A 288,358-nucleotide genomic window follows, 5' to 3' on the forward strand; every position below is an offset into this window, starting at 1 on the left:
GCTATAATTTATGTCTGAGAAAGTTTTGACTGTTCTCTCTTCTGAGAGTTTCATGGTGTCAAGTCTTATATTTAGGTCTTTAAATCATTTTGAGTTGTGTATGGTATGAGACAGTGTTCTTATATCATTGGTTTACATATAGCTGTCCAGCTTTCTCAATATCATTTGCTAGAGAATTTTTCATAGTATATTCTCGTTCCCTTTGTTTTAGATTAATTGGCTGTAGGTGTGTAGGTTTAATGTTCTCAGGGCTCTCTGCTCTCTTTCATTGGTCTATACATCTATTTTTGTGCCAAAACTACACTGTTTTAATTACAGTGGCTTTTCAGTATAGTTTGAAGTCTGGGAGAGTTATCCCTCCTGCTTTGCTCTTTTTCCTGAGGATTGTTTGACAGTTTTGGGTCTTTTGTGGTTCCATATAAATTTTAGGATTATTTGTTCTAGTTCTGTGGAAAATGTCATGAGTATTTTCATAGGGATTGCATTAAATCTGTACACTGCTCTGTGTAGTATGACCACATAATGATATTCATTCTTCCGATTGAAGAGCATGGTATAGCTTTTCATTTCTTTGAATCATCTTCAATTTCCTTTATCAATGTTTTATAATTTGCAGTGTATTACCTCCTTGGTTAAGTTTATTCCTAAGTATTTTTGTGTGTGATTTTAAATAGTGTTTTTTGTTTGTTTGCTTGTTACCTTTTCTGATATTTCATAGTTAGTGTAAAGAAATGCAACAGATTTCTATATATTAACCTTGTATCCTGCTACCTTTCTGGATGCATTTATATAGAACAGGCTTATGGACTCTGTGGGAGAGGGAAAGGGTGGGAAGATTTGGGAGAATGGCATTGAAACATGTGAAATATCATGTATGAAACGAGATGCCAGTCCAGGTTCAATGCACGATGCTGGATGCTTGGGGCTGGTGCACTGGGACGACCCAGAGGGATGGTATGGGGAGGGAGGAGGGAGGAGGGTTCAGGATGGGGAACACATGAGAAATAAAGGAATAAAAAATTAAAAAAAAATAGTTTTTGTATGAAGAATTTAGGATTCTCTACATAGAGTATTTTGTCATCTTCAAATTAGGACAGTTTTACCTATTCCCTTTCCATTTGGATACCACGTATTTCTTTTCTTGTTTGATTGCTGTGGCTAGGGCCTCCAATACTATGTAGAAGAGAAGTGGTGAGAATGGGTATCCTTGCCATGTTCCTGAATATAATGAGAAGACTTCAGCTTTTCACCATTGAGTAGTATGTTGGCTGTGGGTTTGTTATAAAAGGCTTTTACTATGTTCTCTCTATATCCCCTTTGGTGAAGAGTTATTTTTACTATCAATGGATGTTGAATTATATCAGATGACTTTTTTTCTTTCTTTTTTTATTTTATTTTATTTTTAAATATTGTATTGGTTTTGCCAAACATAGAAATGAATCTGCCACAGGTATATATGTGTTCCCCATCCTGAACCCTCCTCCCTCCTCCCTCCCCATACCATCCCTCTGGGTCATCCCAGTGCACCAGCCCCAAGCATCCAGTATCGTGCATTGAACCTGGACTGGCGACTCATTTCATATATGATATTATATGTATTTCAATGCCATTCTCCCAAATCATCCCATCCTCTCCCTCTCCCACAGAGTCCAAAAGACTGTTCTATACATCAGTGTCTCTTTTGCTATCTTGTATACAGGGTTATTGTTACCATCTTTCTAAATTCCATATATATGCATTAGTATACTGTATTGGTGTTTTTCTTTCTGGCTTACTTCACTCTATATCAGATGATTTTTTTTTTGCATCTATTGAGACAATTTTGTGGTTCTCATATTTCTTTTCATCACTGTGGTGTATCACATTGATTGATTTACTTATGTTGAACTGGCTTTGTGACCCTGGAATGAGTCCAACTTGACTATGGTGTATGATCCTTTTAAGGGGCTGCACAAGATCACAGAGTAGAAGGACGTGTGCTCATCTCCTGCAAGATCTCCAAAAGTACAACTTGCTGCTGAACAAACATTGACAGGAGAATGTTGGATCCCACCATAAAAGGACACTCCCACATCCAAGGGCAAAGGAGAAGCCCCAGAAAGATGGTAGGAGGGGAAAAATTGCATTTAAAATCAAACCCTACACCTACCAGTAATGCTTAGAGGGCTCAAATAAAACTTTGTGTGCACCAGGACCCAGAGACCACACAGACTGAGCCAGAGAATCCTTTGAGTGTTTGAGTGTTTCCTGCAGAGATACAGGTCAGCAGTGGCCTTCCACAGGGGAAGGGACTCTGGGTGCAGCGGATCTGGGTCACACAACAAGTGGCATAAGCCCTCTTGGAGGAGGTTACCATTAATCCCACTATAGAGCCACCTAGCAGATGACCCACAAACTGTAGAACAATTATACCAAATAAATTCTTGCACTGCTAAGAAAGTTCTAGGACCCAGAACAGATTTCCCAACCTAGGTATCTGACAAAGAGACTGAGAACCCCCAGGGAATTGACTTTGGCGGCCAGGGGGATTTGATTACAGAACTTACACAGGACTGGTGAAACAGACTCTTGGAGGGCACAAACAAAAGTTTGTGCGCACCAGGAGAAACGAGCAGTGACCACACAAGAGACTGAACCAGACTTGCCTGTGAGTGTCCAGGGGATACGACACTGAAAGATGAACTTCCAGGTCAGTAGGTGCCCAATATGCTACTGGAGAAGAGCAGAGAAATTACTCCAGAAACAATGAAGGGACAGAGCCAAAGCAAAAATAACACCCAGTTGTTGATGTGACTGGTGATGGAAGTATGGTCTGATGCTGTAAAGAACAGTATTACATAAGAACCTGGAATGTTAGGTCCATGAATCAAGATAAATTAGAAGTAGTCAAACAGGAGATGGCAAGAGTGAACATTGACATTTTAGGAATAAGTGAACTATAATGGACTGGAATGGGAAAATTTAACTCAGATGACCATGATATCTACTACTGTGGGCAAGAATCTCTTGGAAGAAATGGAGTAGCCCTCATAGTCAACAAAAGAGTCCAAAATGCAGTACTTGGGTGCAATGTCTAAAATGACAGAATGATCTCTGTCTGTTTCCAAGGCAAACCATTCAATATCACAGTAATCCAAGTCTATGCTACAACCAGTAATGCTGAAGAAGTTGAAGTTAAATGGTTCTATAAAGACCTGCAGGGAAAAGGCTAGTAGAGTTTTGCCAAAAGAACGTACTGATCATAGCAAACACTCTCTTTCAACAATACAAGAGAAGACTCTACACATGGACATCACCTGATGGTCAATAGTGAAATCAGACTGATTATATTCTTTGCAGCCAAAGATGGAGAAGCTCTATACAGTCAGCAAAAACAAGACTGGGAGCTGACTATGGCTCAGATCGTGAACTCCTTATTGCCAAATTCAGACTTAAATTGAAGAAAGTAGGGAAAACCACTAGACCATTCAGGCATGACCTATATCATATCCCTTAGGATTATACAGTGGAAGTGACAAATAGATTCAAGGGATTAAATCTGACAGACAGAGTGCCTGATGAACTATGGACAAAGGTTCATGATATTGCACAGGAGGCAGTGATCAAGATCATTCCCAAGAAAAAGAAATGCAAAATGGCAAAATGGTTGTCTGAGGAGGCCTTACAAATAGTTGAGAAAAGAAGAGCAGAGAAAGGCAAAGGATAAAAGGAAAGATATCTTCATTTGAATGAAGAATTCCAAAGAAGAGCAAAGAGAGATAAGAAAGACTTCCTAGTTGAACAATGCAAAAAAAAAAAGAGGAAAACAATAGAATGGGAAAGACTAGAGATCTCTTCAAGAAAATTAGAGATATCAAGGGAATGTTTCATGTAGAGATGGGCACACTAAAGGAGAGAAACAGTATGGACCTAACAGAAGCAGAAGATATTAAGAAGAGGTGGCAAGAATACGCAGAAGAACTATATTAAAAAGCTCTTAATGACCCAGATAACCATGATGATATGATCACTCACCTAGAGCCAGACATCCTGGGGTGCAAAGCATCACTATGAAGTAAGCTAGTGGAGGTGATGGAATTCTAGCTCATCTATTTCAAATCCTAAAGGATGATGCTGTTAAAGTGCTACACTCAATGTGTCAGCAAATTTGGAAAACTCAGCAGTAGGCACAGGACTGGAAAAGATCAGTTTTCATTCCTATTCCAAAGAAGGGCAATACCAAAGAATGTTCAAACTACTGCACAATTGTACTCATCTCACATGGGGTCACTAAGAGCTGGACACGACTGAATGACTTCACTTTGACTTTTCACTTCCATGCATTGGAGAAGGAAATGGCAACCCACTCCAGTATTCTTGCCTAGAGAATCCCAGGGATGGGGGAGCCTGGTGGGCTGCTGTCTATGGGGTCACACAGAGTCAGACACGACTGAAATGACTTAGCAGCAGCAGCACATGCTATAAGATAATGCTCAAAATCCTTCAAGCTAGGCTTCAACAGTATGTGAACCGAGAACTTCCAGATCTTAAAGCTGGGTTTAGAAAAGGCAGAGGAACCAGAGATCAAATTACCAACATCTGTTGAATCATAGAAAAAGCTACTGAATTCCAGAGAAACATCTACTTCTGCTTCATTGACTACACTAAAGCCTTTGACTGTGTGGATCACAAAAAACTGTGGAAAATTCTAAAAGAGATGGGAATATCAGACCACTTTACCTGCCTCCTGAGAAACCTGTATGCAGATCAAGAAGCAACAGTTAGAATCATACATGGAATAACAGACTGGTTCAAAATTTGGAAAGCAGTACGTTAGGCTGTATATTGTCACCATACTTATTTGACTTATATGCAGAGTGCTGCTGCTGCTGCTAAGTTGCTTCAGTCATGTCCGACTCTGTGTGACCCCAGAGACAGCAGCCCACCAGGTTCCCCCATCCCTGGGAGTCTCCAGGCAAGAACACTGGAGTGGCTTGCCATTTCCTTCTCCAATGCATGAAAGTGAAAAGTGAAAGTGAAGTTGCTCAGTCGTGTCCGACTCCTAGCGACCCCATGGACTGCAGCCTACCAGGCTCCTCCATCCATGGGATTTTCCAGGCAAGAGTACTGGAGTGGGGTGCCATTGCCTTCTCCTATATGTAGAGTACATCATGCAAAATGCTGGGCTGGATGAAGCACAAGCTGGAATCAAGATTCCCAGGAGAAATATCAATAATCTATGATATGCAGATGATGCCACTCTTAAGACAGAAAGTGAAGAGGAGCTAAAGAGCCTCTTGATGAAGGTGAAAGAAAAACGTGAAAAAATGGCTTAAACTTAACATTCAATTGTGCTTCCCAGGTGGCACAGTAGTAAAGAATCTGCCTGCCAATGCAGGAGACAGAGCAGATGTGGGTTCAATCCATGGGTCAGGAAGATCCATTGAAAGAAGAAATGGCAACCCATTTCGGTATTCTTCTCTGGAAAATTCCATGGACAGAGGAGCCTGGTGGGCTATTGTCTAGGGGGTCACAAAGAGACATGATTGAGCGATTGAGGATGCAACATTCAAAACACTGAGATCATGGAATTCAGTCCCATCACTTCATGGGGCAAAATAAATGGGGAAACAATGGAAGCAGTGCAGTGACAGACTTATTTTCTTGGGCTCCAAAATCACTGCAGATGGTGACCCCAGCCATGAAATGAAAAGATGCTTGCTCCTTGGAAGAAAAGCTATGACAACCCTAAACAGTGTATTAAAAATCAGAGACATCACTTTGTCGACAAATGTCTGTATAGTCAAAGCTATGATTTTTCCAGTAGTAACATATAGATGTGAGAGTTGGACCATAAAGAAGACTGAATGACAAAGAATTGATGCTTTCAAACTGTGGTGCTGGAGAAGACTCTTGTGAGTCCCTTGGACAGCAAGGAGATCAAATTAGTCAATCCTAAAGGAAATCAGTCCTGAATATTCATTGGAAGGACTGAGGCCTAAGCTGTAGCTTTAATATTTTGGCCACCTGATGTGAAGAGCTGACTCACTGAAAAGACCCTGAAGCTGGGAAAGGCTGAAGGCAGGAGGAGATGGGGATGACAGAGGACGAGATGGGTGGATGGCATCACTGACTTAATGGACATGAATTTCAGCAAGCTCTGTGAGATGGTGAAGGACAGGGAATCCTGGTGTGCTGCAGCCCATGGAGTTGCAGAGTCAGACACAACTGAATGATTGAAGAACAACAACGTGTATTATGTTTATTTCCTTTGTTTTTCACTTGTCTTTCTGTCTGCTGTTCTGATCTGTCTTCCAGCTCACTTAGTCATTTTTCCTTTGTTATTATTATTTAGCCTGCTATTCTGTTGTTTAGTCTGCTCTTCATTGTTTCTTGGTTGGTTTTTGTCTCAGCAATTGAATTGTCCAATTTTGATTAGTTCATAGTTTCTATTTCCTTTTTACTATGATCTGCTTTTCTTTCAATAATCTTTCTTAATCCCTTCATCATTTCTATTATCTCCTTTTTGAACTCTGGGTCTAGTACAGTAGTGAGGTCTGTTTCATTATTCTTTCAGGGGACTCCTCTCGTTCCTTTGATTGGAAGTATTTCCTTTGTTTTTTCATTTTACATGGATTTCTCTACTGTGGTCTTGAAGCAGTGTTTTAATGTGGTAGCATCCCTGTCTAGACTTCTGTGAGTGCAACATTTTTGGTGAAAGTTCTCCTTTTTTCTGCATACCAGCCATGTCTTTTTTCTGAGTGTGCCAGTTGCTATCCCCTTGACAGGGGATATGATTTGTACTGTGGTGTCCAGAGCCTGTGCTGGATGTGTGGGCAGAGCTTCCTCTGCCCTGCTGCTGTCACTGCCCTAGTGGGGATGGGGTCTTCTCCTAATTGTTGGACTATAAGCCCTGAGGTTTGGGTTCTATCAGGCATTGTTGCCCTTGAGTGTGTGCCCTGCTTCAAAGGAGGTGACTGTTGAAGCAAGTGAGGCCTCTGTGGTCATAGCAAACCTATGTGTTCCCCCTGCCAGTGTCTGCAGTTCTGCCCCAAAGCAGCTGAAGGTTGCATCCTTTCTCTGCTGTGTTTTTCCCAGACCTAGTTCAAGGCTGTGGTGTGGCATTTGCTGGGGTGAGGAAGAGCAAATTTTATATCTTTTATCTGATTCTTTTCTTGTAGCATAATATTTTCAAGACTCATCCATGCTTTTACATGTATCAGCATTTCATTCCTTTTTATGCTTCAATAATATTCCTTTGTATGGGCATGTCGCATTTTATTTATCTACTCATCAGTTGATGAACATTTGGGTTGTTTCTATTTTGTGGTTATGTGAATAATGCTCTTGTGAAAATATGTGTTCAACTTTTTGTGTGGAGATATCTTTTTATTTCTCCTGAGTATATACATATGAGTATATACTTGGAAAGCATATACTTGGAATTGTTGGCTCATATGGAAATTGTATGTTTAATTGTTTGAGGAACTGCCAAACTGTTTTCTGAAGAGGGTGCACCATTTTAGATTTCCACCAGCAGTGCACAAGGAATTCCAACCAATTTCTCCACATCTTCATCAAGATTTCTTATTATCTGTTATTTTGGTTATAATCATTTTAGTTGGTGTGAAGTGGTATCTTACTGTATTTTGATTTGCATTTCCTTGATGACTAATGATGTTGGGTAGCTTTTCACGTACTTATTGGCTATTTTTATGTTTTTATTGCAGAAATGCCAAATCAGGTTCTTTACCCATTTTTAGATTAAAAAAATATTTAGTTGTATACTTCTTCATATATTCTCATATAAAAATGTATAACATTGATGTATATAGTAAAACATATATTGATGATATAAGTACCTTAACAAGTATGTGATTTGAGAATTTTTTCTCCAGTTCTGTGAACTTTTTTATTTTTTGATGGTGTCCTTTAAAGCACAAAAGTCTTCAGTTTTGATGAAGTCCAACTTAATTTTTTCTTTTTTTTGCTCTCCATGTGCTCTCCATGCCTTGTATAAAAAATACAACTCTTTTAAGATGTATTTCTTAATAAAAATGAGTAAATTTATGTGAAAAATTCTGAGGTAATATGATCATGGATAAAAAGTAGTTTTTCAAGTGACAAAATAATTTGTACTATTTTAGGCTTTCTTTTAGGGTAATTTTTTCATGTTTCATTTAGGATTTTTGCCCATTTATGGGGGGAAGAATTATACAAATTACCATTTATTCAAATATTTACTATTATATATTATTTTTGTGGTTCCCATTTGGACAATTAACATTTCTGTTAAATTATCTAAATGATACTTTGTGTCATTTATTGTTTTTCTAACTTCTTATTTGTTCACAGGAAAGTAAAAAGAAGATAATTGACATTCAAAATTATAGTACCCAAACCTAACTCAAAATTAAAATTTAAGATTCATTTATTAGTTAATAATTGTTAATTATTATTTAATAATCATATTATTATTTCATTTGGCTGTGGTGGGGCTTGGTTGTTTCACGGGGCTTTCTCTGGTTGTGGTGAGTGGGGACTTCTTTCCTGTTGTGGGACGTGGGCTTCTCATTGTGGTGGCTTCTCTTGCTGCCGAGCATGGGGTCTCAGTGTGGGCTTCAGTAGCTGTGGCTCATGAGCTCTAGAGAGCAGGCTTAGTAGTTGTGGTGCTGGGCTCAGTTGCTTCGCAGCATGTGGGATCTTCCTGGACCAGCAATCAAGTGTCCCTTGCATTGTAATGCAGATTCTGGACCACCAAGGAAGTTGAACATTTGTTTTAAAAAAAGATGTGTAACATGTTTTAAGTAAAAATGATAGAACTGCCAAATATGTTTAGTACATTTCCATTTTTGTAAAAACATTATATAGATATTTGCTTGGAAATAAAGTCTAGATGGCTGTAAGAAGAAAATTAATAGTCACAGTTTTCATGTTTTGGGGAAAATTTTTGGTCTACTTTGCTCTCTAAAATAAACATATGCTATAAAAATAATGAGGAAAATATCGTCTAGCCTTTTCCATGCATATTTAAAATTAAATGTTTTACAAAATCACAACTGTATTCAATAATGTCTTGTGTATGTGCTCAGTTGCTCAGTTGTGTCTGACTCTTTGCAACCTCATGGACTGTAGACTGCCAGGCTCCTCTGTCCATGGAATTTCCCAAGCAAGAATACTGGAATGGGTTGCCATTTCCTCCTCCAGTGGATCTTCCCCACCCAGGGATCAAACCAGAGTCTCTTGCATCTCCTGCACTGGCAGGCGGATTCTTTATCACTGTGCCATCTGAGAAGGCCAGATGTCTTAAATCATGTTATTACCCTGCTTTTGTTTACTTTGTATAATATCATGCCACTGAATATTTGTACTGCTTGAATTATAATTCATGGGTCAGAGTCTCTTTATTTAGCTATTTCCCTAGTTTGACAGAATGATCCCTGTTTGTTTCCAAGGCAAACAATTCAATATCATAGTAATTCAAGTCTATGCCCCGACCAGTAACCCTGAAGAAGCTGAAGTTGAACAGTTCTATGAAGACCTACAACACCTTCGAGAACTAACACCCAAAAAAGATGTCCTTTTCATTATAGGGGACTGGAATGCAAAAGTAGGATGTCAAGAGATACCTGGAGTAATAGGCAAATTTGGCCTTGGAGTACAGAATGAAGCAGGACAAAGGCTAATAGAGTTCTGCCAAGAGAACACACTGGTCATAGCAAGCACCCTTTTCCAACAACAGAAGAGAAGACTTTACACATGGACATCACCAGATGGTTGACACCGAAATCAGATTGATTATATCCTTTGCAGCCAAAGATGGAGAAGCTCTATACAGTCAGCAAAAATAAGACCGGGAGCTGACTGTGGCTTGGATCATGAACTCCTTATTGCCAAATTCAGACTGAAGTTAAAAAAAGTGGAGAAAACCACTAGACCATTCAGGTATGACCTAGATCAAATCCCTTATGACTATACAGTGGAAGTGAGAAGTAGATTTAAGGGACTAGATCTGATAGACAGAGTGCCTGATGAATTATGGATGGAGGTTCATGACATTGTACAGGAGACAGGAATCAAGACCATCCCCAAGAAAAAGAAATACAAAAAAGCAAAATGGCTGTCTGAGGAGGCCTTACAAATAGCTGTGAAAAGATGGGAAGTGAAAAGCAAAGGAGAAAAGGAAGATATACCCCTTTGAATGCAGAGTTTCAAAGAATAGCCAGGAGAGATAAGAAAGCCTTCCTCAGTGATCAATGTAACGAAATACAGGAAAACAATAGAATGGAAGTTGGTGATGGACAGGAAAGCCTGGCATTCTGCAGTACATGGGGTTGCAAAGAGTCAGACATGACTGAGTGACTGAACTGAGCTGATAAAATGGGAAAGACTACAGAGATCTCTTCAAGAAAATTAGAGATACCAAGGGAACATTTCATGCAAAGATGGTCTCAAAAAAGGACGGAAATGGTAGGGATCTAACAGAAGCAGAAAATATTAAGAAGAGGTGGCAAGAATACACGGAAGAACTGTACCAAAAAGATCTTCATGACCCAGATAATCATGATAGTGTGATCACTCACCTAGAGCCAGACATCCTGGAATGTGAAGTCAAGTGGGCCTTAGAAAGCATCACTACGAACAAAGCTAGTGGAGGTGATGGAATTCCAGTTGAGCTATTTCAAATCCTGAAAGATGATGCTGTGAAAGTGCTGCACTCAATATGCCAGCAAATATAGAAAACTCAGCAGTGGCCACAAGACTGGAAAAGGTCAGTTTTCATTCCAATCCCAAAGAAAGGCAATGCCAAAGAATGCTCAAACTACTGCACAATTGCACTCATCTCACATGCTAGTAAAGTAATGCTCAAAATTCTCCAAGCCAGGCTTCAGCAATATGTGAATGGTGAACTTCCAGATGTTCAAGCTGGATTTAGAAAAGGCAGAGGAACCAGAGATCAAATTGCCAACATCTGCTGGATCATCGAAAAAGCAAGAGAGTTCCAGAAAAACATCTATTTCTGCTTTCTTGACTATGCCAAAGCCTTTGACTGTGTGGCTCACAATAAACTGTGGAAAATTCTGAAAGAGATGGGCATACCAGACCACTTGACCTGCCTCTTGAGAAACCTGTATGCTGGTCAGGAAGCAACAGTTAGAACTGGACATGGAACAACAGACTGGTTTCAAATAGGAAAAGGAGTACATCAAGGCTGTATATTGTCACCCCGCTTATTTAACTTATATGCAGACAGAGTACATCATGAGAAACTCTGGGCTGGAAGAAGCACAAGCTGGAATCAAGATTTCCAGAAGAAATATCAATAACCTCAGATATGCAGATGACACCACCCTTATGGCAGAAAGTGAAGAAGAACTGAAGAGCCTCTGATGAAAGTGAAAGAGGAGAGTGAAAAAGTTGGCTTAAAGCTCAACATTCAGAAAACTAAGATCATGGCATCTGGTCCCATTACTTCATGGCAAATAGATGGTGAAACAGTGGAAACAGTGGCTGACTTTATTTTTCTGGGCTCCAAAATCACTGCAGATGGTGACTGCAGCCATGAAATTAAAAGACGCCTACTCCTTGGAAGGAAAGTTATGACCAAGCGACACAGCATATTAAAAAGCAGAGACATCACTTTGCCAACAAAAGTCCGTCTAGTCAAGGCTATGGTTTTTCCAGTGGTCATGTATGGATGTGAAAGTTGGACCTAAAGGAAGCTGAGCATCGAAGAATTGATGCTTTTGAACTGTGGTGTTGGAGAAGACTCTTTGAGAGTCCCTTGGATTGCAAAGAAATCCAACCAGTCCATACTAAAGGAGATCAGTGCTGGTTGTTCATTGGAAGGACTGATGTAGAGGCTGTAACTCCAATACTTGCGCCACCTGGTGCAAAGAGCTGACTCATTGGAAAGGACCCTGATGCCGAAAGGTTGAGGGCAGGAGGAGAAGGGGATGACAGAGGATGAGATGGTTGGATGGCATCACCGACTCAACGGACATGGGTTTGGGTGGACTCCGGAAGTTGGTGATGAACAGGGAGGCTTGGCGTGCTGCAGTTTATGGGGTCGCAGCGAGTCGGACACAACTGAGTGACTGAACTGAACTGAACTGAATTAGTTTGAATGCCTCAGTTTTTGTTCACAATTTTTCATCACCAAAAAAAAAAGCTGTGATTAGCATTTTGAAAGAGAAATTATTTTCTCCATGTCTGATTATTTCCATAGGGGAGATTTCTAAAGTAAGGGGTTACTGTGTCAAAAGATATGACTATTTTAGGATGTATTGTTCAATAAATTCCTTTGATGATATATTGATATGTGAAAGTACAATACTTTAAAACAACTTTATTATGCTATCTGTTCCATGAGAATCTTTCTTAGCCATTTGTTTATTTATTTTCTTGTTCTCTTTGTGGCAACACTCTAGAAAGCCTTATAGAACCACATAGAGGCAGATTTCTATCACCCATAACAAAATATCTAGAATAATTTCTTCTATCTCCACTCGTGGCAGGAGCTTCAACATCCTTTAGTGAATTAATCTTTCCAGTTTCAACAACTCAAAGCTACATAAATTTTAAGAGACTACAGCATAACCTCCGGAGAAGGCAATGGTACCCCACTCCAGTATTTTTGCCTGGAAAATCCATGGACAGAGAAGCCTGGTAGGCTGCAGTCCATGGGGTCGCTAAGAGTCGGGAACAACTGAGTGACTTCATTTTCACTTTTCACTTTCATGCACTGGAGAAGGAAATGGCAACCCACTCCAGTGTTCTTGCCTGGAGAATCCCAGGGACGGGGAAGCCTGGTGGGCTGCCGTCTCTGGGGCTGCACAGAGTCGGACACGACTGAAGCGACTTAGCAGCAGTAGCACGGCATAACCTCAGATGGCTCAGTGATAAATCTGCTGGCCAATGTAGGAGACATAGAAGATGCAGGTTTGATCCCTGGGGTGGGAAGATCCCCTGGAGGAGGAAATGGCAACCCACTCCAGTATTCTTGCCTGGAGAATCCCATAGACAAAAAAGCCCCATGGGCTACAGTCCACGGGGTCGCAAAGAGTTGGACACGACTGAGTGACTGAGCACACACGCGCAGCACAACCATTCCTGCAGGAACCATGTGTTTACCAGACAACGCATATTTAAAATCTTCACATTTTCAAGGGATGTAAAGTTTGACCAATTTTTACAGAAATCAAATGATCCATTATAAGTCTTTAGTATTTTTGTTAATCTATTTTGAGTTGATTGCTTTTGCTACTTATTCCTGCCGCTTTTATTGAATTCCCACGCAGATCCATGAGGTCAGTGGCTATATCTCTCACTCACCAATATATCCCTAACACATAACCCAAGACATACTGGACAATACATACTTGGTTCAGCTAACATAACAATATGTATTTGTTGAATGGATGTGTTCTTCCCTCACTGATTTGAAACAACTTTAAAAATCATATTTGAAACAGTAATTCATTGCTGATCTTGGAGGTGGCTTTCCAAAAATACTCCTCACTGTTTGCAAGGCAAATAAAGGTGTAGAAAATAGGGAATGGGGAGGGGAAAACAAAGAAAATCACTAACAAATAAAAATTGAGGAGGCATGTACTTTCAAAATAAACCGGACTCACTGGCTTTAAAGATCTTTTCTAGCAGAAAAGCTTTTTTTCTGAATCACTTTTTCCATTTTTTAAAGAAAATATCACAACATTATCTATTAGGTACAATCTCCTATAAATGTTATGCTGTGCTTATACAGACTGTACCTTACCAGACTTGAAATTCAATTATTTTTGCTTTTGCATTCTTGATTCATTTTCTGAATCATGTTTGCAAATAAAACGGTATAGATTTATTCAGAATTATTACATTTAGTGGAATATTTAGGATCCATGGCCAGATCTATATGACACAAAGGATAGTTTATTCTTGGTCAATTAGAAGACAAACATATAATGATTAGTATGTCAGAAATACTGTTCATTCTTAGATTCACTATTAGTTCAGGCTACCACAGGCATAAACCTGAGCTGTAACTTTGTTTCTACTCAATGATACGAAAGTGTGTCCTTCACATGTTTTTACCTTTGTTCATTGCTTTTTGCTCTCTTAAGGATGAAGGCGTAGTCTTCCTCCCCTGACGTTCAACAGCTTTGTTCTATCTTTCGTTATAAACAATGAAACAAATGGACAACCTATGATTTGTCCGACCCTCAAGGTCGCATGTGGGATTCAGAGATTCAAAGCTACAATGCAACATAGACTGAAAAGAATGCCGCAAGTTGCAAAATGCTGTATCAAGAAATGTTAAACATCATGATAATTTTTGTGTTGAGTTTCCCCAACATTTTTTAAGTTGGAGTTTTGTTTCCTTGATTATACTCCTGATTTTGCAGTGTTCTTCTCTTGCTAGTCTAAATAATTTTTATCAGAGTCCCAGGTACAGGACCTAAAACATTTTTTTTTTTTTTTTGGTGTAGTAGCTAGACACATGTATATCTGGGTTTTTTTCTCTCTTTCTTTTCCTCTTTTGGTATGAGAAACACCATCCCTTCCTTCAAAAACAGAGTTGTATTTCCAACCTTTTCTCTTAATTTGATGCAACTGTACCAAGATTTTTATTAGCTTTTTCTCTGAGTGCCAACGAATTAATGTTTCAAAGTAACAAATGACACAGCCTAAATAAACTAAATCTTATTACTGAAGGTTGCGGAGTCACCCAGATCGTTTTTATGGCAATGCTGGTTTGGAGTATTCTGCTCCTATGAGTCCTTTCGGCGGAAACGGTGATTCCTCTCCACTGGACAGCGAAGGATGGAATCTGGAGGTGAGGGGCAGAGGCACGCCTGCACTTCAAGACTGCCCACCTAAACCACCAAAGGCTCAGGTTCGGTTTAATTGGCAATTCCGCAAAGGGCTCTCTGCGCTTTTCGAGTGATTCAAATCACCTGTTCAAGGTCACGCCAAGAGTTACTGGCAGCAATCAGCAAGGTCGCGTAGAGCTGCGGAGTTCGCGGCCGGCCGGCTCTCGACAACTCAGCGGGCCCACCTGGTGGCCCGCAATCTGCGCAATCGCGGGGAGAACGCGCCCTCTCGCGACGACTTCTCGCCGCATCTGGGCCTGGCACAAGCGTCCCCCACTCCTGGCGGAGGCCCGCGGCGGCGGGGTCCGGCACCGGAAGGAGGAGGTGCGCGCGCGTGGGGGCGGGGCGCACCTATATAGGCCCCCCCCCACGGCGTCGAGGGCGGGCCTGGGCAAGAGCGGCTGAGTCGGCGGTGTGCCTGGTGCCGCAGACGCCGCCTGCGAGGACAGGGAGGGGAGAGGGGGAAGGCGGGAGGAGGAGACACGAGTGCGGGGTGGCGCTGGTCCACCTCCGCAGCTCTCCTGGCTCCCGCCGGCTTTCGAAGGCGGGCCCGGGCTGCGGCAGCGGCGGCGGCGGCAGCGGCCTCGGCGGCCTGCGGAGGTGAAGCCAGGCTGCGGCTGCCTGAGTCGGCGCTGCGGGGGCAAGTGGCCGGCCGGCGAGGGTGGGCCGGGTTGGGCGACCGCTGCCTGGAGTGCAGGACGGCTCGGCATCCTTGGGGCGCGGCCCTGGCGGGCAGGTAGCCCGTGCGTCTTACGCAGATCGGCCTCCTAGAGGCACCTGCAGAAGTGGCCCCGGCCCGCTGCTTCGGCGACCGGACGACTGTGGGAGGGCGGGGGTCGCTGCCCTCGGGGGGCCGAGGGCCCTCCCGGTAGAAGCGCCTCTGGCGCGGGCCTTGCGGGGGCCTGGGGCCTGTTTTGTCCTTGCTCTGGGGATGCTCCTCAAGGGGAGTGGGGAGAACAGCGCTGATGCGCGGGGCTGGAGGGGGAGCGAGGGCCACGGTCGGGGCGGTGTAAGGCTCGCCAGGATGCGCCCTTAAACCGGTTGACTTGTGAGTGGTTATGGGTTAGTTTAAACAAAACTGAACACGAACTCGAAGAGGTCGCAGCTTGAGAGTACCTCGCTCCAGTGTCCAGTAGAGACGAGCTTGCCTTGTAGGCCCGAGAGCAATCAAAGGGAAGTTAGCATTCTTGTTCAAGAAGTTTCTCCGCACTTAGTCAAAGAGAGCTCTGAAAGAATTGTGTGTTTGGGATTTTCTTTTAAATGTGGTTGTTAGTGATTGGGGTTGGGGCTGGTGGTGAGAGATAATGTGAAGAGTTTCGAATGGCTGGCTGCCTTGTCCGGATGGGGAAGGCTTATTTTTTGTGTGTGTCATCACTTGACCATAGAAATTATTCAGAATGTGGGTCGCCCTCAGCTCTGAAGCCACTGTTTGATTAGCAGTTCTTCCTCCCTATGTGGGAAATTGAATTTCTGGAAACATCCCCCGTATTGTAGATTTTTGCCTATGCAAAGGCTCCAGTGCTTGGCACGAACTGCCTTCAAGATAGTGAAATGAAAGTACAGTATTTAAAACAACATTAAGTTTTGAGCTCACTTCTGTGGAAGAGAATTTTGTGGGGCGTGGGTCTAGACTTTAAAGGGAATTTAAAGCCTCTAGTCGTAATTTAGTTTTATTCCTAACTTTTTTTTTTTCCCTTCCCTCTTTCAGCCTCATCTGTTTCAATGGTGCAACTCTCTTCATCTCCTTTTGGTTACCAGTCACCTTCAGGCCATTCAGAGGAGGGAAAACAGAGGACAATGAAGTCAGCCAAGCCCCAAGTGAACCACAGTCAGCATGGGGAAAGCCAGCGGGCGATGAGCCCCTTGCAGTCTGCCCTCAGCTCTGCTGCCTCTCCTTCCCAAGCATATGAGACATATATTGATAATGGACTCATATGCCTTAAACACAAAATTAGAAACATCGAGAAAAAGAAGGTAACTTTTTTCCCCCACCCAGCCCTGTATATACACCATGTTAAATTAGAGTTAAGGAACTTGCTTTTTTACTTTCTATCAGGGCTCCTAGATATTCTTCCTAAAGATTTCTTTCCTGAAGATTTAAGTAACCTTGAGATTTAGCTGGCTGAAAATGTACAAGTGGGCTAAATACTGACTGTATTAAACACTTTATATTTGATTTGCCAGAATAGCTGAATAAAAATATTCTTCATAGTAAAATTATTATGCATGCTACTGTTGAAATATTTGCAGAGGTAGCTACTTTAGCTCAGATTAATTCCTTGCATGTAGTATTAATATTTCTTTTCATAAATGAATAGTGTTCCTTTTTTTTTTAGCTTGTTTTCCTTGTGACTTTCTGCAGCATTTGATATTGCAGTATAACTGCTGCAGTCATTGGAAGCTTTAACGATGGCAGAGCCAGAAGATGTTTTAGCACTAATTTTTGTGTTGCTAGGTGATTGTTTCAGATTGGTTGGTGAAAGCATTGTAGGGAGCCTTGTAAAGATACGCAGGTTGTAACCAGCCTGATGTGACAGTAAATGCTGATGTAAAGATCCAGATCATTCCTCATTTCCTGAGTCATGTAGCCTGTGAAATGGTACTGCACATAGCTTTGTTGTGTCATGATTCTCTTTTGCTTGTGATAGTAGGTGAGTTACTATCTGGACCGAGGAACTTTTGAATATTTCTATGCCAAGATCTAGTTAAATCTAGGAAAGTTGCTTTTGATGCAGGAGGGTGAAGAGATTTTCAAGAGTTTGGTTGACCCTGTTCCTTTCCGTTCCCATTCCCCACCCCCCCCCCACCCTCCCCAACACACACTCTAGGAAGATAGTGAAGAAGGGCCAGTTACTGGTAGCTTCTCTGTAGCCTTAGTTCTCACCAGTTGTCTTTTGAATGCATGCAGTTGATCATGAGCATGATAAGGTGAGTGTGCCTGGGTCAGCACAAATTCCCTGCCACTGTGGGAAGTTAGAGTCAGAGCAGGATCTGTTCTAAGCGGGATCTTTTGATAGACTCATAAATGTCTTACCCAGGTGGAGGAACTACATATATATGTGTAATATATGTATAATTATACTCTTCAGCTGAACTATAGTACCTCTTTAATTTTGAATACCAATCTGGTCAGTACTCATACATTTGTTTCAAGCTTCTGAGAAAGTATTTTAAAGCTATAAAGCAAACATAGAAGGTGCCTAAAATTGCTTTTAGAATACCATAAAGGGTCATGTCATTATTTGGACAATAAATGCAATTTATTTGTCATTTATTTACTTAAATATCAGATTTTTAAAAATGAAAGATGGCTTCAAGTTGAGGCTACTATAATTCTAGAAAAAAAATATATTACATTTTTGTACTTCCATTAGGAAGTTTCACTGGACAAATGCTCACATAGTTCAACAGGTAACCATTTAAGCAGGACTTTTCAGCCTCACAAACACTGTTGCCATTTTGTGCTGGATAGTTCTTTGTTGTGGGGGGCTGACCTTTGCACTGTAGGATGCACTGCAGCATTCTATAATGGCCTGGCCTCTACCCTCAGGATGCCAGTGGCACCCACCTCCTCCCTATCCCCTGAGTGGTGATAGCCAGAGATACCTCCAGACATTGTCATGTGTCCTTGGGGGACAAAATTGCCCCTGATTGAGCACCATTGGGTTAGGGGCATATGATTTATTTGTTAAATCCCGATGTGTCATGTAATCTAGTTACAGAGCCCATTAAGAGAAAAAGGGTTTATTACCACTTAACTTTTGTAATTCCAGACTAGTGTTGATTGTGTGTAATATTTTTTTTTCCTGACCGGAATTCATCTACAACTGCCTTTTATCTTGTACTAAAATGTTATTCTTATAGATTGGTAGTTTACTGCAAGAACTTTGTTCTCATGAGAAACAGTCTGGTATTTAGTTTGTTTCAGAATTTTGTATCAGATTGTGGTAGATACAAGTTTCTCTTTTGTAGCTCAAACTGGAAGATTACAAAGATCGCCTGAAAAATGGAGAGCATCTTAATCCAGACCAGTTGGTAAGTGGTTTCTGATCCTTTGGTCAGACTTATTTTCTTAATAAGACTCTAGATGAATTTGGGGGAGACCAAAGAACAGGAGGAGAAGGGGATGATAGAGGATAAAATGGTTGAATGGCATCACCGACACAATGGACATGGGTTTGGGTGGACTCCGGAAGTTGGTGATGGACAGGGAGGCCTGGCATCCTGTGGTTCATGGGGTCGCAAAGAGTCGGACATGACTGAGCTACTGAACTGAACTGAAAGATTTGATAGGCTAAAAAGGAAGAGTGAAAGTCCACTGGGTTTTTCCAAAGACTTTGTCTTCAGCTATCAGGTCTTATATCTTTGACTTTACTTTTGCACTAGTAGATAGTATATGGATGGGGGTGTGTGTTGTCAAATAAGAGTGAAGATGTAGATAATCACAAAGTGTTAATGTATGGATTTAATTAAACTTTCTCTAGAGCGGACTGAAGGAGAAGAGCAGGGAATCACCTAGCTTTCTACTATTTACTCACATATTCTAAACCTGATATCTCTCTGCTCTAAAATGTAAAAGAGTAACTGCTACAGCTTGCCTTAGTTTTCTCTAGCTGCTTCTCCTTAATTCCTTTGATGGTATCTCCCTGCTTTTCTATCCTGCATTGCTATGTTCCTTCTTAGGAGGCATGTTTATCTGATAGATATCAGGCCTTCAAATATTTACTGTTTATGAAAGTTAAAAATACTCTTTACGTTGCTCATGGTATAACTAGTAATTGCAAGTTTTATCTAATGGGATGAAGGATAGTTTTTACCATATGGAAAAATTTAAAAACGCTTTATTGATGTTTGCCTTTTTGATCTGATCACACTTCCTGGCTAAGACAGCACAAAATTAAAAGTTATTTGATCTAGCATGTGGATCTGTTGTCTTTTATGTTATTTAAAGTTTTTGGTTGTGAATTGCAGGTACTGGTATTCAAGGACTTTTTCCTTGCCATGTTGGCTCTTCTTCACTGACCTAGAATTTTTGTGATGTAGTGAATTACTGTTTTGCTGAGACACAGATTTGAATTGTCGAGTTCTGAGAATGATGTGCTCAGATGGCTGGTGAAAGGACTTAGCTGGACATTCAGCATTTCAACACGGTTTTGTTTTTAAGTAGTCATGGTATGTTCACTAACTTTTAAAGTGATGAAACCTCTGTCTAAACACCCTTGGAGAAAGTGTTCTATTACATGTTTTTGTCTTTGGGGAAACATAGGGGATGGGAATGGGGAGGCTGGTGATTCTCACGGTAGCTCTCTAAGAAATGTTGAGGAGCTCCAGCCAGGTGAACTTTAATCTCACTAGTCTGAGATACACAAGCTACTACATGTTGCTTCTACAGTATTAACTTTGATTGCTTGAGTGATACCTGACAGTCTCCAAATTTATATTGTCAATAGAGCAGTTCTCTGAACTCTAGGTTCCTCTGTCCAGTTGCCTTTTACTTCATTTTGCTCCGCAAAACCTGTTCTCCTTTAACCTCCACTATATCAGTTAACAGCCTGATTTACTAGAAGGATGGTATCACTCAAAACCTTGGAGAATTTCTCATTTTTCTCCTCATACCTCGTATCTAGCCCATCAGCAAGTGTGTGGTCAATTCCTCCTTCAAAATAAATTCAGAAACAGACCATTTCTCATAAATTCTGCGTCTGCCTTCCTGTTCCACACCACATCACCTTTCATCTGCATTACCGTAACAGCTCCCTTACAGGTTTTTCTGTTTCTGCTCTCCCTCCACGTCTGTTCTTAACACAGTAGCCACGGTGTGTGTGCCTGCGTGTTTACTCAGTCATGTCTGACTCTTTGCGACTCCATGGTTTCTAGCCAGCCAGGCTCCTCTGTCCCTGGGGTTCTTCAGGCAAAAAAACTGGAGCAGGTTGCCATTTCCTTCTCCAGGGGATCTTCCTGACCCAGGGATCAAACCTGCATTGGCAGGCAGGTTTTTTTTTTTTTTTTTACCACTGAGCCACCTGGGAAACCCCAGTAGCCTCTGTTGCTGCTAAGTCTCTTCAGTCGTGTCCGACTCTGTGCGACCCCATAGATGGCAGCCCGCCAGGCTCCTCTGTCCCTGGGACTCTCCAGGCAAGAATACTGAAGTGGGTTGCCATTTCCTTCTCCAATGCATGAAAGTGAAAAGTGAAAGTGAAGTCATTCAGTCGTTCCCGACTCTTAGCGACCCCATGGACTGCAGCCTACCAGGCTCCTCCGTCCATGGGATTTTCCAGGCAAGAGTACTGGAGTGGGGTGCCATTGCCTTCTCCAAGTAGCCTCTGTAGTTCTGTTCAAAAACAAGTAGATATCAGTCCTCTCCTCAGAAGTCCCCCCCTATTGGTTCCCATCATGGTGCAGAATGTGATATATAGTAAAGTGTTAGTCGCTCATTCGTGTCCGACTCTTTGCGACCGCATGGACTGTAGCCTGCCAGGCTCCTCTGTCCATGGGATTCTCCAGGCAAGAATACTGGAGTGGGTAGCCATTCCCTTCCTCCAGGGGATCTTGCCAACCCAGGGATTGAACCCGGGTCTCCTGTATTGCAGGTGGATTCTTTACCATCTGAGCCACCAGTGAACCTCAGAATGGCCTGTAAGGCCTGCAAACAAATTATGCTGCCTATTTCCTTTTACATTTTCATTGCATTTCCTGCACTTCTCTCTTGCTGGCTTCATCCCAGCAACACAGGCCTTCTTCTGGTCCTCACATACCGCAGCCGCACTGCTACTTCAGGGTTTTGCTGTGCTCTTTTTACTGCCTGGGGTGCTTTTTCCCCAGATGTCTAAATGGCTCCATTCCCAACCTCCTTCACCTTTTTCTTTGAAGGTCATCTCAGTAAGGCCTGTCCTGATAACACTCCTTTGCTCCTTTCCTTGCTTTAATTTTTTTTAATAAAAGTGCTTCTCTGACAAACTAAAGTTTTATCTCTTCTTCCCTTGCAGTGTAAGTTCTGTTAAAGTAGAGATTTTGTCTGCTTACTGCTGTTTTCCTATTACTAGAATGGTTTATTGCATATGGTAGGTACTTAAATATTACATACAGATTTACTAAATATAAAATGATTGAATATTAGGTTTTTAGATGTGATTATATAGTTAGTGGTACTTTTGAGAAATAACATCTCGTACAAGGAACATATACTTCAGGCAGAAATTTAGAAAATGCAAATAAGTCAGAAGAAAAAAAATCTATAATCTGAGCCCTCAGAGACCTGTTGTCAATAGTATAGTACTTAATTAAAAAGCCCTTAAGTTTAGTGTTTTAAAATTGGAAGTAATTCACATAGTTTAGAAATAGGAAATGTTAAAAAAGATGTTTTTTCTTTCACCCTGTCCTTCCTCTGTTCAGTACTCATCTTATAAAATAATGATTCTGATAGATTGCTTTGTATCTGTCCAAAGTTTCTTTAAGCCTGTATACAGCTTAGCTTAATATAGGTACTTTCGGTTTCTTTTTTTTTTTTTTGGCAGTTTTAGATTCACAGTAAATTTGAGCAAAAAGTGGAGAGAGTTCCTTGACCCCACACACGCACAGCCTTTTCCACTATCAGCGTTCCTTACCAGAGTGGTCCATTTGTTACAATTGAACCTATGTTGACACAGCATCATCACTCAAAGTCCATAGCTTACATTAGGGTTCAACCCTTGGTATTGTACATTCTGTGGGTTTTGACAAATATATAATGGCATGTATGCTGTCATGGTAACATACAGAATAGTTTCACTGCCTTAAAAATCCTCTGTGCTCTACCTCTTCATCCTTTTTTTTTTTTTAATATGGTGTCTGTGTTTCCACAGTACTTTTAAATGATTTAAAAGTATTCATTTAAATTGCACATTTCTGTGATGTAGGTCCTATTGTCTTTATAAGTGCTTGAAAACTGAGATGAGAACAGTTAATGGGAAAATTGCTGGTAAATGAAAAGCTGGAGAAATGGAGGAAAAATGGAAGTTCAGTGTTATAAAAAACGAGTTGTTTGTAGAGCAGGAGGGTGCCTCTGTGTTGAAATCTTCTGAAAAGTTAACCAAAATGAGAGCTATACAAGATGCACAGGTTTAAAGGATGGGATTGACATCACTGACCTTCAGTTCAGTTCAGTCGCTCAGTCATGTCCGACTGTTTGCGACCCCATGAACCGCAGCATGCCAGGCCTCCCTGTCCATCACCAACTCCTGGAGTCCACCTAAACCCCTGTCCATTGAGTCAGTGATGCCATTCAACCATCTCTTCCTCTGTCGTCCCCTTCTCCTCCTGCCCCCAATCTTTCCCAGCATCAGGCCAGGACAGTTCTGGTGGAATGGTGGAAACAATCCAGGTTGATAAGGGCTGAAGAGGAAATGGAGACTGTGTAGACATTTTGAAATTTGTCTGAGACTTGAAGGAAGTGGTTGTCAGAAAGGCACTTTTTATTTTTCTTGTGTAGGTTGGGGGAGACTTGAACTTCAGTGCTGGTTTCAGCATCAACAGAGAGGAAGAGGCTTAAGGCATTAAAGAGAGAATCATAGATTAAGTTCTTCTGTGAATGCAGAGTTGAATAGGATCCAGGGCACAGGTGGAAGGATGTCTCTTCCACTGTATAAAAAAGGAGAGAAAGGAAGGGTGGATCCACATCTAATGATGGGAAGTTGAGTTAATATTATTTGGGAGCAGATATGAAGGGGTATTGGAGAAGGAAATGGCAGCCCACTCCAGTGTTCTTGCCTGGAAAATTGCCTGGCGGCGGGCTATAGTCCACAGGATCACAAAGAGTTGGACATGACTGAGTGCACACACACACACACACACACACAAAGGGGTATTCCTTTGCAGTTTCACATCCCTTTGAGGACTGTTTACTATGGTTATGTTACCTGTGCATTCTTGGTTCTAATATTTGAACTGCCTGTTTTATTAAGAAATATGTAGTCCATACAAAATATTGCATATAAGTTACAGCACCTAATAAAGCAAGTGTCAGAACCCACTGCTGCTGCTGCTCAGTCGCTTCAGTCGTGTCCGACTCTGTGCGACCCCATAGACGGCAGCCCACCAGGCTCTGCCGTCCCTGGGATTCTCTAGACAAGAACACTGGAGTGGGGTGCCATTGCCTTCTCCAGTCAGAACCCACTACTTAGCTCAAATAGTATATTAGGAACACTATTGAAGGACCTTCCCTGAGCTCCTTCCTGTAACCTGACCTTGAACTTCCCCTGTTCATTCCCTTCCTTATGTTTGAAGAGAACTTACTGTCCTTAAATCTGTTAGGGTTACATTTTTTTTTTTTTTTTGAAACTTACAATAAATGTTATACTGTATATTCTGCAGCTTATCTTTTTTCATTCACTACATTTAAGATTTTTATATTGAGGCAAGTATTTCTATTTCATTTGCTTTTCTCTACTGGATAGTAGTCTATAAAGATGTATGTTTGAGTTGTTTGCTCTTATTTTTTGGTATTCTACTTTGATTGGTCTTACATGTAAGATAGAGGTGTAAGATTTCTTCAGGGTGTGTACTTATCATTGGGCTGTAGGGTATACCCATAGTTAACTTCCCAGTAAAAATGCCAAATTAGTTTCCTAAATTATTGTACCAATTTATGTTAAAACTATGTTATGTTATAGTACACAGTTCTGTTGCTCTATACCGTTACAAAGACTTAATAGTGTCTGATTATTTTAAAAACAGCTTTCTTAAGGTATTGTAAATATAACATTAACTCCTTGTAACTGCACAATTCAATAATTTATAGTAAATTTGTAGAGTTATACAACTGTTACAATTGAGTTTTATTTACTTTAAAAAATATTAATTATTTATTTTGGCTCCAGTGAGTCTTAGTTGTGACTTGTGGGAACTTCGTTGCAGCAAGTGGGTTTCTTAGTTGTGGCATGCATGAGGGATCTAGTTACCCAACCAGGGATCGAACTGGCCCCTGCATTGGGAGCGTGGGGTTTTACCTACTGGACAACCAGGGAGGTCCTAGCAGCGAGTTGTAGAACATTTCCATATCCTTTTCAAGTTCTCTTTTGTGCTGTTATTTGCTTTCTGTCTCTATAAATTTGTCTTTTCTGGATATTGCATAGAAAATTAAGTCTTGTATCTGTCTTCTTTGACTTACCATTATGTTTTTCAGGTTCGTTGCATGTTATAGCATGTATCAATAATTCATTTCTTTTTGTTGCTAGCCAGAATTCCTTTGTATGGTTATAACACATTTTGCTTATTCATTTACCAGTTGCTGGATATTTGGATTGTTTTTATCTGGGGCTATAATAAATAATGTGCTGTATAAATTTGTCTACAAGTCTTTAGGTGGGTATATGCTTTCATTTCTTTTGGGTAGATATTCAGAAGTGGAATATTACACTATTTTAACTGTAGAGGCTTTGTAATATGTCTTTATCTGATTAGATGAGTTCCCCATCTTGTTCTGTTTCATATTGGCCCTTTGTTCTTCCATGTAGATTTGAAGTAAAGTCCATAGAAACTTGCGCCTTCTCTAATTATTTACTTTCTTCATCTATGAAATTGAAAAGAAAAATTTGCCTCTTTAAATTTACAGGGAATTCCCTAGTGGTCCAGTGTTTGTGACTCTGCTTTCACTGCCAAGGGCCCAGGTTCAGTCCCTGGTCAGGGAACTGAGCTCTGGCAAGCCACATGGCATACCCTCCAAATTTGCAATATTTCTGTTATAATACTTAATTTGTTGTTATAGGTAATTATTGACAAGTTTTTCCTACCATAGTGTAAATTTCTTGAGGTTGCTTCATCTGTGACTCTCACTGTGCTACTTGTGTAATATATTTGTGTAGTGAATGAATATTGACAGAGGAATCCTGTAGGTTCAGTGTTCTTAAAACCCTCAGGCCTCTCTGACCTTAGACTTTTATGGATAGTCAACTTCATTTTTATTATTATGGTTCAGATTTCTAGCATAAAAGTTGAATTTTTGAATTTAACTTTATTTAACTTCTACTAAATACTTTCTCCTTACTTTTTTGAGTATGTGTAGTAAATGTGTACTTAGTCGTGTCTGACTCTTTGCAACCTCATGGGCTGAAGCCCGCCTGGCTCCTCTGTCCATGGAACTTTCCAGGCAAGAATACTGGAGTGGGTTGCTATTTCCTTCTCCAGGGAATCTTCCTGACCCAGGGATTAAACCTGCGTCTCTTGTGTCTCCTGCATTGGCAGGCGGAGTCTTTACTACTGTGCCACACTTGGGAAGCCCATGTGTAGTGAATGGCTAGTTTCTAAAGTGTTCAATCGCTTCTACTATTATCAAGGAGCACTTATTTTGACATATTGTACTTGGAAATTCACAGAATTGATGTTTTCTTATCTGGTTTGGTAGGAAGCAGTTGAGAAATATGAAGAAGTGCTACATAACTTAGAATTTGCCAAGGAGCTTCAGAAAACCTTTTCTGGACTGAGCCAAGATGTGAGTATGTTTTTTTTTTTTTTTGCTTTTCTTAAAACCAGCTTAATTACTGACCTTGAAGAGAATGTTAGCTTCTGATAATGGTACTTGGTTATTGTTCATCTAATTCCTGCTGATTTTTTATTCTGGGAGGTGGGGTGGAGGATAGCTACTGAAGAACTCAATACAAATGTTATCTGAATACGAGACATTGTGAATAAAGTATTCATTATCAAATGTATATTATTTCACTATGGAATTATAGAAATCACTGAGAAGTGGAGTGAAAACTTTTTGACAGATTTGTTTATAAAGAAATGTGGGCTTGAAAATTTAAATAATACTGGCTTGTATGTTTAGCATTATTTGACATATGATGAAACATAGAATTGGGAGATCCTTCTTGAGAGCATGACAGTTATTACCAGGAAAATTTATGGTTCATAATTTAAATAGAGTTAAGTGTGGTCTCACTGATATAGTTTGAATTACTCTATATTGGCAATTCAAGTTTTTTTCTCCTATACATTTAACCAGTAATTAATATGAAGTCTTAAGCTTTCATTAATAGGTATTCTTCATTGTTTTAGAGTCTTAGTTTTAGAAAGATGGACCTTTAGAGATCCTGTTCTAACAACTGAGGAAATATTTTGGTGAATTCATTCTGGGGTAGGGAGAATGTCTCATAGGTTTTCTACTTTTCGGATACTTTATTGTATAGTGAATTAAAATTCTCTTCTCCATTCCCCTGGGATCAAAAACAAACAAAATACCACAAAATATCATTCTGAAGTTGATGACATCTACCATCTTAATCTTTGTATTATATAATTCTGAGTAGCTTTTTTCTGGATGTCTGACTTTTAAAAGGTAGTGTGAAATTTAAAATAGCCTAGTATAGAGATACTTCCTTCTGTTTTCTGAATACTTCTGTTAATGCAAGTCTAAGATGATATTAGATTTCATGGCATCTGATATCATGATATTAGATATTCATGGCCTCCAGTCCCATCACTTCATGGAAAATAGATGGGGAAATAAATAATGGAAACAGAGACTTTATTTTCGGGGGCTCCAAAATCATTGCAGATGGTGACTGTAGCCATAAAATTAAAAGACGCTTGCTCCTTGGAAGAAATGCTATGACCAATCTAGACAGCATATTAAAAAGTAGAGACGTTACTTTGCCAACAAAGGTCTGTCTAGTCAAAGCTATGGTTTTTCCAGTAGTCATGTATGGATATGAGAGTTGGACCATAAAGGTGAGCACTGAAGAATTGATGTTTTTGAGCTGTGATGTTGGAGAAGATTCTTGAGAGTCCCTTGGACTGGAAGGAGATCCAACCAGTCAATCCTAAAGGAAATCAGTCCTGACTATTGATTGGAAGGACTGGTGCTGAAGCTGAAACTCCAGTAGTTTGGCCACCTCGTGCAAAGAACTGACTCATTGGAAAAGACCTTGATGCTGGGAAAGATTGAAGGCAGGAGGAGAAGGGGACTACAGAGGATGAGATGGTTGGATGGCATCACTGACTTGATGGACGTGAGTCTGAGTGAACTCCGGAAGTTGGTGATGGACAGGGAGGCCTGGCATGCTGCGATTCATGGGGTCACAAAGAGTCGGACATGACTGAGCGACTGAACTGAAGATGATACTAGCTTTGTTATCCATAGGGCACTTTAACTCATGTTCACTTTTTCATTACTTAATTTTAATACTTTCTGTTGGCTCCACATCTGTTAAGTATTTCTAGGCTATTTTATTATATTTATTTTTTTGGCTATACCATGTGGCATGTGGGATCTTAGTTCCCTAATCAGGGATGAAACCCATGTCCCCTGCATTGGAAGGGTGGAGTCTTAACAGCTCGGCTGCCAGGGAAGTTCCTCTAGATTATTTTATTATTTTAAAAACTTTTTATTGCTCTAGGCTATTTTCAGTACAGTGTTTTTAAGTCTTTTTTTTTTTTTTCTGATACATGTGATTGATTTATCCCTCTTCCAGTGTGTTGAGTTTATTTAGTTTTGGTCCATTGTGCTAAAAGAAAGATGTTTATGTTTACCTTCTGGTTAGAGGTTTGAAGTATATTTCTATAATACTTAATAATTTCTGTTAACTCTTTTCTCAGAGTTAACCCTATCAAATTTTAATTTTCTACCCAGGTGTTTTTTTTAGTGTATATTGTTCTTTTTAGGTTTAAATCTTGTTTTAAACATCATCCATGTGCCAGGCACTATGGAGTTTCACTATTTTTATAATGAAGTACCTTTCAGCCTATTGAGGAATTTTTTTTTTTTTTTTTTAATGAAGTCTTTCTTTTGTTAGACCTCTGCTATGAGATAGCCTGTTTGCAGTTTGTGTAACATTTTCTTCTTTCCCTTCAAATCAGAGTTGGGAGCCTTCCAATTCAGTCCACATCTCTCTGTTTTTTTGATAAGAGCTTTGTCCTTTGATGGGGATTTATCATTCAGAGTCATGGTTCAGAAAATAAATTTTATGGTTTGGTACTATTGGTTGATGATAATCTACTTCATTTCTTTTTAACTGGTCCTCAACTGAAAGAAGATAAGTAACCTGACTTACTAGTTTCCACATAAATAAGGAGAAATAGGCTGCTGTTAGTGGTTTGCATGATATCTGATTATGACCTGGTTGTCATTCAGCTACTAAGTCGTTCTGATTCTTTGTGACCCTATGGACTACAGCATGCCAGGCTCCCCTGTCCTTCACTATCTCCCAGAGTTTGTTCAAACTCATGTCCATTGAGTCAATGTCATCCAACCATCTCATTCTCTGTCATCCCTTTCTCTTGTCTTCAGTCTTTCTCAGCACCAGGGTCTTTTCCAGTGAGTCAGCTCTTCACATCAGATGGGCAAAGTATTGGAACTTCAGCTTCATCATCAGTCCTTCTAATGAGTATTCAGGGTTGATTTTCTTTAGCATTGACTGGTTTGATCTTGCTGTCCAAGGGAATCTCAAGAGTCTTCTCCAGCACCACAGTTTGAAAGCATCAATTCTTTGATGCTCAGCCTTCTTTACGGTCCAACTCTCACATCTGTACATGGTGGTAGTTAACTCACTAAGTTGTGTCTGACTCTTGCAACCTCATGGACTGTAGCCTCCCAGGCTCCTCTGTCCATGGGGATTCTCCAGGCAAGAGTACTGAAGTGGGTTGCCATTTCCTTCTCCCACATCTGTACATGACTACTGGAAAAACCATACCTTTGACTGTATGGACCTTTGTTGGCAAAATTCTGTCTCTGCTTTTTAATACACTGCTTAGATTTGTCACAGCTTTTTCCTAGGAGATCTGGAAGACAACATATTTCTTACTTGATTAAATCAATAAATATTTGAGGTCCTGTCACATGTCAGAGTCTATGTTGGGTCCTAGTGATATACTGGTGAACAACAGAGATAGAGTCCCTGTCATCATGGAGCTGAGGCTAAGGGGGATGCAGTTCAAGAGAAAGATAAACATTTAATGCAATAGATACTTTGATAGGGGAGGTTCAGTGTGACCTGAGCAATAAGAACACCTAATCCAGCCCTGGGAGGTGGCTAAAGAGAGATCTGAGGTAATCATGTGATACAGTCCCAAAGTGTCCTCAGCACCTTTGTATTTTCTTATACCATCATGAGTTTGTTTCCAAGGGAATCCCACTGTCTTGGAGAGCTAGAATTACCACCTCTTTTGTCTTTCCCCCTCTCAAGCAGAAACTGAATTTGATAAGTGCTATTGAGGTCCATATTGAGGTCTTGGAAAAAGCTTTGCTGAGCCTCTGCCATCCTGGAGAAAATTCCCTTGTTCACATAACCCCCAACCAGTCTGTTTCTCACTCTCAACGTTTTATCTTCACCCATTGTCTCTTATTGGAGAAGGCAATGGCACCCCACTCCAGTACTCTTGCCTGGAAAATCCCATGGATGGAGGAGCCTGGTAGGCTGCAGTCCATGGGGTGGCTAAGAGTCGGACACGACTGAGCGACTTCACTTTCACTTTTCACTTTCATGCATTGGAGAAGGAAATGGCAACCCACTCCAGTGTTCTTGCCTGGAGAATCCCAGGGACGGGGGAGCCTGGTAGGCTACCGTCTGTGGGGTCACACAGAGTCGGACACGACTGAAGTGACTTAGCATAGCATAGCATAACATTGTCTCTTATCCCTGGTAGTAGTGCAAGTCATAGTTGGCATTCATACCCTGTAGAAAGGAATTAATAATGCCATAATGAATCTTTTTCCTGAGGGTTTTTTTCTTTACCACCATCTTAGTTGATTAGGATTTATGAACATCTTTTTTGTAGAGTTTTGAATATTGATGCAGAATCAAAGTACTTTAATTAATTTATAGGAAAAATCGAAAGGATTTTTTTTTTCTGTTCCCTTAATTTTCATACCTTGGAGAATATCCAGTATGATGGAAACATTACAGACAGAAAAACAGTTATGGGGAGAAAAAACTGTTGAGGTTTCTCAGAGGAAATAGATGGTACTTTTTATTATTGGTATTTTATAAATGAGCAGTCACTTTTGGGACCCACATATTATGTCAGACTTTAAAGTATTATAGTTGTGACCTTTCGAGTAAACTCTAAGCTACTCAGACTATACATACACACATATTCATTTGAGGGAAAACTTACATTCTGCTAATTTTCCATATGTATTTTGTCAACTAAATATTGGAAGATACAGCTCTATCCAGACTGACAACATTTGAAAATATCTCTCAATTTTGCTTAAAAAATCCCTATGTGCTGTGGCTGTTTTTCTGGCATTTGTAAGACATTTTATTTCTGTTTGGTTTTCAATTCCTCATGTTTTAGCCAGTCATTTTTGGTTGGTTGAAAATTAGCCACTTTAGTTTAAATATACTTCCCCTGGAAAATGAGATAAAAAAAAAATAACCCCCAAATTAAACTGAAGCATTTTCTTAAAATACTTAGCCTAAAAAGGCTTGGTATACATGATATGGACAAGTAAAACCTTGGGATTAAATGGACATTAATGATAGATATTTTGCTTCTCATGGTGATAATAGAGGTACTGGATTCAGCCTGGAGTTGGGAGTCACATATTTGGACTTCCTCAGCTCTATTGCACCACTGACAAACCAGCTTAGTACCCGGTGATCTTGTCAGTTTCACAGTCAGTGTTAGAGATTTATCATCCAGTCCCACCTCTTTGGGATTAGACTTCTGTAGACTAATGGAAGGCTTTGCAGGTAGCACAGAGGTAAAGAATCCACCTGCCAATGCAGGAGACGCAAGAGATGTGGGTTCAATCCCTGGGTCAGGAAGATTCACTGGAGTAGGAAATGGCAGCCCACTGTAGTCTTCCTGGGAAAATCCCACGGACTGAGGAGTCTTGTGGGCCACAGTCCGTGGGTAGCAAAGGGCTGGACATGACTGAAGCGACTGAGCAGCACACACACAGCACAGACTATAGATTGCTAATATGGATTGTGGAGAGTTGCTCACTTTAATTAACATTTGTTTTAACAGCTACTTAAAGCGCAGAAGAAAGCCCAGAGAAGGGAGCACATGCTAAAACTTGAGGCTGAAAAGAAAAAGCTTCGCACTATACTTCAAGTTCAGTATGTATTACAGAACTTGATGCAGGAACATGTCCAGAAAGACTTCAAAGGGGGCTTGAATGGTGCAGTGTATTTGCCTTTAAAAGAACTTGACTACCTCATTAAATTTTCAAAACTGACCTGTCCTGAAAGAAATGAAAGTCTGAGGTAAGTTAATAAAAATGTTTTCCTAAAATAAGACACATGACACTTTAGCTTTTCAGTGTATATATTCAGCATTGGAAACATTGGCTGTCCAGGCTCTCACAAGGTTGATAGACTATCTAGTAGGAAAGTGAATTTGAATGGTATCATTAACCTGCTTCTTTATTGTAACACTGATCTTTAAAATGTCTGATAGTTTAGCCTTATACTGGTATTAACCATAATACTAATTAGTATACTCTTAAACATTTTTTTGTAATTATGTCAGACTGTTGTATGACTGAGAGTCTTTGCCTCCTTACTACTGTACCTAATTGGAGGTAAATGAAATTTAACTTGATCCGTATCACTCAGCTGTCAAAGTTAGAATTATTTAGTGTTCTTCTTTTGCTGTGAATAAATACTGAGGAATAAATTTAATAATTTAAAATAAAACCCCAGCAAATTGAGGCATCTCAATTTTTTTCTTCTACAGCTATCTATTTGCTGTTTTTGCTTAAATGGAATATGGAGTAAATCAGCTATTGAGCAGAGCTCTGTGCTTTTGATTTGTTAGATTCAGGTCGTTTCAATGCTGTGTTTGTTAGCCATGCAAAAGCAGAGTTAGTTTCAACTGTTACTAGAAATTACCCTATCAGTTCAGGAAGAAACCTTATAAAACTCTTTAATTACCTATATATAGCCATATATTTATTTATTTACTTATTCCTACCTGATAATCTACTCCACCATCATCGTCTATTTGGTTGCTTCCTTCTAATGCTTCACTTTGATAGATCCAGGGAATAAAGCTTACTTTAATATTTGAAATGTAAGTGAAACCTAATTTGAAAAATGAGCCGCTCTCTTTAAAGTCTGATGTAGCTCTTAATATTTCCAATCCACTGTTCTTTTATCTAGGATGTATACTTGGTAATGAATGATACCATATTGATTGCTTTAAACTCTTTTTGAGTCTATTCCTTAATAGCTGTATTTGGTAAAATCTTTATTTTAGTTGTTTTAAGGAAAAATGCTTATATATATGAAGTCCATAAATGGGCATTTAGTCATCTTTTATAAAATTTCAATTTTTTATTTCCAGAGAGTAGAAAAACACAAAATGAACACTGAATGTCTTAATTGTTGATGGGTTATATTGTATAAATTGGTCTGCTCCATGTGCCTCTAAAACCACTTTTTCTGCTGCTGCTTTTCCTCGTCAGCGTTGAAGACCAGATGGAGCAGTCATCCTTGTACTTTTGGGACCTTTTGGAAGGTAGTGAGAAAGCAGTGGTAGGAACAACATGTGAGTTTTCTCTACTCTGGGCTTATGCAATAAATACTAAACTTTATGTCTAGGAGTTTAGTATGATATCAAGGGCCAAAACTGTGTCAGTCCATCAGAACTTACATGTCTGACAATACTGGATTCATTGGCAGAATGATAGCTTTGTTTTGTTCTGTTAGAAGCAGCTCTTGTTTAATTGTACTCACTAAAATGGAACCTGTGGTGAGTTTTGAGTGGCAATTCACTATGATTTGGGAACAGAGCTATAGACTAGTGCTTGACCATTTTGGGATTCAGTTCTCTGTTCTGCGTGGTAGTACCCATTCTGTTCAGGAAACTTAAATCCACACATTGTTAATATCAAAGTTTATTTACCAGACCTGCTTAAAAAAATAGGAATGGTTTGGCTCCATAGTCTATGGAAACATTGTTGTCTACCGATCTGGAATTGATCTGGAGAGAAAGAGTCCTTTTGGCTTTGTAAGTAGGCTTTGACCAGATGACCAAGTACAAATGTCTGGACTTGAAGTACATAATTTTGTGTGCTAGTTTAAGATAATGAAAACTCACTGGAAGCTGGTAAACATTTTTGTTATTTCCTTTTAAAAAATATTTGAGTATGAATAACTCTCAATTTCTTAAGTCCTTTCAAATTTAAATCACAGGTATTTATTGCTTGGTTAGAATTCAAAGTGATACAAATACTTTGGAAACTAGTTTGTCAGTTTTTTTATAAAATTGTGTATACTTACTATATCACCAAGCAGTTACACTTCTAGTACCCAAGAGAATTGAAAACATACATCCCTTTAAGTACTTGTACACGAATGTTCATACCAGCTTATTCAGAACAGTCCCAAATTGAACCCAGTCCAGATGTACATCAGCTGATAATTAATAAACAAAATGTGATATATCCATACAGTGAAATCATTTCAGCAGGAAAAAAGGAATGAATTATTGATACTGTAGCAGCATGTGTGAATCTCAAAATAAATTATGCTGAATGAAAGAAGCCAGATAAAAAATGAATGCATAATGTATGATTTCATTTATATGAAATTCTAGAAAAGACATAATGTGAATGATAGCGGGTCAGTGGTTGTTAGGGAGTAGGGGGAAGAGATTGTTTATAAAAGGGAAATAAGGGAACTTTTTGAGTTGATTAAAATAGTCTATATTGTGGTTATGGTGGAAGTAACATGACTATTACATACCTGCTAAAACTGTACACTTAAAATGGGAATTTTGTTTCTTGTAAATTTTACCTCAAAGTTGATTTTAAAAGAAAGGTAATCTGTGTCATAGTATTCCTCTGAAAAGAATAGTAGACCCAAATCAAGTTTGAGAACTCTGCTTTATTTGGGAATTATGTTTTTAGTGGCTATCAAAAGTGAAATAGATTTTAGATCTGTTTATGATCTTTAATGTCATTTTAAGGTTTTTCTTGATTATCAAATGGTGATGTGGTAGGAGTGAAATACAGCATAATTCAAGAGTGAAATCTTAATCATGGAATTTTGTACTTTAAACATTCTTTAGAGATTGTCCAAGATAGGTTTTTCTAAAGATTATATTTGAGGAACTGTGTTATTTTACTTCTCCAAAGCCATAGTTACTTGGGGAAGGTAGAGTAATTGCTTATTGTGATGTCTTAGGGGTGGATGGGAAAATTCTATTTTCTCCCAGCTCAGGGAATAAATATGTGCTTTTTATGACACATTAGAGTCTTCAATTGGAATCTCTGATTTTTAGTCATTTTCCAAATGGTGGAAATGGAGGTCCAGAGAAACTTAAATGGCTTGCTAAACTTTGGGATTCTGACTTAAAATGTGTATTCCTTCAGTGTGAGGTAGTGATGGACTACGTATTCCCTTTTTGTAGCGCGGCCAGTCCGTAAGTATCCCCGGTGTGCAATGTTATAACGACATACAGCCAGGATAAAGCTACGTTAAGATTTCTATTTCACATAATTTTCCATGAACTGTTCAGCTATGTGATAACTAACTCTTAGTCACTTTTTGTTAGACAAACACATGAAAGATCTACTCTCTAAATTGCTGAACTCAGGCTATTTTGAAAGTATCCCAGTTCCAAAACATGCTAAGGAAAAAGAGGTATCATTGGAGGAAGAAATGCTAATAAAATCGGAGAAGAAAAAACAATTATTGAAGACTGAATCTGTTAAAGAGTCAGGTTTGTTGTGATCTCTGAAATTCTTTATAGTGGTTGCATTTTTAACACTTAACCAAATGAGTCAAGTCATTGTAAAATGATTGCTTTAATTTTATTTTCTGCCTGCATAGAAATCTTTACTAGTCCCAGGATAAGCCTAGGTTTAGGAAACATGTCTAGGCTTTACTACCATGATTGGCAGAGTGAATCTCAATAGAAACTTTAGGGTATACTTTGTTACAAGAGAGTATACTGTTAAAATGAGGCATTTATGGAATTTGAAGGAATCTCTTCGTTAAACTATTAGGATCATTCTATTTAAAACTGTTAAAGTGTAAGTTATAGTAGAGTTCAATACTCTACTGTAGGCCAAGAATATAAATAATCTAAGGTTAACATACTGATCAAAGGAAAAAAATGCCAAAATCAGTTAAAGAAATATTTTTCAAAATTCTACTTTTCTTGGAGAAGAAATACTTTAAGTAAGTAACACGTTTACTAATGATTGTTGAGGCTGGAAAGAAATATTACTTCTAAGGAGGTAGTCCAAGCAGCTTTCTGGTAGCCACTAGCAAGATTCAAGTGTTTCTCATTTATACCCCATGACACCAGAGCTATAACTCTGTCTTGAAAGAAGCTGGTGTTTGTGGGTAAGGGGAGATAGTCCTATTCAGTCAGAAATCAGTTTGTAACTGCAGCTTGAATTCAGAAAACTGTCTTGAGTAAGGAGAGCAACTAGCTCCAACTAGCCTCAGCCCACATGCTTTTGACCAACACCCAGTAGTGAGAATTACTTCTTCCATAAATATACTTAATTGCACCATCCTTTTTCTATTACCCTTCTGAAAATTGTTTCTTAAATGAATTATAGTGTAATCAGTCTAAAAACTTACGGTTTACCTGGTATTTATTTAATATTTCTTTTATTTTCTCAGAGTCTCTTATGGAACTGGCACAACCAGAGATACAACCACAAGAGGTAAAGTACTAAAAGGCGGTTTTCAGTCAACTTCGGGTTTTGAGACTTTCGGATAGTGTTGTGGTTAAAAACTGAGGCTCTGGATCTAGACTGCATAAGCTTGAATCCTGGCCTTGCCGCTTATTAGGTTTTTAGTGACTTTGGGCGAGCTACCTAGCTCAGCTGTGTCTGTTATTCTCCTGCACAAAATGGGGATAATGATAATGCCTGCCTTACATAGTTACTGTGAGGTTTGAAGGAGTTCACTTAAATTCTAAGTTACTTACACTTTGGCCTGGCATACAAGCTGCAAGTGTTAGCTGTTGCTGTTTTTGGCTCCTGTACTGGAATTTAAAGATGAGTAGGATTTTGCTCTTGCCAAAATTTACTCATATTGGTAACAGAAGAGGGTATTTGTTCTCTTTCTGAAGTGACATTTTAATTCATGGAGGCTGAAAATAATGGAAGAAGCAGAATTACAGTATGATTGATACATAATGGGAATAAAGAAAAGGTTGGTAATTCAGGGAACATAAGGCTTCAGAATAAAGAGAATAACTTTGTGTAGTTGAACTATCCTCTGCCTTAACATTTGAGGGAGTCAGGTGGTCCCAAAGGCGGCAGAGGCAGAATAACCTTGGTAAGAGAGCCTGAGTCAAGCAAATGTGGCACCAAGATGTGCACTGCTTACCAGTCTGAGGTGAGTCAAATGTAGATCGCTACTTTTGAAGTTTGTCTTTCTGTTAATTGAGGGGAAAGGAATGGACCAAAAAGGAGGAGACTCTCTTCAAGGAGGTTAAGGACAGAAATTTCCTGTTAGCACAGTGGTTCAGACCAGTGGACATAGGAGTTTAGTACTGCCCCCAAGGTCTACAGACTGACTTGAACACGTTTTCCCTCTGGTTTAGTTTCTTAACAGACGCTACATGACAGAAGTAGATTATTCAAGTAAACAAGATGAAGAGCAATCTTGGGAAGCAGATTATGCTAGAAAACCAAATCTCCCTAAATGTTGGGATATGCTTACTGAACCAGATGGGCAGGAGAAGAAACAGGAAACCTTCAAGTCCTGGGAGTCTTCTGTAAAGCACCAGGAGGTATCAAAGCCTGCAGTTTCCTTAGAACAGAGGAAACAAGAGATGCCAAAACTCAGGTCCACTCTGCAGGAAGAGCAGAAGAAGCAGGATGTCTCCAAAACCAAACCAACTCCTGGCCAGTGGAAGCAGGAAGCTTCCAAATCCAAACCAGGATACATTCAAGAGGAACAGAAGAAGCAGGAAACACTGAAGCCTTGGCCAGTTCAGCCACAGAAAGAACAGGAGCCAAAGAAGCAAACGCCAAAGTCTTGGACACCATCTGTGCAGAGTGACCAGGACATCACCAAGTCATGGACCTCTCCCACGTGTGAAGAACAGGATTCAAGACATCCAGAGACTCCAAAATCCTGGGAAAACAATGTTGAGAGTCAGAAACATCCTTTAACACCACAATCACAGATTTCTCCAAAGTCCTGGGGAGTAGCTGCAGCAAGCCTCATACCAAATGACCAGCTCCTTCCCAGGAAGTTTAATACAGAACCCAAAGATGTGAGTTGATTTGTATCAGTCTGTTCCTGTCATTGTAGGCATAAATAGAGATTTGTGATACTGATAATTTAAAATTTCTCATTAGAAAAAATCAGTAAAACCCATATTAATATATAAAGTATTTCACTTAACCCTTTAATGCATAGTTTGTTTTTCCTAGAAAATCGAAGCACTTAGTCTGTCTTTTGTGCTTAACCTGAAGTGAAATTTCTACAATTAGAAAATAATGTTTTAATGCTCAAATTTTAATGACATGATATGACATCAAAATAATGATAGTTCAGAGAAGACTATAATGTGAAGTGAGATATGTAAATGCATATCAAAAGGTGGGAGACCTTTTTCTGATGCAAGTTACATTTTTCTGTATTCTCTTCCTTCTCTTTCACTGACTTATAGTCATTCAATTAGCTTGTCCTCTTTGAATAAGGAACAAATGGACAGGAGAAGAAACAGGAATCTTTCATGTTCTGTTTCTGAAGATTAGTGCTTGGGGAGGGAGCTGGATTAGTTGTCTGTTTCTGTTTCAAAATAAAAATTTTCTGCAGATGAAAAGTATAGGTATTTACCATTCTATAATTAAGTTTTGGAGTATGAGATTTGGTTCAAATATGAGGCCTCATTCTGTTAATAATAAATAATTCATGCCAGTAATATAAGGCTTATAATGAATAATCCTTAGATACAGTGCTAGTTAGTCTTGTCTTTTATTAGAAGTTATTTACCACTATTTCAGTGCAGACTTGTTGAAGACTTGTTATCACCTTGTTTGCTAAGAAGTGTGAACTCACTACCCTCCCAGTGTTCTCCATGTCCATCTCGTAGTGTTCCTGAACTTCCATGACATTTTAGCCAGAAGTGAAAGTGTTAGTTGCTCAGTCATGTCCGACTCCTCGCAACCCCATGGACTAGCCCAATAGGCTCCTCTGTCCATGGGGTTTCCCAAGGCAAGAATGCTGGAGTGGATTACAATTTCCTTCTCCAGGGGATCTTCCTAACCTAGGGATCGAACCCAGATGTATTGAGGACCATATATCTTTGGTCCTTTAACAGTTTGAAGATTATTTTTGTATGTTGCACAGGGAACTGTACTCAATAGTTTTTAATAACCTATAAAGGAAAAGACTCTGAAAAAGAATGCACACACATACATGTATAAAAAACGGAATCACTGTGGTGTACACCTGAAACTAACATGATACTGTATATCATAAATCAACTATACTTCACTTAAAAAGTGAGGGGGCAGAAAACATTTTGTTTAGGGAATTCAGATCACTGCATTTTATAAATTATGCCTGCCTCAATTCTACCTTTTGGGAAGAGAATTTTAGAGATATTTGTCTCCTTTTATTTTCGTTTCTTCCTCTTGAAGTGGTAATGTAATTTTAGCTTCATCCTGACCCTGCAGAAGATTGATAGCCTTATTTCACTAACCAGATATGATATGACAGTAATTTTAACAGGATAGCTATCAATATTTTGGGAAATTTATAAACCAAATTTAATACTTCAATAAAGTTGCTCAAAAAACACAGTTAAAAATTCCAGCAGGTATAACAGTGCTGAGCATTGACCATAGGAAATATTGATACTCTGCTGTTTGTTGAATAGTATTTAAAATCAAGAGTGTTTAATTGTAAAGGTCAGAACTCATTTATTGTACCTTATGGCACAGACATCGTCATATTGAAGTTACAGGGTCTCTCAGTGAGTGCGTGCCTCTATCTGTATTGCAATCTCCACTGTCTTTATTTAATATGACTAAGTACAGTCAAGGGCAAAAAAGAGTTCAAAGACAAAAGACTAGATACATGAAATAAATCACCAAAGTTCATTCTTTTCTCCTAAAAGAGCCTTTCATATATTTCCTTAGGGTCTATTAACTATTATTTTATGACGTTGTTGATGTAGCTTAGCTGTGTGATTTCTTAGTGAATTAGAAGGTGGAGAGGAGGAGCTGGTAGGGATCGGTTTGCTGATACCTGTAAGAAATAACCATAAACATGAGGTCTGTTTCAGCAATCTTAAGAAATTTAGCTGGAGGGGGACCACATTCTAAACATCAGTAGCCCCGCCAAAGTATACTTACTTTATAACAAAATATAACAATGTATTTCCTAAACTCTAGGATATATGTGTATACATTTTTATACCTTAATGTTTCTGAAATCAGATATATATTAAAAATGGGATATATAATTAATGTGATAGTAACTTTTTTCCTTGGAAAAACGTCATTGAGGTGTTTTATATTGTAGGCAGTGGCATCTTGTGGAGGACATAAGGTAACCGATGTCCACAATGAAAGAACTTTTTATCAAGGAAGTTATTGGCCTTCCTTTTAAAAAGATGATGGTTAGCAACAGTTCCCATTAAAGTTGTACTGAAGGGGGAAACATTTAAAGTTTGTTTAAATTACTTAGAAGAGGCATTTATGTGGAAATTCTTTACCTGAGATAAACCTATAAGTGAACACTGCTATGTGTTTTGATTACATTAAGATGCAGTGATAAGCTAAGTTTCCTGAATCAAGCTGTTGAATTTGAACTTCACTCTTACACATTATGGGTTTATCTTGTAGGTGCCTAAGCCTATGCATCAGCCTGTAGGTTCTTCCTCTACCCTTCCAAAGGATCCAGTATTGAGGAAAGAAAAACTGCAGGATCTGATGACCCAGATTCAAGGAACTTGTAACTTTATGCAAGTATGAGTCATTATTAAGTGAATCTTAAATGCTAGTTATGGGGCTACTAGCTTCTGGTCTGAAGCATTAAATGAAGTCGTTAAGAGCATATATTCTGGTGTTCAGAATGAGTACAAATCTCAGCTCTGCCACTTGCTCACTCTGAGAGTTTAGGCAAGTTACTTAACTTTCTGCCTCAGTTTCTTTTTTGAAAAAAAAAAAATGAGGATAATAGTTCCTGTTCCTGTTTGTTGTGAGTAATGAAATGAATTAAACATGTAAGAAGCTTAAAGTGCTCAAATGATATTGCTGCTATAGCTCATTAGTAGTTTCTACTCAGACTGGGAGAACCTGTACTATGCTTGGTATTTGATAGATGCCATTGTGTGTAAATAATCATGACATTTATTGTCCTCAAAGAGTTTATATTTCATTTGTATGAGTTAAGTCAATAGTTAAATGTAAAATTGTGTTATACAAACACATGCAGAATTTCAAAATATTGTGATATTATTGAGCTAGGAAGTAGGCAAATAGAGATTTTTGTGTGTTAATAGTAAAAAGATCTTGCTTTGGAGTTAGACCTGCATTTAAATCCACTTCTGCCAATTACCAGCTATATAATCTAACAAACTCCCAACCTTCTACTTTTTTTTTTTTTTTTAACCTTCTACTTTTTTATTAAGTGAGGGAATTGCTTACTTCTTCAGATTATTTGATGATAAATAAAGAACCTAAAATGATCACTACAAGTGTGTAAGTTAAGTACTCAAAATGTTGGAAATATTTCTGGGATAACCAAGTTAGGCATATGGGAGAAGAGAATGGCTTGTTGTCATGAAAGTGTCTAAGAGCATGAGTTAGTTTAGTGGTTGAAATAAAATAATTAGAACTTCTCATTGGTTATGATAAAAATGAGGGCTCAGTCTATGCTAGGATTAATGTTTATGTTTAAACCTTAAAGTGAGGAGTTTTCCTAACTTGGCCTTAGAATTACTATTAGAATTTTAATACTTGATGGTCTTAAGGTTTGACAGTTACTTTAGATTTACTTTTAATTTCTTCTCCTAAAAGACTTAAGTTATTAACATCTTAGATAGTTATTAGATAAATTCCTATAGCTAATAAGCAGAGGTTTATGACAACATCATAAATAATTTAATGGTAATAGGTTTACCAACAAACGGTGGTCTTTGTTTCCACTCATTATTTAAAATCTTATCTTTAGGAATCTATTCTGGATTTTGACAAACCTTCAAGTGCAATTCCATCGTCACAGCCGCCTTCAGCTACTCCAGGTAGCCCAGTAGGTATGTCCTCATTCTTAAGACTTGTTATACCTACAGCTGTTTGTTCCAATTGTTTCTTTTATAAATAATTTTTCTCTTGACTTGCTTGACTCCTTTCAACTCTGTACATCTAGTGTTGAGGCTTTTGCATCCTGTGAGTGAAATTATATCAGTGGTATTTAGTGCAGTGCTTAACACTGATTAACACAGGACTGGAAAAGGTCAGTTTTCATTCTAATCCCAAAGAAAGGCAATGCCAAAGAATGCTCAAACTACCACACAATTGCACTCATCTCTCACACTAGTAAAGTAATGCTCAAAATTCTCCAAGCCAGGTTTCAACAGTACGTGAACTGTGAACTTCCAGATGTTCAAGCTGGATTTAGAAAAGGCAGAGGAACCAGAGATCAAGTTCCAGAAAAACATCTATTTCTGCTTTATTGACTATGCCAAAGCCTTTGACTGTGTGGATCACCACAAACTGTGGAAAATTCTTAGAGATGGGAATACCAGACCACCTGACCTGCCTCTTGAGAAATCTGTATGCAGGTCAGGAAGCAACAGTTAGAACTGGACATGGAACAACAGACTGGTTCCAAATAGGAAAAGTAGTATGTCAAGGCTGTATATTGTCACCCTGCTTATTTAACTTATATGCAGAGTACATCATGAGAAACACTGGGCTGGATGAAGCACAGGTTGGAATCAATATTGCTGGGAGAAATGTCAGTTACCTCAGATATGCAGATGACACCACCATTATGGCAGAAAGCTAAGAAGAACTAAAGAGCCTCTTGATGAAAGTGAAAATGGAGAGTGAAAAAGTTGGCTTAAAGCTCAGCTTTCTGGAAAATTAGATCATGGCATCTGGTCCCATCACTTCATGGCAAATAGATGGGGAAACAATGGAAACAGTGACAGACATTGTTTTTTGGGGCTCCAATATCGCAGATGGTGATTGCAGCCATGAAATTAAAAGATGCTTACTCCTTGGAAGAAAAGTTATGACCAAGCAAAACAGCATATTAAAAAGCAGAGACATTACTTTACCCACAGAGGTCCATCTAGTCAAGGCTATGGTTTTTCCAGTAGTCATGTATGGATGTGAGAGTTGGATTGTGAAGAAAGCTGAGCACCGAAGAATTGATGTTTTCGAACTGTGGTTTTGGAAAAGACTCTTGAGAGTCCCTTGGACTTCAAGGAGATCCAACCAGTCCATCCAGAGGAAATCAGTCCTGAATATTCATTGAAAGGACTGGTATTGAAGCTGAAACTTCAATACTTTGGCCACATGATGTGAAGAACTGACTCATTGGAAAAGACCCGTTTGCTGGGAAAGATTGAAGGTGGGAGGAGAAGGGGACAACAGAGGATGAGATGGTTGGATGGCATCACCAACTTAGTGGATATGAGTTTGAGTAAACTCTGGGAGTTGATGATGAACAGGGAGGCCTGGTGTGCTGTAGTCCATGGGGTTGTAAAGAGCTGGACACAACTGAGTGACTGAACTAAACTGACCGAACTGATTAACACTGCACCAACACTGGTTAATCTGAATCTGGTCTGACACTTCAGACTTCAGGCTTTTTGTTCTGCATTAGTTTATCTTAGGAGTGGAATGACATGATCAAAGCCATAGTTCAGCTATAGTAAGCAGTATACACCAACCAGAAGACTGGTGCTGTAATTCCTGGGTCGGGTAAGGAGAAGGAAGAGAGAGTAATTAATAAAAGTGATAGACATTAACAAGAACAAATCAAACTGAAACTATGTAATTGAAAAGTATGTTTAATTTACATGATCAAAGAGAAAAAAATGAAGAGACAGATGACCGCTGCAAGGACTTATTTTGAAACTTGTAATTCATAGTGTATCAGCTAATTACTGCTCATGATAGCTCAGATTTTATCTTCCAGATTACAGCACTGGTTTTTAAAAAGTCACAGTTCTTTTCTTTTAGAAGACTTGAAATGCTGCTTTTGTCCATTTAACCATAAAACATTATTAAATACCACAAATGGAACTAGGATGCTTTTTCTCTATAATCCTCTCTAACTTTTTAAAGCTCTAATAGAAGGGACTTGAGACCCAGTTCTTCTAGCTACTGCTTGGTTTTATAAAATATAAACTTTAGTTTCCATCCAGTTTTTAATGCATAAAGTTTTCTCTTCCCTCAGTAGTTTACTGTTGATTTCACTCTCTACAGCATCTACAGAACAGAATCTATCCAATCAAAGTGATTTTCTTCAAGAGCCATTACAGGTAACTTCTTCAGATTCATCTTTCATTTACTTTTCCAGGAGAAAGTCTTGCGTTGGTATGAACGGTCAGACTCACTGATTCTAATATTCCTAACTAAATTATTGAAAATGTTTTAAGGATATCTAGTTTTTTAGATCAAGTAAAATTGGTCCTCAAAAAATTCCCTAATGAACATGGGCAAGTCATCTGTTACAACAAAGAAGGAAATTTTAGTAAGGAAAGAGCAAGCCTGAAGAATTCAGAGGTACTCTGGGAATCTTACTTTGCTGTTTAAGCTACCTAAGTTACTTAGTATATTGGCATAGTAAAGAGTCTAAAGAAAGAAATGAATTTTTCTTAATTCATGGTTAGTCCCTCACCCCACTCCCTGCTTTAGCTAAAGAATTCCATGTTATCTGTTCTATTAGATTCTGTATGAGGCTTTCAGTCAATAAGTTAAGATTTTTTTTTTTTTTTGATAAACCAGTAGTCTAGTCAAATTGTTCTCACAGGTATGCCTCTGGGGTGGCTGCATCAGAATCATTTGGTCACTTTAATAAAAATACATACAGCTGACCCTTGAACAATATAAGTTTGACCTGCTCAGGTCCTCTTATATGTGTTTTTTTCTCCCACTAAGTCCATACAATACTACATATCTGAGGTTGGTTTAATCTGAAGGTGCGGGACCACAGGTATGGAGGGTCGACTGTAGGGTCTGAGCATCTCTCAATTTTGGTAGCACAGCGAGTCCTGGAACCAGTCCCTGTGGATAACTGAGAGAGGACTATATTGTTAGTTACCACCTTAGACCTGTAAGGTTGGCATTTCCAGGGGTGTTGTCTGTTCATCTATGTTTTTAGTCTGCTCCTTGGGTGAATCTGCACGTTGATTTTTTGGAACCACTGGCCTCCATCATCATGCTTACTCAGAAATACTTAAAACGAACTCTAGCTGGTCTACTTAAAGAGCAATAACTTGGAAGCAAAAACTGCCTTAACTTCTCAATAAATACTAATGTAAAGAATGCTTATCTTCTTTGTTAACCTCTTAACTAAAATTCAGAGTCTCTTAAAGCTTAACTATGAGGTGTGCCAAATTGCCTTAACTTAGTATCTGTGAATTTTTTGGCAGTTAACTTAGTTGTGTTCCCACAACAGCCAATAGCATTTATTTTGGGTGGTTGTCTCATTGTTTTAAAGAGGAGGCCAGAAGCAAGGCCTAGGTTTAAAACACTCCTGTTTTATAATAGTTTGGTCAGATCTAAATTATACCTATTTAAATATATAAAATGCTCTAAAGGATTTCAAAATTTTTTTCATAAGCCCTTTTCCATGAGACTTTTTAAACCTGGTCCCCATCTCCTTCCCAAGAAGCAGCAGCATATCATGATGAACTCTTGGAGAAGATGACTGAAACATAACTGCTCTGTTAGCATTGGGTAACCCATGTATTACTTGGGCTTCTGAGAACTGAATTGAAGCATTTAGATAAAAGGAGTGGATTCACTGACACTTCGGACCTTGTGATTGCTAGAATTTTATGGATTTCTGTTATATTCCAATACCTGTTATGCCATAGAATTCCTTCCTAGCTGCTTTCATAGTTTTTTTTTTATTGGTTACAGTTGTCAGACTTAGTTCCTATATGCCTTCTCCCAATTTTTATTTTATACATATTAGCTTTAATTTTTGTTGGGATATTGGTGCCATTGTGATTTATATCGAGTTTATCCTTTTTATTTATACTTCTTCCTACTCCTTTAAGACACTGAGAGCACTTAGAGTAAAAGATAGTTGTCATGATTCTGGCAGACCCATGCTCAGAGCGTTAATGTACCCTGGGCTCTTTGCCCAGGGAGCTTGCTGTTGAGTGCCTGATGGAAAATCTGGCCCCAGATTTCCAGGGCCAAGAATCTTGATAAATGAGGATGGGATTAGATGTGTAGCTTCGGTGACTAGGCCTGGAAAGGCAGTGTAGCTGGCTGCTTGGATTTGAATCTCAGCTCTACCCCTTAATTTTAGAATGATCTTGGGTAAATTATTTAACTTTCTTTGCTTCTGCCTGATTATGAATAAAATGGGAATAGTTGTACCTATTGCACAGGGTTATTGTTAGGAGTAAATATATTAATATGTATTAAAGTGTTAAGCATAGCAATTGGCACTGCTGAGTGTTCAGTGAGAGTAATGTGTTGGGAAGGTCAGGGCCCATGTAATATAAAGTGAACAAATTGTGCCTTTTACAATTTTTTATATCTTCCTGTGTCTAGGCTGCTTCTTCTCCAGTTACTTGTAGCTCAAATGCTTGCTTGGTTACTACTGATCAGGCTTCTTCAGGATCTGAAACAGAGTTTATGACCTCAGAGACTCCTGAGGTAATAAGAGACCAATTGTCTTAATTTCATTTCTGACTTGAAGAATAGCAGAACCAGCTTAACATGTGAATTACAGGCATGATCAACTTAATGACTAAACATTTATACTTTACTAATGTTTGCTTTTTATTGATGTTGTAGTCCTGGAACTTACACAGGTAACTTTAACTTTATTGTGACTTTACCATATAAATAGACGTAATAGTGTATTAAATAGACTGAAAAGGCAAGTGTATTGCCTTTTCAGGTACAATAAATTACATCTGAAATGCTAATGTCAGAAGAATGAAAATTTCTAGGTAGGGGTAGGATTAACGATTAGTTCAAGTTTCTCATTATATTTATATTGAAGGACTCCTTAGGAGAAAAATCTTTTATACATATAACTGAAGACTCAATAACTTTATAGTGTTAATATTAGCACTGACTCAGTCAGAATGAGTTCCATTCTCTTTTCGGCTAATTTTGTCAAAGCATTTTGACAGTATTATGTTTGTGCTTTTGATAGTTTTTACTATGTTTGAGCAAATCCTTGAGATAGATATAGCATGATAGGTAGATTTTTAAAATTAATTTAGCAACTCAGGTTTTATTATTATTTCTTGGTTAACTATTATATAAGAATATGTATTCATTATATAAGAAAATAGTTTGTATGATGTTGATTTGGTCTAAATTTAAATTAAGTGTTCGCTACCTAATGAGTCACACCTGTCTGCTTCATTACCTCATTGGGATTGTTTTTTTCCTATCTTTTAAGTATTTGGCTTTATAATCTGTTGTATCAAGGAGTTGCTAATTCCCTTAGTTAAGAGTTATTTACATTAGCTCAGGTTTGGTTTTCTTTTTAAAGGCAGCTGACTAAGGAATCCACTACTAAGACTTTGAAACAGAAAAAAGTTAACACTGACTAAGCAACTCACCCAGGGTTTTTGTTAAACCTAATTCTTCTGTATAAGTTTGGAATAATATTAGATTCTGAACTAGAAAATATTACAGGGTTTGAAAGGGACTAGGTCCTCATAAAAAGTTCAACCCCTCGTCTCTTAGACTGATTAATAGTAAGATTCTCACTTAGTCAGCAAGCTGTGCAAAGCAAATACTAGTGTGCATGCTCAGCAATTGAGATTTGAAATTGTAAGCAAAAGCTATTCTTTTGCATTCCTATGTCCAAATGTCATCCTATAGGACTTGCTGACTTATGCCATCCTGGGGTTTAGTGTAAGTTAACTGCTTGTTGTATGGCAGGTGATTGGCTGACACTGCATTTCTCCTCCCTAGGCAGCAGTTTCCCCAAGCAAGCAACCGTCTTCACTAGCTTCTCCAAATCCTCCCATGTCAAAGGGCTCTGAACAGGGCTTCCAGTCACCTCCAGCAAGTAGTAGTTCAGTAACCATTAACACAGCACCCTTTCAAGCCATGCAGACAGTGAGTATAAAACATGAATGATGATTGCAGTTCATTATTCCATTTAAAAAGCTACTGTTTCTTTAATATTGGGTACTATGTGAAAAAGTTTGCCTTTTCTATTATTCTTATTTGGACTGATAGAATTTGTGTTTGTTCAATGGAAATATTGTTTGTGGAGGGAAGAGTGTTAAATCCAAAGCCTCAATAATTTTGAATGAATATTTTGTCAGGGCATTTACCCTTCTGAAAATTAGTGATAGGCAAAGCTGAGACCACCCATATTAAAGAAATGAAATGTAAGTGGGAAACAATTTTCTATAAATAGCTTAATAATACTAACAATTACTAATATCACAGTTCTGGTATTCCAAGGCATCAATACCCTGAAATACAGGACACATACTTGTGTGTTCTCTTATTGTTGAAACTTTCATTTGATTTCATCTTCATTTATCTCATGCTGGGTTTTGGAGAATTGTTCAAGACTTGTATGGTATTTTGAATTACAATCTACTTCCCTCGTGGCTCAGATGGTAAAGCGTCTGTCTACAATGCAGGAGACCTGGGTTCAATCCCTGGGTCGGGAAGATTCCCTGGAGAAGGAAATGGCAACCCCCTCCAGTACTCTTGCCTAGACAGTCCCATGGATGGAGGAGCCTGGTGCAGGCTACTGTCCATGGGGTTGCAAAGAGTCGGACATAACTGAGCAAGTTCACTTTCTTTCTTTCTACAAGCTGTAGTTTAAAACTTCTTAAGATTATATTACAACTAAGTTTGTATATTTATTCTCTAAACTTAGAATAAATATAAAACTTCTTTAGAAGAACGCAAAGTCTTAGCCAATAAGTACTCTTCCTGATGGTGCTTAATGTCCCACTTCATGTCCTTGTGAGTGACAGTAGTGAGATGAGGCCAGTGGAATGGCAGTGGGAAGCAGAAACAAGGCAGGGAGATGGGCTGGTGAATTCAGACACGTGAATTCACTAATCTTCTTACTCCTGCTTGGCCACCTAGAAAAAGCTCAGTGTCCTTGCTTTCCCTCTATGCCTGTCAATCCATCCTACACAGTTTTTTTTTAGTAAAAAAACAAAAATCCAAGCTACATTGGTTTTATTAAGTTTTTCTTATTCCTAATTAAAAGCAAATATTGTTCCATTATTAAATGAAATTGAATGTCTTTACCTGACACTCAGTAACTTTTGAAGCCTGGTATAACTTGCCAGCCTAGTCCCTTGGACTTGCCCTGTACATTCTTATCACAAATACTTCTTTTGCTCATGCCGGTCTGTCTTCTCTACCTGTTTGGTTCCTATTCAGTAGTACAGACTGGTTCTTATTTGTTCATTTACTCATTTATTCAACAAACAGGTAGTTACAAAGCCAGGCACTGTTCAACAATTCCTGGGTTGTAACAATGGAGAATAGATGGGTCTTTGTGCTTAAGAAGCTTATACTTTATTATGGAGGTGGGAAGGCTAGAGAGAAAAATACTCATATATATATATTGTATCATATCTGTATTGAGGAAAAATGGAGCAGGATAAGGGGGCTCAAGAATAACAAAAGTGCTTTATTATACTCAGTGACCAGAGTCTGGTCAAATCACTGTCCTGCCAAGTGGTAGAAATTCAGTACTGAATTTACAGGTTTTTTTCATTCATCCTCGGTTTCTGAAAAAGTACCCTCTTCCCCTATGAAGTTTTTATTCTCAATAAGCAGCATTATGATAATGTAATATCAGGAGAGTTAGTTTTTGAACTTGATTTAACTTCTGTCAGAAATCAAATAGGAATTTTTTTTTTACTGTAGTAAAATGTGCATAAAATTTACTGTTTTAACCATTTTAAAATGTATAATTCTGTGGCATTAAGTACATCCACAGTGTTGTACAGCCATCACCACTGTTTTTTTCCAGAACTTTTTCATTATCCCCTTCTTCTCCCTAGCCCCTGGTAACTTGTATTCTACTTTGTCTCTATGAGTTTGCCTATTTTTAGGTACCTCATATAAGTGGACTCATGATATTTGTCCTTTTTCTACCTGGTTTATTTCAGTTAGCATAGTATTTTCAAGGTTCATCCATCCCTGTTGTAGCATGGATCAGAATTTCATTCTTTTTTATGGTGAAATAACATTCCATTGTATGCATATATCACATTCTGTTTACCCTTCATCTGCTGATGGACACTTGGCTGTTTCCACCTTTTAGCTCTTATGAATAATACTGTGCACATAGGTGTGCACATCTCTCTTTGAATCTCTGCTTTCAGCTCTTTGGGTGTATGCCTAGAAGGGGAGTTGCCGGATCATACGCTAATTCTACATTTAGCTCTTTGAAGAACCACCATACTGTTCTCTACAGTCGGCTGTACCACTTGACGTTCCTATCAGCGTTGCATGAGGATTGTAATTTTACCCCACCCTCAGTTATACTTAGATTTTCTGTTTTTTTGTTTTGTTTGTGTTTAAGTAATAGTTGTCCTAATGGGTATGAAGTGGTATCTCATTGTGGTTTTGATTTATTTTTTTGTCTAGCGGCTAATGATGTTGGGCATCTTTTCATGTGCTTATTGGCCATTTATTGTCTTTGAAGAAATGTCTGTTCAAGTCCTTCGCTCATCAGACAGAAGTTTTTGAATGTTGCAGAGTTTTGCCGAATGTCATCCCTCATTATTTTCTATGAAACTTTGCAAGTGACTCAGTGTACTCTGTCTTTTAAGGTATTTAATGTTAATGCACCTCTGCCTCCACGGAAAGAACAAGAAATAAAAGAATCCCCTTATTCACCTGGCTACAATCAAAGTTTTACTACAGCAAGTACACAAACACCACCCCAGTGCCAACTGCCAGCTATACATGTAGAACAGACTGTCCTTTCTCAAGACACTGGTAAGATCTTTGTGTATATTTTGAAGACTTAGATGAGAGCTAATTAAATGGAAAGCAAGTCTGTAGTGACATTTGAGCAGTTCTTTCCTGACTAGTAAGCATTATCTTTTCTCCTGTTCAAGTGCTGAGAAATGCTTAATGCCTTGTCATTTCTTTAGTTAAGTTCACCTGTTACTTTTAACGTTTGTAGAGGTAGGACTTAGATGGCTGATTTAACCTTGGAGTAGGCTTTTTAAAAATCTGATTGCTTTGATTACCATCAGCAGTGGTAGAGGTGCATAAGACACTATCCAGCTGCTTTTATGAAGGCTTTGAAATCATTGTTAACTCTGTGTTATCACAGAGAGATGGCTATCTGACCATTTCTCTTTTCTTCTCTCTTGAAATAGAGCATTGATTAATGTGAAGATACATATTTAACTTATTATGCTTATTCCACTCTTTGCTTAGAGATGGGAGGCCCTTTTGGTCTTTCATGCTATTATAATAGGTACATGAAAGAGTAGGCAACTTTGTAGTCATTTCCCAATCATAAGAAGCATTTGTAGATTTTTAATGTTGGTATTTCAGACCCCTGTTGGGTTTTCTAAAACTTAAGCCTAAGCAAACAAATTGAGCATTCTGAGTACTTGGTTAATTGCAAGGGGTGGTGAATGTAAATCCCTGGACCTAGCCACAGATATCTCCTTCTTTTCTCAAAACCTGTGCTGTGAAAACATAGGACGGGCGATGTACATAAAGGATATTGTTTGTCATATGCCTTTTCAATTAAAGTATTAATAAAAGTTCACTTTCTTTTTCTCCATGAGGTGAAATATTTAGCCTTTATTTTTCCTTTGTGGTAAAAATATACATAACATAAAATTCATCATTTTACACATTTTTTAAGTGTATAGGTTTTATGGCATTAAACAATCCAAGTTGTTGTGTGGCCCACACCACCATTCATCTCTAGAAATTTTTCATCTTCTCTATTTAACATAACTCCCCATTTCCCTTTCCTTCCAGCCCCTGGCAGCCAGCATTCTACTCTATGAATTTGCTCTAAGTACTTATCTTATATAAATGGAATCATACAATATCTGTTCTTTTGTAACTGACCTATTCCATTTACCATAATGTCTTCAAGATTTATCCATGTTATATTGTAGAGTGTGTCAGAATTTTCTTTCTAGGGCTGAATAATATTTTATTACTTAAACATCTCTATATATACACATGCCATATCTATGGCACCTATTTTTTTTTAAAAGGGAGAAAGTTGTATTAAAGGTTTGCTCTACACTGACTTCTAAGTGTAAAGAATATTAAATTTTTATTACCGTTTAACTCTTGGACTCTAAAACTGTTTCCTTAAGCAGCAAGTTTTCCCGATGGAACTATTCAAGTAAGCAATGGTAGCCTTGCCTTTTACCCAGCACAGACGAATGTATTTCCCAGACCCTCTCAACCATTTGTCAATAGCCGGGGATCTGTTAGAGGATGTACTCGTGGTGGGAGATTACTAACCAATTCGTATCGGTCCCCTGGTGGTTATAAAGGTATGCTCTGAATAAAATTTAATTATACTGAATTATTTTGTCTATATATTTACTTGACTCAAGCTGTTTTTACTTTACCTTGTTCCTTTTTGTTGTTTCTGTTTATAATGTAGTAGAGAATTCCCTATTTCTGCAAAATAGATTATTTCTAATATATCTTTTGTCTATAACAGAGGAACTTTTTGTATGAAAAACAGATTGATCCTGTGACTTACTGAAGTAAAAGGTTGAACATTTTGTTTTTTCCAGGAATTAATTTTGGTTTTCATATTTGAATAATTTCTTTCTTTTGTTAATGGACCTGGCTGGCTCAAAACATGTTATAGTTAAGACAATGCCCATTTCCTAGTTTTTTTGTCAGAGTATACCACAGATGATAACTTTGAGAGTATAATAATGATACTCTTTTAAGTTAGATATAGTTCCAAATATTCTAGTCACTACATGATATTGGCAAAAGTATGCTAGACCAAGGCTTTAACCACCATCCTTTCCCAACCCCATCTGTATCCCAGCAATAGTAAAATTCTACAGTTGGCTTATTTGAAGTCTGTGATATTTTTATAAATGTGTGTTTTATTGTGGAAATAAAGAGTTTTCTTAAGGCATAAATCTAGTGATGGCTTTATAAGATCAGTTTAACTTTTTAAGTGGTATAGAACAGACTATTTAAATTAGTGTAATTTTGCCCATAATTTTAATGTAAGTTGTTTATTTACTAGGTTTTGATAATTATAGAGGACCTCCTTCAATTTCCAATGGAAATTATAGCCAGCTACAGTTCCAAGCTAGAGAGTATCCTGGAACACCTTATTCCCAAAGGGTAAGAATAATTGTCATAATTGAACAATTGATGTGAAGTGCAGTTGATGTGAAGCTAGTGATTAACCTATAGCAGAGTCTTTTACTACTATGGAGAGTTGAGTTGGGAGCTTTTCTAATAACCCAAGTAGGATACATGACAACTGCCTGTTACATGGAACTTAGGAGGTCTTAAGTGTATTAGTTGCTGAGTCGTGTCTGACTCTTTGCAACCCCATGGACTATAGCCTGCCAGGCTCCTCCGTCCATGGGATTCTCCAGGCAAGATCTCCACTATCCAAGAGTGGATAGTCATTTCTTCCTCCAGGGGATCTTCCTGACTCAGGGATCGAACCTGGGCCTTCTCCATTGCAGGCAGATTGTTTACCGTGTGAGCCACTAGGGAAGCACAGGAAGTGTTACGGTCTTGATTAAATTTGCATTAACTCATTTACTTCACCACTCTATAAGGGAAACTGGAGTTCAGAAACAAGTAACTTGTATAAGGACATTCAGCAAATAAATGGTAGAAATTATATGCAAGTTTAACTCCATAGCCCATAGGCTTTACTATATTGCCTACAGTTTAGCTTTTCTAGATAATCAAGTATAAGAAAGTCTTTTTGTTAAAAGTTTAATTTTTTGGTTAATTCTTTATTTGAATAGTTCAGATATTCTTCACTGTATGTGGTAAAAGATTGATAGGAAGATGTTAGACTTTCCACTTTAACAGTCCTTGGAAACTCCTTATCTCTGATTATACCTGGATATGAATTTATACTACATTAGCATTTTAAGTTTTGAAGCTTTACAAGCCTTCAGTTATATATGTGGCATTTTACTGAGTTCTGTTGTTAATATACAAAGGATCTATACTTGAAGCGCTTACAGTTACATGAGGTAAGATCGATGTCTGTACAGAGGCAGTATTGAAGAACACACTTTGGAGAACACACCATGTCACCTGAATGACTTGAGTTTGACCCCGGATCTCACCACTCCTCTCATTGTGTGATCTTTGACATGTTATATAAACTTTTTGAGCTCTAGTTCCTTAATCTTTTTTTTTTTTTTTTAAGTCACTCAGTCGTGTCTGACTCTTTGTGACCCCCATGGACTGTAGCCTACCAGGCTTCTCCATCTATGGGATTTTCCAGGCAAGAGTACTGGAGTGGGTTGCCATTTCCTTCTCCATAGTTCCTTATCTTTTAGATGGAGACTCATCAGTTTGAGTTACTTATATCTGAAGTGTTGAGGATTACTCTGAGAGAGTCTTAGGATTAAATGAAGTGATGGACATAAGTGCTTTGTATGAAAATGCCAGGCATGTATCAAGGATTCAAATACTATTATTACTTGATTGTCAATACTGTGTGTGAAGAGAATATGTTGACTAAAACTAACTTCAATAATAGCACATGTGTTCTCAGTACCAGTATTCTAGTATTTTTTGGTGCTGTTTTCGCTTTCTTATTGAGGAAACATAAGATATCAATGATAGTAGTGTTCTTGGGAAGAGGATGAGGAGTTTGGGGTAGGAATATTATTTTTATTATGTATTTTCTTGTCCTATTGAAACTTTTTATTACACGTTAATAATTAATGACACTGTTAATTATTCTTTTCATGACTTGTACGGGGGGCTTTTATCATACTTAGGAGTCAGTTTGAAATGTTGTCTTTTGGACATTTTTTGGTAAGGATTCCAGGAAATAATATGTTCATGTGTTATAATTCTTACCAATTTCCCTGTCAAAACAAAACCCTTAACACAGTTAATAGTTGTCATCACCCTTTGGTTTATAAATAGAGAGACTGAATTAGTCTGTATTTTTGCTTTATTATGTCCTTTTGTATTGAGATGAGGCACAGAGGACCAGGCCATATTTCTGAATTTCCCTCATAACCTAGTATTGTGTCTTTTATGTAGTGTTATCTAAATGCTTTCCTGTTTTTGCAAGTGTTAACATATCTAACCTGTCAGGTTAATTAACAGATGAAGATATATGTTACTATGACCCTTATTTTGTTTTTCTTGGTGTCATCTGAGCCCCTTTGGTTGGTTGTTGGAGAAGGCCAGATCAAAAGCTCAGAGGACTTAGTCTTACAGATTTATTTGCTAGTAACTATTTTGCATTTTTTTGTGCTGAGGTAAATACTATGTGTTCATTTTAGGATAATTTCCAGCAGTGTTACAAGCGAGGAGGGACATCTGCTGGTCCTCGGGCAAATTCGAGAGGTAAGGATAATTAACTGAGGAATTTATTTACCCAAAACGTACCTCTAGATCTTTCTTTATTCTCTGTCAAGTTCTCCCCAAAGTATGTTGTTTTCAACATTTATCTTTTGAGGTTTTTGGTTTGCTTAAATGCAGTTCTGTAGACCCAAGGGAGATATACTGGACTACTAGAAAGGCTGTGGAGATCATTCGTCACTCTTAAGTGTATGTGGGTGTTGTGTATTTTTTAAATTTGCTTGGCACCAGAGCATAATTTAACCTTAGGTGCATATTCACTATACCAACTTGGTATAGTTTTGGGTGCTGTTTCAGGATGGTGGTTGTGGAATAATGGGCACTCCTAGATACTCTAGTGCCCCTTAGTACATTGACAGATAGGAATAAACAGTGGTTAAGACGCCATGACTTGAATAAAAGCAAAATACTGTAATACTTCTTAAAATGTGAAGGTACAATTAAAAGACTCAGTGTAACTGAGAAAATCAAGAATGAAGATTAACTTTGTCACAAGAAAAAAGAAGCTTTTTCTTTTAAGAAAGTAGCCACTATTCACATTATCTTTGCCTTCTATCTGAGCAGTGTTTTTGTATACTACTGAAAACATTAAAATTTTATGAAATCACATTAACTTAGAAATAAAGATAAGCATTTATTATGGAACTTAGTACCATAACAAAATGTTTGAATGTCTAGTTCCAAAAGTTGCTTCTTTTATGTAATCTCAGTTTTCTTGAGTCCTTCTCTGTTAAATAACTTGGAGATTTATCACTGAGGAATTAATAACTCAGAAATATGGGCGAAAGATAAAGAATAGACTGTTCATTCACATCTGGGTTTTACACTTTGCCCGCTGTAACTAGTGTTAAGTTATCCAACTTTTGGGGGGCCTCATTTTCTTAATATTAAAAAATAAAGCTACTGGACAAAATCATCTAGGTCCTTTCTGGCTTTAGAATAGTACTATACAAACCTATTGTCAGAGAAATCTAGAAAAGTATACTGTAGCTCTACTTTATTGCTTTTTAAAAAACTTACTATAAAATGCATTTTTATCTGTGTTTCAGTAGCCGACTAATGTTAAATATTGTGTTCAAAGCTAACTGCTTCATTATGAGAAACTCACTGTTGCTAATAAAACAGCAGGGTGGAGTGATTCTTCTCAGGTGAGCAGCCCAGAAAGAGACAACGAAACCTTTAACAGTGGTGACTCTGGACAAGGAGACTCCCGTAGCATGACCCCTGTGGATGTGCCAGTGACAAACCCAGCAGCCACCATACTGCCAGTACACGTGTACCCCCTGCCTCAGCAGATGCGCGTTGCCTTCTCAGCAGCCAGAACCTCTAATCTCGCCCCTGGGACTTTAGACCAACCTATTGTGTTTGATCTTCTTCTGAACAACTTGGGAGAAACTTTTGATCTTCAGCTTGGTAGATTTAATTGCCCAGTGAATGGCACTTATGTTTTCATTTTTCATATGCTAAAGCTGGCAGTGAATGTGCCACTGTATGTCAACCTCATGAAGAATGAAGAGGTCTTGGTATCTGCCTATGCCAATGATGGTGCTCCAGACCACGAAACTGCTAGCAATCACGCAATTCTTCAGCTCTTCCAGGGAGACCAGATATGGTTACGTTTGCACAGAGGAGCAATTTATGGAAGTAGCTGGAAATATTCTACATTTTCAGGCTATCTGCTTTACCAAGATTGAAAGTCAGTACAGAATCGACAGTGAAAGGATATGGTGTTCTAATTAGTGGGAATAAGGAAAAGTAGTTCTTGCCCTTGTGACTGATTGGTTAAGGAAAATGTTTTCATTCCTAGGAGGAGGAGGAGATCCTTACTTTTTGTTTTCCTCCTCATGGTGAAAAATTTCAAGCTGAATGACAATTAGCACTAATCTGGCACTTTATAAATTGTGATGTAGCCTCGCTAGTCAAGCTGTGAATGTATATTGTTTGCACTTAATCCTTAACTGTATTAATGTTCAGCTTACTAAACTAACTGCCTCACGTTCAGGCAAATTATAATGCCTTGTTGTGCCTCAATAAAAAAGTTACCTGCATCTTCAGTGTTCTTATTTGATTAAACATTTAGTTAAGAGGTAAGATGTTTAGTTTTTAGTGTTCATCACTGATAACTCTTGGATGGGAATCTTCATGGGTTCATACTGTTTATTTTATTTATTTATTCTTTTTTTTTTTTTTTACTTTACAATATTGTATTGGTTTTGCCATACATCAACATGCATCCGCCACAGGTGTACACGTGTTCCCAATCCCAATCATACTGTTTATTTTAAAATAAGCCTTTTATTTATGAGAGCTCCTTTGAGTTACTTTTCTGTTGTTATACATATCATTCATCAAAGTATTTCATCTGTTTTCCACTGCCTAAATCACATATTCTCCTTGAAGTTATTTTGTAGTAGAGTGTGTTATCCTTTATTTAGCTGTCTTCAAGTTCCTACCATATGAATACAAAATAGAGCAGGAGATACATAGATAATACTACTGGTCCACTGTCAATAAGGCTTATGCTTTTTTGTGGATTCTTAATTTGAGTAGGTAAAATATTTAGTCATCAAAAAGCACACATCGGTCTGTGGTCAGGCAGTGCTGTGTTGGAGTGCTGCTTTTGCCACTTAGTAACTGATCTTGGGCAAGTTATACATCTTAAGATTTTTTAAAAGACCATTTCCCAAGATGTAAAATGGGCATGATAGATCAGCCTCATAGGGCAGTTGTGAAGTTCAGCTAAACAGTTTAATGCATCTAAAAGACTTAACACAATAACTGGCACTTAAGCATTTAATAAACGTTAGGTGCTGTAATTGTGTTTTTGTCATTCTGAAAGCTTTCAGGTTCTGCGTGTGTATATACTGTCTTGCATGCAGTATAGCCAGAGTTCAATGTCCATCTGGGCATACGTCATCACAGATCTTGATTTGTTTGTAAATGCTTCTCACTAATAGGAACTTGATAATGTTTCTCAGTGACTTTAAAGAATAGTTTTTTAAAATAAACATTTTGATTGCATATGCTAAGGGTTTATTAAGGGTCAGAGAAATGGCATTCTTACTTTGCAACCAAGCAAGTCACTTGCTGAGGTAGAAAGTTCTTGTTCTGATCCTTCACTCACTCTGTTGTTAAATAATCTCAGGAAGATGGTGTAAGAGCATTAAATCATTATGGTTAATATTTTTGAGCTAGGTGTGGTGTTAAATGTTAGTATAGTGCTCTCAAGATAGAGGATGTAATGTGATTCACTATTTAACAGAACTTTTCAACACATGATGTACTTTGTGAGTTAAAGATATCAGTATTCTAGTTAGTTCATGGCTTTTATGTCCAGAGCACAAACTGAAAAGCATACAGGGAAGCCCAAGAATACTGGAGTGGGTAGTCTATTCCTTCTCCAGTGAATCTTCCCAACCCAGGAATTGAACTGAGGTCTTCTGCATTGCAAGCGGATTCTTTACCAACTGACCTATGAGGGAAGCCCCTGTATAGGAAAGCAGAAATACGATTAAATGATTGAGTGGAAAACTTGATGTTTAATAACAGTTGATCAAGTTCAGTGAGGCCTTTCTCAGTCCTTTTTAGCCACTATTTTCTGCTGCATTAGGGTCTTCAGTTTAGTTTTTTATCCAGCACCCAATCAATGTTTATTTAAAATATTGTGAATGACTTTATATTTTTTAAGATAAGTGTCCAACAAGAAGAGATTCATTACCTAGGATATCCGCTCATGAAACTCATGTTTTAGGAGAGTATTTTAAATGAAATACTATTTTTCTAAGTATAAAGATAATGAACTAGAAAATTAATAATTCTTAGACTTAAGGAATGGATGAACAAGATCTTTCATTCTGAAGCACTATAACTTTTGAAGATACAGTTCTTCTGGAATCTTTTAGTAAAAGTCCAGATGTCTTTACAGAAAGATGTACGTAAGCAGATTTTAGATACCTTTGCAAAAGATGGTGGGGATCCATAGATATGCAAAAGCACATTTAGGGACCTTGTATAAGGAACTTATATTTTACTGAGAGGATCTTGTGGGTATGACAGGTGGAAAGGCATTCCATAAAGTTACAGTATATCTCTGAATATATAGATTGTTACTTGTCTTACTGGAGATAGAGATAGGGGAGGTGGTTTTTCTAGGAGATAGAGATAGGGGAGGTGGTTTTTCTATTTTCTATAGATTTTCTATAAATTTGCCTTGAGGTTTTTTTTTTTTCCCACTTGAAATCTTTTAGTCTTTTGTTAAATGAATTTCCCCTTAAGAATTGTGAGCAACTGACTCCTATCTCCTCTAAAGTTATTTAGGGAGTAAATGCAGGTATTTAAAGCAGGAAATATTTTTGAGAGGTTTGTTCACTTGCCTCCCATACCAAGTATCTTGTCAACCATTCCGTTTTTAAATTGAAACTTTCTAAACTCCACCCTGGAGGCTCAGTGGTAAAGAAACCTCCTGCAATGTAGGAAATGTGGGTTCAGTCCCTGGGTGGGAAGATCCCCTCAAGAGGGGAATGGCTACCCACTCCAGTGTTCTTGCCTGGAGAATTCCATGGACAGAGAAGCCTGGTGGGCTACAGTCTAAGGGGTAGCAAAGAGCGACATGACTGAATGACTGAGCATGCTTGCGCACATACACAAACTCTGTGATAGCTACAATTTTACAGTGCTTTGACATCACATCCTGTGTTTTTATACTTTAATCTTCCCTGTTTGCAAAATTTTCTTTCTTATTGACTGATGTTCTATTGTGATCTTTGTGATGATACTTTATATATTTTATAAGGTGAAATTTTTGGCATGTAGACTAAAGGTTTTTTCACATGAATTCCACTCTGCTCCCATGACAAACACTTTATTTTGATGAAAGATTTTTGAGTTGTTTCTCTAGGTCCTCCACTTGGTAATGTATCTCAGGGGTATTTTTAATTGTCACTTCAATGATTAGGTCAATACCTTTAATCCTCACTTTTCAGCTTTTGGCGAGTGTTGACAAACTGATAGGGACAGCTCACTTGCTACCACAGCAAGATGCTGAATGCCAGATGATAAAATAGTTACCCGTTTTAAGTATCAGGAAGCCTTGGGCTCACTAATTGTAAGTTTTGTAAGCATTATTATTTTATTTCAAGGGCTTTATGCTTTGAAATAAGTGATTAATTTAGTCTTTCAAATAGCTGGCTTATCTGATTTGTACCTGACTCGGGGGCTACAAAGATGAATGCTCAGACACATCAGTAACAGTTTTATCCATTTCATCTGCTGAGAGCAAATCTCTGAGTTATTTCTCTGATTTCTATCACACTTCTGTTTTTCCTGATCTGTATCTGGAAATCTGACTATTCCAAAGTTAAACCTCATTGGACTGGTTATTTAATCTTCTCATCTTTTCTCTTGTTTCTAAGTTTCACTTCCTGGAAGATTTCCTTGATTTTGTCTTCTGACATTTTTACAGAGTTTTAAATTTCTGGTATGTTAAATTTTTAAGTATACTTCTGTTATCTTGAATGTTCCTTACATGTGTAGTCTATTCGTTTTAAGATTGCATTATTGTCTAATTCTGAGGATAGTTTTTCTCTCTAAGTTTTCTTCCCTTTGTAGTCTGTTTCCTACACTTTCTGTTTGTCCTAATCTCTTATCTGGGGTGTTACATTTGATCAGAATCTTGTGATTATTGGTTGAGTATTCATATTTAAGAAGTGGTACCTAAAAGTGAGTGGAAGCTTTGAATGCAGAGCTGGGGCTTCTTGACTTTTGAGTTCATAGTATCATGATTTTTGTGGAGAGGACACCAGTGTGGAAGTAGGGAGGAGTTGTCTAACACTGAAGCTGTAAAAGATGGATAAATTTGACATGTAGAATTTATACCTCTTAAAGTTCTGTTAGGGAAAATAATGTCAAAAGACAAATGACTGCCTGCAGGGGGAGAAAATCAAGAAAAAGATGGCCAGCAGAATTGAACACTCAGTTCATATGTACTTTAAAAAAATCAGTAAGCATATGTAAAGTTTTAAAGTGCATCTTGTGGAAAGCATGTGGGAAAACAGGCACTCATACTGTAGATGATAATAAAATGAGTACTTTTTGGAAAGATAAAGTATATGCTTTCTGACGCCGAAATTCCAGTACTAGTAATTTACAAATAGTTTTGGAATTACACTGAGATACAGCATTAATTATAACAGCAAAAACTGGAGAAACAACCTAGATGTCCATCAGTAGGAATTGGTTAAGTCAGAAAAGACTATCCTGCAGTGTGTGCAATGTCATTTGTGTAAAATTTCTGAAAGAAAGTATATGTGGTTGAATTTTTTTTTCCTAGTAGTATGTACAAAATGTGATAGTGTTGGCTCTCAGGAAAAGGGGTTGGTTAGTAGGTATTTTTCATTCTGCATATTACTATAGAACTTTAAATGTACTTGTCACTTTTTTGTTAAAAACTAAAGATAAAATGTTAGATTGCTGTGGTACTTACCCTGTCTTGTTTTTGCTTGGATAGAGCTTGAGGGTCTGCTTTAATTATCATTAAGCCTGGGATAACACATGGAAGAATTTTACTATAAAAACCTTTCACCTTTCACTAATATTTGTATTTCACTTAATGATTTAGAGTACTCTGATTTGTGTAATCTTATTTGATCTTCATAGTGGTACTGGTGAGGCAGATACTTTTTTAGGAGATAAGAAAATTGGGACAGTTGGAGACTGACTTTGTAAGGCCACTAGCAGAAGTGCCCCAGCCAGGCTTTGAGTCCAAGTACAGTGGCAGCCATTCCTATTGTTCGTGTTGCTCTTCTTTAGTTCTCAGGTGTGGTTTCCTCGTATTTTCCATTGCTTTTCTTTTTCTTTTCTTTTTGCACACAGTTATTTTAGAGGTACTACTCAGCTTTTACTAGGGCAGACTAAACACTGTGAACTGGATACACTGAACCTGGTTGAGGCTGTCATAAGTTATCATTTTTCATATGTCCTGAATTTGAACAGGATGACTCCATTTCCAAAGTGAAATGTGGAAAGTCTGAGGAAACGAAGAAACAGAAGATTTTGAGGAAAAAAACTGATTTGAAAGTACAAATTTCATCTTCAGCCTTAGTTAATACCACTCTTTTTAGTTTCTCTGCCTCCCGCCACTACTATCATTTTAGTTTCTTGGAGATGGAAATTTCTGGCTTCTGATCCAAAACTTCCTAACCCTCTATTGCTGCTGCTGCTAAGTCGCTTCAGTCGTGTCCGACTCTGTGCGACCCCATAGACCGCAGCCCACCAGGCTCCCCCGTCCCTGGGATTCTCCAGGCAAGAACACTGGAGTGGGTTGCCATTTCCTTCTCCAATGCATGAAAGTGAAAAGTGAAAGTGAAGTCGCTCAGTCGTGTCCCACTCTTAGCAACCCCATGGACTGCTGCCTACCAGGCTCCTCTGTCCATGGGATTTTCCAGGCAAGAGTACTGGAGTGGGGTACCATTGCCTTCTCCGAACCCTTTATTACTTTAGCTTATAAATACTGATTTCTTATCAGTGTTATCAGTATCAGGTTGGATGGCATCATCGACTCAATGGACATGTCCAAACTCCAGGGTATGGTGAAGGACAGGGAAGTCTGGCGTGTTGTCCACGGAGTCACAAAGAGTCAGACATGACTAAGTGACTAAACAACAACAATAGATTTTTTTGTTTAAAAAAAATTCTTCTTTAACTGAGAGGTCTGTCAGATTCTTCTAAAAAACTCTACTCACGGCTTTTGGTTACATGCGACAGTTCAAAGGAGAGTACCATGCCACTGACTTTATTATACTAACAATACTGAAGATCTTACATTTATGAGACGTATGTAAGTACTGTTGCCTGTATTTCAGGTGCTATGACGTAGAGTTCAGCCAATAGAGACCCTTTTGAAGTAGAGGCATTTAGTCAAAAAATTTATCATACTCACAGATCATTTGAATGATTTAAGATTAAGAGATCATGTAACTTACAGATAGAGATTTTTGTGCATTGGGTTTTAACTCCCATTTTTGTCTTTACCATATGGATGAGATTCAATCCTGCTAACATAGACTTGCTGCTAACATAGCAGATGAGCTGCTGCCAACAGATGGGGAGGACAGCTGTGTGATATTCCATTTAGATGACTGAAATGTTAAATCTTAAAAAAAGGCCACAGTGGTAGTGCTTGGAGTGAAAATTGCTTTCCATAACTTGAGCTGTAATCATGCCAGTTATCCTCTATAGCTGTATTTCTAGGATGATGTCATCTACTTCTATGCTGTCAACTAACTTACATACACAGATGACTCACGGTTCTCTTTACTCCTTCTTGTAACCACCTCCCCGCACCCCCTCTCCCCGTCATAACTTCCTCTTTCTCACCCAGCTATTCTGTTGTGAGATCCAGATGTCAATTTCCAGATGTCACTGGAAATCTACCTGTATAACCCATAAGCACCTCTAGTTCAACATGTCCAAAGACAAATTCATCTTTCCTCCAGAATATAGAACTCTTCCCATTTTCCCAAAGGTCATCAAATCTTGATGCTCTATAATCATTTTTGACTTCCTTTTTGTTACTTTGTGGATATAATCAGTCACAAATTTCTGTTGCGCCAATGAAATCACAAATTTCTGTTGTTTCTGTGAAATGTCTCGTATCTGTCCTATCTTCTTTATTCTTACTGTGTATATCCTGTTTCAGATGCCTTCTCTCTCACACATTCACTTATTTATTCATTCAACCAATATTTACTAATTGCTTATTATGTGTCAGGCATAGTATGGAACTATGTCTCATTTATCAAAGGATGAATAAGGTCTCTCCTCTCCTTAATAGAATACAATGATAATAATTAATACTGAGCATTAGCATGGGCAATGTACTTACCTTATTCAGTCTTCACAGTAGCTTTTGGAAACAGATGAGCAAACAGGCCCAGAAAGGTGAGGCAATAAGCAAACTACAATGAGAAAATACAGCTCACTCAAATTCTATCTTAAGATGAATATGTTAATTTATACAGACATACTCTCATATTGTACATAGTAGTAAAAAAGAGGGAACTCATAAACAGTGAACCATTATAAGCTAAAGATATAGTTTAGGGAAAGCTACTTTAAAACACTTGTAAAGAAATAGGTGTTTATGGGGTTTTTTTGGTGTGTTTTATTTTTGTTGTCTCAGAATTTGACAGCATTATTTTTTAGTAACTTGACTTCACTGCATCTTTTCAAAGCATACACAGTTTTCATGGGAACATCATCTCTTTATTTAATTATATATTTTGTAACTTAAAATTATTTTGAGATAATTGTAGATTCTCATGTAGTTGTAAGAAATAATACAGATGGATCCTGTGTACCCTTTATTCAGTTTCCTTCAAAAGTAACATCTTGCAAAACTGTGATGCAATATCACAACTAGGATAATGAGGTTGATGCAGTTAAGACACAGATTATTTCCATTTGCACAGCAATCCCTCATGTTGCCCTTCCATATTAACATACACTTCCCTCTTGTAGCCATCCCCACTTGAATCCCTCAGAAGCCCCGATCTGTTTTTAATTATTTTATGAATGTATTAACATACACTTCCCTCTTGTAGCCATCCCCACTTGAATCCCTCAGAAGCCCCAATCTGTTTTTAATTATTTTATGAATGTCTGTGCGCACCAGGACCCAGGAGAAAGGAGCAGTGACCCCACAAGAGACTGACCCAGACTTGCCTGTGAGTGTCCAGGAGTCTCCTGCGGAGTCATGGGTCAGGCAGTGCCCTGCTACAGGGTTGGGGGCACTGAGTGCAGCAGTGCCTGGCATGGGATCTTTTGAAAGAGGTCACCATTTTCTTCATTACCTCCACCATAGTTTGGTCTTAGGTCAAAGAATAGGGAGGAAACACAGCCCCACCCATCAAAGAAAATTGGATTAAAGATTTACTGAGCATGCGCCCCCCGCCCCCCACCCCCACCATCAGAACAAGACCCAGTTTCCCCCACAGACAGTCTCTTGTCCATAAGGCCCTTATCCTTATGAGGGCAGACAGAATGAAAATCACAATCACAGACAACTAATCAAACTGATCACATGGACCACAGCCTTGTCTTAATGAAACTAGGAGCCATGCTGTGTAGGGCCACCCAAGATGTATGGGTCATGGTGGAGACATCTGACAAAATGTGGTCCATTGGAGAACGGAATGGCAAACCACTTCAGTATTCTTGCCTTGAGAATCTCATGAATAGTATTAAAAGGCAAAAAAATAACAAAATTGAAAGATGAACTCCCCAGGTCAGTAGGTGCCCAATATGCTATGGAGAAGAGTAGAGAAATAACTCCAAAACAATGAAGAGAGAGAGCCAAAGCAAAAACAATGCCCAGTTGTTGATGTGACTGGTGATGGAAGTAAAGTCCGATGTTGTAAAGAACAACACTACATAGGAATCTGGAATATTAGGTCCATGAATCAAGGTAAATGGAAATGGTCTAACAGGAGATGGAAAGAGTGAACATTGACATTTTAGGAATCAGTGAACTAAAATGGACTGGAATGGATGAATTTAACTCAGATGACCATGATATCTACTACTGTGGGCAAGAATCCTTTGGAAGAAATGGAGTAGCGCTCATAATCAACAAAAGAGTCCTAAATGCAGTTCTTGGGTGCAGTCTCAAAAACTGCAGAATGATCTCTGCCTGTTTCCAAGGCAAACCACTCAATGTCACAGTAATCCAAGTCTATGCCCCAACCAGTAATGCTGAAGAAGCTGAAGTTGAACAGTTCAATGAAGACCTACAGGACCTTCTAGAACTAACACCCAAAAAAGATGTACTTTTCATCATAGGGGACTGGAATTCAAAAGTAGGAAGTCAAGAGATCCCTGGAGTAACAGGCAAATTTGGCCTTGGAGTACAAAATGAGCAGGTCAAAGGCTAACAGACTTTTGCCAAGAGAATGCAGTGGTGATAGCAAACACCCTCTTCCAACAACACAAGAGAAGACTCTACACATGGACATCACCAGATGGTCAACACTGAAATCAGATTGATTATATTCTTTGCAGCCAAAGATGGAGAAGCTCTATACAGTCAGCAAAAACAAGACTGGGAGCTGACTGTGGCTCAGATCATGAACTCCTTATTGCCAAATTCAGACTTAAATTGAAGAAAGTAGGGAAAACCACTAGAGCACTCAGGTATGACCTAAATCATACCCCTTATGATTATACAGTGGAAATGGCAAATAAATTCAAGGGATTAGATATGATAGTGTCTGAAGAACTATGGACTGAAGTTTGTGACATGTACACGCAGCGATCAAGACCATTCCCAAGAAAAAGAAATTCAAAAAGGTAACATGGTTGTCTGAGGAGGCCTTACAAATAGATGAGAAAAGAAGAGAAGCTAAAGGCAAAGGAGAAAAGAAAAGATATACCTATTTGAATGCAGAGTTCCAGTAAGGAGTAGATAAAAGGAGAGATAAAAAAGCCTTCCTCAGTGATCAGTGCAAAGGAATAGAAGAAAACAGTAAGGAGAGATAAAAAAACCTTCCTGAGTGATCAGTGCAAAGAAATAGAAGAAACCAATAGAATAGGAAAGACTAAAGATCTCTTCAAGAAAATTAGAGATAACAAAGCAGCATTTCATGCAAAGATGGGCACAGTAAAGAAAAGAAATGGTATGGACCTAACAGAAACAAGATATTAAGAAGAGATGGCAAGAATACACAGAACTATACAAAAAGATCTTCATGATCCAGATTAGCACGATGGTGTGATCACCCACTTAGAGCCAGACATACTGGAATGTGATGTCAAGTGGGCCATAGGAAGCATTACTACGAACAAAGGTAGTGGAGGTGATGGAATTCTAGTTGAGCTATTTCAAATCCTAATAGATGATGCTGTGAAAGTGTCGCACTCAACGTGTCAGCAAATTTGGAAAACTCAGCAATGGCCACAGGACTGGAAAAGGTCAGTTTTCATTCCAATCCCAAAGAAAGGCAATGCCAAAGAATGCTCAAACTACTGCACAATTGCACTCATCTCATATGCTAGCAAAGAAATGCTCAAAATTCTCCACGTCAGGCTTCAGCAGTACTTGACCCGTGAACTTCCAGATGTTCAAGCTGGATTTAGAAAAGACAGAGGAACCAGAGATCAAATTGTCAGCATCCGTTGGATCATTGAAAGAGCAGGAGAGTTTCAGAAAAACATCTACTTCTGCTTTATTGACTATGCCAAAGCTTTTGACTGTGTGGATCACGACAAACTGTGGAAAATTCAAGAGATGGGAATACCAGACCACCTGACCTGCCTCCTGAGAAATCTGTATGTAGGTCAAGAAGCAATAGTTAGAACTGGATGTGGAACAACAGACTGGTTCCAAATAGGGAAAGAGTATGTCAAGGCTGTATATTGTCACCCTGCTTATTTAACTTCTATGCAGAGTACATCATACAAAATGCCAGGCTGGAGGAAGCACATGCTGGAAAGATTGCTGGGAGAAATATCAATAACCTCAGATATGCAGAGGATACCACCCTTATGGCAGAAAGGGAAGAAGAACTAAAGAGCCTCTTGATGATAGTGAAAGAGGAGTGAAAAATTTGGCTTAAAACTCAACATTCAGAAAACTAAGATCATGGCTTCCGGTCCCATCACTTTATGGCAAATAATGGAAACAATGGAAACAGTGAGAGACTTTATTTTCTTGGGCTCCAAAATCACTGCAGATGGTGACTGCAGCCATGAAATTAAAAGATGCTTGCGCCTTGGAAGAAAAGCTATGACCGACCTAGATAGCATATTAAAAAGCAGAGACATTACTTTGCCAACCAAAGTCCATCTAGTCAAACCTATGGTTTTTCCAGTCGTCATATATGGATGTGAGATTTGGAGTATAAAGAAAGCTGAGCACCAAAGAATTGATGCTTTTGAACTGTAGTGTTGGAGAAGACTCTTGAGAATCCCTTGGATTGCAAGGAGATCCAACCAGTCCATCCTAAAGGAGATCAGTCCTGGGTGTTCACTGGAAGGACTGATGCTGAAGCTGAAACTCCACTACTTGGGCCACCTGATGTGAACTGACTCATTTGAAAAGATCCTGAAGCTGGTAAAGATTGAAGGCGGGAGGAGAAGGGGACGACAGAGGATGAGATGATTGGATGCATCACCAACTCGATGGGCATGAGTTTGAGCAAGCTCCGGGAGTTGGTCAAGGACAGGGAAGCCTGATGCGCTGTAGTCCATGGGGTCGCAAGGAGTCGGGCCCTACTGAGGGACTAAACTGAATTGAACTGATATTTTAAAAATATATAAATATCAAAGAGTATGTAACCTTTTGGGATTGGCTTTTTTTCACTTGTCATAATTCTCATCTAGGATTCATCGAGTATGTTGTTGCCTGTTTTATTCCTTTCAACTGCTCAGTAGTATTCCCATGGTATAAATGTGCCAGATTGTTTAGCCACTGTTTTCCAGAGAGGCTGTACCATTTAAAACTCCAGCCAACAATGTATGAGTGATCCAGTTTCTCTGTATTCTCAGTAGTATTTAGTTGTGTTATACAAAGATACCATATATATATGTATATATGTATGTATATATATATGTGTGTGTGTGTGTGTGTGTGTATACACACAGTACAGTGTTGGATACCAGTGAGAGGTTTTAAGATGAGAACTAAAACTGTATCTTGCATATATCAAGTGCACATACCTTAGATAGTAACTAAGGGATTAGTGTTCACTTTTTGTTGGCAGTTTTAGTGGTAGAAATGAAGGCAGAAGCCTAGGAATAACCGATTGAAGCAAAGTAAGGAAGCGGAGACAAGGAATGAATACCATTCTTTGGAAAAGGATGAACAATAGAGAGTATTATTGCAAAAAAGAGTGTTTTTAACCGGGGGAGATGTTTTTAGGCTGAGGTTGAATCAGTGGAGAGAAAGAGGTTGAAAATAGAGGAAAAATGTTTCACAAATTTTCAACCATAAGTGTAATAATACTCAATTCATTTTAATGAAAAATATATAGAATAGAGATTTGTGGAGCAAGGTCCCAGGGGAATGGGAGATTAGGTTCAGATGGGAGGCAAGGAGGTGTAAAGCAGGGTAAAATGAAAGTGAAGTTGCTCAGTCATGTCTGACTCTTTGCGACCCCATGGACTGTACCCTGCCAGGCTCCTCCGTCCATGGCATTTTCCGGGCAGGAATACTGGAGTGGGTTGCCATTTCCTTCTCCAGGGGACATTCCCCACCCAGGGACTGAACCTGGGTCTCCTGCACTGCAGGCAGACTCTTAACTGTTTGAGTACCAGGGAAACCTGGTAAACAGGCTTAAAGCAGGGAAACAGATTAATTTGTGTTTCAGTGATTGAGCCTGGTGATTTTGTTCATCTTTGCAGGGCTCTGTGGAAAGAGGGAATTTGATAAGAGTCTTGAGGGTTGGAACAGTTGCTGAAGTGATGCTGAGCAAAGGAAAGGAACAGGATTTTGGGGCCTAAGGAAGGAACACACATTTGTAACAGTAACAGTTTTCACATTGGGTCAAGGGTAGACTTGAGAAAGGATGGAAAAGTGATTGTGTTGGAAAATAGGTGTAAAGTAATTAAGGGAGACAGAGAGGGAAGAGAAGGTCTTAAACTGAAAAGAAGATATTGGAGTTAAGATTCCAGAGGTCAAGGAGTTTTAGATTCATGAAGTCCAAGAAAGTAGGATAAGGAAATAGTGTGAAGATGAAAGGCACTATGTTTCATAAGACCTTGAGTGGTAAGGAGTTTGTAGTTTGTATTTTATCTTGATATTGATGAGAAGTCATCAAGGAAGGAACATGACAGTATTAATCTGTAAGAAACACTACTCTATGGAAGTTCAGAGAATGGGCAAAACTGGAAGCAACCAGAGACATATTAGGCACTTTTGCACCCAGCTGCAGGATGTGATCCCATTTACAGCCCCTGTAGAGGGGAAAGCGATCAGGCTGCTAAGTTTTCTACCACAAAATTTCTACCTTCTTGATTGAACCCAGTTAATGGAACCATTTTGTTTCAATTATCTGCTCTGGGAAAGATCACACCTCTTCAGATGTATTTTGCCCACAATCATCTTTACAAGTGTAATTAAACTTTTTCAGAGTAACCTCAGGAACAACTAGCTCCTTAATATTTTTATGCCACTGAAATTTGGGGGCCAGATATGGCCACAGTGGGTGGAGACAGCATGACGTTTCTTGCCTTTCACTACTTTTCTGAGAAGATTTGGAAAATTTTCAGAAACTTTCAGTTCAGTTCAGTCGCTCAGTCACGTCCGACTCTTTGTGACCTCATGAATCGCGGCACACCAGGCCTCCCTGTCCATCACCAACTCCCGGAGTTCACTCAGACTCATGTCCATCGAGTCAGTGATGCCATCCAGCCATCTCATCCTCTGTTGTCCCCTTCTCCTCCTGCCCCCAATCCCTCCCAGCATCAGAGTCTTTTCCAATGAGTCAACTCTTCGCATGAGGTGGCCAAAGTACTGGAGTTTCAGCTTTAGCATGATTCCTTCCAAAGAAATCCCAGGGCTGATCTCCTTCAGAATGGACTGGTTGGATCTCCTTGCAGTCCAAGGGACTCTCAAGAGTCTTCTCCAACACCACAGTTCAAAAGCATCAATTCTTTGGCGCTCAGCCTTCTTCACCGTCCAACTCTCACATTCATACATGACCAGAGGAAAAACCATAGCCTTGACTAGACGGACCTTTGTGGGCAAAGTAATGTCTCTGCTTTTCAATATGCTATCTAGGTTGGTCATAACTTTCCTTCCAAGGAGTAAGCGTCTTTTAATTTCATGGCTGCAGTCACCATCTGCAGTGATTTTGGAGCCCAGAAAAATAAAGTCTGACACTGTTTCCACTGTTTCCCCATCTATTTCCCATGAAGTGATGGGACCGGATGCCATGATCTTCGTTTTCTGAATGTTGAACTTTAAGCCAACTTTTTCACTTTCCACTTTCACTTTCATCAAGAGGCTTTTGAGTTCCTCTTCACTTTCTGCCATAAGGGTGGTGTCATCTGCATATCTGAAGTTATTGATATTTCTCCCGGAAATCTTGATTCCAGCTTGTATTTCTTCCAGTCCAGAGTTTCTCATGATGTACTCTGCATATGAGTTAAATAAGCAGGGTGACAATATACAGCCTTGACTAGGCATATAGTTTCTCTGATCTGGAACAGTTACTTTATGTATATTTGTTTATATTTTTCTCTTCTATCACATTGTGAGTTCTTTCATAGTAACCTGCATTGAATTAATTTTGTTATGTGGTACCTAAGTATCTTGGTACTCTGGCTGAAAAATACCTGTGGCGGATTCATTTTGATATTTGGCAAAACTAATACAATTATGTAAAGTTTAAAAATAGAATTAAAAAAAAAAAAACATTCAGGATGTGAGTGAGTAACTGAATGAACGAATGATGGCTCCCACAGAGACAGCTTTGTGCTAGTGGTAAAGAACCCGCCTGCCAATGTAGAAGACATAGGAGATGAGGGTTCAATCCTTGGGTAGGGAAGATTCCCTTGGAGGAGGGCGTGGCAACCCACGCCAGTATTCTTGCCTGGAGAATCCCAATGACAGAGGAGCCTTGTGGGTACAGTCCATAGGGTCGCACAGAGTCGGACACGACTGAAGCGACTTAGCACGCACGCAGATGATCTCAGTTGTAATACCCAAAGAATTTTCAGACTAATAAATAGTGCCATTCCACCCATATACGCTTAATTTGGAAGCAACTGTAAAGAGACACCTTGCGAGCTCGGTTCTCCCAAAGGGAAATGGCAGGAAGTTCTTTGCCGTAGGGCAGCACGACGACCGCCTGTTGGAGCTAGTGAGCCGGTTTCCCTGCTGGAAAGAAGCCGAGACCACTTTCCGTACAGCAGCATGGTGGCCGCTAGAGGGGGCGGCCATAGCAGCATGCCCGGGGGAAGAGGCCGCCGTAAAGGAGGCGCCGTTTCCTCTTCTTACTTCTCCCGCCTCCCACCGGCTGTCGTAAAAGGGTGAATGGAGAGCGAGTTGTGGGGGGTAGAAAGGGAGGACAAGGGGCGCGGAGTCAGAGTGGCGCAGCAAGTGGCTGCAGGTGGCGACGGTGGCGGGGGGTGAGGAGTGAGGTAGTTCAGGGGTCGCGGCGGAGGAGGCTGAGAGGGTCAAAAGAAAAACTAAAGCGGCAGTCTGGCCTACTGGTCCGGGGGCCGCGGAGCCCCCGCCTGGGGAGATGGACCTCAACCGGATCATCCAGGCGCTGAAGGGCACCATCGACCCGAAGCTGCGGATTGCGGCCGAGAATGAACTCAACCAGGTGAGGAGCGGGCCCTCCGCCGCCTCGCCGGGCTCTCCCTCTTCGGCGCCCCTGATCTCCACCCCCACCCGGGCCCCGACCCGGGACCCCGGACCCCGGATCTCAACGCGTCTCTCGGCCGGTTCCGTCCCCGCCCCCGCCGCCGGGTCCGGCGGTACCGTACTCCTTAGATCTTTTCTCAACGGCTCACGCACCTGTTGGCCACCTTTGCATCTTTCCCTGTCGTTTTTCTTCCCAGTGCAGTTTGTTCAGCTCTCCTGGTCCGCAGAAAGAAGCTTTAGCAAGCTTTGCTAGTGTTTTCGGGATGTGATTTCTTTTCCTTAAGTACGCCGAGTTGGTGGGAAAATCCACTTAAAATTAAAATCTGAGTTCTTTTTTTCTGCAGACCCAGACCTTTTTAGGTGTTGCTGTGGGAAACCCTGTCCATTCGCCTGCTTCTGTGGGTTTGGCAGGACCGTTTAGACCCTGAGTGGCAGAGTTTGTTGGAGTGCTGGGGAAATGCTGGCGGAAGAGTGCTTTGGGAAGAATAGACAGTTTTTATGGTGGTGGTGCTTTGCAAAAGCCACGCCGAATAGTAAGAGTTTGTAGAGGTTTTCTAAAAAACGGTAAAATGTGTGAGACTTTCTTTTATCCCCCTTCCTTTATTCTTGCTAACTAGCTTTGACCTTGTTCCAGTGATATTACCGACATTGGCAAATTGAATGATCCCAAACTCTAGGTTGTATTTTCCTCCTCCCCTGTAAGAATGAATCATAAACTTATCACTACAAAGTACGAAGTAAGGTCTACCCCCAGGATAGAGTGACAGGTTTGAGGTTGCAGTAATCCTTAACATGTAAAGGAATATACCTGAATTAGTGGTTCTCAAAGTGCTGCCCAGAATGAGCAACGTCAACATCATTTGGGAACTTGTTGGAAATGCAAATTATGGGGCTTCACTCTAGACTTAAGGAATTAGAACCTCTGGGGATGGGGCCCAGTTGTGTTTTAATTAACTAGCTAGGTGATTCGGTGCTTCCTACTTTTAAAGTGTGACAATGACTGTCTTAAATAAGTGTGTCCTAGGTTTTCCCTGGATGGAATTGACTTTGAAGTGCAGATATCGGTTGTGAATCTTTGAAAGGGATTGTTTAAATGGGAAATCTGGGTGGAGTTAAGTGTGAATCCAGGATGAGAGAGTGAAAATAACTGACTCTGGAGGGAAGGTTGAGTTCAACTGACACCTAAAGGGAGTGTATTGGTGCTTCAAAGAGAAAAGGACTCTCTCTCAGAATAGGGGAAAGTTAAGGTCAGTACCTGTCCCAGGCTTTGCAGGGTAAAAGTACTACGTGTTGCTTAGTTGGAAGAATAGTAATCCAGGCGTTGGTTAGGAGGAACAAAGCAAGAGCTGAACTTGCATTCTGCCAGTTGAACAGGGGAGTTGGCCTGTTTATGACCCCCTTCTCTTCACAATGTGGCCAGATGTTATTTTGATAGTGTGGACAGGGATCATATCTTTTTTCTCTTGTTGTACTGCTCTGCTCTGTGAGCCTATGCTTGTATTGTTTCTGAGTCATCAGTATGTTAAGTGCAGCTGACTTTATAGAAGTGGAAAGGGAAGGTGGAGAACCTGCAGAACTGCAAGAGATATTTAGGACCCCGTACCCTTTTCTTCGTGGTGTGTGCATGCCTAGTTGGCTCAGTCTTGTCCAACTCTTTGCCACCCTATGGACTGTAACCCACCAGGCTCCTCTGTCCATGGGATTCTCCAGGCAAGAATACTGGAGTGGGTTGCCATGCCTCCTCCAGGGGATCTTCCCAGGGATCAAAACAGTGTCTCTTAGGTCTCCTGCATTGGCCGGTCGGTTCTTCACCACTAGTGCCGCCTGGGAAGCCCCTTTGTTCCTGATATTTCAACCCAAATCCATACCAACCTAACTCTGCCTTGCCCCATATCCACCCAACTCACTATAGACCACAACTACCTCTGCAACTTTCTAAAAGTAGCTTATTGCTGTGTCACTCATTTAGCATTTATATTTAGTACAATATAGTGCTTTGGATTGTAATATGCTCTAAGTATTCTTTTCAATTGTAAGTAGAAGACCAAAGTATAATGTTGCATAACCTTTTAATAAATATGGTTTTAATGTCGCGTTTTGTATGCTTTATCCTTTACCACCACTGTAACATCCTTCTTTGTTGGATAAACCAGTGAGTAACCTACCACAAGGGATTAGGGTCCAGCTCATTTATTTTAGTGACTGAACAACAAGAGTAAATTTTTGAATTATTTTGTAATTGTTGTTCCTTTCATCCTCTATAAACTGCAGAATCTTAAATTTTTGTATATGAAGTAAATTCTTTATCTATAATTGAAACCACTAAGTTGTGTCTGACTCTTTGTGATCCCAAGGACTGCAGCATGCCAGGCTTCCCTGTCCTTCACTGTCTCCCAGAGTTGCCCAAATTCATGTCCATTGAGTCGGTGATGCCATCTGACCATCTCATTCTCTGCCACCCTCTTCTCCTTGTACCTTCTTCAGTCTTTTCCAGTGAGTCTCTTGAGGCTCTTCTCATCAGGTGGCCAAAGTATTGGAGCTTCAGCTTCAGTCCTTCCAATGAATATGAAAAGAACCACTATTTTTAAGATGCCAATTTTCTCCATTTTTTTGGTTAAACATTTATCTCAATGAATGTTATTATAAATAATAGGAAAGGTGATAAATTTAGGAATAGGAGTGGTGTGCATGAATCTAGTGGTGCACTGAAAGAGATGCCAGCATAGATCCAGGGTCTAGGGAGGAGGTAAGCGGAACAGACTCCTTGTGACGTTGTCTGGCTTAGTCTCAGTGAGAATTTATGAGTCTTTTCTGGGAATGTCAGCAGGCATGGCCAAGTGTAAGCTCTGGGAATGTGGCAGGCCTGTAATGTGGTCCAGGTACTAGACATCTGGAGGGAATATGATCAGAAGGAATAGGCTGCTTGCTCGCTCGCTCTCTTTTTTTGCATCTATAGTCGCCATGGCCAAACTCAGGAGTAGGTCAGAGTAAAACATGTCTGTGGGGAGAAATGGCCCAGACAGTAGGCACTTCATCAGTGCAGGCTTGCCTGGGTGCTGCTAAGTTTAAAAGATGCTCTGGCAGCAGAGGGCAGCTGGTGACAGAGCTCTCAACCCTGTCTCCTGAAGTACATATACTGCTGCAATCTGGACTGGCTTGTGCAGAGCCATTGTTCATTTTCTCTGTTGGATCTTCCATTTTCTGTAGCCCATGTTTTCTTTTCATCAAAAGTACTAGCAAAATTGAAGCACAAATAAGCTGGAAAGAAACACTTGTATAAGTCACTCGCCTGGAAAACTGCATTGACAGAGGAGCCTGGCGGGCTGCAGTCTAATGGGGTTGCAGAGTCAGACATGACTTAGCGACTGAGCACAATGTATGAGTCAAATAAAAATTAGAAATTTTAAATTCATAAAATAGCTCCTAGAAGTTACTAAGAATAAAACAAATATTCCTTTTACAGAAGAGTGAGGGGAGTAAAGAATTTGTGGAAGAAAACAAATAGCCAACTGACAGGAAAAAAAATTCAAGCTAGAATAAGTGTAATTTAAAGTATGAATAAGGATGAAAAGTTTGGAGGAATGATAATGCTAATCTCTATATTAGATAGATGGGTACACATATAATCTACTGTGGGAAGCATAAATTGCTACACCCTTTCTGGAGAACATTTTGACAATATATATCTAAAAAAACATAAAAGTGTTCTTACTCTTTTATTCATCGATTTATTCTAAGAAATTTTTTTGTATTTTATTAATCTTTATTTTGCTTTGGAGAGTTTCTTTTCCTTTGAAAGTTATTCTTTTGTTTGGATAGGAATGTATTCAGGAACAGGTGCTGACAGTTATTCACTTGTATTGCCCTATTTTTAATAAAACATTTCTTTGTAATTTCAGTCTTACAAGATTATCAATTTTGCCCCCAGTCTACTTCGGATTATAGTGTCTGAGCATGTGGAATTCCCAGTGCGCCAGGCAGGTGAGTTGGTTTTTTCATTCCTTTCTAAGATTATTTATGGGTAAAACTAGAACTAGAGTTTTATTTCATTTCTAAATATCTGCTTTCTTTGAAAACATAGGAAACATACATGAGGTATTTCTCATGGCTTGAAAACTGACTCTCTTTTTCCCTGGAAATTTAGAGGTTCATATGGAGCTCTTAAATCTCCCATAGCTTTTTCTGTCCTCTTCCCCCTTCTAGCTATTAATGCAGTCCCTTTTCCCTATAACTTTGGCATTTTTCCTCTTAGCTTATTCAGGTTTAGTAGCTTTATCTCCCTAATTTTTAATGATTCCTGGTGCCTTTGCCTTTAGACCCATAGATTAACACCATGAATTTGTGTATATGAATTTGGCTCCATTCCATGTGTCAGATCATGGAGGGGGAAGGTTTGCACAGGTGTTCCTAACCGCATGATGGGAAGCAGAACTTTTGTTATAAACATGAACTTTGCTTTTGGGTCTGTGGATCTTAGGGTAGTTCCTTGATTTTTTTTTTATTATTCTTCTTCCTTTTTTAAATGAACTGGTCATTAGAAACCAGAAGGTTAAAAATGGAGCATGAAGAGTCCTGGAAAGAAAATAATTTCAAGTGAAGGGGATCAAATGACAGTAGCTAATTTATATGATTGAAGTGACATACACTCATAAATAAATTTGGCAATATAGAAAAATACACAGAATAAAGTAAAAAAATTACCCTACGTTCATTACTCAGAAATGACTCATCATTAGGTGCCCATTACTCTGTGCATGTGTTCAGATAGAAATAGATGAACACTTTTATAGAAATGGAATTATACTCTACATGCTGATAAAAGTATTTAGTTTTACTTGAACATAACAGAATAAAGTAGGGAATCATTAAATTTTGGAAACATATGTATGATTTCCTAAATGATCCCTTTGTGGTTAAATTATCTTATGGAAAAGATAAGTTTCTTATGAAAAAACTATGGAAAAACATTCATGGTCGAATTATTTTTACTTTAATAAGGTTTATGAGACTTCAGTGTAAGTTTTTTGAAATCACAATTCTCAGTTTAATGTTTGTTTTATAAAATAGGGCTGTTTTGAAACCACATTTTGCTAAATGGAACTTACTTTAATAACTTAAGTGTTTATAGGGCCATTGTGAATTTGCTATAAAGCTTTGCAATAGAAATAGTATTTTTAAGGATCTTAAAGCAGTTTATTAAATTAATAAGTCTTATTTGTATGACATACAGCTATTTCAAAAAAACAGAATTTATATTATTAGATTGCTCTTGAACCTTCCCCGAGAGATAGCTACTATCAACTTTGGTGCATGGTTCTCTAATTCTTTTTCTTTTTCTGTAGATATGCTGATTTTAAAAAGTAATAAAAATCTGTTTGCACTACACATGCTATTTTGTAATTTCCTTTTTTTTTTCATTTAACCATATACCCTTGGGAGATCATTCCATGTCAGTGCACATATGTATACTTCATTCTTTGTAACACTTATTTAGTATTTCTTTTTTTTAAAAGAGAAAGTATATTTCTGAGATTTCCATACTCCCATTCCTCTATATATTCTTTTTTTAAAAACATTTATTTTTGTTTGGAGGATAATTGCTTTACAATGTTGAGTTGGTTTCTGCTGTACAATAACATGAGTCAACTGTAAGTATACATATATTCTCTTGAACCTTCCTCCCACCCCTTCCCCACCCCACCCTTCTACGGTACACCCTTCTACAGAGCACTGGGCTGCGCTTCCTGTGTTACAGCAACTTCCCACTAGCTATCTGCTTTATACGTGGTAATGTGTATATTTCAGTGCTACTCTCAGTTTGTCCCATCCTCTCCTGTATTTCTTTGGATTAGAACTACCATAGTGTATTTAAGCAATCTGATACTGGTGGGCATGTCCCTTATTGCCCCTTTTTATTGTTTTTGTTAGAGGCAACGCTAAAATGAACATCTTTGAACACATATCTCTGGATACTAGTGGAGATATTTTCACAGGATGAAACAAACGGAAATGCTAAGTTAATGATATTAACAGCATTAACATTTACAGTTTTGAATCTTGTCACCAAGTTGCATTTGCTTACTTTTTCTATCTACAGTGCATTAGAATGCTGGGTTTCCCATATCCTCACCAGTTCTATACAACTTTGAATCTTAATGACGTAGGTAATTAAGTTTTAATATAAAATGTAATTAGCATTTAAAAGCAATTTTTATTTATAATTTATGTAGATTTTAAATCTGTTAGCCACAGGACAGAGTTTCTCTTGGTTGTTGATCATGTCCTAATTCATTAGGACAACTTTTTACTTTACAGCATCCATTTTATTATACAGTCTGTGTATATACTGTGTAGAAGTCTACATTATAACTATCCTAAATTTAAGTGCCATTTATAAATTTTCTCTTCTGTTTAACCTATTATTAGAATACAAAGGTACCCCAAGAATCATGGTGACCCTCAGACAATTTATCATTTTAGCATGACATTTAAAACAGAATGTTGTGATCTTTGATTTTAAAAAATCAGCCTGTTCATAAAAGTTATGCTATAATATTAAGTGGAAAGACATGGTTCTGTGAAATATTCAGTTCTTGGTATTTTTTGCTTATGGGCAATTAATATTCTTGGCATTATCAGTAAAGCTTGTTAGTGAGTGTCCTTTATTACTTTACTGGTAAGAAATAGGAAATAAATGTAATATTTTGATATTGGCAAGCTAAACAAGATAAATTTGGATGTTTGCTCCACTGTTTTGCTTTTGATTGGTAAGCTTAGTAGCGTTATCAAGGTGGTAACTTCAGTGTTTCAGATTACAGAACCTAGAAATTAACAGGAAGTTGCTTGATTAGTCCAGAAGCACTCCAAGATGCTCTTTTGTTAAAATTCATGGGTCTTATTTGTAGGAAACTCTTACTCAGAATCTATTTAATCTTGTTTTAGATATAATTTACAAACTTCATTACCTTATTTCTTAGCCTTTAACAGATTAATAACAAGAGTGAGAAGGGGAGAAGGGCTACCAAATTACTATGAAAAATTGTAGAAAAACTCAGAAATATCAACTCAAAAAGCATAGCATTCCACTTCACTAAGTTTAATTGCATCCTTTCCACTTTGATGTTATAGAACCCAGTTGATCTGTGTGGTGGTGGTGGCTCTGGGTCCAGAACATAGAGCGTACGTGATGATTCATTGTGTTTCAAAAGGGGAGAAATGCATGTATGTTTTAAAGTTAATTTCAAACTTAAGATGCTGAAGTTATAAGTAGATTTTGCAGAAAAACAAATTTTAATACTCAATTTCTTATGAATGAATTAAGATATTTGTATTTACTTAGCTCTGGCATATGGTTAGACAGACATTTGAATTAAATGATTAAAGGGATATTTTTAGATTATTGATAGTTTCAGTTATTTTTGGTATTTTCCCTTCATTATCTTTAGTAATCCATGATTATAAACATAATTAATATTCTATTTTCAAATTATTACATTAAGTTCAGTTTTATTTTAACTAATTGCATGTTTCTTGCAATCTATACAGTTTGTCAGTGTCTTTTATATAGTCCATCTCTTATGGTGTCCCAGAATAAAAATATTTTTAGTTATAAAATTAATCGCATTTAATGAATAAACTATGAATAGGTCCATGATTTTACCATGTTTGTATCTTTGCTGTCTGAAAGTGGCTTTTTATTTTCAAGACTAGTTCTGTAGGGATTAAAATGGCATTGTGATTTTTCTTTTTGCAAAGATTAATCTCATGAAATCAGTCTGAACTGCTGACAGGTTGGACCATATTCTTAGATCATTTATTCATTTTTTCCAACAGTTTGTGTATTTTTATTGCCGATGATGGTTACATAATAAAATAAGTATACTGGGGTAAATGATGGTACTTAGTCCAGAGCCTATGTGGTCTGACTTAAAAAAAGATAAAAACCCAAACTCTCACACATAGACACATTTCTCTCTCTCTCTCTCTCCTGCCTCTCTCCCTTCCCTTTTCTCTCCCTTCCCACCCCACCACCCGCCCCTCCCCCCGCTTTTTCCCTTTCCCTCTCTCTTTCACTGTCTCAAATAATTTTTGTTTTTATTCTAAAAAATGAAAGTCTTAGGTGAAATTGTCTTTTTCAGACCTTTGTTGAATCAAAACTAATGAAAGAGGAGCTTATAGGATATCAGGTTCATAATTTCACTGGATTTCTGTTGTATTACAGCCAATGTAGAGCATGTTTTGGTTTAGTCTTTGTGGTATAATGCTTTTATGAGCCAGTTTAGCTTATGTTAAAATTGAGATGAAGGGAGGAGTGGGGAAGAAGGGAGAGGAGAAACTTAAGGGAAGACAGTTATAATGCTTTGCAGGTCATCTCTCTTTATTTTTATATTTTATGTATAGATAAGAATATGACATTATAAAAACATATATATTCCCAGTGCTCAGCTGGGTTGGTGAGAAAGCTTTGCATTCCCTGTCAGAACTCTGTAGCAGTATATTAGCTTCTTTCAGAAGTCTTTTGTTAAATGTTACTGCTGCTGCTGCTAAGTCGCTTCAGTCGTGTCCGACTCTGTGCAACTCCATAGATGGCAGCCCACCAGGCTCCCCTGTCCCTGGGATTCTCCAGGCAAGGACACTGGAGTGGGTTGCCATTTCCTTCTCTAATGCGTGAAAGTGAAAAGTGAAAGTGAAGTCGTTCAGTCGTGTCCGACTCTTAGCGACCTCATGGACGGCAGCCTGCCAGGCTCCTCGGTCCATGGGATTTTCCAGGCAAGAGTACTGGAGTGGGTTGCTATTGCCTTCTCCCTGTTAAATGTTGAAGGTAATTAAAAAAAGGAACCAAATCATTGATGATTGTACTTTGATAGAAATAAACAGATAAGAGATTTCCCGAGATTTTCCAAAAATATTTGAAAGCTAATGTTCTTTTCTCTATTGTTATATTTGCAAGTGGCAAATATTTCTGAAGGGTTAGATAATAATTACCAATACTATAAAAAGCATACAAATTTCAAAATGGTAGTGTGGGATAATAATACCCAGTGAAAGAAAGACAGAAAAAGCAATCTATGTGAAGGGCTGTAGAATTTCACCTGTTGTCAGTTCAATATTGGGCATTATGAACAGTATGACTCTCATGATCTGAAAATTTTTTAGTAGAGTTGCATTTAGACCATTTTGTATTTAGTATATAGGTACATACTTGAGTTCCTAGGTCATTTTTCTGTCATGTAAACTCTGGAGCTTTATTTAATGAGATGTTTTCTGCTTAGATTTACTTTACTAGCTAAAGAGAAACTTTAAATTCATATTCATTTTCCCTTCTCCATTTGGCTATTTATAAGATTTTCCATTTTTGCTGGGTGTCATATTTAGCATTAAAGGGTTTAGCTTTTCATGCTCTGCAAGGCTAAATGAAAGCCATCTTTTCAATACTGCTACATTAGCTTTTTTTCCCCCTCTAATTTAGCTGCCATTTACTTGAAGAACATGGTGACACAGTACTGGCCGGATCGAGAACCTCCGCCAGGAGAAGCAATATTCCCATTCAACATTCATGAAAACGATCGACAGCAAATACGTGATAATATTGTGGAAGGAATAATTCGGTCTCCAGATTTAGTGAGGTACATTATACTAAATCTGTGTGCTTTGTGGGAAGCACAGACTATGTGGATGGGGGAGATTAGTATAATCACCAGCCTCAAGTTTGTTTTTTAGAAGAGATACAAAGTAATAAAGATGGTCACTCTAAGAATACAGTTTTAATTATTTGTTTTTGCATTTGTAATTCTTTGCTTATATATATATAGAGAGAGAGAGAGAGGTTTTTTTTTTTTTTTTTTGGCTGCATCATGTGGCATGTGGGATCTTAGTTCCCCAACCAGGGATCAAACCCATGCCCCCTGCAGTGGGAAAGGAGGAATCTTAACCACTGGACCACCAGAAAGTCCCTGCCTCAAAATATTTTGGAAAGGATTTAGTTGCTATAAGTAGCCACAAAAAGAGTTAAAGCAAACATGTAACTAAAATTGTTGTGTAGATCCCTGTATGTAAATAACCTATGTTCTCAGTTAGAGCCTTTGACTTTTCACTATTTGCTTTTCTTTTCCCTGATACAAGGAAATTGACTTCTGGGGGTTATAACTTAGCACTTTTGTAATACTCTACCTATCTTTTTATTCATTTTTGTGAGCTGAGCATCTGTTCCTTTGAAGAAGATAGGATGGAGAAAGTATAAACTAGAAGCATCTCTGGTTTTTTAAATTTAGATTAGCTGCTGTAGAGTCCAGCTGACTTTCTACGGTGATGGAAATCTTCTGTATCCATACTGTCTGATCCTTAGTCATGTGGCATAGAAGCCAGTGGAGTACTTGAAATATGGCTAGTGTACCTGAGGAACTGAATTTCTAAATTAATTATATAACTGGTGGCTGCCCTTATTGGATAGCACAACTATAGAGTCAAAAAAATTATGCAGTCTTAAAATAGGAAAAACAAATTCTTTTCAACATGAGAGAGTGATTAGGTTTCTTTAGAAAAGGCAGGAGGGAAATAGATGAATCTGAGGTAGGGAAATGAAATGAACTTCAAGAGAGTAGATATAACTTTATCCCTGAGTGTGACAAGCATTGAACTCCTCTTTGTGCAGTTGTTTCATTAAGAGAAGAAAGGAGGTGTTCTGGTGAAAGAAAATAGTCTTTATTCTTGTTGGTTGCCCACATGCCCGTCTGGCACTGGCTTCCCTGTGGTACCATCATGTGTCCATTTCTTGGCAAAATCTTTACATTTTAAATCTCTCTGAATCTTGCAAGCAATGCTTCTACACAGTAATATATGAAAGGATGGCTGTTCATAGACATCCTTTGCTTGGCTTGGAATGAGAAAGGATTAAGAGGGTCAACCTGAAGATGAAATTAAAAAAATGAAAAGTTTCAGTTTTATTGAATACAGATATGATCTGTTGGTTGTTTAGGAACAGCTGCTGGTTGTATAGGAGGTTATCTTTATCTTTATTATGAGACAGTTCTTTGTGGCTTTGTTTCTTTTATGTCCTGAAGGCTTAACTGTAACCACTCTTAAATATTCTCAAAGTTTATTTAAAAGTACTGCAAAGGATCTTTTGCAGATAGATTTGGAGACACAAGGAAAAGGCATTATTTTGTTTGTTTCATTTCAGTGAATTCAAGTTATTGGCTGTTGAACTGAGTATGTATCTTTTTCTTGGCATGGTGGAATCCTAATTTAGCTTGATTCACTTTCTGACCATTTGCAAGTGACCATGTAAGGACACACTGAGAGTCTGTAGGAGAGACAGTTTTTTTCCCTCACTTTCTTTTCAGTTGTGACTGGGATCCAGTTGAGGAAATGATTACTTACCTAAGTGTTATGAGATCACATCTTTTATCACTTAACTTCGTGGTTTTATTGAAGATACTTCTTTTTTTTTTTTTTTCTGTTTAGTGTCTTGCCTGTTTCTTTTTTCTATGTTTCTTTGGAAATAGCTCTTAACATTCCCCTCCAGGAATTTCCGGCTAGTACTTGGTACTTTGTATAAAATTTAGGATCTAAGGAAGCTTTGATAGGTGCAAAATACTGCATGGCTAGAATTGCTGATGACTCTGATTCCAGACTTTGGCTCACGGAGATGCTTCCCACTGTTACTAGGCTTCCGTTTTACTTACTGTGACCATTTTTAGGTTAAGTTTGTCTAGTTGAAATAATAAAATACTTTTTTGTTTTGTTTCCCTGTAGGATATGATAACCAAAATACAAAATATGACAAGGTGGGAAATTTTATAAGAGCTGGGGTTGATTCATTGTCTTTTTTTTTTGTAGAATTTTTTATGAATTTATTAAATTTTTTTTTTTTTACAAAGCTTATCTTTAGGATAAGACCATTTGAAAGATCTGATACATTTTAGGCAATCACTCATTCTGTTTATTTTCAGTAAGTTTGAGTTACTAAGGAGGTGTTTTTTTAATAGGACCACTCTTTTTCTTATCACCCAAGATAAATAACTATATAATGTAGATAAATAGGAATCAAAGTGCTTTTGTGTACAGTACTAGAGGTCTTTGAAGCCTGATATTTATAACTACTTAGATTGTGGACTTTTTTCCCCCACCTTATAGAGTCCAGTTAACAATGTGTCTCCGTGCCATCATTAAATACGATTTCCCTGGTCACTGGCCAGCGGTAGTCGACAAGATAGACTATTACTTGCAATCACAGAGCAGTGGAAGCTGGCTTGGCAGTTTGTTATGTCTATATCAACTGGTGAAGACATATGAGTAAGTTGATTTCTATTGGCTGAAGATACCAGCCTTGTGTTACTTAGAAAGAATTACATTGCATAGAGGGGCCTGCTGTGGGTGTTGTGCAGAATCAGGTTAGTTTGGGAAATGTTGGATTAAACACAAATGTGGTAATTTACTACAGTTTTTCAAAGAATCTTTAATCTGCTAATGTGTTAATCTTTCAGGCAGTGCTTCTCAAACTAATTTGTTAGTTTCAGAGGACCATTTATTTAACAGCTTTCCTTGGAAATTTTGATGGAGAGGTACCTTAACATTTGTCTTCAAGTGAGCACATTATTAAGTAAACCAAACATTTACCTTTTTGGATGCAAGGTAGAAAATGTTCAAGTTTCTTTGCTAATGAGTGTCGTTTCTATAAGAATTGCTTGGAAAGTGTGGGACTAGTGTCACGTTTAATAGCATTGCTTTCTAGTTTCGAATTGCTGCTCCTGCATACAAAGTTCTGTAGTCCTCCTTTTAAAATGATTTTTAGAGGATATTTTAGACTTACACCTATTAAAGTGATCTAAGAGCACATAAATTTGTAAACCATTTTAACTTCTCAATATACGGTATAGACAACTGTGTTTTCCACCACATTATTTGTTGTATAATAGGAATATCTATTTAAGCTGGCATATCAGCCTGTATTTTGTGGCAAGAATTGTGGTATGATGAAAATTAATCTAAGTATTAGAAAAATTGATTTAGGAAAGTTGCAAAGCTGTTTTTGATTATTTTGAATTAGTCCAACTCTTGAAAGATTTTAGGTATTCTGCCTGAAACAGGGATGTGCTCTTTTAAAGTTTCTCTCAGGTTTATTCTAACAATCCAAAGTGAAATGTAATACAGTGTTTGGAAAGTTACCATTTTAGTTTTATATAGTTTAGAAATACTGTTTTTCATTCATTGTTTATAGCTCTTTTGTGGGGGGAGAAATTATTGTTCTCTTGTTTTGTCTTTGCTCATGTAGATATAAGAAAGCAGAGGAAAGAGAACCTCTTATAGCAGCAATGCAAATATTTCTGCCTCGTATTCAGCAACAAATCATGCAGCTTCTTCCTGATTCCTCACATTATTCTGTATTAATACAGAAACAGATTCTGAAAATCTTTTATGCACTTGTGCAGGTAAGTTTCTATAGCAGAAGACAAATTTGATGCCATGTATTTCTGCCTGGCACATCGAAAGTGCTCAGTAAGTGCCAGTTATTGTTTATTGTTGAAAATTACATATTATATATTCTCACATGTATTTCTTAAAAAATAAATCCTTATGAGAGAACAGACTTAGAGAGGTCAACTTAATTGTCCAAGGTTATCTGAGTGGCAGAGCTGAGATTCAGTGGCCATATGTCTTTCACCCCAGTGTCTGAAGTCTGAGTATGGAAGAAACAAGGCAGTTAACTGTCCTAAAACCTGATGATTTGACTAATCTGTCCATAGCGTTCTGCCTGTAGATTAGTTATCATTATAGGAGAAGAGAAAGGAAAAGAAGAGAGTTCTTTTTTTATTGAGAAATCATATTGATGGTAGTTTGTTTACATTTGACCCAATTTAAAGCTAACAAATGAGATTGAGTGACTCGTTTACCTTCATTTAAAAATTTTCTTTTTCTTAATTGAAAGCTATAATGAACATTAATATGGAATGTTTTAAATATAAACATATTTAAAATTTAATCCTCGAAAGGCTTGGGTAAGATAGTTAGATCTGGGTGGAGAAAGAATAATTGCTGTTAGTTTAAACTATTTGAGTGATGAATGGATTAAAGCTTTATTTCATGCTTTCTTGTTAACTTAGTCATGGCAAGAGGATAGTTTCATCAAGCTAGAGAGTCAGGATAGTTTGATTTTGTTCTTGGCTTCTATCTGACTGAAGTACTTTTATATTGTTCTAGAATATTTCACTTCAATAAGGATTTATATTTTTAGCCTCACCTTTTAAACTTTTAATAGAGACAGTCCAGGGAGGATATTTGTGTTTTTTTCAGCTTTGCCTTTTTTGAGGGAGTGGGAAGGGGAAAGGAGGCACCTCTGAGAAAAGAGAAGAAACTAGAATACTAAGAATACTAAGAATACACCTTTTTTTCTTTTTTTTAAAAGTAATAAACTAGGAAGATGTATGATGCTTTTGTTTTTGTTTTTCTGTTCAGAAATCTTTCTCAGGAGCATCACTTTGGGGCAAACATTTTTTATTCAGTGAGATGTCTTGCTATTAGACATAGTAATATCCCATTTATTCAGAGCCAGACTTTCCTTTCCCACTGGGAGAAGCATAGCCAGGAACTGTAAGTAAGACAGAGGATGATGAAATAGTTTTCTTAAAGTCTCTACTTCTACTTAGTTTGCTAAGAGAGCAAAAATCTAATTTTTTTTTTCTTAACATGTATGTGCTAAAAACCTAAGAAATCTGGGGAAAAAAAACCCTCATCATTTTAAACCATTTCAGTAATTTATTATGTGCTGATATAGTAATACACTTCAGTGAGGAATCCTGGAAGCAAAAATTTAGAAGGCTTCAAGTGGCATAGTTCCAGTGTTTATGTAAGTAAAGAGTGATTGTCTATAAAGGAAAAGGCAGAAAAATTTATGTTATAAAAAGTATGATATAATGAAATTGATTTTGTGTAAGCATTTATTAAATATTTATTGTGTACAGGGCTCTTGAATATTTTATACATATTTCAGAACTCATTTGTCCAGAAGTGAACTCATTATTATCTTTCCCCTAACCCTGAGCCTGCTGCTCCTCTTTGCTCCATCTTAAAACCAACTGACTGCCCACTGCATTTAGAATAAAGTGTTAATTTCTTCACATGTCCTATAAAACCTTTCATCTCTCGCCTCATCTTATACTATATTTAGCTTTAGCTTTGTTCTTTACACTCCAGCCATATGGAAATTCTTTTAGCTTCATGAGCAGGTCACGTCCTCTTGTCACTGCTGAGCCTTTAAGGCACCGTGCGGCCTGAGAACCCTCCTTCCCCTTTCTGCCCTGGTCCATTTGTGCTCCTTCTCCATGTCTCGGCTTGCGTATCACTTCTTCCACAGAAGTTGTCTCTTCTATTAGCAGGCTGCGTTTACATGGTCCTCATGGGTGCTTTTACCAACATTGTAATGCTTTTATCTGTCCTGTTTATCACACCATATTGTAATTCTTATTTAAATGTTTCTCCCCCCTCAATTAGAATGTAAGCTTTACTTATTATATCCTTAGCATGTAGCAGGTTTTGGAATGCATGGATGCAGAGGTGCTAAGCCTCATCTCCTGTAGCTCAGGGTGTAGTAGGGAGGGGAGTTGTACACTGTAACATAGTGTAGTGGACTGTGACATCATGCCACAGTGTAGACAAAATTAATTGAAAAAAGTGTTTCTTGAAGGAAAGATTTTCATTAAAGTCATTAAATTGGGTTTGCATCACAAAAAGATAATTATGGGAGGAGAAATTAAGGAAACATCCCTATTTACAACTGCATCAGAAATAATAAAATGCTTTGGAATAAAGTTATCCAAGGATGTAAAAGGCCTATATTCTGAAAGCTATAAACATTGATGAATGAGTTTGAAAACAGTACAAAGAAATGGAAAGATATTTTGTGTTCTTGGATTGGAATAATTAATACTGTTAAAATGTCCATACTATCCAAACAGTCTATAGATTTACTGAAATCTGTATCAAAATATTGATGACATTTTTCACAGAATTGCCAAAGCAACCTTGAGAAAAAAGAACAAACTTGGAGATATCACGCTCCCTGACTTCAGACTACACTACAAATACACAATAATCAAAACAGTATCATACTGGCACAAAAACAAGCTTATAGATCAATGGAACAGAACAGAGAACTCAGAAGTAAACCCATGCACATACAGTCAGTTAATCCACAAAAAAGGAAGCAAGAATATATAGTGGAGAAAAGACAGTCCCTTCAGTAAGTGGTGCTGGGAAAACTGGACAGTCATATGTAAATGAATGAGGACATTTCCTCATATCATATACAAAAATGAAGTCAAAATGGGTTAAAAACCTAAATGTAAGACCTGGAAACCATAAAACTAGAAGAAAAAACAGGTAGCACATTTTGACATAAATCATAGCAATATTTTTTTTGGATTTGTTTCCTAAGACAAGGAAATAAAAACAAAAACAAATTGGACCTAATTAAGCTTAAAAGCTTTTGCACAGCAGAGGAAACCATTGACAAAACAAAAAGACAGACTACTAAATGGGAGAAGATATTTGCAAATGATATTAGCAATAAGGGGTTAATATCCAAAATATATAAACAGCTCATATAGCTCAATAACAAACAACGAAAACCCAATTAAAAATGAACAACAACAACGAAAACCCAATTAAAAAATGGGCAGAAGACTTGAATAGACACTTATCCAAACAAGAAATATAGAGAGCCAACAAGCACTTGAAAAGATGCTCAACATTGCTAATCACCAGAGAAATGTAAATCAAAGCCATAATGAGATACCACTTCATTTCAGAATACCTATCATGAAAAAATCTTCAAATAACAAATGTTGACAAGGATGTGGAGAAAGGGGAATCTTCATACACTTTTAGTGGGAATGTAAATTGGTACAGCCATTATGAAAAACTATATGGCATTTCCTCAAAGAACAAAAAATAGGACTGCCATATGATCAGCAATTCTACTGCTAGGTATATATCTGGAAAAAATGAAAACACTAATTCAAAAGATATATACACCCCAGTGTTGGTAACAGTATTATTCACAATAGCCATATTATGGAAGCAACTTAAGTGTCCATCAATAAATTAATGAATGAAGATGTTGTATGTTTATGTACATGCATGTACATACAATGGAATATTACTCAGCCATAAAAAAGAATGAAATTCTGCCATTTGCAGCAATGTGGATGGACCTAGAGTGTTTTACACTTAGAGAAATGTCAGGCAAAGAAGGCAAATACTGTTATCACTTATATGTGGAATCGAAAAAATAAACAAGTGTTTGTAACAAAACAGAAACAGATACATAGATTCAGAGAATAAACTAGTGATTAACAGGAGAGGGAAGTGGGGAGGGTCAAGATGCATATGGGATTAAGAGATATTAACTACTGTGTATAAAATAAATGAGTAACAAGGATGTATTGTACAGTGAAATATAGCCATTATTTTGTAATAACTTTAAATGGAATATGTCTATTAAATTGTGAAGTTACTTGTATACCTGAAAATAATATAATATTTTAAATGAACTACATTTCAAAAATAAAAAGATAATGATAAAAGGTAATGGAAGTATTGACTAATGTTGCTGTAAAAGTAATTTAACAATATATATGTGTATCAAATGATCATGTTGTATACCTTAAACTTACATAGTGTTATATATCAATTCTATCTCAATAAAACTGGAAAGGTGAAGTTTGACACCCAAAGTGGTAAATGGTAAAAAATCACTTATCTAGAGTCTCATGCTGATTAAATGACCTCTTTCTGTATTATTTTTATTATTTTTTACTTAAAAATGTACCAGGGACTTCGTTGGAGGTCCAGTGGTTAACACTCCATGCTCCCAATGCAGGGGGCATGGGTTTGACCCGTAGCTGGGGAACTAAAAGCCTGGATGATGCACAGCATGGCTGAAAATAAAGGAGGAGCTCAGAGAAATAATTTATAGCATGTATATTTTCTAGATTTTAAAAATTTAACTTACACACATATGCTTATAGAGCTGTTTTAAGTTAAATTTTAGGTTGAATCATCTGAAATTACTATTTTCATGGTCAAATGTTAGCCATTTCATGTATTTCAACCTTTCTATATAGATAAGTTGCAGATTTTTTAGAGGGGAGGAATTATTGTCTGATATTGTTTCCTTTGTTTTCAGTATGCATTGCCTCTTCAACTGGTGAATAACCAAACCATGACAGCGTGGATGGAGATCTTCCGAACTATTATTGACAGGACTGTTCCTCCTGTAAGAAAGGGCTGCTGTTTCTAAGAATTGGAAAAAGTTGGATTTGGGTTATTTGTGGTAGACTGATTATTATCCCAGCCAGCTATTTGAGGAAAAAAAAATTACTGTAATAAAAACAATTTATGATACATACTCAGCTATAGAAAATTCGGATAAACAAAATTAATAAAATAACTGTTTAATCCTCTAAAAATAGCCATTTTTAAAACTTGATAATCATTCTCTTTTTTTCTCTGCATTCATATACAACATATTTTTTCCTACAGAAAATACTATAAAATCTTTATAGGAAGAAGTGATTGAAAAGGCTATACTGACAAAATCTTATTAAAAAGTGATTAAAAAGGGTATACAGAGAAAGAAGCATTAATGAAATCCGTCAGGAAGAACAATTATATTTTATTATATTTGTAAGAATGATATATATAGATAGTTGTGTGCATGCGTGTGTGCTCAGTCATGTCTGACTCTTGTGACCCATGGACTGTAGTCCACCAGGCTTCTCTGTCCATGGGATTTCCCAGGCAAGAATACTGGAGTGGGTACTGTTTTGATATTAATTTTCACTTAAAATTTCTTAGAAATATTTTATACGATTTTGAATTTTTTTGTATGGTACATTTTTGCTTAATGCTTCATTTGCTAGATATTTAGCTTGTTATAGGTTTAACTATAAGGATGTAGTTACATTTCTATGCACATACATGCTTATTTTGTTTTGATAACCTCCTTGCTGTTTTAAGGCCTTGACAGATCTTTAGCTAATTAGTAAATTAATTAATAGAAGTAGAGTTGATTCACAATCTTATATTAGTTTCAGGTGTTTGGCATAGTGATTCAGTATTTTTATAGATTATATTCTATTAAAAGTTAGTAGAAAGTAATGGCTATAATTTTCTACTTTGACAGATCTTGAAAACAGCTTTCCAGAAACAGTGTTTGGCTTATACTTTAATAAGCAGTGACTGATACTGTTTTGTTAAATTCTGTGTTTGCCAGTTTGATAGGTGAAAGATGGTGTCTCATTTTTATCTGCAATAGATGTGATACTATATTTCATCTATCAAAATAACTCGAATAACTAATCAGGTTAACTAACTTAAAATATATTAAAATTTAAAAATTATATATAAAATTATATTAAATATATTAAAATATAAAATTATAAAAATTATAAAATATTTAAAATTTTGAGTTTGTCTCCTGATGTTGTCTCCAGATGTCTCAATATTCCTTCCTTTGTCTATATCTTGTGACAAATTATGTTGAGGTTTAGTTTATACACATGAATGCACAGAAATTAATGAACAGTTCAGTGAATTTTGACAGACTGACACTTGTGTTACTGTCTCCCAGATCAATATACAGAACTTTTTGGTATCCCAGAGAGTTTCCTTGAGGGATATGGTGCTTTGTATTTTGTTTTCTACTTATTTGGGCCTTTTAAAGACAGGAGATAAATGTGAACAGTAGCACTAGTTAGTTGAAGTTTTGCTTGTTTAATTCCTACCTAGCAATCTGTAAAGTAAGAACTTGGATTTGTATGGCAATCTGAATTCATATTTAATATTGCTTAATTCATATCAACATTTATTCTGCCTTTGTTAGTCACACAAACCCTTTCACTGTAGGAATTTTATCTGGGTGTTTTGTCCTCCTAGGAGACTCTGCAGATTGATGAGGATGATAGACCAGAACTAGTCTGGTGGAAATGCAAGAAGTGGGCACTACACATTGTAGCTCGTCTCTTTGAACGGTAATTCTGGTTATTAGATTCACCATCTGTGGTTAGTATCTCAGTATTGGATATAGTAAAATTGAATAGGTCCCCTTGATGCTGTATGGTATTTGATCATTTTTCTTTAGAGGGCAAAAAGTTATCCTGTGCTTGTTTTAAAGCAGGTTTCACTGTGATCCTTGGCTTTGAGATCATAATGAGGTGAACAGTCTTCGCTGGGTCTTTCTAGTCTCTGTAAAAAAGGATGGAGAGATGATATTTCTGTCTGAAATTTTAAGTATGGCCTGCAGTCTAAGTGCTGCTTGTCATAATATCATTTTGGGGCTTGTGAATAAAAGGGAAAGTGTTAGTTTTCTGCCCCAATAGAATGTATCTATCAAAACGTATTTAAACTAATGAGCATGTTTTGTTTACAAAATTCTCAATATTTAAACATTTTCTCTTTGTGTTTTAAGATATGGAAGCCCAGGAAATGTCACAAAAGAATACTTTGAATTTTCTGAATTCTTTTTGAAAACTTATGCAGTGGGAATTCAACAGGTAATAAACTTAACATTTAAAAAATAAAAGGATGGTTACTACTGAAAGTAGTTAAAGTCACTTCTATCATTTAAAAGTAGATTATAAAATATTAATTAATACATTACCTATTTTTAAGGATGAAATGGCAGATCTGGGAATCTAATGCAATGCAGTCAGTTGTAGAAGCAAATGTACTAGGGTACCTACTGCAAGAATTCCCCTCCCAAGCAAACAAGTATGTTGACTGATACTTGTACAGCAGTCACCAGTATTAGATCATGTTCTTCAGTTAACTTTCTGACCTCATATCAGTTTCTTACCTGCTATTTCTTGAAGCCTGCACATCTTTGTTTTAAGTTTTTATATCGAAAGATTTAGGTAATAGGAATTGATCTATTTCAAGAGGAGTTGAACTCAAAAGTTGACATTCAGCTGAGAGCTTACACATTTTTGTGGAAGTTTGGGAACTGTTCTATACAGTGAAAATTAGGAACTCTTAAGAAATACTCCAAGTTGATTTTAATGTTTACAAACTCTTTGTGACCCCACGGTCTGGAGCATGCCAGGCCTCCCTGTCTATCACTAACTCCTGGAGCTTGTTCAAACTCCATGTCCATTGAGTCAGTGATGCCATCCAACCATCTCATCCTCTATCATCCCCTTCTCCTCCCGCCTTCAATCTTTCCTAGCATCAGGGTCTTTTCCGTTGAGTCAGTTCTTCGCATCAGGTGGCCAAAGTATTGGAGTTTCAGCTTCAACCTCAGTCCTTCCAATGAATATTCAGGACTGATTTCCTCTAGGATTGACTGGTTTGATCTCCTTGCTGTCCAAGGGACTCTCTAGAGTCTTCTCTGACAACACAGTTTAAAAGCATAAGTTCTTCAGTGCTCAGCTTTCTTTATGGTCCAACTCTCACATCCTTATATGACTACTGGAAAAGCCATAGCTTTGACTAGATGGGACCTTTGTTGGCAAAGCAATGTCTCTGCTTTTCAATATGATGTCTAGGTTTGTCATAGCTTTTCTTCCAAGGAGTGTGCATGCGTGCTAAGTTGCTTCAGTCATGTCTGACTCTTTGTGACCCTGTGGGCCATAACCCACCAGGCTTCTCTGTCCAAGGGATTCTCCAGGCAAGAAAACTGGAGTGAGTTGCCATGCCCTGCTCCAGGTGATCTTCCCAATCCAGGGATTGAACCCACATCTTTTATGTCTCCTGCATTGGCAAGCGGGTTCTTCACCACTTGAGCCACCTGGGAAGTCCTTCCAAGGAGCAAGTGTCTTTTAATTTCACATCTGCAGTCACCATCTGCAGTGATTTTGGAGCCCAAGAAAATACAGTCTGTCACTATTTTCATTGTTTCCCCATCTGTGTCATGAAGTGATGGGACTGGATATCATGATCTTAGTTTTTTGAATTTTGAGTTTTAAGCCAGATTTTTCACTCTCCTCCTTCACCCTCCTCAAGAGGCTCTTTAGTTCCTCTTTGTTTTCTGCCCTTAAGGGCAGTTTGTATTCCATTAGACAGTTTGTATGTCAAATCCTAAAAGATAATGCTGTTAAAGTGCTGCACTCAATATGTCAGCAAATTTGGAAAACACAGCACTGGCCATAGGACAGGAACAGGTCAGTTTTCATTCCAATCCCAAAGTAAGGCAGTACCAAAGAGTATTCAAACTACTGGACAACTGCACTCATTTTGCATGTTAGCAAAGTAGTGCTCAAAATTCTCCAAGTGAGGCTTCAGTAGTACGTGAACCGAGAACTTACAGATGTTCAAACTGGATTTAGAAAAGACAGAGGAACCAGAGAGCAAATTGCCAACATCCATTGGATCATCTTAAAAGCAAGAGAGTTCCAGAAAAACATCTACTTCTGCTTTATTGACTACGCCAAAGTCTTTGACTGTGTGGATCACAACAAACTGGAAAACTCTTCAAGAGATCGGAATACCAGACCACCTTACCTGCCCCCTGAGAAACCTGTGTGCAGGTAAAGAAGCAACAGTTAGAACCGGACATGGAACAATGGACTGGTTCCCAGTTGGGAAAGGAGTACGTCAAGGCTATATATTGTCAACCGCTTATTTAACTTATACGTAGAGTACATCATGTGAAATGCCGGGCAGGATGAAACACAAACTGGAAACAAGATTGCTGGGAGAAATATCAGTAACCTCAGATATACAGATGACACCCTTATGGCAGAAAGTTAAGAAGAACTAAAGAGCCTCTTGATGAAAGTGAAGGAGAGAGTGAAAAAGCTGGTTTAAAACTCAATGATCAAAAAATGAAGATCATGGCATCCTGTCCCATCACTTCATGGCAAATAGAGTGGGGAAAAATGAAACAGCACCAGACTTTATTTTCTTGGGCTCCAAAATCACTGCAGATGGTGACTGCAACCATGAAATTAAAAGACACTTGCTCCTTGGAAGGAAAGCTGTGATGAACCTAGACAGCATATCAAAAAGCAGAGACATTACTTGGCCAATAATGGTCCATCTACTTAAAGCTATGGTTTTTCCAGTAGTCACGTAAGGATGTGAGAGTTGGACCATAAGAAAGCTGGGCACTGAAGAATTGATGCTTTTGAACTGTGGTGTTGGAGAAGACTCTTGAGAGTCCCTTGGACTGCAAGGAGATCCAACCAGTCAATCCTAAAGGAAATCAGTCCTGAATATTCATTGGAAGGACTGATGCTGAAGCTGAAACCCCAATACTTTGGCCACCTGATGGGAAGAACTGACTTCTTCGAAAAGATCCTGGTGCTGAGAAAGATTAAAGGTAGGAGAAGAAGGGCGACGACAGAGGATGAGATGGTTGGATGGCATCACCAACTCGATGGACATGAGTTTGAGCATGCTCAGGGAGTTAATGATGGACAGGGAAGCCTGGTGTGCTGGAGTCCATGGGGTCGCAAGGAGTCAGACATGACTGAGTGACTGAACTGAACTGAAATATATACTTCGTTGTGGATACCAGGATAATCAAGGAGCTGGTCAGCTCTTTCTCTGCTCTTTCCACTGCTATTAAAGCCCCAGTAAGCATCCTAAAATTGAATCCTTCTTATAGTGTGTTCATTAGAGGTTTTCAGCGTCACATAAACATGTGTAAATACACACACATTTAAATTCCATGCTGTTGCATCCATGCTGTGGAAGCCCTTCACAAAATGGCGCTCATGACTGAACAGCTAAACTGAACTGCATCCACGCCATAAACTGAACCTTGGTTATTTAAGATATATATTCCTCATATTTTTTAATGTTTTTTTTAAAATCAAAAGCTGTTCCTTCGTTAGTGTTGTGTCTCATCTGCTACCTGCACTTCACGTGAACCACAGCTGTATTAGGGAGAACTGTGTTCAATAGCATCCCTTTTTAGTCTGAATTCCAGAAAGAGTTTCTTGGTGATAGGATTTCTGACAAATTTTATAAACCTGAATTTTATGTGACTTGAACTGAATTCATGTTCTGAATTTATAAATTTTGTATGTGTTTTAAAAGGACACTTTTAAATTTATGCAGCAGTTCAGAGATAAGCTTGTTGTAGTGAAGGACTCTGGAGATCAGGAACCGGAATACTTCGGCTATGTGGTAGTGCAGCCTCCGACATGGGTCATTGCAGTGGCTTTGGGCATGGTTCCTTCCTTAGAAACAGTCTTTAAAAAAAAAAAAATTAATAACTCAATTTTGTGTTATTTCTACAAAGACTTTCCATGGTCTGAGATTATAAAATAAAAAATTTCCACACTCTTTTAGTTATTCTATGGTTTCATTTTTTTGTAGCTGTTGAAATATTTTGCCCATCTGGAATTTATTTTGGTGTGAAGTTTAGTTAGGCAGCTACGTTAATTTTTTAGGAGCTACCTAGTCAACTATCCCAGTACTGTTTTCTTTTGAATGACCTTGTTTCTCTTCCAGTTGAAATGCACCTTTATCAAATATTAAAAATCTGTTTATGGTGTCTCTCACTATATGGATATAGTGTTTTCAGTGTTCATTTAGCCAAGTCTATTATTTTACAGTAGTTTTAATTTATTTGAAGAGCTAGTATGTGGAATAGAATATAGACTTATTTTGAATACTTTCACAGGTTAGAAGTAGGGTAAATGGCAGAAAATCACAGTGAGATACCTTTCAGTTCAGTATAACAAGGACATATCTAAGCTCATGTGCTTTCTCACAAAATATTTATTTCTCTAAAAATCTGTTATTTTTTTTTGTCTCTGTAACCTCTGACTTGATTTTATGTCATGCCTAAAATGCCCCTCCTGTTAACTTTAAAATTGTTTGTTTTCCTATGTTTTCTCTTCCTGTTTTCCTATAGGTACTACTAAAAATTTTAGACCAGTATAGGCAGAAAGAGTATGTAGCTCCCCGTGTTCTTCAGCAGGCTTTCAACTATCTCAACCAAGGAATTGTTCATTCTGTGACCTGGAAGCAGATGAAGCCGCACATACAGGTTAGTGGCAGTGAGCAGCTCTCCGAAATTATCCTCTGGTTAAAAATTTTCTAGACAAGGTCAGTGTTAACTAATCCAATATTTTATATTTAACATATTTTTGTTTTCATTAATAATTTCAGAAGAGTATCTTATGTTTCATATAAAGAGTTTAGAAGTTTAAATATTTGAGAAGAATGAGGCCTTCAAGTTAAATGAGTTGATCTTGGTTGGAATCTCATTTAGTCTCTGTTTTTCCTCTGATACGTCAGATAGTAGTTTTCTACCTTCCTTACCTGCAAGTTGCTAGGATCAAATGAGGTATTTTGTATAATAGCGTTTTGAAAACAGTCACCAGGCCTGTAGTTAAGGTAGTGTTCTTTTGTAGGAAATGCAGCCTGATACATGACCGTTTTCTTTTGTAGGTTTTTATTTCTTTTTTTAGGTTGTTAAATTCTACAGCAAAAGCTAAAGTTTTCTGTTTGTATCAATTTTACTTAAAGGTAGAATTCAGCATTGTTAAGCATTGATTAATTCAGCATTGATAAGGAACAAATCAATGAAAAGTTATAGACCATTGATAAAGTAATATTTACATATAGATAACTGGATAATTTGAAGAATTTAGGAACTAAATTTTTTCCTCTCAAAGAATGCATTCTTTAATTCTGTAATCTCTAAGACGGTAGCTGAAAAGTAAAGCAAATTCTTTTATCTTTGGAGTCTAGGATAGATTTTGTTTAGTGTTATTACAGATCTTAAAGATCTGTTAGAAACATTAATATGACAGTTTGGAAAACTGACTTCCTAAAGCCTTTCATTATTGATATTCCCCAAATATGAATACTCTATATCCATTTATTGGTTTGTTTTTTTCTCTTAGAATATCTCTGAAGATGTGATTTTTTCTGTGATGTGCTATAAAGATGAGGATGAAGAACTGTGGCAGGAAGATCCATATGAGTATATAAGGATGAAATTCGGTAATTGAGATGATTTTATTCTTCATCAGTACCTGGTTATATGAAGTAATATAACTAAATTTATACTTTTAAGTAGATTTATTACTTTGTGAAATTCCCAGAGTTCTGCTTTGCATGATAAACTCCAAAACTCATGAAAGTTTGATGTTCTGTTGAGCCAGTGGTCTTGAGATGAGAAGCTACTTTATTTATCTAACCCTCTCAAGGATGCTGAAGCATTATCATCTCTATACAACTCTTTCTATTGTGATGCTGATCTGCAGAGTCCATTCCTTTCTATGCCTTTTGGGCTACACATTTGGGTTTGTTCTTGGTCTGGGAGATCACTTGCGTATCTGCGTATTTTAGGAATGCTCCAATATAGTTTGTGTCCTTATCCTAGGGACTGAATATTCCTCAGGGGAATGAAATACTTATGTTGACACCAGTGTGTGGCCCTGTTCTCTGTGGATTCTTTTAGCCTTGCATCTTCCTGGAAGCTGCCGGACTCTGTAGGTTGCCCAAATTCATTCCCCTTTATTCCCAGTATGAATTAATCACTTCATGCATACTCAGGCAGTTAGTATAGGAAGGTGTTACTTGTGTACTGCTGTTTCTCCCACAGTGAAGAAGCTATCTGGGGGCAGGGACTGTCTTCAGTTCAGTCCAGTTCAGCTGCTTACTCATGTCCGACTCTCTGTGACCCCATGAATTGCAGCACACCAGGCCTCCCTGTCCATCACTGACTCCCAGAGTTTACCCAAACTCATGTCCATCGAGTTGGTGATGCCGTCCAACCATCTTGTCTTCTGTCATCCCCTTCTCATCCTGCGTTCAATCTTTCTTAGAATCAAGGTCTTTTCCAGAGTTAGTTCTTTGCATCAGGTGGCCAAAATATTGCAATTTCAGCTTCAGTATCACTCCTTCCAATGAATACTCAGGACTGACTTCCTCTAGGATTGACTGGTTTGATCTCCTTGCAGTCCAAGGGACTCTCAAGAGTCTTCTCCAACACCACAGTTCAAAAGCATCAGTTCTTCAGTGCCCAGCTTTCTTATGGTCCAACTCTCACATCCTTACATGACTACTGGAAAAACCATGGCTTTGACTATATGGACCATTGTTGGCCAAGTAATGTCTCTGCTTTTTGATCTGCTGTCTAGGTTCGTCATAACATTTCTTCCAAGGAGCAAGCACCTTTTAATTTCATGGCTGCAGTCACTATTTGCAGTGATCTTGGAGCCCAAGAAAATAAAGTCTGGTGCTGTTTCCGTTGTTTCCCCACTCTATTTGCCATGAAGTGATGGGGCTGGATGCCATGATCTTATTTTCTGAATGCTGAGTTTTAAGCCAGCTTTTTCACTCTTTTCCTTCACTTTCATCAAGAGGCTCTAGTTTTTCTTTCCTTTCTGCCATAAGGGTGGTGTCATCTGTGTATTGGAGGTTATTGATATTTCTCCTGGCAGTCTTGATTCCAGCTTGTGCTTCATCCAGCCTGGCATTTCGCATGATGTACTCTGAATATAAGTTAAATAACCAGGCTGACAATATATAGTCTTGATGTACTCCCTTCCCAATTTGGAACCAGTCTGTTGCTTCATGTCTGGTTCTAACTGTTGGCTTCTACCTGCATACGTATTTCTCAGGAGGCAGGTAAGGTGGTCTGGTATTCCCATCTCTTGAGGAATTTTCCAGTTTGTTGTGATCTACACAGGCAAAGGTTTTGGTATAATCAATAAAGCAGAAGTAGATGTTTTTCCAGAACTCTCTTGCTTTTAAGATGATCCAATGGATGTTGGCAATTTGATCTCTGGTTCCTCTGCCTTTTCTAAAACCAGCTTGAACATCTGGAAGTTCTTGGTTCACGTACTGCTGAAGCCTCACTTGGAGAATTTTGAGCATTAGTTTGCTAGCATGTGAATGAGTGCAATTGTGCAGTAGTTTGAACATTCTTTAACATGGCCTTTCTTTGGGATTGAAATGAAAATTGACCTTTTCCAGTCCTGTGGTCACTGCTGAGTTTTCCAGATTTGCTGACATATTGAGTGCAGCACTTTCTTAGCATCATCTTTTAGGATTTGAAACAGCTCAACTGGAATTCCATTACCTCCACTTGCTTTGTAGTGGTGCTTCCTAAGGCCCATTTGATTTCATATTCCAGGATGTCTGGCTTTAGGTGAGTGATCACACCATCATAATGATCTGGGTCATAAAGATCTTTTTTGTATAGTTTTTCTGTGTTTCTTGCCACCTCTTCTTAATACTTTCTGCTTCTGTTAGGTCCTTACCATTTCTGTCCTTTATTGTGCCTGTCTTTGCATGAAATGTTCCCCTGGTATCTCTGTTTTTCTTAAAGAGATCTCTAGTCTTTCCCATTCTATTGTTTTCCTCTATTTCTTTGCATTGATTACTGAGGAAGGCTTTCTTATCTCTCCTTGCTGTTCTTTGAAACTCTGCATTCAAATGGATGTATCTTTCCTTTTCTCCTTTGCCTTTAGCTTTCTTCTTTTCACAGCTATTTGTAAGGCCTCCTCAAACAACTATTTTGTCTTTTGCATTTCTTTTTCTTGAGGATGTTCTTGATCACTGCCTCCTGAAAAATGTCACAAACCTCTGTCTGTAATTCTTCAGGTACTCTGTCTATCAGATCTAATCCCTTGAATCTATTTGTCAGTTCCACTGTATAATCGTAAGGATTTGATTTAGGTCATACCTGAATGGTCTAGTAGTTTTATCTATTTTCTTCAATTTAAATCGGAATTTGGCAATAAGGAGTTCATGATCTGAGCCACAGACAGCTCCCAGTCTTGTTTCTGCTGACTGTATAGAGCTTCTCCATCTTTGGTTGCAAAGAATCAGCCAGTGTGATTTCAGTATTGACCATCTGGTGGTCTGTCTTGCTTTATTTTGCATTCTCCATCCCTTCTAGAGCTCTACACTACTTTGCAAGTTCTTGGCACTAGTCTGCATTCAGTGAAATGTTCAAATAAATAATGTTAAGACTAGCATTACCTAAGGCATGCTGAAGGGGCTGTGACCACAGTGCTTTCCTCTTCTTGGGACATGTGTTTCTGGTTACCTGAATTAAGCCTACTAGAATAGATGCCAGATTATTGGTCCATGTTGTTTTCACAATGCTTATGTTTAGTATTATTTGATTCGGTAAGTGAGGAAGTGCCTCTTTCTCTTGGAGACAAAGTACAGGAAAAGCAAAAGTATGAGAAAAGTATTTACCACTGGTTTATCCTGCCATTCTATCATTTCCTTTTCAAATCATGATACATAATGCAGGATTTATTAATTCCCCTTCCTAATGCTTTAATGGGCTTCCCACGTGGCACTAGTGGTAAAGAACCTACCTGCTAATGCAGGAGACTTAAGAGATGTTGCTTCGATCCCTGTGCCAGCTGATCCTCTGAAGGAGGGCATGGCAGCCCACTCCAGTATTCTTGCCTGGTGAATCCCTTGGACAGAGGAGCCTGGTGGGCTTCAGTCCCTAGCACTGCACAGTCGGACACGACTGAAGTGACTCGGCACGTGCACAGTGCCTTAAATAGCACAGAATTATTTGCCAGTCTTTCTTCTGTCTTATTTAAGGCATTCTTTTTAGTGTTTGGCTTTTCTATACCTGTGAACTTTTATAAGTGCAGTGTATTTGTTTAGCTTTCAGAAAACTACTGTTATTTTACTTACTCCTCATATTAAATAAGAAAGTACCTCAGGTTTTGGAAAATATAATAGTTAAGAGTTCTGTGTGTTACATTTTATTGATTAAAGGAGAATATGGATAACTCAAGACTAGGTTAAGTGTCTTTTTTTCCTTAATAGTTTGCTTCTGTGGACTAGAACGCAGTGGCTAGTGTGTGTATTTTACTTTTAGAAAGCTATTGGGGAAAACAATTACTAGTCTCCTTTTTATATTTTTGTCATGTGCAGTTATTTATATGAACAAAATACTTCTAAGTATATTGACTGATATTAATAATGGTGTGTTTAGATTTGGTAAAAACTGAAGGAGAGGGACTTATCTGCCGGTCCAGTGGCTAAGACTCCATGCTCCTAATGCAGGGTGCCTGGTTTTGATCCCTGGTCAGAAAACTGGATCCTACATGCCATAATTAGAAGATCCCACATGCCCCAACAAAGATCAATAATCCCACAGCCACAACTGAGACCCAGCACAGCCAGAGAAATAAATAAATATTTTTAAAAAAACAGACTGAAGGAGCTCAGGCCTTGATGTTAAGACAGTCTGGCTGTGAATACCGGCCTAGTCGCTTACTGTGTAACTGTGGACAAATCACCTAACCTCTCTGAGATGCGGTGCTTTCAGCTGTACTGACTTGTGTGCGTTTGTATGTAATCAGTTTGTTTCTTTCTCTTACTGTGTAAGCAACATGAGAACCTTTTTTTGATATTTGTATTCCCAGAGCTTAGAACAGAGCCTGGCACACAATAAGCAGTAAATAAATTTTTATTGTTTTCTTATAGAGGTAAAGCATTTTTCCTATCCTCAGTGGAACTGTATTGTTTGTTTTAATATGATTATTTAAAAGGACAACCTATAGAGTTTGATAAATATTGTTGTGTATGAGAGCAGTCGTGATATGTTCTTAGCTTATAACCAGTGTTATATATGGACTGTTTTATTTCTTGGTTTTAGAATAGTGGTCAGTCAGGTTTAAACTATAATAAGTAGTTGTATTTTTGCTAACATGGTTTAAACTTTTAAAATCTAAAATCTTAGATATTTTCGAAGATTATGCTTCTCCTACCACAGCAGCCCAGACTCTCTTATATACCGCTGCAAAGAAAAGAAAAGAGGTATGTAGTTATTCTTTTTAAATACAAAACTGAAAGGTGACCTGTGTTGATTTGACATTCTAATGAATGCCCCTTGTAATTGAAAAATTATGTTAGTAGTTATAATCTGTAACTTTAAAAAATTTTTGTGTCCTCATAAGGGAAAAGGAATATTTTTTCTTAATTGTAGTTGCTTGATAGAACACAATAAAATGTCTTTATTTTTGAAAATTTGTACATCATTTTTAATATGATAGTAAAGCAGTGAAAGCTCATGTAGACTAAAGTGGATTCTTCTATTTCTTTAGGTGTTGCCAAAAATGATGGCATTCTGTTATCAAATCCTAACAGACCCGAACTTTGATCCTAGGAAGAAAGATGGAGCCCTGCATGTGATTGGTTCCCTAGCTGATATTTTACTGAAGGTTAAGCTACTCAAATTTAATTTACTTAATAACACTGTGAAGCATAGGCAAATGAGATAATATGAGAATTATGGATAATTTAAAACTGCTGACTCTGCATAATTGAGTTGACTGTAAATATTTTTCTGTCATTTTTATTTTTTTAATTTAAAATGACTTTTTATTCACTTTTTCAGTATGAAACTGTTGCTATGTAAAAAAGATGATACAAAATAACTTTAGTGTTGTTTCTAGAAAGATCAGTTAATATCAAGTTTCTATCTAAAGACTATTTCTCTCTTGTTTTAAAACGCATTATGTAGGTCAATAATTTTACAAAATTTAAATAAAAGTATATTAAGTGTAAATCATAAGAAACATGCTTTATTAGGAAGTGATTTTTACATATGAAAAAGACATTAATAAGTTAAACTCAATTTCTATTTCCTAACAGAAGAGTTTATTCAAGGACCAAATGGAGTTATTGTTGCAGAATCACGTATTTCCATTACTATTGTCTAACCTGGGATACCTTCGAGCCAGAGTAGGTTTTTCCATGTTTCATTATAGTGTTTCGAAATCTTCATTTGTAAGTTAATTATTGAACTAAATACTTTTGGACAAATTTATCTTTTACCACACTGGGACAAAATGAAGTTAGTGAGAATGTCTTTTAAAATCATAAAAGCTGAATAAAGAGCAAATTAGTAAATAAAGGGATGTATAGATTTTAACTGCAACTGCCCCTCTTGCCTCACTTGCTGCATATGCAGAACATACTGTGAGAGGGGTGATGCTGCAGTGGTGGTACCATGTAAATTCATAGGCCGATTAATTTTTAGTGCCCAAAACAGCATGAAAATTATATTTTGGCTAAACTCTTGATTATGATTTCCAGTATAATAGTTAGATAGACTTTAATAACATGGAGAAAATAATAATCCATGTACATTTATTTGTATTCTAAGTATATATTATTTATAGAAGCAATATATTTTATGGAGAAATTAAAATAGAACTTTTAACAGCCTAGTGCTTATTTTTGTAACTATATCAACACAACAAAATATCTTGCTAAAACCAATATATGTTAATCATGCCTTGTACACACCAAAGCATTTTATAAATAAAAGACAGGGACTTTCCTGGTGGTCCAGTGGTTAAGACTGTGCTCCCAGTGCAGGGGTTCTGGGTTCAATCCCTGATCAGGGAACTGAGACCTGGAGCAATCAAATAAATAAATAAATGAAAATATTTAAAAAGAAATAATAGTCACTAGAGAAATATTTGTGTGAATGTAGGTTAGAAATGTAGAGGGTGCACAAGTATTTTTATAAGTAGGCTACTATTTTTACAGACTATTAATTGTATGTCTCTTGCAAGTCGTTAGTCATTCAAATTAATTACTGTCAATTGTATTTTATGCAATAGATTTAAAAAAATAATATGATTTAGTGGTCTAATAGTTTAAAGTTTGATAATTTATACAAGGTTAAAATTTTTTTTATCTTCTGTGACTGAAAAAGTCAAGTTTCTTAAGCTGATTAGTGTAAAGGAAAATAATATTTTATTCATTTGCTTTGAAGACCAGTAAATGAATGTCAACACTGGCTTGTAGTGCTTTTGCATATAAATAATAAGTTGTGAGTCATAATATTTATTAAAGCATTGACAGGATTTTTTTTTAGAGACACTTAAGTTGGGCTCTGTTTAATCTTTCTTATGAATAACGATATTGCATAAAGGTAATTTAGAAGTAATAAAATTGCCTTTCTTATAAGAAGTATGGAATCGAGAAGTTAGCAACTGAGACTAATATGTTTCCCTCCAAAAAACAAATAAATGAATAGTACATGGTAGGATTAATGATGTTTTACCTAGAAGTTTTTATATTCATTATTACATAAAACCATAATCCTAATAGTTTCCTACTAACTTTTTCCTTATAACATAGTCCTGTTGGGTACTTCATGCATTCAGTTCTTTGAAATTTCATAATGAGCTCAACCTAAGAAATGCAGTTGATCTAGCAAAGAAGAGCCTGATTGAGGATAAGGAGATGCCTGTCAAGGTTGAAGCTGCCCTTGCTCTTCAGTCATTAATTTCTAACCAGACACAAGGTAAAGCCAAAATTATTATTAAATTAACAAAATTTAAAATTTAGAATAAAAATACATTTTTTTAGAGGGTATTTTTAATTAAATAATTATTTTGATGTGGTCTTCTCAAATAGTTTTGTTTACTTCCTTGTCTTAAAGTTCAGAGTTTGGGTTTTTGAGGTTTTGCCCCCTCAGAATTTTATAAGAGTTTATTCTTGCCACTTTTAGAAATGTCTGTTAACCGTGGTTTCCAGAAAAATTTGAGATTAGGAAACAAGTTGATTGTTAAACATTAGGGTAGATGGGGAATCAAGAGACCTAGGAGTCTAGTTTTGACTGAGCTTCTGCCTTGCCGTCTAGACCTGGGCAAGATATATGATCTGTCAAGGCTTAGATTGCCATATATTTAAATTTAGGGGGATTGGACTAGATGGCTTTAAGATTCCTTTCAGCTCTAGGATTCTGTGATTCTCACAGTTCTGAAAGTAGCAAGTTGCATTTCTAGTGAGTGATAACACATATCTCCTTTGTTGAGAAGAAGGCTCTGTTCAAAATTCAAATAAACCTTTAAAAGTAAATTCTGCATTATGAATAACATTAGCCTTTATCCCTATACAACACTGTTCCAATGGAAGGCAATATTAGATAAACACATGTGGGGAGAAGGGTGGTTGGAGATGGGGTGAAAGAGTGAATGAGCATCATCAATGTTGGGCACAGTCTTTATGTAAATGGTTTTTACACTTGTATCATGCTGTCATATTCATGTTTGATAAGTCATGCTGATGACAGAGGACACATGTGATTCAAATTTCTCAAGGGAGCTATTGGCATTTGGGGCAGGAGAGTTCTTTACTGTGCAGGACTGATTGTATGTTGCTCATGGGAAAATGGATACATTGGTGAACATTATTTTGGTACAACTTTATAACTTACTTACCATCAGGCAAATATGTATCTGGAACCTACTACCCTGTGTTATTTACCTTGTGACCAAGTAACTTTCACTTGTGAATCGCTAATATTTTTTACTGAGTTTGTTTTTTATTGCATTAGCCAAGGAATATATGAAGCCACATGTAAGGCCTATTATGCAGGAGCTGTTGCACATTGTTAGAGAGACAGAAAATGATGATGTTACTAATGTTATCCAGAAGATGATATGTGAATACAGCCAAGAGGTTGCCTCAATTGCTGTGGATATGACTCAGCATTTGGTAAGACTGGGCACAGTTTTATGTTAGTTTGGTATAAAGGCTTTGAATGATCTAAGTAAATTAAACTCCAAAATTTGAAGTTTAGTTTGTATGTAACTGAAATGCTAATGTAAAAATATTTGCTCTAATAATTCTGACAGTTAATTTCAATGTATAGTTTTCAGTTTTCCTAGATTTTGGATTTATTTATTTAATGCAACCAGAAGTTAATTATTTGCTGTTTGATTATAATAGCTAATATATATTCCACTTTAGTGACTAGATAAGGGCAAAGTGGCTATATTTAAAAGATGACAGTTTTTATCATCAATATTCACTTGGCAAACTGCATATCTTAAAGTTTGAGCAGTGGTGGCATTTGGAGATGTGACACTGTCCTTTTGCTCACTTCTCATAGAGAAGTGTGCATGTAGCAGTACTAATTGTTGAATGTGTTTGCTATTTTTGTAGGCTGAGATATTTGGCAAAGTTCTTCAAAGTGATGAATATGAAGAAGTTGAAGACAAGACTGTAATGGCTATGGGAATTTTACATACCATTGATACTATCTTGACAGTTGTAGAAGATCACAAAGAGGTAGGATTTCCTTGTGTTTTATGATGTCATTATAGTAACTGAAATTTATATTATTGGTCATGAATTTTAAATTCTTGACCTTTAAATTGCTGTTTATGTTGCTGGATTTTAAAAATTACCCTCAAATCTTAAAGAAAAGTATTAAAATGATTGAAGGGAAATGTTGCATGTGATTTTAAAGTATATAGTATATAGTATATCTCTTTTGCTAAACTTAGTTCATCACATCTGCTATATGCCAGGGTAGGCTTGGGGGAAAACCAAATTTAATAGGACATATAGTATATAGTATATCTCTTTTGCTAAACTTAGTTCATCACATCTGCTATGTGCCAGGGTAGGCTTGGGGGAAAACCAAATTTAATAGGACATAAGCCACACTGTTTGGAATCCACAGTCTGGTCCTCTTGGTAGAGAGAGACTGCCATTCAGTTACAGAGGCAAATTTTAAATAATAGAACAAAATACTGATGTAACAAATACCTGAGAATGCAAGGGAAGAAGAGCTTAAAACATCATCTTCCCTAGGCTGAATTCCAGAACAATATTGGATTAAGAATTTGTGCAGATGTTTGTCAAGCACTCTCATATCCGTTCAGTTCAGTTCAGTTTAGTTGCTCATTCATGTCCAGCTCTTTGCGACCCCATGGACTGTGGCATGCCAGGCTTCCCTGTCCATCACCAACTCCCGGAGCTTGCTCAGACTCATGTCCATCAAGTCGGTGATGCCATCGGCCATCTCATCCTCTGTCGTCCCCTTATCCATTAGCTGACAGAATGTCACCATGTCCCCCGCTGCAGCGCGGGTAATGGTAGTGCCCTTCTGCAGAAGTACAGCACAAGGTTCAGGTAGTATCTCATGTTCACGGAGTTGGGAATTTGTAGATTTAGAGTTGCAGTCAATTGATATATCCTGATAATATATCAATTATTGCCTACCTAAAACCTGCTGCTCTCCTCCCCAAGTATTATATATTATATAGCCTTTACTTAAATTAGATTTGTGTTCATTACTTCTGCCAGCACAGTTGACTTGTTTGGCAATGTTGGCAGCTCTCGTTTTATACAGTGGGACTTAGGAAGCAGGTGCTGGTTCTTTAAATAGCATTGTTAAACCCTGTGGCTGTTGACTTATCCTGTGTTTATCGCATACTTTGGTAAGCAATGGATGCTTACCAGGTTCTTAAAAATGGTTCAATTTTCTTCTCCTGGGCAGGCCTTTCTTTGCCTAAAAGACTTAATGTGAATTTTTGTTTTTATATTCATTATTGTATTGTTGTGTCCTTGTTGAAAGTATATGGGCCTCTCTGTAATGGTGAGATTTTCAAGTTAAATTGCATGTATACTTAAGGATTATTCTTTCCCCGTATATGTAGAACTTGTATTTTAAATTTGAAGAGAGCTTAGAAATCGTCTTGTCAAGTTTTCCCAAATATGTTTGTCTGGAGGATGGGCAGTAGTAGGATAAACATCAGGATTAGTTTGGGAAAAAAAAAAAAAAAAAAAACCCACCGTTTTATCTTTCTGTTTTAATTTTTTAATTCTTGATATTACTTTTATTTTGAATTTCAAATAAAGTTAAAGGAGCATGTGACCTTATTGTGATTATCAAAGGAGGAATGGGTTAAAGTTGAGATACACTAATCAAATCTAGCTTCCCTAACCTATAGATGAAAAATCTTAAAGCCTTTAGCTAGATGGCTTTGCCAAGGTCATAGGTAACTAGAGGCAAAACAAGGACTGGAATCTTGGTCTCCTGACTGCCAGTCTTATGATTTTGAACTTTGACTTACTAAAAGCAAGCTTTGAAAGCAAGATTTCCTTAAAAGAAATATTTACATGTGTATAAATACTTAATGTATGAAGAGTAAAATTAGAAATCGGAAAAAGATGGCTAGTATTTTTATGGCTTAAGTCTTCACATTGAAGCCCTAGATATATTATGAATTAAAATATTGGTATAAAATATGAGATAAGGAATTAATTTAACTTGTAATTTTATTATGATTTTAACTCACAGTTCCATCATTAGCCCACTTTTCAGAATTTCCTGGTTATTCTTTGGTGTTTAATTTTTCACATGGAGTTTAGAATTAACTTCTTAATTTCTCTTCTCAAAAAGCTACTATTGGAAAAAAAAACCCTATTGGTATTTTTATTGGGGTAATATTAAATTTATAGATTAAATTAAGGGTTATGATGAATTTTAAACTAAATGTTTAAAATTTGTCTTTAGGTTACTCAGCAGTTAGAGAATATCTGTCTACGGATCATTGATCTTGTTTTACAGAAACATGTAATTGGTAAGTTCAAAGATAGAATAAAAAGGTAAATTGAGACTATTTTAAAATTTGATGAAAAATGCATTTTAGCCCTTCAAATTCAACAAAATGGACAGTTTTGAGAAAGAGAAGCTTGCCTTCTGTTCAATTTTTAGATATACTTTCTAATATTAGATTTCTAGATTTTCATTTAGAGGTAAGCTTAACATACCCAATTAAGAATTTTTGTTGTTGGAGTTTTTAAAGAACAGAGATTTTAAATTTTTTTTAGAAAGAAAGAACTAAGATGAGGTTCAGGTGAGGTTACTTTAGGATTGAAAAATGTGAGATGATAGGCATATATTCTATCAGAAGTGTGCATTAATTGTTATTCTGTTTATGTTATGGTACCTGAATTCTGAGTAGAGTCAGTAGTTAATACTGGACGTTATAGATTGATTGGGATTTGTAGAAGAGGCAACTTTTCATAGTATCCAAGCATTTTGAAGATACCAGCCACAAGTCTTGTGGGTAGGAGAGAAATGTAGCCTGTATAGTGTAAGAGATAGAAAGATGGAACAAAAGCAGGTTATCACATTAGAGCAGCCATCTCCAAACTTTTATCATTCACACCATTAGTAAAAAATTGAGCATGTACTTCTAATGTATGTGAATAATACTTGAATATATATTTATATGCAATATACATGTTACTGTGATACATTTACATACATAAAGAGAAATGTAAAATGTGAAGTTAAATATAAATGAATATATTTATCTCTACTAAGTGTTCTAATACATTCTTCTCCCATTTTAGAGCGTTATCCTCTACTTTGCTAAAGTAGTCCTTACTTTTGAAATCATCACTATAAAGCAGTAGTTCTCTAACTTTGATGTGGATAAGAATCACTGAGGATCTAGTTAAAATGAGGCTTCTTGGACCATAAATTCAGAGATTCTGATACATCAGAAAGAATGTATTCACTTATGTCCTTTTTGTGAAGAGATGCAACTGAAAATTCTCCATTAAAAATTTTTTTTTAAGGACTTCAAACATGTGGATATTGTATTGACTTACAATATTGTATTAGTTTCAGGTTTACAACATAGTAACTGGATATTTTTATAGAATATTCTATATACAAAGTTATAAAATACTGACTATATCCCCTTTGCTGTGCATTACATAGCAGTCTGACCATGTTTATGTCCACAGTCCAGTTTTTTTCCACTGTTCCACTTTTGCCTCCTTCTTTTGCCTGTTTTTATTGCTAATTTACTCTTGAACTTCATGTTATTAAAAGCTAGGCTTAGCCATTACTGATTTAACTCCTCTATCTTATGTAGTAAGTCAAAGTTAGTACAACCATCCTACCCTAATAGTCCATTGTCTTGGCTGAGACCAAATGAAAAAGCTTCTGGTTAATTTAAACATAAATGGAATTGATGGAAGGATATTTGTAGCTCACCAAAGCAGTGGGAAGGCTGGAGTTGGCCAGAGTCAGCCAGGATTCTGCCATAAAAATGGTCTGCTTAGAAGGCCTGTGCTGCCTTGCTCAACACTGGGTCCTACACTGCTGCCCACCATAGTCCAGACTCCCAACACAGACCGAGAGCCTCCTGATTCTTCCCACCCTCCACAAAAAAACTGGAACAGCTTTGTGCCTTTTAGTTTCTCCCTCAGATTCATAGTCCTCATCTTGAGCATCTCGAGTGGCCTGGTAAATAAAGTACACAGGCTGTAGCCATCAAGAGCATGAAAGGAAATACTGGGCCTCTTTTCTTTCTTTTAGGCTTCATGTTAGGAAGAGGCATTTGCTTTCCTGAACAGGACTTTCAGAAATTCTTTATTCAGGCCATTGGTTGTATTTCTAATGATTGTCTTTCCTAAATTATTTCCCAATATCTATGATTTCCATCTAATTTTGCTTTTGGTAAGGCAAATATCTGTATTGCTAGCTTTTAAATATATTAAAATTTGAATAAGATTACAGAAAAAAATTTTATTCAAGCTTCCAGGGTGAATATTGGTTCCCTTAAATAAGAAGAAGGAAAAAAAAAACCCCAAAACTTTGAAGTTAGACTTTTTTTTTCAGTGACATGGTAGGAAATTTTTGAAATTTTTGTGTTGAGGTTTGTGTTTTCTGATTGTATGTTTAGATATAATTTCCTTCTGAATGAGGGTAAGAATAATAAGTATATGTACAAATGCAAGAATATTCCCTTTGGACTCTTTTAATAGTAAGTATAATTATCTTGAAGTAAGTTGAAAAATATTGTACTAATTTTACAAGCTTTGTAAATTGGCAAAATATATTCTGTATATAGTTTGTAAAAAATACATGCAGCAGACAGATATTTTCACATAGATGAATTAAGTTCTCTGAAGAACATTAATTGTTTGTAAATTTAAAATCCTGTGCATGAGACACATACAATAATTGTTCCTTCTTGTATCCATTTCTGATATAGTTTTATATATAAACTTTATTTTCTATATTACAAAACACAAAAAATATAACTTTTCAGTATTACAAGTAAGTTTAGTAAAAGCAAATCTTTGCCATATCTTATTGAGTAGGGGGCAGATCTTCGTGAGAAATGGAAGATGGCAAATATTAATAGAGATAGCAAGAGATGGGAGCTGAGAAACAGATGTTCAAAAGTATGTTAGATATAAGATATGTGTGAGTATATAGCCTAAATCCTCTTCTGTGTGGTCTTTGTGTTTAATTTTTGCTATTTCCTAGGATTCTAACTGGAGATTCTCTTCTTTCTAGAATTCTATGAAGAAATTCTTTCACTGGCTTACAGTTTAACTTGCCATGGTATTTCTCCTCAAATGTGGCAGCTTCTAGGTATCTTATATGAGGTTTTTCAGCAGGATTGTTTTGAATATTTTACAGGTATGACTTTGACCATGTAACATTTTTGCTGTTCTGTGTCTAGATAGGTATTATTTCCTCTGACACTTAACATAAAGACATATGATTCCAGTACTAATCAGAAAATAATTGTTCTTCCTTTCCTGTTGACTGGTGCTATTGTAGGACTATTTTTTAGCCCTAGGAATAGAGGTCATGGTAGGAAGGCTATATTTCCTACTGAATCTTACTTAAATTACTTTGCAGTCAGAGTATATATCCATATATTAATTAATATTTTCTGAATGTCAGCTATATTCCAAGCAATGTTCTAAGCTCAGCAGTACATCAGAGAACAAAATAGACAGCCCTTGCCCTTTTGACACCTCCATTCTAGTATGGGGTGGGATAGGCTAGGAAACACACAGACAAATAAGCAAATAGAGTGTGTCAGATGGTAATGAGTGCTATGGGGAAAAAGAAGAAAATTCATAACAATCACTACAGTAAATGATGAGAATTTTAATCTTTCTGATCCACATTTCCCTCATCAATAAATAGGGCAGGTGTACCATTTTAGTTTCTCGCATTTTGTGGTTGCAAGGGAAGATAGTAATGTGTGTGTGCTATAAAAATGTGCTTACAGTGGTAATAATTGGTTTCTGCTTCTGTTGCTCAAATCTCATTGAGCGTTTGAATTTTTTTCCAGACATGATGCCTCTTCTGCATAATTATGTGACAATAGATACAAATACTTTACTGTCAAATCCAAAGCATTTAGAAATACTTTTTACAATGTGTAGAAAGGTAAGCATGTCCTAATCAATTTGTCATAATGATTCTTACTAATGTTTACTGACTAGTGTTGTATTTCACTTTAGGTACTCTCTCAATTTATTTTTTATATATTTAGTTGTATATTGCTCTTATGAACATATATTTGTCATTTTGTGTTTTCAAATGGAGTTTGGAATTATATTCTGAAAATTTCATATTGTGTGTTATACTTAATGTTTGCTACTTCTGTAGCTGTGTACTTCACAATGCTTAGGTAAATAATTTTCCATGTAGTTTTTCTTTCAAAAATATAGACTTACTACTTGATTAAAGAAGAGTGCTAGGAAAATACCACACTTTGTGAATTATGATTTTTCTTTTAATTGAATGTATATATTGGAAAACACTAGGTATAGGTAATTTGAACATAAACAAGACACAAAATATTGGAATAGTTGGAAAGATAGCATCATTTAACTCAATACAGGGTAGTTTGTAAGCCAGGTAATGACTACTGTTGTATTTATGTACAAGCATGATTGTCTACTACGTTATCTTTGTCACAAATGCCCCCTTGGTTATATCTAGGAGTGACTCATGACTAATGCTTTCCTCCTCTTTTAGGTGAATATGTGTATATTCACAAATATAAAACTGTATTACATAGAGATGGCAGATTTTAGAAAGCTCAAATAGCCAGAAACCTAAGTTTGGCTTTGGAGTTGTTAGTAAGATAGCTAGTGTACAGCCTGTTTTCCTTCCTAGGAGAGAGATGTACCAGGCTCTGTTAAAGAGTGCTGAACTCATATTCAGTTTATCTAATTTAGGTCTCAGTTCAGTATGAACATGTGCTTTCTATAATTGTTCATTCAGTGAAAATACAGAATTGTCATTAGGGGAACAGTCTGGTAAGCTTTGTTATATTCATCTTGTGTAATACTGTTTAGTCCTAAATGGTTTAATATCTTCAGAAAGTACTTCGAGTTATAAAGTCCATGTGAGGAAATTAAATGGTATGTAATATTATATTTATGGTTTCATTATGAAAAACTGGGTGGATATAGACAGGATTCAAAAAGAACAGAAAAATACGAAAAATACAGGGTTTGTTTCATTGTTTAAGAAGGTTTTCGTTTTTTTTTTAAATTTCATTGTATCATTTTATTGTTTTTGGTGCCTTACTTAAAGAGAAGCTTTTTTGTATAGACAGGTAACAGCCTACTTTTTAATCCAGAGTTAAATAAAGTGAATCATTACTCATATAAGGAATTAGAGTAGATAAAAAAGATAGATGGACTTCATTTTGAACGTCTTTTTTTTGGTTTGGCAAGGTAAACTCATGATGCAAACACCATGATTCTAATGGCTGTTTTTTACCTGATACTTACTTTATGTAAACTTGATTAAGGTTTTACAATGCTGTTCACTGCTGAGTGAAATTTTAATTACTGCAGGTACTATGTGGAGATGCAGGAGAAGATGCAGAATGTCATGCAGCCAAACTTCTTGAAGTCATCATTCTTCAGTGCAAAGGAAGGGGAATTGATCAGGTAATATATGTATAGAAAACATCCTACTTGATGTTTAAAATTTTAAATTTACAATGCCTGCTTGACATTTTGTTTATATTATGATGAAAAATTATAAAGATAGCCTATAGTTTGTATTTACTGGTACAAATCTTATAACAAAAATACCCATGCAATTTGGAAATTGTTCCTTGCATTCTAGATACACCGAAAAATATGTAATAACTTAAGAGACTAACAAGTAAATCATGAAGGAGATAAATGTACAAATGCTGCTCAGTTTGATTCCCAGAGATTTGCTTTTTTCCTTTGTTTTTGTGTATGCTATTGAAATATTCCCAGATATCTTTTTCAACCAGAAATGAAGGTGCAAAAAGGAAAAAGTTTTTCTCTATTGATATAAAAATATATATTTTTAATAAGATTAATTCAGTTTTTGATACAACTGTGGTATGATATTCAGTTACTGAGAAAAATGTTCAAGTATAAGTGTAGAGTTTTTTTTTCCAATTCTGTAATATTTACTCCATGTATTTTTGTATAACAGCTTTATTGAGATATAATTTATATACCATCCAGTCAGTCATTTAGAGTTTATGCTTCACTGGTTTTTAATATAGTCACCAAATTGTACAACTATTATCACCGTCAGTTTTCAGAATATTTCGTCACTACCCCTGAGAAAACTCTGTGCCCTTTAGTAGTTATTTCTCATTTCACCTAAATGACCCTCAACCCTAGGCAACCATTATTCTACTTTCTTTTAATTGATAATTCTGTATTTCTTTTAATTGATAAATATTTCATCATACGATTGTATCACATTTATTTTAGCTAATTGTCAATTGATGGACATTTTTCTTATTTACACATTTTGGCTATTGTGAACAATGTTGACATGAACATTTGTATGCTGATTTTTGTGTGGACATGTCTTCGTTTCTCTTGGTATATATGTTTATATATGTATATATATAGGAGTGGTAATTCTGTGTTTAACCATTTGAGGAACTGCCAAACTTTTCCAAAGTAGCTGCACCATTTCCTGTTCCTACCAGTAGTGAATGAGAGTTCTAATTTCTCCATATCTTCACTAACACTTGGTTGGTCTTTTTGTTATGGCCATCCTAGTAGTGATATTTCATGGTTTTGGTTTGCATTTTCCCAGATGGCTTATGATAGTGAGCATCTTTTCATGTGGCTGTTTGTATTTTTTTGAAGAATGTTTATTCGGATTTTTTGGCCTATTTTTGATTAGTTTATTTGTTTTTGAGTTCTAGGGATTCTTTGTATATATTCTAAACTCAAGTTCCTTATCAGATATGTACTTTGTAAAAATTTCCTCCCAATTTTTGTGTTATCACTTTCTTGATGTCCTTTGAAGCACAGGAAAGTTAATTTTGATGATGTCTAATTTATTTTTTTGTTGTTGTTGTGGGTGTCATCATATTTAAGAAATCATTGCTAAATTCAAATTTACAAAACATTTCCATTTTCTTCTAAGAGACTTATGGTCTTAGCTCTAATATTTAAGTCTTTAATTCATTTTGAGTTAATTTTTGTAGATGGTGTGAGGAAAAGGTACAAAGTCATCATTTTACATGTAGATGTCAAGGTGTCTAGGAGCACTATTTGTTGAAAAACTGTTCTTTCCCTGTTGAAATGTCCTGGCACACTTGTCAGATCTATTCACTATAAATGGGAGGATGTATTTGTGGACTTTAATTCAGTTTTGATGAATTTTTTTGTCCTTAATCCAGGATTGCACTATTACTGTAGCTTTGTAGTAAGTTTTGGAAATTAGGAAGTTTAAGTCCTCCGGTTTTCCTGTATAAGATTCTTTTAGCTAATCTGGACCCTTGAATTTCCATATGAATTTTAGGACTGACTTGTCAGTTTAAGGAAAGAAGACAGCTGGAATTGTGATAAGGCATTGTGCTAAATCTTTAGATCACTTTGGGGAGTATTGTCACTTTGAGAATACTTCAATCCCTGAACATAGGATGTCTTTCCTTTTCCTTGTATTTAGGTTATCTTTAGTTTTTTTCAAAAATGTTTTGTAGTTTTCAAGTACATTTCTTTTGTTAAAATCTTCCTAAAATATTTTATCCTTTCTAATGCTGTTGTAAATGGTATTATTTTCTTAATTTTATTTTCAAGTTGTTTATTGCCTGTGTTTAGAAATACATATTTTGGTATATTTATCTTGTTTCTTGCAACTTTGCCAAAGTTGTTTATTAGTTTTAATAGAGTTTCAGAGAATTTCTTTGGATTTTCTGTATACAAGGTCATCTCATCTGCAGATAGAGTTTTCAAACCTGGGTGCTTTTTTTTTTTACTTTTCTTGCCTAGTTGCCTTGGCTAGAACCTTCAGTGCAAGGGTGATTGGTATGGTGACACCTTGTCTTGTTCTTAATCTTAGGTAGGGAAGCATTCCTTTCACCATTAAGTCTAGTGTTAGCTGTGGGTTTTTCATAGCTGTCTTTTATCAGATTGAGTGCGTTCCTGTTTACTCCTTTCTATTTTATTTATTTATTTCTATTTTATTTATTTTATTTTATTTATTTATTTATTTATTCTATTTTATTTATTTTATTTATTTATTTCTATTTTATCCTTTCTAATGCTGTTGTAAATGGTATTATTTTCTTAATTTTATTTTCAAGTTGTTTATTGCCTGTGTTTAGAAATACATATTTTGGTATATTTATCTTGTTTCTTGCAACTTTGCCAAAGTTGTTTATTAGTTTTAATAGAGTTTCAGAGAATTTCTTTGGATTTTCTGTATACAAGGTCATCTCATCTGCAGATAGAGCTTTCAAACCTGGGTGCTTTTTTTTTTTACTTTTCTTGCCTAGTTGCCTTGGCTAGAACCTTCAGTGCAAGGGTGATTGGTATGGTGACACCTTGTCTTGTTCTTAATCTTAGGTAGGGAAGCATTCCTTTCACCATTAAGTCTAGTGTTAGCTGTGGGTTTTTCCATAGCTGTCTTTTATCAGATTGAGTGCGTTCCTGTTTACTCCTGGATTGTTGAGTGTTTCAATCATGAAGGAGTGTCAGATGCTTTTTTGCCTCTCTGGAGATGATCATATGGTTTTTGTTCTTTTAATATGGTGGATTTGTTGATTTTCACATGTTAAATCAACATTGAATTCCTGGTGTAAATCCTACTTGATCATGGAATATGATCCTTTTTATATATTTCTAGATTCAGTTAGATGGCATTTTTTATAACTTTTTGTGTCTATATTTATAGGAGATATTGATCTGTAATTTTTTTTCTTGTGATATCTTTGGATTTGGAATCAGTGTTATGCTGGCCTCGTGGAATGAGTTGGGAAGGGCTCCCTCCTCTTCTATTTTTTGGAAGAATTTATGAAGGTTGGTGTTTTTTAAATGTTAGAATATAGCAGTGAAGCCATCTTTGCCTGAGGTTATTTTGTGGGTAGTTTTAAAATTACCAGTTCAATCTCTTAATTGTTATAGGTCTACTTGTATTTCTATTTTTTTTTGAGTTAATATGGGAGTTTGCATCTTTCTTAGAAGTTGTCCATTTCATCTAATTAGTTGGCATGCAGTTCATAATATTTTGTTATCTTTTTGTAATGACCTTGTTTGTTTTTGATTTTAGTAATTATCATCTTCTCTTTCTTTCTCTTTTTTCCCCTTTTGTTATTTCAAGTAAAAATTTGTCAATTTTGTTCATTTTTTCAATGAACCAATTTATGATTTTTCTCTCTCTTGTTTTTCTGTTTGCTATTTCATTAGTTTTTGCTTTAATCCTCATAATTTAGTCTTTTCTACTTTCTTTGAGTTTAGCTTGCTCTTCTTTTCCCAGAGTCTTGAGGTGGAAATTTAGGTTATTAGATTGAGATCTTTCTTGCTTTTTATTATAGAGATTGATAGCTATAAATTTCCTTCTAACTGCTGCTTTAACTACATTAATAAGTTTTGGTATATGTTCATATTCATTCATCTCAAAATATGTTCTTATTTCCACCTTAGATAATGCTGATACAGAGATGTGTCTTGAGGTAGAAAGAAGGGATGTCAAAACTTAAGTCCAATGGCTTTATCTTCTTAGTTAGAATTGTTAAGAAATGAAGAAAGTTGAAATTTCAGTTTGGAGAAGTCTAGTAAGTCTAGTAAAGAAAAATTGAGTAAAGGAATTGCTTTTAGTTGGATAGACTGATTTGAAGTTAGCAAATAAGAATTTCAGGTGTAATACTGTGGATTTCTACTTCTAAAACTGGATTGTCAGAGGGATTGAAAAGTTGGTATCCAAGCATTTCTACGTCAGAAAGTTGAGTTAGCTTACTTTCTAATCTTAGTGAGGTTAGCACTACTGTGCTGAAAGATTATAACACCTTGGAATTAAATTCCTCAGTATTTCCTATAAATTGGTAGTTATATCTAGATATTTTGGTAAGATTTATTTGTGATTTTTTTGGCAAGAATGCTTCATAGGTGGTGGTGTGTGTTCCTACCAGGAGGCACAGATGTCTGGTTGTTTCTCATCTTATGATCTTAGTGCTGATGGTGATGATATTTTAATTCTGTCATTCTTTCTTCATTTATGAGTAGAAATATTTCTATGAAGAAAAGTGTTTTCTCATCAATTTATTAGGTTCCTCTGAGGAACAGTTTGAGTATTTCTCTTTATTTATCATGACTGAGGCAATAAATTTGTTTCCTAGCATCTTCCAAAGATGACCAGTGAGATGTTTTGGGTTTTTTTGTTTTTGGATTTTAGTATTACTTGAACTTACAGATTCACATTTATTTGATGTGTTTCATTTAAATCTGTAACTTCAAATAATACTAAAATAATACTTCAGAATGTTTCAGGCACACAGAGTTCTTTCAGCCTTGGCTACTGGGAGCTTCTTGAGTTTGCCATATGAGTGCTTTTGACCTGACTCTAGTAGTGTTTGGGAATTTTCTGCTATCTGGTGTGACTAGATGCTCCAGGTTCATCTTGTACATTTCCTGCCCTACCCTGGGATATGGTATTCCAGGACTATAAGCAGAAGGGATAGCCTCTGCTATTGAGTTGGTCATTATTTCCAGAAAAGAGAACCAGGAAATACATGCTATATTATTTTAAGACTAATGCATTATTAGAAGACATGGATATTTCCAGTTCAAATTCAAGACTACATTATTTTTATTTAACCAAATTGATCCTAATCAATATCCCCTAAACCCAGAATCCTTGTTTTCATCATAATTACTCATTTACTTTATCCCACTAATATGTATTAATATATAGAGTCTCATAAAGGATTAATCTCTGAAATATACAAGCAGTTCATGCAGCTTAATATCAGAAAAACAAACAACCCAATCAAAAGAGCCATTTCCTTCTCCAAAAAAAAAAAAAAAAAAAATGGGAAGAAGACCTAAATAGACATTCTCCAAAGAAGATATACAGATGGCAAATAGACACATGAAAAAATGCTCAACATTGCTTATTTTTAGAGAAATGCAAATTAAAACTGCAATGAGATATCACCTCACACCAGTTGGAATGGCTATCATCAAAGAATCTACAAACTGTGAATGCTGGAGACAATGTGGAGAAAAGGGAACCCTTTTGCACAGTTGGTAGAAATGTAAATTGATGCAGCCACTATGGAGAGTATGGAAACTTCTTAAAAAACTGGGAGTAAAATTGCCATATGACCAGCATCCCACTACTAGACATACCCTGTGAAAACCACAATTCTAAAAGATGTGTGTTCCACAGTGTTCACAGCAGCACTATTTACAATAGCCAGGACATCAAAGCAACCTAGATGTCCATCATGGATAAAGATGAATGGATAAAGAAGTTGTGGTACATATATATGATGGACTCTTTCTCAGCCACAAAAAGGAACAAATTTGAGGCAATTCTAGTGTGGTAGATGAACCTAGAGCCTGTTATACAGAGTGAAGTAAGTCAGGAAGAGAAAAGCAAATTGAATATTAATAGATATATATGGAATATAGAAAGATGTATTGATGAGACTGTTTGCAGGGCAGCAGTAGAGACACAGACATAGAGAACAGACTTGTGGACACAGTGGGGGAAGTACAGGGTGGGATGAATTGAGAGGTAGTATGGAAACATACATATTACCATATGTAAAATAGATGGCAAATGGGAAGTTGCTGTGTAACACAGGGAGCTCATCCTGGTACTCTGACAATCTAGAGGGATTGGATAGATGGGAGATGGGAGGGAGGTTCAGAAGGGAGGGAACAATGTATACCTGTGGCTGATTCATGTTGATGTATGGCAGAAACCAACACAACATCATAAAGTAATCATTCTCCAGTTAAAAATAATAATAGGGGGGAGGAGCCAAGATGGCGGAGGAGTAGGACAGGGAGAACACTTTCTCCCCCACAAATTCATCAAAAGAGCATTTAAACGTCAAGTAAATTCCACAAAACAACTTCTGAATGCCGGCAGAGGACATCAGGCACCCAGAAAAGCAATCCAACTCTTCGAAAGGAGGTAGGAAAAAATATAAAAGACAAAAAAAGAGACAAAAGAGGGAGGGACGGAGTTCCGTCCCGGGAAGGGAGTCTTAAAAAGAGAGAAGTTTCCAAACACCAGGAAACCTTCTCATTGCCGAATCTGTGCCGAGCTTTGGAAGCACAGAGGGCAACATAACAGGAAGAAAAAATAAATAAACAATTAAAACTCGAAGATTGCGAGTCCTACGGTAACTCCCCCAGCGGAGAAGCAGCGCAGGCGCCTGCACGCGCCATTAACAAGCGGGGGCTGGGCAGGGAGGCGCAGTGCGGGCTGCATCGCTTAGAGTAAGAATCTGGCCTGAATACCCTGAGCACTATCTGAGCGAAATAATTTGGGCTAGCAAACCAGACTGTGGGATATCTACCACGCGAAAAGCCAGCCCCAACCTAAGACACCGCCAGGCCCGCGCACGGAACAAAGAATTGAACAGAGATAGCCGGCTGCAGACCTTCCCCCTCCGGTGACAGGCAGCCAGAACCGGAAGGGGGCAATCGCAGCCCCAGAGAGATATTATCTATAAATCTGTAAGCAGGCTTCTTTGCTAACTAAAACTTCTTGGGGGTCTGGACGGTTAACATCTGCCTAAGAAGGTGCGCCGATTTTACGCCCAGATAACCGAGTGGCGGGGAGGCGATAAGTCGCAGCATTGGCGCTCGCCACACACCTCATCACCTGAGCTGCTCGGACCTGGGAAGAGCACAATACTCAGGCCCAATTGAGTCTGCGCCTCTGAGGACTACCCGAGTGCCTGAACCTGAGCGGCTTGGACCTGGGAGGTACATGCAACCCAGGGCCAGCCTCGGATTGTTCCCGGCGGAACAACCTAGAGCCCGAGCAGTGTGGGCAGGGAGGCTACACGCGCCGTGAGCGGGGGCAGACCCAGTGTGGCTGAGGCACTGCGAGCGCACGCCAGTGTTATTTGTTTGCAGCATCCCTCCCTCCCTCCCCACAGCGCGACTGAACAAAGAGAAGAAATACAGTTCCACCCATCAGAACACTGACACAAGCTTCCCTAACCAGGAAACCTTGACAAGCCACCTGTACAAACCCACACACAGTGAGGAAAAGCCACAATAAAGAAAACTCCACAAACTGCCAGAATACAGAAAGGACACCCCAAATTCAGCAATTTAAACAAGATGAAGAGACAGAGGAATAGCCAGCAGATAAAGGAACAGGATAAATGCCCACCAAACCAAACAAAAGAGGAAGAGATAGGGAATCTACCTGATAAAGAATTCCGAATACTGATAGTGAAATTGATCCAAAATCTTGAAATTAAAATGGAATCACAGATAAATAGCTTGGAGACAAGGATTGAGAAGATGCAAGAAAGGTTTAACAAGGACCTAGAAGAAATCAAAAAGAGTCAATATATAATGAATAATGCAATAAGTGAAATTAAAAACACTCTGGAGGCAACAAATAGTAGAATAACAGAGGCAGAAGATAGGATTAGTGAATTAGAAGATAGAATGGTAGAAATAAATGAATCAGAGAGGATAAAAGAAAAACGAATTAAAAGAAATGAGGACAATCTCAGAGACCTCCAGGACAATATTAAACGCTACAACATTCGAATCATAGGGGTTCCAGAAGAAGAAGACAAAAAGAAAGACCATGACAAAATACTTGAGGAGATAATAGTTGAAAACTTCCCTAAACTGGGGAAGGAAATAATCACCCAAGTCCAAGAAACCCAGAGAATCCCAAACAGGATAAACCCAAGGAGAAACACCCCAAGACACATATTAATCAAATTAACAAAGATCAAACACAAAGAACAAATATTAAAAGCAGCAAGGGAAAAACAACAAATAACACACAAGGGAATTCCCATAAGGATAACAGCTGATCTTTCAATAGAAACTCTTCAAGCCAGGAGGGAATGGCAAGACATACTTAAAATGATGAAAGAAAATAACCTACAGCCCAGATTATTGTACCCAGCAAGGATTTCATTCAAGTATGAAGGAGAAATCAAAAGCTTCTCAGACAAGCAAAAGCTGAGACAATTCTGCACCACCAAACCAGCTCTACAACAAATACTAAAGGATATTCTCTAGACAGGAAACACAAAAATGGTGTATAAATTCGAACCCCAAACAATAAAGTAAATGGCAACGGGATCATACTTATCAGTAATTACCTTAAACGTAAATGGGTTGAATGCCCCAACCAAAAGACAAAGACTGGCTGAATGGATACAAAAACAAGACCCCTACATATGTTGTCTACAGGAGACCCACCTCAAAACAGGGGACACATACAGACTGAAAGTGAAGGGCTGGAAAAAGATTTTCCATGCAAATAGGGACCAAAAGAAAGCAGGAGTAGCAATACTCATATCAGATAAAATAGACTTTAAAACAAAGGCTGTGAAAAGAGACAAAGAAGGTCACTACATAATGATCAAAGGATCAATCCAAGAAGAAGATATAACAATTATAAATATATATGCACCCAACACAGGAGCACCGCAGTATGTAAGACAAATGCTAACAAGTATGAAAGGAGAAATTAACAATAACACAATAATAGTGGGAGACTTTAATACCCCACTCACACCTATGGATAGATCAACTAAACAGAAAATTAACAAGGAAACACAAACTTTAAACGATACAATAGACCAGTTAGACCTAATTGATATCTATAGGACATTTCATCCCAAAACAATGAATTTCACCTTTTTCTCAAGCGCACATGGAACCTTCTCCAGGATAGATCACATCCTGGGCCATAAAGCTAGCCTTGGTAAATTCAAAAAAATAGAAATCATTCCAAGCATCTTTTCTGACCACAATGCAGTAAGATTAGATCTCAATTACAGGAGAAAAACTATTAAAAATTCCAACATATGGAGGCTGAACAACACGCTGCTGAATAACCAACAAATCACAGAAGAAATCAAAAAAGAAATCAAAATTTGCATAGAAACGAATGAAAATGAAAACACAACAACCCAAAACCTGTGGGACACAGTAAAAGCAGTCCTAAGGGGAAAGTTCATAGCAATACAGGCACACTTCAAGAAACAAGAAAAAAGTCAAATAAATAACCTAACTCTACACCTAAAGCAACTAGAAAAGGAAGAAATGAAGAACCCCAGGGTTAGTAGAAGGAAAGAAATCTTAAAAATTAGAGCAGAAATAAATGCAAAAGAAACAAAAGAGACCATAGCAAAAATCAACAAAGCCAAAAGCTGGTTCTTTGAAAGGATAAATAAAATTGACAAACCATTAGCCAGACTCATCAAGAAACAAAGGGAGAAAAATCAAATCAATAAAATTAGAAATGACAGTGGAGAGATCACAACAGACAACATAGAAATACAAAGGATCATAAGAGACTATTATCAACAATTATATGCCAATAAAATGGACAACGAGGAAGAAATGGACAAATTCTTAGAAAAGTACAACTTTCCAAAACTCGACCAGGAAGAAATAGAAAACCTTAACAGACCCATCACAAGCACGGAAATTGTAATCAAAAATCTTCCAGCAAACAAAAGCCCAGGTCCAGATGGCTTCACAGCTGAATTCTACCAAAAATTTAGAGAAGAGCTAACACCTATCCTGCTTAAACTCTTCCAGAAAATTGCAGAGGAAGGTAAACTTCCAAACTCATTCTATGAGGCCACCATCACCCTAATACCAAAACCTGACAAAGATGCCACAAAAAAAGAAAACTACAGGCCAATATCACTGATGAACATAGATGCAAAAATCCTTAACAAAATTCTAGCAATCAGAATCCAACAACACATTAAAAAGATCATACACCATGATCAAGTGGGCTTTATCCCAGGGATGCAAGGATTCTTCAATATCCGCAAATCAATCAATGTAATACACCACATTAACAAATTGAAAAACAAAAACCATATGATTATCTCAATAGATGCAGAGAAAGCCTTTGACAAAATTCAACATCCATTTATGATAAAAACTCTCCAGAAAGCAGGAATAGAAGGAACATACCTCAACATTATAAAAGCTATATATGACAAACCCACAGCAAACATTATCCTCAATGGTGAAAAATTGAAAGCATTTCCTCTAAAGTCAGGAACAAGACAAGGGTGCCCACTTTCACCATTACTATTCAACATAGTTTTGGAAGTTTTGGCTACAGCAATCAGAGCAGAAAAAGAAATAAAAGGAATCCAAATTGGAAAAGAAGAAGTAAAACTCTCACTATTTGCAGATGACATGATCCTTTACATAGAAAACCCTAAAGACTCCACCAGAAAATTACTAGAACTAATCAATGATTATAGTAAAGTTGCAGGATATAAAATCAACACACAGAAATCCCTTGCATTCCTATACACTAATAATGAGAAAACAGAAAGAGAAATTAAGGAAACAATTCCATTCACCATTGCAACGAAAGGAATAAAATACTTAGGAATATATCTACCTAAAGAAACTAAAGACCTATATATAGAAAACTATAAATCACTGGTGAAAGAAATCAAAGAGGACACTAATAGATGGAGAAATATACCATGTTCATGGATTGGAAGAATCAATATAGTGAAAATGAGTATACTACCCAAAGCAATTTATAGATTCAATGCAATCCCTATCAAGCTACCAACAGTATTCTTCACAGAGCTAGAACAAATAATTTCACAATTTGTATGGAAATAAAAAAAACCTCGAATAGCCAAAGCGATCTTGAGAAAGAAGAATGGAACTGGAGGAATCAACCTACCTGACTTCAGGCTCTACTACAAAGCCACAGTTATCAAGACAGTATGGTACTGGCACAAAGACAGAAATATTGATCAATGGAACCAAATAGAAAGCCCAGAGATAAATCCACGCACATATGGACACCTTATCTTTGACAAAGGAGGCAAGAATATACAGTGGATTAAAGACAATCTCTTTAACAAGTGGTGCTGGGAAATCTGGTCAACCACTTGTAAAAGAATGAAACTAGAACACTTTCTAACACCATATACAAAAATAAACTCAAAATGGATTAAAGATCTCAACGTAAGACCAGAAACTATAAAACTCCTAGAGGAGAACATAGGCAAAACACTCTCTGACATACATCACAGCAGGATCCTCTATGACCCACCTACCAGAATATTGGAAATAAAAGCAAAAATAAACAAATGGGACCTAATTAAACTTAAAAGCTTCTGCACATCAAAGGAAACTATTAGCAAGGTGAAAAGACAGCCTTCAGAATGGGAGAAAATAATAGCAAATGAAGCAACCGACAAACAACTAATCTCAAAAATATACAAGCAACTCCTACAGCTCAACTCCAGAAAAATAAATGACCCAATCAAAAAATGGGCCAAAGATCTAAATAGACATTTCTCCAAAGAAGACATACAGATGGCTAACAAACACATGAAAAGATGCTCAACATCACTCATTATCAGAGAAATGCAAATCAAAACCACTATGAGGTACCATTTCACACCAGTCAGAATGGCTGCGATCCAAAAGTCTACAAATAATAAATGCTGGAGAGGGTGTGGAGAAAAGGGAACCCTCTTACACTGTTGGTGGGAATGCAAACTAGTACAGCCACTATGGAGAACAGTGTGGAGATTCCTTAAAAAACTGGAAACAGAACTGCCGTACGACCCAGCAATCCCACTGCTGGGCATACACACTGAGGAAACCAGAAGAGAAAGAGACACGTGTACCCCAATGTTCATCGCAGCACTGTTTATAATAGCCAGGACATGGAAGCAACCTAGATGTCCATCAGCAGATGAATGGATAAGAAGGCTGTGGTACATATACACAATGGAGTATTACTCAGCCATTAAAAAGAATACATTTGAATCAGTTCTAATGAGGTGGATGAAACTGGAGCCTATTATACAGAGTGAAGTAAGCCAGAAGGAAAAACATAAATACAGTATACTAACGCATATATATGGAATTTAGAAAGATGGTAACGATAACCCTGTATACGAGACAGCAAAAGAGACACTGATGTATAGAACAGTCTTATGGACTCTGTGGGAGAGGGAGAGGGTGGGAAGATTTGGGAGAATGGCATTGAAACATGTGAAATGTCATGTATGAAACGAGATGCCAGTCCAGGTTCAGTGCACGATGCTGGATGCTTGGGGCTGGTGCGCTGGGATGGCCCAGGGGGATGGTATGGGGAGGGGGGAGGGAGGAGGGTTCAGGATGGGGAGCACATGTATACCTGAAATTAAAAAAAAAAAAAAATTAAAAAAAAATTAAAAAAAAAAAATACCATACTCAAAATGCTAACAAATTTGAGGCCACTCTGTATAATAAGCTAGGATTTAGTAAAATGTCTTTGAGGATACAAACTTAATTTTTTAAATTGAGCATATTTTAGGCAAATTACCTGGATGTCATTTCTGTTTCCACCGTAACTTAGACATTAAATATATGCAAAGCACAGGGATATACGCAAGTCCCATTCTTATTTGGGGAAGGTAAATCATGTAAAGTGTCTTTTAAGAAAATCGTGTCTATTTTCTGTGCTCCCCTCTTTCTTTGCGCTCCTCTACAGCCTTCTCCTTGGTTCGTTTATGTTTCCCCCTTTACACACCTGGCATTCTTTCCTTAGCCCATTCCTTGTTAAAATCCATCAGGCTTTCAACACTTCTCTGCTCAGAAAAACTGTTTCCAAGGATTCTCTGAAAAAAAAAAAAATAATAATAATAAAAAGTATATACACAGTGTCAGTGTAAAGTTATACCAGCATTGTCACAAACATGTGATTACATTGTCTTAAACATGTGTGTTTAAGATTTTTTAGTAGCTCTTTTTGTCTCAAGGGTATATTCTAGGAATATTTATAGCCAAACATGTCAAGTCACAAATTTTAAAGTAATTTAGAATAATCCCTGTTTGATTATTCATTTTATTTTAACTCCTAGGGATTGCTTAAATTTTTTTATGAATAAATAAAATATATGCATAGTCTAAAGTCTGGTTTATAAAAAACAATGTATATTCAATGTATATTCAGAAAAATCTAGCTTCCATCCCTGTCCACTCTACCATTACTGTCTTTCCCTATTTCCATCTCCCCCAACCCCAGTTTTAGTTCATACTTTCATTAAAAAAAATAAGCAAATAGTTAACATTCGTTATCTCCTCACCTTCTTAAGTAGTAGTGTTGTTGTTCTCTCGCTAAGTTGTGTCCAGCTCTTTGTGACCCCATGGACTGCAGCATGCCAGTCTTCCTTGTTCTTCAGTATCTCCTGGGGTTTGCTTAAACTCATGTCTATTGAATTGGTGATGCCAACCAATGGTCTCATCCTCTGTCTCCCCCTTCTCCTCCTGCCTTCAATCTTTCCCATCATCGAGGTCTTTTCCAATGAGTCTGCTCATTACATCAAGTGGCTAAAGTATTGGAGCTTCAACTTGAGTATCAGTCCTTCCAGTGAATATTCAGGACGGATTTCCTTTAGAATTGACTGGTTTGATCTCCTTGCTGTCCAAGGGACTCTCAAGAGTCTTCTCCAGCTCCACAGTTTGAAAGCATCAATTCTTCAGCACTTAGCTTTCTTTATGGACCAACTCTCACATCTGTACATGACTACTAGAAAAATATAGCTTTGACTATGTGGGCCTTTGTTGGCAAAGTGATATCTCTAGTTTTTAATACACTATCTAGGTTTGTCATGGGCTTCCCTCGTGACTCAGATGGTAAAGCGTCTGCCTGCAATGCGGGAGACCCGGGTTTGATCCCTGGGTCGGGAAGATCCCCTGGAGAAGGAAATGGCAATCCACTCTAGCACTCTTGCCTGGAAAATCCCATGGATGGAGGAGCCTGATAGGCTTTTTTCCCAAGAAGGAAGCGTCTTAATAATTTCGTGGCCTCAGTCACTGTCCGCAGTGATTTTATAACCCAAGAAAATAAAATCTGTCACTGTTTCCACTTTTTTCCCATCTGTTTGCCAGGAAGTGATGGGACTGCATTCCATGATCTTAGTTTTTTGAATGTTGGGTTTTAAGCCAGCTCTTTTACTCACCTCTTTCACCCTGATCAAGAGGCTCTTTAGTTCTTCTTCACTTTCTAATATTAGAGTGGTATCATCTGCATAGCTGAGGTTGTTGATATTTATCCTGGCAATCTTGATTCTAGCTTGTGAGTCATTCAGCTCAGCATTTTGCTTGATGTAACCCAGATAGCATATTAGAAAGCAGAGAGATCACTTTGCCGACAAAGGTCCATATAGTCAAAGCTTGGTTTTTCCAGTCATGTACAGATGTGAGAGTTGGCCCATAAAGAAGATTGAGTGCTAAAGAATTGATGCTTTTGATTTGTGCTGAAGAAGACTCTTGAGGGTGCCTTGGAAAGCACAATCAAATCAGTCAGTCCTAAAGGAAATCAACCCTGAATATTCAACTGGAAGGACTGATGCTTAAGCTGAAGCTACAATATTTTTGCCACCTGATGCAAAGAGCTGACTCATTGGAAAAGACCCTGATGCTGGGAAACATTGAGAGCAGAAATAAAAGGGAGTGACAGGATGAGATGGTTGGATGGCATCATTAACTCAATGGACATGAGTTCGAGCAAACTCTGGGTGATAGTGAAGGACAGGGAAACCTGGGGTGTTGCAGTCCATGCAATTGCAAAGAGTCAGACACACCTTAGTGGCTGAACAACAGCAAACCATGTTATATGTTATATCCCTGTGACTTTTTTGGGAATTTTTTTTCCTCAAGAGAAATTCTGATCACATCATGCTTATTCTAAGTCTCTCTCTTTTTTTTTTTTTGCACTTGATTCTTAAGCAATGCAGGAGTTAGAGGTGCTCACCTTCTGTGCAGTTAGAAATCCGTGTATAACTTCTAGTTGGCCCTCTGTATACATGATTTCTCCCTATCTGAATTTAATTAACCATGGATAGTGTAGAACTGTAGTATTAATTGTTGAAAAAATCTGCATTTAAATGGATCCATATAGTTCAAACCCATTTTGTTCAAGGGTCAAGTGTATTTCCAATTTGATTTATCAAAGAAAAACTCCATCCTAGTCATTTTAACTTAAACATGGAAATGACTGAGTCTACATTTGGATTATTGCAGTTTTTTGATTGTGTATTCTTGTAGGACAACCTTCATCTAACTGTAATCTTCAGTTAAAAGGAAAGGAGACATTTTGGTACTGCTCTAGGACCTTTTTTGGTCATTTAATCTCTCTGAGTTTAATAATTCTGAAAATGATTTAAACTAGCAAGTTCTATTGTCTTTAAGAGTATCTTATTTAATGATTACACTTTACCAGCATTCAGCTTTCTGTAAAAGTTACTTGATTTCTCTTTTTCTTTTTTCTTCTAGTGCATTCCACTCTTCGTTCAACTTGTTTTGGAGAGATTAACCCGAGGGGTCAAAACTAGTGAGCTTCGTACTATGTGTCTTCAGGTTGCAATTGCTGCCTTGTACTACAACCCTGATTTGCTGCTACATACTTTAGAACGAATTCAGTTGCCTCACAACCCTGGACCTGTAACTGTACAATTTATAAATCAGTGGATGAATGATACAGATTGTTTTCTTGGGTCTGTGTCTTTTTGATTTTACACTGCATTTCTGTTGTTGGAAAGGTGACTTGTAATATGCATGTATAATAGCATATTGAAAGATAGTTTTTATATCTTAAGAATTTTTTATTGTGTTGTTAACATAATATTTAATTTTTAGAGAATTAAGAATGTGTTTCAGGAGTATAATCTAGTGGAAAAGAACACAGACTCTGAAAATTAGATTTATTACCCTTCTTCACTTGTTTTTGACTTACGTGTATTGTTATATGTCTTGGCAATAAGAATTAAGTGTCTACTTGGGTTCCTTGACTTTAAGTGTCTCTGGGTAACAACATTCTAAATGGAGTCATGTTTCTAAGGAAAGTACTAGTCTGGTAAAAATATGAAAACCTCAAGGAAGCCTGTTCTCAAATGTGAAATCAGAGGATTGTTAGCTATAGTCCAGGTCCTATCCTGGTAGGAGAGTTCAGCTTTGTGTGAAGCACTTTCCTAGCTTTCCAACGTAGGAAAAGTGAGATCCTAAGTCATAGTTATATACCCACCTCAGGTGACCCCACACATATAAGTGACCCTGTTGTGTTAGAATTTGAGAGACTGCTGATTAATTTAGAAATAACTAGTGTTCTTTTTACGTCTTGTAAGATATCATTTAGAAAAATTTACTGAGGGGGAAATAATTCCAGCAGGAGTAGTTAGAATATTACCAAGTGATGGGGAGATGGTGGAGGCCTGAATTAGGATGGTGGAAAAGGAATAGGGAAACATACTTAAAAGCTGCTATGTGTATTCTAATTTTTCTACATATAGGAGACTAGAATTTGTCCCGGATTTAGATTTCTTACTAATACTTTGAAAGGAAGAGCATACTTTAGAAAGAAATTGTACTTAGTTATATCTGACAAAGGTTTACAGAGTAGAGATTTAGTCATTCACAGTTATATAGTTGTTGCTTAGTCACTTAGTCATGTCCAACTCTTCTGCCACCCCATGGACTATAGTCTGCCAGGCTCCTCTGTCCCTGGGATTTCCCAGACAAGAATATTGAAGTGGGTTGCCATTTCCTTCTCCAGGGGATCTTCCTGACCTAGGGATTGAACCCACTTCTCCTGCATTGGCAGGCAGATTCTGTACCACTGAGCCACCAAGGAAGCCCAGTTACACAGTTAGTAGCATCTATAAGCAATTTCCCAAAAATAGAAGGTGTCTCAGCAATTATATAGATTGGGCATGTGTGGATTGTGCTCCCTTGGATTCTTCAGAGCCCCACTCAGTAATCGTCTTTTGTACTGTAATCCATTTGACCCTTGGTGTACACTACTAGGTAGAGCTGCATTAATGAGAAAGTCATCAGGCCAAGCACAGCACCTGTTACAGTATACTGCTTTGGCATTGGTAACTGGAATCAAGCAATGGAAATAATGAAGAATAACAGAAGCTATATTTGTTGTTAGGTTTGTTGTATATTGAGGAGCGCATGGTGTATATTGGGGCTTTCTTGGTGGCTCAGACAGTAAAGAATCTGCCTGCAATGTGGGAGACTGGCATTTGATCCCTGGGTCAGGAAGATCCCCTGGAAAAGGGAATGGCTACCCACTCCAGTATTCTTGCCTGGAGAATCCCATGAACAGAGTAGCCTAGTGGGCTACAGTCCATGGGGTCTCAAAGAGTTGGACATGTTTGAGTGACCTAACACTTCACTTTTTTTGTTGTATATTTAATTTTGAATTACTGCCAGTAAATTTTTTTATTCATGTCTCTGTGAATGTTACACTAATACAGTAACCTTTTCATTCTTAATATTTTTAGTTTTAAACAATTTAGAAGCATTCATGTAAAAATCTTTGTAATGTATATTGTGTATTTGCTAAATCACTTCAGTTATGTCTGACTCTGTGCGACCCTATGGACTGTAGCCTGCTAGGCTCCTCTGTTCATTGGATTCTCCAGGCAAGAATACTGGAAGGGGTTTCCATCCCCTCCTCCAGGTGATCTTCTGAACCCAGGGACTGAACCTGGGTATCTTATGTCTCCTGCATTGGTAGGTGAGTTCTTTACCACTAGCTCCACCATTGGTCAAACTTTTTTTCCTTCAGAATTAGTTTTCCTTATCTTATTTTATAGCGCAGAACATTTAATAGATTTACTTGCAGCTATTAAGTTCAGCAGGGCTTTCCGGGTGGTGCAGTGGTAAAGAATCCACCTGCCAATGCAGGAGGCACAGGAGACCTGGGTTCCATCCCGGGGTTGAGAAGATCCTCTGAAGCAGGAAATGGCTACCCACTCCAGTATTCTTGGCTGGAATGTTCCATGGACAGAGGAGCCCGGCAGGCTACAGTCCATGGGACCTGAAAGAATAGGGCATGGCTGAGTAACTGAGCATGCCCGCATTAAGTTCAGCTTATTAGACGTTGAGATTTTTAGACTAGCTTTTGGCACCTGGGGGATTAGTATACAATATAGTGTACCTTGTAGACCAGTACAATGAATCAAAGTCTAAGGGACTTTTATTTTTTCACTGGATAGGAATTTTATGCTGTCATATATAGGTATTCTTGCTTTAATAAAACTTGTTTTGTCAAGGCCCAGTTGCAGCATTTGTATTAATCATAAATTGATATTACAGCAAGATTCATCATATCAATTGTAGGCTCCCATAGGTCTTTGATGATGAGAATTGGTTTGCAAAACTTGATTTGCATAGGAATTCATATAGTACAAAATGGTTTTACCTCTGTGTAGCTCCAGTGAATGAACCTTAGAGCACAACTTGGATGTTCCTTTTTGTAATTTCTTCAGAAATTTTTCTTATTTCTCATGTGCACACTTTTTTCCCTTTTATGATTTGTAGGCATCATGATCGGAAGATGTGTATAATAGGACTGAGTATCCTTTTGGAATTGCAAAATCGACCTCCTGCAGTAGATGCTGTGGTGGGACAGATTGTGCCCTCAATTCTTTTCCTTTTCCTTGGACTAAAGCAGGTCTGCGCTACCAGACAACTGGTAAACCGGGAGGATCACTCAAAAGCAGATAAAGCCAATATAGAAGAAAATGGTAAAGTGTTCTAATTGCAGTGAATGCTAGAACTGATTTTTTTGAGTATGTGTTTTCTTTGAGTTTTAGTCTATTTAGAAACATTAAATAGATTTACATTTCTTGGCTTGCTACATGTTTAACAAATATTTTGAGTTTGATTGACTGAATTATATAGTAGTCCCTTCTTACCACAATTTTGGTTTTATGATTTTAGTTGTCTAAAAATGTTAAATGGAAAATTCCAGAAATAAACAGTTCATAACTTTATTTATCTATTTCCCATTGAAGTATAGTTGATCTACAATATTATATTTTTGGTTATACATTTAAGTCTTTAGTTTCAGATGTACAGCATATATAATGATTCACTGTTTTTATAGATTACACTGTTTAAAGTTATTATATTAACATATTCCCTGTGCTGTTCAATATATCCTTGTAGCTTATTTTTTTAAAACTTAAGATTGTACCTCTTAATCTCCTACTCTTGGCCCTCCACTTCCCCCTTCCTAATGGTAACTACTAGTTATTTCTCTGTATCTGTGAGTCTGTTTTATATTCATTTGTTTCTTTCATTTTTTATATTCCATATTTAAATGTAACATATAGAACTTGTCTATCTTTGTTTGACTTACTTCATTAAGCATAATATCCTTTAGGTCTATCCCATTTTGTTGCAAATGGCAAGATGTCATTCTTTGTTTATAGCTGAGTACTAATCCACTGTATATCTCACCACATCTTCATTATCCATTCATTTATTGATGGACATTTGCATTGCTTCCTTATATTGGCTATTGTAAATAATGCTGCTGTGAACATTGCGGGGTGTGTGTAGCTTTTTGAGTTATTTTTTAATATATGTATATATACCCAGGAGTGAAATTGCTAGATCATATTTTAGTTTTTTGAGAAACTTTTCATAGTTTTCCATAAGGGTTGTACGAGTTTACATTCCCACCAACAGTATGCAAGGGTTCCCTTTTCTTTATATCCTTGCCAACATTTGTTATTTGTTGATAGCCATTCTTATTGAGAGGGGTGAGATGATATCTCATTGTGATTTTGAATTGCATTTCTCTAGTGATTAGCCATGTTGAATATCTTTTATGCCTATTCAGGTCTTCTGCTCATTTTTTAATTGGGTCAGTTGGTTTTTTGACATTTGAGTTGTATGAGGTATTTATATATTTTGAGTATTAACCCCTATCATATTATATCATTTCTTGCACTTATTGGTTGTCTTTTCATTTTATTAATGATTTTCTTTGATGCCCCAAAACTTTTAAGTTTAATTAGGTTCCATTTGTTTTTGTTGTTATGTCCTTTGCTTTAGGAGACAGAACCCCCAAAATATTTCTGCAATTTATATCAAAGAGTGTTCTGTTTTTCTGCTAGTAGTTTTATGGTTTCTAGTTATACATTTAGGTCTTTAATCCATTTTGAGTTTATTTTTATCTATGATGTGAGAAAGTGTTCTAGTTTCATTCTTTTACATGTAGCTGTCCAGTTTTTCCAATGTGCTTATTATTGAAGAAACTGATATTTTCCATTGTGTGTTCTTGCTTCTTTTGTGGTAGGTGAATCAACTCCAAGTGTAGAAGTTTATTTCTGGGCTTTTAATTGTTTCCTGTTGATCTATGTGTCTGTTTTTGTGCCATTACCATAATGTTTTGATTACTGTGGCTTTATAGGATAGTCTGAAGTTAAAGCACATGATATCTCCAACCCTGTTCTTTTTCATCAAGATTGCTTTGACAGTTAAGGGTTTTTTGTGGTTCCATATAAATTTTAGGACAATTTGTTCTAATTCTGTGGAGGGTGTCATGGGTATTTTGATAGACATTAAATCTATAGATTGCTTTGGTAGTATGGATAGTTTAACAATATTAACTCTTCCAATCCATAAACACAGGATATCTTTCCATTTTTTGGTATTTTCTTCCATTGTAGAGTATAGGTCTTTTCACTTCCCTCAGTTAAGTTCATTCATAAGTATTTCATTTTCTTCAGTATGATTTTAAATAGATTTGTTTTCTTGATTTCTCTTTCTGCAACTTTACTGAATTCATTTATTAGTTCTAAAAGCTTTTTGGTGGAGACTTTATGCTTTTCTATATATAGTATTATGGCATATGAAAATAGTGACAGTTTTACTTCCCTTCCAATTTGGATTCCTTTATTTCTTATTTCTTTTTCTTGTCTGATTGCATGGCTCACCTCCCAATAGTATGTTAAATAGAAGTGGCAAGAGTGGGCATCCTTACCTTGTTCCTGAATTTAGAAAATCTTGTAGCTTTCACTGTACCATATGATGTTAGCTGTGGGTTGGCCATAAACAGCCTTTATTATGTTGAGATATGTTATCTCTATACCTACTTCGATGAGAATTTTTGTCACGAATGGATGTTGAATTTTGTCAAGTGCTTTTTGGTAGGTATTATGATCATCATGTGATTTTATTCTTTTTTTTTGTGGTGTATCACATTGATTGGTGGATATTGAGTCATCTTTGCATTCCTGGAATAAATCTTACTGGATTGTTGTGTATGATCCTTTTTATAAGTTGTTGAATTTGGTTTGCTAATAATTCTGTTGAGGATTTTTGCATTGATATTCATCAGAAATATTAGCCTATAATTCTCTTTCTCTTTTTTTGGTAGTGTCTTTGCTTTTGGTGGCACTGTGGAATGAGTTTGGGAGTGTTCCTCCCTCTTCGGCTTTTTGGAGTAGTTTGAGGACAGGTATTAGCTTTTCTTTATACATTTGGAGGAGTTTTCATGTTAAGCCATCCAGTCATGGACTTCTTTTTGCTGGGAGTTTTTTGATTATGAATTCAATTTACTAGAGTGATCTTTTTATTTAGATTGTCTGTTTCTTCCTTATTCAGTTTTGGAAGGTTGTATATCTCTAGAAATGTTTCCATTCCTTCTTGGTTGTTCAGTTTGTTGGCTTATAACTATTTGTAGCATTCACTTATGATTTTTTTGGTATCTCTGTGATATCAGTTGCAATTTCTTTTATTTCTTGTTTTATTTGTTTGAGCCCTCTCTTTTTTCCTCCCACTAAAGGCTTATACATTTTGCTTATTTTTCAAAAACAGTTCTTGATCTTTTCTACTATTTTTTTTTTTTTGGTCTATTTTATTTATTTCCCCTCTAAACTTTATTATTTCTTTCTTCTGACTTTAGGCTTTGTTTGTTCTTTTTTTTATTCTTTTAGATGGTAGGTTAGGCTGTTTATTTGATACTTTTCTTGTTTCTTGAGGTAAACCTAAATTTTGCAGTGTTTGTAAATTTGCAAAGTTGTGTTTTTGTTTTCATTTGTCTCAAGGTATTTTCTGATTTCTTTTATGATTTTTTCATTCATCCATTGGTGTTTTAGTAGCATGTTGTTTAGTCTTCATGTGTTTATGTTTTTCATTTTTCTACCCGTGATTGATTTCTAGTTTCATAGTGTGGTCTGAAAAAATGCTTAATATAATTCCTATCCCTTTGCATTCGGTGAGACTTATTTTGTGGCCTAGCATGTGTTCTGTCCTGGAGAACGCTCCACGTGCACTTGGAAAAATGTGCATTCTACCATTTTGGGGATCTAATGTCCTGTAGATATCTGTTAAGTTCAAGTGGTCTGATGTTCATTTAGACACATTAGAAAAACTGCCAAACTACATTTCCATCTGTGTGTGTCTTTAACCCTGAAATTAGTTTCTTCAAGCAATCAGAATTCTTTTTTTCCAGTATGTTGCACTCTTTCTAATTTCTTACTTTGGTCTCTCTTGGCTTATAATTATTAAGACTTGAGGGAAGATTTTTTAGTAATATCCCAGACTTTCTTATTGAATTGCCTACTTAAGTGTATGACCATTAACCAACAAAGGTATCTCTTGCTGTCTTATTATTATCCTTTGTATATAGTTTTTAATTTTTTTTTGTATGTGGTAAAAACTATGGTTTCTTGCCTTATCCCTAAAATTATTTTGCAGCTTAATACACGTGCTTCAATATGGTATGTTTTATAGAACTAGATTTAGATTAATAATGCCTGGTTTAAGTTTACTCCAGGTTTTTCCTCTTAGATTGATTTTTGCCCTGCATTTAGTATCTTCCAGTTATTTACAGTACTGGTCTGTCTGGAACAGACTGGCCCTGAAAATAGAAACTCAGTCTATGGAGATACACAGTTCAGCTGTCAACTTTTTAACCCATGTGTAGCTAATTATTTTTCTTTAATATTTCTAAACGTTTCTGTTTCTGTTAGCTGAAATGACCTCTTCATTTGAGCATTTCCAAGTAATTGGTAATTAGTAATAGCTTAGTTGGAGAAGGAAATGGCAACCCACTCCAGTGTTCTTACCTGGAGAATCCCATGGATGGAGAAGCCTGGTGGACTGCAGTCCATGGGGTCACACTGAAGCGACTTAGCAGCAGCAGCAGCAGCAATATCTTAGTTAATTTTTAAGAGACTCACATTCTCAATGGGAGGTCATTGTTGTTTAAAACACATGCACTGAGTACACAATCATTTTATGTCTTTTTTTTTTTTACAAAAAGGTTAATTTGGGAATCTGTGGCTAAATAGTATTTTTATATTAATGGATATGAAGCAGCCATAGTAAAACAGTAATAACAGTTCATCTAGATCACAGATTTAGAGATAGTTAGAAATTGTTTTAAACGAGGAAGATAAAGTCATTTTCAATTTAGCAAGCTATAGTAAAGGTAAGGTTTATTTTTATAATTTTACATAAAATTATTTGATAGTTTTTCCATTTCTAGAATGTCACTTTATAATTTTTGTTTTCATTTGGATTTATCTTTTGTCCTTATGTGATTTGATTCCTTTTGAATAAATAATGGATTCACAGAAGAGATTTCAAGTGATGAAGAGGAGACTAATGTAACTGCTCAAGCAATGCAGTCAAATAATGGAAGAGGTGAAGATGAAGAGGAAGATGATGATGACTGGGATGAAGAAGTGTTGGAAGAAACTGCTCTTGAGGGATTCAGTACTCCGCTGGACCTTGACAATAGTGTGGATGAATATCAATTTTTTACACAAGCTTTGCTGAGTATGTTGTTACTCCCTGAATCATCAAATATGTTTTTCATTTCCATCTTTTAGAAGTTGTTTGGGGGTCTACCCCAAATTGGTTTAGGATTCCCTGTAAAAATTGTATTTATTTTTAATTATAGAAATCCCCAAACATACATAAAATGAGAGCAGATAGCATAATGTCAGGGTTAGGTTGCAGGATATCCTTATAATAGTGATTTAAGGCAAGAGTATCTGTATATATTGTTCATCCTCTAGGTATAAACAAAGATTTTTACAGAATGAAGTATCTCACATATTTTGCTTAAAAATTGTGGCCATAAACTTATCAGCAATTCATAATCCCCGTGGGAAGGAATGGGGTCCATAAGAGAGTAAATTTTTAACTATATAAGCAATATACCAATTTTTTACAGCAAAGGATACTAGAAATACAGTTAAAGTACTCATAAAAGATTGGAAGAAAATACTGTCATGTAAGATCCACAGATTACAGAAACCTTCTATAAATGAATAAGACCAATAACCTTGTATAAGAATGAGATACATAAATAGAAAACTTATAGAATTAAAAATAAGTAATAAACCAATGAGAATATTTGGAAAATTATTATAAACAAGGTATAATGAAAAGAAATCCCACTATATGGGTTGTTTGATAGTTACATTGTATTTCTATGGCAGTATCATAATTTAGCTTATTTCCACTGATGGACATACAGGATATTTCCAGTTTTTTGTTTCTTTGCTGTTATAAAGAATATTAAATTGAACATCCTTGTTCAATTTGAACACCAACCCTAAAATATTGTTGTTAATACTAAGAAGGTTCAGTTCAGTTCAGTTGCTCAGTCATGTCCGACTCTTTACGACCCCATGAATTGCAGCACGCCAGGCCTCCCTGTCCATCACCAACTCCTGGAGTTCACTCAGACTCACGTCCATCTAGTCAGTGATGCCATCCAGCCATCTCATCCTCTGTCGTCCCCTTCTCCTCCTGCCCCCAATCCTTCCCAGCATCAGAGTTTTTCCAATGAGTCAAATCTTCGCATGAGGTGGCCAAAGTACTGGAGTTTCAGCTTCAGCATCATTCCTTCCAAAGAAATCCCAGGGCTGATCTCCTTCAGAATGGACTGGTTGGATCTCCTTGCAGTCCAAGGGACTCTCAAGAGTCTTCTCCAACACCACAGTTCAAAAGCATCAATTCTTCGGTGCTCAGGCTTCTTCACAGTCCAACTCTCATGTCCATACATGATCACAGGAAAAACCATAGCCTTGACTAGACGGACCTTTGTTGGCAAAGTAATGTCTCTGCTTTTCAATATGCTATCTAGGTTGGTCATAACTTTCCTTCCAAGGAATAAGCATCTTTTAATTTCATGGCTGCAGTCACCATCTGCAGTGATTTTGCAGCCCCCAAAAATAAAGTTTGACACTGTTTCCACTGTTTCCCCATCTATTTCCCATGAAGTGATGGGACCGGATGCTATGATCTTCGTTTTCTGAATGTTGAGCTTTAAGCCAACTTTTTCACTCTTCACTTTCACCTTCATCAACAGGCTTTTGAGTTCCTCTTCACTTTCTGCCATAAGGGTGGTGTCATCTGCATATCTGAGGTTATTGATATTTCTCCCGGTAATCTTGGTACTAACAATGTAGTGGTAGCCTAATATACTGGCATTATGTAGTATGCCAGTATATTGCTTATTACAAATACCATTAATGAATCACCTCTATGTTTTATTGAAATTTAGCAGGAACAAAAGGTTGAGAGTCCAGGGAATGATATTCCAAAACATGAGGAAGATAAAGAGCATAAATGTGGAAATTGAAATGCAGAGGGTGTTCTCTAAGGCAGTTGCTACTGGACCTGGGTGTTCATCATAAGCAACAAAGAAGCTCTTTGGTCTTGGGTGGGATCTCAGGATATGTATTTTGAAAATGCTCCTCAAGAGACAGGCAACCAGCTTTGGCTCAGTCAGCACATAGGGACCACTGCTTAAGTCTCTGTGAAGTGGTAAAATTGTACCAAATTGTACCAGCCTTGGATTCTGGACTGAGGTTGTCTTTATCGCATTGCCGATTAGAGTGTTGTTGAATGTTTTTGTATAAAGAAGTGATCTTGGGGATGTGGTAGTTTCTTTCAGGGCTATTATCTATTGATAAGGTCCAAAAAGAACTGAAGTGGACTAGACTTGGGAACCAAATGTTAGGAAATTGCTTTATGTAATTAGGGCCCTCGAGAGAAAGGATGGCATTTGATGAAAAAAGCATATAGGTAAAAACCATCAAGAAAGCAGCACAGAATTGGATGTGGAGAGGGTATGACAGTGGTTGACTAGGAGACTAAAAGAACTAGTGATGGAAATGGGGAGATCCAAGGAGAGTTTGAGAGGTAAAATGTTAAATTTGGTTATAGTTGTGCTGAGTTTCAGGTGACCTATCCAATGTAAAAGTCCAGGAAGTTTAGTGAACAGTTTTGCCTAAAGGTACAAATTTGAGGTTTTGGTGTAGATGCAGGTAGCATGTGGCATGTGCCGGCAGCATGAGAATTCCTGAGGAAAATGATAACAAGTGAGTAAAGTGTTTCCCATGATCTGGATTTTAGGGAGCTTTCATAGTTAGTGAAACCCCAAGAAGAAGAGGAGATGGCAAAGGAGGCAGAGAACTAGGCAAAGGAGAGATTTGTGGTGTTTCAACCCTTCCACAAGGGGCTTCCCTTGTGGCTCAGCTGGTAAAGAATCCACCTGCAATGCGAAGACCTGGGTTCAATCCTTGGGTTGGGAAGATCCCCTGGAGAAGGGAAAGGCTACCCACACCAGTATTCTGGCCTGGAGAATTATATATATAGTCCATGGGGTCGCAAAGAGTCAGGCACGACTGGCCGACTTTCACTTCACTTCAACCTTCCCTTGTAGCCCCACAGGTTGAGTACTAAAGTGAGTACTCAGGAGTCATTCTTTGTTGGAATAAGTTTTATCACCTATTGTCTGTTATCATTTCATTGTAATTTGGTTATATCATTAGTTATTATCTGAAATAATAATTGTCACTGGACTCCCTTATCATTCCTTCTTCCCTGAAACACTCCGCATTACAACAGCTGTGCAGAATCGGGATGCTGCGTGGTATCAACTGCTGATGGCGCCACTCAGTGAGGATCAGAGGAGGGCGCTGCAGGAGGTGTACACATTGGCCGAGCACCGGAGGACAGTGGCAGGTCAGCCAGCATGATTTTCTGATTGGAGCGCATGTGTCGGTAGTCAGCCTTTATTTTTACCAGCCTGGTGGCACCTAAATACTGTTCTAAAATTTGTTTTTAGAGGCCAACCTTTCAAGATAATAAGAAATTATCATTATTTTATGATCTTTTTAATCACTTACGATACTTTTGCAAAACACCCTGTGTTAACATCTGTCTTCAGTAGTGTTCTTATTCACACCTTTATCCTATTTTGGAGCCAAAGGTAAGACATAAAGGTGGGATGAATCTTGCTAAAGGAGAGTTAACCAGCTGGGTCACCCACCTAACCATCTAAACAGTGAACCAGAGGCATTTTATGAGTTCTTATAAGGACCTTATATTTCTAGAAATGAAATACTCTCCATTTCTTTTTGTTGGGCTTTATGTAGAAGTTGGTGGTTCTTGTTGATTTTCAGTTTTTGAGCTAGAGAAATTATTTTATGCAGACATTATTATGGTCACTTCTGGAAAATTAGTGGAAGATTTTGTAATTACAGAAGTATTTTAGTGGAAGACATTATGGAATAGGAATCTAGAGTTTAGAACCCAGGTTCTTCTGCATGGACTTTAGACTTCAGTCCTGCCTAGATTCTGTATCGCCTCTCCTGATGGGAGAAGTGAGTGTGCCCTTTTAGGAGTAGACACTATGGCTTTGAGCCTTGTTTTTATCTTGCTCAGTTTTAGCAAACAGTTTTTCCAAAATAGAGATTATAATTGCAGTCATTCCTCAGTATCTTCAGAGGGGATTGGTTCCTGGGCTCCCCTCAAATACCAAAATCCTAGGATGCTCAAGTTCCTTGTTAAAATGGTGTGGTGCAGTGGGCCCTCTATATCCTATGTGTCTGTGGGTTACATATCCCCAGATACCTGGACGATGGTACTTACTGACATGGGTTTGTTAAAGGCTAGTGTTCAATTGGGCAGAATAATTAATACCACGATTCACATTCCTTCACAGCGCTAACTCTAAAGAATCTGGCTCCTTTGAGGATATTTCCAACTTTGTCACCTTAGATACTTTTCTCTTTTCCCTGCTTTCTCTTCAAATTCTAGAGGCAAAGAAGAAGATTGAACAACAGGGAGGCTTCACCTTTGAAAACAAAGGAGTCCTTTCTGCATTTAATTTTGGGACTATGCCCACCAACAACTGAAAGAAGGAGCACCAACTGACCAAACGTCATTATTACATTGAACGTCAGCTGGAAGGAGAGGGTCAGTAGAGCTGGGAGGGGCTGCTGTTGGCGCCACCTGCTGTGCCAGTTACACTTGGCCTCTGGCAGCACCTTTCTCTGCCCCTGTGTCCCCTTTGATCTTTCTCACCCTGAAATATATATTTTAAGCAGCTACTGTAATGTATGAAATTAAAGAAAAACAAAATCATAGGACTGAAAAGGACAAAGCATATGCTCCAAAGGATGAACGACCAAGGTGGATTTAGAGGATTGGATGGAATTGCACGTCTCAGGTTTTGCCATGCAGAATCAATGGATTTATGCGAATAACAGTGCCTTCTGTTGTACATGAATTATCTGAAAAAAAATTTTTTTGGAGTGTGTTGCAATTTTTTTTAAAGCATAAAACATATTTCTAGATAAATGTAAACCTTGGCTATATGTTGATTTATTCTGTATTTTACTATGTGAATTTCCTGTTAGACAGTTAGCTATGAGTCACTCTGGTTTCAAAATCATCACTGCTCCCCTTGATCCCCCTGCTGCTGGGGGCTTTCTTCAGGGGTTGTACAATATGCACTGGCTCTGGTTTTTCATAATGTGTTTTTTCCTAAGGATGTGGCTTTCCTAAGAAGTGTCTTATTCTCTCTTCTGTCATATTTTTCAGCCCTGAAAGGGGTAGTATTTCTTTTGAATCAATCTATATGAGTATTGATTTCATTCATAACCTGGTAAGTTCAGGACTCAAAAATTTCTTGGCAGCAAGTGGCAGGGACTCCTTAGTCACTGGAATTAACAATAAGTCCGAGTATTTTCTGAATCATGTACTTAATTATGCAGTTAATTGATAATTATGCTAAAGCACATTGAACTTCTAAGAGAAAGGTGCTGCATAAGCATGCTGTCTTTCTGGATGGGGGCTTGCATTGTCAATAACTTATCATTCCAGCTGTGTTGGACCTGGGTCCAGAACATTTTGTAACAGTATTTTTTATCTAGGAAAAAGACCCAAGTAAATCTAACTTCTTGCTTTCTCACACATCTGACTTTTCTCCTATCTAATCTGAACTGAATCTGTTTTTATTTTAGCTCAGTTTGGCTTCTATTTTTCAGGGGTTGGGATATTGGTCACTGCACTCTTACATTGTAATTATGCAAGATAGCCCAAGAGAAATATTACAGATAGAGGTTACAGCTGTTTTTCTGAACTGATTCAGTGCCAGAACATGGGTCATAGTGTTTTCATTCTGTAAAGTGAAAATGGATTTTCAGAACTTAATATATTTCTGGATATGATACAGTTGTCCTTTTTTATGAACTGTTTGCAGCTTATATTTTCCATCAGTGACTGGAGGAATTTCCTCCAGGTGCTTTCTAGATTACCATCCCTTGTTAATATGAACTGTTTTTAGAATTTTAGGTTATTTAAGTAGATTTTACAGAAGTAGCCCAAGAAGCCATGAGTTTCAGTTAAATGATCCCCTGCTTTCCTCTGCCCCACTCATCCCAAGGCACTGATAGTGTGCCAAATGGGAGTTAGAAGAGAAAGATGGCATTAGGGGAAATTGTTAACATCTTAAGCTTTGAAACTCTTCTTATTCTCCTTATGTCCCAAATGGTTTAATTTTAACATAATATGCCTTCACACTGGATTGTAAAAGGCATGTGATTTTATTTTTGTGATGTATTGTCTCCTGCAGTATTAAAGGGAAAGAAGTGTTAATGTGTATCATCCTATCTTGTTTTTGAAGCCAGGGTAGTTGTACAGTTTTGTTACCAGCAGTGCTAACCTGAATGTGATCTGATAACCTTGGAAATGCAGGAACTCATATGAATGTATAATAAAATGCGGGCTGATTCCCAGGATCCTGAACTCCTCTGTGTGAAATATTTTCTGAAACACCCATCAGGATGTATTCCTGACTCCTGGGGACCTGAAGCAAGGTGGGCATAGGTTGGGGAGGATAAAAAGGGCTCATCAGAAACAGCTAAAGAGTGGGGAGTGTTTGGGGACAAGAGCCCATCTTATAAACCAAGGTGTCCAAATGAGAACTGCAGATGCTCTGAAAAAGCAAGATCATTCAACCACATCAGGACCTTGAAGAAAAGGAAAAGTGGAGCCATTTTCTGATGTGTATGTGCATGCTAAGTCATGTCTGATTCTTTGCAACCCCATGGACTGTCGCCCAGGTTCCTCTGTCCATGGGATTTTTCAGGCAAGAATACTGGAGTGAGTTACCACTTCCTCCTGTAGGGGATCTTTCTGACTCAGGGATCAAACCCAAGTCTCTTGTGTCTCCTGCATTGGTAGGTGGATATTTTGCCACTGTGCCACCTGGGAAGCCCCAGTTTTTTGATGGGTGGCCATCAAATTAGGAGCAGTTGAAACAGTGGAATGGTAAGTGCTGGCCTTTTGTTTCTCAAATATTTACCTAGCATGACAGTAAGCTTCTCCTCCCTACCTCTGATTTATGTTAAGACTGCACTGAACCAGTAAATTGTTCATCTGTGAAAATTACAAAGAAAGAAAATAAATTAGGTTATTTGTTTAATATAGTGAATTACAGTCCAGTTTTCTGTTCAACAGTGGAGGTTGAAAATTGCAATACATTTATGGAGGAAATCAAAGGAAATTTCTCCGTGTGATCAGAGCCTGCCAGTTTTGTGTGTGTGTGTGTGTGTGCGTGCGTGCGCACATGTTTCATCTTTAAAAAAAAAAAAGTTCAGATAAGCCTTAAGTGGAAATCCATCCTGCTCCTGTTTCACTCTCTCCACTGAGATTAGTGTACAAGTGGGTTGGAAACATCTCAGGCAGTCCATTAGTGACTAAGACCACAAAGTCAGTGAATGAAAGGTTGGGCTGTATTTTTAAGAAGAAGCACAAACACCAGTGCAACCATGGCCAATTCTGTAGCCAGGAGAGAGATTGTGTATGCAGCGGTGGGTTGAGTGGCAGGAGAGTCTGGGGCAGACAGCAGTGCTGGCAGAGAGAAGAGGGCTGTGTTGTGAGAGGGTCTGCACGACTCTTCCATCAAGGGGGAAGGTGAGTGAAGGCCCATGCTCCCTACAGAGCACCTGAGAGGAAGTTCACCTTGGAGATCATCCAGTTTGAAAAAAAGATTCAGGCAGTACGTGGATATCTCTCAAGAGCTAAGAATCAGAGGCTTCACAGAGGGTCTGGAATATACCTGGAGCTAAGAGCAATTCAGGCAGGAGTGACCTTAGAGAGCGTGCGTGCTTAGTTGCTCAATTGTGTCCAACTCTTTGTGATCCCATAGACTGTAGCCCACCAGGCTCTCTGTCCATGGAATTTTGCAGGCAAGAATATTGGAGTGGGTTGCCACTTCCTACTCCAGGGCTCTTCCTGACCTGGGGTTCTAACCTGCGTCTCTTGAGTCTCCTGCATTGGCAGGCGGATTCTTTACCAGCTGAGCCATTGGAGAAGTCCATCATTGGTACCAAGTCCCCACAAAGAAGACTAATAACTAGACTGGAGAATTCAGGGGGACTTGAAACATCCCACCTAAAATTGAATTATTTCTGTGCCTGGCTGCTGTGCAACAAATATTTATTTGTCATATCTCTCAGCTTCTTGGATCTTATTTCTTAGACCAGAGATTGAACCCAGGCCATGTCAGTGAAAGCACCATGTCCTAACCACTGGACCACCCAGTGAATTCTCAAGCAATTATTTAAAAAAGTTTAATAATTTGGTCTCCCCTTTAACCTAGTACTGTTTATGTGTTTACTCAATATTTATTTGGTGAAGTTGGGGAGAAATTTTTTATTAATAGATACTGTATACAAATATTTTCAAAATAAGAGACTTCTATACATTTATTACACACAGTTTTCCAAGCCAGGTAACCCAATACTGGTCATTCCCAATAACGAAAACTACAAACTCAATTTCTCAGTTTTTAGCTTCCTGCAGCTGCTGATATAAGACAACCCTCAGCTAGGTGGTGCCAAAATTAGGGGCATTTTCCACATAAAACAATGTTTGACATCAGTAGATATCAGCAGGAAGTGTTTATCTTTTCTACTTTGGTGGGAACAATAAAACTGGTTTTCATTTCACTAGTTGGTAAATGAGCTGTATTTGGAAACTGTCATCAGCTGGCGCCCTGTTTCCTGGGCGTCCCAGTGAGGTCAGCTCTCCCGACAGCGGGAGTTCCAGGACACACCCTCTGGCCAGCCCCTTCGTGGGGCTGTGGTTGGGCACTTTCACCAGAGATTCCCTGAGGCAGTGACAAGTTAAATAAGCAGATTGTTTACTCTCTCAACATGCCAGCATCTGACAGGCCTTCATTCTTTGCTTCCAATCAAGTTTTGATGAATATGGTACAACCCAGACTTTGGATCTAGAGAGCTGTGTGACTCCAGATGGAGTCTACTTGCTGTGGTAGCCAGCTTCCACGATTGCCCACAACGAGCTTTGATATCTCTTGGGTTGCTCCCTCTCAGATTGTTCCACAGTTAAGCTGTGAGAGCTATAGCATGTAGAAATTATGGTGTGTCACTTCCAAGATTAGATTATAAAAATACGTGACTTAACGTCTTGGATGTGTTTTCTCTCTCCCTCTCTCCATGTGCTCTGGTGGGAGCCATGTTGTGAGTGGCCCTATGGTGAGGACCATATGGTGAGGAGCTGAATGAAGCCTGCCAGGAGACACAGCATGATTTAGGAAATAGATCTTCAAGCTTGTCAAGTCTTCAGCGATCACAGGCCTGGCTGACAGCTTGACTGTAATAACCTCATGAAGGACCCTAAATCATACGCATCCAACCAAGCCACTCCTAGATTCCTGATTCTCAGACACAGACAATAAATGACTGTTGATTCTAGCTGTTTGGTGACATTTTGTTATGCTGCTATAAATAACTAATACACTGTTTACAAAAACTCTCCTATACTTTCTACTATGAATAAATAATACACCCTGGATTGCCAGGAAATAGAATGCTGACATCTGATATGAGGTAGCACTAGATATTTTCCAAGATTTCTCCCCACCCCAAGATTCTACAATAGTTTGAAGACTGACTATAATAACTGAATTTTCCTAAAATAATCTAGATTTTCTACTTTCAAACTGAACTGTATCTAAAAACAGATATGAAAGAACCTGCAGATTAGATTCAGTTTACATCTTGTTTATGGATGTTAGGTGTTTGTTCTCAGGTATTATCCTTTATTTTAATTTTTAGTCAGCTTTATTGTTTAACGTGAAACTTTCTATAAATAAAAAGGCATGGTGCTGTTTATAGGCTATGTTTTTATTGTCATGAAGTATCAGTTGAAACCATGACTGAATTAATTTTTTTGTGTGTTCAGACATTATCTTGAGTTATACTGACCCCGTGGGTCAGCTGTACAAACTCATGCAGTGCAGTTTGTCCGCAGATCACTTTTACATGCATGATGATCTTGCATTGCTGTAAAGCTACTTCTCAGTCCCTTTCAAAAAGATTCACAAGTTTGGACGTGTGTCTCTGCCCTTGGGCTCTATTTTTACTGCATCCTGTTTATATTCAACTTGGAAATTTGATTTTCAGAGACACCTGTGTTTAGAATTGACTGTGGGGCTTAAACACTAGAACAGAATTGCTCTTGTAATATAATAACACAGGCATTTGCCTCCCTAGGTCTTTTGTTGAGCTGTCACTTGCTGATGGTTATTTGGTGACATTGTTTTTTTATTCTCCCTTGTGGAGAACCGCTAAATTAGGGTAATGGATTATGCTGTCAATCAAGTTTGACAGACCCTCTATGAGAAATTGTAATGGAATGAAAGCAACATGGTCCAGTTGTTCTGTGATTAGCAATGTACCTTAATAACTGAAGTAGCCCTTCAGTTATTGGATGCTACAAAGAGCATTTCAGTATGGTGGATCTAGCTTCCCACTGCATGCTTCTATAAGATTGTACGTGTGGTACTCAAGGCAGTTTTTAACCTGTGACACTTTCAAAACAAAGTTTAGACATGCTGTTTAAAAGCATTTGATTATATTTACATATATATATAGTGTGTGTGTGTGTGTGTATGTAAATGTCATTGGAGCGACATTTATGGCATAACAATGTATTGAGGAAAAACTTTTCCTCTGCTCTCTTAGGTTCAGTAACTGTGGTCTTGAGAATTAACCTAAGAAAAGAAAACAGAAAAAGTACAGTTTTTTTATTCATTTTCATATTCATAAGATTTCACAGAAGCAAAACTCAAAGAAGCAGTTAGAAATTTGGAATAACTTCTAAAAGTCAACAAACAAGAATATGGGAGTGAGCTGGACCATATGGCCAGCTTCTGCTTTGCCCACGCACACTGGACAAGCAAGTGACAGGCCATCAGACCATCCGCCTTCAGCCCGGGGCCACCTTCATTCTCTATTACCAATACCAGGCAGAGAAAGGGTGACTTTTCTTGTTCCTAGAATTCTAAAAGCTATTTTTGCCCACACAAATTTCTTTCTTTTTCTTTTCTTTTTTGGGTCATGCTGAGTAGCTTGCAGAATCTCAATTCCCCGACCAGAATTGAACCCAGGTCACGGCAGTGGGAGTCTGGAGTCCCAACCACTAGGCCACCAAAAACCCTCCCTCCTCAACCAAACACATGCAAATTTCTTGATACTCTGTAAAACACTCTAGAATTCTTGATGCTTGGTACAGATTTTCTTGCCTTTAGAAAAAACATTTATGGGCCAACATTCTGTTTAATGGTCATTGACTCTACTTTTGGCATGCTTTTATGCCTCATCTTTCTCATTTATTTTCCCCTCTGGCTTCTAATTTTTCTTTAGATTCTTTTTCATTTCACTGTACTCTTGTCTGAAAATTTAGTTTGTATTGGGAAGCCTGGGAAGTCTACATGCCAAGTTCATTAAATACCTACTAGGGTTTTAGAGATGGAATGATTTTTCAGTCTGGTTCACACTGAATTTTTTTTTTTTTTTTTTTCGCCATGCCTCATGGTTTGGGATCTCAGTTCCCCTACCAGGGATTGAACCTGAGCCCCAGCAGTGAACCCAGGCCCCTCCCTCTTGGACCTCCCCCCTCTCCATCCCATCCATCTAAGTCATCATAGAGCACCGAGCTGAGCTCCCTCTGCTATGCAGCAGGTTCTCACTAGCTGTTTATTTTACACAGGGTAGTGAAGTATATTTATGTCAAACCTAATTTCCTAATTCATCCTACCCTCCCCTTCCCCATCCTGTGTCCACACGTCCATGTTCTACATCTTCATTTCTATTCCTGCCCTGCAAATAGATTCATCTGTACCATTTTTCTAGATTCCACAATTATATGCATTAACATATGGTATTTGTTTTTCTTTTTCTGACTTCACTCTGTATGATTCTAGGTTCATCCACATTGCTACAAATGATCCAATTTCACTTCTATTTTTATGGGCGAGTAATAGTCCATCATATATATGTACCACATCTTCGTTACCCATTCAAGTAGATGCTTCTTTAAGAAGAAAAAACAAGATGAAATTTTGAAAGTAGTTGCCTGAGAAACTGGTGGAGATGGCCATTACTGTGATTTTTGATTAGGTTTTTATGTTCCTAAACCTCTATCATCTCTTTTTAAGAATATAATCCGCCCTCCTCCACCCCTCCGCCCACTTTATGCTAAGCTATGTAGAGAGAAAGGAATTTGGAAGGGCAAAGTGAGCCTTGTACCTGAGGCAGGGGGAAGTTAAAATTGCAAGAACTCTAGGTAATTGGTATGTTACAGGATGACAGCTGGGAGATTGGAATGAGGGAAATTGACTGTTTCCTCTGCCCTTAGTTCTAAAATGCACTTAGGGAAAACTCTATAGATCCTTTCCTTACCAAGCTCCTCTCTTTGTTTCTCTTGATAATTAGTCATATTTTTTGCATATCTTTGCATGGTGAGAAATTCTTATTTAATACTGGAAACTTAAAACAAAAAAGGCTTGGGACTTCCCTGGTGGTCTAGTGGTTAAGACTCCACAGGGGGCATGCGTTTCATTCCTGATCAGGGAACTAAGATCCTGCAAGGCCAAAAATAAAAGAGGCTCCACATGATGATGTCTTTCCATGGAGAAAGTTCAAAATTTTCCCTAAGAAAACAGAGTTGGAAGAAGGGAAACATTTTAATACTATCAGCGACTGGGCTGTTATGAGGTTAGATTGCAGTTCTGGTAAGATTCAGTCTACTCTTTGTCCCTTGTACCTAGGGCTTGCTCTTCAGGATTTCAGTTAAGAGACTAGTAGGTCTGGATCTCCTTAGCTCTGAGAACTATGGGAATTTCTGCCCTGCTTTTCACTGGTTTTCAGAAATGCTCTTTAATCTCCCATTATGCACATCTTTGGAGTTAGCTAAATGCCTTGATGTCGGAGACTAGGTCTCAGATCTCCAGCTTTGGCATTTCAGTCCTGAATGCCCACACAAAGCTCTGTGAGTTTCTTTTGTCTTCCCAAAAGAGACCTGTCTGGACCAAGCTCAGATCCTCAGTCTTCAGCCTATGCCCAGAATTGACAGATACGTCCTGGAAAAGTCAACTGCTGGTTCTCAACAGCTTTACAGAAGGTTCTGTCTGTTTAGTCTCTGGAATTTTAGTCCCTCTGTTACTGTTTGCTTTTGTATCTCTCTGTTACCTTAAAAATTTTTAAAGGTTTAAAAAGTTTATCTGGGTTTTGTAGTTCTCAGTAGGAGCATTTTCCTGCCATGAATTCCGTCATATCCAGATGCAGAAATATGCCTTTTATTTTTTGTCCGTTTGATCTGATGTGAACTGAGAGAAATGAAGTAGCCTTCCACTGCTGTTTCCATCTGTTTCTCTTTGTGCTTGCAATAGTTTCTGTTTTTATCAACATTGTTGCTACATAGTTTAGTACAGAGGTATTCATAGCTGTTACATTCTCATTTTGGTTTGTGTGCTCTGACACTGTGAAGTGCCTTTATTATTGCTTTTTGGCTTGATTTCTACCTTCTCTAATATTTTATTACACTAGCCACTTTCTTTTTGTTTTGCTTTTTCTGGTATTTTTTGTTGTTGTTCATCTTTTTAGCTTTTCTGAATAATTTTGTTTTCATTGTTATTCTGTATTATAGCCTAGGAATTGGGTTTGTGACCTAGATCTGTGAATCAATCTGAAAATCAATCTTTTTCTTTTATAAGCTAAATTAAACCTACACATATTGGTATGATTAATTTTAGACCTATGATATGTGTAACATTTTAAAAGTCTCTTCTTTGCAGCCTCTTTCTTTCTGATAGTGGCTACATAATTATATCTTTATTTAATACTTTTATTCTCTTTTTTCTTTAGAATAATATGTAAAATTTTCCTAACATAAGCAGCATTAAAGTTGCGTGTATTCTCTTCTTCCCCTTCATCCTGTCCTCTCCATCCCACAGTTCTGGTAAATAATGCTATCTTTCTTAGTATTGACTTTTGTACTGTCAAATATGTTTTACTTCAAAAACTTGAATTTTCAACTTTAAATATCTCTTGGTTTCTTGGTATTATAGATGAAGCAATCAATGAGTTTATTCTTTTTTCTGCTTTCCCTCTTTCCATTTAAAAAAATTGTTTTTAAGTTGTCAGGTCATATACCACATATATTCTATTCTGCCACTCTATTTTCCCCCCTTTTAAATTTTATATCTGTTGGTAGATATATTTACTGCCATTGAGAAGTCTTTTAACTGAGGCTTCCTCAGTCATCCCTTGGCTGATTACAGTTTTTCCTCTAGTAGTTTCCTTGGGAGGAATATACACGAACATTATTCCCTGAATTCTGGAATGTTCAAGGCAATTTGATAGTATTAACCATTGGAATGAATGTGACTAAAAGCTCTGTTTCTGGCAAGAATATAAATTGGTAAAACCACTGGAAAGCAGGTTTGCAACAACTTATCAAGTTAAACACTCACTACTCTATGACTCAGAAATTTCATGTCTACTCAGGGACAACTCATACACAGGTTTTCAGAAGTCACATAGAGGGCTGTTCATAACAAGATTCTTTATAACAGTAAAAAATTGAATGACAACCAAAAAGCAAATGATAAGTAAATCAAGGTGTATTTGTCAAATTTTATACATCAGTCAAAATGAAAAATCTATAGTCACATTCAACAGTATAGACAAAATCTTAGCAATGTGCTATATTTTACTAATTCTCATCCTTGTCGTTTTAACACTTGTAAAATTGTGATATATATTACAATTCATGGTACGTCATTGTTTAATTAGAGGATATTATCTTTTCTTATTATATAAAATAACACTGTATCTTACATTTCATGGGAACTTGTATTCAAGGACATATGGTAATAATATGTGACATAATGAAGTGTCAGAAGATTACATTCAATATGGTGCCCTTTGTGTAAGGTTGAAACAACTAAAACTAAGCAATTTTATTTATGAACATGTATGTATGACAATACTATGTGTGTCCAAGGGGGTAATAAAAAAATTCAGGATGGTGATTCCTTCTGGTGGGGGAAGTCAAATTGATGAGATATGAAAGAAAGGTAGATGAAAGTTACTGTTTGAGTTCTCATGTTGGTTTCATGGATATTTAGATTATTATTTAACATTTCTTATTTTAATAATCATTAACATAAATTATCATAAATCAAATAAATATATATATATATATAATACATAAATGACATGTATGGACTAAGAGTGAAAATATGCTTTGAGCCAAGAATTCTGACTAGTTTTATACACCCTGAGGTTGAAACTTTATATTAGAAGTAAAATTTGGCTGGTTCATACTGACCTTGAGTTTAAGTGTTAAAACTACCTTCTGACATTGAAAGTTATTTTTGAGTAATCTGACATCTACCATCATCCTTATTTTCTTTTTCTTTTTCATAAATGATATCATCTTTTTGCTTGGATTTCCAAATGATTTTCTGACTCTTTAAAGACAGTGGATTTACTAAGATATGTCTGTTTTGTTGGAGGTGGATTAAGTTTTCATAATATACAGTGTGCTTTTTCAATAGGTAGGCTTAGATCATGTATTCCAGAAATACTTTCTATAGTTATATTTTCAAATATGCATTCTATTCTACCATTTTGACTTTCTTCTTTTGGACTCTGTATGTCTAAGATACACTTTACTTGTCGTCTGTATCTATGATTTTATCTCTAATCCTGTTGATATTTTTCTCTATTTTGGCTTAATTTTGCTTGCTTTTCTCATTTTTTTCCTGCCTATCTCTTATTGTGCTTTCCATAATATCTATTTTATATATATATACATTTTGCTTCAACATACCTCTCTTTCCTTCCTCTCCTCCATTGCGTTATTATTAATCATGTATAATACACTATTATAATGACGTGTAAGTGAAGTGAAAGTCACTCAGTTGTGTCCAACTTTTTGCAACCCCTTAGACTATACAGTCCATGGAACTCTCCAGCCCAAAATACTGGAGTGGGTAACCTTTCCCTTCTTCAGGGGATCACTCCAACACAGGGATCGAACCCAGGTCTCCTGCATTGTAGGCAGATTCTTTACCAGCTGAGCCACTAGGGAGGTCCATTATCATAGTGATTATATCTTTGTTAGTTAGAAGTACATCAATATAGCTGTATCATTATTATTTTATACAGTTGTCTTTTAAATCAAGAGAAGAAATAAGTAAAAAATGCATTTATATTATGTTATACATTTACCTATGTGTGTAGACAGAATAATGACTCCCCAAATATGTTCATGTCTTAATCCTCAAAACCTGTGATTATGTTAGGTTATATAACAAAGAAAAATTAAGGTTCTAGATAGAATTAAGACTGTTCAGCTGCTGAGTTTAAGAGAGGGGAGACTATTCTGCATTAGCCCAGTGGATACAACATAATCCTAGTGTTTTTAAAAGTGGAAAAGGGAAGCAGAAGAGAAAATCAGAGTGATATGAGAAGGACCCAACCCACCATTTCTATCTCTTAAGATGTAGGAAGAGAACCACAAGTCAAGGAATGCAGATAGCTTATAGAAGCTGAATGAGAGAACTTAGTGGATTTTCCCCTAGAACTACCAGGAAAGAATGTAGACCAGCTGACAACTTGATTTTAGCCCAGTGAGATCTGTTTTGGACTTCTAAACTTATAGTATTTTTGCATCATTTTAGGCTGCTAAGTCTTTGGTAATCTGTTAACTAAAGCCATGACTTCCCTGGTGGCTCAGATGGTAAGACATCTGCCTACAATGCAGGAGACCCGGGTTCAATCCCTGGGTCAGGAAGATCTCCTGGAGAAGGAAATGGCAACCCACTCTAGTATTCTTGCCTGGAAAATCCCTTGGATGGAGGAACCTGGTAGGCTACAGTCCATGGGGTCGCAAAGAGCCGGACATGACTGAGCGACTTCACTAAAGCCATAAGAAACTAACAGACTATGTAATTATCTTTACCATGTTCTTTGCTTTTTTCATGTGAATTTATTTATTTATTTATTTTGCAGCCAGGGGAGTGTCTTTTAGAACTTATTGTAAAAGTAGATCTGCAAGCAACAGTTTCTCTGTCTTTTAAAAATCTGGGTATGTCTTTATTTCACCTTCATTTTGGATAGTTTTACTAGATATGTACTTTTTAGTTGACTTTTTTTTTTTTTAATCTTAGCATTTTGAATATATCATCCCACTTTCTTCCAGCCTCCACTGTTGTGATGAAGCTGTTACTCTTACTGAGGGTCCTTTATGGTGAATTGCTTTTCTCTTGCTATGTGGAAAAACTTCTTTTTGTCCCTTGGCAGTTTGAATATGATGTGTCTAGGTATGGATCTGTTTGAATTTATCCTACTTAGGGCTTGTTGAGCTTCTTGGCTGTGTGGATTAATGTTTTTCATCAAATGTGGGAAGTTTTCGGTCATTACTGTGTGTGTGTGCTAAGTTGCTTCAGTTGTGTCTGACTGTGACCCCATGAACTGTAGCCTGCCAGGCTCTCTGTCCATGGGATTCTCCAGGCATGAATACTGAAGTGGGTTGCCATGCCCTCATTCAGGGGATCTTTCTGACCCAGGGACCGAATGCTGTCTCTTATATCTCCTGCATTGGCAGATGGGTTCTTTACCACTAGGATCACTTGGGAAACCTCAGTCATTACTATTTAAAATCTTTTTCTGTGCCCTGCTACACTGCCTTTTTCTCTTTAAAAGTGGCACCTCTGTGTATGCCCCTCTGAACTTCACCTAGTTCAGTATGGTGTCTTCAGCCTTCTTTTGCACGCCCCTGGTTTCTTCACCCAATGCTGTACCTCCTTGGAAGGTGATCCTTCATTTTGGCTGATGCTTTTGATATTTGCTACTCCAGATACCCACAGACACCTTCCATCTTTTTCTCTCTCTCTTCTCCAGCACGTGATATCTATTCAAAGCCAGTCCTGTCTACAACAGGTCTCATACAGGGTGAGGTCCTCACCTTCTGGGGGAATATTTTGCTGGTGATTTCTGAGGTCTTTTACTGCTACATCCCTCTGTGTACTCCTTTGCTCTCTCATTTCTGCATTCTGGTCAGCTGTTTTTAAAAACACTTCTATTTCAATTTAGACTTCGTGGGATTTTTGTTTTTCCCAGTTGCATGAAAACTGAATTTGTGGCTTTTAAAACTCTGTTTTTTTTTTTTTTCTCCTGTGTTTTTCCAAGAGAAGTCATGGGAAGATTCATTAAATGAACACTATAGCTATACCAAATAGCCCCCATATATGTTAAAAAAATTTCTAGTGTATTTAAAAAAAAATCTATTTACAATGTTCAGAAGAAAGACAAGACAAAACCAAAGTTGGCCTAGAGTTTCAGTCAGATGTTGTGTCTGTCATTTTGTTCACTTCAGTGTACAACATTCAAGGGGGTTGGAGTGTGATGTTACAAGAGACTGGTCACATGTCTAAGGTGAATTTTGAGCAGGTTGAGGTCCTTAACAGGACCTACATCAAATATGAAACTATTATCATTTCTTGGTGAATTCTTCGGTTAATCTTAGAGAAATAAGTCAAAGATGCAAAGAAAGAGAAAAGGCAATGGAATTCTGCAAACAGAATAGAAGATGCAAGTGGAGATGATGTTTTGGGCTAATGAGTAGGACAGAAAAAAAGTGATTTCTTTCTCTGATTAGACAAGAAAGCACACAGAAGTGAACAAATGGGTTTTTGATATAAAACATCGTTTCAGGGACTTGCCTGTGGCTCAGTGGTGAAAAATCCATGGGCCACTGCAAGAGATACAGGTTCCATTCCTGTTCCTGGAAGATCCTGCATGCCGTGGAGCAACTAAGCCTTTGCACCACAACTACTGAGCCTGTGCTCTGGAGCCCACATGCTGCAACTACTGAGGACCACATGCCCTAGATCCCACGCTCCACAAAAGAGGCCACCACAATGAGAAACCCAGGCACTGCATCTAGGGAGTAGCTCCCACTCACTGCAATTAGGGAAAAGCCCACACAGCAATGAAGGCCCAGCACAGCCAAAAATAAATAAATAAGTACAATTATTAAAAAAACAGTTTCAGAGCCTTGTGATATTTCCAGAAAACTTTCATTTTACATTTGTAAACCAAAAGCAAGTTGTTTCAATTGATATACTTCAGTTAAAGTGGTATCATGTAATTTTTAAAAGTCTTGCTCTGTATGTTATACTGTGTATTTAGCTACTACTCATTTTAACAGGAACTTCCCAGGTGCTGCTAGTGATAAAGAACCTGCCTGCCAATGCAGGAGATATAAGAGACTCAGGTTCAATCCCTGGGTCTGCAAGATCCCATGGAGAAGGAAACGGCAACCCACTCCAGTATTCTTGCTTGGAGAATCCCATGGACAGAGGAGCCTGGTGGGCTACAGTCCATAGGGTCACAAAGAGTCAGACATGACTGAAGCGACTAAGCACGCATGCACATTTTAACAGAAAAGCCATCAATGACTGGATTATCAACCTCATCATATGTCTGTTATCTTTTCCAAACTCATTGTATTTCCAGTGTTGTATGCATCACCATCCATCAGAAGACAAGGTCAGCTCTTCAAGTCTTGTGCTTTGAAGAAAGAACCAACCAGCCTCTTTAGCAACAAAAAAGTCAGGAAGACTTAAAGAGCTTGATATCAGATATACTAATAGAAGCTAGAGGAGATCTGTTTGTGAAGGGGATCCTCTCCATAATCTCCAAATCCCAGCATAGATGGCTGCTTGCTAGTTTTTGACTGCTGAGTCTAGACATAATAACTCCTAATGAACTCACCCAGACAAGATGGGAAGGCCTACCATGGAATGCTGGGATGGGATACAAGAGAGAGACAGCAAAGGCTGTTTCTGTAACATGATCTTGCCAGATGGAGTGTTTCATCCTAGGTTAAAAGGTCAGTGCTATGATCTCATTCTTTTTTTTGCAAACATTGTAATGATTGACTTTATTATAGGGATTAAGATCTATGATTAAAGTGATGTAATGTCAACAATCTTTTTTTAATCCTGTATTGATTCAACAACTGCTTTGTATATGCTTTGGTTTAGTTAAATATGATGGAATAGTTTGTAGACCTCTGAATTCCAACAACAATGGACATACTTACAGTGCAGCTGTGGAACTGATAATCTTTATGACAGTGTTATAGAATGGAGTTATATCGTTACTCTGAATACAACAGGCACGTCTCTTCATTTGTCTACTATATTAAAATGTATTTATATTTAAAAATCAAGTATTTTTGGTTTTGAAAACACTTAGACTTTGAATCACAGACCAGATTGTTTCATTTTTTTTTTTTTTTAGGAAACTTTATGTAATGAATAATACAATCCACTGATAATTTGTATCAGTATTAAAAAATGATTATTTGGGGGACTTTTATAATCCCTTATGATAAGTGATGCCTGCATATGAATGCTGCTCTTGAAATGGGTTCAGGTCATTTAAAAAATAATAGCATGGGTGTTTCTCCTCACTTACTGGTTAAATTCTAGATCAACACACCAGAGTGGCAAAGCTGAGAGAATATAGTGGAGAAATGGTGAGTGGGTGAGAAATAGGGGGAATTGAGATAGATGCTCTGAAGTCCTGTGATACCTGAAAGGATTTTAGAACAAAAATGTAAAAGCACATGAGGTTGCTAAGTTTACATGTGCCACACCCCCCTCCCGTCCCCAACACAAAACACAAGCCTGTGTATTTATTACTTCAGGAAACAGCACAATAGCAGGGTTACCTGTATCATCTGCCTTGAAGTCACAGTCTGTCTGCCTCATCCCCTTCCCACACCTACAGTCCTTTTCTGATAAAAATGAGAGAGGCCAGATGCCTTTGTGGGGTTTTGGGCAAAAACCACGTTCTACAGAGGAACTCCATAGGGAATGGTGACAAACAGATCAACTTTATCCTTTTTAATAAATATGGATTCCATGAGACATGCAGAAATGGAAATTGTATCCCAATGTTTGCTGAGATGTGGGCTGGTGCTCCATGGGGCCTGCCCTCTACCCAAGTCTTTGGGATCAAGAGGGACTGAACAGTCGAGGAAGAGGATTACTTGTGAAAATTAACATGCCCCTGAATCTCTTGAGAGACCCTTGTCACTGAAGGTCACCAGACTTGTTTCTTGTAACCCTGAAAACCACTCTGTACACTAGCAACTAGGTATCTGCTTTAGGGTCTCTGTCTGTATTCCATGTTTCTTCCCAGACCAGAGAGAGCAAAAAGTTGCAGAAAGAACAAAGAGGACACACTTTGGAGTCCCTGGGTTCAGATTCTTGCTCTTGAGCTCAATATCAGCCACCGTCAGATCATTTAGTTCAGATAATTCAATTACAGTCTGTCCAGACTACCCCACAGAGTTCTTACAAGGGTTCAAAAAAATCAGAGCATATCAAACATTAATGTATCCAATGAGGATTTTTGAAAGTTATAAATGATTGTAAATTTCATTTCTTAGCTCACCAAATGTCTTCAATATTGTCTTTTATATATTTTGCCTCCTCTGAGCTGCACAGTAAGATGAGGGATCACCAGAAGGTGCTTAATAAATGCTTTTTCCATGTATGACCACCCTAAAATCATGACCCTTGTAATTCGTTCAGGACTGGAGCCATGTTTAGAGAACAGAACAAAGAGAAATTCAAATCACTAACAAATCAAATGCAGAACTCTAAGGCAGCTCTTACTAAAATCCCTTTCCCCTCCTGTTCTCTCAGTTCAGTTCAGTCGCTCAGTTGTGTCTGACTCTTTGCGACCCCATGAATTGGAGCACGTCAGGCCTCTCTGTCTATCACCAACTCCCGGAGTTCACTCAAACTCATGTGCATCCAGTCGGTGATACCATCCAGCCATCTCATCCTCTGTCGTCCCCTTGTCCCCCTGCCCCCAATCCCTCCCAGCATCAGAGTCTTTTCCAATGAGTCAACTCTTCACATGAGGTGGCCAAAGTACTGGAGTTTCAGCTTCAGCATCATTCCTTCCAAAGAAATCCCAGGGCTGATCTCCTTCAGAATGGACTGGTTGGATCTCCTTGCAGTCCAAGGGACTCTCAAGAGTCTTCTCCAACGCCACAGTTCAAAAGCATCAATTCTTTGGCACTCAGCTTTCTTCACAGTCCAACACTCACATCCATACATGACCACAGGAAAAACCATAGCCTTGACTAGACGGACCTTTGTTGGCAAAGTAATGTCTCTGCTTTTCAATATGCTGTCTAGGTTGGTCATAACTTTCCTTCCAAGGAGTAAGCGTCTTTTAATTTCATGGCTGAAGTCACCATCTGCATTGATTTTGGAGCCCCCCAAAATAAAGTCTGATACTGTTTCCACTGTTTCCCCATCTATTTCCCTTGAAGTGATGGGACCAGATGCCATAATCATTGTTTTCTGAATGTTGAACTTTAAGCCAACTTTTTCACTCTCCTCTTTCACTTTCATCAAGAGGCTTTTTAGTTCCTCTTCATTTTCTGCCATAAGGGTGGTATCATCTGCATATCTGAGGTGATTGATATTTCTCCCAGCAATCTTGATTCCAGCTTGTGCTTCTTCCAGCCCAGGGTTTCTCATGATGTACTCTGCATATAAGTTAAATAAGCAGGGTGGCAATATACAGCCTTGATGTACTCCTTTTCCTATTTGGAACCAGTCTGTTGTTCCATGTCCAGTTCTAACTGTTGCTTCCTGACCTGCATATAGGTTTCTCAAGAGGCAGGTCAGGTGGTCTGGTATTCCCATGTCTTTCAGAATTTTCCACAGTTTATTGTGATCCACACAGTCAAAGGCTTTGGCATAGTCAATAAAGCAGAAACAGATGTTTTTCTGGAACTCTCTTGCTTTTCCCATGATCCAGGGGATGTTGGCAATTTGATCTCTGGTTCCTCTGCCTTTTCTAAAACCAGCTTGAACATCTGGAAGTTCATGGTTCATGTATTGCTGAAGCCTGGCTTGGAGAATTTTGAGCATTACTTTACTAGAATGTGAGATGAGCGCAATTGTGTGGTAGTTTGAGCATTCTTTGGCATTGGCTTTCTTGGGGATTGGAATGAAAACTGACCACTTCCAGTCCTGTGGCCACTGCTGAGTTTCCTGTTCTCTAGCAGCCTGCAACTCTCAAGTTGTCATTGTCACCCTTCTCCCACAGAAAACCCTCTCGTTCACCCTCCCTGGCCCATCCGTTACTCTCTCTGGTGGTGGTTTAGTTGATAAGTCATGTCTGGCTCTTGTGCAACCCCATGGACTGTAGCCCATCAGGCTCCTCTGTCCATGTGATTTCCCAGGCAAGCAGTGGCTTGCCATTCCCTGGCTTGGAGAATTTTACTTTACTAGCATGTGAAATGAGTGCAATTGTGTGGTAGTTTGAGCATTATTTGGCATTGCCTTTCTTTGGGATTGGAATGAAAACTGACCTTTTCCAGTCCTGTGGCCACTGCTGAGTTTTCCAAATTTGCTGGCATATTGAGTGCAGCACTTTCACAGCATTATCTTTCAGGATTTGGATGGCTCAACTGGAATTCCATCACCTCCACTAGCTTTGTTCATAGTGATGCTTTCTAAGGCCCACTTGACTTCACATTCCAGTATGTCTGGCTCTAGGTCAGTGATCACACCATCATGATTATCTGGGTCGTGAAGCTCTTTTTTGTACAGTTCTTCTGTGTATGCTTGCCATCTCTTCTTAGTATCTTCTGCTTCTGTTAGGTCCATACAATTTCTGTCCTTTATCGAGCTCATCTTTACATGAAATGTTCCTTTGGTATCTCTGATTTTCTTGAAGAGATCCCTAGTCTTTCCCATTCTGTTGTTTTCCTCTATTTCTTTGCATTGATTGCTGAAGAAGGCTTTCTTATCTCTTCTTGCTATTCTTTGGAACTCTGCATTCAGATGTTTATATCTTTCCTTTTCTCCTTTGCTTTTCGCTTCTCTTCTTTTCACAGCTATTTGTAAGGCCTCCCCAGACAGCCATTTTGCTTTTTTGCATTTCTTTTCCATGGGGATGGTCGTGATCCCTGTCTCCTTCCTGTACAATGTCACGAACCTCATTCCATAGTTCATCAGGCACTCTATCTATCAGATATAGGCCCTTAAATCTATTTCTCACTTCCAGTGTATAATCATAAGGGATTTGATTTAGGTTATACCTGAATGGTCTAGTGGTTTTCCCTACTTTCTTCAATTTAAGTCTGAATTTGGCAATAAGGAGTTCATGGTCTGAGCCACAGTCAGCTCCTGGTCTTGTTTTTGCTGACTGTATAGAGCTTCTCCATCTTTGGCTGCAAAGAATATAATCGATCTTATTTCGGTGTTGACCATCTGGTGATGTCCATGTATAGTCTTCTCTTGTGTTGCTGGAAGAGGGTGTTTGTTATGACCAGTGCATTTTCTTGGCAAAACTCTATTAGTCTTTGCCCTGCTTCATTCCGTATTCCAAGGCCAAATTTGCCTGTTATTCCAGGTGTTTCTTCACTTCCTACTTTTGCATTCCAGACCCCTATAATGAAAAGGACATCTTTCTTGGATGTTAGTTCTAAAAAGTCTTGTAGGTCTTCATAGAACCATGCCACCTCATGCGAAGAGTTGACTCATTGGAAAAGACTCTGATGCTGGGAGGGATTGGGGGCAGGAGGAGAAGGGGACGACAGAGAATGAGGTGGCTGGATGACATCACTGACTCGATAGACGTGAGTCTCAGTGAACTCCGGGAGTTGGTGATGCACAGGGAGGCCTGGCGTGCTGTGATTCATGGGGTCGCAAAGAGTCGGACATGACTCAGCGACTGATCTGATCTGATCTGCCATTCCCTTCTCCAGGGGATCTTCTTGAACCAGGGATTAAACCACATCTCCTGCTTGGCAAGCAGATTCTTTATCACCGACCCACCAAGAAAGCCTTGTATTCTCTCTAACCCACCACAAACCCATCTCTCCCAGCATTGCACTGGGCCCTCCACACCTCCACATGTGAGATTCCCTAGGGATGGAGGCTCCTTTTTACTCTCATTCTTGTTTTCACTAGACTAAGTCTTTATCCTCAACTCTTTTTCCTAATTCTGCCTCCAAGAGACTGAATATTCTCAATCCTGTTCAGAGGAAGAAGGGGGAAAGAACTAAGCAGTGAATGGAATCAGGACCCAATTTATTTGGCAGAAAGAAGAGTTGAAACATTCACCATTTTTATCTGACTTTGAAACAGAGCAGGACCCTAAGGTCCTTTCCTGTCTGCCTTTTGTCTGTGGAAAACTTTGGCCAAATAATAAGTTTAATCACAGAGATGAGAAATGCTGAAACAAAAGAAAATAGAAAAAGGGGACCAAATAATAATAATGTAGTCATTAAGCATAGCAAAAGACCATTAATTCCTTCTCAAGGACTATAAATAATATTCTGAGCCATATCCTGTGAACTGTCTTATAGATACAGAAACCCCAGGTGGAACATTAATTACATGATCACCAGACTGTACCCAAGACACAAACTATCACAATTCTGAGAATTGACCTCAAAGAAATAGGAACAAGTAGACCCTGGAACTGAAGATTGTTGTTGTTCAGTTGTGAAGTCATGTCTGATTCTTTGTGACCCCATGGACTACAGCACACCATGCTTCCCTGTCCTTCACTATCTCCCAGAGTTTGTGCAAACTCATGTCCACTGAGTGAGTGATGCCATCCAATCATATTGTCCTCTGTGGCCCTCCTCTCCTCCAGCTCTCAGTCTTTCCCAGCATCATGGTCTTTTCCAGTGAGTCAGTTCTTCAGATGGTGGCCAAAAAATTGGAGCTTCAACTTCAGCATCAGTCTTTCCAATGAATATTCAGGGTTGATTTCCTTTAGGGTTAATTGATTTGATTTCCTTGCAACCATGGAACTCTCAACAGTCTTCTCTAGTACCACAATTCAAAAGCGTCAATTCCTCAGTGCTCAGCCTTTTTTATGGTCCAACTCTCACATTCGTACATGACTATTGGAAAAACCATAGCTTTGACTATATAGACCTTTGTCAACAAGTGATGTCTATGCTTTTTAATACACTGTCTAGGCTTATCATAGTTTTCCTTTCAAGGGCCAAGCATCTTTTAATTTCATGGCTGCATTCACCATCCACAGTGATTGCGGAGCCTAAGAAAATTTGTCACTGTTTCCACTTTTCCCCCATTTATTTGCCATGAAATGATGGGACTGAATGCCATGATTTAGTTTATTGAATGTTGAATTTTGAGCCAGCATTTTCACTATCCTCTTTCACTCTCCTCAAAAGTCTCTTTATAGTTACTTTTAGCTTTCTGCCATAACAGTGGTATCATCTGCATATTTGAGATTGTTGATATTTCTCCCAGCAATCTTAATTCCAACTTGTGATTCAGCTAGCCTGGCATTTCACATGGTGTACTCTGTGTATAAGTTAAATAATCAGGGTTACAATATACAACCTTGATGTAGTCCTTTGCCAATTTTCGTTGTTTCTTCTGCTATTCTAACTGTTGCTGCTTCTTGACTTGCATACAGGTTTCTCAGGAGGCTGGTAAAGTGGTCTGGTATTCCCATCTCTTGAAGAATTTTCCACAGTTTGTTGTGGTTCACATAGTCAAAGGCTTCAGCATAGTCTATGAAGCAGAAATAGGCATTTTTCTGGAACTCCCTTGTTTTTTCTAAGATCTACTGGTTGTTGGCAATTTGATCTCTGGTTCCTCTACCTTTTCTAAAGACAGCTTGTTCATCTGAGGTCCTCTGTTTGCATACTGCTAAAGCCTAGTTTGAAGAATTTTGAGCATTATCCTGCTAGCATGTGAAGTGAATGCAATTGTACCATATTTTGAACATTCTTTCACATTTCCTTTCTTTGGAATTAGAATGAAAACTGACCTTTTCCAGTCCCGTGGCCACTGCTAAGTTTTCCAAATTTGCTGACATATTGAGTACAACACTTTAACATCATCATCTTTTAGGATCTTAAATAGCTTAGCTGGAATTCCATCACTTCTACCAGTTTTTTCATAGTAATGCTTTCCAAGGCCCACTTGACTTCACCCTCCAGGATGTCTGGCTCTAGGTGAATGGCCACACCGTCGTCATTATCTGGGTCATTAAGATTTTTTTTATATGATTTTTTGGGTATTCTTGCCACCTCTTCTTAATCTCTTCTGCTTCTGTTAGGTCCATACAATTTCTGTCCTTTATTGAGCCCATCTTTGCATGAAATATTCCCTTGGTATCACCAATTTTCTTGAATAGATCTCTAGTCTTTCCCATTCTATTGTTTTCCTCTGTTTGTTTGCACTGTTCATTGAAGAAGGCTTTCTTATCTCTCCTTGCTATTCTCTGGAACTTTGCCTTCAGTTGGGTATATCTTATCCTTTTTCCTTTGCCTTTCACTTCTGTCCTCAGCTATTTGTAAGGCCTCCTCAGACAACCACTTTTCCTTCTTGAATTTCTTTTTCTTGGGAATGGTTTTGGTCACTTCCTCCTATACCGTGTTATGAACCTTTGTCCATAGTTCTTCAGGCACTCTGTTTACTGGATCTCATCAGTTGAATCTATTCTTCACCTCCACTGTATAATCATAAGCCATTTGATTAAGGTTTTCCCTACTTTTTTCAATTTAAGTCTGAATTTGGCAAAAATGAACTGATAATCTGAGCCACAATCAGCTCCAGGTCTTGTTTTTGCCGACTGTATAGAGCTTCTCCATCTTTGGCTGCAAAAAATAGAATCAATCTGATTTTGGTATTGACCATCTGGTGATGTCCATGTGTAATGTTGTCTTTTGTGTTGTTGGAAGAGGGTGTTTGCTATGACCAGTGCGTTCTCTTGGCAAAACTCTGTTAGCCTTTGCCTTGCTTCATTTTGTACTCTAAGGCCAAACTTGTCTGTTACTTGAGGTATCTCTTGACTTCCTACTTTTGCATTCCAGTCCCCTTTGATGAAAAAGATATCTTATTTTGATGTTATTTCTGGAAGGTCTCATAGGTTTTCATAGAACCATTCAACTTCAGCTTCTTTGACATTAGTGTTTGGGGTATAGGCTAGGATTACTGTGATATTGAATGGTTTTCCTTGGAAACGAACCGAGATCATTCTGTTGTTTTTGAGATTTCACCCAAGTACTGCATTTCGGACTCTTGTTGACTATGAGTGCTACTCCATTTCTTGTAAGGGATTCTTGCCAATAGCAGTAGATATAATGGTTATCTAATTAAATTCGTCCATTCCCATCCATTTAGGAATCGACTGATTCCTAAAATGTCGATGTTCTCTTGCCATCTCCTGCTTGATCACTTTCAATTTACCTTGACTTGTGGATCTAGCATTCCATGTTCCTTTGCAATATTGTTTTTCACAGCATTGGACTTTACTCTCACCGTCAGACACAACCACAACTGTGGGTTGTTCCTGCTTTGGCCCAGCCTCTTCATTCTTTCTTGAGCGAATTCTCCACTCTTCCCCAGTAGCTTATTGGACACCTAGTGACCTGGGGCACTCATCTCTCAATGTCATTTCATTTTGCCTTTTCATACTGTTCATGGTGTTCTCAAGGCAAGAATCCTGGAGTGGTTTTCCATCCCCTACTTCAATGGACTACATTTTGTCAGAACTCTCCACCATGACCCATCCGTCTTGGGTGTCCCTGCATGACATGGCTCATAGTTTTAATGAGTTACACAAGGCTGTGATCCATGTGGTTATTTTAGTTAGCTTTCTGTGATTGTGGTTTTCATTCTGGAGGCTGTGTAATTCTGGAGGCTGTGGGAATGTTTCCTCTGTCTGCCCTCTGATGGGTAAGGATAAGAAACTTGTGCAAGCTTCCTGATGGAAGGGACTGACTTTGGGGAAAACTGAATCTTGCTCTAGTGGGCAGGGCTATGCTCAGTAAATCTTTAACCCAATTGTCTGCTAATAGGTGAGGCTGTGCTCCCTCCCTGCTAGTTGTTTGGCCGGTGGTCACCCAATCCTGAAGTCTGCATTCTCTATGGTAGGGCTAATGGTGACCTCCAAGAAAACTTATGCCAACACGTGCCTCCCAGGGCTGCTGCTGTTAGTGCCCTTGTCCCCATGCCAGGCCACTGCCAACACACACCCCAGCAGGAGACCCTCAAACATTCACAGGGAGTTCTGGCTCAGTGTCCTCTGGGGTCACTGCTCCTTTCTCCTGGGGCCTGGTGCATGCAAGGTTTTATTTGTGCCCTCCAATAGTCTCTGTTTCCTCCAGTCCTGTGGAAATTCCGTAATCAAATTCCACTGACCTTCAAAATAAGATTCCCTTGGGATTCCCAGTTCCTTATCTGGATCCCCAGGTTTGGTAATCTGATGTGGGGTCTAGAGACTTTGCAACTGTGGGAGAACTTCCTTGGTATAATTGTTCTCAGTTTGGGTCACCAACCTGGCAGGTATAGCATTTGATTTTAATGTGATTGCGCTCCACCTGCCATCTCATTGCAGCTTCTCCTTTGTCCTTGGACATGGGTTATCTTTTTTGGTAAGTTTCAGTATCCTCCTGTCGATGGTTCTTCAGCAGTACAGTTCAGTTGCTCAGTCGTGTCTGATTATTTGTGACCCCATGAACTGCAGCACGCCAGGCCTCCCTGTCCAACACCAACTTCCAGAGTCCACCCAAACCCATGTCCATTGTGTCGGTGATCCATCCAACCATCTCATCTTCTATCATCCTCTTCTCCTCCTGCCTTCAATCTTTCCCAGCATCAGGGTCTTGAAGTATTGGAGTTTCAGCTTCATCATCAGTCCTTCCAATGAACACCCAGCACTGATCTCCTTTAGGATGAACTGGTTGGATCTCCTTGCAGTCCAAGGGACTCTCAAGAGTCTTCTCCAACACCACAGTTCAAAAGCATCAATTCATCTGCGCTCAGCTTTCTTTATAGTCCAACTCTTACATCCATACATGACCACTGGAAAAACCATAGCCTTGACTAGATGGACCTATGTTGACAAAGCAATGTCTCTACTTTTTAACATGCTGTCTAGGTTTGTCATAACTTTCCTTCCAAGGAGCAAGCATCTTTTAATTTCATGGCTGCAATCACCATCCGCAGTGATTTTGGAGCCCAGAAAAATAAAGTCAGCCACTGTTTCCGCTGTTTCCCCACCTATTTGCCATGAAGTGATGGGACCGGATGCCGTGATCTTAGTTTTCTAAATGTTGAGTTTTAAGCCAACGTTTTCACTCTCTTCTTTCACTTTCATCAAGAGGCTCTTTAGTTCTTCTTTGCTTTCTGCCATAAGGGTGGTGTCATCTGCATATCTGAGATTATTGATATTTCTCCCGGCAATCTTGATTCCAGCTTGTGCTTCCTCCAGCCCAGCATTTCTTATGATGTACTCTGCATATAAGTTAAATAAGCAGGGTGACAATATACAACCTTGACGTACTCCTTTTCCTATTTGGAACCAGTCTGTTGTTCCATGTTCAGTTCTAACTGTTGCCTCCTGACCTGCATACAGGTTTCTCAAGAGGTAGGTCAGGTGGTCTGGTATTCCCACCTCTTTCAGAATTTTCCACAGTTGGTGGTGATCCACAGAGTCAAAGGCTTTGGCATAGTCAATAAAGCAGAAATAGATGTTTTTCTGGAACTCTCTTGCTATTTTGATAATCCAGCGGCTGTTGGCAATCTGATCTCTGGTTCCTCTGCCTTTTTAAAATCCAGCTTGAACATCTGGAAGTTCATGGTTCATATATTGCTGAAGGCTGGCTTGGAGAATTTTGAGCATTACTTTACTAGTGTGTGAGATGAGTGCAATTGTGTGGTAGTTTGAGCATTCTTTGGCATTGCCTTTCTTTGGGATTGGAATGAAAACTGACCTTTTCCAGTGCTGTGGCCACTGCTGAGTTTTCCAGATTTGCTGGCATATTGAGTGCAGCACTTTCCTAGTATCATCTTTCAGGATTTGAAATAGCTCAACTGGAATTCCATCACCTCCACTAGCTTTGTTTGTAGTGATGCTTCCTAAGGCCCACTTGACTTCACATTCCAGGATGTCTGGCTCTAGGTGAGTGAACACACCATTGTGATTATCTTGGTCGTGAAGATCTTTTTTGTACAGTTCTTCTGTGTATTCTTGCCACCTCTTCTTAAAATCTTTCGGTTCTGTTAGGTCCATATTATTTCTGTCCTTTATTGAGCCCATCTTTGCATGAAATATTCCCTTGGTATCTCTAATTTTCTTGAAGAGATGTCTAGTCTTTCCCATTCTATTGTTTTCCTCTATTTCTTTGCATTGATCGCTGAGGAAGGCTTTCTTATCTCTCCTTGCTATTCTTTGGAACTCTGCATTCAAATGAGTATATCTTTCTTTTCCCCTTTGCTTTTTGCTTCCCTTCTTTTCACAGCTATTTGTAAGGCCTCCTCAGACAGCCATTTTGCTTTTTTGCATTTCTTTTTCTTGGGGATGGTCTTGATTCCTGTCTCCTGTACAATGTCATGAACCTCTGTCCATAGTTCTTCAGGCACTCTGTCTATCAGATCTAGTCCCTTAAATCTATTTCTCACTTTCTCTGTATGGTCATAAGGGATTTGATTTAGGTCATACCTGAATGATCTAGTGGTTTTCTCTACTTTCTTCAATTTCAGTCTGAATTTGGCAAAAATGAACTGATAATCTGAGCCACACTCAGCTCCAGGTCTTGCTTTTGCTGACTGTATGGAGCTTCTCCATCTTGGCTGCAAAGAATATAATCAGTCTGATTTTGGTGTCGACCATCTGGTGACGTCCATGTGTAGAGTCTTTTCTTGTGTTGTTGGAAGAGGGTGTTTGCTATGACTAGTGTGTTCTCTTGGCAGAACCCTGTTAACCTTTTCCCTGATTTATTCTGTACTCCAAGGCCAAATTTACCTGCTACTCCAGGTGTTTCTTGACTTCCTACTTTTGCATCCCAGTCCCCTATAATGAAAAGGACATCTTTTTTGGGTGTTAGTTCTCGAAGGTCTTGTAGGTCTTCATAGAACTGTTCAACTTCAGCTTCTTCAGCATTACTGGTTGGGGCATAGACTTGGATTACCATGATATTGAATGGTTGCCTTGGAAATGAACAGAGATCTTTCTGTCGTTTTTGAGATTGCATCCAAGTACTGCATTTCGGACTCTTTTGTTGACCATGATGGCTACTCCATTTCTTCTAAGGGATTCCTGTCCACAGTGGTAGATATAATGGTCATCTGAGTTAAATTCACCCATTCCAGTCCATTTTAGTTCACTGATTCCTAGAATGTCAATGTTCACTCTTGTCATCTCCTGTTTGACCACTTCCAACTTGCCTTGATTCATGGACCTAACATCCAGGTTCCTATGCAGTAGTGCTCTTTACAGCATTGGACCTTGCTTCTATCACCAGTACCATCAACAACTGGGTGTTGATTTTGCTTTGGCTCCATCCCTTCATTCTTTCTGGAGTTATTTCTCCACTGATCTCCAGTAGCATAATGAACACCTACCAACCTGGGGAATTGATCTTTCAGTGTCCTATCTTTTTGCTTTTTCATACTGTTCATGGGTTTCTCAAGGCAGGAATACTGAAGTGGTTTGCCATTCCCTTCTCCAGTGGACCACATTCTGTCAGAGCTCTCTACCATGATCCGTCCGTCTTGGGTGGCCCCACATAGCATGTTTTAGTTTCACTGAGTTAGAAAAGGCTGTGGTTCATGTGATCAGATTGGCTAGTTGTCTGTGACTGTGGTTTTAGTCTGTCTGCCCTCTGATGCCCTCTCTCCGTGCCTACCATCTTACTTGGGTTTCTCTTACCTTGGATGTGTGGTATCTCCTCACGGCAACAGCTAGTTATAATTTGGTGTTCTTGCAGGAGAAGGTGAACGCACATCCTTTTCCTCTGCCATCTCATCTCCCACTCTTGTCTTCCTGTCTCAGTCAGGAAGATTAACTGTACCTAAAACAATCGAGGTGACACTGGTCAGACCACCGATGACCAATTTGAAGATGACTGTCCCAGCTGACTGTGCTGTTTCTGCATGTAGCACCCTCCTTCTATCCAACCAGCTCTTGCCCCACTGGTTGCCAGTTGGTGGAGTAGGCCTATGCATAGATGTCTGCCACCCCAGCCCCTAGTTGCCAGCATCTGAAATGAAGCAAACCTCCCTGTCCACCAGCCTGGCCTGTTTGTTGGCTTGTGGGTGGGGAACAGCCAGACTCCATTCCTTCCAGTAACAATTTCATAGAATGTTTAGATGGAGAATAACAGGCTCAGCAAATATCTATTACATTCCTGTTAGGAAACTGGCTCCAGGAATGAGCTGAAAAGAGAAAGCTACACTACTCAGTTGTTGAAGACTGGTGGGGAGAGTGGCGGAGCATTTTTCCAGAAATGTCTGTGAATGATAGAGAAAGTGAAAAGTACTGTAGCAAAAAAAAAAAAAAAAAAAAATTCAACTACTTTATTAAATATAGTTCAGTGAATTTTGGCAAGTGTATAGTCATCTAACCATCATCCATTATCCCCAAAAGTTCCACTGTGTTCCTTTTCAGCCAGTTTTCTTTCACTGCTTCCAGCTCTTGTCAACTGCTGGTTGATTTTCTCTATCTATGCTACCATCTTTTCTAGAACAATGTGTAAATAGAAGTAAAGGTTATGTAGTCTTTTCTTATGTGAATTAATAATTCATTCTTTTTATTGCTGAGTAGTGCTCCATTGTACATACATATTAAATTTGTTTATCCATTCTCCAGTTAATGGGCATTTAAAGTATTCCAGGCTTGGCTACCATGAACAAAGCTGTTGTGAACATTCATGTAGAGGTCTCCATGTGAACATAGATTTTTGTTTCTCTTGTGTAACTACCTAGGATTTGGGTTGATGTGTTGCATGGTAGGTTATGATTACTCTTAAAAGAAGCTGCCCTGCTTGTTTCCAGAGTAACTGCATGAGGGTTTAGTTGCTCCACATTCTTGCTGCCACTTGGTATTGTCAGTTGTTTTGATTGTGGTCATTTATGTATCTTTTTTGATGGTGTATCTGTCCAAATCTTTAGCCCATTTCTAATTGTGTTGTATGAGTTGTATCATGAGTTGTATTTTTCCTATTAAGTTTTATTATTGAGTAAAATTTCTTCATGTATTCTAGACACAAGTGCTTTATTGAATGTATATTTTCAAAATATTTTCCACCCAGTCTATGGCTCATTTGTTTGTCTACTTTCTTAATAGTTTTTTTTTTTTTTTTTTTTTTAAAGAGCAGAAGTATGTAATTTTGATGACATCCAACTTATCAATTTTCTTCTTTTATAGTTTGTGAGATATCTTTGCCTAACTAATGCAAGGTCACTGTTACTGTTTGAAATGTGTACTCACTCTGGCCCAAACTAGTATGTTAAAGTCTTAACCCTGACTGCCTTGGAATGTAACCTTATATGGAGACAGAATCTCTGTAAAGGTAAGCAAGTTAAAATGAGTTTATTAGGGTGAGTCATAACAGATTTACTTCCCTGGTGACTCAGATGGTAAAGCGTCTGCCTACAATGTGGGAGACCTGGGTTCAATCCCTGGGTTGGGAAGATCTCCTGGAGAAGGAAATGGCAACCCACTCCAGTATTCTTGCCTAGAAAATCCCATGGACAGAGGAACCTGGTAGGCTACAGTCCATGGGGTCGCAACGAGTTCGACATGACTTCACTTTCACTTTCATAACAGATTATTCCTATAAGGAAAAGAAATTTGGAGACACACACCCACACAGATACACAGAGAGAATGTGATATATCTATAGACCAAAGCATCCCCCAAATGTTAGCACAGCACTAGAAGAAGAGAAAGGCATTGAACATATACTTCCTCACAGCTCTCAGAAGGAGCTAGCCTTTCCAACACCTTGACGTTGGGCTGTCACTCTCCAGAGTTGTGATATAATATATTTCTGTTGTTTCAGCTATTCAGTTTGTGGTACTTTGTTATAGCAGTCCTAGCAAACTAATATAGTCACTAAGAGTTTCTCCTTTTTTTTTTAAATTTTATTTTATTTTTAAACTTTACAATATTGTATTGATTCTGCCATATATCAAAATGAATTCGCCACAGGCATACACGTGTTCCCCATCCTGAACCTTCCTCCCTCCTCCCTCCCCATACCATCCCTCTGGGTCATCCCAGTGCACCAGCCCCAAGCATCCAGTATCTTGCATCAAACCTGGACTGGTGACTCATTTCATATATGATATTATACATATTTCAACGCCATTCTCCCAAATCATCTCACCCTCTCCCTCTCCCACAGAGTCCAAAAGACTGTTCTATACATCAGTGTCTCTTTTGCTGTCTCGTATACAGGGTTATTGTTACCATCTTTCTAAATTCCATATATATGTGTTAGTATACTGTATTGGTGTTTTTCTTTCTGGCTTACTTCACTCTGTATAATAGGCTCCAGTTTCATCCACCTCATTAGAACTGATTCAACTGTATTCTTTTTAATGGCTGAGTAATACTCCATTGTGTATATGTACCACAGCTCTCTTATCCATTCATCTGCTGATGGACATCTAGGCTGCTTCCATGTCCTGGCTATTATAAACAGTGCTGCGATGAACATTGGGGTACATGTGTCTCTTTCAATTCTGGTTTCCTCAGTGGAGTTCCTCCTACTTTTTAACTAGAGGTCCTGTAGCATTTTTGTAAGATTAATACAGCAGAGATATGAAAAAGTTCCTGAGATCAAAATGATTTCAGAATGAGTTTAAAGAGCTGGATGATGCTTGTAGCAATAAAATTTTTATAGGAATAAAGAAATTTTGCCTTTGTTTTGGCAAGTAGAGAGAAGTGGATTTCATCTTTGTGAAAACTAATTTCACTGAAGCCATAAAAGTTGGGTACTGTCTCACTATAACTTAATGAATTGGAAATACAATTTTGGGGGACCAAAAGTTGCAGTTTGCTGAACCATCATTCTTTCATTCCACTCTGAGGAAATTCACTGCATCTTCATAAACAGTGTCCAAATATAAGGTTTTGGAATTAAGGAGCAAAGTGTTGAATGGAGTGTTTAGTAGCTAAGATAGGCAATGAGCTTGTGTTAGATTTTTCACAGAGGCCACTCATTGAATGGAGTTTCAGATCTCAGCAGTGTTTGGTTACTTAATCTAACTGCTTACAAACATACGGTATTCAAGAAATTCAACTAGCAATTATGACTTGCTTACTGTATACTCAGCATTGTCAAAATAAGCAGAAGCCCAAAACGTGAAGACCCAGTGCTTCAGAAATCTGCAGTACACTGGATTTCAGCCACTGTGGTTATTAAGGACACCACTTCTGCATCTTCCTGGCTTTCTATGGTAGTCTTGGGAGATCAATGCTCATGTTGGGATCTCAGTAAAGGTTTAGAAGCATGCTGGATGGCAGAAGATGCCAATTATTATTCAAAGAAGTGCTGCAGTGTTAAAAAAAATACATGATACATCAATAAGGATGATGATTTCTCATTTCTGTGAGTTGAATGGAAGGAGGTATTGTAATTATGTTTTACTAATGAGGAAACAGAAATAGAGAGAATCTATAAGGACATATTCAGAAATACCAGCAATATTTAGCCAAAGCTTTCAATTAAAGTTTTTACTGTATTATTTTGGTCAGAAGTATCTTCTTTACTATTACAGAGTCTTTGTTCATTCGGATATATGGGAGACTATTGTTCTGCAAATTTCCAATCCCTCTCTTCCCCCAACCTCCGTGGGTGTTGCGCCTGCCTTCACATCCTGCCGGGCTTGACTCTGGACTCAGTCACCTGATTGCTTTAGGCAACAGGATGTCAATGGAGGTGAGCAAAGGCTTGAAATGTGCTTGCACACGTGGTTTTGGTCTCTAGAGCTCCTGACTTTCACCATGAGAAGAACATGATGTGGACACTGCTCATGTAAGAAGGATGAAAGGCATGGAGCAGACCTGGATGCAGCCTGCAGCTGGGAGTCAGGCCCAGGTTAGCCAGGCCACATCAGCCAAGTCTACAGATGTGTGAGAGAGCAGCATGCTTCTGTAAGCCACTGAAGTGTCCAGGTTATCTGTCAGGTATCTTTGTTTAGGTAGGACTACATTAATATGTACTTTTGTAAAACACAAAACAGTTATAGATAACACAGTGTAGTCCTCAGTGCTAACGTGCTGTATGTGTTGTGTTGTGCTCGGTTGCTCTGTAGTGTCTGACTCTTTAGGACTCCATTCTGTAGCCCACCAGACTCCTCTGTCCATGGAATTTTCCAGGCAAGAATACTGGAGTTGGTTGCCATTTCCTACTCCAAGGGATCTTCCCAACCCAGGGATTGAACTCGTGTCTCTTATGTCTTCTGCATTGGCAGGTGGATTCTTTACCACTACATAGACTGGAAACAATGAGAATGGAGGCTGAATGGTCTGAAGAACTGGCACAGGACTAGAAATCATAAAAGCTGGGTGCAGTGGTTTTTCTATGTTAAATGATAATAGCTTATGAAATGCTGACCATATGCCAGACATTTTTTCTAGCAGTTTTATTAACTCATTTAATTCTCACAACAACCCTATGAGGCACATTTATTGATATCCCTACCTTAGAAATGAGGAAACTGAGGCACAGAGAAATTAAGAAATCAACTGAGGTCTCACAGTAAGTGGCTGGACTAAGATTGGCACCTGGACAGGCAGTGTAATGGATGCTGTCATGCACCACCCAGATCTCCCAGCTGTTGGGAGAGCAGGTTCTTGATGCCTCTCAGCTGAGTCCCTCTCTGGAAGTTGGCCAAAGGAAGTTGCCTCTCTCAAATTACATTCTTTCTTGGGGATAGTACATCCAATGTCTGATCAATATGTGGCCAAAACCCTGGTCAAAACTTTGTCCACATTAAGGACGACTTGAACTCCCGTCCAACTCAGGAACTCTCAGCAAGATCAGACTAGTCCTTTCGTCAACTCTGCCCAATCCTGCTTCCCTCATTTCCTAAAAGGTGTTTTTGACAATGTTCCCTAACAAGCCGACATACAATTACCCACCTCAGTCTAATTCAAGGAACCCAGTCTGAGATAGCTGCATTCCTGAGTCTGAGTTTCTAGCTACTACACAGTATTGCAAGCCACCACTTGGAGTTTCATTATAAAGGAGGGATGATAATACCCATCTTATTGAGAGGGTTGAAAATGGTAGTATTTTACATTCCTTTTCACTCTGGAGAAAGTGGCTATCTGGCTTCTGTCCCCCACTCCTTTTCTCACTCTTTGAAATCTCTTATCACTAAGGTCATCAATGGCTTTTAATGACAAAACCCAATTGATATTGTTTACACTGGACTCTTCTGCATTTGATTTTATCATCACTTGTGAACTTGGTCTTTTGATGATTGTGTTCCACAAGATTCCAATTCTTCTCTTATTCAACTAATGCCTGCATATTCATGACTCCATACTCCAACTTTCCCAAGCTTTGGAATAATTGTTCCACAAGCAGTTGATCATGTGTTGCTACTTATCTTCCAAGTTCTTCAAACTCAGCGTTTCCAAAGTGAAATCACCATTTTCTCCAGCAAACTTGTTCCTCCTTCTGTATTTTGTTTTCATCAGTGATGTCATCCTTCCAGGTGACCATTCAAACACAAGGGTGTTTTTCTTGAATATTTCCTCCTCCTCACCCCCACACTAAATAAGTCTGACTAATTTTCTCTTTATCCCCAAACTCCTCCACTATGTCCCTCACTCAAGTCCTTCTGTCATTGCCTTCCCTGAGGCTTCATCAGCTCTGGTTTGAGAAATTGCAATAACTCCCTAAGTGGTCTTCTTGCTTCCAGTTTTGCTTTTTCAAATTCATCATCCAAACCACAGCACATGTGATCTACCTAAAAGGAGAATATGATCATGCTGTTCTTCTGCTTAAAACTCCTCAGTAGCCCCCATTTTCTATAAGATTTTGCCAAACTTCTTACAATAAAAACTTTTTCATGATCTGAATCAATGCAGTACAGTGCAGTGGCTAAGATGTGGGTTTAGAACCAGACAGTAGGATAAAATCCTAGCTCCTTTGCCTGTGAGTGATGTGGCCTTGGACAATACACTTAACCTCGCTAAGAGAGTGGGGATATAATAAAGGCGTCTACCTGAGGCAGTTACTCACCAAATATTTCACCCACTCACTACCTGATGTTTTCCAGCCTTTTGTGAAGTTAGGTTGGGACCATGTGATAATCAAGTGGGAGTGGGACTGACGTAAGTCCTGTGACTGGCCTACTTTTTTCCTCTTTTCCGGCTGTGATGGCTTTGGAGGCCACGTGTTCATGGATGCACAGGACCATGTGCTCCCTGAGGACACAAGGCACTTCCCTGTGGACACATGGCACTTCCTGTGGCACCTCCAGCACTAGAACAGCACCCCGTACATATCAGGTGGTCAACAGATGTTTGCTGAATAAATCAGCATCCACTAGGAAGCTTGGAAAATGGAGTATCTTTCTCTTAAAAATATGCAGAATAGATTTAAATCCTTGTACTATACTAATCTGCTGGGGCTGCCATAACAAAATACCACTGACTGGATGGCTTAAACAACAATGATTAATTTTCTCGGTTTTGTAGGCTAGAAAGCCAAGACCAAGGTGTTAGCAGGTTTTATTCTGAGGCCGCTCTCCCTGGCTGGCAGATGGCCGCCTTCTTGCTGTGTCCTCATGTGGTCTTTCTACAGTATATGCAAGTGTCTGGTGTTGCGCTGTGTCTAAATGTATTCTTTATATGAGGATACCAGTCATGTTGGATTAAGGCCCAGTTGAACTTAATTACCTCTTTAAAGTATTTATGGTTACAATCAGAGGTTCTAGGGATTAGGACTTCATAGCAGGAATTATTAGGACCCAATACAGTCTGTAACAACCCTCATCTGGGGACTACCCTGTTGACTTCAACAGACCAGGGGATCATCTCCTCTTAGAAAAAAAAAAAAATCTTGTAGTGAGAATGATCAGGATAGAAGAAAGTAACGCTTGTTGTTGATATGACATGACAGCAGCCCACACCTACTGTCTACTCACTATGTACAAGGTCTTATGCTAAATTCTGAAAGTGCATTGTCTCTTTCAATCTCAAAATTGAAGTACAGGAAAGTAGAAGAAATTGTTTTGGGACATACAGCTAATAAGTGGTAGAGCTAGGATTTAGTATTTGAATCCTTTTATATTGCCCTACTCCCCATCGCAAGTGCCCTGGGAGAGAGCATATGCTTTTATTTTGTTTAAATAAAACTGGTGATAGAATAGCAAACATTTATACACTGTTCTCTGCATGGCAGTACTCTTTTAAGTACTTTGTGAAAGCTAACTCATTTATAACCTGACAATAATGCCATGAGTTGGGTGCTGTGTTGTCATTGTCCCACGGCCAGGAGTCCCAGCAAGGAGGAGGCACAAGAAGATTTGAACCTAGGAAAGTCCACCTGCCACACTAAACCAGCACTTGAGATGCAGGTTTAGTAATTTGGCCAAGGGCATGCCTCTTAGAAGGAACATAACTGGGCCTTAAACCTTGGCATCTCTGCAGAACCTGCACTCCCTTCATCACTCCAAAATATGCCTATCTGCAAGCTGGGTTTTTCTCCACATCTTTCATGATGTGAAGAGCTCTGCTGACTCTTATTTCAAGGGAAGGGCTTTAATGCTGAAAAAATCAGAGTTGAAGGAAATGCTCCTTGAAATGTTGTTGGAGTAAACTCTCATTTCCCTCAGCATAACTAGCTGAATGTTTAAAATTTCAAAACATAATAATCTTTAACAAGTTTGATGGGTTAAATCGGGAAGGAGTGGGAGGCTTAAGCAGGCTGGCAGTTGTGCGCAGACTGTTTGACTTCTTTATATTTATAAAAGTCATGTCTGTCACAAGGCCTCTGGGAACACTTGACAATGTAAAATACAAACTAGAAAAATATGTTGACATAATTGTCTGCCTTAAGGAATTTTTCCATAATCATAGCCTTAACGTAAAAAGTCCCAGTTGGTGTTCCTCCCCAGGCAGAAGTTGAAATGGACAGATGAGACTTTCCTTATGCTTAGAAGTTAGCCTGAAATTCTCTCTCCAAACAAGTTCATTTCAGACTAGAGCTCCCAATAGGCAGCATGTCCAGCCTTCCTTCTCCTTCTGCTTTTCCCCAACCAGGAGCCTGATCCCACTGCCCACTCCCTGTCTCCACCCGCAGACATTGGTGGCTTGGCTGTGCTGTCCCCTCTTGGAGTCTTCAGTGGTCCTCTTGCCCAACTCTAAGGCCATAAGACCTTGTCAAGGATCTGGATCCAGCCAAGTCCTTGGCTTCTTGTCATTCTCTATGGCCTCCACAGTGCCCCCATGTTTGTGTCTGTGCTGTCTTCCTGCTTCTGTATGGGGTCCATGGGTTGTTCTCTGAGTAGGCCAGTTTGAGAGGACTTGATGAGCACAGATGACCTGTTTTACTTTACAAGCCTTCAGTGTTTCATCTGAAAGTTCAGGGTCCTTTTATAGAGTCCATGTTGTTACTAGTGTCCATTTCTTGACTTCTATCTCAACATTCCAAAAAAAGGGCAGAATCTGGAGATAAAAGCAAGAATGTGTCCAGAGCAGGCATCAATAAAAGGAGATTGCATCTCTTCTTCTACTTAAAAAAGATTTTCCATGTTACCTGACTTGTCAAAAAAAGACTCACTTCAGTCACTCAGTCATGTCTGACTCTTTGCAATCCCATGGACAGCAGCACGCCAGGCTTCACCAACTCCTGCAGCTTAATCAAACTCATGGCCATAGAGTCGGTGATGCCATCCAACCATCTCATCCTCTGTCATCCCCTTCTCCTCCTGCCTTCAATCTTTCCAGCATCAGGATCTTTGCAAATGAGTCAGCTCGTTGCATCAGGTGGCCAAAGTATTGGAGTTTCAGCTTCAGCATCGGTACTTCCAATGAACACCCAGGACTGATTTCCTTTAGGATGGACTGGTTGGATCTCCTTGCAGTCCAAGGGACTCTCAAGAGTCTTCTCCAACACCACAGTTCAAAACCATCAATTCTTTGGTGCTCAGCTTTCTTTATAGTCCAACTCACATATCTACATGATGACTGGAAAAACCATAGCTTTGACTAGATGGACCTTTGTTGGGAAAGTATTGTCTCTGTTTTTTAAAATGCTGTCTAGGTTCGTCATAGCTTTTTATCCAAGGAGCAAGCGTCTTTTAATTCCATGGCTGCAGTCACCATCTGCAGTAATTTTGGAGCCCCCCAAAATAAAGTGTCTCACAGTTTCCATGTTCCCCATCTATTAGCCATAAAGTGATAGGACTAGATGCCATGATCTTAGCTTTCTGAATGTTGAGTTTTAAGCCAACTTTTTCACTTTCCTCTTTCACTTTCATCAAGAGGCTCTTTAGTTCTTCTTCACTTTCTTCGATAATGATAGTGTCATCTGCATATCTGAGGTTATTGATATTGCTCCCGGAAATCTTGATTGCAGCTTGTGCTTCATCCAGCCTGGCGTTTCTCATGATGTACTCTGCATAGACGTTAAATAAGCAGGGTGACAATATACAGCCTTGACGTACTCCTTTCCCCATTCGGAACCATTCTGTTTTTCCATGTCCAGTTCTAACTGTTGCTTCTTGACCTGCATACAGATTTCTCAGGAGGCAGGTCAGGTGGTCTGGTATTCTCATCTCTTTAAGAATTTTCCACAGTTTCTTGTGATCCACACAGTCAAAGGCTTTGGCATAATCAATAAAGCAGAGGTACATGGTTTTCTGAAACTCTCTTGCTTTTTCAATGACCTAACAGATGTTGACAATTTGATTGCTGGTTCCTGTGCCTTTTCTAAAACCAGCTTGAACATCTGGAAGTTGACGGTTCACATACTGTTGAAGCCTGGTGGAGAATTTTGAGCATTACTTTACTAGCATGTGAGATGAGTGCAATTGTGCGGTAGTTTCAGCATTCTTTGGCATTGCCTTTCTTTGGAATTGGAATGAAAGCAGACCTTTTCCAGTCCTGTTGCCACTGCTGGGTTTTCCAATTTGCTGGTGTATTGACTGAAACACTTTAACAGCATCATCTTTTAGGATTTGAAATAGCTCAACTGGAATTCTATCACCTGCACTCGCTTTGTTTGTAGTGATGCTTCCTAAGGCCCACTTGACTTTGTATTCCAGGATGTCTGGCTCTAGGTGAGTGATCACACTATTGTGGTTATTTGGGTCATGAAGATCTTTTTTGTACAGTTCTTCTGTGTATTCTTGCCACCTCTTCTTAATAACTTCTGCTTATTATGTCCATACCATTTCTGTCCTTTATTGTGCTCATCTTTGCATGAAATTTTTGAGGAACTAAAAAACCTCTTGATGAAAGTGAAAGTGGAGAGTGAAAAAGTTGACTTAAAGCTCAACATTCAGAAAACGAAGATCATGGCATCCGGTCCCATCACTTCATGGGAAATAGATGGGGAAACAGTGGAAACAGTGTCAGACTTTATTTTTTGGGGCTCCAAAATCACTGCAGATGGTGACTGCATCCATGAAATTAAAACACGCTTACTCCTTGGAAGGAAAGGTATGACCAACCTAGATAGCATATTGAAAAGCAAAGACATTACTTTGCCAACAAAGGTCCGTCTAGTCAAGGCTATGGTTTTTCCTGTGGTCATGTATGGATGTGAGAGTTGGACTGTGAAGAAGGCTGAGCGCTGAAGAATTGATGCTTTTGAACTGTGGTGTTGGAGAAGACTCTTGAGAGTCCCTTGGACTGCAAGGAGATCCAACCAGTCCATTCTGAAGGAGATCAGCCCTGGGATTTCTTTGGAGGGAAAGATGCTGAAGCTGAAACTCCAGTACTTTGGCCACCTCATGCGAAGAGTTGACTCATTGGAAAAGACTCTGATGCTGGGAGGGATTGGGGGCAGGAGGAGAAGGGGACGACAGAGGATGAGATGGCTGGATGGCATCACTGACTCGATGGACGTGAGTCTGAGTGAACTCCGGGAGTTTGTGATGGACAGGGAGGCCTGGAATGCTGCGATTCATGGGGTCGCAAAGAGTTGGACACGACTGAGCGACTGAACTGAACTGAACTGAACTTGCATGAAATGTTCCTTTGGTATTTCTAATTTTCTTGAAGAGATCTCTAGTCTTTCCCATTCTGGTGTTTTCCTCTATATCTTTGCATTGATCACTGAGGAAGGCTTTCTTATCTCTCCTTGCTATTTTTTGGAACTCTGCATTCAAATGGGTATATCTTTCCTTTTCTGCTTTGCTTTTGCATCTTTTCTTTTCTCAGCTATCTGTAAGGCCTCCTCAGACAACCATTTGGCCTTTTTGCATTTCTCTCTCTTGAGGATGGTCTTGATCCCTGCCTCCTGTGCAATGTCATGAACCTTGTCTCATAGTTCTTCAGGCACTCTATCAGATCTAATCCCTTGAATCTGTCACTTCCACTGTATCATAAGGGATTTGACTTAGGTCATACCTGAGTGGTCTGGTGATTTTCCCTACTCTCTTCAATTTAAGTTAAATTTGGACATAAGGAGTTCATGATCTGAGCCACAGCCAGCTCCTCGTCTTGTTTTTGCTGACTGTATAGAGTTTCTCCATCTTTGGCTGCAAAGAATATAATCAATCTGATTTTGGTATTGACCATCGTAGTGATGTCCATGTGTAGAGTCTTCTCTTGTGTTCTTGGAAGAGGGTATTTTCTATGACCAGTGGTGTCTCTAGGGAAAATTGGTAAACTTTGACCTGCTTCGTTTTGTACTGTAAGGCCAAATTTGCCTGTTACTCCAGGTATGGTATCTCTTGACTTCCTACTTTTGTATTCCAGTCCCCTATAATGAAAAGGACATTTTTTTTTTTTTTGGTGTTAGTTCTAGAAGGTCTTGTAGGTCTCTCTAGAACTGTTCAACTTCAGCTTCTTCAGCATTACTGGTTGGGGCATAGTTTGGATTACTGTGATATTGAATGGTTTGCTTTGGAGAGGAACAGAGTAATTCTGTTGTTTTTGAGATTGCATCCAAGTACTGCATTTCAGACTCTTCTGTTGACTCTGATGGCTACTCCATTTCTTCTAAGGGATTCTTGACCACAGTAGTACATATAACAGTCACTGAGTTAAATTCACCTCAGTTTAGTTCAGTTCAGTCGCTCAGTAGTGTCCGACTCTTTGCGACCCCATGAATTCCAGCATGCCAGGCCTCCCTGTCCATCACCAACCCTGGAGTTTATTCAAACTCATGTGCATCGAATTGGTGATGCCATCCAGCCATCTCATCCCCTGTCATCCCCTTCTCCTCCTGCTCCCAGCATCAGGGTCTTTTCCAATGAGTCAACTCTTCACATGAGGTGGTCGAAGTATTGAAGTTTCAGCTTTAGCATCAGTCCTTCCAAAGAACACCCAGAACTGATCTCCTTTAGAATGGACTGGTTGGATCTCCTTGCAGTCCAAGGGACTCTCAAGAGTCTTCTCCAACACCACAGTTCAAAAGCATCAATTCTTCGGCACTCAGCTTTCTTCACAGTCCAACTTTCACATCCATACATGACCACTGGAAAAACCATAGCCTTGACTAGATGGACCTTTGTTGGCAAAGTAATGTCTCTGCTTTTCAATATGCTATCAAGGTTGGTCATAACTTTCCTTCCATGGACTAAGCGTCTTTTAATTTCATGGCTGCAGTCACCATCTGCAGTGATTTTGGAGCCCCCCAAAATAAAGCCTGACACTGTTTCCACTGTTTCCCCATCTATTTCCCATGAAGTGGTGGGACCAGATGCCATGATCTTCGTTTTCTGAATGTTGAGTTTTAAGCCAACTTTTTCACTCTCCTCTTTCACTTTCATCAAGAGGCTTTTTAGTTCTTCTTAACTTTCTGCCATAAGGGTGGTGTCATCTGCATATCTGAGGTTATTGATATTTCTCTCAGCAATCTTGATTCCAGCTTGTGCTTCTTCCAGCCCAGCGTTTCTCATAATGTACTCTGCATAGAAGTTAAATAAGCAGGGTGACAATACACAGCCTTGACGTACTCCTTTCCTATTTGGAACCAGTCTGTTGTTCCATGAACAGTTCTAACTGTTGCTTCCTGTCATGCTTATAGGTTTCTCAAGAGGCAGGTCAGGTGGTCTGGTATTCCCATCTCTTGAAGAAATGTTCACAGTTTGTTGTGATCCACATTGTCAATAAAGCAGAAGCAGGTATTTTCTGGAGCTCTCTTGCTTATTCAATGATCCAATGGATGTTGGCAATTTGATCTCTGGTTCCTGTGCCTTTTCTAAATCCAGCTTGAACATCTGGAAGTTCACGGTTCACATATTGTTGAAGCCTGGCTTAGAGAATTTTGAGCATTACTTTGCTAGCATGTGAGATGAGGGCAATTGTTTGGTAGTTTGAGCACTCTTTGGCATTGCCTTTCTTTGGGATTGAAATGAAAACTGACCTTTTCCAGTCCTGTGGCCACTGCTGAGTTTTCCAAATTTTCTGGCATGTTGAGTGCAACACTTTCACAGCATCATCTTTTAGAATTTGAAATAGCTCAACTGGAATTCCATCACCTCCACTAGCTTTGTTCATAGTGATGCTTTCTAAGGCCCACTTGACTTCACATTCCAGGATGTCTGGCTCTAGCTGAGTGATCATACCATCGTGATTATCTTGGTCATGAAGATTTTTTTTTGTACAGTTCTTTCTGTGTATTCTTGCCACCTCTTCTTAATATCTTCTACTTCTGTTAGGTCCATACCACCTATTCCAGTCCATTTTAGTTCACTGGTTCCTAAAATGTTGATGTTCACTCTTGCCTTCTCCTGTTTGACCACTTCCAATTTGCCTTGACTCTTGGACCTAAGATTCCAGGTTCCTATGCAGGTATTGCGCTTTACATCGGACTTTACTTCCATCCCCAGTCACATCCACAATTGGGTGTTGGTTTTACTTTGACTCCATCCCTTCATTCTTTCTGGAGTTATTTCTCCACTGATCACCAGTAGCATATTGGGCCCCTACCAACCTGGGCAGTTCATCTTTCAGTGTCCTGTCTTTTTGCCTTTTCATACTTTCCATGGGATTCTCAAGGCAGGAATACTGAAGTGATTTGCCATTTCCTTCCTCAGTGGACCACGTTTTTTTCAGAACTCTCCATCATGACCCATCTATCTTGGGTGGCCCTACATGCATGGATCATAGTTTCATTGAGTTAGACAGGGTTGTGGTCCATGTGATCAGATTGGTTATCTGTGATTGTTGTTTTCATTTTGTCTGCCCTCTGATGGAGAAAGATAAGAGGTTCATGGAAGCTTCCTGATTGCACAGACTGAGGGCGAAACTGGATCTTGTTCTGATGGGCGGGGCCATGTTCAGTAAATCTTTAATCCAATTTTCTGTTGATGGGGGGTGGCTGTATTCCCTCCCTGTTGTTTGCCATAAGGCCAAATATGGTGGAGGTAATGAAGATAATGGCGACCTCCTTCAAGCGGTTCCATGCAAGCATTGCTGCACTCAGTGCCCCCAACCCTGCAGCAGGCCACCACTGACCCATGTCTCTGCCAGGGACTCCTGGACACTCACAGGTCGGTCTGGGTCAGTCTCTTGTGGGGTCACTGCTCCTTTCTCCTGGGTCCTGGTGTGCACTAGCTTTTGTCTGTGCCCTCCAAGAGTCTGTTTCCCCAGTCCTGTGTAAGTTCTGCTGACTCTATGGTCGGGTTAATGGCGACCTCCTCCGAGAGGGCTTATGCCATACCCAGGTCTACTGCACCCAGAGCTCCTGCCCCTGCAGCAGTCTACTGCTGACCCGTACCTCCGCAGGAGACAGTCACACACAGTTTTGGTTCAGTCTCTGTGGGGTCTCTGGGTCCTGTGTGCACAAGGTTTGTTTGAGACCTCCGAGTGTCTCTGGCAGGTTATGGGGTTTCATTCTAACTGTAATTTCACCCCTCCTATCATCTTGCTGGGGCTTCTCCTTTGCCCCTGGACATGGGGTATCTTTTTTTTGGTGGGATCCAACATTCTCCTGTTGATGGTTGTTCAGCAGCAAGTTGTAATTTTGGAGTTCTTGCAGGAGAAGAGAAGTGCACGTTCTCATAAAAGACTGCAGTGAAACAAATTGTTGGAGAGAAACTTGGAACAATTTTTTTAAGTGAATGTTTTTATTGTGGTAAAATAAACATGACATAACAGAGAAGGCGATGGCACCCCACTCCAGTACTCTTGTCTGGAGAATCCCATGGATGGAGGAGACTGGTGGGCTGCAGTCCATGGGGTCGTGAAGAGTCAGACACGACTGAGTGACTTCCCTTTCACTTTTCACTTTCATGCATTGGAGAAGGAAATGGTGACCCACTCCAGTGTTCTTGGCTGGAGAATCCCAGGGATGGGGGAGCCTGGTGGGCTGCTGTCTATGGGGTCACACAGAGTAGGACACGACTGAAGTGACTTGGCAGCAGCAGCATACATGACATAAAGCTTACCATTTTGGCAATTTTTATGTATACAGTTTTATGACAATAGCTACATTCACAATGTTGTGCAACCATCCCCACCATCTACCTCCAAAGCCTTTTCATCTTCTTGAAACTCAACTTGAACATCAACTCCCCATCCTCATTACTTCCCCACCAAGCCCTAGTGACCCATATTCTACTCGGTCTCTATGAATTTGCCTCTTCTGTGTACCTCATAAAAAAATCAGATAATATTTGTGTTTTGGTATCTAACATTTCACTTAACATGATGTTTTCAAGGTTCTTCCAAGTTGCAGCATGCTTCAGAGTTCATTCCATTTTAAGGCTGGGTAATATTCCACTGTATGTAGACACCATATTTTCTTTATCCATTCATCGATAGATGGAAATATAGGGTATTGCCAAATCTTGGCTAGTGAATCATGCTGCAGTGAATACAGATATGCAGAGTGCAGATATCTCTATAAAATACTGTCTTTAATCCTTTTGAGTGTATTCCTGAGAGTAGAGTTGCTTTGAGTGTATTCCTGGAAAGTCTTTGTTTAATTTTTTGAGGAATTGTCATGACTTCTATTTACCTCTTTACTCTGTGCTTTTCTTCATCTTCACCCTATTCACAGGCCCTTAGTTCTGCATTTGTGCCTTTTTAGACACCCCAAGAAGAAGGACAGAATTAGTTTAGAAAGCACTTGCTGGACAGGGCGTGTGAGATGGGCCTCTGGTCAGCCAGCCTTTAGATGGAACCTTTGGTCAAGGACTAGTATTTTGGATGAGTTGTGTCCACATTATTGGTGCCATGTGATAAAACTAACTCTGAACAGTAGACTGTGGATATTGTAAACATTCCTCAAAATTAGGCCATATGTAGGCACTCCAGGAAACACCAATTCACAAGGAAACCCCCAGAGGAAATTATAGACCAGTGAGGATTTATTCAATCTGGGATGTAACTTACTGCTTTTCTACCGTGCTGTGGTCTATCCTTTATCTTTAAGTCCACCTCTTCACTACTTGGCAAAGTTTGATGTCATTTGGAAACCTCAAAGACTTCATTGAACAAATGAAAGAATTTGTGAATCCTGAAGATTCATAAGTTAGAATGTAGAGTTCAGTATACTATGGAATACTTCAATCTTGATTTAAAAATGACTTCTCCCCTACCTGGAGAAGGCAATGGCACCCCACTCCAGTACTCTTGACTGGAAAATCCCATGGATGGAGGAGCCTGGAAGGCTGCAGTCCATGGGGTCGCTAGAGTCGGACACGACTGAGCGACTTCACTTTCACTTTTCACTTTCATGCATTGGAGAAGGAAATGGCAACCCACTCCAGTGTTCTTGCCTGGAGAATCCCAGGGATGGGGGAGCCTGGTGGGCTGCCGTCTATGGGGTCGTACAGAGTCGGACACGACTGACGTGACTCAGCAGCAGCAGCTCCCCTACCTCCCCTTGTAGCCTGTAGCCAGTGATTTGGAAGAAGCAATGAAAAGGGAGCAGACAGTTCTTGCTTGAATGGTACCATCATATACTGGCTTTTTACGCTTGGGCCTTGGAAGAAATCTAGAACTGACTCCTATGGATGTCTTCCTGGTTTGCTTGGTTAAAAACTCTGATTACAACTGTCTTGACATGGATGGTGTATTCTCTTTCTTTTCTACAATTCTCTCCCTCAGCCCCACTTTTTCTGATAGTCTATTCTGCACATATTTTCACTATTTGAAGTCCAATTACCCTCTCAGGCAGTGGTCAAAATGATTCCAGTCACCTGCTCACTTACAGTCCATGGGAACCCCTCATGCTTCCCCTGCTCTGACAAATTCTGAGCATTGGGCTGCTCCTGATGTGGTCCTGTGTTCTGTGCAGGCCACTTTTGCTGTCCTTCTCATGAATCAGGCACTGTCCTTTGTACCCCTATAACTGCAGGGACACACGAAAGCTCTCCAGGTGGCCTGCTGAAGCTTTTAACCCTAGACTTGAGCTGAGGGAAGAGTACCCATCCCTTCCCATAAGGGTGAGTCAGGGAGTCAGTTGTTTTCTCCAAATATGTTGAGGGCTTCATCTGCATCAACACTCTGAACCCTTTGAAATCACCGTATTATGAGGGTGGGTCTGCCTGACACTCTTAGTATTCATTGTATTTTGGTGCTTCAGTTGAAACTTTTAATTAACATCTTATTAACCTTTCTCTTTATTTGCTTTGCATCTAAAGCATTTCCCAAACTATATTAAAGCTCTCCCCCATGTCATTATTACTGTTCTTTCCAGTTGTTTTTGAGGTGAAACCCTGCATAGACTTGTAGAAAATCTGAATTGTTATGGTGCAGTATGTAAACTACCGTGCACAATGTGTAGTGGATAGTGAGTACTCAAATGTTAGTTCTTTTTACACCGATACCACCAGTTTCACAAAACGTCTTTGAGAACTGAAAAATTGATATTGAATGTAAATGAATATGATTAATACAATTTTTCAAAATTCAATTGTTTGCTTGAAAGCTGGGATTTTATTATTGGAAACAAAATAATGTCAGTGATTTTCTTGAAGTGATGAGCTCACTTTGTACATTTTGGAGAAACTGCCTGCCAAATACTCAAGCCTGAAAAACCATGGATCTGTCAGTAGTTGTGTCATGTAAAAATTATGTTCCATGAAAAATGTGACCAGATCAACGTGCAGTTCAAACTGGTGTGCACAGGCTTTTCCTTGAAACAACCATTGCTCTTTGTTTTGCAGAAGTGCTTTGGAAGTGTACTTCCTATTTCACCACACAGAGTTTTAAAAATATGTGTATTCATGAATTGAAATCTTATGAAATTAATAACTTTGGCTGCTTCAAGGATATTCTTAAGTGAAATTGACATTTAAAAATTAGGGTACCTCTTGAAAAAGAATATTACTACTTGCAGAGTTTGGATTGCTAAGGTGGTTTAATACACCAGTGCTTTCGCACCGTCCCTACAAATCTCAACACAGTGAAAAAGGCAAACTATTATTATTATTATGAAAATGGTTTTGACTTTGTGGACTCCTTAGTCTCATGGACCCTGAGGGAGCCGCAGTCCACAGTTTGAGAATTTCTGATCCAGAACATGCTCTCAATCTTGTTTTTTAAAAAATAACCTTTTGTGACATTGACATTTTGGCAAATTTGGGTCAACTTATTTATAAAATGTCCCACAGTTTGCATTTTCTGATAGTTTCCTCATGTTTAGCTTTCAGATTAAATATTTTTGGCAAGAATAATATAGAGGTGATATATACTTCTTATGCTATTACATCAAGAAACACTTACTGTTTGTTTGTCCCAATATTGGTAATTCTATGTTTGATTACTTGATTATAGGGGTGCCTGACCTATGCTCTTGATAGTAAAGGTACTAATTCCCTTTGAAATTAGTAGCACTTAGAAATTGACACATAATCACCTGCGAAATCATGCTTGGAGACCGTGTGGGTATCTTGTTCTGCAAAATGGTTTTAGCATTTCATTGATAATCTTTGTCTAAATCATGATTATGTTGGAGACTGCAAAATGGTGATTATTCCTTTTACATTTATTCACAGGAGGTATTATATAAAGAATAATATCACCTGTTTCATTCCATCTATTTCTCTTTATAGACTCATAGATTCTTTTCTTTTTAACAATTCAATAAATTAATTGGGCAAATGAGAACCTTTTAAAAGTGCTATTGTGTTCTTTTAACATGTTTCCATTAGTCTTTAAGCATGTCCTTGCTTTCTGGTAGACAGTATTCAAGAATCACTTTCCACTTTCCTTGGATCAATCTTGGAATCAGCTGTGTTTCCCATGAGCTTTGGTTCCCTTTAGTGGGGATGGTATTTAGAAATCAAGTCTGAGTACTGTTTGTATTCATTGTTGTCAAGATGTCATTGTTTTTAGACCCATTCAATAGATAGAGCTATGATATGTGTTTTTAAAAATGATCAATTCAGAATTACTTATACAGGCAACAACATGGTTAAATTTCAAAAAACATTACACTCAATAAAAGAACCCTTTAAAAAGTTCTATAGAGCTGAACCAGAAGTCTGGCCCGGCTGAGCCCAACCTAGAACAACTAAGCCACGGCCCACCTTCAGAACTGTAAGTGAGAAATAAAAGTGTTTTTTTTTCATGCTACTGAGATTTTGAGATTGTTGTGCAGTGTTGTTGCAGCCAAAATCTGAGGAATAAGAAGGAAAGCCTAGAGAGTATGCGGTTTTGAAAGTTATGTTGTGTGCGTGGGTGCTGAGTCTTTGCAACCCCATGTACTGCAGCCAGCCAGGCTCCTCTGTCCAGGGGATTTTCCAAGCCCAGGAATACTGGAGTGGGTTTCCATTTCCTTCTCCAGGGGATCTTCCTGACCCAGGATGGAACCTGTGTCTCTTGTGTCTCCTGCATTGGTAGGTATACTGTTCAGGTCAGTTCAGTTCAGTTCAGTCACTCAGTCATGTCCGACTCTTTGCAACCCCATGAATTGCAGCATGCCAGGCCTCCCTGTCCATCACCAACTCCTGGAATTCACTCAGACTCATGTCCATCGAGTCGGTGATGCCATCCAGCCCTCTCATCCTCTATTGTCCCTTTTTCCTCCTGCCCCCAATCCCTGCCAGCATCAGAGTCTTTTCCAATGAGTCAACTCTTCGCATGAGGTGGCCAAAGTACTGGAGTTTCAGCTTTAGCATCATTCCTTCCAAAGAACACCCAGGACTAATAATCTCCTTTAGAATGGACTGGTTGGATCTCCTTTCAGCCCAAGGGACTCTCAAGAGTCTTCTCCAACACCACAGTTCAAAAGCATCAATTCGTCAGCGCTCAGCTTTCTTCACAATCCAACTCTCACATCCATACATGACTACTGGAAAAACCATAGCCTTGACTAGATGGACCTTTGTTGGCAAAGCAATGTCTCTGCTTTTCAATATGCTATCTAGGTTGGTCATAACTTTTCTTCCAAGGAGTAAGCATCTTTTAATTTCATGGCTGCAATCACCATCTGCAGTGATTTTGGAGACCAGAAAAATAAAGTCTGACACTGTTTTCACTGTTTCCCCATGTAATTCCCATGAAGTGATAGGACCAGATGCCATGAACTTAGTTTTCTGAATGTTGAGCTTTAAACCACCTGGGAAAATTTTTGAAAGTTAAGAAAGTGCTTCAAGGAGGGGTAGCAAAGAATGGTTTCAAATACTGCTATTAACTCTGTTATTGATACTTTGTGGGCTGAGAATGGACACTGAATTTAACAACAAGGAGGTATCAGTGAACTTAATAAGAAATCAGTGTCAGGGACTTGGGGATGGGTGGGTAGAAACTATGATTAGAGCAGGTCTGAGAGAGAATGGGAGATGAGGCATTGGAGACAGAGAGCAGAAAATCTTGTTAGGAGTTTTGGTGAAAAGAAGTAGAGAAGGAAAAGTATGGTCTAAAGAAAGTTTTGTTTCAAATTTAAGATGGAAGAAATAGCAGCATGTTTGTATGGTGATGGGGCAGCCTAGAAGAGAAATGATGGTGCTGTTACCAGATAAAACTTGGGCCCACTCATCTGTGCATAAAGCCAAACAACCACTACCAGTTGTGGTGAAGGAAAGTGAAGTGTTTATTGCAGGGCACCAAGCAAGGAATCCAGGGCAGCTAGTGTTTAAAAGACCTGGACTCCCTGAAGGCTTTCGGGGAAAGTCTTTAAAGACAGGGTGAGGAAGGAGGGTTGTGGGGTGTGTGATCAGCTTGTGGATATTCTTCTGATCAGTTGGTGGTGAGGTAATTGGGAGTTAACATCATCAACCTGGTTCCAACCAGTCTGGGGTCAACATGCTTGTGGGCAGTGTACAGTTAACTTCTTCCACTGGTGGGCATTTCAGTATCTGTAAAACAGCTCAAAGGGCATGGCTCAGAATATTATCTATAGCCCTTAAGGAGGAACCAAAGGTCCTTGACTTTGTTTAATGGCTAAACAATCATTATTTTGTCTTGCTTGATTGTTTTCCTTTCTGCATTTTCTTACTTCTCTGATTAAATTTATTCTTTGACTAGAGTTTTTCTACAGACAAAAGTCAGGTTGAAGACATGGGGAGGGGGTCCTGTTCTAGGACGGTTCCACAGGGTCCTGCTGGGTTACAATGCTGCTGTCAGGGATGTTGCTGGAGTGATCTCCTGGAGGGGGAGGAATGAGTGGTCTCTTTCTCCACAGGCTTCTTATGGGGAGACTCTAACGAATCTCTGTCCATACAACATTGCCCACAACACTTGTTTCTCCATAAATAATAGTTGAATTTACTGGAGTTGAACATATTTTCAAAAAGACTGGTGAATGGCAGTACAATGTTTCAGGGCCTGAAACCCAATTCAGTTGATATCCTCAGCTCTAAATCTGATGCAGGCCTCATACCTGATAAATACTCAGATCAGCACTTTCAGCCTTAATTAAAAAACCTTCCATTTAAATACCACCTGTGAAGAAGTGGCAAATTTCAACCAAAAAAAAAAAAAAAAAAAAAGGGGCCAGCAACTGCAGCTTCTAATCCATCATATTGCAGTGAGAAAACACACACCAAACTAATAATGGTTTTTGGTTTTGTTCAGTCAGATTTATTTCCCTCAAAATGGAATTCCTATCTCTCTGCAGACTATCTTTTTTTTCCCCAATAAGATCTTTATTACCAGCATCATCCTGTTCCCTGAAGACAATTTGAAACCACTATGATCTGTATCTATGCTTTCTACATGCCCTGCTGTAGCAGTCGCACGAAAGCCCCACAGTACTGTTCACTTCCTCAACCATCTACAAGGATTTCGGGAATGATTGCCATGTGCAAGGTGTTGGGCAAGTTCTCTGGATACCAAGTCCTCCAGGATGGGGTGATATAACTTACTTTCATATCATTCCTGGAGCCAGATTTCCAGTAAGAATGTGAATACTGACTTGACTATTCTCCATCTAGTCAATCTATGCTGCTGCTGCTGCTGCTGCTGCTGCTAAGTCGCTTCAGTCGTGTCCGACTCTGTGCATCCCCATAGATGGCAACCCACCTGGCTCCTCCGTCCCTGGCATTCTCCAGGCAAGAACACTGGAGTGCGTTGCCATTTCCTTCTCCAAAGCATGAAAGTGAAAAGTGAAAGTGAAGTCGCTCAGTCGTGTCCAACTCCTAGCGACCCCATGGATTGCAGCCTACCAGGCTCCTCCGTCCATGGGATTTGCCAGGCAAGAGTACTGGAGTGGGGTCCCATTGATCTATGGTATGGGTCAAAAGTGACAAATATGTCAGTGAGTGTTCCCAGGTGAAGGAGAATTGCCAGATATGCAACAAACAAATGAAAAGCAGATACCTTGTTATATTTGAATTTCAGATAAAGAATGACCATTTTTTCCAGTATATGAATGTCCTAAATACTGCATGTCTCTTAGACTCCAATGAGCCTTCTCTTGCTAGCACTCCTCAGTTGGCTTACCCCTGGAAGACTTGACCACTTCAAAATATCTCACTCCTTCAAGAATAAGAGCTCTGCTTTCATAGCATCCAAGCCCTTGTATTTTTGGAAATTAAAGGCTGAGAGATGGAATTAGATCTCCAGATTGCAAGTGTAGAAAATGTATGAGTAGAAGCTTATGTGAAATCAAGCAGAAATGGATAAAACACTGTTGCTTCCCTCTGCTTTCCTGTCCTAGTTGCTCTGTATGTTTTCTGCCACAGAAGTGCAAGTCTCTCAGCACCAGGGTTCACAACATGTGTCCTTGAACGTGCCACTCTGACTTCAGAGTTAGAGGGAAGTTTTGTTGGCTGTGTCCTTGCTGGTGTGCAAGCAAGGCCTCCATTCCTGTTTTCTCTTCTGGAAGCACTGGCACTATCCCACAAGACAGATTCTGCTTGTGCAACTGCTGTCTACGTGGGGAGCCCATTCCTGGTGCTTCCTCCTCCAACCTCTGTCAGGATTCCTCTGGTTCCCTCTGTCTAATTCTCAAGAGCTCAACTGAGCTGGAGGGAGCTGAGTTCCCAGGTGTGGGAGTAGCTGACTGAGATGACATGCCCACATGAAAGGAACAAACCTACAACATTTGCTGTGTTAGTATAAGCAGGAAGCTAAGCCAGGGAAAGTGCCCAGTCTTCCTTGTTCCATTTTCCTCATGGAAAGATGTGCTGGTGGAGGGGCAGGTGGATCCTCAGACCTTCCTGCTGAGGTAGCCCCAACGAAAATCTACTACCATATAATGGGGGGGGGGGACAGTTGGGGAGAAGGGGAAGAGTTGGGAGTGGATAGGTGTTGAGTATGGAGTTAGGGTGGGAAAAATGGAGAAAAGATGGTAAATTTTCACTTTTGTTAGAAAGATCTTAAATAATTTGCAAACCTTTTTTTTTCAGCAAGATTCATCAAGGGTAGATTTTGTCTTGAAAAAAAAAAAAAAAAGGATGGGGGGAGAAAAAGCAGGATTGTTTACCAGTAAAATGTCAGCAAAGAAAAAAAGAGATAGATACAGGAAACTACTATTTTTAAGTAACTCTTCAGTCTTGACGTTAGAGTAAAACTATGGTAAAAATCAGCCAGTAGGCTTCTACTGAGTTCGCATGAATTACTTTGTAACTGCAGAGTAATACTTCCTGATCCATGTGATTCTAGTCATGATCAGTAGAGTCACGGTGCTTCATTAATACACTTTAAAAAAAAGAACAAGGGATTTGTGATATTCAACATTCAGATACATAAAGCAGAGTGTAAACTGTTAATTTCACTTTTAATATGCATATTTTTAGTATTCAAAGAATTCAATGAAGATACAGGTTTTTAATCATTTAAAAGGGAAGAAAGAAAAAAACACAAAAGGGAAATCCCAGCCCACATGCACGTTTCTTCTCTATTCATGCTCATCCTGACGTGTGTTTCATCTGGTTTTGTTCCATGGCTGCTTTATCATCTAAATAAATAGTGTTAAAGAGAATGCATCTTTAACACTACAGGGTTGTGGAAACCATTTTCTTCACATACACAAATTTAAATGATTAATATCACAGTTATTTTGAAAGTGAAGTCACTCAGTCATGTCTGACTCTTTGCAACTCCATGGACGGTAGCTCCTCCATCCATGGGATTTTCCAGGCAAGAATACTGGAGTGGGTTGCCATTTCCTTCTCTGGTGGTCATGTATGGATGTGAGAGTTGGACTATAAAGAAAGCTGAGTGCAGAAGAATTGATGCTTTTGAACTGTGGTGTTGGGGAAGATTCTTGAGAATCCCTTGGACTGCAAGGAGATCCAACCAATCCATCCTAAAGGAGATCAGTCCTGGGTATTTATTGGAAGGACTGATGTTGAAGCTGAAATTCCAATACTTGGGCCACCTGATGCGAAGAGCTGACTCATTAGAAAAGACCCTGATGCTGGGAAAGATTGAGGGTAGGAGGAGAAGGGGATGACAGAGCATGAGATGGTTGGATGGCATTACCGACTCAATGGACATGGGTTTGGGTGGACTCTGGGAGTTGGTGATGGACAGGGAGGCCTGGCGTGCTGTAGTTCATGGGGTCGCAAAGAGTTGGACACGACTGAGTGACTGAATTGAACTGAACTGAACAGTTATTTTCTAAAACCATTCACTATTATTTTGCAAAATGTAACACACAGCAAAAGGTGTTGGTTCTAAAGAGAAGGAAACTGGAACATATAATTTCCCTGCTGAGAGAATTTTGTGGACTTGAAGAGACTGGAGATGCCTGCAGGGAATCCAGGTGAACTGCATTCTACTGCATCACCTTCTGATAGCCTTGACCTGTAAAAAAATGGTGATTTTCAGCTGTTTTAAAAACTACTAAAAATGGAGTTGGTAAACTTTTTTCTCCCTTTTAAAAATTGTGGTATGTAAAATATGCAGTCTTAACCATTTTAAAGTATATATGAACTATACACTGAATGTGGCTTTAAGTACATTTACATTTTTGTGTAACCATCAGCCTTATCCATCTCCAGAATTACTTTCATGTTGAAAAACTGAAACTCTGTACCCACTGAACAAAAATTCCCATTTCCTCTCTCCCCATCTTTTCACATTTTCTGACTATGCTAGGTAACTCATATAAGTGGAATCATATAGTATTTGTCTTTTTGTGACTGGCTTATTTTATTTAGCATAATGTCCTCAAGGTTCATCCATGTTGCAGCATGTGTCAGAATTCACTTCCCTTTTAAGGCTGAATAGTGAACACAGGGCCTTTGTATGCTCTATTTTGCTACCTTCTTTTCTCTGAAACTTCATCACCCAGTCCTCACTTCCACATCACTCTGCAGGAAAATCTGACTTTCCAGGCCACTCAGGTCCACTGATTATATGCTCTGTAGGGACTCTGCAGCTCTTTGTGATGTCAGAGAGCATGGCTATGGTCCTACATTGGTTTTGTGATTACATGTTTAATACCTATCTCCTCCTTTGGGCTGTGAGCTCTATGAGGGTAAAGGCAGTGTCTTTTTTCTTGTCACTCATCAATTCCTGGTGTCCATAGACGGTCTAGTACATAACATTCAAAAATATTTATTGAGTTCATTCATGAATTTATGGTTGTGTGACTTTTAAAATAGGGCTTCCCTGGTGGAAATAGAGATAAATAATAACAGCTTCTGTGGAAGATGGTTTACCTGCTTTGAAGGTTTTGTTATCAAGATTAAATGTATCCTCATGAGAATGACAAACCACATGATACACAAATGCCGGTCTGTATTTATTATAGAGATCACTGAGGATGAGATGAGATGATTCCACAGAAAATCTTTAGCCCAGAGGTGAGCTAAAAAACCATACGATTTCAAAGGGAAATCTAAGATGGATAGTAATGTGTGAAAAGCTTCCACAAGAGAATAATATGCCAACTGACAATATTTGGGACTGCTCAGCCTTTCCAACATGCAAATTTATGAATTATTTATGTCACTTCCTTTTCTACTTTTGAGTCCAAATAGAACTTTAAGAGTGGCTTTCTTGTCATGATGCTCCTGCTTGCTGTGGGTGACAGACAACAGGTGACAGCATTCAAGGCAGCCAGTCTCCTCTGACACAATGTCATTGTTGTCTTTTCAGCTTCTTTTATCTGATTCACCACAGCCAAAACCTGAGCCTGCAAAACCACGCTGGCCTTGGCTTAGAAGACATTTGGTTATTAGCTTATTAAATAAGGCAACCTTGAATAGCAGCACTGGAAAAATACTTTTCTAAAAAATATACATATTATGTATATTAAATATATATATATTTAGAACAAGAACTTCCCAGGTAGCTCAAGTGGTAAAGAATCTGCCTGCCAATGAAGGGGCAGGAGATGTAAGTTTGATTTGGGAAGATCCCCTGGAGAAAGAAATGCAACCCATTCCAGTATTCTTGCCTGGAGAATCCCATGGACAGAGGAACTTGGTGGGCCACAGTCTATGGGGTTGCAAAGAGTCAGACACCATTGAGCATGCCCCTAAGCATATATATGTATAACATTATATTTGTTCTCCTGACAAAAATTTTCAGTATCTATTGAGCAACATATAGAGCTGTATGTACCACAGTTTATAGTTGTGTATCTTTAATTGTGTGTGACTAGCAAGGATGGCCAAAGCAAAAACAAAAAAACCTACAGAAATAACTTGAGCTTTTAAATGAAAAGTTGACTATGTCAAATCATGACCCAGAGCCACAGTGCCAAATAATTTTTTATATTTTTCACACAGCAGTGTGTTTGTTAGAAAAGTTCATTAATGCTTTTGAACTGTGGTATTGGAGAAGACTCTTGAGAGTCCCTTGGACTGCAAGGAGATCCAATCAGTCCATCCTAAAGGAAATTCGTCCTGAATATTCATTGGAAGGACTGATGCTGAAGCTGAAACTCCAATACTTTGGCCACCTGATGCAAAGAACCCTGATGCTGGGAAAGACTGAAGGCAGGAGGAGAAGAGGACAACAGAGGATGAGATGGTTGGATGGTATCACCGACTCGATGGACATGAGTTTGAGTAAACTCTGGAAGTTGGTGATGGACAGGGAGGGCTGGCGTGTTTCAGTCCATGGGGTCACAAAGAGTTGGACACGACTGAATGACTGAACTGAACTGAATGAGAAGGAAGAGCTTATTTAAAGAGATTTTTCATGAGATAAAACATTTTTTGTGACTTGGCAATGGATCTGATATGAATAAATAAATAATTAAAACCCACAGATTATGTGCCCAATGGTAATTCCCCCAGCAGAGAAGGAGTGCAGACGCCTGCACCCTCTACTAGCAAGAAAGGGCTGGGCAGGGAGGTGTGGGCTGCATTGCTTAGAGTAAGGACTGGGTCTGAATGCCCCAAGGGCAATCTGAGGGAACTAACTTGGGCTAGCTAACCAGCCTGTGGGATAGCTACCTCGGGAAAAGCCTTAACCTAAAACACCGCCAGGCCTGCTCACAGAACAAAGGACTGAGCAGAGCTAGCCAGCTGCAGACCATCCCCCTCTGGTGACAGGCAGCCAGAGCCGGAAGCGGGCAATCGTGGCCCCAGAGAGGCATTATCTACCAAACTGCAAGCAGGCTTTGTTGCTAACTAAGACTTCTTGGGATTTTGGACGGTCAACATCTGCCTGAGAATGTGCGCTGGTTGTACACCCAGAAAACTGAGCGGCAGGAACAGGGGAGGTGATAAGTAGCAGCCACTGCGCTCACCAAACACCTGATCACCTAAGCTGCTCAGACCTGGGAAGGGCACAAAACGCAGGCCCAACCGAGTCAGCGCCTCTGAGGACTACCTGAGTATCTGAACCTGAGCAGCTTAGACCTGGGAAGTGCATACAACCCAGGGCCAGCCTCAGATGGTTCCTGGCCGAGCAACCTAGAGCCTGAGCAGTGTGGGCAGGGAGGGCACACACACCGTGAGTGGGGGCAAACCCAGTGTGGCTGAGACACTGCGAGCACACGGCAGTGTTATTGGATTGCCGTGTCCCTCCTTCCCCACAGCATGACTGAACAGTTCAGTTCAATGGCTCAGTCGTGTCTGACTCTTTGCAACCCCATGAATCGCAGCACGCCAGGCCTCCCTGTCCATCACCAACTCCCGGAGTTCACTCAAACTTATGTCCATTGAGTCGGTGATGCCATCCAGCCATCTCATCCTCTGTCGTCCCCTTCTCCTCCTGCCCCCAATCCCTCCCTCTGATGCTCTGAAAAGCATCAGTCTTTTCCAATGAGGCAACTCTTCTCATGAGGTGGCCAAAGTACTGGAGTTTCAGCTTTGGCATCATTCCTTCCAAAGAACACCAAGGACTGATCTCCTTTAGAATGGACTGGTTGGATCTCCTTGCAGTCCAAGGGACTCTCAAGAGTCTTCTCCAACACCACAGTTCAAAAGCATCAATTCTTCGGTGCTCAGCTTTCTTCATAGTCCAACTCTCACATCCATACATGACCACTGGAAAAACCATAGCCTTGACTAGACGGACCTTTGTTGGCAAAGTAGTGTCTCTGCTTTTGAATATGCTATTAAGGTTGGTCATAACTTTCCTTCCAAGGAGTGTCTTTTAATTTCATGGCTGCAGTCACCATCTGCAGTGATTTTGGAGCCCAGAAAAATAAAGTCTGACACTGTTTCCACTGTTTCCCCATCTATTTCCCATGAAGTGATGGGACTGGATGCCATGATCTTCGTTTTCTGAATGTTGAGTTTTAAGCCAACTTTTTCACTCTCCTCTTTCACTTTCATCAAGAGGCTTTTTAGTTCTTCTTCACTTTCTGCCATAAGGGTGGTGTCATCTGCATATCTGAGGTTATTTATATTTCTCCCAGCAATCTTGATTCCAGCTTGTGCTTCTTCCAGACCAGTGTTTCTCATGATGTACTCTGCATAGAAGTTAAATAAGCAGGGTGACAGTATACAGCCTTGACATACTCCTTTTCCTATTTGGAACCAGTCTGTTGTTCCATGTCCAATTCTAATTGTTGGTTTCTGACCTGCATATAGGTATCTCAAGAGGCAGGTCAGGTGATCTGGTATTCCCATCTCTTTCAGAATTTTCCACAGTTTATTGTGATGACAGAACAAGCGAACCTAAAAAAGTATCCACCACCGCCCCCTTGTGTCAGGGTGGAAATTAAACATTGAAGAGACCAGCAAACAGAAGAAGCTAAAACAGAGGGAACCTCCTTGGAAGTGACAGGCGCAATAGATTAAAACCCTGTAGTTAGTACCGACTACATAGGAAGGGGCCTATAGATCTTGAGAAATATAAGCTGGATCAAGGAACTATCCAAAAATGAACTGACCCCACACTGCCAACAACAACACCAGAGAAAAAGTCCTAGATATGGTTTTACTATTTTTACTGTCATTATTTTTTTTAATTAAAAAAGTTTAAGTCCTCTATTACTCCTTTAATTTTCATTTTTATAACCTACTATTACTTTGCAAAAAAAAAGAGACCCTATTTTTTAAAGCAAACTTATATATATATATTTTAAAATTTTTGCAACTTTTTTTTCCTTTTCTTTAATATTGTACTTTTAAAAATCCAACCTATACTCTAGATTTGTAATCTTTGCTTTATGGTATTTGTTATCAATTTTGTACTTTTAAGAACCCAATCTTCAGTACCCTTTTTTACTTGGGAGCAAGATTACTGGCTTAACTACTCTTTCCCCCTTTGGACTCTCCTTTTTCTCCACCAGGTCACCTCTATCTCCTCCCTCCCCCTTCTCTTCTCTACCCAACTCTGTGAATCTCTTTGTGTGTTCCAGATGGTGGAGAACACTTAGGGAACTGATTACTGCCTGGATCTGTCTCTCTTCTTTTGATTTCCCTCTTTGTCCTCCTGGCCACCTCTGTCTCCTTCTTCCCTCTTCTCTTCTCTGTATAACTCCATGAACGTCTCTGAGCGACCAGACTGTGGAGCTCACATAAGGAAGTGATTACTGGCTAGCTTGCTCTATCCTCTTTTGATTCCACCTCATCTCATTCGGGTCACCCCTATCTCCCTTCTTCCTCTTCGCTTCTCCATGAAACTCTGTGAAACTCTCTGGGCATCCCTCACTGTGGAGAAACTTTTTATCTTTAACCTAGATGTTTTATCAATGGTGTTGTATAGACAGAGAAGTTTTTAGGCTACTGTAAAAATGAGACTGAAAATGAGAAGCAGGAGGCTTAAATCCAAATCCTGAGAACACCAGAGAACTCCTGACTCCAGGGAATATTAATCGACAGGAGCTTATCAAATGGCTCCATACCTACACTTAAACCAAGCACCACTCAAGAGCCAACAAGTTCCAGAGCAAGACATACCATGCAAATTCTCCAGCAACACAGGAACACAGCCCTGAGCTTCAATATATAGGTTGCCCAAAGTCACTCCAAGCCCATTGAGATCTCATAATTCATTACTAGACACCTCATTGCACTCTAGAGAGAAGAAATCCATCTCCACCCACCACAACACTGACACAAGCTTCCCTAACCAGGAAACCTTGACAAGCCACCCATACAACCCCACCCACAGCGAGGAAACTCCACAATAAAGAGAACTCCACAAACTGCCAGAATACAGAAAGACCACCCCAAACACAGCAATATAAACAAGATGTAGAGACAGAGGAATACCCAGCAGGTAAAGGAACAGGATAAATGCCCACCAAACCAAACAAAAGAGGAAGAGATAAGGAATCTACCTGATAAAGAATTCCAAATAATGATAGTGAAAATGATCCAAAATCTTGAAAACAAAATGGAATCACAGATACATAGCCTGGAGACAAGGATTGAGAAGATGCAAGAAATGTATAACAAGGACCTAGAAGAAATAAAAAGTCAATATATAATGAATAATGCAATAAATGAGATAAAAAATGCTCTGGAGTGAACAAATAGTAGAATAATGGAGGCAGAAGATAGGATTAGTGAGGTAGAAGATAGAATGGTAGAAATAAATGATTCAGAGAGGAAAAAAGAAAAACAAATTCAAAGAAATGAGGACAATCTCAGACCTCTGGGACAATGTTAAATGCCCCAACATTCGAATCATAGGAGTCCCAGAAGAAGAAGATGAAAAGAAAGACCATGAGAAAATACTTGAGGAGATAATAGTTGAAAACTTCCCTAAAATGGGGAAGGAAATAATCACCTAAATCCAAGAAACCCAGAGAGTCCCAAACAGGATAAACCCAAGGCAAAACACCCCAAGATGCATATTAATCAAATTAACAAAGATCAAACCCAAAGAACAAATATTAAAAGCAGCAAGGGAAAAACAACAAACACACAAGGGGATTCCCGTAAAGATAACAGCTGATCTTTCAATAGAAACTTTTCAGGCCAGGAGGGAATGGCAGGACATACTTAAAGTGATGAAAGAAAATAACCTACAGCCCAGATTACTGTACCCAGCAAGGATCTCATTCAAATATGAAGGAGAAATCAAAAGCTTTACAGACAAGCAAAAGCTGAGAGAATTCAGCACCACCAAACCAGCTCTCCAACTAATGCTAAAGGATCTTCTCTAGACAGGAAACACAAAAAGGGTGTATAAACTCGAACCCAAAATAATAAAGTATATGGCAACGGGATCATACTTATCAATAATTACCTTAAATGCAAATGGGTTGAATGCCCCAACCAAAAGACAAAGACTGGCTGAATGGATAAAAAAACAAGACCCCTATATATATTGTCTACAAGAGACCCACCTCAAGACAAGGGACACATACAGACTGAAAGTGAAGGGCTGGAAAAAGATATTCCATGCAAATAGAGACCAAAAGAAAGCAAGAGTAGCAATACTCATATCAGATAAAATAGACTTAAAACAAAGGCTGTAAAAAGAGATAAAGAAGGACACTACATAATGATCAAAGGATCAATCCAAGAAGAAGAGATAACAATTATAAATATATATGCACCCAACATAGGAGCACCGCAACAAGTAAGACAAATACTAACAAGTATGAAACGGGAAATTAACAATAATATAATAATAGTGGGAGACTTTAATACCCCACTCACACCTATGGATAGATCAACTAAACAGAAAATTAACAAGGAAACACAAACTTTAAATGATACAATAGACCATCTAGACCTAATTGATATCTATAGGACATTTCACCCCAAAACAATGAATTTTACCTTTTTCTCAAGCACACACGGAACCTTCTCCAGGATAGATCACATCCTGGGCCATTAGTCTAGCCTTGGTAAATTCAAAAAAGTTGAAATCATTCCAAGCATATTTTCTGACCACAATGCAGTAAGATTAGATCTCAATTACAGGAGAAAAACTATTAAAAATTCCAACATATGGAGGCTGAACAACACGCTGCTGAATAACCAACAAATCACAGAAGAAATAAAAAAATAAATCAAAATATGCATAGAAACGAATGAAGATGAAAACACAACAACCCAAAACCTGTGAGACACTGTAAAAGCAGTGCTAAGGGGAAGGTTCATAGCAATACAGGTATACCTCAAGAAACAAGAAAAAAGTCAAATAAATAACCTAACTCTACACCTAAAGCAACTAGAAAAGGAAGAAATGAAGAACCCCAGGGTTAGTAGAAGGAAAGAAATCTTAAAAATTAGGGCAGAAATAAGTGCAAAAGAAACAAAAGAGACCATAGCAAAAACCAACAAAGCCAAAAGCTGGTTCTCTGAGAGGATAAGTAAAATTGATAAACCATTAGCTAGACTTATCAAGAAACAAAGGGAGAAAAATCAAATCAATAAAATTAGAAATGAAAATGGAGAGATCACAACAGACAACATAGAAATACAAAGGATCATAAGAGACTACTATCAGCAATTATATGCCAATAAAATGGACAACGTGGAAGAAATGGACAAATTCTTAGAAAAGTACAACTTTACAAAACTGGACCAGGAAGAAATAGAAAATCTTAACAGACCCATCACAAGCACGGAAATTGAAACTGTAATCAAAAATCTTCCAGCAAACAAAAGCCCAGGTCCAGACGGCTTCACAGCTGAATTCTACCAAAAATGTAGAGAAGAGCTAACACCTATCCTACTCAAACTCTTCCAGAAAATTGCAGAGGAAGGTAAACTTCCAAACTCATTCTATGAGGCCACCACCACCCTAATACCAAAACCTGACAAAGATGCCACAAAAAAAGAAAACTACAGGCCAATATCACTGATGAACATAGATGCAAAAATCCTTAACAAAATTCTATCAATCAGAATCCAACAACACATTAAAAAGATCATACTCCATGACCAAGTGGGCTTTATCCCAGGGATTCAAGGATTCTTCAATATCCGCAAATCAATCAATGTAATACACCACAAAAACAAATTGAAAAATAAAAGCCATATGATTATCTCAATAGATGCAGAGAAAGCCTTTGACAAAATTCAACATCCATTCATGATAAAAACTCTCCAGAAAGCAGGAATAGAAGGGATATACCTCAAAATAATAAAAGCTATATATGACAAACCCACAGCAAACGTGTTTGCCTTTCCATACTGTTCATGGGGTTCTCAAGGCAAGAATACTGAAGTGGTTTGCCATTCCCTTCTCCGGTGGACCACATTCTGTCAGATCTCTCCACCATGACCAGCCCATCTTGGGTTGCCCCATGGGCATGGCTTAGTTTCATTGAGTTAGACAAGGCTGTGGTCTTAGTGTGATTAGATTGACTAGTTTTCTGTGAGTATGGTTTCAGTGTGTCTGCCCTCTGATGCCCTCTTGGAACACCTACCATCTTACTTGGGTTTCTCTTACCTTGGGTGTGGGATGGCTGGATGGCATCACTGACTCGATGGACGTGAATCTGGGTGAACTCCAGGAGTTGGTGATGGACAGGGAGGCCTGGCATGCTGTGATTCATGGGGTCACAAAGAGTCATACATGACTGAGCGACTGAACTGAACTGAACAGCAAACATTATCCTCAGTGGTTAAAAATTGAAAGCATTTCCCCTAAAGTCAGGAAAAAGACAAGGGTGCCTACTTTAACCACTACTATTCAACATAGTTTTGGAAGTTTTGGCCACAGCAATCAGAGCAGAAAAAGAAATAAAAGGAATCCAAACTGGAAAAGAAGAAATAAAACTCTCACTGTTTGCAGATGACATGATCCTCTACATAGAAAACCCTAAAGACTCCATCAGAAAATTACTAGAGCTAATCAATGACTATAGTAAAGTTTCAGGATATAAAATCAACACACAGAAATCCCTTGCATTCCTATACACTAATAATGAGAAAACAGAAAGAGAAATTAAGGAAACAATTCCATTCACCATTGCAACGGAAAGAATAAAATACTTAGGAATATATCTACCTAAAGAAACTAAAGACCTATATATAGAAAACTATAAAACACTGGTGAAAGAAATCAAAGAGGACACTAATAGATGGAGAAATATACCATGTTCATGGATTGGAAGAATCAATATAGTGAAAATGAGTATACTACCCAAAACAATTTATAGATTCAATGCAATCCCTATCAAGCTACCAACAGTATTCTTCGCAGAGCTAGAACAAATAATTTCACAATTTGTATGGAAATACAAAAAACCTCGAATAGCCAAAGCTATCTTGAGAAAGAAGACTGGAACTGGAGGAATCAACCTACCTGACTTCAGGCTCTATTACAAAGCCACAGTTATCAAGACAGTATGGTACTGGCACAAAGACAGAAATACTGATCAATGGAACAAAATAGAAAGCCCAGAGATAAATCCACGCACATATGGACACCTTATCTTTGACAAAGGAGGCAAGAATATACAATGGATTAAAGACAATCTCTTTAACAAGTGGTGCTGGGAAAACTGGTCAACCACTTGTAAAAGAATGAACCTAGAACACTTTCTAACACCATACACAAAAATAAACTCAAAATGGATTAAAGATCTGAACGTAAGACCAGAAACTATAAAACTCCTAGAGGAGAACATAGGCAAAACACTCTCCGACATACATCACAGCAGGATCCTCTATGACCCACCTCCCAGAATATTGGAAATAAAAGCAAAAATAAACAAATGGGACCTAATTAAACTTAAAAGCTTCTGCACATCAAAGGAAACTATTAGCAAGGTGAAAAGACAGCCTTCAGAATGGGAGAAAATAATAGCAAATGAAGCAATGGACAAACAACTAATCTCAAAAATATACAAGCAACTCCTACAGCTCAACTCCAGAAAAATAAATGACCCAATCAAAAAATGGGCCAAAGATCTAAATAGACATTTCTCCAAAAAAGACATACAGATGGCTAACAAACACATGAAAAGATGCTTAACATCACTCATTATCAGAGAAATGCAAATCAAAACCACTATGAGGTACCATTTCACACCAGTCAGAATGGCTGCGATCCAAAAGTCTACAAGCAATAAATGCTGGAGAGGGTGTGGAGAAAAGGGAACTCTCTTACACTGTTGGTGGGAATGCAAACTAGTACAGCCACTATGGAGAACAGTGTGGAGATTCCTTAAAAAACTGGAAATAGAACTGCCTTATGATAAAGCAATCCCACTGCTGGGCATACACACTGAGGAAACCAGAATTGAAAGAGACACGTGTACCCCAATGTTCATCACAGCACTGTTTATAATAGCCAGGACATGGAAGCAACCTAGATGCCCATCAGCAGATGAATGGATAAGAAAGCAGTGGTACATATACACAATGGAGTATTACTCAGCCATTAAAAAGAATACATTTGAATCAGTTCTAATGAGATGGATGAAACTGGAACCTATTATACAGAGTGAAGTAAGCCAGAAAGAAAAACACCAATACAGTATACTAATGCATATATATGGAATTTAGAAAGATGATAACAATAACCCTGTGTACGAGACAGCAAAAGAGACACTGATGTATAGATCAGTCTTATGGACTCTGTGGGAGAGGGAGAGGGTGGGGAGATTTGGGAGAATAGCATTGAAACATGTATAATATCATGTATGAAACGAGTCGCCAGTCCAGGTTCGATGCACGATACTGGATGCTTGGGGCTGGTGCACTGGGACGACCCAGAGGGATGGTATGGGGAGGGAGGAGGGAGGAGGGTTCAGGATGGGGAACACAGGTATACCTGTGGCGGATTCATTTTGATATTTGGCAAAACTAATACAAATATTGTAAAGTTAAAAAAAAAAAAAAAAAAAGAACTGCCATATGACCCAGCAATCCCACTGCTGGGCATACACACCAAGGAAAACAAAATTGAAAGAGATATGTGTACCCCAATGTCCTTCACAGCACTGTTTATCATAGCCAGGACATGGAAGCAGCCTAGATGTCCATCAGCAGATGAATGGATAAGAAAGCAGTGGTACATATACACAATGGAGTATTACTCAGCCATTAAAAAGAATACATTTGAATCAGTTCTAATGAGGTGGATGAAACTGGAACCTATTATACAGAGTGAAGTAAGCCAGAAAGAAAAACACCAACACAGTATACTAACACATATATATGAATTTAGAAAGATGGTAACGATAACCCTGTATGCGAGACAGCAAAAGAGACACAGATGTATAGAACAGTCTTTTGGCCTCTGTGGGAGAGGGTGAGGGTGGGATGATTTGGGAGAATGGCATTGAAACATGTATAATATCATACGTGAAATGAATCGTGAGTCCAGGTTTGATTCATGATACACGATGCTCAGGGCTGGTGCACTGGGATGACCCAGAGGGATGGTATGGGGAGGGAGGTGGGAGGGTGGTTCAGGATGGGGAACACGTGTACACCCATGGTGGATTCATGTTGATGTATGGCAAAACCATATTGTAAAGTAATTAGCCTCCAATTAAAATAAATTTATATTAAAAATAATATTTTGCATATTATTTGTCTGTTTTTAGTTGGTGGTAAAATTGAAATATAACATTACTTTCACAGGTCCAATATAATGATTCAATTTTTATATATATTGTGAAATGATCACTGTAATAAGTCTATTTGACATTCCTCATTATACATAGTTACAAATTTTTTGTGTGTGTGATGAGAACTTTTAAGATTTACTCTCTTAGCAATTTCAAATATGCAATACAGTATTATGTAGTATTATTAACTATATATTATACAAAATAAATATTCAGCTGGGCTTCTCCTGTGGCTCAGCAGTAAAGAATCTGCCTGCAATGCAGGAGAGCCCAAGTTTGATCCCTGGTTGAGAAGATCCCCTAGAGGAGGGCATGGCAACCCACTCCAGTATATAGTCACCATATGGTACATTACACCTCCGTAAATTATTTATTTTATAGCTGGAGGTTTGATTTCCTTCACTCATTTTAGCATCCCCACCCCCACTCCCCGGCAACTACTAATCAGTTTTCTGTATCTAAGAACTTGTTTTTTCATTTGTTTGTTTTGTTTTTTAAGATTTCACATGTATGTGAGGTCATGTGGTGTTTGGCTTATTTCACTTAGCATAATGCCTTTAAGGTCCAACCATATTGTTGCAAATGACAAAACTTCCTTCCTTTTTATGACTGAATTGTTTTCCCTTGTGTCTATATACCACATCTTTGTCCATTCATTCATTGATGGACACTAGGTTGTTTCCATATCTTGGCTATTCTAAATAATGCTGCAATGAACAAGAGGATGCATATATATTGTTCTTCTTGAGAAAGAAAATTGATACTATCCAAATGGATGAGGAGATCCAACCAGTCCATCCTAAAGAAAATAAGTCCTGAATATTCATTAGAAGGTCTGATGTTGAAGCCGAAACTTGAATACTTTGGCCACCTGATACGAAGAAGTGACTCATTTGAAAAGACCCTGATGCTAGGAAAGATTGAAGGCAGGAGGAGAAGGGGATGACAGAGGCTGAGATTGTTGGATGGCATTAATGACTCAATGAACATGAGTTTGAGTAAGCTCTGGGAGTTGGTGATGGACAGGGAAGCCTGGCGTGTTGCAGTCCATTGGGTCGCAAAGAGTTGGACACGACTGAGTGACTGAAATGAACTGAACTGAAACGAAAGAAATTAGCTAATATCTTAACAGCATATCTTATTCAATTAATATTTTTATATGTATTTATTAGTTACTCTTTTTTTCTTTTTTAAAACTGTATTTATTTGTAGTTGAGGATAATTATTTTATGATATTCTGTTGATTTCTGCCATACATCAACATGAATCAACCATAGGTATACACATGTCCCCACCTCCTTGAGCCTCCCTCCCAACTCCCACCCCATCCCACACTAGGTTGTCACAGAGCACCAGGTTGAGCTCCCTGTGCTATACAGCAACATCTCATTGGCCATCTATTTTACATATGGTAATGTATGTATTTCAACCAATTAGTCCCATCCTCTCCTTCCCTTGCTCTGTCCATGTCTGTTCTCTATGTCTGAGCCTCTATTCCTGCCTTACAAATAGGTTCAGCAGTAACATTTTTCTAGTTTTTATATATATGTGTTAATATATAATATTTGTCTTTTTCTTTCTGACTTACTTCACTGTTTGTAACAGGCTCTAGGTTAATCTACCTTATTAGAACTACTGAGTCAAATGCATTCCTTTTTATGATGGAGTTAATATTACACTGTATATATGTACCACAGCTTCTTTATCCATTCATCTATTGACAGACATCTAGGTTGCTTCCATGTCCTGGAAATTGTAAATAGAGCTGTAATGAGCACTGGGCTACATGTGTCTTTTTCAATTATGATTTTCTCAGGGTATATGCCTGGTAGTGAGATTGCTGGGTCAAATGGTAGTTTTATTCCTAGTTTTGAAAGAAATCTCCACATTGATCTCCATAGTGGCTGTATCAATTTACATTTCCACCAATGGTGCAAGAGGGTTCCCTTTTCTCCATACCTCTCCAGCATTTATTGTGTATAGATTTTTTGATGAACCATTCTGACTGGTGTGAGGTGATATCTCATTGTAATTTTGATTTGCATTTCTCTAATAAGTGATGTTGAGCATTTTTTCATATGTTTATTTGCCATCTGTATGTTTTCTTTAGAGAAATGTATATTTAGGTCTTCTGCAATATTTTTAATTGGATTGCTTGTTTTTCTGATGTTGAGCTGTATGAGCTGCTTATATATTTTGGAGATTAATCCTTTGTCAGTTGCTTAATTTGCAATTATTTTCTCCCATTCCGAGGGTTGTCTTTTCACCTTGCTAATAGTTTCCTTTGCTGTGCAAAAGATTTTAAGTTTAATTAGACCTCATTTGTTTATTTTTGTTTTTATTTCCATTACTCTAGAAATGTTCCCTTGGTATCCCTAATTTTCTTGAAGAGATCTCTAGTCTTTCCCATTCCGTTGTTTTCCTCTATTTCTTTGCATTGATTGCTGAGGAAGGCTTTCTTATCTCTTCTTGCTATTCTTTGGAACTCTGCATTCAGATGCTTATATCTTTCCTTTTCTCCTTTGCTTTTCGCTTCTCTTCTCTTCACAGCTATTTGTAAGCCTCCCCAGACAGCCATTTTGCTTTTTTGCATTTCTATTCCATGGGGATAGTCTTGATCCCTGTCTCCCGTACAATGTCATGAACCTCAGTCCATAGTTCTTCAGGCACTTTATCTATCAGATCTAGTCCCTTAAATCTATTTCTCACTTCTACTGTACAATCATAAATGATTTGATTTAGGTCATACCTGATGGTCTAGTGGTTTTCCCTACTTTCTTCAATTTAAGTCTGAATTTGGCAAAAAGGAGTTCATGATCTGAGCCACAGTCAGCTCCAAGTCTTGTTTTTGCTGACTGTATAGAGTTTCTCCATCTTTGGCTGCAAAGAATATAATCGATCTTATTTCGGTGTTGACCATCTGGTGATGTCCACGTGTAGAGTCTTCTCTTGTGTTGTTGGAAGAGGGTGTTTGCTATGACCAGTGCGTTCTCTTGGCAAAACTCTATTAGCCTTTGCCCTGCTTCATTCCATATTCCAAGGCCAAATTTGCCTGTTACTCCAGGTGTTTCTTGACTTCCTACTTTTGCATTCCAGCCCCCATTGTGAAAAAGACATCTTTTTTGGGTGTTAGTTCTAAAAGGTCTTGTAGGTCTTCATAGAACCGTTCGACTTCAGCTTCTTCAGCATTACTGGTTGGGGCATAGACTTGGATTACTGTGATATTGAATGGTTTGCCTTGGAAACAAACAGAGATCATTCTGTCGTTTTTGAGATTGCATCCAAGTACTGCATTTCAGACTCTTTTGTTGACCATGATGGCTACTCCATTTCTTCTAAGGGATTCCTGCCCACAGTAGTAGATATAATGGTGATCTGAGTTAAATTAACCCATTCCAGTCCATTTTAGTTTGCTGATTCCTAGAATGTCGATGTTCACTCTTGCCATCTCCTGTTTGACCACTTCCCATTTGCCTTGATTCATGGACCTGACATTGCAGGTTCCTATGCAATATTGCTCTTTACAGCATCAGACCTTGCTTCTATCACCAGTCACATCCACAGCTGGGTATTGTTTTTGCTTTGGATCTATCCCTTCATTCTTTCTGGAGTTATTTCTCCACTGATCTCCAGTAGCATATTGGGCACCTACTGACGTGGGGAGTTCCTCTTTCAGTATCCTATCATTTTGCCTTTTCATACTGTTCATGGGGTTCTCAAGGCAAGAATACTGAAGTGGTTTGCCATTCCCTTCTCCAGTGGACCACATTCCGTCAGGCCTCTCCACCATGACCCGTCCATCTTGGGTGGCCCCACAGGGCATGGCTTAGTTTCATTGAGTTAGACAAGGCTGTGGTCCTAGTGTGATTAGATTGACTAGTTTTCTGTGATTATGGTTTCAGTGTGTTTGTCCTCTGATGCCCTCTTGCAGCACCTACCATCTTACTTGGGTTTCTCTTACCTTGGACGTGGGGTATCTCTTCATGGCTGCTCCTTACCTTGGATAAGGGGTATCTCCTCACTGCTGCCCCTCCTGACCTTGAACGTGGAGTAGCTCCTCTAGGCCCTTCTGCGCCCATGCAGCCACCGCTCCTTGGACGTGGGGTTGCTCCTCTCAGCCGCCGCCACTGACCTCGGGCATGGGGTAGCTCCTCTTGGCCGCCGCCTCTGACCTCAGATGTGCGGTAGCTCCTCTCGGCTACAGTCCCTGACCTCGGACATAGGGTAGTTCCTCTCAGCCGTTCCTGCACCGTCACAGCCTGGTACTCTTGGCCACTGCCCCTGATCTTGGACGTGGGGTAGAAATCGTATGGACCTAACAGAAGCAGAAGGTATTAAGAAGAGGTGGCAAGACTACACAGAAGAACTGTACAAAAAGGATCTTCATGACCCAGATAATCACGATGGTATGATCACTCAGCCAGAGCCAGATATTGTGGAAGTGAAGTCAAGTGGGCCTTAGAAAGCATCACTACAAACAAAGCTAGTGGAGGTGATGGAATTCCAGTTGAGCTATTTCAAATCCTGAAAGATGATGGTGTGAAAGTGCTGCACTCAATATGCCAGCAAATTTGGAAAACTCAGCAGTGGCCACAGGACTGGAAAAGGTCAGTTTTCATTCCAATCCCAAAGAAAGGCAATGCCAAAGAGTGCTCAAACTACCACACAATTGCACCCATCTCACATGCTAGTAAAGTAATGCTCAAAATTCTCCAAGCCAGGCTTCAGCAATATGTGAACCATGAACTTCCAGATGTTCAAGCTGGTTTTATAAAAGGCAGAGGAACCAGAGATCAAATTGCCAACATCCCCTGGATCATGGAAAAAGCAAGAGAGTTCCAGAAAATAATGTATTTCTGCTTTATTGACTATGTCAAAGCCTTTGACTGTGTGGATCACAATCAACTGTGGAATATTCTGAAAGAGATGGGAATACCAGACCACCTGACATGCCTCTTGAGAAACCTATATGCAGGTCAGGAAGCAACAGTTAGAACTGGACATGGAACAACAGACTGGTTCCAAGTAGGAAAAGGAGTACATCAAGGCTGTATATTGTCACCCTGCTTATTTAACTTGTATGCAGAGTACATCATGAGAAACACTGGTCTGGAAGAAGCACAAGCTGGAATCAAGATTGCCGGGAGAAATATCATTAACCTCAGATATGCAGATGACAGCACCCTTATGGCAGAAAATGAAGAGGAACTAAAAAGCCTCTTGATGAAAGTGAAAGAGGAGAGTGAAAGAGTTGGCTTAAAGCTCAACATTCAGAAAACAAAGATCATGGCATCTGGTCACATCACTTCATGGGAAATAGATGGGGAAACAGTGTCAAACTTTATTTTTTGGGGCTCCAAAATCACTGCAGATGGTGACTGCAGCCATGAAATTAAAAGACGCTTACTACATGGAAGGAAAGTTATGACCAACCTAGATAGCATATTCAAAAGCAGAGACATTACTTTGCCAACAAAGGTCCGTCTAGTCAAGGCTATGGTTTTTCCAGTGGTCATGTATAGATGTGAGAGTTGGACTGTGAAGAAGTCTGAGCACCGAAGAATTGATGCTTTTTAACTGTGGTGTTGGAGAAGACTCTTCAAAGTCCCTTAGACTGCAAGGAGATCCAACCAGTCCATTCTAATGGAGATATGTCCTGGGTGTTCTTTGGAAGGAATGATGCTAAAGCTGAAACTCCAGTACTTTGGCCACCTCATGCGAAGAGTTGACTCATTGGAAAAGACTCTGATGCTGGGAGGGATTGGGGGCAGGAAGAAAAGGGGACGACAGAGGATGAGATGGCTGGATGGCATCACCGACTCGATGGACTTAAGTTTGAGTGAACTCCGGGAGTTGGTGATGGACAGGGAGGCCTGGCGTGCTGCGATTCATGGGGTCGTAAAGAGTTGGACACGACTCAGCGACTGAACTGACTGACTGTAGGAGGTGGGTCATAGAAGATCTTCCTGTGGTTTATGCAAAATGTGTTCTGCTTGTTTCCTCTAAAAAGTCTCATAGTTTCTGATCTTACATTTAGGTCTTTAGTTCATTTGGAGTTTATCTTTGTGTATGGTGTTAGGAACTGTTCTAATTTCATTCTTTTACATGTATCTGTCCAGTTTTCCCAGAACCACTTATTGAAAAGACTATCTTTTCTCCACTGTATGCTCTTGCCTCCCTGTCAAAGATAAGGTGCCTGGAGGTGTGTGGGCTATCTCTGGGCTTCCTATCTTGTTCCATTGTTCTATATATCTGTTTTTGTGCCAGTACTATACTATCTTGATGTCTGTAGCTTTGTAGTATAACCTGAAGTCAGGAAAGCTTGTTCCTCCAGCTCCATTTTTCTTTCTCAAGATTACTTTGACTATTTGAGAGTCTTTTGTGCTTTCATACGAATTGTGACTGTTTTTTTTTGTTGTTGTTGTTCTAGTTTTGTGAAAAATGCCAATGGTAATTTGATGGGATTGCATTGGATCTGTAGATTGCTTTGGGTAGTGTAGTCAGTTTTACAATATTGATTCTTCTGATCCAAGAATATGATTATGTCTTTTCACCTATTTATGTCAACTTTGATTTCTTTCATCAGTGTCTTATAGTTTTCTGTGTACAAATCTTGTGTCTCTTCAGGTAGGTTTTTCCCTAGGTGTTTTATTCTTTTTTGTTACAGTGGTGAATAGGATTGATTCCTCAATTTTTATTTCTGATTTTTCATTGTTAGTATATAGGAATGCAAAGGACTTCTGTGTATTGATTTTGTATCTGGAAACTTTAATAAATTCACTAATTAGCTCTAGTAATTTTCTGAGAGTATCTTTAGGGTTTTTTTCTTTCTTTCTTTTTTTTTAAATCATGTCATCTGCAAACAGTGAGAGTTTTACTTCTTTTCCAATCTGAATTCATTTTATTTCTTTTTCTTCTCTGATTGCAGTGGCTAGGACTTCCAAAACTATGTTAAATAATAGTGGCAAGAGTGGGCACCCTTGTCTTGTTCCTGATCTTAGAGGAAATGCTTTCAGTTTTTCACTGTTGAGAATAATGTTTGTTCTGGATTTGTCATATATGGCCTCTATTATGTTGAGAAAGTTTCCTTCTATGCTGATTTTCTGGAGAGCTTTTATACATGGGTACTGAATTTTTTTGAAAATGCTTTCTGACTCTATTAAGATGATTATCATATGGCTTTAATCTTTTAATTTGTTATTATGGTATAACACATTGATTGATTTGTGTATATTGAAGAATCCTTGCATCCCTCATTATCCAATTAATTTTTTTTCTTTTTAAACCCATATTCATAGCAGCACTTTTATTTTTTAATTTAAATTTATTTATTTTAATTAGTGGATAATTACTTTACAATACTGTATTGATTTTGCCATACATCAACATAAATCTGCCACAGGTGTACACGTGTTCCCAATCTTGAAAGTTGATGTGTAATGCTGAGGTCTCTGAACAATTTGCAAAGTGAAGAAAAGGAATTTCTCCATTTTTCAACCATGATGTTCTCTCTCAGTGGTCTGTAGAATCTCTCCATATTTGCCATGGTCACACGGGGATGACTTGGGCTAAGTTTGATGACCCATTGACAATAGGCCCCTGCCCTCTCTGGATTCCCTCTACTCTCTTATGGGCTAGTAAGAGTATAACGGCCCTTATTGATAAAACTCTCGAGTTCTTTACTCTCTCCTTTGATGCATCATTCTTCTTCATTATTACAGAGTCATTTGTTGTTTTTGTTGTATAGTTGCTAAATCAGGTCCTACTCTTTTGCAACCCCATAAACTGTAGCCTGCCAGGCAAGGATAGTGGAGTGGGTTATCATTTCCTTCTCCAGGGGATCTTCCTGACCCAGGGATGGAACTCTAGTCTCCCTCATTGGCAGGGAGCCACCTGAGGCTTTACCACTGAGCCACCTAGGAAGCCCCATTAGCATCATACCATCAGTTATTTTTAAATTAGCTTCCTTTAAAAAAATTTCTCCTTGCCACTGCTTAACTTTAGACCATTTTTCTATTTACTTCTATCCTCAAAGAAAATAACAACAAAGCAACAATAATGATGACAATAATTTTCTGTATAGTGCAATTGCATATACAATAATATAATGATTAATAAAAATTAAAGCTGGTCTCTTTTGCTTCTTGAGTTGTTTTAGTAAAATTTTCTTGATGGTCAACATCCTAGCTAATATGACATTTTGAGACTATCAGTGACTCATTTAGCCGAATACAGTATCTGTATCCTATGAAGATGAAGAAAATCATCCTGAAGAAATTTCTAAGGGAACTGAACCCTCATTTCCTATGTTTCTCACTTGGCAGGTGGGTACTTTACCACTGGACTGTCTGGGAAGTCCTTGAGTTATAAGAGATAAATCCAAATAGATGAAATTACTTTTTATGGGTACAGAAGCTAAAGCATAAGAGGTTTAGAACTTTGAAAAAGATCCCAGAGCAAGAGGAAATCAGAGTGGAAAGCAGAATCAGTTCTTTCTACTCTAGGCAACTTTCTCCAAAATAGCTTCCTAGAGAGATTTCTCAACTTGGATAACTGAACTTGGTATGCATGCATACTCAGTCGTGTCTGACTCTTTGTGACCCCATGGACTGTAGCCTGCCAGTCTCCTCTATCCATGGAATTTTCCAGGCAAGAATACTGGAGTGGGTTGCCATTTCCTACTCCAAGGGATCTTCCAGACCCAGAGATTAAACCCACATGACCTGTATCTCCTGCATTGGCAGGTGGATTCTTTACCACTGCTGCTGCTGCTGAGTCACTTCAGTTGTGTCCGACTCTGTGCGACCCCATAGACGGCAGCCCACCAGGCTCCCCCGTCCCTGGGATTCTCCAGGCAAGAACAGTGGAGTGGGTTGCCATTTCCTTCTCCAATGCATGAAAGTGAACAGTGAAAGTGAAGTCACTCAGTCGTGTCCAACCCTCAGCAACCCCATGGACTGCAGCTTACCAGGCTCCTCCGTCCATGGGATTTTCCAGGCAAGAATACTGGACTGGGGTGCCTTTGCCTTCTCTGCCTTTACCACTGAGCCACCTGGAAAGATATACATTTTCCCTTTTGGAATGCTGATACTTTCCAACAATTTCTTCAAATGGGCCACCTTAAAATGAAAATTTGACTGGTAGGAGACAGGAGATAACCCACAGATAAATCTAAATGAAGTAGGTGGCATATGCAGGCAGGGCAGGAGTTGGGTGGAACTTCATAAACATGAAAACACAAAGTGACATATAGTTTTAGTAAGATAAGCAGAATGGATAGTGGGTTGACTTGGAAATTTGATTGTCTGTTGTTGAATAGAAAGACTTCACTTGAGGTTTATTCTGGTTTTAATTTCTTAATGTGTGTCACTGCTAATTTTTTTTTTAATTTTTGTGTTTTTTTTTTTTTTGCATTTTGTTTATTTTGAAATTGACTTCTAATTTGTATTAGGTTGATTATAAATGAGTGGTAAGAATAATTGAGCTATTTCAAATCCTGACAGATGATGCTGTGAAAGTGCTGCACTCAATATGCCAGCAAATTTGGAAAACTCAGCAGAGGCCACAGGACTGGAAAAGGTCAGTTTTCATTCCAATCACAAAGAAAGGCAATGCCAAAGATGTTCAAACTACTGCACAATTGCACTCATCTCACATGCTAGCAAAGTAATGCTCAAAATTCTCCAAGCCAGGCTACATGAACCGTGAACTTCCAGACGTTCAATCTGATTTTAGAAAAGGCAGAGGAACCAGAGATAAAGTCGCCCACATAAAAATTTAGAAAGGAGTAGGACAAAGCTGTATATTGTCACCCTGCTTATTTAACATATGCAGAGTACATCATGCGAAATGCTGGGCTGGATGAAACACAAGCTGGAATCAAGATATCTGGGAGAAATTTTAATAACCTCAGGTATGCAGATGACACCATACTTATGGCAGAAAGCAAAGAAGAACTAAAGAGCCTCTTGAGGAAAGTGAAAGAGGAGAGTGAAAAAGTTGGCTTAAAATTCAACGTCCAGAAAACGAAGATCATGGCATCTGGTCCCATTACGTCATGGCAAATAGATGGGGAAACAATGGAAACAGTGACAGACTTTATTTTTTTGGCTCCAAAAATCACTGCAGATGGTGATTGCAGCCATGAAATTAAAAGATGCTTGCTCCTTGGAAGAAAAGCTATGACCAACCTAGACAGCATATTAAAAAGCAGAATTACTTTGCCAACCAAAGTCTGTCTAGTCAAAGCTATGGTTTTTCCAGAAGTCATGTATGGATGTGAGAGTTGGACTGTAAAGAAAGCTGAGCACTGAAGAACTGATGCTTTTGAACTGTGGTGTTGGAGAATACTCTTGAGAGTCCCTTGGACTGCAAGGAGATCAAACCAGTCCATCCTAAAGGAAATCAGTCCTGAATACTCATTGGAAGGATTTATGCTGAAGCTGAAACTCCAATACTTTGGCCACCTGATTCGAAGAACTGATTCCTTGAAAAAGACCCTCATGCAAGGAAAGAGTGAAGGCAGGAGAAGGGGAGGACAGAGGATGAGATAGATGGATGGCATCACTGACCCGATGGGCATGAGTTTGAGTAAGGTCTGGGAGTTGGTGAAGGACAGGAAAGCCTGGTGCACCGCAGTCCTTGAGGTCACAAAGAGTCGGACACGACTGAGCGACTGAACTGAACTGAACTGAAGAATATCTAGCAATTTTATACACAAGAATAAAAGCAGATTTCTTAGGAAGGTCAGTTTTAAATTAATTCATAATATAATTTATGTTCTAGAAAACAGAAAAGCTTCAGAGGTAGCAGAAAATAAAAACTTCTTTAAACTTGTCTTGTTGAAAAAATAATTAATGCTGAATTTTACTGCAGGCAGCCAGTCTATTAGTTAATGAGAATGAAATAATGTTCTTGTATTAAATTCAGCATCTTTGTTTTCATTATTTATTAGTATTCATTATATGCCAACAATTTATGGAGCTTTGCACAGATCATAAAAAATAGAATTCTTGCCCAATTATATTTTACATTAAATAAGATGCAGTTAGTGTATTTTATAGCATCTGACATGTAAGAGCACAGTATCAATTATCATATTGCTTCTATAAAGTATATTAAAAGGTAAGAGAAAAAGTACTGAAGGTTTGTATTGTCTATGGAAAACTAGTGTCTACATTGTGCTGGGACTAGATTTAAATGCAGGTTGGACAGCACTGTTGAGGTGCATTTCAAGATTGTAGATTGCTAAGAGCAGATCACTACTTCCTAAATCATGAAGACCACTTCCCATATCTTGCAGAGTTTTTTTGCTTAAAGATATGATTAGAAGAGCTGGGCTCATTTGGCTAGGCTGAACTTGAGGATTTAGAGCAGTCACAGTCCAAAGGTACAATGTGACTGTCAAGAGTGCTCACTGTTACTGCCCAGCACAGTGAGGTTTCTTTCTGGGACACTGTTTGGGTCACTGCCCTTTTCTTGGTAGAAAGACCTAGTCAGCCTTATTTCATCTCAACAGAAAAGATGTTCCTCATTCTTATTTTTCAAACTTGGCTAACAAAACTCTGTCGTGTTGTGTAAATCTGAGCTTTCTAGACAGTTCTTTCCTCCAGCTTGATAAATTACCCCATTTTCCTAAACGTGCTCTTTAAAACATAGTAACAGAGAAAAGGCAAGAGGGGTTAAAAAATCAAGAATAAAATAAATTCTACTGGTGGAGGGGAAGGTCCAATGGGAAAAGAACCAACCTTTACTGAACACCTACTGTATCCCAGGTTCTGTCATAATCACTTTATATGCTTTGGTTGCATTTATATAAACATTAACCATAAAAGCATCTACAGTTCTTACCCATGTTTACTAACTTTAAATTTGGTTATTTTTAGTCTTATTTTCCAACAAAAATCTTAAGACTGATAGTCTACTGCACATGCAAAATGAATTGCTTACCAGTTATCTTTTTTTCTCATGTACATCTGTTTCATTGCAAAACTAGAAGAAAAATAGCAGCACAGAACTAGTTTCTCATTGACATGGGTACAGAATCATCTCTGTAGAGGTTGTGACCTCCCCCATAAAACAATCTTATAAAGTATCAGGAAGGGAAAAGGCAAGAGATTGTAATGCCTGGGCGAATGCCTCTGCACTTTAGTGATGTCTGCAAGAAAGAAAATGTCCTCTGCCCTTCTAGGTTCCTCTGGCTGTCTAAGAATTAAGTTGACATGAGACAGATTAACAGGAGAAAATCACTCAAAAGTCCAATAACATATTTATATGAGAGAGACCCAGGAAAACTGAGTAATCTGAGTAATTCACCAAATTGGCCAAAACCTTCATCTTTAACAACACAAAGAGGATATTGAGAGTAGTGGTGTGGGACTTCAAAGAGGAAGAAGCCAATTAACATGGAGATGGAAAAGCAAATGTTTTGTAAACAAATGTTTGCTGGGCCATGCTGGAGACAGGGGGACACAGAGAGGAATTTTAGCAAACAGAAATTGCTAAGTTCCTCCTTATCCACACACCTAGTTCATACTGTAGTTATGTATGGTGATGGCTCCCTTCCTGGAATAGGTCCTCAATCTACATTTCTTAAGCAATTAGTAGGGAAGTCAAAGTTTTTTCCTGTGTCTTTTGGATGTGGATTATTCTCAGCTCCTAATAATCCACATGCCATTGAAAGGTTGCTGCTGTGAGCCATGTATTACACCAGGATTCACGATCTCTGGAGGAGAGGATTTTGATCCAGGGTCAGAGACGAGACTTGACTACTTGGAACTTTTTGTGTAGCAAGGTTTTATTAAAATATAAGAGAAAGCTTCTGACATAGACATCAGAAAGGGGCAGAAAGAATGCCCACTTCCTAGTTTTTAGCAAGGCATTTTATGTCTGTTCATTTCAGTTCAGTTCAGTCATTCAGTCATGTCCGACTCTGTGACCCCATGGACTGCAGCACACCAGGCCTTCTGTCCATCACCAACTCCCGGAGTTTACTCAAACTCACGTCCATTGAGTCGGTGATGCCATCCAACCACCTCATCCTTTGTCGGCCCCTTCTCCTCCTGCCTTCAATCTTTCCCAACATCAGGGTCTTTTCAAATGAGTCAGCTCTTCGCATCAGGTGGCCAAAGTATTGGATTTTCAGCTTCAACATCAGTCCTTCCAATGAACATTCAGGACTGATTTCCTTTAGGATTGACTGGTTGGATCTCCTTGCAGTCCAAGGGACTCTCAAGAGTCTTCTCCAACACCACAGTTCAAAAGCATCAATTCTTTGATGCTCAGCTTTCTTTATACTCCAACTCTCACACCCATACATGACTACTGGAAAAACCATAGCCTTGACGAGATGGACCTTTGTTGGCAAAGTAATGTCCCTGCTTTTTAAAATGCTGTCTAGGTTGGTCATAACTTTTCTTCCAAGGACTAAGCGTCTTTTTATTTCATGGTTGCAGTCACCATCTGCAGTGATTTTGGAGCCCCCACAAAAATAAAGCCTGACGTTGTTTCCACTGTTTCTCCATCTATTTGCCATGAAGCGATAGGACCAGATGCCATGATCTTTGTTTTCTGAATGTTGAGCTTTAAGCCAACTTTTTCACTCTCCTCTTTCACTTTCATCAAGAGGTTCTTTAGTTCTTCACTTTCTGCCATAAGGGTGGTGTCATCTGCATATCTGAGGTTATTGATATTTCTCTCAGCAATCTTGATTCCAGCTTGTGCTTCATCCAGCCCTGCATTTTCCATGATGTACTCTGCATATAAGTTAAATAAGCAGGGTGACAATATACAGCCTTGACGTACTCCTTTTCCTATTTGGAACCAGTCTGTTGTTCCACATCCTATTCTAACTGTTGCTTCCTGATCTGCATATAGATTTCTCAATAGGCAGGTCAGGTGGTCTGGTATTCCCATCTCTTGAAGAAATGTTCACAGTTTATTGTGATCCACACAGTCAATAAAGCAGAAGCAGATGTTTTTCTGGAACTCTCTTGCTTTTTCCATGATCCAATGGATGTTGGCAATTTGATCTTTGGTTCCTGTGCTTTTTCTAAAACCAGCTTGAACATCTGGAAGCTCATGGTTCATGTATTGCTGAAGCCTGGCTTGGAGAATTTTGAGCATTACTTTACTAGCATGTGAGATAAGTGTAATTGTGTGGTAGTTTGAGCATTCTTTGGCATTGCCTTTCTTTGGGATTGGAATGAAAACTGACATTTTCCAGTCCTGTGGCCACTGCTGAGTTTTCTATATTTGCTGGCATATTGAGTGCAGCACTTTCACAGCATCATCTTTTAGAATTTGAAATAGCTCAACTGGAATTCCATCACCTCCACTCGCTTTGTTCACAGTGATCCTTCCTAAGGCCCATGTGACTTCACATTCTAGGATGTCTGGCTCTAGGTGAGTGATCACACCATCGTGATTATCTTGGTCATGAAGATCTTTTTTGTACAGTTTTCCTGTGTATTCTTGCCACCTCTTCTTAATATCTTCTGCTTCTGTTAGGTCCATACCACTTCTGTCCTTTACTGAGCCCATCTTTGCATGAAATGTTCCCTTGGTATCTCTAATTTTCTTGAAGAGATCTCTAGTCTTTCCCATTCTATTGTTTTCCTCTATTTCTTTGCACTGATCACTGAGGAAGGCTTTCTTATCTCTCCTTGCTATTCTTTGGAACTCTGCATTCAAATGGGTATATCTTTCCTTTTCTCCTTTGCTTTTGGCTTCTCTTCTTTTCTCAGCTATTTGTAAGGCCTCCTCAGACAACCATTTTGCATTGGTTAGCTCAAGGCAGAACCAGGTGTTGTCAACACAGAATTAAAAGAAGCTTCCTTTAATTTTGTGTAGAGAAGGAAAAAGTGCCTGCCACTTGCAGTTTATTTCCTCCTGCCACTTGGGGACCTCTGGCCTTCCTACCTGTTACTCTCTTACCATCATCTCACTCCGGTCAGAATGATTGTCATCAAAAAATCGACAAGCAATAAATGCTGGAGAGGATGTGGAGACAAGGGAACCCCACTTGCGTTGTTGGTGGGAATGTAAATTGATACAGCCACTATGGAGAGCAGTATGGAGATTCTTTAAAAAGCTAGGAATAAAACTACCATATATCACAGCAATCCCACTACTGAGCACATACCATAATTCAAAAGACACTTGTTAAGAAAAAAAAAAAAAAACAGACACATGTACACCAATGTTCATTACAGCACTATTTACAATATCAGGACATGGAAGCAACTTAGGTGGCCATCAACAGATGAAAGGATAAAGAAGTTGTGGTACATATATACAATGGAATGTTACTCAGTTATGAAAAGGAATGATTTTGAGTCAATTAAACTGAGGTGGATGAACCTAGAGCCTGTTATACAGAGTGAAGTAAGTCAGAAAGAAAAACAAATTTTATATGTTAACACATATACATGGAATCTAGAAAAATGTTACTGATGAACCTATTTTCAGGGCAGGAATAAAGACACAGAGGTAGAGAATGGACTTGTGGGCACAGTGAGGTTGGGACAAATTGAAAGAGTAGCATTGAAATATATACATTACCATGTGTAAAACAGATAGCTAGTGGGAAGTTGCTATATAACACAGGGAACTCAGCTTGGTACTTTGTGACAACCAAGAGGGGTGGGATGGAGGGGCTGGGAGGAAGGCTCCAGAGGGAGGGGATATATGTATACTTATGGTGGATTCACATTGTTGTAGGACAGAAACCAACACAACATAGTAAACAATTATCCTCTAACTAAAAAAAAAAAAAAAATCCACATGCCTGAGACATTTTGGGATGGCAAGTTTTGCTCCCCCACTGTGAGTTTACTGGGACTGTCTCCCCAAAGGCTGCCTTATTTTTTCCTAAACCCTATAAAATGCACTGGAGAGGAAACAGCAATCCACTCCAGTATTGTTGCCTGAAGAATCTCTAGTCTTTCTCATTCTATTGTTTTCTTCTCTGTTTCTTGATTCACATACTGCTGAAGCCTACCTTGAACGATTTTGAGCATAATCCTACTTGCATGTGAAATGAATGCCATTGAATGGTAGTTCAAACATTCTTTGGCATTGCCCTTTTTTGGAGATTGGAATGAAAACTGACCCTTTTCAGTCCTGTGGCCTCTGCTGAGTTTTCCAAATTTGCTGACATATTGAGTGCCACACTTTAACAACATCATATTTTAGGATTTGAAATAGCTCAGTTGGACTTCCATCACTTCTGCTAGCTCTGTTTGTAGTAATGCTTCCTAAGGCCCACTTGACTTCACACTCTAGGATGTCTGACTCTGGGTGAGTGAACATGCCATCATGGTTATCAAGGTCATTAAGATCTTTTTCATAGTTTTTTCGTGTATTCTTGTCACCTTTTCTTAATCTCTTCTGCTTCTGTTAAGTCCTTACTGTTTCTGCCCTTTATCGTGCCCATCCTTGCATGAAATATTCCCTTGATGTCTCCAATTTTCTTGGAAGAGGAGTAAATTATGAGTTTAGGATTGACAGATAAACACTCTATATATAAAACAGATGAACAACAGGACCTATTTAAAACACAGGAAACTATGTTCAATATCTTGTAATAACCTATAATGGAAAATAATCTGAGAAAGAATATGTGTGACTATGTGTACACACACACACACACACACACACACACACACACACTGCTGTTGCTTAGTCACTCAGTTGTGTCCTACTGTTTGCAGTCCCATGGACAGTATTGTAACCTGCCAGGCTCCTCTGTCCATGGGATTTCCCAGGCAAGAATACTGGAGTGGGCTGGTTATTCTTCTCCAGGAGATTTTCCAGACCAAAGGATCTAACCCATGTCTCTTGCATTGGCAGGTGGGTTCTTTACCACTGAGCCACCAGGGAAGTATCATACATATTTGAATCATTTTGCTGTATATCTGAAACTAACACAACATGGTACATCACCTATACTTCAAAAAAAAAAGATAGGAAGGGGCTCAGTGTAATCGACTGCAGAGACTACCCTTAAAGATATGTGAGGTTTTTCTTTTTAACCCAGTGGATCCCGAACACAGATGGCCACCTGCCTTTGAAACAGTAGCAGCTCCACTATGCATTTTAAGGCTCAGCAGTGCCTAAAGCTACTTTTTCAGAGTTTCAAATTTTCAAATTCCCTTTTAACTGCCTGCACAATTCCTCTGGGAGGTGTTGTGTGTGTAAGGGGCTCCTGCCCATTCGTTACTGGGAGATTTCTGCAGCTGGAGGCAGATGGCATGTGAACTAACTGTACTCACAATGACCAGCCTATGCTTCCCTGCTCTGGGCAGGACCCACATCCCTTCTGACCCATCACTCAATCTCACCCTCAGGGCCTGGATTGGTGGCCTCCTCCCCCGGGGACTGTTTCCTGGTGGCCCCCCTGCAGGTCTCTGGCACCGCTATGGGCTCTGGGTATGATCACTATGTAGTTCGTATAACAGGCATTGATGTTCTGTCTGCTGAAGATAGAATCATGCCCCACACTGCCTAGGCAAGCAAGTGCATGCCACTCAACAGAGTAAGCTTAATTTGGCCCACAAAGTGAATGGACATTTTAACATGAGTTGCAAAGACTGAGAAATTTTACATAAAATTCCAGCCTTTTGATTTCTTTTGAAAACGTGGAAGATCTGACATCTCAAAACTCCCATCCCTTTAAAATAGACACACTCAGAGAAGCTGACTCTCCACTGAATGAGGCATATGCCCTTCATTTGACTTAAAGCTCCTGCCTGCAGGCGTTACATTGTGTGAGTCCTTGCTCAGACAGCTTTACATCAAACAAACAGCAAAGCAAACTCATCTTCTTTTTGCCCAAGGCGCCAAGTTCACTTTCAGTATCTATCCCATGGTGTAGGGCTTTTGAGCAGGCTGAATAAATGTTAGTCAGCACTAAATCTCTTTCCCTCCTCATTCAATTCATTTGTGTAGACCCTCACACATCAGAGTACATGTTTCCTGCTGCTAATTTGTTTATGGTCACAGTCCTGCTGGGATCAACAGCAGCCTATTAACTTTCACAGTCATTTTTAACCACAGCCTCAGGGTTTCTCTCTGCTCATTAATTCACTTTTGTGAGAAAGTTTTGAGTGCATTAAAGTGAAGCATTTAAAATAATCCTGATTTAACCAAGTGCATGGCAATCTCATACACACAGCTAACCTGTGGCAGGACAGGGTCAGGTGCTGGCGACAGACCAGGGCCACTAAGCCAGGGCTCCATGTGTGTCCTGGGGCCGCTCAAGAGCACCACCAATACGACTTGCACTTCCACCACACACTGCAACCCAGGTCAGGGTGGAGCCAGGTTCCTAGAAAGATCTACATTAGTTTTTCTTCAAAGAAAATTATGCTCTGTGGGGGTGGGGTACAGCTTCTCACACTGGGCCATGCCCCACCCATATACACTGGTTAAACATAAGAACACTTAATGCATAAGCTTTTCAATTTCAAACTACTTATTTTTCACAACTAAGATCATATCATCACATTTTTTACTTCTGTGTGATAGCTGAATTAATTGAATTAACTAAAATTACTGAGGTTCAACCACAATGAAACGACTTCATAGTACAGCTCTGAAGGGCAGATAAAAGCAGGTGACCCAGCATAAAGCCCAAAGCAATAGTTTCTTTAAGATGATCTGAGTATCGACATTTTTCATAACTTTATGCCAACCTGCTACTATTGAGCATTCAACCAGAAAGATGAAATCAGAATGCAGAGTGATAATTAAATGAACAATTTTGCAGAATAACACCTTTATCTTGTGAATAAAATGTGTTAGAAATTCTCCTCAAGTGCTGTGATGATGATGTTACCTCATCTTATACACCTGGTATCACTAACTTTAGCAACACACGATCATATAAGATGCGCTTTAAAAATTCTGCGAAAACCTTGGATTTCAAGAGCATCATTAGGTCAAACTGGCTACATTAAAATAAATTTCTTCACATTATAACTTGCATATATAACAGTAAACAACAGTTTCCAATGGCAATTACAGGCTTTAATTTTCTTTACTCCCACTTTTTTGCTGATTAAAATAGGCAAAGCATCATATTTTCACCTAAAATGTTTTGCTTGTTTTCTGGATTTCTGAGCTGGATTTCAATTTTGAAGTCCTGAAAGGTAACAAGGGATCCTGGTAATCATTTGCAATAAGAGGAAAGAATCTCTTTAGCTTCAAAATTCTGGTTCAACAAAGTCTTTTCAGTAGCCTGCTTGCTTTCTCTTTCTCTCGCGATCCTAAATTTCAGGGAGTGATGAAAGCTTTACACATAAACTATAAAGGGGAGTCACTGTAGAAGGGAAACGCCTCATGTGCATCTTAGAGTCTATTTTTGTGCTCTCTGGGAAGGCAGTGCATTACTTTTAGTAGTCTAAGTAGTCCAGTTTTTAAGCATTTTAAAGTAATTTTTAAGTAGTCAATTTCAAGCAGTTCATCTCCCATTTAATTCATCAAATTAGAAGTTTCTGAATCAAGCCTGATCATTTGTATTCTCTTGGCATTCTGAGTTCAGGAGGAAAAGAAAGTATTCCCAGGATATCTTGAATTAAAAACACACGTGACCTCAACAACAGTGTTGACAGGCTTACCATCTGCTGTTCACCAGAGTCACCGATCTGTCACCACTTCACACAAGTTAGCCTTGTGGGTAGCAAGTCAAGGGGCAGTGTTCTGCTGGGGCTCCTCTCCAGGGATGAGAAACCACTATGGTGGCACAAAGGTGAAAGCGAGCCATGGGGAGGGAGCAGAACACGGGACACATGCCCTTCTTATGTTGTAGTCACCCACTCTGGGTGACTTTTTATCTTGAGGAAAAAAAAATGAAAAGTGAATCTTCTGAAGAAGGTGAAGGACTCTTGAAAACTATTTTCTTTCTTGGTATAACTGATACAGTTGGAAAACTTCCCTTATGATTCGAGTAGCAAGAGCTTGGAGGAGAAATGGGCATTTACTTAATGGATGGTGTATAATAACATAAACCTACAGCACAGCACAGAAGCCACTGGGTGTGAGATTCCAAGCTAACGAAGGGGAGATGTAACTTGCCACATGTCACCCCTGGAAACTTAACACATGTGCCCACATCACTGCCATGTGGCTGAACCACCTCTGGAGATCCTTCCACTCTAGAGTGAGTCCTGAGTCATCAACCCCACAGCCAACTGACTTTCTAAGGTACTACACCAGTAGGAAGTTGAGGACCAGGGAGTTTAGGTTTATGCTAATTTTTTTTTTTTTTTTAACAAACATGCCATTCAAGTCATACTAATTAAAACAATATAGCAGGAGTTACATCTTCTTTTATGCTCTCTACAAAACAGTCCTCCAACTCATCTGTCACCAACATGGACATTTTATGAGAAACACTTTTCAGTATTTGCTTACTGGTTCATCTTTTACATACAGTTGAAATGAATAATTTAGACTGGCATTCTCCCCGCCCATCCACCCAGCAAATGTGTTTTTCCTTATCTGAGGTTTTCTCAGAACCCAGCAGAGTGTGATCAACATAATACAGTGACAATTTAAGCAAGAAAGAAATATCACTTTAAAGAGGAAATGCCGAGAATTGTAAAAAAGTTAAAAAAAAGTGTGACATGAGTGAGGAGCCACAGACACAGAGGTATACCCCTGTCAGGAGACCGTGGAAATGGAATGGGTGGGATGGGCAGAATAAAAAGAAAAATAAACCATGTGGCAGGTAATTGCAGCTTCCTATTTTTCCAGACCCACATTCATCTCAGACATGTATGCTTTCATTTTCTATACTTCCAGGAACACTGACCCTCTTTCTGTTCCTGGAATCCTTAAGGCCAAACACAGTTTGTTTTGACTTGCCCACTCAGAGAGCAGCAGGATTGTCTGAAAATGCCCAAGGGGTTGTACTTGTAGGAGAAGAGAAATTGACACTGGATACTTTAGGTCTGTACTGCTGACTTAGATTTTATTGGTCCAGTTTTCACTTTATTCTTGTGCTGGGTGAAGTCATACAATAAAACTCAAGAAAGGAAAATAATTGATTTGATGTACTATTAAGTTAATTAGCTTAGTTTTAAAAAAAAAATAGTTCACAAACTTGAGGTGAGTAATTTATAGATGTTTAGAACCATAAAAAATGTTGATTTCTTTTTGTTTTACTGCTGGTGAGTATTATCTGGGGCAGAACTAGGCAGCTCATAATGTTTGTGGGCTTGTGTATATTTAAAAATTTGTCTGTGAAGCAGGGTGACTGCCTGTTCTCAGTGTTGATGGAGGATCAGAGAAGAATCTGTCAGTCGGGGACCACCCCCTTTCTAAATTCAAAACTTTATCTTTGTTTCTTAGTTTTTAAAATTTCTTAGTTGCTTTTTGAAGCAGTAATACTTTCTGTTTGGGAGTTTTAGTCTTTAATTTCTAAGGCAATGTACTTTCATTAGTCTCTTTTATGGCCTCCCTTTCTCTTCCCTTCCTGTACCCCATGAACCTCATTACTTGTTATTATATGACCTTGAGGAAGCTGTTTAGTTCTGTGCATCTCATCTATAAAATAAGTTAAAAATATTCCTTTAAGGTTAATTTCCAAAATTATTCTCCATTTTTATTCACTGCCCTGGAGAATTTCTGTTTAATTTTATTTATTATCTATATATGAAAAAGTCCTAAATCGATATTCCCAGCCTCAGTTTCTCTCACTCCCAATTATCTGTATGCTTTTACGATATATATGTCTCACTAGAATTCAAGGCTTAGGTATTGAACTCTGCTTGTTGAAATGAAATTTCCTCTTTAAGAAAATTAATAGCATATCTTAAGAGTCATGAAATATATTCATGTATATATATAACCCAGGAATTCTAGGAATCCAAAATAAGAAATAGTTCAAGATATATTTTTGGAAAGTATGTTCATTGTTTCTCCTTCACCAAATTGAAGGGAATCTGAATAAACAATAAAAGGGATCAAGTGATTTATGATACATCAACCTGATAAATACTAAAAATCTATTAGAAAGGCTTACTTCCTTTTAGCCACAATGAAATGTGAGTAATATTGTATATAATATAATATAATATAATATAACACATGTGAACTGAACCACTTACAAAGTTCTGGCAGGAAATATATGAAAATGATAATAACTGTGTGTTCAGATGGCAGATCACTTGTGAATCTTTATTTTGTTTTCTCTTTTTCCAAGCTTGCAATTATGTTTTTTACCCCTCTTTTTGTTGGAAAAAAAAAAATCTATGTTGAAAACTGATCTTATTTCTTTTCTTCCTAAAGTCTTTTCCCAATGGCTACCAGTGTGTCTTCTCAAGTCCTCTAGGTGCTCAGCTCTGGAGTTTTGAATTTTGTAATTCTTTCCTTTTACCTCTCATATCTCAAATTATACCCAAGAGCCATAGAATCTTCTTCAAAAACAGATTTTGTTCATTACCACCTTCTACCCAAATCCAAACTCTCAGCCACTGTAGCCAGCATGTATTTAATAACCCCTCATGAGATCTCAAAGAGTTGGACATGACTAAATTTGTGTGTGTGCGTGCACATGTGTGCACACACACACACACACACACACACACACACTACCTTATGTAGTTCCTCTCCTCACAAACCTACTTTTTGCTCCCTAATATTTACAATATCAAAATTGGACTCCAGTGTTGATCTTATTACCTTTTCCCATATAATCTCTGTTTAACTTCTCAACTTTGGTTTTCCAAATATCCCTATCTCAAATTCTCTACTTTGGCCAGAAAGCTCTCTGAGTTCCATTTTCATGTTTTGTATCCATCAATCTTTTTACTTCTTGCTTCCAAATTCACTCTCAAGTGTGTATTATATATCCTCTCCACACTTGGGGATTCGTTACTCCATGTATCCTCAGTCCTTACTAAATGGACGTTTTAAGTATCCAAGTATGATAAAATATTTGAAATGTGGTATACAAATATTAGATATTATATTATATTGTTGCAGTATGGCATAATCCTTAAAGTATTATGGTTAATGGCTAATTTAAAAAATTGAAAAATTGGACCTAGAAATAACAGACAGGTTACTATAATATCAGTCACAGAAAAATACTAGGAAGGTTGATGACAGCCATGCTTTTGTTGTCACTGAGGACAAGATACGGCAGTCAGTAGAAGTAATAACAAAGCATTCTAGAATTACTTTGCTAATTTGAGTTCATTAGCCTCGATCAGAGGAATGTTTTCAGCACAGTATTTGACAAAATCTCTTTGACAGCCTTATGGACAAGACTAAGAAATGTGAGCTAGAGGATAATTACTTGAGTAAATTCATAGCCAGTTGAAAAGCTACTCCAAGAATCTTGATTAAGATAGAGATCAACTTGGAAAGATCAACTAAGCTATTTGACTCTGATCTCTTCAGCATTTTTTATCAATGATTTAATGAATAATCAGAAAGTATTCACAGCAAATTTGCCCAATTAAAATAGCTAGATGATATTGTTTATACAATGAATGTCAGGAAAAAAAAAAAAGAAGAGAGAAAAAGAAAGTCCTCCAAAGTCTAAAATTTCAGACTAACGTTAGGAAGATGAACTAAAGTACAGATAAGTATGAAGCCTTCAATTCAGGTTTAAGAAATTGGCTAAACAATTGCCAGATGGGTGAGACTTTACTTGACAAAAGTTCATGTGAAAACAAATTCCCAGAGGTTTCAGTTGACATTATCCCCAATGTGAGCCAAAGTAATTTGGAGGGAAAACAAACAAACAAACAAGCCATTTTGAGGTAGGAAAGTAATACAGCATCCAGAGCAATGGAAGAACATATTTTAATTTTACCCTGAATTTACTACACTTGAAAAAATAGTTTAATTTTGGGTGCCTTATTTTAAAGGAGGAAGCAGACAATTCAGAGGTAATAGAAACAGCAGAAAGAGAAATGCAAGGAAATTAGGGTAAATGAAGAAGAGGTAAATGGGGTGTTTAGCTTACAAGAGATCACACAAGAAATGCCATGACAACTCTGCTCAGATACATAAATGATTCTCAGGACTTCCCTGGTAATCCAGTGGCTAAGTCTGTGTGCTCCCAATGCAGGGGGCTCAGGTTCAATCCTTGGTCAGGGAACTGGGTCCCACATGCTACGTCTAAGGGTTCATGTGGCACAACTAAAGATCCCGCGTTCTGCAAGGAAGATTGAAGATCTGACGTGCAACAACTAAAATCTGTCATAGCCAAATCAACAAATTAAAATAAAACCCCAAAACTGACTCTCAGGTGAAATAGAAAGTAAGGTCTCACAGAGGGACCAACGTTTGAAAACAAAGCTTTAATGTACTACGGGGACCTGAGAAGCTGGGATGCTGAATGGAGTGATGTCACCATGGAATGGATTACCTTGCTGCCAAAGAATGGGTCAAATTAATTTTTTGTTTAATAGCTTCTCGGTGCCTGGCATAAGCATCTAGAGCATTCTATAGAAGTCAACACATGATGGTGAAATAATGAAAGTTGGAGACAGGGAGGGCTGTTCTGTGTCTTTGATATGAAAATAAACAGCCTGTGGAGGTGAAATCAAAACTTTTCAATCTTTCAACTATACTCACCAATGTCATAGCATTTTAGAATCATATTTAAGGTATCAAAGACTGGCAAAGCATGTGTGACTTTTCAATTCAGGAAAAGATTTAGTTTTATTAATACACTGCTTTTCTTTAAAATTGTTCACAATATCAACTATGTGAAGTGGAAAACCTCATCAATCTACCTTTCTGGTTTATTTAGATGAAACTTACCATATTATTGATTGGAATTTGATATTTCTTAAACATAAATGCCTTTTAATACTGTTCATACTGTTCATGGGGTTCTAGGTGAAGAGGAACTAAAAAACCTCTTGATGAAAGTGAAAGTGGAGAGTGAAAAAGTTGGCTTAAAGCTCAACATTCAGAAAACGAAGATCATGGCATCCGGTCCCATCACTTCATGGGAAATAGATGGGAAACAGTGGAAACAGTGTCAGACTTTATTTTGGGGCGCTCCAAAATCACTGCAGATGGTGACTGCAGCCATGAAATTAAAAGACGCTTGCTCCTTGGAAGGAAAGTTATGACCAACCTAGATAGCATATTCAAAAGCAGAGACATTACTTTGCCAACAAAGTCCATCTAGTCAAAGCTATGGTTTTTCCTGTGGTCATGTATGGATGTGAGAGTTGGACTGTGAAGAAGACTGAGCGCTGAAGAATTGATGCTTTTGAACTGTGGTGTTGGAGAAGACTCTTGAGAGTCCCTTGGACTGCAAGGAGATCCAACCAGTCCATTCTAAAGGAGATCAGCCCTGGGATTTCTTTGGAAGGAATGATGCTCAAGCTGAAAGTCCAGTACTTTGGCCACCTCATGCTAAGAGCTGACTCATTGGAAAAGTGCTGGGAGCCAGCACAGGAGTTCCCACCCATGACAAAAGTCATGCGGAGAGGACCTGACATGCAAAGGTGAATCAGGACTCGAGAGGCCCCCTGGACCTGCCCAAGCATCTACCCCAAAACCAAAATCTGTCTATTTTACTATTTCATGACTTTCACCAACTCTTCTGACATTAATGGGGGGCTATCCCTAACCACCTTTCTCTGAAGATAGTCAGTTTAGAGCTCTAGTTAATAAGCCTCCTGGGCATAATAGGAGTGTTTCAATTCAAACCCCTCTGATGACTTTCTAGCTTCCCTGACAGGTTTGTTCAGATTCCTGCAGCTATGCATGTGATTGTTCACAGCCTCCCAACCACGAGAGGCACAGGAAGCTTAAGATATTCTAACAATGCAGAGCTTCTCAGAGAGTTAAAATTGTTAGAATAGAACTAGTAGAGAATTTCTTTGTTGAGCTAATGCTTGCTGCCAAGTTTCCATATCCCTTACCTACTGTGTCCCTGGGAGTGTATTGATTAATATAGTTGATATATAGAAATGTAAGTAGTAGCTTTAATGTTTGTAACCTTGGACCCTTGAGTTAATTCTTGTCTTGCTATAGCCCACCACACTTTTGCCCTATAGGAATGCAACTTTATCTAATGCTTTTGGACGGTGGCGCCTGACTTTAGAATAATCACCTTTAGAGAAAAATAAGTTTTCTGAAGAAAGGGTCATAAAATGTTAACAGGCCTCCTGGTCAGAAGATGATGTAAATCACCTAAAGCTTTTGCATATGATAAGTTTTCAGAAAGAAAGCCTGCCTTCAATAAGGATCAAGGACTGCTGACCTTGCATGACTCTACCCCACCCCCCATTATCCTCTATGCACAACTTAAGGTATAAAAACTACTTTGGAAAATAAAGTGTGGGCCTTGCTCACTGAAGCTTGGTCTCCCCAAGTCATTCTTTCTCTTTCCTTTTCCTTTTCAGGCTGATTCCCTGGAGCACAGGGGCCCTCTGTGTTCACTTTCCTGCCTGGGCTTCTAAGACCCACTCGAGAAGGTGCCTAAGTGGGGAACCTTCAGCTATTTGAGAGGGCGCCTGCAGCCTACGTGAACAGAGCAAGTCCTGTGCTGGGGCTTTATTGGCTTTCTGCGTAAACCAAGGAATATCAGCCTCTTTTCTCTCCTCTATTTTCTTAACTGCAAAATTCTTTCCTTATCTCTTTCTCTATTTCTCTCAGTCACCGACGCTGTCCTCCTGAGGGAATTCCTGGCTCCAACTGGGGCTGGACCCCGGTAGAAAAAACTCTGATGCTGGGGGCAGGAGGAGAAGGGGACGACAGAGGATGAGATGGCTGGATGGCATCATTGACTCTATGGACGTGAGTCTGAGTGAACTCTGGGAGTTGGTGATGGACAGGGAGGCCTGGTGTGCTGCAATTCATGGGGTCACAATGAGTCAGACACGACTGAGTAACTAAACTGAACTGAACTGAAACATAAATGAGATAAAAATGCATTTTCATCCATTTTAAAGTTCCACCAACAATAAGAAATTGTCAAGAGGAAGAATGAATGTAGAAACACAGCAGAACTAGACCAAAATCAATTTCAAAATCAGTAACTATCTCAGTAGTTTTCAAATGGTAACTTTTCATGAACTTGCATACTAGTAAGTTGCTGCAGTCACGTCGGACTCTTTGCGACCCAATGGACTGTAGCCCATCAGGCTCCTCTGTCCATAAGATTTTCCTGGCAAGAATATTGGAGTGAGTTGCCATTTCCTCCTCCAGGGGGTCTTGCCAACCCAGGGATCTAACCTATGTCTCTAATGTCTTCTGTGTTGGCAGGCAGGTTGTTTACCACTAGTGCCACCTTGGAGCTTATTAATTTTAAATGACTAAACATTTTAAAGGCTAACATTCAGCCCTGTCCTCCATAAAACAAATACAATTAGAACTTCAGGGAATTATTAAGAAGATAAGCTTTTTTCCAAAAATTAATATTAACTTTGTTATTTGTAGAGAAATTATAATACTAATTATACTAAGAACAACAGAGATTTAAGTTATTAAAATATTGATTGGTGGTTAGTTGATGTAGTTGTTCAGTTGCTAAGTTGTGCCCAGCTCTTTGTGATTCCGTGGACTGCAGTACTCCGGTCTTCCCTGGCCTTCACTGTCTCCTGGAGTTTGCTCAAATTCATGTCCATTGAGTCAGCGATGCTATCTAACCATCTCATCCTCTGCTGCCCTCTTCTCCTTTTGCCATCAATCTTTCCCAGCATCAAAGTCTTTTCCAATGAGTTGGCTGTTTGCATCAGGTGGCTGAAGTACTGGAGATTCAGCTTTAGCAATAGTCCTTCCAATGAATATTCAGAGTTGATCTCCTTTAGGATTTACTGGTTTGATCTCCCTGCAGTCCAAGGGACTCTCAAGAGTCTTCTCCAGCACTGCCATTTGAGAGCATCAATTCTTTGGTGCTCAGCCTTCTTTATGAAACAACTTTCACATCCATATAGTACTACTGTAAAAACCGTAGCTTTGACTATTGGGACCCTTGTCAGAAAAGTGATGTCTGTGCTTTTTTTAAAATATACTGTCTAGGTTTGTCATAACTTTCTTCCCAGGATCAAGTGCTTTTTAATTTCATCGCTGCAGCCATTAAAAAGAATTCATTTGAATCAGTTCTAATGAGGTGGATGAAACTGGAGCCTATTATACACAGTGAAGTAAGCCAGAAGGAAAAACACCAATACAGTATACTAATGCATATATATGGAATTTAGAAAGATGATAACAATAACCCTGTGTACGAGACAGCAAAAGAGACACTGATGTATGGAACAGTCTTATGGACTCTGTGGGAGAGGGAGAGGGTGGGAAGATTTGGGAGAATGGCATTGAAACATGTAAAATATCATGTATGAAACGAGATGCGAGTCCAGGTTCAATGCACAATACTGGATGCTTGGGGCTAGTGCACTGGGACGACCCAGAGGGATGGTATGGGGAGGGAGGAGGGAGGAGGGTTCAGGATGGGGAGCACATGTATACCTGTGATGGATTCATTTTGATATTTGGCAAAACTAATACAATTATGTAAAGTTTAAAAATAAAATAAAATTAAAAAAAAAACAAAAACAGATAATGGTTAAATACAAAAAAAAAAAAAAAAAAATTTCATCGCTGCAACCACCATCCCTAGTGATTTTGGAGCTGAAGAAAATAAAATCTGTCACTGTTTCCACTCTTTCCCCTTCTACCTGCCATGAAGTTATGGAACTGGATGCCATGATCTTAGTTTTTTGAATGTTGAATTTTAAGCCAGCTTTTTCTCTCTCCTCTTTCACTCTCATCAAGTGACTCTTTAGTTCCTCTTTACTTTCTGCCATCAGAGTGGTATCATCTACATATCTGAGGTTATTCACATTTCTCTTGAGCAATCTTGATTCCAGCTTGTGGTTCATCCAGCTGGCATTTTGCATGAAGTACTCTGCATAGAAGTTAAATAAGCAGGGTGAAATATACAGCCTTGTCATACTCATTTCCCAATTTTGAATCATTCTGTTATTTTACGCCCAGTTCTAACTGTTGCTTCTGATCTGCATACAGGTTTCTCAGGAGACAGATGTGGTGATCTGGTATTCCCATCTCTTTAAGAATTTCCCACAATTTGTTGTGATCCATACAGTCAAAGTCTTTAGTGTAGTCAATGAAGCAGAAGTACATGTTTTCTGGAATTACCTTGCTTTTTCTATGATCAACAGATGGCAATTTGTTGGCAATTTTATCTCTGGTTCCTGCCTTTTCTAAATCTAGCTTGTACATTTGCAGGTTCTCAGTTCATGTACTGTTGAAGACTAACTTAAAAGATTTGAGCATAACCTTGTGAAATGAGTACAATTGTATGGTAGTTTCAACATTCTCTGGTACTGCCCTTCTTTGGGACTGGAATGAAAACTGACCTTTTCCAGTTGATGTTGGCAAAACTTAAAAATATCCAACTAAAATGTTAGCATAATGCTCATTTTCAGATTTTGAAACAGACACAGAAAAGGACAGAGCCCAAGCCTGCACTGCTGGTTGCTGGAGGGTGAGATTTGGAACAAGGGTCTGCCCAATTCGCAGTCAACTGCTGTTTTATAACACACCACAGGGAACTGAAAAACAAAGTGAATTATCGAGATATGGTATTGAACACCTGATTTATACAATGTGCTGCATTAAGCCCTGGCAGGACTGGATATACAAAGAAAACCTAGCCCTTTTCTTAAAAAAACAGTTTCTTTAGCTGGGAGACAAGCCTGAATGCATAACAGTCCAAACAAGGCAGAATCCATTAAGCAGTTCTATGAAAGCGCAAAGCAGAGAGGTGCCTCTATGTAGTTTGCTAGTGATCTGTCATGAGAAGGAATGCTAGAACATGTGCAGGAATGCCGGATAACATAGTCTTCATACTTTCGTCACTTAAGACAACTTGTGGAAGAATGAAGCAGGAGACATTTCAGCTCACAGAACTTGTGAGTATGTACAGGGGGGCCCGTGCTTGACTGCAAATTAACAAGAGTTCATGTGACAAGCAGCCTAGTGAGGTAGGGGAGGGTCAGCTTGTGACAATTAAGGAGGAAGGACCAGCTAGGCTAAGAGATATATCTGAGTAGAGACGATGTTTTCCTGAGAAAACCTGTTTTTACTTCAATATACAAATGGATGGTGAGGACTGGCAGTATATACCATATGACATGGCCAAAATTATTTCAACTCTTTATTTAAACATGAATTACATCCACTCATCACAGCCATGGAAAAACTCATTAAAATGTCTTTTTGCTAGAGCTACCATATAATGCAGCAATCCTGCTTCTGGATATACATCCAAAAAAAAAAAAAAAATGAAATCACAATCTTGAAGAGATACCTGTATTCCCATGTTTATTGCAACATTATTCATAATAACCAAAATATGGAAACAACCTAAGTGTCCACCAATAGATGAATGGATTAAAAAAATGTGACACAATAGGTATAATATGTATTTATATCATACATAGGAATGTACAGGCTTCCCAGGTGGGTCAGCAGGTAAAGAATCCGCCTGCTAATACAGAACCCACAGGAGATGCGGGTTTGATTCCTAGGTTGGAAGACGCCCTGGAGGAAGGAAATGGTCACTTATTCCAGTATTCTTGCCTGGGAAAATTCCATGGCTGGAGGAAGCTCGCAGGCTACAGCACATGGGGTCGCAAAGAGTCAGACATGACTGAGCAACTGAACGTGCGTGCAATATATGCACATACACACATGCAAACAATGGGATATTATTCAGCCATGAGAAAGGTTAGCCTGCTGTTTGTGACAACATGGGTGGATCTTGAGGGCATTACATGAAGTGAAATAAATCAGACAGAGAAAGACAAAATACTCTGTGACATCACTTATATATAGAATCTGAATAAGTCGTGTATCAAAGGCAGGTGATTTTATGTGCAATTTATGTTGAAGAATGTGGAAGATCAGCTCTTCTAATACCATCTTTTTATTGTAATAAGCTGCCTCTGTCTCCCACTGTTGGCTTGGAGGAGCCTGGAAGTTACCCAAGGCCTCAAAGTTACTGATCTCTCAGTGAAGATGCTCTTCTACTGGTAGAAGAAGATTCTACCAAGAAGAATCTACTGGTAGAGTCTCTTCTACTGAAGAGGGCCATAGGAAGCCATCAACTAGGCTGTAATGTCTTTCCAGACATTGCTTGCTCTGCTGTTACCTGAGCTCACCAAGTGCCACCTGTGTTCCTGCTTGCTGCCAGGACGTTCCTCGGCACATGGGGCAGGTGAGGAGCAGAACCCTCAGAACAACACGAATAACCTGTGTTTACCATCCACTTAGTAAGCAGTTACTGAGCACAGGCTATGTATAGAGCATTCCCCTGTATGTTTACAGTAAGGTATCCAATTCTCATAAGGATCTGGTGAGGTGAGGATTATCACCCTATTACTTTGATGATGCCCTCTTCCCATGAGACAATTTGGATACAAAGAAGTTAAATGATTCTTCTGGGGTCATATAACCAGTCTTCTGACTCCAGGTTCAGTGCCTTCCATCACCCCATCTGCTTACTCTGCCTGGCTATTCAGGAATCCCCTTTTCTTCTATGACTTTGTTACATCAGTGTGGCCCATAGACCCCATCTTAGCATTGTAACAGATCAGACTCTATGGGACCTTCCCTGGACAGATCCCTCCCCCAAATTTTCTGCTTAGATCGTCTCTGAAGTATTTACATAATAGTTTCTCATGCACATCTCCTGAGTTGTTTTACAGATGCTAAAACCACCACCGAATGGGAGAAATGAACTACTTGATAACCCTGAGCACATGGCCCCCAGACTGACTGGCGCCTGGAGATAATGTGAATCCCTGTTACACTGTCCCATTACCTCACCATCAACCAACCAGAGAATTATTCATGAGCTGATTGCATACTCTGGGATGCCCCTCTCTCACCTTGCCTTTAAAAATGCTTTGGTGAAACCCTTCAGGGAGTTTGGATTTGGGTTAGCACAAGTTACCTGTCCTTGCTCGGCCATGCAATACACCATTTTCTGCTCCAGGCTCCAAGGTTTCAGTTTGTTTGGTTTTACTGTGTGTCAGGCATATGAATCTGTGCTTGGTAAAAGCAACACCTAGGAGCTTGATAGAAAGGCTGAGTCTTGGGCCTCTTCCAGACCTGCTGACTTAGACCTTGCCTTTTTATTTGCTTATTTATTCATTTATTTTTGTTGTTGCTGGTTTTAATTTTAATTTTTAACTAGAAGATAATTGATTTACAATGTTTGTCAGTTTCTGCCATATAACAACATGAATCAGCTATGGGTTTACATATGTCCCTTCCTCCTTGAACCTCCTTCCTACCCCCTACATTATCCCATCCCTCTAGGTTGTCACAGAGCACCAGGTTGAGCTCCCTGTGTCACACCAAAAATTCCCGGTGGCTATCCATTTTACATATGGTAATGTATATGTTACCCACTCCAGTGTTCTTGCCTGGAGAATCCCAGGGACAGGGGAGCCTGGTGGGCTGCTGTCTATGGGGTCACACAGAGTCGGACACAACTGAAGCGACTTAGCAGCAGCAATGTATATGTTTCAATGCTACTCTTTGAATGTGTAGCATTTTTTCTTCCCCCATTGTCTCCACAAATCTGTTCTCTATTGTTGCATCTCTATTGCTGCCCTGCAAATAGGTTCATCAGCATCATTTTTCTAGATTCCATATATGTGACTTAACATATGATATTTGTCTTTCTCTTTCTGACTTACTTCACTCTGTATAACAGACTCTAGGTTCATCCACCTCACTATAACTGATTCAAATTCATTCCTTTTTATGGCTGAATAATTCTCCATTGTATAAATGTATTACAATTTCTTTATCCATTCAAATGTCGATAGACATCTAAGCTGCTTCCATGTGCTGGCTACTGTAAATATTGCTGTAATGTACATTGCAGTAGACGTACTTTTTCAATTATGGTTTTTTCAGGGTATAGGCCCAGTAGTGGGATTGCTGCAGATCTTGTATTTTAACAAGACCCCACACAGTCTGTCTGCACACTGAGATCTCAGCAGAACTGCTGCATGAATCATAAAATCAGCTGGGAGCAGCTCCTCCTATAGAACCCTTTGGCTCCAGTCTCTGCAGGATTAAATTCTGCAGAGGAAAACTAATTTTGACTCTGTTAGTCTTACTTCTTTAGTGCCAGAGCAGCTTATTAGGAGGCGATTTCACCTGGAAGGTAGTTTCCTACCACAGACGTGAAAAAAAATTTCCCACACAGATCTTACATTTAATGATTCTGTTTTGCAAATATTTATTGCTGTCTGTTATTTGCCAGGCACTGAGTGGGGTGCAGGGCTTAGTGATTTCCCATGGGACACAGCTGTCCACGCTACTTCTGGCTTACTATGATTCAGGCAATTCCTGGTTTTAAAGTTGCATGTTTATAGTAAAGTTGCATCTGCACTTCTCTTAATGCTTTCTTGTTGAGTCATTCATTAGGTCAAATGACATATTTTTTCAGACAACAAACATCTTTCACTGATGAAGTCTATTGTATTTAAGTATACGATGAAGTCCATTATATTTATACATATTTGTGTTTCCATAAATATTATATCCTGAAACAATCCTTAATGGAAACATATTTTTTAAAGGAAGACTTGTAAAAAATCATGGTCATTTTGCTACTCTTTCATGGTTAGCAGAACTCCCTCTCTGAAGTTTCATAACTCAATAGAGTTAACTTGGAAATCCTCCCAGGAAACCAATGCTGAAAATTAAGTTTCTCAGGACACGTTGTTGTCTCCATAATTTAACCTGGATGCTATTCAAAATTTGAAGAGAAATTTTTTTTTTCAAAATTTTTCATTTTGATTTCAAACAGAGCTTCTTAAGACAATAGCAAGTCTTGTAGTGACTGGAACTTAAGAGAGGTGGAGAATTTAAATACTTAGGGCCTTCCATCAACATCAAAATTATAGGCTGAGAACTCTGTCCCTTTATGGGAAACTAGTTCTAAAAGTAGTTCTGAAAATCCCTTGAGGTGATGACATACTCCTGGGAAAAATACCTCCCTGAGTAATTTACTTTTATATGGGAGTATTAAAAGATGAAAAGACTTTAGGCAAAGGACTTCTTATCTCCACAGTTGAGGATAATTCTATTTTGCTTGGGAGTCTTTGGGGAATAATTAGTTTTCAAGGATTCAGACTTACTATATCCTGAAGAATGTTTTGAAATGTTTTCAGTTCAATTCAGTTGTTCAGTCATGTCCGACTCTTTGCGACCCTGTGGATTGCAGCACGCCAGGCTTCCCTGTCCATCACCAACTCCTGGAGCTTGCTCAAACTCATTTTCATTGAGTCGGTGATGCCATCCAACCATCTCATTCTCTGTCGTTCCTTTTCCTGCCTTAAATCTTTCCCAGAATCAGGGTCTTTTCCAATGAGTCAGTTCTTCACATCAGGTGGCCAGAGTATTGGAGTTTCAGCTTCAACATTGGTCCTTCCAATGAATGTTCAGGACTGATTTCCTTTAGAATGGACTGGTTTGATCTCCTTGCAGTCCAAGGGTTTTTCAAGAGTCTTCTCCAACACCACAGTCAAAAGCATCAATTATTCAGCGCCCAGCTTTCTTTACACTCCAACTCTAACATCCATACCTGACTACTGGAAAAACCATAGCTTTGACTAGATTGACCTTTGTTGGCAAAGTAATGTCTCTGCTTCTTAATATGCTATCTAGGTTGGTCATAGCTTTTCTCCCAAGGAGCAAGGGTCTTTTAGCCCCCCAAAATAAAGTCTGTTACTGTTTCCATTGTTTCCCCATCTATTTGCCATAAATTTATGGGATTGGCTGCCATGATCTTCTTTTTTGAATGTTGAGTTTTAAGCTAGCTTTTTCACTCTCCTCTTTCACTTTCATCAAGAGGCTCTTCAGTTCCTCTTCACTTTCTGCCATAAGGGTGGTGTCATCTGCATATCTGAGGTTATTGATATTTTTCCCAGCTATCTTGATTCCAGCTTCTGCTTCATCCATCCCAGCATTTCGCATGATGTGCTCCGCATATAAGTTAAATAAACAGGGTGACAATATACAACCTTGACGTACTCCTTTCCCAATTTGGAACCAGTCTGTTGTTCCATTTCCAGTTCTAACTGTTGCTTCTTGACCTGCATACAGATTTCTCAGGAGGTAGGAAAGGTGGTCTGGCATTTCCATCTCTTGAACAGTTTTCCACAGTTTGTTGTGATCCACAGAAAGTCTTTGGCACAGTCAATAAAGCAGAAATAGATGTTTTTCTGGAACTCTCTTGCTTTTTCGATGATCAAACAGATGTTGGCAATTTGATCTCTAGTTACTCTGCCTTTTCTAAATCCAGCCTGAACATCTGGAAATTCATGGTCACATACTGTTGAAGCCTGACTTGGTGAATTTTGAGCATTACTTTGCTAGCATGTGAGATGAATGCAATTGTGTGGTAGCTTGAACATTCTTTGGCATTGCCTTTCTTTGGAATTGGAATGAAAACTGACCTTTTGCAGTCCTGTGGCCACTGCTGTGTTTTCCAAATTTGCTGGCATATTGAATGCAGCACTTTCACAGCATCATCTGTTTGGATTTGAAATTGCTCAACTGGGATTCCATCACCCGCACTAGCTTTGTTCATAGTGATGCTTCCTAAGGCGCACTTAACTTTTCATTCCAGGATGTCTGGCTCTACATGAGTTATCACACCATTTTGGTGATCTGGGTCATGAAGATCTTTTTTGTATATTCTTCCATGTATTCTTGCCACCTCTTCTTAATATGTTCTGCTTCTGTTAGGTCCATGCCATTTCTGTCCTTTCTTGTGCCCATCTTTGCATGAAATATTCCCTTGGTATCTCCAGTTTTGTTGAAGAGATCTCTAGTCTTTCCCATTCTATTCTTTTCCTATATTTCTTTGCATTGACCACTAAAGAAGGTATTCTTATCTCTCCTGGCTATTCTTTAGAACTCTGCATTCAGATGGGTATATCTTTCCTTTTCTCCTTTCCCTTTCACTTCTCTTCTTTTCTCAGCTATTTGTAAGGCTTCCTCAGACAACCATTTTGCTTTTTTGCATTTCTTTTTTTGGGGGGATGCTCTTGATCCCTGCCTCCTATACAATGTCACGAACCTCTGTCCATAGTTCTTCAGGCGCTCTGCCTATGAAATCCAATTCCTTGAATCTATTTCTCACTTCCACTGTATAATTGTAAAGGGTTTGATTTAAGTCATACATGAATGGTCTAGTGGTTTTCCCTACTTTCTTCAATTTAATTCTGAATTTGGCAATAAGGAGTTCATGATCTGAGCCACAGTCAGCTCCCAGTCTTGTTTTTGCTGATTGTATAGAGCTTCTCCATCTTTGGCTGCAAAGAATATAATCAATCTGATTTTGGTATTAACCATCATGGTGATGTCCATGTGTAGAGTCTTCTCTTGTGTTCTTGGAAGAGGGTATTTGCTATGACCAGTGGGTTCTCTTGGCAGAAAAAGACTGACAAGATAGTGGAGTAGAAGGATGTGAACTCATAATCTCCTGTGAGAACTCCAAAATTACAGCTTGCTGTTGAACAAGCATCAATAGGAAATTGTTGAATCCCACCCAAAAAAGACACCCCATGCCAAGGGCAAAGGAGCAGCCCCAGCAAGATGTTAGGAGGGGCAAAATTGCGTTTATAATCATGCCCCACACCCATCAGAGATGCTCAGAGGGCTGAAACAATACCTTGTGCTCACCAGGACCCAGAGACCACACAGAGACTGAGCCAGACCTGTGTTTGAATCTCCTATGGAGGTACCAGTCAGCAGTGGCCTGCCACAGGGACAGGGGCTCTGGGTGCAGCAGGCCTGTGACATAAGCCCTCTTGGGGGAGGTCATCATTAACCCCACATAGAGCCGCTGAACAGAGGACCCACAAACTGCAGAAAAAGTATACCAAGGAAATTATTGCACTGTTTTAAGAAAGTTGTAGGACCCACAACACATTTCCCAACCTGGGGATCTGGCAAAGGGACTGAGAACCCACAGGGAATTTGACTTTGGAGGCCAGTAGGATTTGATTACAGAACTTGCACAGGACTGGGGAAACAAACTCTTGGAGGGCACAAACAAAACCTTCTATGCACCAGGACCCAGGAGAAAGGAGCAGTGACCCCACAAGAGACTGACCCAGACTTGCCTGTGAGTATCCAAGAGTCTCCAGTGGAGGTGTGGGTTGGTGGTAGCCTGCTGCAGGGTCGGGGGCACTGTGTAGGGCAGTGCATGCATGGGACCTTTTGAACGAGGTTGCCCTTATCTTCAGTACCTCCACCATAGTTTGGTCTCAGGTCAAACAACAGGGAGGGAAAGCAGCCCCGCCCATCAACAGAAAACTGGATTAAAGATTTACCAAGCATGGCCCCGCCCATCAGAACAAGACCCAGTTTCCCCCTCAGTCAGTCTCTCCCATCAGGAAGCTTCCTTAAGCCTCTTATCCTTCTCCATCAGAGGGCAGACAGAATGAAAACCACTATCCAAGAAAACTAATCAAACTGATCACATGGACCATCTGACACAAACGTGGTCCACTGGAAAAGGGAATGGCAAACCACTTCAGTATTCTTGCCTTCAGAACCCCATGAACAGTATGAAAAGGCGAAAAGATATGACACTGAAAGATGAACTCCCCAGGCCAGTAGGTGCCCAATATACTACTGGAGAAGAGTGGAGAAATAACTCCAGAAAGAATGAAGAGACGGAGCCAAAGCAAAAACAATGCCCAGCTGTGGATGTGACTGGTGATGGAAGTAAAGAACAATATTGCCTAGGAACCTGGAATGTTAGGTCCATGAATCAAGGTAAATTAAAAGTGGTGAAACAGGAGATAGCAAGAGTGAACATCATTTTAGGAATCAGTGAACTAAAATAGACTAGAATGGTCAAATTTAATTCAGATGCCCACAGTCTACTATTGTGGACAAGAATCCCTTACAAGAAATGGAGTAGTCCACATAGTCAACAAAAGAGTCCAAAATGTAGTACGTGGGTGCAATCTCAAAAACGGCAGAATGATCTCTGTTCGTTTCCAAGGCAAATCTTTCAATATCACAGTAAACCAAATCTATTCCCCAACCAGTAATGCTGAAGAAGCTCAAATCGAACAGTTCTATGAAGACCTACAAGACCTTCTAGAACACCCTAAAAAGATGTCCTTTTCATTATAGGGGACTGAAATGCAAAAGTAGGAAGTCAAGAGATACCTGGAGTAACAGGCAAATTTTGCTTTGGAGTACAAAATGGAGCAGGCTAACAGTATTTTGCCAAGAGAATGCACTGGTCATAGCATATTGTTACCCTGATAATTTAGCTTGTGTACAGAGTACATCATGCGAAATGCTGGGCTGGATGAAGCACAAGCTGGAATCAAGATTGCCTGAGATATATCAATAACCTCAGATACGTAGATGACAGCAGCCTTATGGCAGAAAGCTAAGAAGAACTGTAGAGTGTCTTGATGAAACTGAAAGAGGAGAGTGAAAAAGCTGGCTTAAAACTCGGTATTCAAAAAATGAAGTTCATGGCATGTGGTCCCATCACTTCATAGCAAATAGATGGGGAAACAGTGAAAACAGTGACAGACTATTTTCTTGGGCTCCAAAATCACTGCAAATGGTGGCTGCATCCATGAAATTAAGAAATCCTTCCTCCTTGGAAGAAAAGCTATGTCCAACGTAGACAGCATAATAAAAAGCAGAGACATTACTTTGCCAACAAAGGTCTGTCTAGTCAAACCTATGGTTTTTCCAGTCGTCATGTATGGTTGTGAGAGTCAGACCATAAGGAAAGCTGAGCACCGAAGAATTGATGCTTTTGAACCGTGGTGTTGGAGAAGACTCTTGCGAGTTCTTTGGACTGCAAGGAGATCAAACTGGTTAATCTTAAAGAAAATCAGTCCTGAATATTCATTGAAAGGACTGATGCTAAAGCTGAAGCCCCACTATTTTGGTCACCTGAGGTGAAGAACTGATTCATTGGAAAAGATCCTGATTCTGGGAAAGATTGAAGGCAGGAGGAGAAGGGGATGGCAGAGGATGAGATGGTTGGATGGCTTCACTGACTCTATGGACATGAGTTTGATCAAGCTCCAGGAATTGGTAATAGACAGGAAGCCTGGCATGCTGCAGTTCATGGGTTGCAAAGAGCTGGACAGAACTGAGCAACTGAACTGAACTAAACTCATTAAGCCTCACCAAGAATCTTTAGGTACCTCTCAAGGGCTATGAAAATATTCTGAGCCATATCCTGTGTGCTGTCTTATAGATAATGAAACCCGAGGTAGAGTAGTTAACTATATGATGGCCAGACTGTAGTCATGACATAAGCTGCAACTATTTCTAGAAGTGGACTCAAAGAAATGGTAACAAACTGACTCTGAAGTTGGAACTGAAGATTAATCATATCTCAAACAGTCAAGATGATGCTGGTCAGACTGATGATGAATTTCAAGACGACTGTCAGAGCTGACTGATCTGTCTCTGCATGTAGCCCCCTCTCTCTGTGTATAAAAAGTCTTGCTCCCTGACTTTCAGGGGGTGGGGGGTCAGCTTTTGGGTAGGTGTTCATCCTCCCCTCACTCTGGTTGTTGGCATCCAAAAGAAAGCAAACATTCTTCTTCATCAGCCTGGCCTCTTCATTGACTTTTGAGTGGTGAGCAACCAGATCCCACTTTCTGTAACAAGAGCAACATTTACTAGAAATTAGATCCCATTCATAGGATACAGATACAGATTTTCATAGTTTATTTTGGCAATTAAAGGCTTGCTTGTTTGTCAATTCTGGAAAAGTTTTCAGCTTTCCATGTCTGAGGTTTCATGATTTTTTCATTTAAACTGAAACTTGGTACTTTGACAAGTATTGATATTTAGGGAGAATTTAAGAAACACGTTACAGAAGTTAGTGGACTTAGCGAACCACTTGGTGGCAGTAAACTCCTTGTTAATCACAATGTGAACCTGAACTGCTGTACGGGCTTCTTAACTCCTATTCCTTTGTGCAAGTCCTTTTTTTCTCTATAATTATTTTTGATCCCCAAACAATGTCTCTGTCAAATGAAAAAGATGTGGTTTCTTCTTGTTTTTTTTTTTTCCCCTAACAGACTGAATTTTATGTATAGATTATACGTCGTGAAGAATTTTTACAATTTAATTCTCAAAACTCAATACTTTTAGAAGAAGTCACAACGTATAATCTTTACATATAATTCAGTCTGTTAGGGGAAAAAAATAACAACAAGAAGAAATCACACCTTTTTCATTTGACAGAGACATTGTTTGGGGATCAAAAATAATTATAAATTATACTTATCATTGCAGCAATAGTGAGAGGCAGCTTGGGTAGTCCATTCTGCACAGTGTGGTTAGAAAAACTTTGGTTACCTTGGGGCATTTCACTCTCCCTTGCTGAAGATGGAGGAATAGAATGATTGATCTTCCTCCACTTACAATGGGTTTTACATCTTGATAAACCCACTGTAAGCTGGAAATATCCTAAACTGGTGTAAATACACATAACCTACTGAACATTGTAGCTTAGCCTCGCCTACCTTAAACACAGAACACTTTTTTTAGCCTATAGTTGGACAAAATTATCTAACACAAAGTCGGTTTTATCATAAAATGTTAACTGTCTCACATAACTTATTGAGTACTGTGTGAAAGTGAAAAACAGAATGGTTGCATGGGTGCAGAGGGGTTGTAAGTATATGACAGTTTACCCTTATGATCCTGTGGCCAGCTGGGAGCTGGCTGCCACTGCCCAGCACCATGAGAGAGTATCATACTATACATCGCTAGCCTGGGCAAAGATCAAATTTTAAAGTACAGTTTTTACTGAAGGTGTTTTACTTTTGCACGATCACAAAGTTGAAAAATGTTAAGTTGTGCCATCGTAAGTCAGGGACTCTGTATCTAAAAGTTCTGACTCTAGATAAGAAGGGCAGAATCAGAACTGACTCACATAAGAGACCTCACACAGGGTCAGACACACATAGAGACTTAGTAATGTTAGTCCCAAACCTCTCCGTATTTGTTCCTTTGAAGTATCTAGTATTCACTAGCTCTTTGAGGCATTTGCTTCTGAACCCCAGCTGGCAGTTGCTTGCTACCTTATGATCTTGTTACTGCACATGGGGAGCCAGTTTTCTGTTAAGAGTGACCTGACATGGTCAAGGTGGGACATTAGTTCCAAGCCTAAAGTATTTCAAATACATGAAAATATTTATGCTAAACTATCTAAGACAGGAAAGAAAGCATTAAAAGTGTTCATCAGCAGAAAGCACATCAAATTATACTTAATTGTCAAAGGCCAAAATTGAGAATAAGGTAAGAATGTCTATTCTTATCACTTCAACTCAACATTGTCCTGGAGGTCCATGTCAGTAAAATAAGGCAAGAAAAAAAAAATTAAAGGTATACACGTTGGACAAGAAAAAGTAAATGGTCTTTACTCACAAATGACATGATTATATAGGTAGAAAATTCCAAGCACTCTACCAAAAATAATAAAACTTATTAATACCAGAAATTTTATTTAGGAAACTTGCCAGGTAAAAGGTTAATATACAGAGGTTGTCTTCTTATATATTAGCAATACAAAATTAGAAAATATTTAAAAGATGTCATTAACAGTAACATCACAAAGCATAAAACTCCTCAGGGGAAATTCTAACAAAAATATGTTGAAACTACAAAACATTAGTGAAACAAATTTTAAAAGTGATAAATAAACAGATAAGCCAAATTCATGAGTTGGGAAACATATTGTTAAGATGTCATTATCCCCCAGTTGATCTATAGATTCAGTGAAATCCCAATCAGAATCTCAGGAGTCTTTTTATAGAAACTGACAAATTGACTCTAAAACATATTTGGAAGTGAAAAGTACACAAAAAGACCAAGACAATTCTGACAGACTTTTAATTACTTAATTTTGAGGCTTAATATAATATAAAACTATAGCAATCAAGACAGTATGGTACTTGCATGAATACAAACATTTAGATCAATGAACATAATAGAGTCCAGAAATAGACTCACACAAATATGATCAACTTATGACAAACATGAAAGAGTAATTCAATGGCTTTAAGGATAATCTTCTCAACAAGCTGATGTTGAAACAATTAGATATCACTTTGCAAAAGACTAAGAAAGTCAACCTAAACCTCACCCCTTTGATGAAAATGAATGGAAAGTGGATCAGAGATTTAAAAATATAAAGTAAAACTACAAAAAATTTAAAGAAAACACATGGAAAAATCTTCCTGATAAGGGGTTAAGCAAATCTTAGATATGACACCAAAAGTGCAATCTGTAAAAGAAAAATTTAATTTCATCTAATTTAAAGCTTTCATGCTTCAAAGGACACCATCAAGAAAGAAAAAAGAAAACCTACAGAATATTTGCTGAGGGATAAAATATTTGCAAATCATATGTTTGATTATGTGTTGTGCCCAGAACATGTAAGGAACACCTTAAATGCAATAATAAAAAGGTAAACCAGTTAAAAGATGGTGAAGGATATGAACAGACACGTCACCAAAGAAGAAATATGGATGGCCAATAAACATACGAAAAGATGACCAACATCACTACTTGCTAGGGAATTGTCAGTTGAAACCACAAACCTCTCACCACACTGAATGGCTATAATAAGAAAGATGGTCAACAAAGAAGTGTTGAAGAGAATAAGGACAGATTGCCACTCATACAGTAATTGGGAAAAATGTAAAATGGTGCAATCACTTTGGAAGAGTTTAGTAACTTCTCAAAAAGTTAAATATAAAGTTACCATATGACCAGCGATTCCATTCCTAGGTATTTACCCAAGAGAAATGAAAATATGTTCACATAAAAGCTTGTCCATTCATAGCAGCATTAATCACAATAATCAAAGAGTGGAAAAAACCCAATGTCCTTTAATGGATGAAAGGATAAAAAAATGTGATATATCCATACAGTGGAATAGTTCCATACAAAGAGTAAAGTTATTAATGAATATGTGCAGCAACATGGGTGAGCTTAGAAAACACCTTGCTGAGTGAAAGAAGTCAGACACATATTGTATGATTTCATTTATAGGAAACATTCAAAATAGACCAATGCATAAGAGGAAGAATAATAATCCAAGTAGATTATTGGATGCCAAGAGCTGGGTAGAGGGAAGATTGGGGGGTGACTTTTAAGTGGTACAGGTGTTTTTGGGGTTTGATAAAAATGTTCTAGAATGATGTTGATGATAGTCACACAAGTTCAAGTATACTAAAACTCACTGAATTGTACCCTGAAACAATAAACTAATAAAAGTCACTTATGTAGATTCATACTACATAACTTTCAAGGATATGTACATACCTAAGAATACACTTAAACATATTGGGAATGCCTTTGGGTGGAGAATAAAATAAATACGAAGAGAATTCTGCCCCCTCCAAAAAACCCCCCAGTGAAACAGAGAATACTTCAGTGGTTGACAGGGGTCAGGAGTAGAGGCAGAATTTAGTTATAAAAGGGCAACACAAAGGAATCTTATATCCAGTGATGAAATTGTTCTGTATCTTGATTGTTGTGGTGTTTTCACAAATCTACATGTGTGATAAAGCTCATAGAATTGCATACCAAAAGAAAAAGTTACTTTTTAATGAACATAAAGTTTTAAAAAATTGTATTGAGACATGTGCCTTGTATCTATTATTTATTTTTATTTATCATATATAATATATTATTAACTATATATGTATTATTATTGTAACCCTCTTCCACTTTTTCATAAAGTGTCTATATTACTCTTTTCTATGTGAATAACCTCCTTTAATTTATTTTTAACTAAGTCACGTATTAATCAGTCTGTTGGGTAATTCTCAGTTTAGTACATATAAGGTATGCTGCATGGATGAACCTTACATATATTATTTTTGTATTTGCGTTTAAAGGTTTTGATTTCTTCTGCATTGGAAGTGGCCTAACATGTTGAAAACAGTCATTTATCAGTATAAAACTGAGGATTTTGTTCAAACCCAGAAGCTAATTGTGTAAAAGAGCTTCCACTCTGTGTTTATAATACTTGCTCTATGGTAGTCACCACAAACATTGTGGGTGGTATTACTAACTCCTTTAGATTAATTAGAACATACTTTTATGAATTTCTCTTGTCTTTTAAAAAGGGACTTTATTTAAAAAATTGAGATGTACAAAGATTTTCCATATACCATTTTCCCCCACATGAATAACCTCATCCATTTTATCATGGTATCACTGTACCAGAATGGTACATTTGTTTTAAACCAGGGATAATCTTCTTTGACATATCATTATCACCCGAAGTCCATAACTTACCTCAAGATTCACTCTTGGTTTTATACAGTTATGGTGGTGGTGGTTTAGTCGGTAAGTTGTGTCCAACTCTTATGACTACATGGGCTATAGCCTGCCAGGCTCCTCTGTCCATAGGGTTTCCCAGGCAAGAATACTGGAGTGGGTTGCCATTTCCTTCTCCAGGGGACCTTCCCGACCCAGAAATTGGATCCAGGTCTCTTACATTGCAGGCAGATTCTTTAAGGACTGATCTTCAAGGGAAAGGCAACCCACTCCAGTACTCTTGCCTAGAAAATCCCATGGATTGAGGAGCCTGGTGTCCATGGGGTCGCAAAGAATCAGACACGACTGAGCGACTTCACTTTCACTGCAAGGGAATCGTATACAGTCTATGGGTTTGGACAACAGTATAAGTATCCATTGTTACGGTATCATACAGATATTTAACTGCTCTAAAAATCTCCTGTGCTCTGCCCTTTCATCATTTCCCTTCCATCCCCTGGCATTACAGATCATTTTACTTAATCTAGCAGTTTGACTTTTTCCAGAATGTCACTTAGTTGGAATCTGATAGCATGCAGTCTCTTCAGAGTGACTTCTTTTGCTGAATAACATACATTTAAGGTTCCTCCATGTCTTTTCATGGATTGTTAGCTCATTTTTCTTTAGTGCTAAATGATATTCTGTTGTGTGCATGTACAAAGTATATTTATCCATTCACCTACTGAATGAAATTTTGGTTGTTTCCAAGTTTGGCAATTACGAATAAAGTTCCTGTGAACATGCATGTATGGGTTTCTGTGTGGACAGAAGTTTTCAAATCCTTTGGGTAATACCAAAGAGTGCAATCATATGGTAAGACTATGTTTAGTTTTGTGAGAAACTACCAGACTGTCTTCCAAAGTGTCTGTATCATTTTATACTCTCGCCAGTAATGTTTCAGAACTCCTGTGGCTTCATACCCTTTCCAGAATTTGATGTGATCACTGTCTCAGATTTTGGCCATTCAAATAGGTGTGTAGTGGTATCCTATTGTTTTAATTTACATTTCTCTAACAATGTGATGAGCCGTATCCTGTCTTAGGCTTATTGTCATCTGTGTATTTTATTTGGCAAAGTATCTGTTAATGTTTTGGCTGGCTTTTTAACTAAGTTGATATTTTCTTCTTGTTGAGTTTCAAGAGTTCTTTGTATATTTTGGATAGCAGCCCTTTATCAAGTGTGTCTTTTGCAAATATTTTCTCCCAAACTATGGATTGTCTTCTCATTGTCTTGATGTCCTCTTTCACAGAGCATAAATGTTCAATTTTGATGAAATCTAGTTTGTCTTTCCTCTTTTTTTGTTTCTATTATTTTATTTTAAAAGTACTATTAAACTTTTTATTTCAAATTGGAGAATAGTTGATTAACAGTGTTGTGTTATTTTAGGTGTAAAGCAAAGTGATTCAGTTATTTATTGTTTTTAAAATTCTTTTCACATTTAGTTTGTTACATAACATTGAACAGATTTCCCTGTGCAATACAGTAGGTCCTTATTGGCTATCCATTTTAAATAGAGCAGTGTATGCATATCAGTCCCAAATTCCCCAACTATCCTTTCCCTCCCCTCTTCCATCGTGGTATTTAATTTAATATGATAAGTTTGTTCTCTAAGCCTACGAGTCTATTACTGTTTTGTAATAAGTTCATTTGTATCATTTTTTTTAAATTCCATGTATAAGCAGTATCACATGGTATTTGTCTTTTTCTGATTTGGTTCAGTATATTTATTTCTAAGCCATCCATGTTGCTGCACATGGCATTATTTCATTTTAAAAAATGGCTGAGTAATATTCCATTGTATATATTACCACATCTTCTTTATCAATTCACCATAATTTTGATTTGCGGGGTTACATGGTAACACTATTTTTAGCTTTTTAAGGAACCTCCATACTGTTTTCCATAGCAGCTGTACCAGTTTACATTTCCACCAACAGTGTAAGAGGGTTGCCTTCTTTCTACACACTCTCCAGCATTTATAGTTTGTAGATTTTTTGATGATGGCCCTTCTAACTTATAAGAAGTGATACTTCACTGTATCAATAGTTTTGATTTTCATTTCTCTGATAATTAATGATGTTGAACATCTTTTCACCTGCTTCCTGGCCATCTGTATGTCTTCTTTGGAAAAATGTCTATTAAGGTCTTCTGTCCATTTTTTGATTGGATTGTTTGCTTTGATGATATTAAGCCACATGAGCTGTTTGTAAATTTTGGAAGCTAATCCCTAGTCTATAACATTGTTTGCAGATATCTTCTCCCACTCTTTGGGTTGTCTTTTCATTTTGTTTAAGGTTGCCTTTGCTGCACAAAAGCTTTTGAGTTTAACTAGGTCCCATTTGTTTATTTTTGTTTTTATTTTCATAACTCTTAAGAGACTGATGGAAAAAAATATTGCTGAGATTTACATCAAAGAGTATTCTTCCCAGGTTTTCCTCTAAGAGTTTATAATGTCTGGACTAACATTTAGGTCTTTAATCCATTTTCAGTTTATTGTGTATGATGTTTAAGAGTGTTTTAATTTCATTTTTAAACATATGGCTGACCAGTTTTCCCAGTGCCATTTACTGAAGAGACTGTCTTTCCTCCATTGTATAGTCTTATCTCCTTTGTCACAGATTAATTGATCATCTATTAATTGATCCACAGGACTGGAAACTAACTGGAAAAGGTCAGTTTTCATTCCAAACACAAAGAAGGGCAATGGCAAAGAATGTTCAAACTGTCGCACAATTGAACTCATCTCACACACTAGCAAAGTAATGCTCAAAATTCTCCAAGCCAGGCTTCAATAGTCTGTAAACCGTGAACTTCCAAATGTTCAAGCTGGATTTAGAAAAGGCAGAGGAACCAGGGATCAAATTGCCAACATCCACTGGATCATAGGAAAAGCAAGAGAGTTCCAAAAAAAAATCTACTTCTGCTATATTGACTGTGCCAAAGCCTTTGTGTGGATCACAACAAGCTGGGAAATTCTTCAAGAGATGGGAATACCAGACCACCTGGCCTGCTTCCTGAGAAATCCGTATGTAGTCAAAAAACAACAGTTAAAACCAGACATGGAACAACTGACTGGTTCCAAATGGGGAAAGGAGTACGTCAAGGTTGTATATTGTCACCCTGTTTATTTGACTTCTATGCAGAGTACATAATGAGAAATCCCAGGCTGGATAAAACACAAGCTGGAATCAAGATTACCAGGAGAAATATCAACAACCTCAATATGCAGATGACACCACCCTTATGGCAGAAAGTGAAGAAGAATTAGAGCCTCCTGATGAAAGTGAAAGAGGAGAGTGAAAAAGTGGATTAAAACTCAACATTCAGGAAACTAAGGTCATGGAATCCAGTCCCATCACTTCATGGCAAATAGATGGGGAAACAATGGAAACAGTGAGAGGCTTCATTTTGGGGGGCTCCAAAATTACTGCAGATGGTGACTGCAGCCATGAAATTAAAAGATGCTTGCTCCTTGGAAGAAAAGCCATGGCCAACCTAGACAGCATATTGAAAAGCAGAGATATTACTTTGCCAACAAAGGTCCATCTAGTCAAAGCTATGGTTTTTCCAGTAATCGTGTATGGATGTGAGAGTTGGACTATAAAGAAAGCTGAACACCAAAGAATTGATGTTTTTGAACTGTGGTGTTGGAGAAGACTCTTGAGAGTCCCTTGGACTGCAAGGAGATCCAACCAGTCCATCCTAAAGGAAATCAATCCTGAATATTCATGGGAAGGACCAATGCTGAAGCTGAAAGTCCAATACATTAGCCACCTGATGTGAAGAACTGACTCATTGGAAAATATCCTGATTCTGGGAAAGATTGAAGGCAGGAGGAGAAGGGGATGACAGAGGATGAGATGGTTGAATGGCATCACCGACTCAATGGACATGAGTGTAAGCAGGGTCCGGGAGCTGATAATGGACAGGGAATCCTGGTGTGCTGCAGTTCAAGGGTCACAAAGAGTCGGACATGACTGAGTGACTGAATTGAACTGAACTGAATTGATCATAGGTACATGGGTTTACTTCTGAGCTTTATATCCTGTTCCAGTAATTTATATTTCTGTTTTTGTGCCAGTACCATACTGTTTTGATGACTATAGCTTTGTAATATAGCCTGAACCCAGGGAGATTGATTCTTTCAGTTTCTTTTTTCTTTCAAGATTGTTTTGGTTATTCAAAGACTTTTATGTCTCCATACAAATGTTAAAGTTTTTTTGTATTAGGTTTGTGAAAAATGTCATTGGTAATTTGATAGGGTTTGTATTGAATCTGTAGATTGCCTTGGGTAGTACAGTCATTTTAACAATATTGATTCTTCCAATCCAAGAACATGGTATATCTTTCCACTTGTTTGTGTCATCTTTAATTTCTTTTCATTAGCATCTTATAGTTTTCAGAGTACAGGTCTTTTTGTCTCCTTAGGTGGGTTTATTCCTAGGTATTTTATTTCTTTTTGATGTAATGGTAAATGGGAGTATTTCTTTAATTTCTCTTTCTGATTTTTTTGTTCTTATGGTGTAGAAATGCAACATATTTCTATGTATTAATTTCATAGACTGTGATTTCACCAAATTCATTGATGAGGTCTAGTAGTTTTCCAAGAGCATCTGCAAAATTTTCTACTTATGGTATTATGTCATCTGCACTAACAGTTTAACTTCTTCTTTTCCAATTTGAATTCCTTTTATCTCATTTTATTCTCTGATTTCCATAGCTAGGACTTCCAAGACACTGTTGAATAAAGGTGGTGAGAGTGGATCCCTTGTTTTGTTTCTGATCTTAGAGGAAATGCTTTCAGTTTTTCACCACTGAATGTGATGTTAGCTGTAGATTTTTCATACATGATCTTTATTGTGTTAGGTATGTTCCTTCCATGCCAACTTTCTGGAGAGTTTTTATCATAAATAAGTGTTGAATTTTGTCAAAAGCTGTTCCTGCCTCTATTGAGAAGATCACATGATATTTATTCTTCAGTTTGTTCATGTGGGTATCATATTGATTGATTTGTAGATATTGAAAGCCCCTTGCTTCCTTGGGATAAATTCCACTTGATCATGGTGTATGATACTTTTAATGTATTGGTGGATTCAGATTTGCTAGTGTTTTGTTTAGGATTTTTGCATCTATGTTCATTAGTGATTCTGGCCCATAATTTTCTTTTATTTCTTTTTTTTGTGTGATATCATTGTCTGATTTTGCTATCAGAGTGATGGTGGCATCATAGAATGAGTTGGGAGTATTTTTTCTTCTGCAATTTTTTGGAACAGTTTGAGAAGGATAGATGTTAGCTCTTTTCTAATTATTTGATAGGATTTGACTGTGACGCTAACTGGTCCTGGAATTTTGTTTTTTGAGAGTTTTAAAATCACAGTTTCAATTTCATTGCTTGTGCTTAGTCTGTCCATATTTTCTATTTCTTCCTGGTTTTACCTTAGAAGAGTGTATCTTTCCAAAAATTTGTACATTTTTTCCCCAGGATGTCCATTTTATTGGTATACAGTTGCTTGTAGTAATCTCTTATGAGTTTATCAGTTGTAACTTTTTTCATTTGTAATTTCATTGATTTGCATCCTCTTTCTTTTCTCTTCATGAGTTGGACTAAAGGTTTATTAATTTTGTTTGCCTACTCAGTTCAGTTTAGTCGCTCAGTCATAGCTGACTCTTTGTTACCCCATGGACTGCAGCACACCAGGCTCTCCTGTCCATCACCAACTCACAAAGTTTGCTCAAACTCATGTCCACAGAATCAGTAATGCCATCCAGCCATCTCATCCTCTGTTGTCCCCTTCTCCTCCTGCCTTCAATCTTTCCCAGAATCAGGGTCTTTTCCAGTGAGTCAGTTCTTTGCATCAGGTGACCAAAGTAGTGGAGCTTCAGCTTCAGCATCAGTCCTTCCAATGAATATTCAGGACTGATTTCTTTTAGGATTGACTGATTGGATCTCTTTGCAATCCAAGGGACTCTCAAGAGTCTTCTCCAACACCATAGTTCAAAAGCATCAATTCTTTGGTGCTCTGCTTTCTTTATGGTTCAACTCTCACATTCATACATGACTACTGCAAAAACCATAGCTTTGACTAGACAGACCTTTCTTGAAAAATTAATGTCTCTGCTTTTTAATATGCTGTTGAGGTTGATCATAGCTTTTCTTCCAAGGAGCAAGCATTTTTGAAGTTCATGGCTGCAGTCAGCATCTGCAGTGATTTTGGAGCCCAAGAAAATAAAGTCTCTCACTGTTTCCATTGTTTCCCCATCTATTTGCCATGAAGTGATGGCACCAGATACCATGATCTTAGTTTTTTGAGTGAGTTTTAAGTTTATGATTTCTTTCCTTCTACTAACTTTAGCTCTTCTTTGTTCTTTCTCTTATCATTTTAAGTGTAAGATTAGGTTACTTATTTGAAATTTTTTTTTGTTTCTTGAGGTAAGAGTGTATTGGTATAAACTTCCCTCTTAGAATTGTTTTTTTAAGTATCCCATAGATTTTTGATTGTTGTACTTTCATTTTCTTTTCTCTCTAGGTATTTTTTGATTTCCTCTAATTTCTCCAGTGATCCATTGGTTCTTTAGTAGCATATTGCTTAGCCTCCATGTGTTTGTGTGTTTTTTAATGTTTTTTTCCTTGTATTTTTCTTGTAATTTGTTTCTAATCTTGTAGTGTTGTGGTTGGAAAAGATGCTTGATAAAGTTTCAGTTTTCTTAAGTATACCAACACTCACTTTGTGGTTCAGTATGTGGTCAATTTTGGAGAATGTTTCATGTATACATGAGAAAATGTGTATTCTATATGTGGTCTTTTCTGCTTAGAGAAGTTCCCTTATCACTTTTTGCAAAGCTGGTTTGGTGGTGCCGAATTCTCCTAGTTCTTGCTTGTCTGTAAAGCTTTTGATTTCTCTATTAAATCTGAATGAAGGCCTTGCTGGGTAGAATATTCTTTGTTGTAGGTTCTTCCCCTTCAATTTAAATATATCATGCCATTTCCTTCTGGCCTGCAGAGTTTCTGCTGAAAAATCTGCTGTTAGCCTTATGGGTTTTCTGTTATATGTTATTTGTTACTTTTAATATTTTTTCCTTGTCTTTAATTTTTGTCACTTTGATTACTGTGTGTTTCCCTGTGTTCCTACTTTGGTTTATCTTGCCTGGAACTCTGTACTTCCTGGACTTGGGTGACTTTTCTTTTCCATGTTAAGGAAGTTTACAGCTATATCTCTTCAAAAAATTTCTCAGGTCCTTTCTCTTGTCTCCTTCTGAGATCCTTATAATGAATATATAATGATGATATATATACACCATATAATGGTGTATTTAATGTTGTTGCAGAGTGCCCTTAGATGGTTTTCATTTCTTTTAATAGTTTTTTCTTTATTCTATTCTGCAGCAGTTATTACCACCATCGTGTCTTCCAGGCTCCTTATCTATTCTTCTGTCTCAGTTATTCTGCTATTGATTCCTTCTAATGTATTCTTCTTTTCAGCTATTGTATCATTCTTCTGTTTCTTTATTATTTTTTTCTTTTAAAATCTAACTTGTTGCTTTCTTTTTCATTGGTGATAGGTGAAACATTCATCTAAATGGATGTTCACAAACATGGATCTAAATGTCCAGTCCACATCATAACACCACAGAGAAGAAGCATTCCACCTTCCCTTCTCCCATTTAGCCCTCAGGTCCACGTTTGGGAACCAGTCTCTGGAACATGGCCAGCCTGTTCTCCCCCTAGCACAGCCAGGTAAGAAGCCTGTTGTAAATCTTGCTTTTGAAGTGAGTGTATCACAATGGCACTAGCTACTTGCCAGAATGATTTTGTGCACGCGTGCATGCGCGCGCGCACACACACACACACACACACACAAGCTATGGTCCCTTTTTCCTAGGAGTTTTCCTGAGAAAGGAAAATTGTATAAATAATCATTTAAAAGACTATTAGATATAATTCTGAAGAGCTGTATGTAAATGGGAAAGTTGAAGCTATTTCAAGTGTATCAGGGGAAACTTCCTTTTAAAAGGAAGAGTCAATTCCTAATTGATCACTTTATCAGTTTTAAATTTTGTATATTAGGACCTTTTAAATCAGGACACACCTTGATTTCTAGGGCATTAAAAAACTGTTTTTAAAAATAATATTCACGTGCTAAGATGCAGTGAATTTTATTAGTATACATTTATTTTGTGGAAACCCATTTGGAAAGTCAGTAGAAATTAATCTAGGTTTTGAGGACAAGGAAGTCCTTTTCAAACTTTCTCATCCCTTGGCATTTATATGAGGACAGTACCTTGAGGGGAGTTCAGGGTGGGGAAGGTTCATCAAGTCTCAGGGAAGAGCCTGCACCTGAGCCTGCCAGGGGGCTTAGAAGGGCAGAGAAGGCCTTGAATGGTATGGGCCAGTGATACCCAAAACATTTCAGCTGAGGAACTCATTCTTCAAAGGAACCATGCACAAAAGCCTAATATTAATAGATAAACAAACAAAAGCCATGCTACTGTGCCTGAAGCAAAGTAGGGAGCCTGGAATCCTACTGATAGAAGTCAGTTTTGAGCATGCAGTTAACTGTGTATCACTGACTGGAAGATGAGATTGACTGGGTCTTCCACTCACCAGCTATGTGGCTTGGATTAGCTGTGCTACCTCTGTGAGCTGCAGGGTCCTAACCTGTAAAATGAAGGTTTCCAGTATCCTGAAGGGCTTAAGACTCTAACATGGGTATTGTGCTTGGCAGAAGTTCTGTACAGGGTAAGGCTCAATAAACCATAGTTCCTTCCCCAGTAACCAGCCAGCTCCCCACGTGGCTTTAAATTTCCATCTAAAAGATCACAGATAACAAAATTGGGTGAACTGTCTCCAAAGGAAAACTGTTAAAATTCAAATGTTGTGTTTGAAGAGGAAAGGGACCCATAATTTCTTCTCTGTGCTTTTTTTCATTGACACTTGGGTTTAGAGTTGAGAATCTCAGACACATATAATTCCAAACACAGATTCTTAGAACAGTCTGTAAGAGCACCTAGTCAACAACTTCATTTAAAAATATGAAAACAGAGTGTTCTAGAGGTCATTTGATCATCCAAAATTGTACTGGTAGGACATGGATGACTTTCTTGAGCCTGTTTCCTTTCTGAGAAATGGGAATGATGACTTCCTATTTTGACTCATGAGAGAAGAGCCTTGTAAATTGACTTTAAGATGTCAATTTCTGTTTCTCTCTTCACTTGGAGGAGGAGAGTAGTAGAAAAGTGAGGGACAGAGGGCTCTGTGAATAAGCACAGACAGGTAGCACCAATGGGAGGCACCAGGTTGGGGAGGTTGAGCCCTGTTTGAAAGTGATGAAAATAGGAGGTTGGTAGGACCTGCCCAGGTTGGCTGCCAAAAAAGGGAGGAAGCCATCACAAAAGGAGGGAGTCTTATAGGCAGGCAGCTCCCCTAAGGGCAAGTGTGATTCAGAGGGAACTTATCAGAGTGTTGTACTTTGTTATACTTTTTTCTCATTGCTGTTAATCTAAAATTATTCATATGTTTCTTTCAAGCCTACATAGAGCATTTTTAGATTGGAAAGTCTTTTGATAACATCAAAAGTCTTAGATACAAAAACTCAGTCTGTAAGGCAGGGTAAAAAAATATCCCTGACTGGTTTAAGATAGGAAGCTGAAGAATTAAAGGAAGTTGAGGCAGTACCCTAAAGTAAGACAATGTGTACAAGAGGGGATTTCTAACGAATACACCCAACTTCTCAGATTCTTTTAATTCAATAATTCCCTCCTCAACCCACATTCTGATTCATGAGTTGTTTCAAGTCATTACTCAGGATAGAAGCTTAATGGGTATGAATTTTAAATTCTTTCGGGAAGGTTTCTGAGCCTACAGAGCTGGGAAAAGAGTTTCCCGATAGGGGAGACCACTGACAGTTCTGATCACTTACAAAGTCTAGTCTCTGTTGGAACTATTTATGCAATAGAAGAAAACCTTCCAGTTTCTCCAGGAGAATGAAAACAAAAGCAGGAGGTTCCTCACAGCTTTGCTCTCACCTTCTGTGTTTTCAGGGCAAAACTGTCTCCTGGCCTCAACAATGTCTATTGCAGCCATTATAGCAAAAGAAACGATGGTGAAAAAAAATTCCTTTGCAAATCAGATTTAATGTGGTGAATTTCTTAACAACATGCTATGTTCAATAGAAATCACAATTTGAATGGACAGATTTTAGTGAGATCAAGGTGGGTTGTAGGAACACTCACAAAAAACACTTTAACAATTACAAATGTTTAATTCCCAAATATTGAGAGAATACATAAGCATTTTAGTCAGCATTTTACAAATAACAGTTTTATATAAAAAACTAAGTGTAACAGTCTCCGACATACATCACAACAGGATCCTCTATGACCCACCTCCCAGAATATTGGAAATAAAAGCAAAAATAAACAAATGGGACCTAATTAAACTTAAAAGCTTCTGCACAACAAAGGAAACTATAAGCAAGGTGAAAAGACAGCCTTCAGAATGGGAGAAAATAATAGCAGATGAAGCAACTGACAAAGAACTAATCTCAAAAATATACAAGCGACTCCTACAGCTCAATTCCAGAAAAATAAATGACCCAATCAAAAAATGGGCCAAAGAACTAAATAGACATTTCTCCAAAGAAGACATACAGATGGCTAACAAACACATGAAAAGATGCTCAACATCACTCATTATCAGAGAAATGCAAATCAAAACCACAATGAGGTACCATTTCATGCCAGTCAGAATGGCTACAAGCAATAAATGCTGGAGAGGGTGTGGAGAAAAGGGAACCCTCTTACACTGTTGGTGGGAATGCAAACTAGTACAGCCACTATGGAGAACAGTGTGGAGATTCCTTAAAAATCTGGAAATAGAACTGCCTTATGACCCAGCAATCCCACTGCTGGGCATACACACTGAGGAAACCAGAATTGAAAGAGACACGTGTACCCATTGTTCATCACAGCACTGTTTATAATAGCCAGGACATGGAAGCAACCTAGATGTCCATCAGCAGATGAATGGATAAGAAAGCTGTGGTACATATACACAATGGAGTATTACTCAGCATTAAAAAGAATACATTTGAATCAGTTCTAATGAGGTGGATGAAACTGGAGCCTATTATACAGAGTGAAGTAAACCAGAAAGAAAAACACCAATACAGTATACTAATGCATATACATGGAATTTAGAAAGATGGTAACAATAACCCTGTATGCGAGACAGCAAAAGAGACACAGATGTATAGAACAGTCTTTTGGACTCTGTGGGAGAGGGAGAGGGTGGGATGATTTGGGAGAATGGCATTGAAACATGTATAATATCATATATGAAATGAGTCGCCAGTCCAGGTTCGATGCACGATACTGGATGCTTGGGGCTGGTGCACTGGGATGACCCAGAGGGAGGGTATGGGGAGGGAGGAGGGAGGAGGGTTCAGGATGGGGAACACATGTATACCTGTGGAGGATTCATTTTGATATATGGCAAAACCAATACAATATTGTAAAGTTAAAAAAGAAAAACAGTGTAAGTAAATAAAAATGCAAATGAAAGAACATTCTAAATGAACTGAAAGGAGTCTCACTTTTCAAAATACCCATCAATGAATTTCTTTGTGTCTACTTAATAAGTTTTTAATATTTACATTTATTTGTTTTCTCCTGACAACAAACATGAGGTTTCTGGATCAGAGGCGGAGTGATTACCTACAGAACATCTTAGTGTTGGTTTCTCCTGCCCCAGTCTCCCCTTTGGGGCAGGGATGAGAGCAGATATCATCTGCATGTACAGAGAAGTCCATAATGTAGGAGAGGAAATCATGAAACTCTGGGTTTATATAGGAACTGCTGTGCAAGTACTCACTACTCTCTAGAGAGGAGGAGAGGAACTGTATATTTCACTGTAAACAAATCCTATGTTGGAAGAAAAAAGCAGATGGTCCCTAGATGTTACAGCTCTTTGAAATATAAATGAATGGCTCAGAATTTTATTACCCTTTGAAATATAAGTAAATGGCTGCAGGGGGAGAGAAACCTATAAATCTCTCAGGGATAATTAATTCACCATTTCTAACTTCCAAGGCATGGTTAGTGGTCAGTCATTCTTTAACACAGTTTGCCGGTAATTTTTTTGTTCAAGAAACTCTGGTTGTGCAGAACATGAAAATATTAGCTATTTGTCAGCACCGTAAAACATACTTAGATGGAATTGTATTTTCCATTCATTGACAACTGATCATTTTGTCTGGAGGGCTGTAGAGCATAAGAGAGTAATAGAAGATAGTGGTGAAAAGTAACTCAATTATGGAGAGTCATAAATGTTAAAGTCCATTCTGAAGGAGATCAGCCCTGGGTGTTCTTTGGAAGGAATGATGCTAAAGCTGAAACTCCAGTACTTTGGCCACCTCATGCAAAGAGTTGACTCATTGGAAAAGACTCTGATGCTGGGAGGGATTGGGGGCAAAAGGAGAAGGGGACGACAGAGGATGAGATGGCTGGATGGCATCACTGACTCGCTGGACATGAATCTGAGTGAACTCCGGGAGTTGGTGATGGACAGGGAGGCCTGGTGTGCTGCGTTTCATGGGGTCGCAAAGAGTTGGACATGACTGAGTGACTGATCTGATCTGATCTTGGATAATATATGTACAGGCAATGGATAAGCCACAAATATCTCTGATCTTGTAAATTCAGAGGATGAGTGGGAAAAGCGTGGTGTCAGCTTCAGAGAAACAAAATAATGAATGACCACATGATCCAAGAATGAGAGACTTTTGAAAATGTGGGGGTCAGAGTTAGCAGGAATAAGAAGATAAGGAGAAAAGGGAATAGTAAGAGGTTTAGGACAACAGTGTCAAATTCTTCATTTTGGAGAAACCAAGATGACTGAGGCCTGAGAGAAGCCCTTAAGAGTCCACTTTAGATTAACTCAGTATTCCTAATAAAAGCTTTGAGTGATGTTGTCTGCTATTGAGTATATACGGGACACAGTGGAAGGGACGGGAGGAGGCATGATTAGGAAAGAAGAATATATTTAGGAGAAAATCCACACAAGATACATTGTTTTTTGCCCAATGTTTTCTTTAGAGTTTTGCAAATGTCCCATTCAATTCAAATTTGTCATTTTGTCCTTCAACCTTTGGAATTTAAGTGAGAAGGTCTAGAGAAATCAGGAAGCAGGCAGTGGGGCTACCCAGGGTTGGGTCCAGCCAGGCAGTTACAAAGACAATAAGGACTTGAAAAAGTCTAGGCTAAACCCTGTTACTTTTTAATTTTATTATTTATCTATGTCTATTTATATATTTTATGTTACACATATTTTGACTTAATTTTTCTTACTACTCAGATAGCAGAGCGAGCTACAGATGGATCTAGGGATTGTGAAGGTGGTAAGAAGTAGAGAGGCCAGAAGCCCTAGCACAGTAGAGTGTGGTGGTTACAATAGTTTTTGAGCATCTTACTCATTTCTCAATTTTAGTTTCCTTATGTTTTTATATCTGTAATATGTATTCTAGTTCTACCTTGCAGGGATGCTCAAATTTAGTCTAAACTCATCATTTGTAAAGAGTGAACACTGGTTCCTAGAATGGCTATTAAGTTCCAGATTTAAAGAGTTTTTTAAAGGTAAAATCATGCCTGTTATACAAATAGAAGCTAAACGTGTGCTAAAAATTTTAACTCACTGATTAGTGAGAGAACCAGTACAATGCTGTAACTATCTCGAAGAATTCAGAGGAAAACTGACAGAAATTTACAAATAGAAGCAAGACTGGTCAGTATCCAGAGGGCAATAATTAATTGCATTCTGCTAGAGACAATTTATATTTCTATAGAGTAGAATCATTCACAAAAAAACCAATCATGTTGGTTCTCTACAAGGTTTTCACATTTTATCTTGATACATATTGCAAAAAGGATAATGTTCATGGGTAAAAGAAGTTAGCTGCTCAGAAAGAAGTAAACAGCATCTTAAATAGTAAATGGAGCACATAAAAATCAAATTGAAAATGCCCTCTCTTTCTGCCTTTGCTGCTGCTATAATTCAGAAGCAAAGATGTCTTAAGGAAAGTGTATTAAAATTCAGTTAACTAAATTTGGATGATCCCTGCTGTTTTCTGGGTCACCTTTCTTTGTCACTTAGGGATGCTGGCTTAGGAAATGTAAGCCAACTTTATTGTCTCCTTGAGAAAGATATATTCAGGAAGATGTTTTCCCTAAAGAAGCAAACATGCATAATTATAAAATTAAATATAAATAGAACCAAGCAGAACCCTGTGCCCTCTCCCATCCACCCAAGTACAAAGGCTCCTATGTGTGTCCTGCCTCTTGTTTATAGAAAAGCTGTCTCCCAGGCCTCCCTGAATCACAAAAGACCAGACTCAAGCAGTTGATGATTAGGACAATACAGTCACAGAGTCTTTCAGTGTCTGACGCACAATCCTCAGTCATTTTACAGATAGACTAACTGCCACCAGAGGAAAAAAGCATGATGAGCAAACTGCAGCCATGACATAAGCTAATCCATCTTGAGCAACACTGAATATAGGGCTAGCACAATTCCAAGAACTGGCCTTAAGTGAATGTGATTCACTATTGCTCATAATAATCTATATCTTTGTAGGCATCCAAATAATTATAGCTTGTTCTCCCCATATATATAAGCAAGCAGGCAACTAAAATTGTTAGCAAATAGAGACTATACAGACCCATGTTAATACCTTCCACTCTGAGAATATGGTGCTGTGTGTCAGTGTGAAGAATTTACAGAAGGTGGACTTTCACCCATAAACCCCTAGAAATGGAATAATATTCTTACAAAGTGGGGATTTGTAAGCAGCTTTTGGCAGGCAAGGGCCCCTTTTACTTTGTCACTTTAGCAAAGCTGTATTGAAACTAATCTTAAGCCAGGCACCCCCATGCTCTACTCATCTCTAGCCCTAGCCCATCTTTCATACAATACTTTGCCTAAGCTGTTGGTTCTTTCCTAGATCAAAGAAGTAAAAATGAAGAATAAACAATTAACAACCCGATCTCTTCCCTAGCTCTCCCTTCAGTAATTCCATGAACCAACTATGTGAACAAGACAACAAAGAAAGATCACATGGAGTCGACAAGTCTGCACTCAGTGGGAGATGGTGGAGTCTGGTCCCTGATCTCCATAATTAATTGAAATTACTTCCCCTTTTCCCTTTAAAAACTTTCATGGCTGGGCAGAATCTTCAGAATTGGTTTCAGGGACATAAGTCTGCCTTCTTCCCAGATTGCCAGCTTTTCTGTTTAAAGCAACTTTCCTTTGTATCAACACTTGCCTCTGAGTATTAATGTTTTTTTTTTTTTTTTAAGTAGTCTGATGTTTTTATTGTGTTTTTGTGTAAGTTCTGGCTTGCGAAGGATTGGAAATTTTTAAAAAGATTTAAGAAATCTTTTAAAAGTTTGTTCATCTCAGATTGTTTAAGCAGCACTGTTCTAGAATCATTACAAGTTAGCCATACGTATACCATGTAACTATAGGTAGAACCAGTGCAAAATAAAGAACACATTAAAATAAACATTCCAAGTGAAAGCTCAGAAATAAGGTATCTTTAACTTAACAATGCTCAAGTACTTAAATGTTCTTATGAGAAAAGCAGTGGTATGGTCTAAGCATGGGAAGTAAATTAAGTAAAGTCAAGTCGCTCAGTCGTGTCTGACTCTTTGCGACCCCATGGACTATAGCCCACCAGGCTTCTCCATCCATGGGATTTTCCAAGCAAGAATACTGGAGTGGGTTGCCATTTCCTTCTCCATAATTTCTGAGTGTCAAGCAGCTGGACCTGAGTTCAGCAATGTACATTTCTGCGTTGGAGAGGTATTTGAGCACCATGGAGTATGGATAAAAAGGTGGACAAGGAATCAGAGGTCATTGATTCAAGCCTGAATCTTCTATTGTTACAATCAAGAAAAAGAAAAAACCCACTAATTTTGGAAACCTCAGTTTCTTTATATTTAAATAGAATGATTATAATAATACTAATATCAAAACATTTTTGAAAAGATGAAATTAAATTGTGAATATAAACATATTCTATAAAGTATTCTAATGTTAGTTATTGCCACAATTTTACTCTCCTGGATTATCTACAGATAATGTAAATCTGTGTGTGGAGCAGATGGTAAAGCAGGTTGGCAAGCCCTGTTTTGAAATGAACTTTCTATATGATCCTGAACAAGCCATTGAAACTTCAGAGCTTCATTGCCTCACCATCTCTTTTTATCTCACAAACTAATTGTGAGGTTCTAATGAAATAATGACTGCTGGAAAATCCATAGATTTGACTATACAGACTTTTGTCAGCAAAGTGATGTCTCTGCTTTTTGAGAGTCCTTTTTAGAGCAAGAAGATTAAATCAGTCAATCCTACAGGAAATCAACCCTGAATATTCATTGGAAGGACTGATGCTGAAGCTGAAGCTCCAATATTTGGCCACCTGATGAGAAGAGTTAACTCACTGGGAAAAACTCTGATGCTAGGAAAGATTGAGGGCAAGAGGAGAAGCGGGTAACAGAGGATGAGATGGTTGTATGGCATCAACAACTCAGTGGACATTAGTTTGAGCAGACTCAAGGAGATAGTGAAGGACTGCGTGCTGCAGTCCATGAGGTCGCAAATTGTCAAACATGACTTAGCCACTGAACAGCAACAAATGACATAATGACTGTTACCCAGAAAACTACAAAATACCACACAAATGTAAGCCACTGACACTAGTTTGGTAAAACATCAGGAGTTGAGGAAATTAGACATTTTCCTTTATTAGTTATCTATAGATAAACTTTACTGTAAAAAAATAACCATTTTCATAATCAAAAGAATCAACTTTCCCCTCACCAAAGATTATATGTGAATTTAAAAGGAAAGTTCATAGTATCATTCTCTCGCCTGCTGCTGCTGCTGCTAAGTCGCTTCAGTGGTGTCCGACTCTGTGCGACCCCATAGACAGCAGCCCACCAGGCTCCCCCGTCCCTGGGATTCTCCAGGCAAGAACACTGGAGTGGGTTGCCATTTCCTTCTCCAATGCATGAAAGTGAAAAGTCAAAGTGAAGTCACTCAGTCGTGTCCAATCAGCGCCCCCATGGACTGCAGCCTACCAGGCTCCTCCATCCATGGGATTTTCCAGGCAAGAATACTGGATATTCTCTTGCCTAGGACTTTGTAAAATGAAATTTAGCAGATCTCTGCTATTCTGTTCACTTGGAGCCACATTTGACACAATGTTATAACCATTAATGGAAGGAATATTCCATTACAATGAAATGGCAATTGTAGCTAGTTCATTAAAGCGTCTTCCTTTAGAAAGAATTGTCCAAACTGCCCCATCTCTCAACACACACAAAACCACACACATCCACATGAGTCTTGAAATAAGACTCATGTGTGGACAGCATTCAGAGAATGATTATCAAAACAGTATTATACTATGTTGCCCACAAAGAAATTGAAAGGAATTTTCCTGTTTTTTTTTTTTTTTTGTTGTTGTTGTTATTTGGTTTCTAAGCAGAACATAAACAGTATAAAGTTGTCTGCCCCATGGTCTAAATGCTCAATAAATATTTCTCTTTTTAAAACATTATTTTTTATTGGAGTATAGCCGCCAGGGCTCCCTGGTGGCTCAGAGGGTAAAGTGTCTGCCTGCAATGTGGGAGACCCGGATTCGATCCCTGGGTCAGGAAAAAAATCCCCTGGATAAGGAAATGGCAACCCACTCCAGTACTCTTGCGTGGAAAATCCCATGAGCTTGATAGGTTACAGTCCATGGGGTCACAGAGAATTGGACATGATGGAGCGACTTCACTTTTTATAGCCAATTAACAGTATTGTGATAGTTTCAGGTGGACAGCAAAGGGACTCAGTTATACATATATATCTATCTATTCTCCCCAAATCTCCCCTCTCATCCAGGCTACCACATAATACAGAGCAGAGTGCCCTGTGCTATACAGTAGGATAGGATCTTGTTGGTCATCCATTTTAAGTGTAGCAGTGTGTACACGTAGATCTCAAACTCCCTAACTATCCTGTCCACCCATCCTTCCCCCTGGCCAATCATAATTTCATACTCTAAGTCTATGAGTCTTTTTCTCTTTTGTAAATAAGTTTATTTGTATAATTTCTTTTTATATTCTGCATATAAGGGATGCCATACAATATTTCTCCTTCTCTGTCTGACTTATTTCACTGAGTATGACTGTCTGACTCTTTGCTACTCCATGGACTGTAGCCCACCAGGCTCCTTTGTCCATGGGATTTTCTAGGCAAGAATACTGGAGTGGGTTGCCATTTCCTTCTGCAGGGGATCTTCCCAACCCAGAGATCCAACCCAGGTCTCCTGCATTGCGGGCAGATGCTTTAACCTCTGCACCACCAGGGAAGTTCCTAAGTCCATCCATGTTTCTGCAAATGGCATAACTTCATTCTTTTTAATGGCTGAGTAATATTCATTATATGTATATGCACCACATCTTCTTTATTCTTTCATCGGTCAATGGATATTTAAGTTGCTTCCATGTCTTTGCTGCAATGAACACTAAACAATGAACAGTGCTGCAAAGATGAACATTGAGGTACATGTGTCTTTTCAGTTATGGCTTTCTCAGGGTATATGCCCAGGAGTGGGATTGCAGAGCTATATGGTAACTCTTTCAGTTCTTAAAGAACTCCCATACTGTTCTCCATAGTGTTTGTACCAATTTACATTCCCATGAACTGTGTAGGAGGATTCCCTTCTCTCCACACTCTCTCCAGAATTTATCGTTTGTGGATTTTTTAATGATAGTCATTCTAGCTGGTAGTGAGGTGATACCTCATTGTCATTTTGATTTGCATTTCTCTAATAATCACCAGTGTTGAACATCTTATCATGTGCCTCTTGGCTATCTATATGTCTCCTTTGGAGAAATGTCTATTTAGGTCTTCTTCCCATTTTTTGATTGGGTTGTTTCTTTGATGATATTAAACCTCAGGGGCTATTTGTAAATTTTGGAGACTAATCCCTTGGTCACATCATTTTCAGTTATTTTCTCCCAATCTGTAGGTTATCTACATTTTATTTATTGTTTACTTTGCTATGCAAAAGCTTTTGAATTTAATTAGGGTCCCACTTTTTTTTTTTAATTTTCATTATTTAGGGAGATGGATCGAAAAAGATATTACTGTGATTTATGTCAGAGAGTGCTCTGCCTATGTTTTCCTCTAGGAGTTTTATAGTTTCTGGTTTCACATTAGGTCTTCAATCCATTTTGAGCTTATTTTTATGTGTGGTGTTAAATAATATATAACATTATTATTATTTTTTTAACATGTAGCTGTCCAGTTTTCCCAGCACCATCTGTTGAAGAGACTGTTTTTCCAATATTGTGTAGTCTTGCTTCCTTTGTTGTAGATTAATTGACCATAGGTGTCTGGGTTTATTTCTGGATTTCCTATTCTGTTCCATTGATCTATATTCCTGTTTTTGGGCCAGTACCATATTGTTTTGATGGTGATAACTTTGTAGTACAGTTTGAAGTCAGGGAGCCTGATTCCTCCAGCTCCTTTTTTCTTTCTCAAGATTGCTTTGTAAATTCAATGTTTTTTTTGTCTCCAAACAAATTTTAAGATTTTTTTTTGTCTTAGATCTGTGAAAAATGCCATTGATAATTTGACAGAGATTGCATTAAATCTGTAGATTGCCTTGGGTAGTACAGTCATTTTGATAATATTGATTCTTCCAATCCAAAAACATGGTATAATTTTCCATCTGTGTCTTCTTCAGTTTCTTTCATCACCATATCAGTATCTTATAGTGTTCAGAGTACACATCTTTTGTCTCCTTCTTTTTGATGTGATGGTAAATGGAATAGATTCTTGCATTTCTCTTATCTTTCATTGTTAGTGTATAGAAATGCAACAGATTTCTGTATGAGTTTTGTAACCTGCAACTTTACCAAATTCATTCATGGGCTTTAGTAGTTTTCTGGTGACATCTTTAGGATCTTCTATGTATAATATCATGTCATCTGCAAACAGTGACAGTTTAACTTCTTCTTTTCCAATTTGGATTTCTTTAATTTCTTTTTCTTCTCTGATTATTGCAACTAGGACTTCCAAAACTATGTTGAATAAAAGTGGTGAGAGTGGACATCTTTGTCTTGTTTCTGATGTTAGAGGACATGCTTTCAGCTTTTCACCACTGAGCATGGTGTTAGCTATAGGTTTGTTGCATATGAGTTTTATGTTGAGGTATATTCCTTCTATGCCCATTTTCTGGAGAGTTTTTCTTAATCATAAATGGGTGCTGAATTTTATTAAAAGTTTTTTGTACATCTATTGAAATAATCATATGGTTTTTATTTTTCAATTTGTTGATGTGGTGTATCACACTGATTAATTTGCAGATACTGAAAAATACTTGCATCCCTGGGATAAATTCCACTTGATCATGGTGTATTTAATGTATTGTTGGATTTGAATTGCTAGTATTTTGTTGAGGATTTTTGCATCTATGTTCATCAGTGATATTGGCCTGTAATTTTCTTCTTCTGTGTTATCTTTGTCTAATTTTGGTATCAGGGTAATGGTGGTGTTATAGAATATGTTTGGAAGTGTTCCTTCCTCTGAAATTTTTGGGGAATAGTTTCAGAAGGATAGATGTTAGCTTTTCTCTAAATGTTTGCTAACTTTTGTCTGTGAAGCCATCACGTTCTGGACTTTTGTTTGTTGGGAGTTTTTAGGTAACAGTTTAAATTTCAGTGCTTGTGATTGGTTGGTTCATATTTTCTATTTATTCCTGGTTCTGGGAATAATAGAAAGATAGTCTGGGGAGACTATCTTTCTAAAAATGTGTCCATTTCTTCCAGGTTGTCCATTTTATTGACTATACTTGCTTGTAGTAGTCAGTTGCTTGTATTTGATCCTTTATATTTCCATGGTGTCTGTTTCAACTTCTCCTTTTTAATTTCTAATTTTATTGATTTGAGTTCTCTCCATTGTTTTCCTGATGAATTTGACCAAAGGTTTATAAATTTTGTTTATTATTTCAAAGGACCAGCTTTTAGCTTCACTGATATTTGCTATTGTTTTCTTTGTCTCTATTTCATTTATTTCTTCTCTGATCGTTATATGATTTCTTGTACTAACTTTAGGTTTTGTTTGTTTTATTTTCTCTAGTTGTTTTAGGTTTAATCTTAGCTTGTTTATTAGAGAATTTTCTTGTTTCCTGAGGTAAGATTGTACTGCTGTTACTGCTTTTGCTGTATCCCATCTGCCTCTAGTATTTTTTGACTTTTCTCTTTGATTTCTTCAGTGATCCTTTGGTTGTTTAGTAGCATATTGTTTAGCCTTCACATGTTTGTGCTTTTTATGGTTTCTTCTTGTAGTTTATTGCTAACCTCATAGCAGTTGTGATCAGAAATGATGTTTGATATGATTTCAATTTTCTTAAATTTACCAAGGCTCATCTTGTGGCCCAGCATGTGGTCAATCCTGGAGAATGTTTCATGTGCACAATTACTGTGTTACTGTACATTTCTCCCTTTATGCTTGTTAGTATTTGAGATGCTCCTATGTTGGGTGCATATATATTGGCATATATATAATTGTTATATCTTCTTGAATTTATCCCTTGATCACTATGTAGTGTCCTTTCTTTCTTATACCAGTCTTTGTTTTAACATCTATTTTGTCTGATATGAGTATTGCTACCCAGCTTTATTTTGATTTCCACTTTGTGGAATACCTCCTTCCATCCTCTCACTTTCAGTCTTTATGAATCCCTAGGTCTGATGTGGGTCTCTTGTAGACAGAGTATATATAGGTCTTATTTTTGTGTTCACCCAGATAGTTTATATCTTTTGGTTAGTGTACTTAATCCATTTACATTTAAGATGATTATTGATATGTTTGTTCCTATTACGATTTTCTTAATTGTTTTGGGTTTGTTTTTGTAGGTCTTTTCCTTCTCTTATGTTTCCTGCCTAGAAAAATCCCTTTAGCATTTGTTGTAAAGCTGGTTTTGGTGGTGCTGAATTTTTTTTAACTTTCCTGTCTGTAAAGTTTTTTATTTCTCCATCAAATCTGAATGAGAACCTAGCTGGTTATAGCATTCCTTTCTATAAGGAATTCCTTTCTATAAGTTCTCTTTCATCACTTTAAATATATCACACCACTCCCTTGTGGATTGCAGGGTTTCTGCTATGAAATCAGCTGATAACCTTATCGGAGTTCCCTTGTATGATATTTGTTGTTTTTCACCTGTTGCTTTTAGTATTTTATCTTTGTCTTTAATTTTTGTCAGTTTGATTACTATGTGTATTAGCATATTCCTCCTTGGGTTTATTCTACTTGGGACTCTCTGCTTGAAGCCATTCTTAATCCTAAATGATAAAATCTATCACCTTGCACTATGTTAAGATCATTCTATGATTAAATTAATGCAGGCTGACGATTAACATAGGGCTGATGATAAACATATGTACAAAAACAAGGACACAGATTTGTATGAGGGGAAAAATCTCTATGTGAATATGCTCCAAAAAAGTGAATTAAAAGGTGGGAGAAAAAGATGCATTCCACTTAAATATTGAGGTAATTAAATCTTTCTGTTATGGTGAAGAGCATATGTTACATAAACTATTGTAAAGGAAATGGTAAAGGAGCAGATAATAGGCATATGTGGAGACCTTGACAAGGCTTTTTTGAATGACAGAATGGAGGCAATGATGTCAATAGGTCAATATGTCAATATGTCTGCTAGTTGGGCAACCTCTATGTATCCTTAGGCAAATTAGAAACTCTAGTATAGGTATTAATTGAGTTTGAACATAACATTTATACATAAGGTATACCATATAAGGGATATGCCTTATATATTAGGCAGACCTAACTTTATTGTCATATTCAAAATAGTTTATTAAAATTTGAATTTTAAAAGGAAAAGCTTTAAATAACTTTTAAAGAAAAATGTACTATTAATTTTATTTTTCATCCTTGTAGATAAAATGAAATGTTGCCATAGTAAGTTATGGGGTGATCAAACTTCTGATAAGCTATTTTGGTTTATTTGAACAAGGAACCATGGCAGATAGTTTTAGATTTACAAAAAAGGACAAGTATATACCTTCACTTTCAGAAGGTAAAACCACTTCAGTATGTATGTTAACTGCTAACATACTAATAAGTAGAGATAAACCTATCCTTACTTTCTATTTTTTTCTTCTTCTTTTTTAAATCAATTAATTCATTTATTTGACTGTGCCAGGTCTTAGTTGTGGAATGTGGACTCTAGTTCCCTGGCCAGGGACCAAACTCTGGTCTTCTGCATTGGGAGCATGTACTCTTAGCCACTGGACCACCAGGGAAGTCCCAATCCATACTTTCTCTTATTCCAAACATTTTTAGACTGGATTTGCCATTTATATTATTTTCAATATGACTTTCAAGTTGAGAAGTGAAACTCCTATTCTGACCACCACTTTCGGTAAATCACTTCCATGGCCATTGCCACATTGTAGGAATACAAGATGTGAAACTTGTCGCCCAGTCTTCAGTGACCTTGATTGTTTTATCAACCCTTAAGAGAGCAGTAAGTGAAAAACAAACACTATTGATTAGGTCTAGGAGTTATTCATAAGGGCAACACATCAGTATCAATTGCAGGCAAATCTCACTTCATTTCCTATATTAAGTAAACATTGTTGTCATGAATTGTAGTCATGGTACTTTGGTTATGCTTTAAAACAACTTTTTCTTTTTCTAGACTAGTCTTTTCCCAAAAATGTAACCATGGAATGCTTTTTCATGGGAAAATTTTACCTCCCCCCTGCCCCCCCACCCCCAAAAATCTCTTGGAAAATTCTGAATTCCATATTCCATTTTTAAACATTCACAAGATGAGTTAGAGACTCTCATAACAAAGGAACCTACTTATCTTTGCTTAGCTCAGCAGTTCCTGTTTGACCACTGAACTCTCCTCCTACTCATATTGTGTGAGCAGCTATGAACATCCCTCAGAACTTCTATTTCCAGGAAGACACTCTGATAAATACTTATCTTGACTGACAAATATGTTAGTCACTCAGTCGTATCTGACTCTTTGCAACCTCATGAACCAGAGATTGACCTGGGTCTCCTGCATTGCAGGCAGATTCTTTACCAATTGAACCACCAGGGAAGCTGGGATAGAATCAATTTAGATAAATGCCACATCCTTCCAAAGCTTGAAAATTCTGATAAGCTCTTGGAAGAGGCCACTACACCACAACTAAATGAGTTGAGGGGAAAGGACTTCTGGGAATCACAAGGCTGCTTGATCAGTGGTAGACAAGACCTACTTAAGGAGATTCCTGAGATTTAAGGGAACCCAATTGTACTGTGGATGTAGCTGAAGAGCCTTCTGATAGTACATGTTGGCCTCTTCTGTGTTTTTGGTCAGTATTTCAAAGTTGTTCAGCACAATTTCATGATGTGGATACAGCCTGAAATAATGTAAATGCTAAGCCTTGATTGTCAGACTCCTCTAAGTTTGGCACAGTTTGCTTGTTTTTAAATCCAAGTATTCCAAGACCAAAACAAAACAAAACAATGAAATTTTCCTTTACTGTCTCATCAGAAATGGTATGACTGTGCCAATCTTTCTGATCAGTTTCTTTTTCGTAAAAAAAAAAAAAAAAGTAATTTAAAGTTGTTCATAAATTTTGCTTCTTGAAATACACAAATCTGGCAAGAGAGAATAGATTTGCCAGATAGTAGTCAATCTAAGGGACTTCCCTATAGCTCAATGGTAAAGAATATTCCTGCAATGTAGGAGACCCAGGTTCAACCCCTGGGTCAGGAGGATCCCATGCAGAAGGAAATGGCAACCCATTCCAGTATTCTTGCCTGGAGAATTCCATGGACAGAGGAGATTGGAGGGCTACAGTCCATGGGGTCACAAAGAGTAAGACAGGACTAAGTGACTAACACACACAGTGAATCTAACGCTTAAGTAATACAATTTAGAAATAGCATGCAAAGCTAGCGTGGTTAAATAAATCCCAAGTTTTTATGGCTTATAGAGTTAGTTTCAAGTTGTTTTCATGGAAAATTCTCATGAGATGTTGAGTTTCTGACCTGGAGGGATTGCTGACAGCCTGCTCCATCAGTTCAGTTCAGCCGCTCAGTCGTGTCCGACTCTTTGTGACCCCATGAATCGCAGCACGCCAGGCCTCCCTGTCCATCACCAACTCCCGGAGTTCACTCAGACTCATGTCCATCGAGTCACTGATGCCATCCAGCCATCTCATCCTCTGTTGTCCCCTTCTCCTCCTGCCCCTGATCCCTCCCAGCATCAGAGTCTTTTCCAATGAGTCAATTCTTCGCATGAGGTGGCCAAAGTACTGGAGTTTCAGCTTTAGCATCATTCCTTCCAAAGAAATCCCAGGGCTGATCTCCTTCAGAATGGACTGGTTGGATCTCCTTGCAGTCCAAGGGACTCTCAAAAGTCTTCTCCAACACCAAAGTTCGAAAGCATCAATTCTTTGGCACTCAGCCTTCTTCACAGTCCAACTCTCACATCCATACAGGACCACAGGAAAAACCATAGCCTTGACTAGATGGACCTTTGTTGGCAAAGTAATGTCTCTGCTTTTGAATATGCTATTTAATTGGTCATAACTTTCCTTCCAAGGAGTAAGCATCTTTTAATTTCATGGCTGCAGTCACCATCTGCAGTGATTTTGGAGCCCCCAAAAATAAAGTCTGACACTGTTTCCACTGTTTCCCCATCTATTTGCCATGAAGTGATGGGACCGGATGCCATGATATTCGTTTTCTGAATGTTGAGCTTTAAGCCAACTTTTTCACTCTCCTCTTTCACTTTCATCAAGAGGTTTTTTAGTTCCTCTTCATTTTCTGCCATAAGAGTGGTGTCATCTGCATATCTGAGGTTATTGATATTTCTCCCGGCAATCTTGATTCCAGCTTGTGCTTCTTCTGTTCCAGTGTTTCTCATGATGTACTCTGCATACAAGTTAAGTAAGCAGGGTGACAATATACAGCCTTGACGTACTCCTTTTGCTATTTGGAACCAGTCTGTTGTTCCATGTCCAGTTCTAACTGTTGCTTCCTGACCTGCATACAGGTTTCTCAAGAGGCAGATCAGGTGGTCTGGTATTCCCATCTCTTTCAGAATTTTCCACAGTTTATTGTGATCCACACAGTCAAAGGCTTTGGCATAGTCAATAAAGCAGAAATAGATGTTTTTCTGGAACTCTCTTGCTTTTTCCATGATCCACCAGATGTTGGCAATTTGATCTCTGGTTCCTCTACCTTTTCTAAAACCAGCTTGAACATCTGGAAGTTCACGGTTCACATATTGCTGAAGCCTGGCTTGGAGAATTTTGAGCATTACTTTACTAGCATGTGAGATAAGTGCAATTGTGTGGTAGTTTGAGCATTCTTTGGCATTGCCTTTCTTTGGGATTGGAATGAAAACTGACCTTTTCCAGTCCTGTGGCCACTGCTGAGTTTTCCAAATTTGCTGGCATATTGAGTGCAGCACTTTCACAGCATCATCTTTCAGGATTTGAAAGAGCTCAACTGGAAATCCATCACCTCCACTAGCTTTGTCGGTAGTGATGCTTTCTAAGCCCCACTTGACTTCACATTCCAGGATGTCTGGCTCTAGGTCAGTGATCATAGTGCCCTATTTTTACACAAGATGGTGAGAATTCTTTGATTTGTGTATGAAGGATATGTAAATGTGTTTAGATTAAGTTATCAGCAAAGCTAGCATTCTGAAGAAGGAAAGTTACATATAATATATGCACATAAAAATACATCATATCACTAAAATTGTTCTTCTTTAGGATTCATCAGTTGTTTAATTTCCCCCTTTTTCACCATGAGATCCTATCTGGTCTGATGTAGAAAATCCTAGCCAGATACATATAAAATTTTAATTAATACATGTTATGTTAAAAAAAGGAAAAAGGCCAGCATTCCTAAAGTTCAAATGCAAATGCAAAAAAGATATGGATGTATATTAATAAAGAATATTTGTGCTGATGTAGGAGGTGAGAGAATCTGCTTACTTCCTAAATGATAAGCCAAATGATCACAAGTACATAATTCAGATATTTCTGCAACATTTAGAGTGGACATATTTGACAATTTAAGTTCTTTTCATCTCTATCATCTATAGAACTGTGAAGCTGGCTTTAATGTAGAAAAACAGAACATGTCCAAAGAATAAAAATAATCTGCACTTGTCAATTCCTCTGACAACTAAATGGTGCACTTGCCCTTTGTTCTGTCCTATCTAAGAAGATCAATTTAATTTTGGAGCAGGAGGAGTTCCTATTGAAAGGCCAAGGAAGCCACTTTGCAGTAGCTATAAAGGTCCACACAGTATCTTGGGAAACTTTCTAAAGAGACATGTTGTTAGAGGCAGACTGGACAGAGAAACCACACAGAACTGGCCCTGTCCTGCAGCTCCTTGGTGCCCCTTTAATGGGCAGACAGTTCGGGAGGCCTCCCCTACCACGAAGCACAGTGGGAGCAATAACAGCTTTCACGCTGTTTCTGAATGGAGCCAGAGGCTATTGTACTTGGGATAGGAGGCAAAAAATACTGTTGTGCTGAGAAAAAACAACAACAATAACAACAATTTGTGTTCTAAGCCTATGAAAAATCCTTAGCTTAGACAGAAGAACTTCTTTGTTACTCCCTGGAAACTTTTACAAAGAGCATATCTCAGCCAGGATTTATTGATTTAAGTAAAGTGCTGTGACTTCTGATAGATTGTGGGTGTGCCAGTGAACGTGGTGAGAACAATTCCCACGCTCATTGTTTCCAAGATGAGAAGCAGCAATATAAGGCATGTCTGGGATATTTCCCTCCTTTTATCACAGAAGAGGTAATTTCATAAAATTTTACCTTTTTCTTATTTTTCTGGCTTGTGGGCCCTGGAATTAAACATGTGAGGTGAAGGCACTGACTAGAGGGAGGGTCAGGCTGAAATCAGGAAGAGCTTCCATGAGGGGCTCACGCGTTTGTGAGATGCCCTTCCGCTGGGTCACAGGGCTGCCCTCACCAGCTGCTCTCAATTCTGGGACTTCATCCTCATGGTTCCAACTGTTCTTTAAGTAGTCATGCTCACTGACTGCAGAACTGTTCTGTTTTTTTTCCCCTCTTCTTGATCCATAACAGGAAATAAATTCATCCCTGAGTTCTCAAAACCAGAAACAAACATTCACAAGGAAGAAAGGAAAAAAAAGAAATGAGCTGTGAGCAAAGAAGAGATCTTATTTTAATAAATAGCTCCAAACTACAGTTCGCTTGTTGGCATTTACTGTAATTTACTAATTCTATTAATATTACCAAGCTTCAGTCCTCCATCTGGATAATGACATTAAAAAAATTTTTCTCTAATGACAAAGGCCTGTAGGAATATCCTCTCTCTGTCTAGGGATCTGATTGGTGAAAATTTCTGTGGGCTTCACCCAACCATGGGCAAGCACTACATTATTAATGAAATAAAGCTGAATTTTATTAAAAATATTCTTCAACAACCAAGTGGAAAATACTTTTGATTTTTTACAAATTTAGTTTTATAAAACACATTGTTTTCTCCTGTTTATCAAAGACTCATGTTTCTCAAAGATAAGGCCTACTTTGAGTCTTTCTCTTTAAATTAAATATATGTTTAAATTATATTGGAGCTTGGAATCTTTGGAAAAATCAAGTGGGGTTTATTTCTACTGAGGATATGTATAGTTTAAGAGATGTCCATGTTTCCACATCAATTACCAGAATGAACTTGACTCTTACTTCTAGAGGTGTGTTATACAGAAGTTTCTATTCATAGTTATTCCTTACTTCAGTGAAAGAAATTGACTTGCATTGGCATTAAAAAAAACCCCAATACTTCACTGAGTTGGAAAAGCCTGATGTTTTTCAGTTTTGGGGAGAACAGCTGCTACATTTACTTGGTCTCACCATTTAAAAAATTATTTCTTCCTGTAAGATGAATTAAAATTTCTTTATGAGACTGTATGTAGTATGCTCAAGTAATACACTTATTGCTTCATTTAAAAACACAAATATAAGTATAAAGACAAATCATTCGGTGAGCTACACAGAGAAAAGAAAGAATCTTTTTTTACTTGCATTATATTCCTTTTTAAAAAATATTGGTTGCACTGGGTTATTGCCATGGTGTGGGGTGGCGGCCGGGAGTACAAACCCCATGTCCAAGGAGCAGTGGCTGCGCGGGCTCAGGAGTATCCCACGTTGAAGGTCAGGAAGGGTGGCAGTGAGGAGATATCCCTTGTCCAAGGTAAGGAGCAATGGCTGCGCTTTGCTGGAGCAGCCGAGAAGAGATACCCCCAAGCCCAAAGTAAGAGAAACCAAGTAAGACGGTAGGTGTTGCAAGAGGGCATCAGAGGGCAAACACACTGAAACCATACTCACAGAAAGCTAGTCAATTTAATCACACTAGGACCACAGCTTTGTCTAACTCAATGAAACTAAGCCATGCCCGTGGGGCAACCCAAGATGGGCGGGTCATGGTGGAGAGATCTGACAGAATGTGGTTCGCTGGAGAAGGGAATGGCAAACCACTTCATTATTCTTGCCTTGAGAACCCCATGAACAGTATGAAAATGCAGAATGATAGGATACTGAAAGAGGAACTCCCCAGGTCAGTAGGTGCCCAATATGCTACTGGAGATCAGAGGAGAAATAATTCCAGAGAGAATGAAGGGATGGAGCCAAAGCAAAAAAAATACCCAGCTGTGGATGTGACTGGTGATAGAAGCAAGGTCTGATGCTGTAAAGAGCAATATTGCATAGGAACCTGGAATGTCAGGCCCATGAATGAAGGCAAATTGGAAGTGGTCAAACAGGAGATGGCAAGAGTGAATGGAATCAGTGAACTGAAATGGGTGAATTTAACTCAGATGACCATTATATCTACTACTGCGGGCAGGAATCTCTCAGAAGAAATGGAGTAGCCATCATGGTCAACAAAAAAGTCCGAAATGCAGTACTTGGATGCAATCTCAAAAACGACAGAATGATCTTTGTTTGTTTCCAAGGCAAACCATTCAATATCACAGTAATCCAAGTCTATGCCCCAACGAGTAATGCTGAAGAAGCTGAAGTTGACCTATGTAGGTCTATGAAGACCTACAAGACCTTTTAGAACTAAAACCCAAAAAAGATGTCCTTTTCATTATAGGGGACTGGAATGCAAAAGTAGGAAGTCAAGAAACACCTGGAGTAACAGGCAAATTTGGCCTTGGAATACGGAATGAAGCAGGGCAAAGGCTAATAGAGTTTTGCCAAGAAAATGCACTGGTCATAGAAAATACCCTCTTCCAACAACACAAGAGAAGACTCTACACATGGACATCACCAGATGGTCAACACCAAAATCAGATTGATTATATTCTTTGCAGCCAAAGATGGAGAAGCTTTATACAGTCAGCAAAAACAAGACTGGGAGCTGACTGTGGCTCAGATCATGAACTCCTTATTGCCAAATTCAGACTTAAATTGAAGAAAGTAGGGAAAACCACTAGATCATTCAGGTATGACCTAAATCAAATCCCTTATGATTATACAGTGGAAGTGAGAAATAGATTTAAGCGACTAGATCTGATAGATAGAGTGCCTGATGAACTATGGACTGAGGTTCGTGACATTGTACAGGAGACAGTTATCAAGACCATCTCCATGGAAAAGAAATGCAAAAAAGCAAAATGGCTGTCTGGGGAGGCCTTACAAATAGCTGTGAAAAGAGAGAAGCAAAAAGCAAAGGAGAAAAGGAAAGATATAAACATCTGAATGCAGAGTTCCAAAGAATAGCAAGGAGAGATAAGAAAGCCTTCCTTAGTGATCAATGCAAAGACATAGAGGAAAACAACATAATGGGAAAGACTAGAGATCTCTTCAAGAAAATTAGAGATACCAAGGAGACATTTCATGCAAAGATGGGCTCGATAAATGACAGAAATGGTATGGACCTAACAGAAGCAGAAGATATCAAGAAGAGGTCGCAAGAATACACAGAAGAACTGTACAAAAAAGATCTTCACGACCAAGATAATCACAATGGTGAGATCACTCACCTAGAGCCAGACATCCTGGAATGTGAAGTCAAGTGGGCCTTAGAAAGCATCACTACAAACAAAGCTAGTGGAGGTGATGAAATTCCAGTTGAGCTCTTTCAAATCCTGAAAGATGATGGTGTGAAAGTGCTGCACTCAATATGCCAGCAAATTTGGAAAACTCAGCAGTGGCCACAGGACTGGAAAAGGTCAGTTTTCATTCCAATCCCAAAGAAAGGCAATGCCAAAGAATGCTCAAATTACCACACAATAGCACTCATCTCACATGCTAGTAAATTAATGCTCAAAATTCTCCAAGCCAGGCTTCAGCAATATGTGATCCGTGAACTTCCAGATGTTCAAGCTGGTTTTAGAAAAGGCAGAGGAACCAGAGATCAAATTGCCAACATCTACTGGATCATCAAAAAAGCAAAAGAGTTCCAGAAAACATCTACTTCTGCTTTATTGACTATGCCAAAGCCTTTGACTGTGTCGACCACAATAAACTGTGGAAAATTCTGAGATGGGAATACCAGACCACCTGACCTGCCTCTTGAGAAATCTGTATGCAGGTCAGGAAGCAACAGTTAGAACTGGACATGGAACAACAGACTGGTTCCAAATAGGAAAAGGAGCATGTCAAGGCTGTATATTGTCACCCTGCTTATTTAACTTCTATGCAGAGTACATCATGAGAAACGCTGGACTGGAAGAAACACAAGCTGGAATCAAGATTGCTGGGAGAAATATCAATAACCTCAGATATGCAGAAGACAGCACCCTTATGGCAGAAAGTGAAGAGGAACTCAAAAGCCTCTTGATGAAAGTGAAAGTGGAGAGTGAAAAAATTGGCTTAAAGCTCAACATTCAGAAAATTAAGATCATGGCATCCAGTCCCATCACTTCATGGAAAATAGATGGGGAAACGGCAGAAACAGTGTCAGACTTTATTTTTGGGGGCTCCAAAATCATTGCAGATGGTGACTGCAGCCATGAAATTAAAAGAAGCTTACTCCTTGGAAGAAAAGTTATAACCAACCTAGATAGCATATTCAAAAGCAGAGACATTACTTTGCCAACAAAGGTCCATCTAGTCAAGGCCATGGTTTTTCCAGTGTTCATGTATGGATGTGAGAGTTGGACTGTGAAGAAGGCTGAGTGCCAAAGAATTGATGTTTTTGAACTGTGGTGTTGGAGAAAACTCTTTGAGAGTCCCTTGGACTGCAAGAAGATCCAATCAGTCCATTCTGAAGGAGATCAGCCCTGGGATTTCTTTGGAGGGAATGATGCTGAAGCTGAAACTCCAGTACTTTGGCCACTTCATGCGAAGAGTTGACTCATCGGAAAAGACTCTGATGCCTGAAGGGATTGGGGGCAGGAGGAGAAGGGGACGACAGAGGATGAGATGGCTGGATGGAATCACTGACTCGATGGACGTGAGTCTGAGTGAAGTCCAGGAGTTGGTGATGGACAGGCAGTCCTGGCATGCTGCGATTCATTGGGTCCCAAAGAGTCGGACATGACTGAGCAACTGAACTGAACTGAACTGTGGGCCTCTCCAGCTGCAGTGCACAGATGTCTGAGCATAGGCTCAGAGCTCACAGGCTCAGTAATTGCAATGTCCAGGCCCTTCAGCCAAGGAATGCTTCCCCAGCTGCCCAGCTGCTTGTGGGATTCCAGTTCTCTGACCTGGTATTGAACCCACATTCCCCACACTGGAAGGTGAACTCTCACCACGAACCACCAGAGAAATCTCTATCTTCCTTTTTTAAATTGAAGTATAGTTGATCTTGGAGAAGGAAATGGTAACCCATTCCAGTATTCTTACCTGGAGAATTCCAGGCAAGATTCTCCATGGACAGAAGAGCTTGGAGATCTACTGTCCATAGGGTTGCAAAGAGTCAGATATAACTAATGTGACTTAACACACACACACACAAATAGTTGATCTATAATATTGTATTAGTTACAGTTGTACAGCAAAGTGATTCAATATTTTTATAGATTATACTTCATTTAAAGTTATTATAAAATATTGGCTATATTCCTTATGTTCAATATGTCCTTATAGCTTATACATAGTTGTTTGTACTCAACAGTGAAAAGCTGAAAGTCTTTCCTCTAAATTCAAGAACAAGACAAGGATGCCCACTCTCACTCCTTCTATTTAACATAGGTTTGAAAGTCCTGTCCACACCAATCAGACAAGAAAAGGAAATAAAAAGTATCCTAATTGGAAAAGAAGTGGTAAAAGTGTCACTATTTACAGATGACATGATACTCTATATAGAGAGCCCCCAAACTATTAGAAATTATACATGAATTAAGATTGAAGGATTTAAGGTTAATATACAGAAATCTGTTACATTTCTGTACACTAACAATATAGAGAAACTTTGAAAAAAAATCATTTTTAAAGTCACATTAAAAAAAGACCTAGGAATAAAGCAAGGAGGTGAAATACCTATACTTTGAAAATGATGAAATATTAATTAAGAAAATTGAAGATAATTCAAATAAATGGAAAGATACCCTCCCTATACTTGGGGATTGGAAGAATTAATATAATTAAAATGTTCATACTGCCCAAAGCAATCTACAAATTTAATGCAATCTCTGTCAAAATACTCATGATGTTTTTCACAGACCTAGAACAATAATCCTAAACTTTATATGGGATCATGAAAGACTCAGAATTAGTAAAACAATTCTGAGGAAAAAGAACAAAGTTGGAGGCATAACCTCTCCAGACTTCAGACTATACTAGAAAGTTACAGTAATCACAGTAGGATGGTATTGGCACAAAAACAGATACATAGATCAATGTAACAAAAAGCCTAGAAATAAACCCATGTACCTTTGGTAAATTAATCTGTGACAGAAGGGGCAAGAATATAAAATGGAGAAAAGACAATCTGTTCAACAAGTGGTGCTGGGAAAGCTGAACAGGCACACGTAAATCAATGACATTAGAACAGTCCATCACACTATATAAAAAATAAATTCAAAGTAGTTTGAAACATGTGTAATATCTTATATGAAACGAGTCACCAGTCTAGGTTTGATGCACGATACTGGATGCTTAGGGCTGGTGCACTGGGATGACCCAGAGGGATGGTATGGGGAGGGAGGAGGGAGGAGGGTTCAGGATGGGGAACACATGTATACCTGTGGCGGATTCATTTTGATATATGGCAAAACCAATACAATATTGTAAAGTTAAAAAATAAAATAAAAATTTAAAAA

The 288,358-nt window shown here is 38.5% G+C and overlaps 2 protein-coding genes and 1 long non-coding RNA gene across 22 annotated transcripts; 2 read left to right on the forward strand and 1 right to left on the reverse strand.

Moving 5' to 3' along the window:
* Positions 1-15,091: 15,091 nt before the first annotated feature.
* On the forward strand, positions 15,092-57,560 carry CAPRIN2 (caprin family member 2). 20 transcript variants are annotated; one of them, XM_070789882.1, is made up of 19 exons: positions 15,092-15,173; positions 16,558-16,823; positions 18,822-18,884; positions 26,227-26,313; positions 31,800-32,038; positions 33,241-33,323; positions 35,334-35,501; positions 36,416-36,459; positions 37,347-38,024; positions 40,609-40,731; positions 41,939-42,020; positions 44,206-44,261; positions 46,513-46,617; positions 47,899-48,045; positions 50,748-50,916; positions 52,275-52,457; positions 53,180-53,280; positions 55,434-55,497; positions 56,638-57,560. In XM_070789882.1, the coding sequence occupies exons 2-19, from the start codon at positions 16,572-16,574 to the stop codon at positions 57,204-57,206; spliced, it is 3,213 nt and encodes a 1,070-aa protein (XP_070645983.1). In that variant the 5' UTR covers positions 15,092-15,173; positions 16,558-16,571; the 3' UTR covers positions 57,207-57,560. The 20 variants fall into 20 exon arrangements, with proteins under 20 accessions (XP_070645983.1, XP_070645985.1, XP_070645972.1 ...); XM_070789884.1 differs by lacking the exon at positions 15,092-15,173 and adding an exon at positions 15,277-15,449; XM_070789871.1 differs by lacking the exon at positions 15,092-15,173 and adding an exon at positions 15,367-15,489.
* Positions 57,561-60,066: 2,506 nt separating this feature from the next.
* Positions 60,067-73,345, reverse strand: LOC139183181 (uncharacterized). Its single transcript, XR_011566711.1, has 3 exons — positions 73,031-73,345; positions 64,394-64,466; positions 60,067-62,536 (listed from the first exon to the last, which is right to left on the reverse strand). It is a non-coding gene; the product is annotated as an uncharacterized lncRNA (long non-coding RNA).
* IPO8 (importin 8) lies at positions 72,530-145,783 on the forward strand. The gene is made up of 25 exons (XM_019961392.2): positions 72,530-72,836; positions 76,777-76,858; positions 82,347-82,503; positions 85,013-85,171; positions 86,151-86,307; positions 91,062-91,151; positions 92,813-92,907; positions 93,345-93,429; positions 97,740-97,874; positions 98,737-98,836; positions 103,563-103,639; positions 103,927-104,043; positions 104,477-104,566; positions 105,977-106,142; positions 107,178-107,338; positions 107,789-107,914; positions 110,151-110,217; positions 112,959-113,084; positions 113,752-113,849; positions 115,274-115,369; positions 131,198-131,418; positions 134,252-134,457; positions 139,307-139,510; positions 142,598-142,714; positions 143,792-145,783. The coding sequence occupies exons 1-25, from the start codon at positions 72,753-72,755 to the stop codon at positions 143,887-143,889; spliced, it is 3,114 nt and encodes a 1,037-aa protein (XP_019816951.1). The 5' UTR covers positions 72,530-72,752; the 3' UTR covers positions 143,890-145,783.
* The last annotated feature ends 142,575 nt before the right edge of the window (positions 145,784-288,358 follow it).

Source organism: Bos indicus, chromosome 5, assembly GCF_029378745.1.
Source record: "Bos indicus isolate NIAB-ARS_2022 breed Sahiwal x Tharparkar chromosome 5, NIAB-ARS_B.indTharparkar_mat_pri_1.0, whole genome shotgun sequence".
Taxonomy (NCBI): domain Eukaryota; kingdom Metazoa; phylum Chordata; class Mammalia; order Artiodactyla; family Bovidae; genus Bos; species Bos indicus.

Excerpts from the sequence above, each read along its gene's own strand:
- CAPRIN2 (XM_070789882.1), top strand. The coding sequence starts at position 16,572 with ATGGTGCAACTCTCTTCATCTCCTTTTGGTTACCAGTCACCTTCAGGC. Across the intron at positions 46,618-47,898 it reads TGACCTCAGAGACTCCTGAG|GCAGCAGTTTCCCCAAGCAA; the intron begins GTAATAAGAGAC and ends TCTCCTCCCTAG. Across the intron at positions 53,281-55,433 it reads GAACACCTTATTCCCAAAGG|GATAATTTCCAGCAGTGTTA; the intron begins GTAAGAATAATT and ends TGTTCATTTTAG.
- IPO8 (XM_019961392.2), top strand. The coding sequence starts at position 72,753 with ATGGACCTCAACCGGATCATCCAGGCGCTGAAGGGCACCATCGACCCG. Across the intron at positions 103,640-103,926 it reads CTGCAAAGAAAAGAAAAGAG|GTGTTGCCAAAAATGATGGC; the intron begins GTATGTAGTTAT and ends CTATTTCTTTAG. Across the intron at positions 106,143-107,177 it reads AATTTCTAACCAGACACAAG|CCAAGGAATATATGAAGCCA; the intron begins GTAAAGCCAAAA and ends TTATTGCATTAG.